Genomic DNA, 288,358 nt, shown 5'->3' with positions numbered 1-288,358 from the left:
ATTGCTGCAGTGGCTAATAGAAAACACCAGTGAGCAGGGCTCATTGCTTCATACAGAAGACATTATGTGCATTCACAGAAAAGAATCATCTTGCTAGCTCTAAAGGCTACCTGTGGTCATAGGAAACATGGCAAGGAATTTTCCTGACAAAACTGTACTTCATGGAAAAATCTTTTGTTTCTACTCCTGCAATGTTTTTGTTTGAAAAACCTCTTGTTCATTCAAGCTTTTACCAAATTAAATAAGCACAACCCTGCCTGAAATCTGGGCAGGATATGCAAAACCACGGCCTCTGTCTGGGTCCGTGATGCCAGGCCAGCCCAGCCGGCCAGGTCTGCTGTAGGCTCTTGGCAGTCAGGACTTCTGCTCATTGTCAGGGTAGGCCCAGCATGAGGACCTCTGGCATCCAGCCCTGGTCCGCAGGGCTGGGGAGGGACGCCAGGCAGCACACCCTGAGTCTGGACACACAGGGACTCCAAAAAGTGAGGAGCTTGCAAGCTCTGGCTCTGAGCAGGTCTTGGCTCCCCGGGTCAGGGCAGGGATGCTGGTATCCCACAGAGCCTCAGGTGGAGCTGCCGGATTCCCAGCTGCAGATCCAAGTCCTGGGAGGACTGGGACAAGGCCCAGCATTTCTCTCAACAGGGCAAGATGGGAGGGTGGGACTGCTGCAGCTCCTGAATGTAAGTAGGAAAGACAGGGAAAATGTGTTAAGGCCAATTTGGCCCAAGCCGGTATTTTACAAATTTTTCTCAGATCAGACACTCTGGTTTTGGATCACCTCTAGTAACACAACAAAATTCACCTTAAAATGACTTGCTGTACTAAAATGGAGAACTGGTCCAAACTAAAGGGGCCACCTAAAGGCGACCATCCCCTTCTTTGGCATAAATGCAGTCTTATTATGAGATGATTATGAGATTTAAATCTTAGTGTGTACATGCCAACATCCTTCACATGTTCAAGTCTTTTTTGTCTCTGGGGCAAGGAAGACATAAATGTAGAGTCTAAGGATGGAAGGTTACTTGAATGTTATGCAGCTGGATCTCATGTGACACAGAAAATCTCAGACTGATCTCTGCATCACGTCTCAAACTTATTGTTGAACACATCCATATACAGACTTGACCAACAGAAACACATCCCTTCAGTGTTAAATTCTCCTCAACAGTAAATATCTGTCTGCATGTGTCTACCTGGTAAGATCTATTTTAAAAGTGGTGTGGCAAAGGAAAAGATATAAAGCGGGGGTATCAAACTCATTTTCACCGGGGAACACATCAGCCTTGCAGTTGCCTTCAAAGGGCCAAAGTTAATTTTAGGACTGTATAAATGTAGGAGCAGTTACATTTATACAGTCCTAAAATTACCTTCAGTCCTTTGAAGGCAAATGCGAGGCTGCTGTGTTCCCCGGTGAAAATGAGTTTGACACCCCTGATTTAAGGTATGTTATCCAGTTTTGCTCAAGATTCAGATATAACAATGTTCACACCAAGCTGGAGCCTGAGGAGGTTTGGCCTGGGTATATTTCTCTAGAGAAGCCAGATGTGTGGTTGCACATCTCCAAGACTGACTGCAGTACATGATTGTGAGCCAGGACACTATAGCCCTGTGCATGTTTCCTCTGTTAAGCATCACTTGAATGTGATGGTCTCAGAAAATCCTTTCCTAATTCGTGTGGTTAAATCTCACTCCACAGGGTTGCCTGTGCTCATGAGAAGAGAATTTTCCTTCATCCCACTCTAACCAAAGCACTTCTTCACAACCCAGAGGAGGTAGCACCACCAGCAGCTATAAAGGTCTGTATGCAGGTAAGCTCTATCCTGTCTGAGAAACATTCTCATAAACTTTTCCAGAGATTTCATGAAAAATAAAAGTGAAACAAACTATGGAACAGTTTCATTCTCCTGACAAAGTGCTCAAGTGGAACAGCTAGAAATGTGGTTTGCAGGAAGAACCTGAATGGGGACTCAGGATCACTTTACCCTCAATTGTAAATACCTGTCATGTGGCACAGGTGATCCCTCTCAAAAAGCAAGACATCTCTGTACAAGAGGAGGCATATTCCAAAATATGTCCTCCTCAGCACAAATGGTTCAACAGTGTGAAGGGAGGGAGCAATTCTAACAGCAGCAGTGAAATGAGCCTTCCTATTTCTGGCCAAATACAACTGAGGTACTCTCTGGAGTGACTCCTCCTAGCAGTACAGCACAGTACTGTTGCTGGGTATGAAGGAAAGAGCATTAACCTTCAGAAAAAAAATCCTTCTGCTTTTCCCTGTCAGGTTTTATAGCACAAACAAAGAACATGCCTGAAAGGTCTTAGCAACACGTTTATAGTCCCTTTCAACAGTTTGTTTTTAAATATGCCCAAACAAGCTGCTGTCCATCTCTCCCAGTTGTCAGGAAAGGAAGCTATAGCATTACAGCACTTAAATTCCTGGGTGAAATCTTGGCTGCACTTAGTCATTGAGGTATTTGCTATTTACTTCAACAGGGTGAGAGCTGTACAGTTCTTACTTGCCTGAAACCACAGCGAGGAATTATCTGCAAAGTTGGCTGCAGGAGGCTTTCACAGAGCCATTTCATGGGATTTTGAGACTGCTGCCCCAGGAGAGGGATTCTTCATGGTTTCTCACTTGATAAATTTGTGCTGCTTTTAAATTCTGTTATCAGACACACAGGAGCAAACTCCAAAGGGTGACGTGTGAGCATGTACCCCAGGGCAGAAATTGCTTCTATTAATAAAAGAATTATACAAGTTGTATGTGAATTCCTGCACTTGAGAGCGCTTTTGAGCATCTTGGTCCAGGTATACTCCCAAGCTGTGCTCCCTTTCTGTAGCTGGGCAAGAACTGGCTACAAATGATTACTGTGTCCTACTACAACTCAGAAATGCACCCAGAAATGGGGTGTAGACAGAACCCAGTGTGTCCAGTCAGGTACCTGGTGTGAATAGTTAGTGACCACATCTGAGTTGCACCACACAGCCTAGCCTCTACTGCATATAGAGATGACTAGTGATGTTTAACTGCTATTTTTTATTTTGCTTTTCTTTACTTAATGCTAGTCTCAGTCTATGGGGCACCTGTATTCTAGGGGCATCTCTTGTGAATGTAAATGTATCTGTAAAACCTTCAGAAGTGAGAACTCCACTTTTCTGCACAGTGCTACATTTGCTGAATTCATTTTCTGTACTGAATTGCCAGCTACTGATAATGATAATAGCACCTAGCTTGCATATGCCATGCTCTAACATGCTTCAAAACGTTCCACAAATCAACACAAATTCCTTTTATTTCCCTGTTCCTAATTTCTCTCATTACTTCACACAGTCCAACACAATTCAGGAGAAAAAGGCAAAGAGGGAGGCCACCTGCTTTGTTATCCATGAGAACATCACTGCTATGACACACAGATGGAGAACCTGCAAAAAAAGGCAGGTCCAAGCAGGTCAGTGAAGAGGGAGTCAGCAGCTGTGTGGATCTAGACCCTTGCACAGCTGCACTGAAATCGTCCTCCTCTTTGAGTAGGTGTAGAAAAACCTGCAGTCTAAATTTCACCTATCTCCTTATGGCAGTGGGGGAGCCTCTGAGTGATTCATAGGACCTAAATAAGGCAGTAAGAAGGCAGCTGCCTGGAGCTAGTCAATAGGAACATCAGGCACAGAAACACAAATGGAATTTAGCCCCAGTGGTCTAATATAAAAGATCTGCCAGTGACCAACTCGCTGCTTGGGTGGTTCTTCTGATGGTAGTTTGTGGTTTCGGTTATTACTTTCAACAAAGGAATGAGGATAATAAAGATTTCAGAGCCTAAATTAATCTTGCGAGGCTCGTAAAAGTTATATTCTGTACCAGTTTTGCGTTAGGCACAATCCAGTGGCTTTTATTTGCCTGGATGTCCTCAACTTCTGAAATATGCACAGTACATGAAGATACCAGATTTTACAAGAAACACAAGGATGAAATTCACGTTTATTCTGCATTACAACACCCAGTGTTGAATGTCAAAGGCCTGTCAGGAGAAAGTTTTTTTGCAAACAAAGCACCTCAGATAGAGCAGGATCAAAATTTTACTTTGAATTTGGAGTCAGATGCTGTATTTTGAAGAAAATAGCTATACTCACATGACTAGCAAATAGGCCAGAACAAAATGAGAGTTTTTAGATAAATTATGCTCTTCTGCCAGCTATTGTGAAACTCTGAAAACCTACGCATGCTTGTAAATAGATCACACTTACATGGAAGGAGATCTCAAAATGCTGTGACTCATACAGCTTAAATATACAAGGACGGATTGTACACTACACAGTGCTGGAGTTTCTTTCAGTATTATACATTAACAGAACTGTGGTATGCATTATTACAAGGAGGTGCTGGTAAGAGCACTGGCGAAGGAGAGGGACTGTTTACCTGGTGGATTTTAAGGAATAAAGATCCAATTTTTATTTTACTTCCCTTCTCAGTAACTACTAATCAGTCTAATCATTATCAACAGGATATTTTTAAAGCTTTGGAAGGTCTCATTTCACTCAATAAAGAAGGAAACTATATGGCCATCCTCAGAACATTATACTGCAGGCTTATGAATCTGCTCATCAATGTAATATAGGACAGCTTTTCTTCTTTTGATTATTTATGGTTATGAATACTCAAAAATGAATTGCTTATAGGCTTAAAGTTAAGTGCATGCTGAGTGCTTTCCTGGACTGCTGCTTTGCTCAAGCACTTTGCTACGTTCTCAGTAGACTGTGGGCTCAAATCTTCATCTGTCTTCCCCGGCATTTTGGCATTTAATCTCATAGTCTATGTCCACATAGCTCTGAAGGATGATGGACTCAGCAGTCCATGCATCTACGAGTCACTTGGCTGCCGTGGTGACCACCGGCCAGTTGTTTCTGCAAAACTGCCTGTTGGCAGGTCATCATGCGGCTGTACTTGAACACGTATTCCCACATCCCCTGGAGCACGTGTGTGGGCCGTACCTCCAATCATGCCAAAGAGAGTAGAAGCAAGGGTGGCTGGCATGGCCCCTCTTGATGGGGGACCTGAGACTGCTGTTACACATCCAGCAGGGATGTGATCCAAGACATGCAGATCTTGATTCGAAGCTTGTTTGAGCCCAGAGTCAGGAATCCGTCCATGGCCTTCTGAGGATTTAGAGCCTCAAATGAGCTCCACTTGTCAAAAATAAAGACTTAAAGATAGCACTGACATATTTTAGACATTCTTCCCATTATTCCGCAGCAATGAGGATTATAAACATCCTTTTTTTTCAGAACTGAAAGAGAAGATTTTTGGAACATGAATCTTTGGCAAATTTGGTAAGGAAGTTGCCTGGTGCACTGAATTTGGCTGATGAGTGTACTTGCAGGCTTGCAAGACAGGGTGGGTCAGTGTCAGCAAATGCTACAGAAAAAAATAAAAATAAAAATAAAAAAAATATGAAGAACTCAGTTTAGTGCACATCTGCCCTGGGAGCCTGCTTTCAGCCCCGTCCATCGATCAGCACATGCTTGAATGCTTCCTTTAAATGGGGCTCTGAAACAACACAAACCATTCGCTCTGAGGAAGGAAAGGAACTCCTGAGACTTCTACAGCCTGAATTTTGAGCATCAAACACTAACATCATTAATTGCTTCCAACCGAGCTAGCAAAGCCAGAGCAATGCACAGACATCTGTGCATGAGCAACTCACATTGAAGGCATTTAGGAAGACTGGAGCAAGTCTACTTGGCCAGTAACATTCACTAGGCAAGTCAGTCACTGCCAATTATTCACTGTGTTGTAATTCAGAACATGGTCCTTATGTTACAGATTTCGTGATCGCAGCCCCTGCTCAGAAATGCTTAGAAGCACAAGGCACTCTGCTTACAGGCTCTGGCTCTGCACAGGGTTTCGGCATGTGAAGGACACCTATTTTCATTGGAAGAGATTTGCCAGCAACAACTATCAAATTTTGGCCCCATTAATTTTGTTTGTGAAAGGAAAATTTTAAATCTATTCTTTGACTTGGAAAGTATCTGAGTATGAGTTTGTGATTCATCTCACCATTTGAGGAGAGAATTTAATGAACCCAAGTAATATATTAGCCCAATTGCCTCTTTTCTTCCATTGAGGTTAAAAATGTTGTTTGCCCATTGAGCTGGTGCCTGCATTTCTTGAGTTACGAGGTGTGTACATTATGAGCCTGGAGGGATGCAGAGTTTTGAATGCATTTCGATGCCTTCAACTCGCTTTGCCATTGAGATGTTTGCTGACAACCTAAGAGGGTGGAGGCACCTCTGCAGTTCTCTCTGAGGGCGTTTAAGGTTTATTTTGTGTTTGTGCTGTATTCCAGGCTCACAGCTGCAATTTTTCTGCTGTCCTTTTGATATTATTACTGGCCATGAGTTCATTTCCCTACCCAAACTGGCTGAGGCCTGTTTGTAGCCATCCCTTTCCCTCACCGCATTTCTTTCCTGAAGAAGGATCCCATAGCCGGTGTCTCTGTGCCTCCTGAGTGGAAAATGGGGAACATGCTTTTCCAGCAGCCTCGCTTTCCCCTTGTCACGGGAGCAGTTCCACAGAGCCAGGCAAGCCTGCAAGGAGTCTCTGGCTTTTTACACTCAAGGAAAAATCCAAGAGATTCTGTAACCCAAGCCTGTTCTCTCAGCTCTTTCCCAATCTCACAGTTTTCAAGCCCCAATGTCTTTTGTGAGCCCCCAGCACACCACAAGTGCACCAGAGCCAGCTCAAGATGAGCTGGGTCTGGCTGGGTTTGGCTCCAGCCAGGGTCACAGCTGAAGCAGGCGTACCCTGGTCTGCATCCAGCTGATGAGGAGCTCCCTGAGTGTCCAGAAACACAGATGCTAGCTGAAAAACTGTGTACAAACACAGCCAGAATGCTCTTTTACCTGAGCTGGTGGGAATGCACATGACAAGGTAGCTCACTGACTCAGCTTCCCCAATTGCTTTCTATTTGTCTTCTTGCTGCAGACTCTGAATTGCCCAAAGGTGTTAAGCAGCCTGGAGATAAGCCAACAAAATAGAAATCATGAAATTAGTTTAAATAGGATATTTTTTATAGAATAATCAATCTCTTCACTACTGATTTTTCTCTGAGGCATTAGGATGCATGTGCATCACATTCCGAGTTTTCCCTCTACTGTCCTTCCTTTTTTAAACTTAAGCCTAAGATTCTCACTCAATTACTTTTCTCTGCAGCTCTAAAAAACAAAATAAATCAAAAAACAGGAATATGATGAGACTCATGTTAAAATCAGTGTTGGCAGCACTATTTCATATGTTGAGGTTTTCCATGGCAGAGAGTAAGTTTGCCACTAACCCAGAATATGCAGCAACGCATAGTTTACTCACAGAATTACAGTCTGGTCACAAACTGCGCCTTATTCTAGGGACTTTTATTAGTAGGCAACTTCCCTTGGTTGTCTTATGGTTGAGGAAAACAAACCTTCACCTCATGGGTACACAGCTTATTTCAGCAGAGGAGCCATTAAGACGTGTTGACATCAGGTAAGATGCCGTTGTGACCCCTCTAAACCTCTCCCACAGCCTTCACATTCACATTCCCAGTTGAAGAAAAGCTCTCAGCACCGAAATCCTTCTGCACAGAGCTGAGCACTCAGAAGAGATACCACATTGCTTTATATATATATGTATATATATATATATACATATATATATAAAAATATCTTGTATGGTCATCATGAGGGTATTGCATCCTCTACAGAAGACAGAATTCAAAGCTGAATATTCACGGTCAACACTAGTACTTTTGAACTTTCTATGAGGGGTGAATATTTTGAATTCCTTGGACTTTGCCAAGAGAAAGATAGATGACTATAGTATAAAATCTCCATATTTTAATGGCAGCTATTTTATGTTCAGGCTCAGGACTTAGAATAATGGAGTCAGTTTCATTTCTGTTTATAGCTCATTTCTGCTCAATTTCCTCTCCTGCCTTTCTCACAGTAACTCAGCATGGCAGGGGTTGGGCTGCAAATTCTACAGGAAAATGGTTAAATCTGAGTTAAAATTTGTTTCACTAAAAATACACTCACAGTTCATACAAACCTATTTATTGATCCTATTTTCAAAAAGCTTCACCTGCAACCTAACTGAACTAGACTACAACACTCTAAGCTTTTCATGATATGGATTTTCCCAGATATTGCTTACTGTCTGTTTCTAATTCATATGCATGTTCCTGGTCTATGATAACTGGCTGGTTTATTTTTAATATCATTGCTGCACATGAGCAATAAAGGGTGACACTTCTTCAGAAACCCACAAACCAGCAATAAGCTTCTTCAGTTACAAAGGAAAAGTGCAGAGCCCTGCCATCAAGGAGAAATCATCAAATGTGGGGGAGAGGTTGCAAAGAGAAGAAAAGGGTCTTCACATGGTTTGCAACCCACATACTGGTTTTTTTTGGCCACTCAAGGGTTTGTTGTAATTGCCAGCCAAGTGCTGCACAGCACCTTCCAGCTCCACTGGTGCTATCAGAGCTGCTCTCACACTCTGAATTTAACCTAAAGTTGGCCTAGGTAGCCAGATGCATTTTTTCTAATTGCAGATCATTGTGGAAGGATGGAGAAGGTCACCAAATGGACACTTGTGAGGCTATCATAGCCCATCTAAGGCTCCCTGGCTCCTGGGGAGAAGAGGGCATTTCACAGGAGAGACTCACAGTGGACACTCATGAAAGTCAACCACAGATGAGAAAATACCATCCTGGGGCTACACAGGCACTCAGAGGACAGCCCTAGGCTGGCCTAAAACCCCATTTTGCTTCCTCTTCTCTAACTGAAATGAATGTAAATAAGAGCCTTCTCCGTGTGGCACCATGTCTCCAGCCTGCTGAAATGGAGTGGGACGAGCAGCAGGAGCATGATGGTGGGTGCAGCTGCTCTCAGATGAGCTGTGGAGGGAGAGGCAGAGCCCTCAGCAGGCTCTGGGAGCTGCTGGTGGCCAGGAGCTCACAGCTGGGACCACACCGCCGAGACACACGCTGAACAGTCAGAATGGAGGGATGTTACATTTTGAATTTCTAGATCTGATCAAGGTTTATTCAATGTGTTCACAACAATACATAGATAAAGAGCAGTTCTTCTCCAATAACCCCGCTATATTTTTCATCACATCTTTGGCTGGTAAAGGCAATCTTTATAAATAATACACTTCCACATTGGCAAGGTACTCGATCCAGTGTTACACAATATTCTGATGATAGCGTTAGAAAAGATCAATAAAGTAAACACTAAGTTGATGAGGAACCAACATATCATAGTGACAGCCATTATCAAATCACGCTGCCTTTATTAAGGCTCTGTCAGGCCAGGTGCTGGCAGTGTTTGATATCTTCACCGGTGATCTAGAAGCAAAAAAATCATTGCTAATAAGATATTTGGTAACAGAAAGGTAAATAATTGTGCAGGCCAGACAGTTATGAAAGCTTGAGACTCAGCATTCCTTCTATCTAAATACTTCTTAATACATGTAAATTCTACATTATATGTTGCTGAACAGGGAATGGTGACCAAATCTTTGCAGAGAGGAGGCCTGGGATGAGTGATTAAGATTAGGTCCCAGTAAACAAATACCCAGAGAAATTCACAGTGCAATATTGCAGAGGAACTGACGGCGAGCAAAACTGACTGAAGCCTCCCACTGAGTATGGGCACTGAAACTACAATATTGTGTATCATCAGCATTCTCTTTCTCAAGTTTTTTAAAAGGCTTTGGGAAGCTGAAGAGACACCAAAATATTGGAGAGCTGGAGTAAACGACTTATCTAGGGACACTTAAAGAATTAACCTGTTAATCTGGTTTAAAAAAAAAAAAAAAAAGGACAAAGAACTATTTTGCAAGCACCTTAATGGGAAAAAATAGCCAATTTTAAGGGGCACTTTGTTTTCATGGAGAAAAGTGTAACAAGAAACATGGATGGGAGATGAAGCCAAATGAATTCACATTGGACATAAAGCACAGATCCTTAGCAGTGAAAACAATTAACCACAGGGAAAAAAATTGGAAGGGATGGATTTTCCACAATTCTCTCATAATCTCCCCCTTTTCAGGTCTGAATGTCTTTCTGCAAGCTAAATTTTAGTAAAAAAATAATGGTTGGACTCAGAAGGGATGGGAAGTAATTGAAAAGCTGGAGATACACAGAAGGTTGGGCTCAGCTGGCAGCCCCCTCTGGGCTTAAAAATCCCCTGCATCTATGAACTGCACTGCTAAAAATTTGCCTCATCTCCTAACAAGTGTAACAGGCAGAGAAACATTCTTGAAATGGATAACCGTGAGTTTTGATTGGTCAGTGATACATATCACTTAATGAAATCTAAAATGAGGTGACAGATACCATCAAAAACATCACTGATATAAATTGTTCAGATGTTTGTTCTGAGCCTCTGTTGTTATATTTCGTTTGTACATTTGCCGAAGAATTTCTTGGTCTGCAGAAGTGATTATGTGCGTTATTGTACGGATGGGAAGAAAGCACTCTTTTCATGATGATGATGCAGACCATATTGATTGTAGTAGTCAATTTATTAGAGAAGCAAGTTCCAAAATGCATACCATTAAGTTGCTTGGGGATTATAGTCAGTTGCAATTTTTCTGCTAATTTAAGTTACTGTAGAAATAAAAATATTTCCATGTTGATTTTATTTCAAAAGCAATGAGATTGCATGTCTAGTGCACAGCTTTATTTGACAGAGAAACTTGCATCTGTATTATATCACTGACAGCTAGAGCATTTGCCTGCAGAATACTATGGAAAGGTCATGATTACCAAGAGAAACATAAATGTGTATGCACTTACTAGTTTATTTGACTTGGAAGCTTACAGCTAGATAGAGCTGAACAGAGTATTTCAATAGATATGAATATTTCTCAGAGAGGGGTGTAATCAATTTGTAATTTTTAAAGAAAACCATGAATGCGTAGGCAATCTACTGATCTTGCTTTCAATCAGCTTGTTGGTCTCTGTTACTTTATTTTAAGCAGCAGTTGTCTGTTACAAGATTTGCGAAGGTCCTGCTGATTCTGAAAAAGCAGGTTTCATGTCAACAGATTGAATAATAATACTGTGTTCAAGACTTTACCTCCCATTCTGATCAGTATAAATTCTTCAGGCAAAGAACGCGTTCTTGTTTGCAGGTATGTCATGCATGTCTCTTCCCTTGGTGGATAATAGCAAATATTTCTGCAAAGCTGTCTTAGAAAATGTAGCAGCGACTGCACTGAAAGACTCAAGCTCCAGAGAGGGGAAAAGGTCACCTCCCTTAGTAAAGCTCAGCATGACTCTGAAATCATCCAGGCTCTCAGCTCTAACTGCATTTCTTTCCCCCACATCATAAAAATAGCCTTTGAGTTCAAAATGATCACATACTCATCTTACATAAAATGCGCAGGTTCCCAGAGAAGCTTGTGTCCTATTTGGCGAGGTGTTTACAGAATGATTTCAATGCCCGCACATGATGGAAAAAATTCAGGGCTCGTGCTACTGTTTTAGAACAAATACATGGGCTAATGACAATGAAAAATTTTATATTAGAAATAATAATGGGACTAGTACTTCTACTGATGGGCTATCAATAAGAAGACTGACAAAATGAATCCTTGTTTGAAAAGGAAGCTGGAATTCTAGGTATTATTTCTATATTGCCTGCCAAGACTGGACATAACGCTGTGTTTGAGGTTCAAATCACCTGCCATGTAGGTAGATTGGACAGATGCCCATTCTCAGGTGTGCGTTTTATGTGATCAATAGATAGCACTTGGATCTCTTCTGCCTTTGAATGTGTGGATGGCACAGGCACATGAATGCTTGAACCATGTCCACCATTTATGTCCCTGCAGTGGCCTCCCACAGCTGATGTCAGGCTGTCAGGTTTGCTGCAGAGGGCTTTCTCTGCAGGTTTGACATAACATGCATTAGACACTTGCTGGGAAATCCCTGCCTCAGCCACCAGGGACTAAAAGTCTGTTAGGAATTTTTCCTCTCAGCCCTGCAGGGAGAGTTAGAGGAAAATCCAAATCCGTCCTTTTCAGCCCACCTTGCCAGCTCCTGATAGCTCCCCAGCAAGATGAAAATGACCCTCGAAGGTCGAAATCACACATTTTCCTCATGTTGGTACAGGAGGTGAAGAGGACAAGCTGTGGTCAGAGACAAGACCTGAATCTTTGCACATTCACTTCATACTTTTTGTGTCTCTGCTTCCACATGTGTACCACAACAACAGAGCCTCTCACTTGCTGCAGCAGGTGCTGGGCAGTCCAAGGTCTAGCTGTCAATCCCAGTCCCTGGCTTACACAACTAGCATCCCCAGTGTCACCTCCCTAGACTGCTACCACGAACAGGTGGAGTTTCTGTTGCAGTTCACTTTGCTCCTTTGCTAGCCTGCCTGAGCTTCTGGTGTGGGATGTCCTGCAGGTCCACCTATTCCCACTCTGTCTTCTGAAGCTGCCCGAGTACATCCCCATTACTAACATCAAGCTGCATTCTGCTCAGATGAGGGCAGGTGGCCACATGAGCACAGGATTTGTCATTGAATTAGACCTCCCAACCTTATGCCTTCCTTTAGGCAGGACCTGGTCTCTCTGGCAAAGGTGCTCCTGCAAAGCACCTTGTACCCAGTGCACTGCTGGTCATTAGGCTTCATAGAGGTGGAGGAATCTCTTCCCTGGAGCAGTTCTCTTCTGGGTGAGCTGCTAAACTTAAGTCTCTGTACAGCACTCTGAAGAACACTCCCCTAACAGAGGATCCCCCTGTCTCCTTTCAGACCTTACTTTTATTCACACATATCTGTTTAAGACCCACTCAACATCAGGAGTCAGCCCAGCTTTTTGCTTCAAACAAACTGGTTTGCCCCAGGAGGTGACAGTCGACCTGTGCAGGGAGCATCTCAGCTGAGAGCCTGGCATTGCTGGCTCTGGCTTCCCTGCAGAACCAGCAAGGAGCCTGCAGGAGACACAACACTGAGGGGCAGCACTGTTTGGTGGCACATTGTGTGGCAGTGGGTCACTGCCCAAGGCAGCAAACAGGCAATCCAATGGTCTACCTCTCACCCACCTTCACAGCTCAAAGCTGGCAGCCTCTGACCCGCTTTCCAGGCAGGCACACGGTTAATGCTCTGCAAAGGCACCACACAACAGGGTTGGGGATCCCCTCTGGTTTTAAGAGCCTAATGCTAAATTCCAGCAGGCATTTGCCTTTCTTGCACCTTTCCCCAGGGACCTCAGATGGCTCCAAAATGAGGCAGTTACTTAGCTGGGGTGTTTAGGAACCACATTTTCTGCTCTGGCTCCTGCAGATCCACACAAACAGAAACAGTGTATCCAAGTCCTTTGCAGAATCCAGCCCCAGAATGAAGTCTCCTTGCTGGCTTTCTGGAGACAGGTGATTTTCCAGCCCCAACCCAAGTCTAATACCTCTGAGGGGTAGTTGATTAGTCACAGATGGGGACTAAACACAACTCCCATCTGTTAAAAAGATCATATTTTTTTCCGTTTTTCCAAGAGAAGGAAGTTCCCAAGAACCTAATAGCCAATGTGATTTGCATTAAATGCAACATATTGAAGTCCCCCTTAATTTAACTATGAGAGGCAGTATCCTGATATCAATGCCCTACTGCAGTTCAGGGATTTATCCCAGTAAATCCTAGCAAGGGGCTATTTAATCAGCAGAGCCCAGGCTCCGAGTTTGCAAACAGATCTTAAAATAAAAAATGTAGAAGTGGGTTAGACCGAGCATGTAGCTTGCCATTCCTTAACACAGAGGCCATTTGTTTTCATAACTTCTGTAACTACTGCCTCTCCTCCCTCAGCACATAAGCACCTATCAACCTGAAGAGAATCATTAGCTTAAAACAATTACTGGCAGATTTCTTTCAGGTCTCAGGAGTGCTGGGGACTGCAAAGCTTGTCATTTGGCATTCACTGCATCCTTAACCTTGCCAAAGGCATCTAGAGAGAGCAGAAACCAACAGAGAGCCTTTCAAAAATCTTTTAATAGCTGCTTTCTTCATTTGTGTTTACAGTGACCATAGCTGTTGCAAAAAGCTTTTGAAAGCCTCCCTGGAGCAAAGACTGGCTGGTGCTGGGCATTGTAATAGCAGCATGCTGTTTCACAGGTGCAAAGTCACTCTAAATTCTTCCCTTCTCTCTCCAGAGACCAGAGCTGGCCATAACTTTCCGCACCAAGTCGTCCAAGTCTGGTGTCATTACTGCAGATGTGGTTTCAGCACAGTGCACAGGGCTGGGAATTGCACTGGCAGCTCACTAATACTGTGTCTCTGCACTGGGGACCCTCTCATTAGAATCACCGTGTTGGCTGAAGACTAACTTTTTAATGACATTTGCAGATGTCATTCAAACCATGGGTGGCTTTACCCATTTAAACAGAACTCTTAGGCTATGTGCCTTGATTCATTTGATGCTTTGTGCCTTTATGAGTATGGTCCTTGTGAGCATTTTTCAGTTGTGAACAGAAAAGTCCAGATCCTCCATAGCAGCTGAGACTACGCAGTAAAACTGAGGAGTAGGGACAGCAGGGACTAGTTAGTGGCTTCTAATCTTCTGTTGTACTCTGGCTTCAAACTGAGTTAGAGAAGCTTAATACCATTTAACACTTTTAGCTTCTAAAGCATTCACTGGAATACAGAGTGCTCCACCCATCCCTTTACCATAATATGCTGATGCCTACTACACATTTAGGTGGAGAATAAAGCTGAAAATCTGCTCCCTAAAAGTAATGTGATTTTTTTTTTTTTCCTGCATGTGATTTTCCTGGGTGAGGGGACTCTATTCTGCATTCATGGGTGTATATGGATGTCTAAGTGCCAGCAACTTGACTTGGACCACAAATTATAATTACCTGTATGCCTGGGGTGCCAGCAACCCAAGCGAGTGAGGGTTCATACAACAGTGTGTCATTGCTAGCAAATATCAAGCTGGACTAGCCAGTGAGTAGATGTGGCCTGGGAGACAAGAATCAAAGTGGCCATAAGCCTGGGCTCAGTATATGCATGTCTGTGAGGCAACTGGAAGAACTGGCCATTGGAGAAACTGGCTACTGGAGCCACCAGGAGATTCAGGCCAACTCTTGGAGAGACCATGGGGTCTTAAAGTCAACTGGGAGACCCATTTTTGTGTGTGTGCAAGTGCACACATGTGTCTGTGAGTGTCTTCCCACGAGGCAACTGGAGACAAGTGGATGTTCGGGCTAGTTGCTGGGTAGGCTTGGTGTCTGACTTTACTGGGGATCCATAGTGTGCCATGGGGACTGGGGGGCACGTGTGTGTCTGGGAGTAATGGAGTCTGGAGCAACAGAAGACTGGCCTTTGCTCCGAACCCTGGCCTACACTCTGTCTTGTTCCTTGCTCTGTAAAAAGTGTCATCTCTGTAATTAAATTGAAAAGCACCAGAGGCTGTTCCTAGGCACTGAACTCAAACACAGTAACTGTAGAGGTTGTAAGAACAACCCTTGTCATGCCTTGAATCTGCGCCAACAAACACTCCTAAACAGTTTGAAGGCATGATTTGGGATGTAGCTCAAGTTAGGATTCGCATGCAAGCCATCCTTTTTTGGAAGCTAAGTGAACTTAAGGTCCCTCCTGTGCAAGTTAGCTTCAGCACCAGAGATTCAGCCTGCACACATTTAATTTACTGACTGAGTTGTAGGCACCAAACCTTTCCTGTGTCCTGCACCCTCCACTTGGTCACTGAACATGGTCTCCCTGCACCAACCAATTCCGGATATCAGCCTGCCTGCACTATGGTCACTGGCCATGCTTCCTACCCAGCTCAATGCTGGATCAAACATTATGTCATATCATCCACCCTCCATGGGCACTGGCCCATATCTCCGCTCACATTGCACTTTCTGAATCTCTCCATTGATTCACTTGGTCTGGAAGTTCATACTTTTGTCTGTACTACCTATCAGTTTTTCTTACTCGAGATCCATAAATATCCATGTACCCTACTCACCTTGAAAACCTTCTTTGCAAATCCTCTCTCCTTCTCTGGAGACATTCAAAACCCGCCTGGACATGTTCCTGTGCGACCTCACCTAGGAGTTCCTGCTCCAGCAGGGGGATTGGGATAAATGATCTTCTGAGGTCGCTTCCAATCCCAAACATACTGTGATACTGTGATACTGTGAAAGCCTGCCCAAACATTTCCAGCAGGCAGCCCACTAATGGGCTGAGACTACCACTGATCGTTGACCAGGAATGTTCTATCATTTCTTTGTGCTGAGAGGCTTCAAATCTGCACCTAAGATAAGGAGCAAGAAGAAGCTGGCAAGACAGTGAGATATATTTATTGTGTAAAGAAATGGGCTTTTTATTTGCATTTCTCTGCACTGATAGCCTTCAGAGAAATGAACAAAAACACCTAACAATGAAATGGAAACCACACACAATGTTTCTCCTCAGAACCTTATCAAGTCTCAGTGATGCTAATCCCCATGTACCTGTCTGTCCTGCAAGATCTTAGTGATTCCCCTCAGTGTCTTCTCTGCACCAAGCTGTACAGCTCAAATATGGCACAGCATGTTGTGGAGTGCCAGTGGTAAGTGATGAGAGGCAAGAGCTCATGTTACCTGATCCTGCTCTCAGAGAGCGTGTTGCTGCAGTCATAGCACAGGTCCCACTGCAGTGTGGGAGGGATGTTGGATCTGCTGCCTCTGTGCCCCAAAATCAGCAACAATTTGTTTCTCAGAATTTGTCGATGGCAATCTCTTTCCTCTTGCTACAAATCTGAGACCTTCCTAAGCAGATGGATAAAGTATTTTCTGGTAGGAGGTAGATGAAAGCCAGCATGAAAAAACAACCAGCTGGCCATCATGACCCATATTTTACGTTGTTAAGGGACTGGATTAATAAATACAATGCGATAAATAAATACAATAAGTGGTGAAGAGCAAAGGGGAATTTCATTGCTGGTGCAAAAGGGAACAAATCTCCCATCACCAATGATGACATTTTTACTTATTGCCACAACGGAAGTCATCCCGGAGAGTCAATAAAGACTAAATCTTGCCAAAAAAGCGTGATCACTCCTTTCTTATTGATTTACAGAACCAGCAGATGAAAGGAATGAAGAAGCAGCGGCAGCCAGTCCTGAGAAAAGCCTCAGCTACAAAATATGACTTGAAAAATGAATGCATGTTGGCTGGAAAATGAGCACTGTCACAGAGATTGAACACAGTCTGTGAGTCCATAAACAAAGAAGAACAAAAGATAAACATGAACATAAAGAGCCGATGGAAGAATATCTGGGGCATGGATTGGGTGTGGGGAGGGGAGGAAAGGAGGACTAGAAATCTGCTGTAAATCTGGTTTTATTTATTGTATATTAATGATCTGGAAGGATGCAGTAAACACCACATTCATTCAATTTATATTTGATGTAATGACTCCTATGAATTAGAGAGGTGTTGGGTAAAACAATGGGGACAGACACAAAACATAAAGAAACCTAGACAGGCTGGAAATAACAAAACGACAGCCAAGTGGATGGACACAAGGCAATAGACTGCAGGAGGAAGCTCAGCCTCAAGTGCAGACATGAAGTGGGGAAATGTGCTTAAAGAGGGAGACAGAAGGTCCTAAAAACGGCAGAGACCAGCAAACTGGCTGTGAACTTGTGGAACAGACTCATCCCAAAGGAAGCAAGAGGGTAAGTATCTGGACCTATTGATTTATGAGGAATTAAGTCAATGAGATGAGTTTGGCTGCACGACAGCTGAGCAAAGAGAGCAGAGTGTGCTCAGGCGTTAATGTTGAGACAATCTGCTGGAGGTGAGGAACCACTCCAGGGACTTCTATCTGTTTGGACAGTGTAAACACCACAAAGGAAAAGGAGGACTGATTTATGGAGTGGGGAGGAATAAGGGTCAGAAACAAGCTAGAAGAAATACAGGCTGACTCACTGACAGGGTGAGCCATATTGCCCCGTGAAACGGCTACCTGTGGAGGGATCTGACATTTCTTTCTCTGAATTCCTTAAGACTAGATTGCATAAAAACACGTGACAGAATGGGCTCTAGGAAAAAGGTTATTGTCTTTAAGAGGACAGACTGAATGGATATAAATGGCAATGGCAGCCAGGATCACTGCAGTCCAGATAAAAGGGTTTGTCTGCTAATGCATCTCATCTGTTGTAAAATCCTAAGAAGAGGTGAGCCTCTTTCTCCCCTAAACTGCTCTCGCAGCCCAATTGTTTGAGAAGGAAGAAAAGTCACAAAACCAGGAGATAGCTAATGAAACCACAAGAATAAGAGAGAGGTCAAGGAACTAAAGTAAGTGATCTGCCAGCAGGTACCACCTAGGAAAGTCAGGTTCAGATCAGGGACCTTGGCACTTCACAACTCAGGGAATGTACTATTCCTCGAGTGTTGTTTAACATCTTTGTCAGTGACATGGACAGTGAGACTGAGTGCACCCTCAGTAAGTTTGCCAATGACACCAAGCTATGTGGTGTGGTCGACATGCTGGAGGGAAGGGATGCCATCCAGAGGGACCTTGGCAGGCTCAAGAGGTTGGCCTGTGAAAAGCTCATGAGATTAAATCAGGCCAAGTGCAAGGTCCTGCACATGGGTCAGGGCAATCTCAAGGACAAATACAGGCTGGGTGGAGAACGGATTGAGAGCAGCCCTGAGGAGAAGGACTTGGGGCTGTTGGTTGATGACAAGCTCAACACGAGCCAGCAATGTGTGTTTGCAGTCCAGAAAGCCAAGTGCATCCTGGGCTACATAAACGGAGTGTGGCCAGCAGTTCAAGGGAGGTGATTCTCCCCCTCTACTCTGCTCTCATGAGACCTCACCTGGACTACAGTGTCCAGCTCTGGGGCCCCCAGCATAAGAAGGACATGGACTTGTTGGAGTGAATCCAGAGGAAAGCCACGAAGATGATCAAGGGGCTGGAACACCACTCCTATGAAGACAGGCTGAGAGAATTGGGGTTGTTCAGTGTGGAGAACAGAAGGCTCTGGGGACACCTTATAGGAGCCTTCTAGTACCTAAAGGGGGTCTACAAGAAAGCTGGAGGGGGACTTTTTACAAAGGCATGTAGAGATAGGACAAGGGGAAATAGCTTTAAGCTGAAAGAGGGTAGATTTAGATTAGATATAAGGAAGAAATTCTTCACTATGAGGGTGGTGAGACACTGGAACAGGTTGCACAGAGAAGTTGTGGATGCCTCATCACTGGAAGTGTTTAAAGTCAGGTTGAATGGGGCTTTGAGCAACCTGATCTCGTGGAAGGTATCCCTGCCCATGGCAGGATGGTTGGAACTAGATGATCTTTAATGTCCCAACCCAAACTATTCTATGATTCTATGATTCTATGAAAAGAGAGACCTGAGATCTCTGCCCCTTTCACCAGGCTGAAGTTGAGCCTACATCTGCCATCTCCCAGAAGAGTTCCCTGACCAGAGAGACTAGCAGAAGGAGCAGTAGTTACCAGCCCTCCCATTCATGCTTTTACTCCTCTCAAGGGTTTACTGCACTACAGGATGAGGAATGAGGGAGGCCACAGGTCTGGTGTACAGCGCCAAGAGAAAACACTTCAGTGGTCAGGAGTGACTGTTCTAGCAGCAAGAGGAAGGCGTCTACTTAGTCTCTTTGTTGGGAAAACGGAAGAAACACAGAGAATATGAGAAACATTTCACAGAAGAAAAGAGCAGGGTGGCAAAGTAGATTGTGAACTTCAAAGCTCACTGCTCAGCACAATGTGGATTTGGATGGCTCTGGAAACAAGACCAGAAGCTGATGATTAAGAGGAACTTGGCTGACAGACATACGCATGACTAAGGAATTTAGGCAATCTGAAGGTGAAGAGGAAAGGGCAAGGGAATTTTGATGTCTAGTTGTGACTATGGGGTAGGTTAATCTAGCACTAATATCTTACAAGACCATTGTTTTAAGGTTTTAGACCTCTTTTGTGCACCATGAGAATGTCCAGAACGCACAGGAAAATTACTCTAAATTTAGATAAATTTAGATAACTCTGTTCTGCAGACAAGCAGCTATAACACATTATGAGATCTCATGCTCTGGGCTGAAGGGAGGGAGAAAAGAAATGTATTGAAAATCATGTTTTCAAGTATAAAGCATTGGGAACTGGCTTCCCAGCTGCCTAGGGAAGATAAGGACAAAAGTGAAAGTGAGGAGCATTTTAACATATCACTCATGAGAGAATCATTAGACCTGGCAAAAAGCTGTATATCTTTACTTAGGCAGTAATCAGTGTTTTTGAAAAACTACACAAGAATGAAAAAAAAAAAAAAAGTCTAACTGCAGAGAGCTGGGAAGGCACCCAAACTCCAGATCCTCCTAAGCAAGGGTAAATTCTCACCATAAAGAAACAAAAGGTACCCAAACATTAAATATTTCTACTTTGAATCCCCCTATTATACAGACAGTCCATGAGTAAAACAGCCATGTCCAATTTTAGTGCAAAGAATAGTTGCACTAAGTCTTCAATATGCAGGAGGTAAATGCCAGGCTCATGCTTTCTGCATACAGCTCCTAGAGCCACCAAATCACACAATATCTGAGGCTGGCACCCCTGGACATTGTCTAGTCAATCCCCTGCCCAAAACACGGTGATGTTGCCCATGGTTGTGTTCGGCAGAGTTTTAATATCTCAAGGGACCGGGACTCCACGATATTTCTGGGCAGCCTGTGTGAGTGCTCGACCATCCTTGCACTGAAGAAGTTTTTTTCTCCTGTTTTAGTGGAATTTCCTGTGTTTCAGCTTGTGCCCAGTGCCCCTAGTCCTGTCAGTGAGCACCACAGAGAAGAGTCTTTCCCCATCTTCTTTACACACTCCTCCCTTCGGTATTTGTACATATATTGATGGGACTCCTTCTCCAGGTTGAACAGCACCAGCCCTGACAGTCTTGTATGTCAGATGCTTGAGTCCCTTAGACATCTTGATGGAATTTCACTGAACCAGCCCCATCATATCCATATCTCTCTTGTACTGGGGAGTCCAACTCTGGACCCAGCATCCCAGACATGTCTCACCAGTGCTGAGCAGAGGAGAAGGATCACCTCCCCAAGCCTGCTGGCAATGTTTTACCTAATGCATCCCTGGAGAATGTTGGCCTTCTCTGCTGCAATGGCACATTGCTGGCTCCTGGTTCACCAGGAACACCAGGTCCTCTTCTTCCAAGCTGCTCTCCAGGCAGTAAACCCTCAGCCTGTGCTGTTGCAGACTATTGGTCTGGGGCAATTTCTAAATCTCTTTGGAAATAAAGGGATCATCTTGGTTCTGCACCCTTGACATGTGTACTATGGGACAGTCCCACTGATGAACCTTTCTGCCTCTCCCCTGAGGACTGGGCAAGTAGTGCAGCAAAGAAGAGATGTCAAATAGCTACTGGGAAAGACTTGTTAATGTCAACAAAAGTAAAGCAATGGAAAATCATGCAAGGCGATTGTGAAAATTCTGTCACTGGAGCTTAGACAAATATCTAACAGGAATATATTAGGCCTAGCTGATCCTGCTTTCAGGCAGGGGAGTGGATTAAATGAACTTTCATAACCTTTGCTATGGTTCTTTGCTAATTCACTACACAAAAATAGTGGCATCAATATTTGAAAAATCTTATCCTCTTATTCTATATGCAATACCTGTTATCTGACACAGTCCTGAAACACAGCCACTTATTCCCACAAAAAGGCATTTCATAGTCCTCTCCTCTGCAGAATCCTAGTGTTCTACAAACACTGACAGTTTATCTTCCCAGGGCTCCTGAAGATGAGAATGAAGTATTACTTTCTACATTTACTAATGGTCATTCAGTCAAAATTGCCAAAGGAAAACATAGATTTTGGTTTTTCATTTGAGATGTTTAAGAACAGTTTTTTTCAGTATCTAAAATGTATCTCCAAAGCAGTTCCCATAATAGTGAGTATTCAGCATATCCCATATCAGATTCCAGTTGTCAGGGCTTCCAGAAAATCAGTTACCATCTGTGAAAAGTTTTGAGTTAAGTGACTAGCCCAGCATTACACAGAAATGATGTTCAGGAGAATAACAACGAAATCCATAATAGCAACAAAATCCAATACCAGGACAACACTCAGTTTCCCAAACCACAGTACAATCCTTTCCTATCTTGAAATCCTCCACCATCACCCTCCAAATTCCACAGTTTCTGCAATGAGGTAACCATGATTCATCCCTCAGCAGGTCCATCCTCTGCAGTGGCGGGTGGGGCGGGGGGAGCAAAAAAACCCCTACCAGGCTGCGGTCATGCAATTAGAAATTGGAAGATAATGCACACAATGGATTTGAATTATGGCAACTTTAGTTCTGGCATTCCTTAGCCTGGCTTGGCAATTATTATGCTTTTTTTTTTTTTTTTCTACTGTTTGAAGTAATTTCTTAGGTTTTTACAAAAGCGAACTGGAAACACAAATTCCTCATATGGAACCAGCTGATGCACAGCTGGGTAAACAGGAGAAATGGAACTTCTACATCCTCAGCACGGTTCAGTGAGTGAGTGGAGAGACACTGGCAGAGCTGCTAATACTGATACGCTGTTACCGTCAGATGGTTTTTGCATTTGCATATCTTCAGACATGATTCGTGCATTCCATAGAAAAACAGTAGTATGTCTTCTTTTCTTGAAAAAGATACTCTTCAAACAGGTTTACATCTTCTTCCATCACTCCAGCTTTTCTTTCAGGTTTGGTTAATTTTATAGGCATACCAGCAATACTGGCTGTCCTCCAGATAAAAAAAAAATAAAGCCATATTGTTAAAAGAGGGTCAGTTTGCCACCATAGATTTTAGGGACAAATAACCCACTGTGGATCTCTAACTGACTAGGAAAGCTGAGTACCTTCTTCCTGAAACTGTGCTTAGTCTCTGTGCTGATTTCTGAATCTAAAGTAAGACTGGAAGTATAGATCTCCATTCTGATCTTCCACAGGTTTTATGTACTTCCAATTACACTGAATCCTGTAGAATTATTTTCAGATAAGTAACACCAGCAAGTAAAAGCAGTGTTACATAAATACTTTTTAGCATTTAAATATGGCTGGTTTCCCAATTTACATATTCACAAATGATCTAATACATATGTCTATGCATAAAGGCCAAATTCATTTCTTCTTCTTGGCAATGTAGAATCTCCTACCTCAATCAAAGTCAACATAGAGGCATTAATAAAGCAATTAGATATAAAGTAATTCTGGTTGTTTAATAACTGTAGACCTATATACAAATTGGTCTTGGTCTTCCAGCTCTAAATATCTAGAATAACTGAAGAAGTCTAATGCATTTCCCTGTAGAAGAAAAGATGCCAAGGACAGAATTATTGCATTCAGGATATAGAAGAAAGAATCGCAGAATCAGTCATCCAAAATAAATGATATTATTATTAACATCACTCACAAGCTGTGTGAAAGAAGACAAGTTGAAAGGATGTGTTTAAACATGCCAAATGTGTTTGGGATATTTCAGATGCATTTCACTGTCCTCAGATATGAACTGATTGTTTTTCTCTGTAGGGCTAACTAACTTTAAAAGTTTCTAATGACTAGGCAAAATCCCTAAATGAGATAACTCTTAAGGGACGCTTTGAGTCAAGTTCAATGTAGACCATGAAACAGCAATAATAAGCAAAGGGACCCAAACCTGACACCATCGATCAAGCTCAGTGGTATGGCAGGAACGTGAGTCCTTGAAGGATAGCAAATAAAGCACATTTAATTAGTATTTGAATCACATCCCTACTTCTTACACCGTCAACTGATATTCATGCTACATACTTGTGCACACATTTACTATGACACATATTCTAGTACTGTTGCTCCATTAATGGTGCTTGATCTCTAGTTTATATCCACTATTTGGCTGCTCACAAAAAGATCCTATGAGTCAAGAGAGTTAACCTTTTTTTGACACACAGAAATGCTCTGCTCACCATTATCAATTGTCAGGAAGATGTGCACTAACAAAGACTTGAGATTCTTTAATTTAATCTGACAGAATGGCAGGATGGCTGAGGCTGGCAGGCACTTCTGGGCAGCCTCTAGTCAATGCTCTGCCCAAAGCAAGGTCAGTTACAGGTGGTTGCCCATGATAGAATCCAGTCAGGCTTTGAATATCTCCAAGGATGGAGACTCCACAATCTCTAGGGGCTGTGCCAGGGATTAATCACCCTTGCATTGAATAAGTTTTTTCCTTATGTTTTATTGAAATTTAATGTGTTTCAGCTTGTGTCCAGTGCCTCTAGTGCTATTGCTGGGCACCACTCTTCTACTCCATCTTCTTTGTACGCCTTTACCCAATAAGGTGTTTTATACACATTACTGAGATCCCCTGGAGCCTTCTCTTCTCCAGGCTAAACAGCCACAGCTCTCACCACCTCTCCTCAAGTGTCAGATGCTCCAGTCCCTTAAACATCTCAATGGCCCTTCACTGGACCCACTTCAGCTATGTCCGTATCTCTTGTACTGGGGAGACCAGATCAAGCAGACTGCACCCTTTGAAAGAGAGAAGATTTTTACTCCGCACCCATGTTATGGAAAATCAGCACCTTCCACTCCAGGAAACAGTTTGCCTCTTCAACATGTTCATTCTTTAATTACTTCACAGGTAGAGAGTTGGAAGTCTTTCTGAAAATCACCTGAGGAGATATATTCCCTTGGAAAAGAGAAGGCCAAAGCAACGCACGCGCATTGAAGGTAGGCGCACCAGCCGCTCATAGCTGTTCTGAAGTTAGCTTTAACAAATAGCCACAGCAGCGTGGTCATGGTGACACAGATTTCAGCAGAGAACAGCAATTCTAATACAGTTCTAGGAATGTATATAAAGTTCCAACTTCTGCTGAAGTCCAGCCTGGCCTGTCTCATACTGTCATTATCTGTAAGAGCCAGAGGACAGCTAGTGTGAGAATGTCTCTCTGCACATCACTTGCATATTAATTTGGCTATGTAAGCAAACCCCTCGTGTCTTATTTCTTCTTGGGGTGACCTACACTCTTGGGCCAGCCTCCAGGAAAGCCCTATGTCCTGCACAAAGAAACCTCACTGCTGCTGTCCCTCTGTCTTTGCCAGGTTGTGTCTCTGATGCAAATCAACTGAGGTTAACACAGGAATTAGTTAGGGGAACTGAATCTGTAGATAAGAGAAATTTTCCTGGCTTAGTTGTTTGGCTCCATTGCAACAAGAATACCTATTTAGAGAGTGTTTCCTGTTACTAAAGGCATCATTGAGGAATGTTTAATTCTTAGCAGAACTGCAGTTCTTGTTCTACACAATCCAGATGACACAAATAAATAAACCATGAAATGTTCAGAGAAGACAAATCACCAGTCCATCAAAATGCCTGATAAATTAGTCCAACAGACTGGACTAGAGACATGTTCAATGAATCATCATCACCAAGAGTAAATAAATTCAGATTAAGCAAAACTTGATTGAATCATGCTGAAGTTTGGCACTTAACAAAATAGATCAGTCTGAAGTCTCACATTAGGAACACATAATCTCTTAAGATTTATGAGTGTTATTGCTCACCACATATGTTTCTAGGTTACTGTTTGCTGTGTTGAGAACTGGATGCTCTGAGTGTACAAAGGTTTGCCTGCTATTACACATTTTAATTTTCAAGAAACTGTTCTCCTTGCTCCCCACTTTGGAGTACAGAACAAACTTTTACAGTAGTAAACTTCCTGATTGTTTCCTCTCTCCCAGTAAAATTCCCAGTTTCTCTCAGTTTGTTTTTTATTCCATTTGATCATCCAGTGCTGTTTGCTAAGACATCTGTAGCATGTTGTGATATATCCAAAGTCCAAATGGACCAAAAGCTGAACTCAGTCACTTTGGTTCAGCCATTGGAAAGAATCCTCAGCTTTTTAAATTCAGTGACACCATCTTCACACACTGGTCATTGTACTAATATTGATCTGGTGGTACCTGCATATTAGGAACAACACGTGTCCATAGAAATCTCTTATACCACAATCAAGACAAGAAATTACCTTCCCACTTTTTATCAAGAATTCTATTTGTTTGATGTTTGTATTATGGCAACATCTAGAGGTCACAATCAGAGTGGAGATCCAGATGTGCTGACTGCTATGGAAATGGGAAGGTCAAGTCTCTTACAAAGCAAATTTGAAAATTATAACAACTTGAAAATCTCACATCAAGTTCTCTTCTGGTGTATTAGCCTAAAAACCTCAAATATCCTTGCATTTAAGGATTTCTTTGTGCTGTAAATATTGGCTGGGGATACAGTTGGTATTATTAACCTTATTATACTAAGAGGTATAATATGCAGTACAAGTTCCAAACTAGCACTGGCACTCTCCTTTCAGCCTTGGAAGGCAGTCATATTTCACAGAATGCTTAAAACAACAAACCAGGATTTACCAGCCAGCATCAGGACTTGCAGGTCAACATTGTCAAAAGTTGATATTTATAATCTGAGTGTTATCACACAGGCAACAAAGCCTCATGTCTTTATCCAAGCAACTGGGTGTATTTTCATCTGGAAATACTGATCTTCGCTTATGTCCCCCACCCCACGTTTTGCTGAAGGAAGTGATATGATCTTTGGAGGGCCTGAACAGCTATGTCCCGAACGGTTGTAATTAGAGTTGTGGCTGAATTTTAAGTACATTCAGTGCAAGTCAAAGTGTGCTTAACATAAATAGCCTCTACAGCTACACAAACAAACAAATGAGAAAACTCATAAAAGATTAATTTCGTACCAAAGTCATGTCCTAAAGGCTGAGAAGTGTTGGTGGTTACTATATAAGCAGTGCCTATACACATATACGTAGATGCACACACACAAGTAATATTTATCATGTTACAACTCAGCTCCAAAATAAGCCTGTTCATGGCTTCTTGTGAAATTCAGAAGGAATATTCACTGAAGCAAACATGCCCTTGGTGAACCTGATGCTCCAGCCCATCTGTAGGGCAGACGGGACTGCTTTACAAGACAGCTTCTTCTGCTGGCTGCAGGACATTGCTCAGTCAGACATTCTCTGTCTATTGAGGTAGTCTGTGATTCTAAGTTAACTCTTTAAATTAACCCCAGCAATAGTGAGAACGAAGAGCAGAGTTGCACTGCTGTTTTTCCCACTGCTACATCTGGGAGAAAGCTGGCTGAGGTACATCTGAGCACACGTTTTGTCCTAGGAACTGCAGAGACACAATCTGCAAAGCATGCATCTGTGTCAAGCTCTCACTGGAAAATGTGGCACAAGGTAGAACATCCAAAAGAAAGCACAGCTAGTGTGTGCACTTGGCAGGAGGCACCAGGAAACAAGAGCAGGAGAACAAGGAATGGTGGAGCAGATGAGAAGGGAAGAAGAAGCCATGCACCAGTAGCACAAGCACAGCTGCATCTCAAACAGCTCTCATTTCCAGACACAGCAGCAATACATCTGCTCTACTTGTGGCAGATTGTATGAGTCACAAATAGGATTTCACAGCAAACATCAAATTTGTGGCCATAAAACCCATTCCCTTCAATTACAAAGTGACCACCTCACAGGCACGTTGCAAGGCTTGATCAGCTGATATTTATGGAACACTTTGAGACCATGAGATGAAAGTCAGCATAAAAGACTACAGATTTTTCATAATGTTCATAGACCACCTGCTCAGACCAGAAGCATTCACTTTTAACACCGCTTGAGCCAGCTACCAATCTGATATCTCCACGGGAATTTCCTAAAACAGATGTGGCTGTCACATTTAATCCCTGTTTTACTAGGAACTCTGAGAAAAAGCAACTCCTGGAAAAAGAAATAAAACAAATTGCATTAAAACCAATGGTGAGAAGAAGCCCTGTAATTCTGTTCCCACAGCTCATGGATTCTCCATCTGCACCTTTCAGAAAGCTGCCATAGTGACTAACTCTGTGAGCTTCACAAATTAGACCTGACCTAGATTCAGTGAAGTCTTTGTTCAGCAGCTGGTTAGTGTAATATTCCGACTGCGGCAAAGTTCAGAATTGTTCCACAAAGCAGCGGTTTGAAAAGAAAAACAAATAAAATGGAATTCAGGTTTTCCTGTGCTCACAACATGCTGGCCCTCACTCGACTTTATACCAAATGAATCAGTCAGTGAGACGAATGGTGAAGTTTAAACTACTGCTGTATTCTTATAATTCCACAGTATACACTCTAGAAGAAAATTACTTCATTATTTCCTCTTACTCTTTATTATCAGAATAACAAACTCCAGGAGAGCAAAGAAAAACACAATTCTGAAAAAGAGAGGTGGTTATAATTAAGCGCATTGTTAAGTGCTTTTTTGAATTGAGGTTAAAAAATGTGAAGTTTAAAATCATGTTAGCTAAGGATAAAACAGTTCAGAGGCTTTTTTTTATAATCTGAACCATACGGAACTCTTCAGAGGATGGATCTGGACTGGCATCCCCACAGAATAAGGTTTCCCATGATGTTTTGGACTTTCTGCATTGTGTACAGAAACTGAGCACAGATGTCCCAACATGTTTCAGAAGCTTTAAAACCTTTTGTTCCACGATAGCAGTGGGAAAAAATAATTAGAATCTTATTTAGAGATCCCTTTTTGTTTTTTTAATTGGCTTGTTCTTGTTTTAAATATAATCCAAAAATACTAAAGTGAATCAAACCCAAAGAAAATAGTTTCTTGATCCTTCATCCAATATTGAGAGATCTGTTAACAACCAGAATATAAGGCATATAGGAATGCGCACAGTCTCATTCGGACCCTCAGATAAATATGTATGACCTTTAGGATAAATTACAGTCCAAACTGCCTTTGAGAGACATTTCAGGAAAGGTATTATGGCTGCAAAGTTACAGGGAATGACTCAAAGATGGATTGTTGCTACAAACAGTTCATTTGTATTTTTGAAGGAATTGCTCTCGCATTCAAAAAATGAGACATAAGCATTATACAAGCTCTGAAAAAGTTTTTTAAATCCTTTTGCTCTGTGGGAAATAATTAAAGAATAAATGGTTGATTGTCTGTTTTCCACTAAGCAGAATTTTTTTTGAAAACCTATAGCAGTCACAGTGAGGCTCTGCATGGCACAAGATCTTTCTCTTTGTGCTTTAGTTTGTTACCAAGAAAAAAAAAGGAATTTCTGCAGGCAATACCACTACAGAAACTTATTTTGTTGCCTGTGTGTAATGGTCATGTATATCCCAGATAGTGCCCTTGAAGGCTATTTGCTACAAACATCTGAAAGAGAGAGAGATTTCTCTAAAATTCCCAGCTGGCAAACTCTGAACATGGTGTTTTATGAGGCGAGGGTGAATGGTCCACAAAAACTGGGAAAAAGTCCTCACAGCGGTCCTTCTGGGAAGCCTCAGGACACCGTCCAGGTGTAATGGGCCTTTCAGAGGCAAACTTTGCTCTTGTCTTGGTGGAGCAACTGGTGAAACAAAGCAGAGACTGAGCTGTTAGCACTGAAGGCCCCAATGCAACAGCTAAGTCCTTCATGTATGATGATAAAACAAAGGATCTGATGTTGGATGGCCTCATCAAAAAAAAACAGACAATGCTGGCATTTCATATTTAAGAAGCTGAGACCTATGTTTAGGAGGCAGGAATCAGTAGCTTCTGAATATGTGCTGAGCTGCACCAATATTGGGCTGGAGTTCCTCATGGTCCTCTGTGATTAGAGCGGGGTCTTCATACTTACGTTAGCCCCATGAAATATTTCCACTCAAATCTCTATGACCTCAGTCAAAGTTCCAGTGGAGTTTTCTCTCAAGCTAGAATGATTCTATGAATATGGCTGCAGACACCAGACATTGCAGCATCAAACTGTTCGGGCAGCCAGTGAGGGCTGACAGCGGCAACTCAGGCATGGAAGGCAGTGCATCTTCTGTTCTCTGCCACCAGAAACACCTTTGGAAGGTGCAGGCAACATTGCTGGTATGCCTGCCTTCCATTGCCTTTGTCCATTAGTTTTAGCTCATTCATTGATCTAGCTGGGCTTTAAGGTTTTCAGTTGTAAAATAAAAATATTTGGACAGATAGAATCACAGAATAGAACCATAGAATCATTTCAGTTGGAAGAGACCCAAGAGAGTCCAACCGTAACCTAACCTAACTCTAGTACTAAACCATGTGCCTAAGAACCTTGTCTAAATGCGTTTTAAATACCTCCAGGGACGGTGACTCAACTGCTGCCCTGGGCAGCCTGTTCCAATGCCTGACAACCCTTTCCTTGAAGAATTTTTTTCCTAATATCCAATCTAAACCTCCCCTGGTGCAACTTGAGGTCATTTCCTCTTGTCCTATCACTTGCTCTGCGGGAGAAGAGACCAACACCCTCCACCCTCCAACCTTCTTTCAGGTAGTTGTAGACAGCAATAGTGTCCCCTCAGCCTCCTTTTCTCAAAGCTAAACAGCCCCAGCTTCCTCAACCACTCCTCATAAGATGAAGTGCAACCTTTTCTTACGCTCCCCTGATTTTTTTAAGATTAAGTAAAGATGCTCATGAACCCAAGCTCTACCTAGCCCACTGCAGACCAGCCTCACGCTGTGTGGATGCTGGCCATGAAATTGTCAGTCTGTCCTTGCCAAGATCTCTGGTGACAAGGCTGGGCAACAAAAGGCAAGGGCAGGCTGCCTGGCTGGACCCTTCTGCAGAGCACTCTCATGTGGCACCTGAAGCAGGTCAGGCAGAGCAGGACGGGTGCTGGTGAGCTCTGTGCTGACAGGGTGTGAGGGCAGTGGGGCAGGTCTCATGGCTGCTAGTATATGTTGTATGGTGGGACTACATGGATGAGAAGAATTGGACACCCATCAGCAACTTATCCAAAGAGCTGGGAGGGGGAATCACTGGATTAAGAAACTGTGTTTGGCAGCAGAAGCATTCTCTTCAGGCTGTTACCAGCACAATTGTGATGTTGTTACTGTTTATTTCAAACACAGGATTAGCTGAGGGTCTCCTAACTCCAAACTCCCCCCAACAAATTGGGAAGTGCCAAGAAAGGAGATAACACTGATCCACATGTCAGGCAATGGTGGAAATGCTGGAGCTGGCACATCATTGCAACCCTGACCAACCCTGACCTGTGTAAAGTACTATACATCCCTTTGGTGCTCCAGCAAGTTAGGACAGGCTGTGAGCTCAGGTCGTGTAGCTCAAGAGGTTTCTCTTGCCCTCCTGCATGCTGGTTTCATAATAAAAATCAGTTTTCTTCACAGACTGAAATAGATGTAAGTTAGGAGGGAGACTCTCATATTAATGTTTTTTGGAGTAAAATGTTTCCAAGTAGGGCCTGCTCTTCCTGCTTGTGTTCAATTTGCGGTTTGTATTATTATTGTTATTTAAGGTGGAGATTCCTGTGCCACAGAGATAGATACGTATATTTATAGAAACAAGAAAATATCTTAATTATTCTTCTCAGAATAAGGGGCCCAGATTGTCTTTGGGTAAGCTTTTTCTCACCTCCATAGAGCAAGCAGCATTTTTTCCCATCTTTAAAAGTATACAGAAGAAAAATGGAGGAAGAAGCATGTTCTCAGTGAGAGCAAATCAGCTGAGAATATATCAAATCTGGGGATCTGCCCAGAGGAGCTATGCTGTAGCTGGATTTCCCATGGCTTTGTTTTCTCAATACACAGAAGCGTGAGAAGTATAAGAAACACTTGGGTATGTTCCAAATGTAAGTGAAATAGCCTTCAAATGTTCCAAGTCGGCTGACTGACAGCACAGAACTAGGCTTTTTAGTCACAATTTAAAACTAATAAGCTGGATCCAAGCAAGATCCTCTTTCTCCCCATCTCCATTCAGGCAAACATCAAAGAGATCATGCTCACTGCTGACTGCAGCTATGCCGCTGAGAAAGTGACCACTGAACTGTATTAGGTCGTATTGTTACATCCAAAACTGCAGTTCTGACACCTCTTATTTCCCATTGCTTGTTGCTACTGGCAGTGCTTGCTTCTGCAGCTCAGCTTTTGGGTTGTTTTCATCCAAAGGGATATAGTGCTCCAACTCAATGTAAACAAAATCAAAGTAGTGGAGCTGATCAAGAGGGTCACTTCAAAAGCACAATCCCAATCCGAAATAAAATGCTCATGCAAACATACTGCAGGCTCCTCTAATATATTGTCAGTAGGTGTGGTTCATTTAACCCATTTCAGACATCAGTTTCCATTAGGGGACAGAAGGTTGAAATTCTACAATCTATACAAAAAGAAAGTCACAACTTTCTAATGATCCTTTTTTGCCTTGCACTCCATGATTCTGGGACATGGTGATTTAATTAAGGAAGACAAGGTTCCCCACAAGACTTGCAAAAGCAAATATTATCATGCATCCTTCAGTCAAAAAATGATGTGGAGCAGGCACAACAGTGACTAAACAGGTTAACTCATAACAAAGGGCATAGTACCGCAGAGTCATCACAATAAAACTTCATTGCTCATGCAATCAGTGCACCGCAAAAGATCAGTATTTGTTGAGGAGCTGTCACCCAAAATGACTGTTCAGTTTCTTCAGCTGCCAGATGGTCTTCCTGTGGTCCAATGGCATTCCACTCTGTCACAGTGGAGGTTTCTTTTCAGACATTGCTATCACTGCCTGGTAAACTTACAGCTTAGTAAAATGTTTTTCTCTTATCCCTCCCCAGTTTTATACTGCAAATGCCACAATACCTTGTGCAAAGCCTTTGCCTCCTAAGAAAAGCAGGTGTGTCTCACCCAGGACACTTAGGGAACAAGCAGATTATTGAAAAAATGGCACTTCTTTTCTGCCTGTGGTTATGGGAGGCTGAGAATAGCTGAAAGATCATGCAGCAGGGCTAACCTCAGCTTTTTTCAAACTTCTAGTTAGAAAAAGCTGGCCATAGACTGACAGCAACCAAACATCATTGGAATAGTTACCTGCTGATGTGGTGGGATAAGAACAAATCATGTTTAGAAGGGTCCTTCCTCCACAGTATTCTCTCTTAGTCAGGGGTTCTGTCAAGTTCAAGCTATACTCAGATCATTTGATAAATATCCAGAGAGGTATGTGGCCTTTATGAATTTGTTTAAATCCATTTTTGACTTTTCACTCTTTTAGTCCTGGTAATATTCTCTAACAGTCCTTTTCCAGTACTTAAATGAGCATTATGTGCAAAACTATTTTTATTTCTTTTAACCATATTCACCAATAGACCGCATTCAATGGTTGTGGCAGTAGGAATGCATCATGAAAGGATCTCAGCTTCACTCCCAGCCACCTGTGAGGCTCTGTAAAGAAAAACAGATTGTATCTATTGATCTTAAAATAACACATTAAAACTCTGGGATTTTCCAGTCCATCTGGTACAAAAAGAAATGGTCAACAAGAATCATTTGAATCTGTCTCCAGGGCCAGGGCAGGCACCTTCCAATATCTATTAAGTTCAGGTTTTCCACCTTCAGCCTAATAGATGATTGTGTCCTCAAGTCCAAAGTGAATCCATCTACCACTCAGGGGAAGTGTTGATAGAACCACTGACTCAGGTCCCATATCTTCCTTTGTAACCTGTTCAATATTTCATTAACACCGAAGAAATAGTAATGGTCATACCTGTTTCACTTCTTCCAAAGCTCACAATGCATCAAAGATATCAGTGTATCATGCCTGCAGAAGTGAATGCCACATGTCCTCATCAGCACTAAACTCACTGTGGGGTAGTGCAGCTGCTGTAGTTGTGGGACAGCCAACAGGGACCAGACAGGAGATGTTGTCCAAAGACATGACTTCTTAGGTGGCAGCTTCCTACAGAGAGCTGGTTGCTAGCACAGCAATAATTCCACATTCTATCACTGTTCAGGTCACCACAAGCCCAGGGCAGGGTGTATAGTGATGGCAAACACACTGCACTTAGGATGTGTCCAGACCCAGACCAGCCCTGGTGGGCACCCATACATATCCCAATGTTTTTGCACAGTGTTGGCACCTTCACATATTCCCCAAATAACATGGTACCACATGTACCAATAAAACAAATCCTGTCTCTCTTACACTCTCAGAGCCAACAGCTATAACCAGAAGACTCAAAATGAGTTGAGCTTTTGTAATATTGCCCTAGGGGATAGGAGTCACCCATTTATCCACCCACTCCAACTGGCAATTCTTTCACACTTCCTTACATTCCAATCCCAGCTTCATCTCAGCACTCCTTTTTCCTCCTCACCAGTCCAAGAAGCGTCCACAGGACAGTGGAGACAATGCGTTCTTTTATATTTACTTGATTTATTATTAGGGCATCCCAAAATTTGCTCTTATCTGACAAATCACAAGCTCTTTTGTTGGGGAGAAAAAAAAAAAAAAAGACATCTGATTTCTTTTGGCATATCAAAGCAGAGCTCTTGCCTTGGATTCCACCAGTGATAGTGCATCCACAGCAATTCGTGCCGTACTTCCCACTGGGAAAGGCAAAAGCACTAGGTCAGCAGCAGACCTGCTTGCATGTCTGTGGAGCAGAGTGCACACCTTGCAGAAACATTTAGATGAAATTTGGATCACTATCTTGGGTGCTGGAAGCATTTTAGCCTTATTATCAAAATGCTCTGGCTGAGCCAATTAGCTCTAATTACGAGAGCAGTTATCTTGAACTAGGGGGAGTTGTATCCCTACACAGTCATACTACTTTGCTATTTATCTCCAGTATCTCTGCATGAACTTCACTGTGCCATTTAATGAGAGAATACAGGTTAGAAAAGTGACCAGTTATTTTTCCAGGGTAAAGATAAGAACACAGACAGATAAATATGTTTTCCAAAATTAGTATGAGGTTGCCTATGATCTTTTTTCTTAGCCAGGTGGCTTAGAAGGAGGGAACAATGTATGAATGTCTGAAAATCCTCTAAACATATCTCCACTTAGTTTCTTCCAAAGCAGCATTAGGAAAAGAAAACAACCTAATTTAATAATAAGAAAGAAAAGTAATGAAAAATATTTTATTTACAAATTTGCTGAAGATGTTTCAATACGTTTAAAGCCCCCACTAGATACCTAGACTACCTCAGAGCTGGTGAAAACACGCAGACATCATTTGAATATACTACCAGCAGCAGCTCACTATTCCTTGCAACGTCACTGAGGAATATGAGTTATTTTTGTTCTCCTAATGGTGAGTGGGAAATCACAGCAGAGAAGTTTTGTGATTTATCCAAGCCCTGGGGAACATGGGGGTGCATCCAACTCAGAAATCCTACGTGGTGGTTCCTAGTCCTGTGTCCTGCCACCCCTTGCCCCAGGCATTAAAAGCCAGTATAATTAGAGCTCCCCAGTGAGTGGTTCACCAGCAGAGCCCTGAGAGGAGAGGGATGACACAAACTAACCTAACGACTGTGCTGCCGCTGGGAAGCAGGAGAGCTGCCTCTCTGGAGATGAAAAGCTGTTGTTACAGAGAAATGCACAGGTTGCTACTGCATTTGTGAAGCCTCCTCCCTGAGGTGAGGAAAAGCTGGGGGGACTGAACTGAGTGGCAGCGGTGCTTTCCATGGCCAGGAAGGCAGCCTGGTATGTGTAATTCAGTGTGGATTTAACGTGCCATGAGGTGCCACTGGATGTGCAGTGAGGCACTTTGTGACCCAGAGCTCTGACCCAGGGCATCTGTGGCAAAGGGAGGGACATGCCAGAGGACCACAGGGGGAAAAGGAGGCAGGAGGCATGCACCAGCAGGAGAGCAAAGCAAGAGCAAGTACCACACAAGAAAAGGCAAGCAGGGGCAGCATCTGTAGCAAACTTGAAGCATTCCTGGAGGGCTGAGAGTGCTATGGGTCCATGCACACCACTGTGGGAGTGTCCTCAGGGGTGTGGGGGCTCCAGCCACACAATGCACCAGCATCAGTGGGATGGGGTGAGATGATCACAGTACCCCAGGTAGGAAAGCTGAGCAGGCTCTTGGAGACATGGCCACTGCAGGCACAAGGACTTGCCCCACTCCATGTCTGCACTCAGTTATCTGGGTTCTTATAGGGTTGTTCTTTAATGGGAGGGTTCCTTGTAAATAGGGCTCATGTGCTGCCGGAGCTGGGGTGTATAACCCCTCTCCCACCACACCAACCACAGGGTTTGAGTAACAAGCCAAGGATGATGCACAGGGCAAGATTGCTCTGGGCTCTGCCAAAGCTGAGGGATGCAAGTGAGGAGGCATCGTCCCCCTGCAACCCCCAATCCTACAAAGCATTTACAGCAATCCTTTTCCAGTGGCCAGACTCTGGATGCATGGGACCATGAGCGAGAGGTGGTCATGAGGCAGCTGGTGGGAGACAGTGCAGGTCAGCCCTGTACGAGGCCCCTGTCTCGGAGCACCTGTGCCCTGCACAGCCGGCTGCCTGCTCCGGGGGAGCAGGGGCACGGTCGGCTCCCGCCGCGGGAACTGCCTCCTCCGCCCGGCTCAGCAAGAGGACGGAGATTTCTTCACAGCCGCCTGCAGAGTGGGCAGAGATGCTGCCACCGGTGACCATGTAATTAGATATTATTCCACACACCAGCAATAGAACTCTGCTCCGCCGAGAGCAGCCGTGCAGGGAGGTCGGGCCCCTCTGCCAGAGGCACGATCCCTCAGGATTATTCCTCCCGAAGTGGCTGGGCAAGGTTGTGTGGGGAGGTCGGGGGTTCCCAGCCGGCGTCTGAGAGGGCGGCGGGCAGCTTCAACACGCAGCCCTGCTCTGTTCACACCAAATTGCTCTGACGAGTGCCCCCATCCTCCGTGTTTCCAGTCCCCGGAGGGACACTGCCCGGGCGACACGGCGTGGATGCAGCGTGGGGGCCGCGGCGGGACCCGCTTGTGCCGCGGTGGGGGGAAGAGGGAGGCACCTCCTCCCCCAGCCCCTTCCCGCGGCGCCCGCCGGCGGGTGAGGGGGCAAAGGGGCGGTGGGCGAGTGGTTGTGGGTGGGTGTCCCCTCCTCGGGAGAGGGTCCGCGGGTGCCCAGCGCCACCGTGGGCGTGGGCGGGCGTCCCCGCTCGAGAAGTTGTGCCGGTCCGAGGCGGTGTGAGGCAGGATCGCGGGGGGAGGAAACCCGAGTTTGCGGCGCCTCTGCCGTCCCCTCGCAGCGCCGGTGCGCGGGGGCAGGAGCGAGAGCGAGCGAGCGGCGGCACCGCCGTACACCGGCTCCGCCGGGCCGCCCCTCCTCAGCCGGGCAGCGCGGCCGCCAGCCCCCCGCCGGCCGCCCACCCGCCGCGCCGCCGTCCCGCGGCGGCAGCGCCGATCGTCGGCGGGGTCGGCGGGAAGGGGGAGCGGCGGGAAGGGGCGAGCGGTAGCCGCGGGGGTCGTCGCCATGACGAGCGCGCGTGCCGCCGCCTCCCGCCGCTGAGGGGGGCGGCGCGCGGCCGCTGTCCCTTCAGCACCGCGCGCCCAGCGGGGCCGCCTTCCCAACACAGGGACCCCACCGCACCCCACCGGCACCCCCACCGCACCGGCACCGCACCAGCAGCGGCACAGCACCAGCAGCGGCAGCGGGGCGAGCCCTGGCGGCCCCCGCGGGCGGCGGGGATGGCGGGCCGGGGGCAGCAGGGCGCGCCGGCGGGGGGCCGCGGCCGCTGAGACAGCAGGTAGGGCGGGCGCGGCGGGGCGCGGAGCGGAGCGGAGAGGGGCGGCTCCCCCGCGGCGGGGGGCGGCGGCACTCCCGGGCAGAGCGGGGCCCCGGGCGGGGGCGCAGGGCTCCGGCCCCTCGGAGGGGGCGCGGCTGGGCGAGCGGCCCGGCGGGAGCGGGGCCCCGGGCGGCGGCAGCCGGGGGGTCCTTGTCTGGCGGGGCCAGGGCGCGGCGGGAGGGGGGAAGGTCCGCGCGGACCCGGTGGCACAACGACTGTGAGCAATGGGGGTTTCGCAGGAGCGACAGCCGCAGCCCAGGTGAAGGGTGCGGGTAGGGACAGGAGCCTGCAGAGGGAACAAAGGAGTCGCCCTTAGTGTCTTCAGTGGGAGACGGGAGAAAGAAAGAGGAAATGGGGAAAAGGGGGAAAGAGGGAAAAGAGAGAAAGGGAGAGAGACAGAAAGAAATAAAAGAAAGAAAGAGAGAGAGAAAGAAAGAGAGAGGGAAAGAAAGAGAGAAAGAGAGGGAGAGAAAGAAAGAGGAAGGAAGGAAGGAAGGAAGGAAGGAAGGAAGGAAGGAAGGAAGGAAGGAAGGAAGGAAGGAAGGAAGGAAGGAAGGAAGGAAGGAAGGAAGGAAGGAAGGAAGGAAGGAAGGAAGGAAGGAAGGAAGGAAGGAAGGAAGGAAGAGGGAAAGAGGGAAAGAAAAAAGAAAGAAAGAAAGAAAGAAAGAAAGAAAGAAAGAAAGAAAGAAAGAAAGAAAGAAAGAAAGAAAGAAAGAAAGAAAGAAAGAAAGAAAGAAAGAAAGAAAGAAAGAAAGAAAGAAAGAAAGAAAGAAAGAAAGAAAGAAAGAAAAAGAAAATAAAAGAAAGAGAAAGAAAGAAAAGAAAGAAAAGAAAGAAAAGAAAGAAAGAAAAGGGGAACATGCTATAGATTTGCTCATTCTGCTCATTTTGTGTGCAATTGCATCCTAGGTTTTCGTTCCCTGTACACCTTTGGGAGGAGCTCACTATGACAGGGCAGAGCCTGAAGGCTTTATCTGAAGCGAATTTTGAAGACAATGAGATCAGCATCAACGTTGGAGGCTTTAAGAAAAAGATGAGATCCAACACATTATTAAGGTTCCCGGAGACCAGGCTGGGAAAACTGCTGAGCTGCCACTCAAAGGAATCGATACTGGAGCTCTGTGACGACTATGATGACACCAAGAATGAATTTTATTTTGACAGGAACCCCGAGCTCTTTCCTTACGTGCTACATTTTTATAACACCGGCAAGCTCCATGTGATGGGTGAACTCTGTGTGTTTTCTTTCAGCCAGGAGATTGAATACTGGGGAATCAATGAATTCTTTATAGACTCCTGCTGCAGTTACAGCTACCATGGGAGGAAAATGGAGCCAGACCAAGAGAAATGGGAGGAACAAAGTGACCAGGAAAGTACCACATCATCTTTTGATGAGATTTTGGCATTCTACAACGATGCCTCTAAATTTGACAAACAACCCTTTGGAAACATCAGGAGGCAGCTCTGGCTTGCTTTGGATAATCCTGGGTACTCAGTCTTAAGCCGAATCTTTAGTGTCCTTTCAATAGTGGTGGTGTTGGGCTCCATTGTGACCATGTGCCTGAACAGCCTCCCAGACTTTCAGATTATTGACAGCAATGGGAACCCCGAGGAAGACCCTCGCTTTGAAATCGTGGAACATTTTGGTATTGCATGGTTCACTTTTGAACTGGTGGCGAGATTTGCAGTAGCCCCTGACTTTTTAAAATTTTTCAAGCATGCTTTGAATTTGATTGACCTCATGTCTATCCTTCCATTTTATATTACCTTAATTGTCAACTTGGTAGTGGAAAGTAGTCCGACTTTAGCAAATTTAGGCAGGGTTGCACAAGTCCTGAGGCTCATGAGGATTTTCCGCATATTAAAGCTTGCTAGACACTCCACAGGTCTCAGGTCTCTTGGAGCCACCCTGAAGTACAGCTACAGAGAGGTGGGGCTTCTTTTACTTTACCTCTCTGTTGGCATCTCCATTTTCTCAGTGGTAGCTTACACCATTGAGAAGGAAGAGAATGAGGGGTTAGCCACCATCCCTGCTTGTTGGTGGTGGGCTACCGTTAGCATGACCACAGTTGGCTATGGGGATGTTGTGCCAGGGAGCACTGCTGGCAAGTTGACGGCATCTGCATGCATCCTAGCTGGTATCCTAGTGGTAGTGCTTCCCATTACACTCATCTTCAATAAATTCTCCCACTTCTATAGGCGTCAGAAGCAGTTAGAGAGTGCCATGAGAAGCTGTGATTTTGGTGATGGCATGAAAGAAGTTCCGTCAGTCAACTTAAGGGACTACTATGCGTATAAAGTTAAATCACTTATGGCCAGTCTTACCAATATGAGCAGGAGCACCCCCAGTGAGCTGAGCCTGAATGATTCGCTGCATTAGTGCACAAGTTTGACAGCAGTTTGCATGAGAGCTATCAAGAGCTATGTTTATAAGTGTTTTCCTATTTGTTTTCTTTTTTTCCTAGAGGATAGTGTTGCTGACACTGCACTAACTTTGCACTTGAGAAACTAAAGACATTTCTATTACAAGTTGACAGTTTGCACATTTTCATCCTGTTGCATAGGTACTAAATGCTGACTTTTCCATGCAAATGTTACAACTTCCATGACATTAGTGCTAACAGTATAGTGATGATCTGTTACTTTGTGCATTTCCTTATCGGAGCAGAGAAATGAACGTACCCAAGTGGAATAAAAATTCTCAGCTGTGACATGAGTAATGAAAAAAATCACCTATCACCTATACTGGTACCTGTACTAGTGTAGGACTTCACATGAATTTTACAACAGTTTAAAACAATCACCTGTGAATCACTGACATGGGAACACTCTTCCTCATTTTTCTGACCAGTTATTCTGGTCATCACATGTCTGAAAACACCTCCGAGCTTCACATTTCAACGGAACTGTGCTTACTCTCGAGCACATGTGTTAAAAACTGGGTGTTCTTGTTCTGAAATGTTATGTATGATAATATCTTTCAGAAGCTCCTAAGCATAAAGATACCTCTGTTTCCGAGATTAGGTCAATACTGAGCCTTCTGAAGAAGCCCACTCTTCATTTTCAGATGGCTATGTATTCAAAGACTACATTTCCACAAGTGATTCCAGATATGGAGGCCCATGAAGATATCTCAGGTTTCCATTTCCAGAAATGATCTGCACACAGCTTGGTTCCAGTGAAGCTGAAGATACGCTGTATTTCACTTCATCAAAATGGTTCTGAGATTAGACACACAAAAGCGTGGATTTTCAACAATTAGAAGCTCCAGTGAAAAACTTGAATTTGTTTAATGGAGCAAAATATTCCCGCATGAACTGTACAGGCAGCATTTTAGGAACTGACATTCATATACTGCAAAAAGACTAATTATAAAGATGCCATATGTGATGCTGAGATATAAAATCTAATTTTATCAGGAAAGCTTGAAGGCAGGTGTTGATGGCAGATAATTTCATTAAGCTTTCTGCCAAGGAAACTCTAAGGAAAAAAAAAGCCTGTAAGCCACATTTTCTCACAGAAAGAAACTCACAACTTGCAGCTAAGGAAGAGTGTAAAGGCCTAAGAAAGGAACAGGTAAAGAAAAAGAGCTTGATACCGCACACGCTATGGGCAGATCCTCCTACCTGCTTCTGTGATGTATTCGATTGAAATACTTTCAAGGGCTGGCCTGTTCTTTTCTTTTTCTTTATTTTTTTTTTTTTTTAAAAAAAAAAAAACTAAAAAAAGAAGTGAGATAGCAGATCATCTGGGTTTGCAAGAGTAATCATGAATCTGCATAAACTTATTTTTTGCAGGCTTGGCCTCTTCCTTTACGTAATCGTACAGAGATCAAACACTTGTGGCCAACAGGCAGAAGCCACTGCTGCTTCCCTCTATTTATACTTCTAGGGATCCGTGCTATAAAGCAAGCGTTTCTCTTCAGATCCTGCTGGTTTTCCATCCCATTTATTACATAAAATGTTCCAATTACTTTTTTTTTTTTTTTCCACTTGTGATGACTAGAGAGGTTCAGAAAATAAATTCAAAGTAGTTAGAAGTTAAAATACTAAAGCTGAAATTGTCATGTTTGGAAGTTTGTGTTTGTGCACCACAAGGAAGAGTGTTGAACTAAAGTGTCCCAACTGGCAGAATAAAGCAAATATAGTATAAACAGGTAATTTTTTTTTAAGCTATTAGAGGTGGCTGATTGGTCTGGATCTTTTGGTGATGTTGCTGTATCAGTTCCACCAAAACCCAGAAAGCTGAGCACCCAGGATCAGATTACTTTATGCCTGATCACTTTTCACAGAATACTCAGTGTGAAATAACGCCCCCATACACCATTTTCTTTGAAGACCCTCCCTTCACATCAGTTAGTAGTTGATTTATGCCACAAAGTGTGAGGGAAACACATCCTTTCTAACCTTACCAAATAAAACTCTTGGAGATTTCAACACAGCCTGCACAAGTTATGAAGTCAATAGGCAAGATGTTGCTTGCTGCCCCTGAAAATTGAAGAGCCATTTACATGGCCCTAAGGTAGACTTAGATAACCCAAATTTAGCATCCAAACTTCAAACATTTTGCTAAGGTTTTCACTTTTGGAGGGTTGCTTCAAGTTCTCTGCTGGGTCATGGGCATAAATTCAGTAGTCTTGTCCGTGCTTCATATTGCATGTGTGTAAACTATCATACACCTACAAACAACCAGCCAGAACACAGCACAGCACTAGGTTGCCTATTGGATCGAACTACCAGGAAAGAAACAAGGGAAGGAGGAGATGGGCTTACGCAGCACTTACGCTCCACTTGCATTACTGCAAGGGTGGCAAACTCTCCCACTGGTGTCAAGGGCACTGCAAGTTCTCACTGGCTCTATTGGCTGGGGGTCTTCAGAGAATCCAGCTCCAAGCAGTGGTTTTATCTCGGTTTCACAAGCAGTAGATTCACAGAGTTGAAAAGCAATGACTTTGGGGGCAGTTACTTGAAGAGACCTGTAAACTTGCCAAAGAGTCACAAATTCTCTCAGCTGTTGTTAGTTTAGCATTGCAAAGGTTGGATCCAAACTTTGCAACACTTCCTTTCAATAACCTATAGCTTATCTTATGTTTGAGATTTATTATTCTTCGTAGAGCCGATGCTCTGTCATTTCTGCAAATATTGAATGGAATGTGTCCAAATGGCGGTTTACTAAAGAAAATGAAATACCCCAAGGAATTATGACTTTTATTGTACTGGTTGAAAGGAATTTTCATTATTGCTTTTTTATATAAGTGCTTTGGATCAAAGACACTAAATAAATAAAGTACTGAAATTTAATATGTTCTTAGTAGCATGACAATGACTTTACACAGTACACAGGAATTCCCTTCATAAACTTAACTAACTCCATGTTAAAAGTAGTCAGATTTTTGCTCCCTCCTCCTTCAGAAGAGCATTCCACAGCTGTGCTGCTCTCCAAGACTTGTGCAACTTTGAGTATAATTTTATTAATGGCTGCTTTATAGTAGTTTTTTTTCTCATCCCACCACTGTTCTTTAGCTTAAACATTTCATTTTCATCTTATTTTTTGCATGCATGGTGTATTTATAGACAGCAACCACATGCCTTTACATGCTTATTTTCACAGGATTATACCTGCCAAGCTTCCTTTTAGTTTTCTTTGTTCATGTTCCCCTAACTGTCCATGGGGATGTAGCCTTTTCTTCTGCATTCCTTCTCTTAGATTTAATCTGTTTGAGCTCGAATTGTACAGTATTGTATCACTTTGTACAGCAGTTTTAATATTTGCTTATGACTAACAGAATTTTTCACTGAGGAGGATGACAATAGTTCTGATTTAAGCAATGTTGTTGCCTTAGCTCCCACAAAATATCTAGGTAAGGAAGAATGAGGCACACCCTTCCTGCCATTTTATCGAGTAATGTCTATTCTAGGGCTCAGTCCAGTAAGTGCGGAGAATCCTCATTTCTCATTAAACAAAAGTTACAGAAAAATGTTTACACTTTGAAGGAAAAATTGAATCTCTCCAAAGCCTCCACAAGGAGAAGAGGTGGTGCACTTTTTGAGTAGTCAGTACTTTCGCTAGACTTCTTAAATCACAGAGTCATAGAATGGTTTGGGTTGGAAGGGACCTTCAAAACTCATCTAGTCCAACCCCCTTCAATGAGCAGTGACATCTGCAACTAGATCAGGTTGCTTGGAGCCCTGTCCAGCCTGGCCTTGAATGTCTTCAGGGATGGGGCATCTACTACCTCACTGGGCAACCTGTCCCAGTGTTTCACCAACCTCATGGTAAAAAATGTCTTCCTCATGTCTAACCTGAATCTCCCCTCTTTTAGTTTAAAACCATTACCCCTTGTCTTATCACAACAGGCCCTGCTAAAAAGTCTGTCCCCATCTTTCTTATAATCCCCCTTTAAGTACTGAAAGGCTGCAATAAGGTCTCCCTGGAGCCTTCTCTTCTCCAGGCTGAACAGCCCCAACTCAGCCTGTCCTCACAGCAGAGCTGTTCTATCCCTCTGGTCATTTTGGTGGCCTTCTCTGGCCGCTCTCCAGCAGGTCCATGTCTTTCCTGTGCTGAGGGCTCCAGAGCTGGACACAGGACTCCAGGTGGGGTCTCACCAGAGCAGAGGAGAGGGGCAGAATCACCTCCCTTGACCTGCTGGCCAAGCTCCTTTTGATGCAGCCCAGGATACAATTGGCCTCCTGGGCTGCAAGTGCACGTTGCCGGCTCATGTCCAATCTCTCATCCACCAGTACCCCCAAGTCCTTCTCGGCCAGGCTGCTCTCCATCCCGTCATCCCCCAGCCTGTATTAATAGTGGGGGTTGCCCTGACCCTTGCACTTGGCCTTGCTGAACCTCATGAGGGACCACTTCTTGAGCTTGTCCAGGTTCCTCTGGATAGCATCCCTCAGGTGTGTCAACTGCACCACTCAGTGTGTTGTCTTCCACAAACTTGCTGAGAGTGCTCTTGATCCCACTGCGTATGTCATTGATGAAGACATTAAACAGTACTGATCCCAGTATGGGCCCCTGAGGACCCCTTGTTTGGTAAGAGCAGGGCATCTTCACTCCTATAAAAAAGCAGGTCAGAAATGAAGGAAGAGAGGACTAATCGGCTGCTTTCTTCAGTTCTGAAACTTGAAAATTGTTGTGGTCAGAAATCTGCTGACTATGGATGTGCCATTTAATGAAGAACACCGGGGTTGGTGTGTGGTCCTCCTGCCTTGTGGCCGTCACCTTCCTGGCACCAGGGAAAACACTGCTGTGACTCTTTCAGCTGAGAGCTTTGAATTGCTTAAATGAGGATTATGGTAATATTTCAAATGAGGCAACTTACTTTATTGCCAGGAATAAACTGTTAGAGAATCTTGATTTCTAGTACAACTCTGGGCTATCTTGAGAGTCTGAGATGTCCTTGAGAAGCAATATGTTACATTATTTTCCTGAGATGCAAAATCTATATATAGACTGTGATTAAGCTTTTTATGTATTTTCAGATTTTGTATTATTGCCTGGTTTATTATTCACTTGCTTTCATCAGTTGCAAATTCTCTCTTTCCCTGCAGGCTATTTTATCCAGTTTGAAAACAGACTGTTTTTTTTTCCTCACATATTATATATAGCATGAGCTACTTCACATTGCGAACTTAAAAACAAAGAACTTTGTCTTGAATTTTCCAACTTCAATACCTCCAGTATTTGTACCTTTCTGTACAGGACTTTATGAGACTGCAGGGAACTACTGTATCTGGTGCTGTTTGTACTGTGTTTCTTGTCCCAGTAGTATGTAACACACTGAAGAACTCAGCTTTGTGCCACAAAATGGAAATTAAATGCATTAAAAAGTATGTTTCACCAGAGATTAAGAATTTATTTAAGTTTCAGGATATTCTGGGTGTATATTTTAATCAAAGAGAAGCCTGGATCTCATTGGGAAGGCAGGTTTCTTTTAAAAACATATGTCAGGCTAGATTTCTGTTTTTAGAAATGATCTAAATTGGTGGTGGTGGTGGGGAACCCACATTCTTCAGTTGAGGAAATAGCACAAACTTCTTGTTCTCTACCTCACAGATTAGGGACTAAGCAACATACCAATAGCACTTGTAAGTGCTAAATCAACTTGACATGACCTTTCAATTTCCCCAAATCAACCCCCACCCTTAGAGGCCCCAGCTATGCACATATAAGCAGCAAAAAGCCCCTGGAGTGGCCGCTCTTGCTGTGTGAGTTACCTGTTTCCTGTCACAATGTTCCTGACTTTATTTTTGATGGTACATTCAAACAACATTCAACGCACAGTCACCACTCATATCCTTCGGGGAGGTGTTGTGCCAGAACTATTCTTCTATTCTTTTCTTGTAACTTTTTTTTGTGTTTGGTTTGGTTTGGTTTGGGGTTTTTGTGTGTGTGTGTGTTTTTGTATGTTTGTTGTTGTGTTTTTGGTTTTGATTGGTTTTTTGTTGTGTGATTTGTTTGTTCGTTTGTTTGTTCATTTTCCGATTTATGCACTTGTTCCCCTTTAAGATACACCAGAAATTAGTTTGATCTCCTGTAACTTATTTTCAAGTTCCTCACTATTTACACAGGGCTAGAAGAATACTCCCATCCAGTTTCTCAAGCACCTTTTACTGATTCTGCCTATTTTCTTTTTTATTTTTTTTTTCTTTTAGATTACGCTTCTTACCTGAGAATAATTTATTGGGTTAACAATGCAACAACAGACAATACATTATTAAAAGCAACAGTTCTCTACTTAGTTGCTTCAGAGACAGCTGTCATGTCTGTGCCTTCAGAGCAATAGTTGAGTTTATTAAGAAACATCACCCTCATTAAGGATTGTGGATCTCTTCACCTCTCATATATAAAATTATGGGTTGTCATCTGGAAGAGGCAACCTCCAAACAGTCTAGAAAGTATTTGCCAAGGTAGTGTAACATTGCTCTAGCTCTAGAATTTATTTCTCCTGCTAGTAAAAAGGGTGGAGAATAGTCCCACAGGTGCTGAGACTCAAACTGACCTCCCACTGGACACTGCAGAAATTTGTTTGCCTGACATGGCCTCACCCGTTACACACGACCCTAAATCACGTCAGTGCTCATTTGGATAAATGCTGCATCTGGCAATAGAGGCCGTGGTGGCACAAATCCAACACTTCAGCTTCACAGAGGTGGAGAAGAAACATCAGTACCTCCCATCCTTTTTTTAATTTCAGGGCAACAATGGGGTTTGGCTTCTCACTGAGCCCTGTTCAGAAATAAACAGGACTAAGTTTTTGGGGGATTGGACAAAGTCTGCTATAAATCTGCCAATCTCCTCTACGTATCTGAAGCACTCCAAGAGAGCTGCCCACTTTCAGATGCACAGTCCAACATCTGCTGGTGGTCACCATGTGTGCAGGTGCTCTGCATGGTGCATGTCTGTGTATTTCTCAGCAGACTGTTCCACTGATTACACTGTTGACCTTCAAAGAAAACTTTTAATCACATTTGGAAGACCGGTGGTACTCAAACATCACTGTTTTCTTACCAGCAGCCACTGCTCTGCCCATCTTAATTCCTGTACCTCTTGGTTCCCTGTTTGCTGTACCCTGACGTGGCTGTTCCTGCAGTCCCCAGGACATATGATGAACGGGTGATGTGGTGGGGCCATAAAACAGCAAATGAGTGGTCGGAGTTCCTACCTTGGGAACGTCAATCCCACAAACTTTCAGTGAAAATTATCCTTTTAAATTACTACGCTATTTCTGAAATTCATGTTCTCTCCCTTTCTAGGAAATGTTCTGAACATTGACACCCTAGCATAGGCCCTTTAATGACCAGCCATTTAATTACCAAGGAAATTTTAATTATTTCTATTGTACCAGTGCCCAGGCACTCCAGATCAAGGGATAGCACCTCCATAGGTTATGTTTTCCCAAGCATGGCAAAAGACAACACATCAAAAATGTGCTTTCCTTTTGCAAAATGTCCATTCTCTAAACAGGTTGGCAGCCTCATGGTATTTTGGGAAAGCAGGGCCCTGCAGCTTGTGCCACTTTGCTGTGATGAGGGGACACAGCAACCAGTTGGGTTTGCAGCACCGAGCCCATTCACCCCTGAGCAGCCTCATTTTCACGGATCAGGACAGAAGCTGGAAGACAGTACAGAAACACAGCAGTAATCTCTTCTTAAATATGCCTGAATTGTTGTGCCTTGCCCTAGAGCGCAGAGCTGAACTAAACACTTCAGCATCTGTCTGCAAAATAAAATATTAGTCACTTTGCCAACAGAACCTCCTCCTGCTTCAGCTGCAAGATAGGACCCAACTGCCGTGCTTTTTGTGGAGGCAGGAACTGGAGATAAGCACTATGAGATGTATAAAAATTGTGTTGGTTGATGGGCTCAATAAATCAATGTTAACTCCATTTAAAAGGCTTCAAACTTACACTCACACTTGTAATAAATTTCCATTAATTGTCGGGATGCGGGGCTACTGTGTTGGTGGTTCTGTGATCCTAGAAATTCTCAGTTCCTTATTTATCCCAATAATTACGTATCTGGGGGCTGTTTAAACATCTAGATGTCAACAAGAGTTACAATTACACTACCTAAGAGAAATAGGTTTATCAAACCTAACACAACACTATTGCCATCGACTTCAGCCACATTACATCGTGGAATATAAACAGGCCAAAAAGCTAATGTATTTCTGGAAAAGCTGGGGAATCGGTGGTGGATGCGCTTCCTCAGCAGGACAGGTTGCTGAAAAAATACAATAGATGTATAGTCCATCAACATTTCCTAGCACATACCCCATAGTGGCTTACCAAACTACTTTTGGTTGTTTTAGAGCCTCTAATGGGATCAGAGAGACCCTGGGAATGAGTGAGAGGAATATTTCAGCTGTATTTACTGAAATACTGAACCAATACTTACTGCATTAGAGACTTCTGTTCACTTTTCAGAGGTAAATCAGGTTTGGATTAAGCAATTATACATGCATATAAATCAGTGCAGTGTTGAATACTAACACGGTTAACTCATTATTTTCTGGATGGTCTCAAGAACTTTATTCTGTAAAGATCAACCAACAGGAATAACAAAACAAATTTTTTCCCAGATTTTAGGAGATTCAGAAAAAGTTACTTTATTAATTTTAAAGTACAGAGTTTGATTTGTTTCTGCATTTTTCAGTACAAAACAGTTTGAAAAATTCTAGTCTTCCACAGTTTCAGCAAGGAAAATTGGTATATAACAAATAAATATGACTTATCTACAGACTGAAATAAGGCCTGCATTTTAAAAAGAATCTCATGCTTTTGGATATGGTTGCTAAGAAAAATGATAACTCTACTTAATCCTTCTTCAAATAATCTCTGACCTCCATAATCTCTGGACTATGACACCTGTTTTCATGTGCAATGAGAGATCAAAAGGACACCTCTTGCTGCTAAGCCTGTGTACCCCATTGTACTGTAATAAAAATGAAATATCAATTGATGCATCACACTAAAGGCTTAGTGTTAGATAAATCAAATCAAAAGCTTTTGGTCTCCCTCTTTGATGTATTGGCTGTGAGTTTTTCCTTAACAGTAACCATGCAGGCTCTGGAAGCCCAGGAGAGCAAAGCAGCAGCGAGATCTGAAGAGGGGAAATGTGGTGTTAGAAACATCTGAGGGCCACAGCATCTTCCCTGCATTGGTCCTTTCAGCAACACCAAGGGAACAAACGGACAAATAAGAGGTAGAGGGGTGTGTTTGCGTGTGTGCCCGCGCACACCTGTGTACAGCCAAAGAACGATGATCCTGCACAGCTCCAATACTGTCCCTGACGGGAGAAACAGGACCAGGAAGGCTACGTTTCTCTCTGGAAGTTGGCTAGGGAGAGGTACTGCAATACAGAATGTCTGGCTTCAGAAGAAATATCCCCAGGGAGACCAGGTTTTCAGTCAAGAACATAATGGTTTACTTAATTTCATAGAGAAAAAATATATCCAGATACGTTAGCATGTGGCCATGTATATTTACAAATTTCACTTCTGAAGTTGTGACACCTAAAGAAAAAAAATGTGAAGGTCACTGGGGTTTGCAGTACACAAGTAAAAGCCATTAATGTTTTCCCCTGTTGTGACAGACACAAAACCAGTGTTTGAGCCCAGAATCAGATTAGTTTATTCCTTCCAATGCTTTCCTGCTGGCTGGCTCCAGGCAGCTCCCTGCTTGCTGCCCAGCTTATCCCTCTGAATTTTCCCTGCGCTGAACAAGTACCAGCACCAGGCAAGAACTCTGGTCGGTTGCCTACAGCACATCCAAAGGTCCTGCTCCCACCATCACTTACAGCAAAGCTACACTCAGTGCCTACGGTAAAAACTTGGGAGGCCAAGGCAGAGCGCTACTGGCCTAACCTGGCATATGGCACAGAGCCATCTTTAGCTGATGCCATTACACAGACCCTTCCACTGCACTGAGATAATTTCCTAAAGGCCACTAAACATTTTTTGTACATCAACATAAAAACGGACACAAAGAACTTTTTCCTTTCCAAGAGTTAAACGTTATTTTCAGGTCCTTTGTTCCGGGCATGCCTGCACTGCGCTGGGGGCCATAGCCATGCTGCAGTCCTGCCAATGAATCAAAGCTGCATCAAAAGCCGTTTGTCACTGCATCCTGTCCCTGAGAGAAGGAGCTGGCTCTGGTGAGGCTTCCTAGACCACAGGCATGGGTTTGAGCCTGGTGCTACCCGGACACCCATCAACAGCTTCCAGATCCACGCTCAGTCTCTCTGTGACAAAGAGGTGCCCACTGCTTTGTGCTGCTTCCTCACACTGCGCAGCGGCCTCGGTGCCTCCGCTACAGCCGGGAGGGAGAGGAAGAGGGTGGGACAGGGACAGTGGTTCTCAGCAGGGCACAGCACTCACACAACATCCTGAGCAGGGACGCAGCTCTTTCAGCCCGCTTGATAAAACCACCTGATACCTGATTTACAGTATCACATCCATCCATGTCGGCCAAGGGTTAGGGCATAGAAATGCTCTCCATGCAGAGACAAATGTCATCTGCAGCCAGATCTCTCCATGACCCCAGAAAGGAGCTGGGGAGAAAAGGAGGAGTAAAAACACCACCCATTCTGTGACTTTGCCTTTATTTTTCCCCATGTTTATTTACTTGGCACTATTATGGTAAGTTTCCATTTATAAAAAAAAAACAAACAAATATTTCTATCTTTAAAAGTGGCAACTGAATAAAGCAAAAATATAAAAGACAATAAACATGGATGGAAGAAAATCAGACGTGAAACAGCAACATAAAACAGCAAGATAGACAGGTGACTACCTGTTTTGCTTTTGTCAGCCAACACTTTTTTTTCCTCACATCCACAGTTGGCTTTACCAGAAACTGGCCAGGTGCAAGTACCATGTGCTTTTTATTTTCTCCCTACAGATTTTTTTTAATGATTTCTTCTTGTTTCTGTGACAAATACAGCCCTTATCTACCCTAGAAGATTCTCTAAGGCCTAGTGAATCTAAGCATGAGGCTATCCTGAGGAACTTGTGAAGCAAGCAATGCAAAAAAAAGTACTTAGTATCTCATCTGGGAACTAACAAATATTCTGAAATAGGAAGACTTGGTTAGCAGCTGAACATCGCATATTTTCAAATTAAGGGAAAATAGGACAGCTGAGACTTTACTTTGGTGATGGCTGAATAGAGGAGAATAAAAGCTGTTGCTGACATTTGCCTTTGTGCACAATGTCCCAAGAACACTTGGCTCAGGGGATGCTCTTAAAAGCAGGGCCCACATTCATCTTCCTGAGGAGGGGGAGAGAAGCAGCAAAATATGGGTAATCCTCAAGTATTCTTAAAAAACCCTCACAAATTAAAACACAACAGAGAAAAAGGATGAGAGCACACCATGTAAATACTAGTCCCTTCCCATAATGAATACACCAAATAGAAAAATATATTTTGTGAAAAGGTGTTTTAAAATAAACTTAACAGGGCAAGTCCCGAAGTGCAACTTAATGACCTCACACTGAACCATTAATGTAATTTTGCCTTTCCCCCAGAAGATGAAGCTGTAACTTCACCCAGCACAACACGAGAGTGAGATGCACCGTGCACTACCCAGGACTGGTCTTCTCCAAGGCTTTACTGGCAATAGTGGGTACAACACTGCTGCACCACAGCCTGCTACAGAAACATCCCAGAGCCAATACCCCAGCCAGCTGTATGGCATTACAGAACATCCATCATCACCTTCAGAAGTACAGAAAGAAATCCCACAGCAAGCTGGAGCCCCTAATATTGAGGAATACAAAGAAATAAAGGTTTCCTCACATCGTAAGGTCGTTTCGATTAGTTTTATAACCACTTATACATTCAAAAAGAATGAAGCAGCATGCACACAAAGTGCTTTACATAACATGTACATCCTACATTCTGCAGTGAAAGACCAGTGCCTGTTCATGGTGACTAAGGCTCTTGTGTACTTGCACACAGACTCACTCACCGTGAGCCATATTTATATTTGGAAGTTCAACCCAATGGGTGGGTTCAAGCCAGTGTGCACTCTCACCTGAATTTACCTGAGCAAATACAGGTAAGCTGTTCTCTACTATAAATAAAAGTAAATAACTATAATATCCAATAATTGTCAGAGTAATTGGGATTAGCAGTAGAATTTTGTCACTTTAAACATAACATAACTCACTGCGGAGTTTTGTTCGTCCCATTTATTAAAGGGTCTTTGTGGACCAATTCTTAGAGAAACATTTTTTAAAAATCAGAAATCTGCTATGGACTCAAATTTGAGACATTCAATGTATTTGCTTTTCCTAGTTCAGCCTATCTATTACCTATTGTTGTTCTCATTACACTAGAAAATCAAAGGAGCAGTTAAAGCCGCCAATGTCCGCTAGTACTTCCAAGTAAAGGATCTCTCTAAAGAACTCCAGCATATTGGGGTGGTGCTCAGCTCTCAGGATTTGGCCTTTAGCATCCTCAGATTACAGAGAGAGGGACTTCCATCAAGTATTGCAGATTTCTGTCCTTGGACTGCCCTGATACTCTTCAGAATTCTAGAGCTTGTAGCAATGTCTTGAGCTGGAGAAATCCCTTGCAGAGCTGACTTTGAGAGATGTGGTTTTCTGCACTCACAGCTGGGCTCACAGTATTATAGAAAGGAAATAAAAGCATGAGAGATGACTATGGAAATGACATTAATGGTTACTATTAACATAATTTAGCTTCAGTTAGAATGAACAACAAGACAACAATTATACATGAAAAATTAGCTTTTATTACAAATGTTTAGTAATAAGTAATGATTTATCTTTTTTTTTCTTTTTTTTTTTTTTTTTTTTTTTTTTTACTTACTAAACCTAAACATACAAAGTCAGAAGAAAACAAGAAATTGCTTGGGTAAATCTTACTGAAGGTTAACTTGTCAGTAGTTCTATCAGATTTCCTGCAAGGCTGGCTTTTAAAATGTCTTATTTATTGTACTACCAGCTTTCCTTCACAGAGATGCTCACCCTCCAGTAGAGATGTGTACTCATCGACATGAACGATTTGATTCATTTATATAAACAGAAGAAAAAATAAGCTGTATCCATCTCTCAATATAAAATCTATTTCTATATGTTATGCTTTTACATAGTTCAGAGCCTGATGCACTGGCTTCTGAAGTCAAAGACAGCTCTTAGACTGACATGCACCATATCAGAAGGGCAACATTACTAATTTCATATTAAGTGGTGAAAGTATTCTTTGGTCACAAACATCCTATATATACCCAGAGGCTACTTTTTACTCATTTTAAGTAGCTTGTTTACATCTTTATTTTACTTCATGGCTTTCAGATTTTTCTCTTGCATGTATAATTTATACCTGCGTGCACGCATGCGCACAGGATTTGAGTTGTTTCTATGCAGACAGATCAGGAGTGAAGCAAGGACACGCGTTACCTTCTGGTACCTTTCAAATGTCAGACTGCAACAGCTCTGGTCTAAAATGGCCTTTTACTGGAGTCCCTCTCAATGAGCAATTCATACTTAGTGCACTGCATTACTAAAGTTTTCAGAACACACAAAATATGGAAATTGTGATCATTTTATTACACTGTCTATTACACTGAAAAGCCACATTATTCAAAATCAAAGTCTTACTTTTGGTGGGAGAAGTTTAAGAGAGTAAGGGAAAAGAAAGCTGCTAATGATGTAAGCAAGAATGTCCAGACAATGACACTTTGCTTAAAAGGCACACCAAGAAAAGGCAGGTTAGGTTCCTCTCCTGATGATTTAGATATGTTTAATATTTTATATTTTTTATTTTATATGTATATAGATACACACATACCTGTGTATATACCTACACAAATGTATGTATGCACACACACCTTTGAGGTTTTGAGAACAGAAAAGTTCAAGATTTAGAAATTCATGTTAAATAAATAAGAACAATACTAATAGGGGGAGGTTGGAGCTGTTATTTTTTTGCTGCTTTATGATTATAATCTAATGATACAGTGATATGATTATACCTTTTTTTACTTTACATCATTTCATTGTATAAAAGTGAGGTTTAAGACTATCAGGTGCATTTTATCTTGCCCAAAGTAATATTTATGGATCATCTGTGTTCTTGCTTTTTCAAAAGGGATTATCATTACTTGAAGAAATATGGAGAGAGTTGAGGGTAAGGATGTTCCAATGATCGCAGTTAGAATTTACATGTTAGAGCGCGGTGTGAATGCAAACACACACACACAGAATGACAGTGGCAACAACGTCTGTACACAGCTCAAACCCCGGTGCTGGTCCCAGCTCAAACCCCGGTGCTGGTCCCAGCTCAAACCCCGGTGCTGGTCCCAGCTCAGCTGCACTCCGCTGATCTTGTAAAAACTTTTGTTTTCCTTTTGCTTAAGCTTTATAATGCACCAATTCAGAAAACTGCACTGTTCTGTCCAAGTGGTCCGTGTCTGATGACGGCAAATGCTAAGAGGTATGAGATGATTACTAGCTTCCAGAAAACACTGAACAGAAGATGCCCACACAGTAGTCACCATTAAAAGTTTAACAGCTGAAGGTTGAATGTAAAGATCTTTTCAGCTGTATTGTTTAAAGAAGTATGACTGTCACAGTAAAGTTATTTACACAAAAGGCAACGATAGTGAAGATATCAATAGAGAACACAGTAGATTGTTCAGAGAGTGGATCATGTTTTCTGCTAAGTCTGAAATATCTCTTGCAATGTTGTAAATTCTACCTATTAGATATCCCAAAATATAGACCAGACAGAAGAACTTGTAAAATATATGAAGAGCTTGGTCTTGCATTTCTGATTCCCAAAATCTACCACAGGAGACAACAGGAATTTTGAATGTTTAGTGATTGCAGGACAAAACCCTCACAGGACTGCAAAACATAGTTTCTTTTCAGCACTTATTATACATTAAGTATTCAATTTATTTTCTTTGGTTTTTGAATTACTATCCTTCCGTATCTATAATGTGAAACCAACCAAACCCAAATCACTAATAATTCCCCTCTCCCCTCAAAACAGTGATAAAAAAATTTAAATGAACCAAAAAACATATCCAAGAAGTGTAGCTGTTACTTCATTATAAAACTATGGTGCAAAATTGAGGTTTATACTGGTCAGAATTGCAATAGCAATTGGAAATTTGCACTGAAGTGGCTGCAAGTATTGCTTCTCCCAAATAACAGAAAAATCAAAACTGATTAGGCACTTGTTTTCTTGTTTAATGAAACATCATTAAGTGTGCGTAAAAATGACGGAAATACTCTCTAAAAGAATGCTCTGTGGTGTAACAACTGTATTGCTCAACTACAGCCACGGTCCCTGATTCAGGAGAGCATAAAAACATGTGCCTATTCCTTATTTTATGCTTAAATCTTACTGATAAGAATGGGCTGGATACATGTTTAAGTGCTGTCCTGAATCAGGATGCTTGCTGAAATTGGAGTTTTAAAAGATAATACAATGGTGAGTTTCTTTTCATTAACACTACAATACAAATTTCATCTAATCTGGCTCTGCTTTCCACAATATTATCCTAATCCTTCCTAACAAAAAAAGAAAACAGGCATAAAATAAATAGGATAATCAAAGATTACATAATAAATATGCTATTAAGTGGGAGGAAAATATATTGCAACATAAGGCTCTGTAGTGTTGCACAATCAAGAAATCGTTCCAGGTGCTCCAAAACACAACTCCTAATGTACAACACCACGTTACCACTATACACCTGAAAAAGATTGGGAAGTTAACAGATGAAACTTCTTTTACATTAAACATTTGAAAATATAGACAAATGGCAATGCGTTGCGCTGTCTTTGCGGAACACCGTATGCATGTTCTTTCACTGCTCCAATTGTCATTGGTTCTGAAGGAAAATTCAAAAGATTGGGGGTTTGAAAACTCATAACCAAATCCCTTCAGACTTAGAAAGTTACCAGTGTCCACACTGACTCGTAGTATAATCTCTGAAAGGAAAACAAACTCAGAAGTTTTGTTGCCTCCGTTTCTTCGCATCCATCGCATCTAGGATAGGTTGCCTCTTCGCGGTGTACCTCTGACGAAGCTCCTCAATTTCTCGTTCCATCATAGGATCCAAAGCCTTTAATCGCATCTGTAATTCTTCTAAACTCAGATTCTTTAACTGTAAAACAACCAAACAAAAAAACCCAACCTGTTTATAACAAAAATGAAGTCACCACCTTTCATAATCCTTTGATTTACAGTTGCAGTGTTCTTACACACTTCGAGTGTATGAATACACACATATAACTGTTTATATAACCAAAAGCCTTAGTATGCTCCACAGTAAATAATTTAACAGCATATGAAAATGGAAACACACAGAGTACATTTAAGTTCAAAAATAATCCCTTTGCAAACCCTGCAAATAGATTGCAAATAAATATAGGGCTGGAGTTTAATTCATTAGGCTGGAAAAAAGCCTGTTACAGTATACACAATTATATTCATGTATATAAATTGCATTGCTTAATCAAATACTTCTTACTGAACTTCAGTCTCTTCTAGAAGTCTGAAAGGCACCCATCTTCCTCAACAGATTGCTGCCAGAACTAGTCAAAGCAAATTGCTAACAGAGTACCTAAATAATACATGAAATAATTTCCTGAATTCATGGGAGGGACTTACCCTTTGACCAAGCTCTTTTCTTTCTAAAAATATTTTCTCACAATGTTAAATAGTTCATTATATTTCATTCATTACAATCAAGGGGTCACATCACAAGTAAATTGCTTCACTGGCTTGCTGGCTGCTGCAAATAAAGGTTGGAGTCTTGGCAGGTACTGGGCTCTGTCAGGCACAACTGCCCCACCTGCTATTGCAGGGAAGGATCCACATCTGAAACATGTTCCTGGATATTCTTCTCCTGATGAAGTCTAGTGCCTCTCTGCATTTCTCTCTTGTCAGAATTGCCCATGTGCCAATTCTTCTCCAAGTGTGAAAAATATCAACATATTACAAATAGCACAAATAATTTCATCCTAGGAAAGAGACAATCTATATTTTGTTTGCAAATATTCTGACATTGCAAACAAGCATTCCACCTAACTCGTGAAAAAAAAAGAAAAAACATTTTCTGAATCAACCTACTAATGAGTCAATACCTCCTTCATGAATCTAGGGCAGTCTTCCATCAACACAGCCTGATCTGTTTTCCCTGAAGAATGAAATACCACTTTTGATCTTTATTTTTATCAGTATCTGAGGCATATAAATTGCCAACACATCTTGCTACGTACAGTCCAAACCCCAGCATTATGACTTCTACTAATAGACTACATTGTACATAGTAATAATTTGAAGTCATAATAAAGAGGGAGTGCAGAGCAGAAATACAGAGAAGAACATGTGGAAAAAGATGCACATTTTCATGCAATGTCACTTAAATAATAAGATTCCTAATGAAGATAAGAATTAAACCCCAGATGTCAAACTGTCTTCCAGGACCAAAGATCCTTAGACCTGTATGAGCTTCAGAGACCTCAGATGCGCTCAGTAGCTCATCAGCAACGTCTGTCTCTCCCAAGCACAAATGACACCTTTTGTTTCTTAGGAAGAAAGAATTGCCTCCCAAGGAATTAAACATAATCTAGTTTATTATATTTCTCCCATTTAATATATGGAAGAAAGGATGGGGGAAAGGAATCATAATTCCTTAGTCACCAAGAATTTTGCAGAAAAACACCTTTCAAGTTTCAGAGAAAGAAAAGATTAAAAAAAAAAAAAACCACCATTCTCTTTCATTTTTAGCCCACTGGTAAATGCAACTGGCACAAGAGACACTTTTCTGTGGAGATACTATTTTAGAAGAGTGAAGTGTCAGAGAGATTTGCAGCATAATGAGAAGAGACAATGGCGCCGATTCCCCTGTTCAACTGATCCCAAAGCAGCACAGACAACAGCAGCAATACAGCCGCATTTCATACCATGTGTGAGAGGAGAAACGTATTTGTGGCTCGATGGACCAGCAGAGGGACTAAGGAAGGCACTGTGAATAACCTCACACGAGCATTTCATGAGAATGGCCAAGGATGAAGTGTCCTACCCACTCTGGGCCAGCCTGGGCAGCCATCTATTCCCTCTCAGCCACCACTGTAGACATCAGGCTGAACAGCACAGAATAGACTCCAACTGATGCAATCACGTAATTATTCTGCACTGAAAAACATTTTTTTATAAATTGTCAGAGAAGAATGTGATGAGTGAGTTTTCATTGAAATTTCAATCAAGAAACAGAGCCAGCAAACAGAATTAAATATTCTTTAAGGATCACAGACAGATGGGTGGAAATTAAAACATAAAGAGTATGAATCCTTAAATCCAGAGAATAAGAATCGTTCAGAATTATCTCAGCCATGTCACCCAGGGAGCCACAGTACTCATCTGGATGAATGGCCGATGCTCAGGACATTCAAAGGAAGTAAATGACAGAAAACAGGGCACTAAGAAACTGAAAACAGGGCTGTGAAGGTCCCACCTCTCTGACATCAGATGCTGCATTAGGTAGGAACACTCAGAGAGCTCTGTGTACTGCAGAAAACCACTTAAGCATGTCTAAAAGCCACAGCTGACTCCAGGATGTGTATGTGTGTGTGTGTGTGTGTGTGTGTGTGTGTGTGTGTGTATGTACATGGACATACATGTGTCCTTGGTAAATTTCCAAATAGTTTTTCTTGACTTCTGTCTGTGCTATCGATATTACCTAGTGAAGCCTGAAGCCAGCAAAATCCTAAATGCTGAATGCAACACCAAATATATAAAATAAGATGTGCCGAAATAACTTGAACAATGTACTTAATTATACCTATATAATTTATTCCCCTGCAGGATAAATATTTTTATTCAAATTCTTAAAGTGATAGAGCTCAGCAATCTCACTTTCTCTTGCAAACAGTTCGCAATTTAAACTGCCATAAATATTTTCTCACTTTGCTGGTGTAACTACTAGGGCTACCAGCATTAATTGGAAGAGAGCATTTAGCTGTGCGAGCTACAGGAATTCAAAAAGATTTCAAATTATATTTTGATAGCTTTTTAAAAGCTGTAAACTGCAGTAGTTCAGTAATCAGGATAGTATTTGTCTGATAACAATAGACAGTTCGATTTCTGCCACTCCAAACAGCAGAATCAATTATGTCCTTTTGGAAATCAAACACACCCAATCACACAACAGACAGTAATTAGTGTCCAGATGAGCCATCTCCAGACAGAAGTCTCCAGTGACTGGAGTTTCTGGTGAAAGCATCTGCCTTCACTGGGACTCTTCATATCACCAGCTAATCACACAGGCTGGGGAAAGCAGTAACAGTCCAAATTCCAATTTACAACACCATGAATCTACCATTTACATTCAATAATATTCAGAAAATGTGTGCATCTGTTTTACACACACAAATAGTCTTTTAGAATGGATACGCATACTCAGTTGTCCAGTAAAAAAAAAAACAACAGGTCTGTACAGAAGGGTTGTTAATGTAATCACTAAAGAGAGGTACAGTGTATAAGGGAAGCAAGAAAAACAAACCAAAACCATCTCCAGAGTCAAATAACATTGAATAACTTCTTCTACAAGCTGACGGATGCTCATGACAGTCACACCCAAAGAAGTCCCACTGAAATTCTCCACATTGCTTTGCTAGAGCACAGGCAGTTAACTTTGCCTATGAAGAGCCCAGCCAATGGTCCCCGTTGCGGGGTGAGCTCCCAGTGAGGGCAGCAGCTCCTGCCTCTGCTGTCTCCTCTCCCTGGTGCAGGAGGACATCCCAGCAGAAGAAAGGGGCCTGTGCAGAACGGAGCTCCATCAGCCCAAACTTCCAGTGACAGAAGGTCCTTTCAGCAGCACCAACTTGGGCTGGGGCAACCAGCAAAGAAAGAAAACATAGCTAACCTTTTAATGGAAATCTGATCTTCAGTTTATAATCTTTTGAAAAGGGAACCCAGCCACACACTTCGGAGATCAGTAAGCGTGGAAACCTGGTGTACCTTATCTCGAACTTTTAGCAAATGGAATATCAAACATTTACCTCCTCCTGGATCATTTGCCAACTTATTCTTAATATGGTTAGAGACTTGTCCAAGAAAGGCTATATGCAGAAGTTAAAAAGCAGCAGAACAGGTAAAGAATTGTTAGCAAGCTCTTCTTGATGTAACCATCCTCATTAAGCGTGGATACAGTAAAAATCTCAAAGTTGGGGCAGCTCCAGGTCTGAAATGATCAAGTTGTGATAAGAGCACAGGTCAGAGCTACAAATGCTCCCAAGACAGGTGCACTCTCCTCGTGTGAAGGCGCAGGAGCCATTGCTAATCACTGTTATCTGAGTTTTTCAGAAGTAGTGATTAAGTTTTGTAGCTGAAGAAAAAAGATCCAGTGTTATAATATGAGGCTGGTAGATTATAGTGCAGCTTAGCATTTCATCAGCAGAATACTTCTTATGGAGAAAACATTGTTATTCTCATCAATACTGGTTTTAGGTCGACTGCTCTTTCTACACACCTTCAAACGGTGACACACAGGGAATTCTTTCCTCACTTACCGACACAGTCGTCTCCCAGAACCAAACTTCAGCAAGGGAAATGTAACCATTTTTACTTTTTCGGCCTTTCAGTCTAGCTTCTTGCATCCCAGATGGACTAGATTCATTTGGATTAGTATTTCCATCAAACCAAAGAATAATTAATTGCAGTCAATATAACTTCTGCCTTCAGGAGGTCCCACACCATACTCGGTTTGTATTTTGTTTGTAACCCTGATCAAATAATATTGATGAAAATTCAGACCAAAATAGGTACTTGGAAAATATATATATGCGTTACTATCTACAGACCTGAGTTCTATTAGCAATAAGCTGAGAAGGAAAAACATGAAGTTCAACCAAAAATGGACTCTCAGAAGCCATCAAGTCAAAGGGTACAACACAAATCCTGACTACTGGCTTCCACCTGTGGCCAGCACAGGAGTCAGGAGGAAGGACATTCATCCGAGATACCTGATGGTGTTTGCAGTCCATGGTTTTAGGGAAAGGGGTCTGGAAAACAGGCTGAAACTCATTAGCTGCACTTGGCCAGCACATATCCGTAGCCATCCAAATTTTTCAGGGGGCAAATGCCAAAGTTTTGGTGGATATAGCACACTAGAATCTTAATCCACCCTTGACAGCTAACAGAGGTAAATAAAAGCTCTAGGCCTGTGATGTTTTCAATATGATAAAATTGGATTTTATTAGTAATTCTATAATGCATGAGTTACCATCTCAAACCCCAGTCTATCAAACTAAATTATGGAATACTGCCATTAAGCTGGTGCAACGAAAACAAGCAAATGTATTTTCAGGGTTTAAGTTGTTAAGAAAATATATCCAATCAAAAAATAATCTGTATCAAGTTTGCTGTGTTTACTTGAAAAAACAAATTCTTCCTAGCAACTACTTAAATGAATCTTACGGACGCTACATGCCTTATTAGAAGCTTTTGATTAAAAAAATATGGATTGTTAATACTGTATTCTGAGTCATCTATTTTCCCATCTGCTAGCAATTCCTACAATATGAACTATCAACAGAATGGCTAACAACAATAATTTTCTACGGCAATTGCAAAAGTGGGTCGCCTATAGCACTTTCTAAGATTTAACAGTGCATGCCTTGGATTGTTTCATGTTGTTAGTGGCCTCAGGTAAGAGAAACTCTTTCTCTCCAGCTGTTCCCTTCCCTCTGCTGAGCAGAGTTTTCTTTTCTCTTATGGAACAGCTGCCACTAGCGGGGGAAAATCACATGAAAACAAACGTGGACAAGGGATGGAGCGAGAGCATTTCTTTCAGGATCTCTGAAGAGCAAGTCTCCTTATTGCAAAACACAAAACATGGAGTTATACAAATATAAAAAGGACCTAATCTACTATCACCGTTTTTGACAACAGAGAAGGACAGACAACCTAACTTTCAAAAGCCAAACTTCATTCCACAGGACCGCAGTTATCTTAAACATTTTGGTGGGTAAAATAAGCACACGGTACTAACAGAAAATGAAAGATGGAGAACTTCATGTAATTTTAAAAAGTCTTTTTAGGGATAAAACTGTATATAAATGTCCCATGATTAATCCCTATTCTCTCTGCTCAGACATTAAAACTGTACAACATTTTAACAAAGCTAAATCCTAGGCGCTACCACCAACAATTTTCAGCCCTAGAAGACTTCTCCCAGCTTCATACAAAGTTACTTTTCATTAGTAAATTGCCAAAGGGAAAAAGAAAGAGTTTTCTATAGCTGTAGTGCATACTATCATTTTAATATCTTTGAATACTGCCCAGGGCTGTTCTTTGAGCACGTTAAGTACTGACAATCCTAAAATTCAAAAACCATGGCCTGGGTCCTTCATCTTCATTAAATTACCCTTAAAAATTACATTCCTAAAATAAGAGTTTTTTAGGAGGAGGGAGGTGTCTTTTTATTTCCCTTTTCATTTCTGTGTCGTGAGGAGGCAGCTCAATCTAACCTTTTTAATTGCAGAAATGTTTAAAAAGTTCAGGAAAAAAATCTAGTAGCCAAAAACTTTAATGGGCAATCCTGACTACAGGAACTGAAATGTAAAGAAAAGCACAGATCACTGTGAAATGCAGTGTAAAATTAGCAATAATGCTATCTCTTGCCTGTTGCAATTTTACCCAGTTCCTGACAGAACCAGTCACGTACTGTGTATTAATGCTTTATCACATTCTAAGCAGTTCAAAGACCATTTACTTTGTTCTTACCTACTATAAAAGCTGATGTTGTGAGGTGTATAATTTTCACAAAAACAACACAGAAGAATATGAACACAGGGAAATGAACTGTAAGCAATGTATCTCAAAAACTTGGCAGCTAGGAAACATCCATTAATAAGCACCTTAGAGATCAAATCTTTAATAGCTGATAACAAGTTTAATAAAGAAATTTAACTTTAAAAGTGTACAGAAGGAAGAAAATCCTACCAGTTCCTCCTTCCTATGTCATTTACAGAGTGTTTTGTTACATTACACGCTTACAACTGAGTACTGAAGCACAACACTTTAATGTACCATCACCTTCTCTTTAGAATTGCATCATCCATCACAGACATTTTTTAAAATTACTTTCAGAGTATCACAGGCAAAAATTCACAGTTTGAAATACCTTAGAGAAGATCTTGGTGTTTTTTTTAATACACTGTCATTCTCTATACCAGGCATCTCAAGCTCAATGGTACAGTTAGCCCTGAAGAATACTGTGTTTATTGGAGCTCCCAACAGAGTAAATAATCTAAAGCTTAGGAAAAACACTCCACCTGGATACTCTCCAAGCTATTTAAACCTGATTGTAAATATACCCACATGGTGCTGGTAGTAAAACAGCTATCACACCTGTCCTAAAAATACACAGGATTCCCCCCCCAGCCCTTTCTGCTTTTGGAGAAAAAAAAAAAAAAAAAAAAAAAGCATAGAAAGAAAAAAACAAACAAACAAAGAATTCCCAAGCACCTTTTCAAATATTATCAAGCAAAGATATAATGTTTTAAAATGAAAATCAATTCTTTAGCTAGAGCTCTTACTTAGCATACTAAGTAAGTAGTATCAAAAAGTCAGCATTTTATCTCTATTAATCTGTAGCCCTCCAGGGCAAGTGCTTTTATCTGTCCTTCGTAAAGGGCTCAGCTATCAGCTGGGCCACTACAGTGCCCTAGAGTTCACTGTATCACATTGCAGCAAACTGCATTCAGCTATATGAACCCAATTGTTACCTTCGAATTCAAAACGCTTCTCAAGTTAAGGCACTGACTCCTTGACATCTGACTCTTCCATGAGAGGATCATTTTTTAAGTGTTCAGAAAATAACAGTATTACGTTTTTGTAAAATTCTACTAATCTAAGTGTAAATGAAAGCTGTATTAAGAACAAATATATAAACTATTTGGGCTGAGAGCCATTTTAAAAAATAAAACCATTCAGTTAAGAACCCCAAACATCCTAAAGATAAAATAAAAAATGAAAGATGTTCCCCTTTTTGCTGAAGTATTTTGTAAATGCAAATCTATATTGAAAAGTAACGCTGAAGACATAAGCAACATGAAATAGAAAAAGAAAGCTGTATTAAAATCTGCAAGTTCATGAAATAAATAATCATGTCATTTAAAGCTATTTTTCTTCAATAGTTTAAGATTATTTTAAAAGTAGAAAGAAAAATGGAAACTCATTGAATAATGAGTTATGATACAACAAGATACTTGCATACACAGAAATAACCTTGAAGTTAAAACCAGAGCCAGAAAAGTGCTTAACCTGAAGAATGATGAAAGAAGCTAGAAGGATTTTAAGCCTTAAACCAGAGTGTCCTAGTGAGGAGCAATACAAGTGAAACTCAAGTTTCTTAAAAGTACAAAATGTTGATACTCAAAACTAAAACAAAAACAGATACAAAAACCCTAGATTTTCCTAACAGGAAAAGTCTGTTGGAGGAGGGACACACCCCCCCGACCCAAAACGCACACACAAATGTAGATCTTACTTGCTGAGCAACCTTGACCGAGTTACATTCTTTAAATGAAGAAAATTCATTTCAGTGTAAAATAGCCAATTCATAAAGGATCTAGGAAAATAACACATCATCTTTAACAAATGGAAAAATGACAGATGTACTGCTTGCTGGGTTTTATTTAATGCAAACAGCATTCTGGTAGTCACGTACGAAAGAAGAAGGGGTTCAGCCCCTTTTAGTACAGGATGGACAGGAAAAATCCTATAGTCCAGAAACTTTGAGCAATTTATAGGCAACAAATGCCAGGTTTCTTAACCCCTGGGAGAAGGAAGAAAATACAGCAAAACAGCAAAAGGACAGTAAAACCAAGACATAAGCTTAGAGAGGTCTGCAAAACATCAAAAGGAGCAGAATGTGGATGCAGCAACAGAACAAAGCCAGGGCTAAGCAGTGAGATGGAACCGAGCTGTCAGAGAGGAGAATAGATCCCGGGCTCAGGAAAGCCGTGGAGAGGGAGCAGGGCAGCCAAGCTGGCCTGAGTCTGGGCACCAACACACAGCAGCGGGTGCTGCCCAGAGCCCTGCAGCGCCCTGCAGCGAGCGGGGGCAGCAGCGCTCCGCATGCCAGCCTATGTCTTTGCTAGACAGCACCCAGGCTCATCTTCTGTACAACCTGAAGATTTAACAGAAGCACTGCCTGCTTTTAAGGAATTTGTCTCAGTCCGTAGTTCCTCAGATTGTCTTTATTCCTTCTGCAATCATTTTTTTGGAAAGCTTTTTTTCCCCTCATGGAACTGCTTGACTACCTATTTAGTTTGATGTGGTTCTGAGGTCTAAGCATGCATAGAGCTAAAAGCTTTGGGCTCCCAGTAGCCCTTAAACAATAGTTTATTAACTCTTCCTAATGCTGCTTTCTAATGAAGTCTTATCTAACAAATCCTACCAATCAGACAGATACCACAGAGTTCTGCAGGTTCATTAAAGTGGATTTAGTTTTTCTTTTGACAAAATGCACCAGCTCCACACTTGTGAAACAGAACTTAAATAAATACTGACTATCAAATAATCTTTAATTAACCTGATGAAATCCACCTTCTGACGGTCTAAATCTAGCAGACAGCTACTGTCTTGCTTCTAATCCAAACTAAATTAGATCTAAAATAAGTGAACAAATACAGAAATGGATAATCTATCAAATAGCACCACTTAGCTGGCAGCTTTTAAATAATACATGGTATCTTTTCCTTTACAGACATGTAGTAGGCTACTCTCACTACAAGTAATATACTAAGAAATATCCCGAAAGTAGGAAAATACAGAACAAGATAATAATTGATACTAATTTTTTTTCAAAACACATGAATCGAGAAGCCCACATACTAACATACAACTAAAAGCAACGCTAAACTAAAAAACCAGAACAGTCTTGTCTCAAGGAACAAATAATCCAGGTTATCTCAACACTGAACTGCACACTTAACCGTAATCAAATTCTATTCTCTAAAACTAAATCCATCCCAGGAAAAGTGTTAGTTTAGCAATTCCATTTATTCATTGAATACGATTAGATGATGCAGTGGCATATTCATTTACTGAGTCTAGAACTGCCAAAATCATTTGCCAAATAAATATTTTATTATCAAATATTTTGCCTATGACTCAAACATTAATGTGATCAAGCCAAAAATTAGCATAGTTCTTTCCTACCGTCACAGTATTATTTTCTAGGAAGGTCTACAGCATTTGATCTGTTTGTTTGGCCACAGAGTAGAGAACAAACTAGTTTCTTTAACTATGTGTTTCATATAGTAATTTGCAGATACGGTTGTGCTCAGTGCGAACAGGTAGTGGGCAAGCTTTTGTGTCAACACTGTTCATTAATCCCCGTCCCAATTTATAGTGCTCACTAGCCCACTTCTGCATCTCTGCAGTAAATTATGTCAACCAGGGAATGGTATGAGCTCTGCAAACCCTTATGATGCAACCCAAGTCCCAATAGAATCTTTCTGGCCTTGGTGCTCATTTTCAAATTCATCTCTTGCATGACCATCTAGGTTTCCATTATGTGTCAGCTTTCTAGACTTAAAATCCATAAAGGAAAATAATTATAAAATCTTATTCATTGCATAGTATGTCAACAATGAAAATGCTACACATACTGCACTTGAACATCTGTAACATTCAAGAGTCTCAAACTTCAAATCTAAATCCTCCTCCAGAAAAAACACTGTTGGGAATTTAATGTAGGTTTTAAAATTGATCTAGTATTCATTATTTGGAAACTGAAGTAGAACCAAGGGCCCCATCTATATCGTTTCCAACCCTAACTAACAGGGCAGGAAATAATGACAGCTTCCATCAAGCTCCAACTCATGCCAAACAATCCATCCAGCACATTCCTAGACCATACAGAAAGAATAAGGAAAACATGTGACAGACAAGTGCATTCCTCAAATGCAACATGTTGGTACTCAAACAAAATCTGTGCTCAATGCAGTCAATGCTATATAGATCACAGGCTCATCTTTAAACAGAATTATGTGTTTTGAAACTGCACTTTAAGAAGTAATTAAAAGCCAAAGAATTTTTTTTTTTTTTCAATCTACAGTGCCTTGTAAAAGCTGTACAGTTGTTAAGACCATCTTCAGAGTAGTGTTTTTCCCAAGTAAAGACAAGAATAGAAACGTAGAGGTTATTAAATGCTCTTGCAATTTATTTAAAATGCATCACTGGGTTTTCTGCTTACAGAACCATCTTTTCCCCAGTTCGAATGCTTTCTGCATTTGAAGACTTAACACTCAAGAGAAAGTACAAATTAATGGGACTGGTCATATATTAAGTGTCATTGTTCAGAGTTTGGCAGAATAGGGAGAGTGTGTGAACAACTCCCTCTTCATCAACAGATCTGATACACATGCATGAGCACAAACAAATGCAGGGAAACAGGCTCAGTGTCAAAAAGATTGCATATCTGTCCTGGAGCTTCTATATATGAAATAGAAATTCAGCAATGCACATTGATGACTTGATCTAGTTATTGCATGTATCTGGATGGGGACATTAGGACTTAACTATTGAGGAAAAAACTACATTCATATAAAAATATTACAGCTTACATTCTTGAATTAATGCTAATGAAATTCACCTCATGTGGCGGAAGGATGCAGGAAAAAATTTTCGTTAATATCTTTATAATGCTTATATCCTGTCACAAGCAGAAAACAGGACCATATCAAGTAGTTTAAAAACTGCTATTAACATACAGCAACAAATCCTAAGAACCATAGAAATATAATAATTGAAAGTGTCCTCAAAGCTGGTTTCCTCTCTCTTTTCCACCTGAAACAGAGACGTATTTTCACTGGGAAACTCAAATGATTTTCTGGGTAGATTCTACTGGTGACAGAGAAGTGGATTTTGGCTTTAAGCCACCATCTTCAGAAAAGCTGCTTTCAATACGAACTGCCTTGTTGAAGTAGCACACATATTGAACAGTGGACTCAACAGTCAATTCTTTTCTCCCAGAAGAAATAAACTGTCAGCTCAGTCCAGCGCAGAGCCACAAAGACGATTAAGGAAGCAGAGCATTTCCCTTATGAGGAAAGGCTGAGGGAGCTGGGTTTCTTTAGTTTGGAGGAGACTGAGGGGCAACCTCATTAATGTTTATAAATATATAAAGGATAAGTGTCAGGAAGATGGAGCCAGGCTCTTCTCAGTGACAGCCAACGATTGGACAAGGGGCAATGGGTACAAACTGGAACACAGGAGGTTCCACTTAAATTTGAGAAGAAACTTCTTCTCAGTGAGGGTGACAGAGCACTGGAACAGGCTGCCCAGGGAGGTTGTGGAGTCTCCTTCTCTGGAGACATTCAAAACCCACCTGGACACATTCCTGTGTAACCTCATCCAGGTGTTCCTGCTCCAGTGGGGGACTGGACTGGATGATCTTTCGAGGTCCCTTCCAATCCCTAACATTCTGTGATTCTGTGTCTGGACGGGGGAAAAAATATCCCTCTTTTTCTGCTTACTCTCTCTGAGACTTGCACCACTGCTGACACAGCTGGAGGGAGGAGACCTTGCAGCCTTATGATCTGAAATCAGAGTGTAATCCAAGACTAGATGTCCCAGCATGCTATCATAAGAGCTACACTAACAATTTAAGAATGCTATAGACATGAAGAAGGCAATGTTTTGTTGGTTTTTCTGACAGCACTGAAAAGGTCATGTTTTCATTATAATATTCCTACTTAGTCTCTCACACACACATATACGTGCACACTGTTGAAATTACAAGTACTGTGTATGTCACAAGAGTTTGCAATGCTGTAAAATCAAATGCAGTAGAGGAAACAAAAATGAATTTATTTTATCAACTTATTCTGTTACAGTGAATGTCAAGTTCACCAAAGGCTCTATTAAAGGGCACAATGAATGCAAATAATGACTTCAAAATATATGAAGAGGTATTTTGAAGTGGTAACACAATCATGTTCTATACAAAAAACCTCCTGTGGACCTGGTCCATCATTTCAGGGTAAATAATTTTGGTTGCTTCCATTTTTATCAGTGATTCTGACTTTAAACATCCACAATTATTGGATTCTTGCAATCCTCACCCATTTCAATCTCAAACCGCATTTCTCCTTCGTCCATCAATATCTCCTCTTGCTTTAAACACAACCTGGGAGAAATATTTCATTCCGTTGTTTTTAACATCAATATTTCCAAGCATATTTCATTCCGGGTTTCATTCCGAATTTGTACTTGTGCCATGTGACGGTCTGTATTGCACAGGGAATCCTGGTAATTATGAGCTAAATGCCCACTAACCTGTTTGATGTTTCTGCTGCTGCTACAATGCCAGTCGTGTTTACCAGATCCTGGCCATTAGAATAACAGCAAAGGCATAGTTCCAGGCATTTAACAATTTCTCCTACTTCCACAAATGTATTCTATTTATACTCTCCCAAGTAGCATCACAGTGTGTAACACCTTGCCTAGAAGCAGCAGCATTGCAAAACTACAAGGTAATTTAAATAATCTTATTCATTAGCGTAACTATGCTGAAAACATTTCACCTCTTGCTCAACCATTTAATATCACGCAAAATTTTGAAAGCAATATTGCTTGAAAATTGACAAATTTGCTATTTATTGTTGCCATAACAACCACAGAAAATCACGTAAGAAAATATAGAGCAATAAAGGATGAAACACCATAGAAACAGATAAGAATAGAACAAGTTGTGTCAGCATTAGCCTTAAGAAAAATTTTAGGCACAAACAAGTTCATGGACAGAATTATAAAAAGGTGGAGAAATAGAAAAGGGCAAGTAAGGCAGGGAATTTAAAAAGGTAGTTACATGGCATCCTGCCAACGCTCTCCAACAGAAGTTACATGCAGATTTAGTTGAAATCTCTAAGAAAACTAAAACACGTTACATAAAAATTCAGCGGAGATTATGACAGAAACTTGTTTCAATTTTTTTTTTTAGATCTCTTGCTTATAACAATACTGCTGCACTGTTGCATGACATAAACAGTTAAAAGTCCTCAAAACCAGATTACAGTAATAGCTAAATTGCTGCCAGTTCTACATGGTTTTCTAAAATTCCCTCCAGCAGAAGGAACTAACAATTGACTTAGGAAGTTGCAAAGGAATTTGAATGTAGAGATCTATTTTCCTGTAGGTCAACCCACTACTGCACTGTATAATAAATGTAAATATGAAATTATATCATTTCATCTCTGCTCCTCACCTTTCCAATGACCTTTCAGAGAAAACATCCTGGAGCCTGAATTTTGTTTGACATGGAAATCATACAGGCTGGATAATATGACATTCTTACCTACAAGCAAAACACCTTTAATGCATTTATTTCTCCCCAAACAAAAACAAATGTTATACAGATATCTATACACCACAGCTAGAATCAACACACAGACCAGTCAAAATCAAAGTTTTGTGTACAGTAGAAGAAACAATACATTTACAGCACTCTGTTTAAAGAACTAACAAAGCCAAAAATCGAACCTCTCTTTAGTAAAACTGCTTTTTGGATGTTAACCACTGACTTGTATTGAGAGCATAATCAAGAAAAAACACTTTCTTTTCACATCTCCCTTGTTTCAAAGAAGGACAAAGAAGTAGATGGGATTAAAATGGAGCTAAAACCAAAGACGGTAAATTTAGATTTGATTCAGCAGACATATGGAAACCATTATATAAGGAAGGAAGTTCTTACATAAAAAAGTTAGTTCAGGTGAGATGCAACTAAACTAAAGACAAGAATCTTAACAGAAAAAACAGCTGTGATTTGTTGCTAATAACCAGCAGTAGAATTTAGAAGCAGTCTAAAAAAGGACAAGAGATTAAGGAAGCAGCTCCACTCCAGACTTAATCTGATCTACTGACAGGATGTGGCCAAAAGGGCCAGTCCTGCCATGTGAAACCCTCACACTCCTGACCGCTCCCCTGCGTGAGATCTACCAATTCTGCAATGCACGGGGAGCTGGGATGGAGGAGCAGGGAGGACAGGGGGGTGTCAGACATTTTTTGAGCAAGTTGAATTGATTCAGCTCTCTGGCTACCTGGCTGCTACAACTGACACAAGGAGGGGAAGAGAAATGGACAGGTGGCCTCTTCAGCCACATCTCTCTTTCCATTACCCCCATCTCCTGAACAAATCTGGGGTAACAGGCCACCCATCTATCCCTGGTCCAAGCTAAAGGTCCAAGCACCAAGGTCAACTCACCAGTAGGTCAAAGGCAACAGCCCATAGTTCACCATAGGTATTGATCTGGATCTCTCTTCTCAGAGGCAAATTGGTAGTAGCAGTAGTGAAACTTGTAGCAAATTAACTTCCTTTGAAACCTCCACTTTTGGCAAATTTGGACAATGCAACTCAAAAGTTATCAGGATGAACAGCACAATCTCATTAGTCTCACTTCCTCAGGAAACAGACCAAAAATAATATACAGCAAGACTACACAAAAATCTTCTTTGTTAAAAATTGGAAACACCAATACGATTAAATGTTAGCAGAAACAGACACAGTAAAACTGGGTATCCCATTTTGGATAAGTATAGGTTAGAGGGGGAATCATAAAAATCTATGAAAGATGGCTGTGCATTTATGACAAAGTGAATAAAATTGATTTTATACACTACAACTACTAAAGAATTAATCATATAAAATATTTCCCCCAGAGCTCTGGCAACAGGATTAGAAGTTTCCTCAAATACAGTCTGCAAGCAGAACTGTAAACAAGCAATTTAAATACAACAGTGGGGGATTCTGCAGGGCTGGGGGTAAACCAATGCAGAGGCTTTTCCTGGCATTCACAGCACTTCAGAAGAAACATTGAGATGGTGTATCCCCAGCAAATTTCAGGATTCATGTTATATTTGACAGTAGGAAAACAAGACTGCCCTACTTATATCAAAAATAGCAGGGGATCTCAAAACCCAACAAGCTGTAAGTGAAAATTTAATATCAGCAAGCAAAGCTTTTGTACCAACTATTTCTTGTGGGTTTCGGAATAGGCAGGCTTAGAAAATTCAATTGTAAACTTTTGTCTTACTTCACAAAGGCTTTTTTTAAATGCAAAATACACACAGTAAGTACTGTGGTATGGCCATCAGACATTATCAGTGCTTTTGAAAACTTTTTTGTAATACTATTTTACAAAATAACCTATTGCAATAATTTCTGAAGGTTTTATGTATCTCCCTAATATAAACTAAAAATACCATTAGTAAAAGGGAATTAAAACAATATAACAAGAATCTAGCACCATAGATTCTTTTATTGTCAACACAAATTTGACTTTCTAACATTACAAAAAGAGCATGAATTATGGCCCCATAGTGGATGCAGGTGGGGATCTAATGAAATGCTGCAGTTAACACAACAATGAATTTTAAACACAATCAAATTCATCAAATGTATTTCTAACAAGCCCTCACACTCTTGAAGAGGAAGAAATACTGTCTTTGGAAAAGAAGCTGAAGGCATTACTGAAGCCCACCTTTCATGTTGCTTCAGTGTTACTGCTGCTGTCCTTGCCCTGTGTTCGATTAACTGCCCTGGTTGAATTTGGAAGCATTCAAAAGCTTCTTAGAAAAGCCTTCAGCAACTTGGCATCACATCTTGTCACCATTGTGCAAAAGCATCACTTTATCAAAAACATGACAGATTTAAAGGCAGTATATGAATAGCAGAGTCCACAACTGTTGTGATAGCTCTGATGAGAATGCAAAGACAATCTTAACACTTCAACAAAAATGTCTTAATTAAAATATCTTAATTAAAATATTTCAATTAGGAAACTTATTTCACTTTTTACCATAGATATTGATTATCATTAAAACCAGCACAACTAATTACAATGAAACACAACAATTACCGTCTCATTAGGAACCATTTTACCAGAAAGCAAATGTTTATTAGGAAATTCTCTCGTGTATGAATTAAATAGCATCTGTAGACCTATAGAATATAAAAAATGGGGCAAAAAATTTCTGCAAGTATTGCAAAATGAGCTACCACATAGGCTACTAAAACTCTCCAATACTGAGATTCTACAACACTGCAAGAAAAAGGTATTATAACTTACTCCTGCAGTAATGATACCTTTAATTATGAGGACTACACCACCTCATTCAGTTTTTACTTCATGCTATGCAACATGCAATACTGGGGTTAAAAGGTGTTACTAAAATGACAGGCTAAGATTATTCCCAACTTAAACTGCCAAGGCCAAGGCAGTGGGGAAAGGGAGGTCACTCACAGCCATCCAGGGCAGTACATGGTCCCAGACCATGTGGTGAGCTACGGCAGTTCTGATCCCCGAAGGCAGATGGCTTTTCATGAAGCAAAGTTTGAAGTGCAGTCAAATTGTATTTAGATTCCCTGCATCGTGACATATGTGCAAATTTAAAGAATTCAACATATTCCAGGTGACTGATTTGAAGATTTAAAAATCAAAACAAGTCTGAGATGGCTACTGTCAGTGACAAAGCTCTGACTGAACATGGTTCAGTCTAACCTTTAAATACATATACAGTAAAAGTAAAATATCACTTCTTAAGTAAGCCTTCCACAGACAAAAACTAGGAGCCCTTCCATGCTCAAAACATGCAGCCGCCTAGTATGTCTGCTCAAGAAAGAGAAATAGAAAGGCAATTTTGGCAAGCAACAGAGACAGAAAACTCTCTGCAAATGATTCCTATGATTGTCCATCTAGAGATGAACTTCCTAAAGCACCAGTGTCAGCATGAGCCTGCATTTACCAAAACCAATCTTAAGACATCAACCAGCCTTCTGAGACGTACTCTGCAGACCTCCCTGAAGTGATACAAAGTCCTGCTTTATTTACAGCAAAATTCGATCTCTCGCCTACTTCACAAGTAGACATAACTGCTATTAGAAAAGTAATAAAAACGAGCATTTTTACCCTCTACTTTTTTCCCCCATAAGTCAATGTATGGGCTTTTTTCAATGTACAAATGATTCAAAGATTCAACAGCAACCACCACAGCAAGCAGAAAAACTCTCTTTAAAAGTGTATTAAGTATGCAAGACTTACTCGTATATAAAAATATATATTCCACGTTCATGAATGCATCAAACACAGCAACTCTAGTGAAATTTCATGAAAGCTTAGTTGTGATCATGGACTGTCTGGCACTAAGTACCAGGTATTTAGATGAGTACAAGGCAAAACAAAGCCTGAGGTGTGCTGGCACAATCAGCTAAAAAATGAAACTACTAATAAAAAACCCCATATGGATAAGCCAGACAGTTTTCACTTAAATATCTGACACTTACTCAGTTGATAACCACCTGCATACAGAGTCCTTGACAGTTTTAAAATACCTTTTTTTTAAAAAAAAAAAAACAATAAAATATTATTCAAGCTATTTCCTATCATATCAAGCACAAACATGCTTTCATTTAACGTCAGGAATGGAATGTGTCTTATTTTAATCTTTCACCTTTGTTCAGTTGAAGAAACCTGTATTGCTGATAGTAAGAGGCAAACCAGATCTTAAAATACAATTTACACTATATGTTTATATATATTCTCAGGGACATGGCATTCCAAAATGATAAGTACTTGGTTTTGTGGGTTTTTTGATTGGTGAGCTTTTTGGTTGGTTTGGTTTGGTTTTTTTTTAATCTTTTTTTATGTAGTCAGTCATCCAAAAGGAGTGGGAGGATTACCAGGCTCCTGAGCCCCAGACAGGGACCGGTGCAGGAGCTGCACAGTTACAACCCTACACGTACAGCTGTATGTGTATGCATGTAGGTGAATGCATGTAGATCCTATTTCTTACGCTGCCTTGTTAGATCCAACACAGCAGAGTACGTACGTAGCAGCTTCAAGATGGACACATAGAGGGTGGGTCCCATGCTATGGAGCCCCTGAGCTGCAGAGGAGCCTTGGCAGCCACAAGAGGTTTCCGTCAATCACAACAGCTGCAGACTGAGCCAGAGCCACACAGCCCAGGTACAACCATCACCTTTCCTTGCTTTTTGAGATGGGCTTTGCAATGTACATCTTAGAGCAGTTGCTTTATCTTGCAAATTAAGAATGGGATTATCATGTAATAGGAAACCAGTATAAATGTTTGGCAGCAGGTTCCAATAAATGAATATTTTTGTGGATGCAAGGTTGTCAGGACAAACTGCACAAATAATGAACTCATTTTACAGCAGAAAATAAGATTACGGAAAAAACCACAGACAATAGCAAACAAGATTAGTTATGTAGCAGTAAACATGGGGAAGGCAAAACCATGAAAATAAATGGTGTTATCTTTGGAAAAATAAGCAGTAATCTGATGTGAAAGTAGCTTCAAACATTATAACATTCCCATAGCTACAGCTAAACCAGCTCAGCAACACCATGGTACTCCTCCTTCATCCGGGAATCTAACAAGTCTAAGTTCTAAAATAGATAATGACGTCCAAACGGATGATCAAGAATGATCTCTTCATGCTGATTCACTTGTCACAGTTTCTGAGCTTGTTGGAATTCTGATCCTACCTCTACAGAAATACAAATGGCAAAAGGAATTGTCCAGCTACTCTGTGTAGGCATTCAGAAATGTCTCCCTTCGGAAACGTGGCATAAGTACAAAGCTCAGCAACTTGCTTCTGGTGGCTGCAGTTCTACATGACTAGCTACTCTTCATGGTCCTTCTTGAGGCACCTTTCTTCAGTGCCTCATCACTTTTAAACAGAGTGGAGATATTGATACAAACTATGAAGAATAGGGGCCTCCCACTGAAAAGCACTTCCAAGGTCATTGTCGTTCTAAAGAAGATGTGTAACTCTAAACAACCTTGTTCTTATAATTTCAACTGCATAGAAATATTCAAAATACCAAAGTCCATGAAAACAAAGCATAGACATTTCTTGTTTCACTTGAATTCAGTGAGGCCAATTGAATTCAGTGAGGCCAATTTACAGTATTCCAAAAAGACTGATTTTAGAGCGTGGACTTCATTTTCTTTTAAAAAATAAGAAGAACAAACCAAAATAACCACCATCCCACCACCCCCACCCCCAAAAAAATAAAAAGCCAAAAGAACCCCCCACCGAACTCCACAAAAAAAACCCCACAAGCCAATCACATACCAGTTTTGTAAGTATTGGCTTAAACTTTATGTACCTATATCTTTGGACTGTTTTAACTTTTGAAGCAGCAGCACACTTTACTGTATTTGTCGTCAACTTTTCCTAAAATACACATGGTACGAAAACAGGGATGCCAACCTTGGGAGACAGAAGAACTAGAAAGTCTCCCCGGTTAAACCAGCTCCCGCCTGGTCTAGTGCAGTAGTGGGACTTTGCCAGCACTGTACTACACAGAGTATTTACAGAACAAGAAATTCACAGCCCACAAGTACAGAAGTAGTGTGTTCCCTTTCAGGTATTATTTCTGATGCTTTGAACCAGGTGCTCAGGACCATGGCTGTCAGTGGAAGTTCTCCCTAATAACATTTTGCAGTGTGCCTCATAGGCTCTCTTGCTATCTTTTTTTTTCCTCTTATTTTTTTAAATCTATGCAATAAATTGTACATCATATATGTTTTATTTCCATTCAAATTCAACACTAAGCATGGGAACATATTTCTATGCTACAGGTACTTTTGTAAAAATCTGTGAGCAGTTTAATTCAAAAGCCGTGGACAGCAACCTAAAGCAATTTTGGACCATGCAAAATGTTTTATAAATAGTTCCATGTGCACTGTTCATCTGGAGTCTCACTAGAGACGAATAATGACCTTGTATTTCTTTCTCATTTACTCTGAACTAGCCAAACCGTGTGTTTTTAATTACATACTTAATACACCTGGCACGGTCTAATTACAGAAAACAAAACATCATTTAAACAAAAGGTGACCTTGAACTTAGTCTATCAAAATACCAGTTAACTTTAAGTTTTCAGTTTTTAACAAACTGCCAAGACATGCACTAACAATTTTCCGAATGTGATCATGTGCCCCTAGAACAACAGACTTACTGCATTAGGAAACATCTGTACACACTTTTTATGGCTTTTCTCATTATTAATGCAAATCCCTCTTAGATTTCAACAGTGCTATAAACAGTTCTATAGGTAAACAGCAAGTTCACACTACCAATATTTTTAATGTGTTAGACTATACTAACTCTAGATTTAACAAGCGGCAGCCTGTTGAAGCTAAACAGCTTTTTTTCAGAAACTAATGATTTTATATGAGTATTCCAACTATGAACAAAGGGAACATGAAGCTACAGCAGTGATGATATGCTGCAAAAGAGACAACAAAAGGCTTTGACACAAGAAACTCATATTATTTATCATACTGCTGGAACGTGGTTACTTACCTGCTTGAAATTGAGTATGTGCTTAAATTTCTTCTTCAGTTGTGTTGAAGAGTTTCAGTGACAAATAAACAATTAGTTTTTACAGGAATGTTTCAATATATTAAATGGCCTTCACATATTTGATACAGGTTTTTTACTCCTAGTTGTGACCAAATAATGCTAAGAAATTAGGCAAATCGCATTTAATAAAGCACTTGAGATTTAAAGTCAACAGAATGCAATGCCTACACAAAATTCAATAAAGCCTAAAATTTCTGTAGTATAATCAGATCACATATCATTTTATTCTATGTATTTTTTGACATTGCAAGTTCATTTTAGTCTAGGAATAATTTAATCACACATTCTCCTTAAAAGATTTCTAGTCATTTCCTTGTACTTGTGACTTTTGTCATCATTACAGCGACAGAGCTTCCCACCCTGACATGCCAGAACAGCGAATGTACAGTGTTGTAGAAGTAAATGATGGCAATAACAGCATTAAGGCAGGAATTAAAATTTGAGCATGTTCAAAGATAGACCAAACTAATGTATAAAGAGCTGGCATATTTCACTGTGTTCTGTACAGCTGACCACTAGGTACTTCTAAAACGGAACATTCCAACGCAGAAGGGGCACAGAAGCAGGCTGTTAGAAATGTTGTCAGTATTTCAGCATGAGAACAGATTACTATCACCACTGACACAGCCACCTTTTCAAACATAGATGACAAGAAAGTTTATTCCAGCTCTGCTATGGACTCACTGCAGAATCACTTTCTGTTTCTCTGTGACCATTCTCCTGACGAAAACAGCATTTATTCATTTTTCCATTACAAGGCTACAATTAAGAAAATCCTTGAATAAATAACTCAGATCTGAATCCTCCTCACTGTCATCTCTCAACCAGAAGATCTCTGCCAGTGCAGTTATATTGCTTTAGTTATACCAGAAAATACTGTTCTTACAACATAGAGTATGCCAAACACAGAAATACGGCACCCACTAATTTACCATGAAAGTAACTTGTCACTTTTTCAAACAGTGTTTCATCCCATTCAGATCTGGCATAGCTGTGCTAGTTTGAAAGGGAAATAATCCTGTCTGTCAAACAATGCCAGCGACATGAACATAACATGGAACAAAGCAAGTGTCTTACATTAGCTCAGAGGAATAAAGTCAGCACCAGAAGTTAAAGAGGTCACCTGGAGAAAAAGCCTTGAGACTATGCAGGACTAAGTGTTCTAACATAGCTGTGTTCTCATGAGCTCTGAAATGAACGGGCACAAAGAGTTAAGATGTAGTTTATGTGCAAATGAAAAACAGTAATAGTTTTTCCTGAAGAGTATTTCCCTAAATAGGAAAAAAAAAAAAAAAATAGGAGCACCATTTCACAAGCACACCACGGGCTAATTAAAATGATCTTTTAGGTCAATTAAATCTGATCCAAATACACTGACATTATTTAGTCTCTGCACTGTTCAAAGCACACAATCACTTCTATAGCTAGAATTACAGCACAACAATGTAGTCAAAAATTTTGCAAGAAAGCAAATCTGTGGTGAAAAGAAAACCACAATCCTAAAGTATCAGTGCACAATCTTATTTTTTTTTTCCTTTTGTTTTGGAATCAAGAGACTGTCCTAAAGGTTTCAAATACTGTTTCCTTAAGTTGGCATTCACATTTCTAGCAATTAACTTAATTAACCTATGAAAATATATATAAGATACTTTCTTCTTTCAGGCCTTCAATATGAGTCATAAGACATCAAAATATATTCCAAGCAGAAAATCACTCACCCTAAAAAAGCACTCCTCCAAACCGCTGGATTACATGAATGAAATACTGAGACTGAAGATAATGGCTCCATCTGTGCTTTCTACACCACACAACTATTTTAATAACCCTGGCAGCATCCTTGAGGAGAAATTCCTCACTGTCTGCCAGTGGCTAGCCTCTTCCTTTTGTGAAATCACTAATTTATTTACAAGGTATCTTAAAACAGTTCACACATGAAACAACAGAGGGGTTTAGTTTGTTTGATTTTTAACTTGACAGTGTTTTGTCTTTGTGTCCAAAAGTAAAGACTCTGAGCTCAAAAAATCTTTTCTCCGAGTCTGTCTACAGTCCAACATACAGGGAGAGAAAGCAGCTCCTTACAGAGGTCGGTACATGGACCAACAGATCTCCCCTGGCTGTTGTCAAGGGGTTACAAGCCCATTACTGTATTTTTGTTCCTGTGTTGCAGTTCCAGAACCAAAGATGGCTTGTCACAACTCAAAATTAGTGCCCTGATGACAAACATCATATTCCTGGAGAACCACCTATTTCCTCCTGCGGATGCTCATGATGCAATTGCAGAATCGAGATCTGGGGGAAGAGATCACATTCTTTGCAGCTACTGATGACATGGTTATGCTCCAGGGACCTTCTATGTAGAAACAAGCTCCAAATCTTTATAAAAAGTTCTGGGGTGGGTATTTGTACACTCATGCATATGTTGTTTTATTTGTGCAATATTTTCCCTAAGATAGATATGTAAGGGAAGATTTAATAACCTATATAGCTTGAGTAAGTCATTTCTCCAGGGAGGAGTAAGAATTGTTGAAGATTGTTCAAAGAGGTATAATGAGGCATAACATCATAAAATTTTAAACTGAAGATAAAAAAAATCTTGTTCAGTTTTCAGATCTATAAAGCTGTGACATAGGCCCCCAAGGAAAGTGATGGAAGACCCTTCAGTTCAGACATGTTAAGCTAGTCTGGAAAAAGCACTCAGTAGCACATTGTTGGAACAATCTAGTTTAGTAGGGATACAGAAAAGATCACTTAGAAAATAATTTTAATCTCTCATTTTTCAGATTAATAGTATTTTGGACAAGAACTACATTACTACATAAAAATAATATAGTAGTACACAAGAAAACATTGGAATCGCCATCACCTCTACATGTACTTACACACGAATTACCTTGTCAACACATCTCAAGTATAAGAAGCTCAGAATCCACCAAAAGAATAAATCATTGCTCTGATCATTTTGAGTTGTAATGGATATTACCAGTGGACTTGTGTGGCTTTGTGACTTAATGTTTTCTTTAAGTTAGGCACTCATTTAAACATAAAGCAAAAGTAAAACTCAAGTTTATCTGAAATAAAAATTTTGAAAGGCCACAAATAAAATCATGACAGTCTACATAAGTCACCTTCTATACCCTTTGCAAGAAAACCATCTGTTTACAATATTTTTGGACGTGTCTGTTTCGGATTTTGTGGAGAAAAATAACTCGTACAATTATTTCCTAATAACTTAAAGAGTCAATATTTCCAGATTGTTTAGGAAAACCCCTAAGAGCTAAGGTCATAAATTGATGCTCCTCAAGTAGTAGTATATTCAGGTACAACAAGTCTTTGGAGAAATTCTGCCTGCCCACAAACTAGTAGCAGAAGCAAGTTTTCCTCAAATACTAGGTGTCTTCAGGGTAACCCTGTCTATCCACAATTTAGTGTCAGATGCAAACTACAATAGAGACCCTGCAGATTTTTTTCACATAATTGAAGACTGACTCCTGACTAAAGAAGCGCTATTATAAACACAACTTAATTAACACAGGTAAGCCCAGTTAATGCCATGCTGAATTAGTGATAGAAACCTGATATTTGCAAAGAAGAGGGATGAGAGGGTCAAAGAAGGTCAGTACAAATTCCAAAAGGGGCAAAGCTAGAAATTGCGAGATACCTTACAGAGATAAGAAAGCTTAAGTAGTCGATAAGTACGAATTACCAGCTAGGAAATCTAACTAAATCAGATCTAAGTTTACGTATCTTCGGAGTTCGTATCAGAAAAGGTGATAAATCACAATTGACAGAGAATCTATTGGCAATGGATAGCTGGCATAAAGGCTGTTTCCTGTGCAACTTGTGATATGGCACATCTGAGACTAATTTAATACAAATTACTTGATCTAGCCATTCATTCATTAACTGTTATCAGAGTGCTGTGTTCAACATCTACAGTAAAGGGAAATGTGGAAGGAAGAGACACAATAAGGTGAATTTGTTTGCAATTAAAAACAAAGAAAAAAACATTTAAAACAAGTGTTGCAGATGCTATCATTAGTCTTACACAGGAAAATGTAAACCAGTTTTTGACTCGGTTTTTCACTTGTGTAGTTGTCAGATGACTGGGATTTTACACCTACAACAACAGAAACAAAGCAGCAGCTAAAAAAAACCCTTCTACCCAATTTTAAGAGCCATCTTCTTTCTAGTCTTTTTTTCTCATACTCTATGTATAACCAAAGAATTTCAGTTTTAACCAAAATACCAATAACTTCTGAAATAAGAGAAAGTTAATGTCCTCTATCATCATATTAGCATATAAAAGTATAACTCAATATAATGTACCAGCTATTTACCTCCATAACTTTGCTTCTCTAATACAGTTACACTTCGATTGTATTGCCATGGATAATAACCCCAGTCAAAGCTTTCTTTTAAGTTTTTCCCTTCATTTTTGTCCCAGAATGCCTTACTACTGAAAAAAAAATAATTTCCTAGTTCTTCTACATGCCCATATAGGAAATTGAAACCATAAAGCTGGCAGTGAAAGAGAACAACCATTACAGTTTCCAGCACTACCAGAAGACTTTGCAGCCTCATGGTGGTTTTATTATTTTAGTTTTCTTGCAATAGTGTGTGAAGTTAACAACCCCAAACTTACGAGTGTTGTTATGTAAAGAACCACACATTTAGATGTAGGAGTCTTCAAGTAGAAAATTAAATAAGCACAGTCCAAACTTCCAAACTGCCATTTACCCCCTTCCCCTCATAAACAGACATAACTACAACTTTGTCTATTTGTTAAACCATCCTCCATTTGTGTCCCCATCAGTAATCGCTAGAAGATACTCTTTTCACTAAAAGAATTAGAAATATGAAGAAGTGAACATGCAGCCATAAGCTCATAGAGATGATCCACAAGGGGATGTAAGGACGACATTAAAGCATCGATAAAAAAACGTGTTCATTAGATCAGCCAGAAAACTCCCATTAAGCTCTTGGGAGATTTCACTATAGAGCATCATTAAAACACTTCCAGGAGAGAGGTGCACTCCTAAAGAGTGCTGAAAGAACTGCTATTTTTGTTTTCAAAAAATGATCCAGATCAAGGGGGAGGAGACCTCACTCTCAAAATATAGAGTACAAAGCTGGCCAGTATTCACAGAAACTGGTCAGTTTAGCTGTGTATGTACACACATTGAACTTCCTAACAGTTTTTGATAAAGATGTTCTCAGGGGATCACTGTAGGATTGGGAGACTTTCAACAGTCTGGCCTAAGACTTAAGGGCTCAGGCAATGCAGACTCTGTGACAGTAAACCTGAAATCCCAAAACTAGTTGTTATCATGGAAAGGTGGAAGAGATTCTAGAATAAAAACTGCCTTCATGAAGCTAGGGAAAACTTATGTCTTTTTACTAATTATCCTCAGGAAGTTAGGATAGTTAAGAAAAATTGCAAGAAAAATATTAGCAAAATGACTGTGATGAGTGGATTAAAGAGGTATCCAAATGGGACCACGTGGATAAACCAGGCCAAGGGCAAAAATGTTTATTCACTTTATCAAAAATATTTCTTCATTATCAGGCAAAACAGGCCAACTGAAGTATCTCAGGTTCCAGAAAACCAGCTTGAGTATCTTCCTGAAGCCTACTCACTCACAATTCTCCAGTCTCCATTGCCCAATATCATCTGGGATCTCAAGAAATATATAGCCAATGAGGCTGATACTAAATATGTCAATTCCAATATCATAACCTTTGCTGCAGAGAATCAAGATCTCATACCCTCTTGTTTGTTCACACAAGTTATCATCTAGGTATGTTCCTGATGTTCTTGACATACAGAGGCTTAAATTGTTCCTAATACTCTATTACTACAGTGGAGCACAGGGTGGCACATAAATTTCTTGGGCTACACTGCCCTTCGGGGTGTATCTGTACACAGCATGTGCCTGCCTGCCGAACTTCACCGGCTGTAAGACTTAAACATTCACCAGTACATCTACTTGCCAGTCATCTAGCTGGTGCAAAATATCAAGACAGCTCTGTGCCATCTCTGACTGGACCACAATTCTGAGGACAGCTAGTCATTCCAGCAAAAAGCCAAGAAACACATTCAGGCAACTCTAATGCCCTTGCACTGCAGACAAGGCCTTCTGAGGAGTCCTAGAGAAAGCTGCTGACTTCAATGAGTGGGAATTTGGAAGCAGTAGTTCTGTACATGTGATATGGAGCAATTTGAGGACAGTTCTGTAAAAATAAATGAAAAAAGCAGCTAGACTGATTCTCTGTCTCTGGCAAGTGAGAGCAGTTATGTAGAAACTCACTGAAGTGATCTTAACTGTATGACAGATGGTATTTGTGCTTTAGATCACTGAAGGAGAACCAAACCTGGTGTTCTTCCCAATAAACCGAGCATCTGTAATGGTGCTTCTTAGTTACCAAGCTACAGTCACACAACAGAAGTGCTGTATCAGAAAGAGAAAAAGAAGAGCTGATATAGACCACAAAAACTTACCCTTATGTCAAAGATGGAGATGAACCTCTAGCTCTAGAAGACTGCTGAAATGTGTTTTACTATGTGTGGTGGGTAAACCTTGGCTAGCAGCCAAATGCCCACCCAGCAGGACAGGGGCAGAAAATAGGATGAGAAAGTTCCTGTCTCCAGATAAAGGTGAGGGATTGCTTATCAATTACCATCATGAGAAAAACATCCTTGATATGGAGAAAATTTAACTTATTGCAAATAGATTTAGGTAGTGAGAAACAAAAAAAGAAAAACATCAAAGCAACACCTTGCTTCCTCTATTTCCCAGGCTCAACTTCACTCCTTCATTACAGACTCTTCTACACTCCACCCCACCACCCAAGGAACACAAAGGGATGGATGGTAAAGAGTTATGGTCAGTCCACAGCAGTTCCTTGCTGCCACTCCTCCTTCCTCATATTTTTCATATATTCATAGAATAGTTTGGGTTGGAAGAGACCTTTAAAGTCCATCTAGTCCAAGCCCTTTGCCATAGGCAGAGACATCTTTCACTAGATCAGATTGTTCAAAGCCTTGTTGAACCTGACCTTGAACACTGCTAGGAATGGGGCATCCACGACTCTGGGCAACCTGTTCCAACGTCTCACCAATTTCCTCCTTACATCCAATCTAAATCTATACTCTTTTAGTTTAATATGGTTTCCCCTTGTCCTGTCACTACAGGCCCCGGTAAAACATCTCAGTCTCTGTCTTTCTTAGAAGCCTCCTGTATATATCGCAAGGCCACAGTAAGGCCTCCCTGAAGCCTTCTCTTCTCCGGGCGGAACAGCCCCAAGTCTCTCAGCCTGTTCTCACAGCAGAGCTGTTCCAGCCCTCTGATGATATTTGTGGCCTCCTCTGGCCCCTCTCCAACAGGTCCATGTCTTTCCTGTACTGAGGGCTCCAGAGCTCGATGCAGGACCCCAGGTGGGGTCTCACCAGAGCTGCTGACCACACTATTTTTTATGCAGCTCAGGATATAACTGGCTTTCTGGGCTGCAAGTGCGCATTCACGGAATCATAGGATGGCTTGAGTTGAAAGGGATCTTTAAAGATCATCTAGTCCAACTCTGTTTTTAAAACCATTGTAAAGCTAGTTCAATTTCTCATGAAAGCAGAAAAAATTGATACTTTAACTCTCAAGTCTTACCTAATTATTTCACATTGTGCATCGTAACACATCTACTGGGCAATTCTATTACACTTGCACTATTATATGAAGGCTGGGTTGTATTGACTCTGCCACAACAACTGTTGCTCAAAGCCACTTGTGTCCTGTTCATAGAAATACCTCTGTGGGACCAGCTCATATTAATCCTGTCCCATGAACAAGAGAAAGAGTAGATCAATCTTAATTTTTTTCTTCCCTTCCCCATTCCCCCATCCAGGCTCCCTATAGTCTACTCCTCCTCTTCATTTCCTCTGTCAACATACTTATTCTAACAACAGAAGACACTGCTGTCTGGGCACCAGTGGTTAAAAATTCAAGATTCAAACCTCACCAGTATTGTGCAGTGAATTGCTGTTCTGCATGTACGGAATAAACTTTGCTTTTCTTCCCCTTTTTCCTTTTTAAATGGGTATCAAATTACATGCATAAAACCCTTTAAAAGAATGTTAAATCAAATACTTGAAAGACGTCAGGGAATAACATGCTTACAACTCCTTAAGCAACCTTAATTTTGTCCTATTCCCATTATACTTAAACACTATAACACATTAATTATTGGACTATGGATTAAAACTCCATTAAAGACTGGGCTCACAATGGGTCAACCAATCATAAATGCATCATTCTCTAACTTTTGAGCATTTGATTTCAACACCTAAATAGTTTTTAATACTGTTTTTTACACTTAATGAGATTTAATGAGGTTAGTTGAGAATCATTTACAGTTGTCACATCACTATTTTTCCCAGATATCCAATAAATAAACATCGCAGATGAACATTCTCCTTCATATTTGGATTTATAATCTGCTTGTTAGAGATGGAGAGAAGGCTTCCAATCCATGGCTCAACACGGGCAAGTAAATTGAAAATTGGATTATACCTCTACTAACTAGATATTTCCGTTAGAGTACTATACTGTTGTCCACTTACCAAGTGACAGTTTTCACAATAAGCACAGTACACTCCAGATGCCAGGTGAAGTTCACCACACTGATTTTCGATTTAAAGTTGTAAAATAGTTTCTTGAATTGGTTATTTGCAAAATCTTCTCTCACCCATATGTTACAATGGCAACCGCCAGCAGCAGAGGCATTTCAGATTAGTAATTCACTGATTAAAACTGTCAGGCTATTTTTCAATGAAGGCATCTCAGCTCTGGAATTAATTTCTCTCTAACCCATGGTCAAACAGCTTATGCTTGTTGCCTTCCATAACATGGGATATGGAATTACAGAACAAAATGATCATGATGTTTGGTGATAGTACAGTTTGAGGACAATAAAATATGGTAACTACAATTCTTTGGAGGTCTCCTATCTTGGGAAGCTGCAGTAAGGGAGAGAAGATGAACAAAAGAAGAACTGAGTTGAAATCAAGCTAGATTAGTAAACTGCTCCATTAGGACTTAGGTAATATGCTTTCTGAAGTACCCGTTCTAATTCTAGAGTAGAAAAAGAGGTGGGTGCGGGGAACACAGCTTGGTGTTGGAAGAGATACACCCCCTCCATGCGCACATGACTGCCGAACCTCCGAAACTTCTCAGTGCTCAGTCCTTGATGAGCTGCTGTTGCCGTAGCAACAGCTCTTTAAAACATGGAAAACGGGTCAGGTAGTTTCGAACTAAGCACTTTTTCCAACGTTGCTGTTTTCCTCTGTAGTTTTGAATTATCCCACCTCTGAGACATCAGTGGGCTGTTGCCATAGAGTCATCAGCCAGCAGAGAGGAGAAAACAAGGCTCTTGAGTTTCACAGGCCATGGGGATGCTTAAGTAACATGGAGCTTGGCCTCCCCCCACCTGCAGCTCCTTCCCCCCAGCCCTTCAGAAATCCTCTTCAGAGGCACAAGCTCTTTTCCATTTCTTTTTCTCTGCAAATATCCTTTACTCTGAAAAATGTTTGGAGCTTATGTTTTTTGGTTTTGTTTTCTGGGGGTTCTGTTTTTTAAATAAACGCGTGCTGCACAATTTGGGAGTTAAATCCTGTGCCTGCTGAGTGTAAGTGAAAGGTGCATTATTTGGCTATAATGTCGATCCTTCAAAAGGCTCTGTGTTCCAATACCATTCAAAACATGCTAGCAGTCGTCAGAGAACTCGATGTAGCAACAAACAGTCCCTGTAAACCAGGTCTCTTTGAAAGCCGTGACAAGGAAGTTAACCAGCTTGAGAGACAACAAATGAAACAGCCAAGCACGTACGCAGCAAGCTGCACCGCACTCCTACTGATCCCTCCTTTGTTTCTCGGCAGCAGCACGGGTGGTGGGCTGCACGCAGCTGCTCACATCTCAGTGAATCATTAGTCACAGGCAAAATCCCCAAGGACAAGTGTCAGGTTCATTTTTTTAATTTAATGTCTTTGTTACTTTAATTGAATCTGTCTGAAAGTAGACTGACTGAATCAGTCTCTATCTTGACTCGCAGTGGTATTAGTTAATGGAAGCTCTTTAGAAATAGAGAAATAGCAATGAAATTTCTAACTTTGCAAAAGCAAAATAAAAAGTCCATTCCAACCTATATACACACATCACAAGCACCACAAAAATACCACATTTCTATCTCTGTGAACACTACCAGGACAATAGTTCTCATCTTGAGGTGATTACCCATCTCTGTAGAGTGCATGTTGTTCTTGCATGTGGATGGTATTTAGTACATGTGACTATAACGGCAATCTTAACATAATGATTAATTTCAATGAAAAATAAATGATTATTCTGCAGAAGTGATAATCCAACTGACACTGCAGGGAAAAACAAACAAACAAAGACATAACACAACCCCAAATGTTTGCACTAGGAGTGCCATGAAGAACTGCCTTCAAAAAATATAAGCACCTCCTCCAGGCTCTGGTGGGACAAATGCCCAAGTTACTCCCAGTAAGAGAGCTTCCTCTTCCATTTATATACTTCCTAAAGTAATTCCTTCTGCCCCAAAGACCAATCTTCAAGGATGACACAACAAATCAAAAGAGCTAGTCATTTTGGGACAGCTCATTTTTACCAAGAGAACTTTTCAGATCTAGAGAACTTCTAGAGATGATGGGGAAGCCTGGAATGTAAGCATCTTCAAAGAACATTCTTTCCTCCATTCTTACTTGAAAGAAGAATGTTCAAATGTTAAAAAACACACCAACTAAATATATTGGGCTGTAGTGACACCATGCGGGGGGGGAAATCAAACACGTTTTTAGAACGCTCTACCTAATTCCCATCTACAAGCACTACAGCTTTGAAACAGCTCTCGGAGTGCTACTCTGCCTTTAGAGCCTTCCTACAGAGCAATTTCGTCCTGGTATGTCTTATTTAGGCTAAGAAACTAAATTTTCTTACTAGTATTCTTATATCTGTACAACTCCAACTGTCAACACAAACATACATGTAAGCAATACCAAGATCTTTAAGTAGATTCTAAATAAGCAGTAATTCTTCAGGTATTTTTTTCCTTAGGCACCAGGCATACTTGCCCTAAACTAGGGAATAATGACAGAAACACTCTGAACTGTGGCATTTCTAACCTTAAACCTAAATGTAGTTTCATATTTAGGCACACCAATGGAAGTGGTTTCTTGAATAATCTGAGCAGCTAAACTTAACATTAATGTGAGTAAGAGCTTTGCCACGGACTTTAGCAAGTATGAGATTAACCCTTCTATAGAGAGTTTGTCAATAGTTACAGCTTTTATATACTGGGCTCGCATAGCTTTATTTTTAAATTGTAACCCATATAACACTACAAAATAGGTATAAAAACTTGCCAAATTAATTTTTTGGCTTTGTTGGGTTCCCCCCTGGCTTGGGTGATTTTACATAGTTTTTTTACCTCTTTAGGAACTGGTGCTGTCCATGAGGCACATTTAAATAACAACAACAAATGAAAAAGAAAAAAAAAAACAGGTCTCCAAATATTTCGCTTACAGTATTACAAAGCACACAACTCTATAAAAAGCCTCACTTTTTTCACCAGAAAGAAAATGCCTAGTGCATAGTAATGCTACAACTCCCAATAAACAAAAGTAAATGTGGGCTATAGGCACCTATAGGTAGAGATCTAATAACATCTCTAGATGTAATAACATTTAGATCATTTTAATGTATACATTTAACACATTACTAAAATACAGATAAATTAGAATAAGTATATTCTTACAGATATACAGATTTTGCTTTCAACTTTCATAGGAGTTCCTTTTTCTCTCTAAATTATGCAAGATATAAGAAAAGGAAATACAATCTATATGTAAACCAAAATATTCTGGGCAACCCCTTGTTTAGTGAATGTATGCTAAGCCAGATCTGACCAGATATCTGAAGATACTAATTCCAAATAACCAAGAACTCCAAGTATTACAAGCCCTCTGCTTTAAGTCAATGCCTTAATGCAGAAGTCCTTCTTCAAATTCTACAAGTTATTTGCAAACAAAAACCACATAGAATTTTTTCCATTCTTCATAAAGCTCAAGAGTATTAAATGTCAGTCATTTAATTTCCAGTATTTTGTTTACGAAATATTGTTAACATCTATGCTTAGTATATATGCTACACATGATACTTATTGGCTGCCGATCAAAACATGAGGCACAGAAAACTCATACAAGCTTTTTGAATATTGAGAGTTAGCCACATGGACACTGAACTAACCAAAACATTTTTTTCTGTTACATTGCTAGAATCCTATCTCACAAGTTCTCATGCTCCCATTTAAGTGCAGTAAAAAAATTTAAAATGGTAAAAAAAGGCTACATTGAAAAAAAGCACCCTACGTTCGTTACCAAATCACATAATGAGGAAATCCTCTTCAAAACTAAGGAGTCACAAAAATTACCTTAAAACACTTGCAAAATTCAAGTCACCCACTCTCCTGAGGCAAGTTTTATTTTTACTTCTTTTCATTATCATTAATCATCATAGGAAGAGTAGGAGAACTGATTTTGTGTCTCAGTTGTTAATTTGCATGATAATGTCATAAAGATGATTTCCAAGAATTCTGCCAAAACCCTGAAGCAGAACACGCACCCCTTGGTGTCAGCACTTGGTTTGGAGATCAGACATTACACACAAAGGTGTGGTACGCTGCCCTGACGTTAACAGTGATTCATGCAACATGGAAATTATTTGGATTAAATATCTCTCCCACACTTTTTTTTTTTTTTTAAATGAAAGAAAATAGAATAGAGAGATCTGAAGCCGGATGAGTTTGATGGACTAAAAAGGATAGTCTAAAAATTGTCCAGCCAAAACTGTTTTTTCCAAGTATTTCAAAGCTCTTTCTAGGCTATACACATTACTTAGCTATTACACAATTATCTCTAAGAGGTATATTAGTACAGACAACTGGTTACTAAGGTAACAAGATGTTACATTAAACCAGCAGCACTGCCCCAGCTCATCAGCTTCACTCATTTCTTTCCTTTACTCCCCTTAAGCTATGCACAAATTACAGACCTGCTGTATAACTGAATATAGACACTAGAGCTACGATTCAGTCTCTCCACTCAAGCTAATGAGGAAAAAGAAGGGGTTTAGATGATGCAAGCATTTAAACTCTTTGGAGTGAAGTAGCTTCATCTTAATTCTATGCTAAGAATGTGAAAGTTAGCTGAAAAATAAGTTTTAAAATGTCTTCTCACTAAAAACTATCTTGTAACTAAAAACCACATTGCGCATTGAAACTATTTGACACGATATGATAAGACAGCAGGGATGCTTTAAACTTTTGGGAGAGAAAACATGGATAAGTTTTATTGACCAAATCTTGGCTGAATTTTTCCAGAGGCAGACACATATTTGGAAATACGAGTTGACTGCTAATTGCAAAAATTGTCAAGGTCACCCAAGGTCTAGCACCTCCAAAATATTGATGCTCCTAATTAACAAATTAAGTATGTCACTATTTTTGAGATCTTTAGCTTCTAAGACCTATGTGTTCTCAACATGTTTTATGATTACAAACATCAGCCATCAGCAGATTAAAAAAAACACAGGGAATAAGGCCATTGTAAACGTTTACCAGAGGAGGTCACCTACAACAACCCTCTGCTCCAAGCGGGATCAGCTCCATCAGAACTATCCCTGACATGTTCATCTAACCAGGTCTTCACCACTCACAATACTGGCAACTTCTGCAACCCTCGGCAGCAACCTGCTGTCCTACACGGCTTTCCTGTTCGACATTCTTCTTAATATCTAACTTCAAATAAATTGCTGCAATTAAAGGCAGAGTTCTTGTCCTATCTTCAGACTACACATCAATAAAAAGTAAAAATCTTTACTCCTGTTTTTCACATTCAAGAATGCGAAAAGTTTTTTTTGACTAGAAGGCTGTTTTCTGTGCTCTTTTAGGATACAAAATTCATAGAGTCTTTCTTAGATGGCACAATTCACCTTCTAAAACTGCAAAAGTAGAGCACTGGCACTTTGGCATGAATGATTCAGCGATCAGAGTAACAGCTTTAAAATAATCCTACAATTTAAGCTAAACAGAAAGGATTGATTCTGTTTACAGCCTAAACAATTTAATTACATATAAGACCAAATTACTAGGCTTGGTTTTCAATTATTTACTTCTGTAATAACAGGGGAAGGGACATACTGAAAGAGAAAAGATCCTGTATTCAATACCAGTTGGAGATACACTCTGCACAGACAGTGTATTCCCCTACTCTCTAGAAGAAAAATAATTCTCCTTTTGTGGTCAGAATATACAAACAGGATTTAATTAAATCAATCGGATTTTGACTTGCAGAGTTTAAAAGAAAAAAAAGTATAATAAGTTTGTCTGCTCTCTTTGCCTAATGCAGAGAGGGGGAAAAAAAAGGCAGTAATGCATTTTTAGTTTACATGTCAGGCTGGCACAACCTCCCCTGTTGCCTACCTGAACAGCTGCATGATAAGCCTTAAAAACCATGACCGTGACCTGCAAACCATCCACTCTTAACATGAGTATCCCTCCCATTGAACTACCCCAACACCTGCCATTTTTTAAAATAACCACTCAACACACAAGAAGCTTCTGTCCCAGACACCTATTAAAAGAGGTACAGAAAAACTTCCCTGCTGAGGTTCACACTGTCCTCACCAAATGAGCTAGATAAAGCATATTATCTCCATTATATTCAATTTTACAGTCTCTCCTGTTAGCTGTGTCTGAACTAAAATGAATGAAATTCTGCGTGCAGACTGTCAACACCACTAATACTCCTGTTTATCCCATATGCAAACTCAGAAACCTAAGTTTCATATTTTAAGATATTAAGATTTAAGAAAATTTTCTTCCTGTCAGCATCCTTCACGATATTCAAGCAACTAATTAAAAATGAAGCAAAATGAATATATGTTAATACTTTATTTAAATTTTTTAAATAACTTAGAGGAGAATTTGAAATGTTTTAAAATAGATTGGATACATTCATTCCCAATAATTAGAAAGAAGGCTGTACAAACAAACTCATCTGCTGCCTGAATAAAATCAGAGTAAACCCAGCCAAGGTTTTGGACCAAAATCTATTTCCAATAAGGCTAACACAGCCTAGTTTTATTAGTGAAGTTTTAATTAAATTCTATATGGTCTTCAGTCATTTTATGGTATTTACTTTCTTACCGAATCAATTGTTACATCATACATTTATAAATGTTAAATGAAGTGCTTAGTATCTGCAATACTATTATTTCGCAATGATTATATTCTAATGTGTTCTGGTTGAAACCCAAAGAAATCTTCTGTGTAGGGTAACAGATGGCTTTTTAAATTTTTGTTGTTATTCCAGAATCTTTAAGTCACCCAAAATGCATCTACTTAAACATGATACTGCAGTTACTGCAAAACACGATCTACATGTTCACTGTTCAATATTTAACAAGCTGGATACCATTCTTGTTTGGAAATAATTCTACTAAAGACAGAAATCATTACCCTAGCATTGCTATAATAAATAGATTTGCCTTTTTACATTTTGTCATCTCATAGCAAAAAGTAAATGACTCATTTAAAATGAAATAATACATTCAATCAGTGAAAATGAAATTTAGTAACACATTCTGAATTGTGTTAATTCACAGGTATCAATTAGGTATCACTTCACTATAGTTCATGTAAATCCTTGGTTAACATTATGTCCCACTTTAATACACATTAGTAAGGGGCAGAAGGATTTTCAGAGCAATTTCACATCTTAATGAGACGTAAAATGTCACGATACAGTAAAAACATAAGCAGCAGCTTATTTAATAACATGTACTCATAGCACATTGATCTAGCAAGTGAAGATTTACCTGTTCTTCCCCATATAAAAAATTTCAGCACTTCCTGCTTATAAAAAATTCATGGTTTTGGTGAAACCTATGTTCTATAATGCCCATTAAAATGTGACAAATGCTACACAAATATCACAAAATCTTCAATGGTGAAAGATTAAAAAAACTGCAACACACAGCTCTCTCCAGCACGTCTGTATCTCATGGAAAACATTCCCCATGGAAAGAACCCAGCTATCATAATAGCAACATGGTCATACGAATACACAATACCTATAAAAAACAGCTGTTCTTAAAAGGACTGGGCACTTATATGGTCATAACAAACACATCATTTTCTCCAATTCAGCACCATTTTCTCCAATTCAGCACTCTGATCTAAACTGCTGACTTGTGAGCTAAGACTAAATTTGGCCCATTAAGCCATAAAGCCTTATTATGAAAAGCTGCTTATATCCTGCACCATTAACATTTCTATTCATATCATACCCATACACTATACAGCTTTACCACATCTTTACTTATTCAAAGACCTTCTACTGCTTTTTCTCACAATAAGCAGTATCTTCTTGATTAGATTAACTGGCATCAAGGTTTGCTGTGAATGAAACATTGATAACTCCAAGTAAAACTGACAGAATTAGGGTTAAAAATATTGCATTAATTTTTCCACCTCCTGCATGCCCCTTAAAAATAACGAAAATAGATAAAAGCATTGCCTATATTCTGATAGTATTAACTGAAAATGAAAATCCACAATAATCCTTGAGTCTGATATATAAACGTTTAATATAAAAGCTAAAGTTTGAATAAACACTAGTTGGCGTTTTTTTGGTAATATTTAAATCCAATCAGAGCTTCAACTCCACCACTTCAGAAGTTGAAGTGAAAAACCACATTTAGAAGTAATTCCCCAGAAATACGTTTCCCTAAGATTCGCTGATACAAAAAACCCATACTTCTGGTTTTCAGAATTTATCATGAGACAGCAAAAACAGACAATAAAGTAACTGAAAACAAAGTTTAAAAAAAAGCAACTTTATACAAATTCCTACTCCCAGAAAACACAAAAATGTGTAGGGTTGTTTGGGTATTTTTAAAAGAAAAAAATAAGAAACTTTGTATAAAACCCCCAAACACCTCCTATACAAAACAGGGTAAATTTTGAATAAAGTAATATTCCAGGTGACTATACAGTACTAGAATTAAATCTAGTTAAAATTAGTTGCCATATACTTAATCCAATACAATGCAAAACTTGAAGGTCTGCAGCAGCAATTTTTTCTCATCAGTTCATGGAATGTGACATCAATAACCAGCACAGATTGATCACGGAGCTGAAGACCCACAGGACCAACAGAGATGGATCTCGAATTCCCATACGGCATTGGCGAAAAAGAAATAAGATCAACTTTTGAATTTGAAAACAGATGTCTTTCAACAGTGAAAAATAAAATATAAATATATGCTTAGCAAAAGAAAAAGCACTGCTAAATTCACTTTTTTTAAAGCTCAGATTGATGACCAAAGCATCTTATTTTCTTGGAAAAGTCTTCTACTTCTATTTTCATTGGCAAGGAGTTTTTAAAATATTGATGTCAGGGCAGAAAACTATGCCCATACAAAAACTTTCAAACCAGACCTAGTGCTAAATTCAATTTGCATTAGTTTATACATTCATTTATCCACCTTATGAGAAAATTTTCCTGTATCATTTATTTACATTATCTAAAAACATCAGCAAGTATGTAAAACTAACTGCTATAGCTCAATCACATTTATTTGTACATGTAAATAAACAAAATAACTGTGTTGTTTTATAAAACAGTAAAATATACTAGGAATATGATAAAATATTACTACGACCTAAAGCAAATATACTATTTGGCCACAAAAATTAGCTCCTAATTCTGCATGTCTCACATTATATGTAGAAATAAGCAAACTGATTAGTTGCAGGGATTTATAAGGATTGTTTTTTCTTCCTTTTCCCTTCTCCCTCCCTCGCCAATGGTATTTCTGCTTCTCTAGTTTATGCTATAACAGACACATACACTAATAAACATCTAAGTCTTTCCATTCAATACACTGGAGTATCAATTCTTAGCATGGCCCTGTCACACTGCCCTGGCTCACGAGTAAATCCCTTATGTGCTGCCAGCACTGCCTGCTGTGTGCGGCTCACAAGGGTATATGGGTAAGAAAAAAGTGTCTTTCAGCAAATGAGTTTGGTGATCTCCAACTTACAGATCATCTGTTCTCTTCTACATAGAAAGCTAGAGTACTGTTAGAATATACTAGGATTAAGTTAGATTTTGATCCTTTATATTTTAGTTCTGGTGTATCAATCTCTTCTTTCAATACGAGTGTCAGCATTTACTGTTAGGATTCCTTTCTAGATCACATTAAGGTTAATTCCAAACAAAATAGAATGGAGTTATTTAGTATAAAAAGTTTCCATTATTTATCCTTCTCATTAATCATTTAAAGACTTCATGTCAGCAACAGAAAACTTTCATGTTGATCTCACAAAGAGCAGGCGATATATTATGCATGCTGCCCACTGATTTATCCTTTCAGAAAGTCTCTTGCAGGCCACTTACCAATACTGCCACTTGCTGTCTAAAATATAAATACAAGTGCTTCTAGAATATGTAAATAAATAATAATTGCCTATGGTTCAAGCCAGCAGGCTGTTAAAACCAATATCCTCTGTGACATCAGCTGGTACCAGATGCTTCAGAGAAATGTACTCTTGAGTGGACTACTCCGAAGCAGTACATCCATTATTGAAGAGTCTTCCTGAACTCTTTCTTAGGCTGGCTTACCTACAAAGTATTTGGCTTTTGTTGTGCTCAACACAAAATCCCCATTCCCCCAACTAACTACATAACGGCCCATGCAAATGGCTATTTACTCTTTTTTTGAATCCTATTTGGTCTTCAGTCAGAACCGTTTTGTAGCAACAAGCCTAACCACACTGCCTTGTGAGGAGGTCAGGGACAAACTGCACATCTCCTAACTTCCATGAGACACTGGAACAAGCTGCCCAGACAAGCCATGGGTGCCCCAGCACTGGCAGCTTTCAAGGTCAGGCTGGACTGGGCTTTGAACAAGTACCAAAAGATGTCGCTGCCCATGGCAGGGGGTTGGACTAGATAATCTTTAAAGGTCCCTTCCAACCCAAACCGTTCTATCAGCCTAAGACTCTGAAGTCTTTGAGCTGCCAGTCTATGACAAGGCAAGGTTTGCCTACACCACAGGGAACATTTAGCTTCTAAAGATCAGACCTCTTCAGATTTGGTTCTAAGACAAATTTCTATTTCAAGAAGGCAACTTCATATGTATAACCAATGTCATTAAGTTCCACAGGATTATACATGTGCAAATTATTCATGAATAAGCACTTACAGAATCAGGGTCTTAGCATTTACAGGAAGAATCATTGTTGCTTGCATTTCTTATTAAGTAATGGAAAAGGTAGGATGAATTTTAAATTGAAGTGTTATAAGGTAAATTTTCTTGCTACTATAACCACCCCACTTACATAACTGCCAGTTATTTTCCAGTGAACAGCGTAAATAAATATTTTGTTTGACAATTATCAGGATGACGACTACATTTTACGTAGGGGAAAAAAAAAAAAAAATAAAGCCTAAAAAACCCCACCTAACCCAAACTCCAGCTTAATCAAAACTCTCCACCAGCAACAACTTGTACTGTGCTATTTATCTGGCTTTACTCCAAAAGCTTAAATTTAAGAGTCAGCTTTATGTAGAAATGCAGTAAGTGAAAACTGGGGAAAAAAGAAAAAATCCCACACCTACAGCTGTCACCTAAAATTAAACACAACATTTTTTCTCCATATCCCAAGAGCACTTTCAAAAAGGTGCCATGTGATCATATTTAGCTACTGTGCTGCAGCTAAGAACATGTTTAATCTATAAACCAAAGTCTGTCATTTAAACATGTTAAAAAAAATTACCAAAGGTGAAAACCAGATATAAACAGTAAATATTTATTTCATTTTTAAGAGCAACCTACAACTTTGGAACATTTTCTTTTTGTGCCTGTTATAATTTGCACCATAAGCAACAAGAAATAAACTACACATATTTTGGAGGGGAAAAAAACCCACCCTAAAATAGACTGGTGTTAGATTCAATAATTCTATGTAGAGAGATGTGCGCTATCGGGATAGTGCCTTGTGCAAAACAGTAGGTGATCTGAACCATCTCCAAGGAGATTGATTAAATGGTTCTAATCCAGTTTAAAATGCTTATCATTTTACCAAGATACTCAGCAAACGTGACAACAGTACTCCATGTCTGTAGCAATTTTTTTTTTTTTAATAGAATTGGCTCAAATTCAAAAGTTGTTACAACACATAAATTATAAAGAACCAAAATGACTTAAAAAATAGTTAGGAAGAAGTATATTCATAATGGCACATACCACTCCTCATTAAAAGGTGCTGCATTAAACAAATATACTTAATTCAATAACCAGGAGGCATTAAGATTCAATAACTGGACAGTATTCTTGAAAGTGCACTTATTTTACTCTTAGCAACATGGTTATAGAAAGGGATTAAGTGCTTTTGGCACATATAAAATAAACAGCATGCAAGAAAGTAAACAATAAAAATGTACTTACGAAATCAAAGTCGCCATCTTGAGGGACTTTCCAGTTATCAGGGAAAACATTTTTGGATATGTGGTAAGGTTCATGCATATTCTGATTACAGTTTTCAGGGCTTTTATTCTTGGAATCTTGTTTATCGAAGTAGTCCATGAAAGAAGGTCTTTGTACTTGTGGTGAAGTAGCATTTCCTTAGTTGAAAGAAAAAAAAGGGGGGGGGGGGGGGAATTAAATATTTACTGCACTACAAAATAAACTCCATTTATTAATTTTCTTGGACTTTACAGAAACTAATGGAGACATTTGTATCTGGTGCAAGCCTCCATTTGTCCCCTGAGGATCTTCAGCATAAAATCTCATAGACGAAGAATGGTATTTTTTGAAGCAAGATATAATGTGCAGAAATGTTCAAGACATTTCAGAGTTGCACACACAAATAATATTAGAAGTTACTTCATGCGATATCTATCTGTTGTTATAGAGACTGAATAACATGAAGTACTAAGCGTTCCTTTGGGCATTGAATGCCCCTGACTTCCAGGCCTGGTCCACAGGCACTTGTAGGAAAGCAGCAGAGTTCCATCCATTTCAAAGGTGTGATTTAAAAAATACTTAGAATGAGAACTTGCAAAAAACAACTGCACAACGAGTGTTTAGACACTGCTTAATTTAATTCCTTGCCAATGAGGATTCTCAGCAAATGATGGGATCACACCCTGCAGACAGGTGCAGAGCACCTTCCCTCCGTGGTGTGGAAACCCTGGGCGTTTCTGTCATCATCTACGTGCCTGCAAAAGCTTTACAAAGCAGACTGAGGTCAGCATGAATTCCTGTTCTATTATATTTTTCATGAAACTAAATGCACAAAAATTTATCTACAACCCTAAATGACTGAAATTTGTTTTCATTTGTGGGATTTCAAAGCAAGTTCTTTACTAAATAGAACAATAAATAAAACATAAGAAATGCTTTAGTAGTTCTATGTAACTGTCACCTCAGAGACTATGTTCTGCATAGCACTGACTCCTGAAACACAAACTTGCTTGCAGTGTAACACATTCTACATAGAGAAATACGAGACACATTTCCACAAGTAAAATGTGAAACGGTATGAGAAATATAAACAAGCAAACTAAAACACACAAAGAACAAACAGAACAGAAACCACACACACACACAAAAAAAACCCCACAGGTAGAACAAAATTATTTTATTATACTTATAATTGAAAAGTAAAGAATTTTTATTCAAACTAGTTGTTCGAACAAGTGAAAAGGAAAAGCACTGTTAATACATTTTGATCTTGTGTTTAACATGATCCCTAGGACTTGCTGATCTTCATATCTGGCTTTACATTTGTTTTTATTAATTCACTACGTGGGGGTTTTTTGTTGTTTTCCACTCTTATTTCACATTTTATTTCATCATCTCTTCCTGTGGTAACCCATTCCCTCTGTCTCAAGATCTTTTTAATTCATTCTAATTTTGCTGCATGGTTAATTAACAGTGGCCAATTTTTTCATTAATGTTTATTTTTGTACTGCCGTCTTCTATAGCACATTGACTTGTTCTTTTCTTTCTGCTTTTTCTACATCATTCTGTTCTAGTAAGATTTCCTCTGCCTTTTTGAATGTGGTATTCTATTGTCTTGCTTACACCACACTTGACTTCAGTTGCTTCTCTTCAGCTCCACAATGATTCCTCCGTATTCAGTCTGACACATTTCCACATACCCCATCTCCTCTCCACATTTTTTTGCCTGTTTTTCTCTCAGTTGTTTCCATATTCTTTTCTAATCCTAGATCATCGTTATCTCTACTCACCATCTTTTAATTAATGACAAATACAACTACACAAAAACATTCAGTCAACTAAACTCCAGGTTGAATTTAACAGAGCACATAGCAGATACCTCTTCGCCAGAAACTCCCAAGTTTACCCACAATGAACTCAAGATCATTTGAACGAGGTTTCTGGATTTCTTGAGTCTGGGACTCAGGAAGGGATGAGAAGTAAATAGCAGGGATGCCAAATAACTACAGAAATAAGCACTAACGGGCAGAAATGGAAGAATCTAAACGTTAGCAAAGCATAAATTTAGAAAAGAGATCCAAGAGAAGGTAGCAGTATAAAGGCGGTGGAATTAAAAACAGAAATACAATGTATTTTCTTAATACTAACTTCTTATTATTTGCTGATTGCTACCCAAAAACCTTGGAACTATTTGTACCAAAAAGATAGCACACCGCATTGCTGGCCTTTCACAACCAATATTTCTCTTCTGCTGAGATGGTTGTACTTATGTTTCATCCTTGAGACATACTTATAAACAAGAAGATTACAAGTGTCTCTGTTAGAAACTCTGAAGTACCAAAATGCTGGCCCACTAAAGGTAAAATAGTCTCCCTCCTCTCATGTAACAGAAAATATTTAAGATTTTCCAAGCGCTGCTTTTACATTTTAGAGCTATTTATAAATGTCTTCCTGAGATATGTAACACAAGACTGTCTACACATGTAAAACAAACCAACCTCTCCAAATTCCTTCTTATCAAATGCATATTAAGGCAAGTGGGTCAACAGGCCTGAAATTACTCTGAAATGAGCAAAGCACATTTACTTTACACTTTGAGGACTTGTTCTACTTGTTTTGATAAATAATACTGTAGAATTCACTTCTGATTCAAATTTAGTGCAGTTAACCCATTTAAAAGAACAACAGCTGCTTTCCTTCACTGCGAATACAAAAACTCACACACAAATGCAAAAATATTATGCCCACAAAACAATGGCATCGGAGGTGTTTCCAAGTTTGCTTTTTCCCCAGTGTTAAAACAAATGAAGGTTTTATCTAAAGATTTATTTGTAAGGTTTTATTTTCTTTTTACAAGTAATTAAATGAAAATGAAGATACTTTTTTATATCTCCAGCTAACCTAACACAAGCAAGTTTAGTTAATATTTCATGGAAAATAGGGTAGGTTGACACCTACTTGTTTAAATGCCCTTTGAAGGCTCCTGCCTGTTTTGTACTGATTTCAGAAAACACTCAGGTTCTTTATGCCAGAGTAAACTGATTTGGTTGCACTTTTTTTCTTCCTCAAAAGGTAAGGTTATTAGAAGACCATTTTGGCCTGAAAGCAGTTTTTCTAACTTTCATTAACAACAGAGTAATGGTGTCTTGTCGACTGTCTTTCAGGAACCAAGAAATTTAAAAGTACCATACATAAAGATTCCTTTAAGGACACTTAATTCATTTAACTATCCAGTAAGTTACTTTCTACACACAGCATATATGTGTCACAAAAGTCTGCAGCACAATCAGTATCACTCCACACTTGCACTGGAGACGTATTGTGCAATAGCCTGTTCCATTCTAATAGGACTTGGATTTTCCAGTTCTTCTCATTTTAATTCGTTCTTCGAACAAGATATGATCATGTTTAAAAATGTTTGCCACAGTTTCAACATTTAAAAATATCAGTCTCTTCTGTCGTCCCTGTTCCTGCCTGTTCCAGGACTTCAAGATGGCTTTGGGAAGTCACAAAAACAGTAGCCTGAGAAACTGTTGGCAAATCATGGAACAGAGAGACCACCACAGACACTGAAAACATACATTCTACCTCAGCAATACCCCTGACAGGAATACAGCCAACACAGATGTCCCCAAATAGTCATATGCAAGGTAATTTCTTCCAAGAAGCATGCTGGATAATAAAAAGAATAAGGCAATGACATAATACAACACCAACTCTATTACACTGTTTCAAAAACATATAATATCTAAAAGAAATAATTCTAAACACACATTTCAAAATAAGAAGGAATGCATATTCCATTCTAATGCATGTTCTGATCAAATTCAATTGATGTCATCTATAAAGAAAAATGCTTTTGTAGTGAGGTATTTCCAAAATAAGAGTATTTTGTTAATGTTAAATTGATTTTAAATTCATTAAAAGTTCTGCTGTTAGCTGCTAAGTTTCTATACCCTATGTTGGGCTGAACGACATATACATTCCCCCATGGTGGTCAGGCTAACTCAGGGTCAGCTTGTTGGCAAAAACCACACTTGCCTTACTTTGGCAGGTGGAACCACCTCTCCACAGCAGTCCCTCAAAGAGGCCCCATGGTCACAGAAGTCAAACATCTGTCAACAACACTAGAGGCACAACCGAGTGTTGACCCATGGGATGGATACACACCCACTCCTCCAAGGTTTTCCCTTCACCCTCATGATTGAGAACATACTCACAACCCTGGAGCCACTCTTGAGGTCACTCTCAAGGTCTCTGGCAGCATCATTGGCACATGCCCACGTGGACAGGCAGCAGAAGACAACAGTCTAAGCACTGGAAAAACCCTGGCAGTCTTTCAACATTGAGAGGCTGGGCCCTGGGAAAGAAACAAGTTTTCCTAGATAGCAAGTAAGGTCTGCAAATAAGGCCACCCACGTCCTACAGAGGGAAATGTCTCACAACACCTTCCTGGGAGGGGGCAGGTGGTGGTGGTGGTATTTTGTCTGTTTACAATTTCCTATAGGAAGTCTCTAAGTCCTTCTCTCACTCTGTTACTTCCAAGGCACTGGACCTCTTCCACAACTGCAAACCTACAAATGAAAGATTTGCTCCTTTTGCCATAAGCCACAAGTTTCCACAGCCTTCCCCATCCTGGGGATTTCCATCTGCCACTAGATTGAGGAACATTTCCAGCTGCTGCTGCCTGTTCAGTGAAGTTAGGGGATCAAGCTCTCCTGCCTGCAGTGCTTCTGAGAAGATCCCTACTCCCTGAAAACATATTGCTTTGTCACTACTAGAGTGAGAAGCTCTATTGCAATCAACTTTTAGCCTTCCTTGGACTATCACCTCTATGACAAACGCTACAACAGCTTATACAGCCATGTTTTCAGCAGAAATTGTGACTGTATTTTATGAGCGGGTGAATTCTACGTCTAATACATGCCTACTAGCAACCACCCCAGAGAACGAGAGGTCAGTCTACCTAGTTGCTGAATCACAAAGAAACATCAGAAGAAACTATTATAGATCACCATTTCCTCGGGCTGGAGCAGCTGGGAGTCCACCGAGGGATCTACCTAGGAAATGTTTGACTTCAGAGAGCTGTGTAACAAAGTGGTTACTGAGTTCACCATTTTCACATCACAGTAACTTATTGGACCCACGTCTTCATTCAAATTCAGGCCTCATTCAGTGTTTTGTTTTATAATACACCTACTTATCAGAAATAATTGCAAGTGGCATTTAAATGGAAAATGCACATATTTTTCAATCAGCTGAAGTCTTCACAGACTTTTTGAAGGACTACAAACTCAAAGGCTTTTCAATGAGGAAAAGAGTTTCCTGTACAAAACATTGCTTTGCTTCCTGAGAATGAGACTTGTAAAACTGGTTTAATAACTTTTGTTCCATTTTTCCACCTTCTGGACAAGAAAAAAAATACTCAACGACAGTACTACAATAAATCCATTACTTCGTTCCAGCTGAGTTATGCTTTATTTCTGCTTTCAGCAAAACAAAGAAAATCCATGTTAAGCTAGCATTTTGCAAGAGCTCTTGGAGCAGAACTGCCAATATGATGTTTTTCTTTGAAAAAAATTCCCATTTGTAAAAGATACTACTATTAGTGGCACAAATGAACAACTATTACCAGCCACAGGAGAGGGCTCAAGGACTGGAATAGGCTTGGAAACACTTACGATCTCTCTCTCTATATATGTACAGGAGTAAAGTACTAGTACACCTGCATATGGCATCAAGCAACTCATCTTTACATGGGCACAGAAAATGCTTGAACAAAACTACATCCGTGAAATACCAGTCTGTGTTACAGAACCAGTTAAACATGCCCATAATTAAGTTTCCTTGATGAATTTCTATAGCACCTGGGCTATAGGTTGTTATAAAACACATATAAATAGCTTTTGCTTTTCAGTTGAAAAAACAGAAAGACCTAAGTCCTGTGGCTAAGAGCTGCCCAAGCAGCCACCTCCTATTACAGAGGAGACTTACGGTATGGCACAACCTCTTCACTGGATGGACTGAAATCACTAAAAATTAATAAAAAAAAATAAAATCAACTCATGAATTCTCCTCTCAAAATGTAGGTTCTAGAGCACCATGCGTGTCCTGCTGTAATCAAGGATCCCATAACACAATAACACAAGAAAGTTCAGCCACCAAGTGCTGCAACAAAACCTGTCATTTGCCAACTGAATGATGAAAACATCGCTTGCCGTCAGGCCACCTCCAGTTTGCTGCCTTTCCTTCACTGGAGTCACAGGTCTCAAGACCTCTACAGGGAGGGAGGGAGGGAGGAAGGAAGCCTGCTGTCCCAAAGATTTTGTTCTTCTGTTTGATAAAAAGGAAGAATGTTTAAGAATTATACTGACTAAACCTTACACATTTCTTGTCGTATAGGGCAAAAAGTAATAAACCAAATCCTAACCACTTTTCCGCATTCTGTTTGCAAAATGCCACTTCATTAATTCACTGTCCTTTTCTTTTTATATATTAATTACAAATCGCGAGCTATCTAGAAGCTTCACTGAAGTCTGAAGCAATACTTAGAAACCCAGAGTAAGTCCAGATAGGAAGAAGAGGCAACTTGTTTGCCAGCCCAAAGCAAATATATATTCAACATAGGGAAAAGAAAAAAAAAGGGGGGGCGGGGGGTGGGAGAGGAGTGGCAGGGAAGTGTGGACACAACACATTCATGAAAAGGAGAAAGAAGAATCAGGAGTAGTCCTGGTAAACCAGAGCGTCCTCCCGCTAAGCCTTGCTGAAACACCCTGAAGGCAACGTGGCGAAGCTGGTCTGAACACTGGTCTCTGAACTGAGATATGAAAAAGCTTCTACATGAAAATAAGTACAATCCAAGCAGCTGAACAAAAGTTGTACTACCTTCCATCAATCCCACTCTTTCTTCCATTCCATATTAAACCTTCTTAAGTTAAGCTCTGTCCTCCCACCCCTTCACATTCTACATTTTCTTCCCTCCTAGGTACATACCACACAGTCTCTGCTCACACAATGCACAGGCATACGAAGCAAGAAGGCATAAATGTTGTTTATTGCTAGGCTGTATATTGTATGTTGGGGTAGGATGACAGGCCTCTTTTTGTTCCAAATCCCAATTTTATCTGGGCACAATTCCCTATTTGTGAAAAAAAAATATGGTTTTAGTTATTTTCTGTCATAGCTCCCAGAGGCCTCTAAGGACGGGCACTTATAAATAAAAACTTATTATTGTTTCTTATTTTGTCCTTGAGCAGTGAAACAAAAGGCAGAAGGAAACAAAATGTGAAACTAAACACAAGAGCAACTGAAAAAAATTGACATAAATATCTTGTGTGTCTAGGAAGTAAACTAAATCCCTCTTTCCTAGTAACTAAGTTTATTTCTCCAAGCTTCTTGCTTGTAATGTTCTATTATTCAGAAGTATCAAAGAGGACTTTTAAGCTACCTATTTTGATTTATTTTAATCAAATCACACAAACATTTAGAAAATCCCCACCTCGCCTATGAAGGTACACTGGAAAAAGCAACGAATCTCCAAAATCTTGTGTCTTTGTCAAGCACAAAGAAACAAAAATCTGTGTCTGCCTCTCAGGGACAGCAAGGATTTGTATTTTTCCTACCTTCCTGGTGACATTTATTTAGGACACCTGCTATTGCTCTTCTTTCAGTCAATAGCACATGAATCACAGAACCAGAGGACCAGCTACAGCAGACAGATTTATATTTATTTTCAGCTGAGAGATGTGGAGGTCCCATTCTTTAATCATTTCTAGTTTCTAATCAATAGGTGCCTAATGCAAGATACAAGAAAGTTCAGCAAGCAAGTGCTGGAACCAAACCTGTTGCTTGCCAGCTGCAGATGAAATCATCACCTGCCAACAGGCCACCTCCAGTTTGCTGCCTTTCCTTCACTGGAGTTACAGGTGTCAAGACAGCCACCTATGCAGGGAGAGAGTGGAAGGAAACCTGCTGTCCCAAAGATTATATATTCTTGTTTGACAAGAAGGAAGAATGGATTTAAGAATTATACTGACTAAAGGGCAAGGTGTAGAAAGCTAATTCCAACTACAGATTGTTACTGGAATCAACTGAAAATGGAAAATAGTGGTACTTTTATAAACAATGTCTCCAGCAACACAGCAGACAAATAGGACACACATAAGAGACTTCAGTGCAAACCTAATGACTTTTTTGATCTGTTTGGCGTATCAGCAGGTATTTCCTCTCAGCACTTATTAAGGCCACACAAAACCTCACTTCATAGTACTTCCACCCTAATAATTACTTTATTATCTTTTACTCCAAATTTGCTTGTAACATCTTTTTTCTTTCTGCATCACTCACCTTTTCCTTAACTTGTTGAAATAGATGAGTTTGATATCACTTGTACTAACCCTGCATTAGCCTCCCAGTTTAACAGGCAAATATTCTGTTTCAGCATGAAAACAAATTAAAGCATGTACTGAGTGTTTTCATGAGGTGAATCATCCTACTTAAACTAATCACTAATCAACAGGTGTTTGCTGTCTTATTGCTGAGAACACTACGGGGAAAAAAAAAAAAAAAACACAAACAACAACAAAACCACACACACAAAAACATAAAAAAACCCACAACAACAAAATCTCTCCCTCCTTCCAAGTTGCTGTGCATTAAACCACAAAGAAAACACATTCCTGCTTTGCGCCTCCAGCTAATCTTGCACAAATTACATCAGGTGTATATGTGCAAACACAAATGCAACTTTATGTTTGCTATAACGCATTTAACAAAGTTATTTATTTGGCACTGTTTTCCACTCTTGAGACATTAGATTTATTTATTACCTCCCCCTGCCCCCAACAATTGCCTGGAGTTAAACATTACATTGTGCCTCATGAAATCAGGCACTTACAGCTTGAGTTTGATTCATCTATTGATGCTGCCCATTCAAGCAAATAATTCTATTAAATTCAGTGGGCCTTGTTCTGCAGTAGACTTCAGCTAAATAATGAACACATCAATATGCAGGTACATAAGTTAACTATCTAAAAAATAGGTATTTATGCATATTTCAGTGTAACTTACAATTTTATACTTTAAAGCATTTGCAAGGTTTTTTTTCTCTTTGTTACATACTCCCTCACATGCTGCTGAAGTCAATTTGGACATTTTACTTAGGTTTTAACAATCTTTTGATCATTGCCCTAAATCAGTTACATTCCAACACATGTTAAAACAATAACACTTGGCTATAAAATAAAAATCCACCAATTGATCACGAATTACAAAACAAATTTGCAGCAAGATGTGTACTGATTGCTGAACCCATGGAGACTCATGACGAGCTCCCAGAACCACTGGCATTGAAGGAGCAGCTTCCCACATAATCACATCACCTCAGTTTAGCTCCAAGGAACCGGTCCAAATGTATGTGAGACAGGAGGCAAAAGGAAAAGACAGGCAGTAGTAGGGAGAATTCACAAAGGGCTAATTTTAGAGTCCTCCAGCAAAGCACCAAACCCAAGCTTCTGCTTTGAATCTCCCACAATAGTCAGCTTTTTCTCCACAAACTATAGAAAGCACTTAAGAGACACAAATACCCCCTCCTCCTGTTTAAACCACAGAACTTGACACTTAAAAGCCACTGATGACACCACATTCTCATGCAGTATGAGAAAACATGCTACATTATTAAAAGAAATTAACAACATACTTTTCATGGTCCCATCTTCCTCTTCGTCATCGTCGCTATTTATTACCATGGTCCCCAAGTCTGATTCCAACATAGTACTGTTGTGTTCAATCATTGTCTGAGCACCTTCACTCATCGTGCTTGTGGCCCTCATGGTACCAGCACTCTCCGAACTGGTCTTCACCATGGTGTGAGAGTCCAGCTCATCTTCATCCTATGAAGAAACATTCGTCAGAATGCAGATGATCATTAAAAAAAAAAAAAAAAAGCTAAGAAGCAGTCATTTAGATGCTTATTCATTAGTTTTGTATATTCACATGACCTGTTTGTACTGCTAGAATTCCAGGTTTAAAACTTTAAAAGAAATTACAAAATAAAAAAAATGTTCCATATAAAGGAAAACCAAAACCTTTCTTCTTTCTCGGAGATTCACCAATGTACACTTTACATCAGCAGCCAGTTTTGAGTATCTTGGTGACTTTCACAACACCTTATACCTCCTTGGGTTCCAAAATCAGTACCACAATTTATAGAAGGTGATTTGGTTGGTTTGCAATGGACTATCACTGAGGATTTGTGCTGATCACCCTTAACTATATTCCCAGCACAGCATCTTACATCATACACAGCACCGAGACAACAGACATTCATTCAATTTAGGAATTAAACAATCCTCCAAAATAGTTTTGGAAGTCCACCTTGGAAAAAGAAAATTAACTTGGTTTATTTCAAGTATTTAGTTCACTTTAAAAAACTCTGTAACAAGAGTGAACAAAATAACTTGCTGATACTATGTAGAAAAATATCTGTAGAGTACATACATAACTACTATGTGGGTAGGGCAGCTAATATCAGGAGATGCAATAGTATCTTGAATCAGTGACAACAATGGGCCGGGAATATGAAACAGGGAACTAATGACAATTCAGTTAAGGAATTATAAAATTCGTATGGAATACCAATATTTGAAAATACTAATGAGACATCCCACTCCTTTCCAAAGGCTGATTTACACTATAAGTACAACATCACAGCATTTCAGGAATAATGTGATAGACTATACATATTTTCTACGAGTAGATTCTATTCTGTACTGAGCTCATTCCTTTCGTGTTGCTCCCTGACACAGCAGACAATTTGCCTCTATCACAGCCATCGGCACACGACCCAGCTACACTGCCTGAGTGCCTGTTTCTCTAAGGGTGGGTCTCAGCAGATACTGAGAACTGCAGTGAGTAGCGATGCCAGTACACCAGCTCCTGACAATTGTTCCATTATGTCTCAACCAAGAGACACAAAAATTGATCTAATTTTGATTCAGAGAGTCTGGCTAAAAGTGTGACATACTGAAACCAGGATACAGATCTAATTCTGTGATTAGAATTTCAAATGTCAAAAAAAAAAAAAAAAATCATTCTTTTCTGGATTGTAAAAATATTCAAGTCCTTCATTTGTGTTCCTTCTGGGTTTTTTAGTTGCATTCTAAAACACTGCATCAGAACACTGCCCTTTAAAAAACTATCATATCCCCAAAGATACAGACAGTTTACAGCTACAGCACTGGAGGACTGTGAGAATATTTTAGTACTGCTCCTCCTGGTGGCAACTTGAGTTTTCTTGACTTCCTCCCCCCACAACTTTCTTGCTAACCTCAGTGGTTTTTACATTTTTCCCTTCATAACAAGGGTATCAGAAAGTAAAGTCCAAAAGCGTATTTTTGCATGGCATTTTAGAAGTGCTAGAACAATTAAGGTATTATTTCCAAATGCTTCTTCCAATATTGCAATAGAGTGCAAAACTGACTCACAAAGTACTGCTATTTCTTCTGTTAAACACTATAAATGCAGCATCTCTAACATACAGGCAGGCAAATCTCTGAGCTTAAGGCACAGTTACATTTGATCTACAGAATTGCTTGATTAGTATTAATATCCACTTGCAGTGCATATGGTCCTAAACTTTCTAAAACTGAAATCAGAAATTAAACAAACATTTTCCTGAGCCTCAAAAGTTTTACTTTAGAAGTTAGTGGGGAAAAAAAGTCATGGCTCACAGTAGGAACAAGTAAGAAATACAGTCCTAAATGATAATTTTTCAGATCTTCTGCTTCATTAAAAACATTGATAATTTATTTCTTCAGTCAAATCAAGTATCTGGATTTACACCAAAGAATAGCATTTCATTTTCCAGTCTAAGAGTCTCAAAAGCCTTCATCTTACTCTTGTGTCTCAGGAAAGAGAACAGTTATTTTTTAGTACCTAGAAGACGAAGGATCACAAAAGCCCACCTTGGTACTAACAGAATAGTTGTCCCAAAAGGGAAGTACATGACAATTTGATAAATAGTGTTTTCCCTAGATCAGGAATGATGGACTGAGAGAGAGCAATATAAAATTTTTTCAGGGCCTGGGCATGCCCCAAAATAATTAATTGTGTGGGTTAAGCCAGATTGCTTGCAGAACTATCATTCCAGTATTTATCACATATGAGATTTAGCTAATACAGTAGTAACTACACTAACTCAGAAAAACTAACTTCATAATAATATCCAGTGGATCAAGTTATGTAAGTGCACATTTACACAAGAGATAAAAGTGATTCCTTTATACAAATTCTGTTCATGCTTTACAGTTCGTAATGATGCAGAATTTCTGATCTGTCGTTAAAAAAAAAAAAAAAGTAAACTCACTGATTAAATAAAAACAAACACAATCTCAATTTTAACCAGGAAAAAAATATAAGATGTTAAAGCTGAAGTGTCATGTTCTCCTCCTGTTTATGAAAACAGACCCAAGAATCAAGCAATAAAACCAGCTAACTGTGGAACTAAACTCTCTGCTGTTCTCTTGTGTGCAAGTGATAAGCACCAAACTTTCTTTGACAGAAATTTCTGATTGACCAGTAGAGAGCAAGAGAAAGAGCACGCGAGCAAGAGCACCAATATCTCTTGAAACGCTACAGAAAATATAATGAACTGCAGAAACTCTGAACAACTTTACAGTCTAAAGTGAGCACAACATTTGCAATACCCTGCAATCCTACCGGACCCTTTGGATCTCCTTGTTTACCAAAATAGCAAGTCAGAAGATTAACAAAACAAACTCTTAAAGCATGAAAATGCAGTCATAGAGACTCGATTATCAGGGACAGACAATTCAAAAAGGTTTCAGCAGAAACAACATGCATGACTTCACGATAAGCTTGTAACATAAAAGATCTCAAACTAGAACTTTTCTCAGAAAAAAACGATCTTGCACATCACGCCCAAGTCAATATCATGATAGAAACAAATGAGCTGAGGTGATAAAGACTACTGGATTTTTCTGTTGTATTTGCAACATTCATAGGGAAAAAAAGGGATGAAGGCTGATAAAGAAAAAACTAAATAAGACAAGCAAATACGGCAGCTTGCCTTCAAGAATCTCCAGCTCTGGTTTGTGCATATGAGAAGAACACTAGAGGGCACCAGAGACAGCCGACTAGGCTGCAAGACATGAAAGGGAGATTTACACACTGGCAAAATTTAGTATCCTGTAAAATTATTTCATTTACTATTAACACCTCATCATCACCTTTGAAAAACGTGGCTGGAGTCACAGCTATCTTTTTTGTAAAAGCACTGTAGTAGTTACATAAACACATACTACAGTTTGGTCAAGAACAAGGATTTTGTAAAAATTCCTCACATATACAAAGCCCAACTCCAAACCCAGAATATGCTTAATACTGAGCACACCTTTAAGAAGTTTGGACCCATTAGCAAAACAGGTCAAGACTAAGCTTTCAGCACACTCAAATCCCATCAAATTCAACAGACATATGTCACAAAACAGCGTTTAAGCTTGTTTTCTACCTCCTTGTAATTGATATACCTAGTAACAATGACTTGCCACTTACAATTACCTCCCTATGTTTACCTATCCTGAGTTTCTGGCTCTAAATTGCTGTGATTTTTAACAATATGCTCTTAAAATGCTGTTTATGCCCCTTGGGCTGCTATATTTCACTCGACAAAGTAATCTTTACATATTTCTAGGACACTTAGTGGGCTACAATCAAATTTAATTAGCACATATGTCAAGTGTTCTTCGGCTTAAAGGAAAAACACTATGACAACAAAAAGTTTTAACACTTTGTCTTGCAAAGTTCCATATATTTATATACACAGATACATAGATGTATCATTTACATACAAACACATGAAAGACATACGAAATTACATATTAAATCCTTGAGAAAAATACAGCCCAATGTATCAGATTTAAATACAGAATAACTCAAATGACTCAGTAGTTCCTTTAAAGTAATTATATAAATATTGTAAAAATAAAAATTAATAATTATAGCAATTATTTCTTAAGGTCTCAAAAGATGCCAGCTTCTCATAATTAACATATGATTACCCAAAGAAACTTTTATATGAATGAATAAATAAGCCTACATATAGAAATAACTGATTATTGATGGTTGGCTAAGTTGTTGGTAGTTGTCAACCACCAAGTGTCTAAGAAAAACAAAGGTGGAGTACTGAAGCAGAAATTCCTTATCTGAATATTCTAAAATAATTAAGCATTCCTGACATAATATAGACATTAAAATGTAAAAGAAAACATACAGGAAAAGCTGCTTGTTAGCTCATTCCTTTAAAGATCCACAGAAATAAATATTTAGACATGTTTCCTGCAAGCTGCCAGGCAACGAGTTACTTTACATTCCCATAATACAGCTGCCCAGCCTCAGCATCCAATTCACACACAAGAGGAGAGATCGGTCATGTTTAGTAATGCCTAAACTAACTTTTAAACTTTGATATTGGGATTAACCTTCTGTAGAATACACCACTTGCAATTTTTGCTTAATTAAAAAAATCTGCACAATTACCTCAGCATCTATCAAAACATGTCAGTTTGTCAGAAGGCATTCTCATCACACGAGCAGCTCTCATAATAGGCATAAAATCAATTCAGAGCGCACTATCTGTAATATTATAATATCGCTCTGAAAGGATACAGACAGGAAGACTGTATTCAGCCTGGCCATTTATTTACAGCTGCATAATAGAAAGGTTTGCCCTCCAAAAAAATATTTACATTAAAATTGACAACTTCCCATACTATAGAATGTTTACAGAAAGTGGTAAAAGTGAAAAATAATCAATTTTAGGGATGCGACCCTTGCTTGAAGGGAAACAATCTGAATCGACCCTGAAAATACAGCACATAATTGTGAAGTCTTTGCATCTGATTAATTCTCCAAACCAGGCACTCACCTCCATTGCACTTTCAGTTACGTATCCTGAGTGCCCATTATAAGACATATATGTCTTTAAGAGGGAATTCAAGCTATAAAAACTAATTCAAATGTAACTGTTAGGGTTAAATCTGGTTTCCTAACAAAAGGAACATCATGGTTAGAACATTTTACACCTGTCTTCTTGATGGGTCCCAAAACACGTACTAGTCAGCAATGAACACAACTGCTCACACTTCACATGGGAAATTCTTGGGGGTTTAGAAGAATAAATTCAAGCCCCTGACAGGTTAACTCAAACCATTCTTTTTCAATTCAATTCACTATCCATGAGAGACCTTTAACATTGATAGACTCCACTTAACACATCAACATTTGCTTTTGTTTCCCACTGTTATTAAATATGCATTTCTCCAGGTCTGAGTCTGCCTTTGCACTTCTACATTGACAACTTCACAGCAATATCACTGGGGAAAATGCACTTCTAGGGTACTGTTTTCCAAAATGTATGTGCAAGGTGGCTATTACTTTCCAACTGAAGAGCGTCTCCAATTCTACATACAATATGAAAATATTTATAGATATTAAAATATGAAGAAATACAGGCACGACTTACTGGCACTACTGCTACACAAGGTAACACAGGGACTGTCATTACCTCATTCTAGAGCTGCTGCCCTCATTGCATCCTGGATTAGCAAAACCTGTGTTATCACTTGAACTGCATGTTTGTGTAGTCACGCAAACCACACACAAGCAGCCTTGTATTTCTTCAGAGTTCTGTGGAAACTGGTACATAAGGAGGGATGTGCAATGATTATTTATCTTTATACTTGAATGCTGGACTGCTGACTTCATCCACAACCGTATACCGAAGCGGCACTCATTATCTCTTTTCCCTTTCCAGAAGGGAAAGAAAAAATACTCAGAAGTGTAAAAAGAACTGGTTTATTGTTTTTCTGGCAGCTCCCCAAACAAATTCAAAATTAAATGAAAGACGTTATCTTTGAGTTTATTTTGTAATGAAGCATTATTTCAAATCAAAATGTGGGCTTTTGGGGGCTTTGTTGTTGGGATTTCTCAAAATGACAAACGCATGTTCTAATGCTTTAATTTTATTCTTCCATTTTTTATCCTCCTTTCCTTTAATAACCTGTGTGTCCATTGATCAATATTTGCCTAGTATGCTTTAAAAACTAAAATCTGTGCTGTCCAGGTTTTCACTTAATTCAGGCCTCAATTACAACTACGTGTTGCTCAGGACTATTCCAGCACGCAATACATGAATAACATGAATTCAGGAAAAATGGTACACAAAACTTCTCTGATTAAATAAAAAAATTCTAACAGTTTGTCCTGCTGTTTCCTAGTTTGGTTGGTTTTCTGCTTTTAACTGATCAGAATTTTTAGTGACAGCAACTGGATAAGATGTTGGTATAATTTCTCAAATGAATCTGGAATTTCTTACGATGATGTACTGCACTTGAATTCAGTTGCAAAACATGGAAGTCTGTATTACAACCAAACGATCATTAAAATCAGTTTGTAACAAAATCAGTTTGGCAACACGAGAGCTCTCCAAATGTTTCTACCAAACACGGAGTTTTGACAAACTGTATTTGTCAAGAAGAAGATCCCTCCTCTTCACCTCACCATCAGTACTCTTCCTTTCTCTCACTCAAGGCTTACCAAGCAATACAAAAATTATTAAAGCCATATATTTACTGATAGCAAAAATCATACTTACTACCAAATATGACATTTAAACAAAAGTAAAAATTTCATCCTAATTACAAACTTTGTAACAGATTATTTTTTAGAATCATAAACTCATATGAAAACTTATGGAATTAAAACATCTCAACAGCACAAAAGAACATAAACAAAATATTTTTTAAAATAGGAACAAAATTCCCTTTTTACTTTATCTTTTCATAACAGTAGACTTTTGAAAATGTTTAACTATTGGATAAAAATGTTACAGTAAAAAACACGCGGACATCCTCTTGTCCATTACAAGTAGTAAATACATGGTGGCTTATAGTCTTCCTTCAATAAAGCTGATGGAGCTAAAGGGAAAAAAAGCACAAAAGCCTCTCCAGAATGATCTCCAGGAGTAATGAAATTTATCCATCCATGATCAAGATATAAAATATAAAATTATAAATATATAATTATAAAATTCTAAATATAAAATACTAAAATATTTATAATTATATAAATAATATATACATTATACATAAAATTATCACACTGAAAATCACCACTTCCCACTTTGCCAGCAGCACCAGCTTGTACTTCCCTTTTGCTTGCTCTATTTACAAGTAGCATATCTTCTCATCTTTGCACATGGTCTTTTCTCTACATTTGGAACTTCCCTCAAGCTCAAAGAGATTTATTCTTTCTCCTGCTGAAGTTTCAAGAATGACACAAACTATTTTTTAAAAAAAAATATCCATTTTCTCTGCCATGAGCTGGCCGTTGCTGGAGAACTACAGTTAACCTCTCCATCACCCTACCATGGTATTGTAAACATATCCTCCATTGCTTCAAATGCACACATAGGTCTGCAGCAAATACAAGACAGTGTGACTTACCTTAGGCCACAATGAATTTGGCTACAGACTATTTGCATAACCAAGTCTAGTACTGGAGCTCTCTCACAGCAAACAAAACAGACAAAAAATTGTAAGGGTTACCCTTTATGTGTTTTCCCAAAAAAAAACCAGATACAATAACTTGTTAAGTAGAGTTAGAACGTGTAGTTCAAGTAGTTACCACCCCTTAAAATATGCAGTATCCACCCACTCGAACTCTTGTCACATGCTCTAAAATATTAAGGAAGAGTTTGCATTAACCTCTCTTGTGCTTTGTATTCAGCCTACCTTCAGTGTCACATTAAGCCCATTATTCACAAAGTTTACTTTGCATTAAAATAGACCCAGAGGCAGCCAGCTTATCTTGCTGAGGAAGCAAACTACTTAGCTCAAAAATACAACTGCAAGGGCTTACTTAATTATGTCCAAATGCAACATATTATGCACTCAATAATCCAGGATTCATCTCTCAATGTCCCCTGCAAACATCACTTGGTATTATTTATTCATTTTAGTTCATCAATTATAGCCTGTAAGTGAGCATCACCATAGAAAACTGAAAAGGAGTATAAGACATCAAATTTCTAAGGATGAGAAAACTTCTTCTAAAAGAACTTCAATAATTAACTCCAAGGACACTATACAGCATAATGTGCATGTTCAATGTATTTTTTTTTAATAATTCTGAAGTCTTTTAGAACTACAGCAGTACGAAGGGCTTACCCTAACAAACACATTCTTATTTTCAAAATGTCCATATTGCTAAAGGTTTTTTACCAGACTTTCATCTCTCTTACCTATTTGTCATCTCCAAGTCTTATCTAGTGATACCTCCACTTGAGGTGATACAACTACAAAGGTTCGTTTTCCAACTTCTCCCCATCTGTCTTTCATTATGCTGAAAACACACTATTTTTCTACTACCTTTCTTTTCTGAGCCAACTAGTCTCATTCACAAGCCCCCTTTCATGGTCTCCTATATCACTTCATTCTGTACCAGGAAGTCAGCTCTGTATCAAATCTGCCTCTTCTATTAATCACCTATTAAGTTTTCAAACCCCTTTATTCTTTTATCAGCTCCTACTACTGGCAGGGCTGCCTCCAGCCCTCTGCAAGACTATCGTTACTGCCCTTTAAAATTCCTCTACATCAGGATCCTGAGGAAAAAAAACTGAGCAAGGTATGCTAATGCTGAGCTTCCCACGCTGACTGATCTTCTATCTCCTCTGCCTATGCCTCTCTGTCACATACTCGGACCTTCTGCCTTATATTTAAGAGCAATTCTTTCAAGCAGACTTTTGCTTCTTGGTTTGTTGATGCTCACACCTCTGCGCTGCCAGTTCCATGAGGCGTAGAGGGGACCCTTTGAACATTCAGCCCAGCACCACAGCCAGGGAGAATGGCAGGAAGCACCAGAGGAGGTGCAAGGTAAACTCCTGGGGCTTTGGAGTCAGGGATAGAGAGGATTTGAGGCCCACTACACTCCAAAAGAAAATGAGACATTGACAGCTTATGAAGGGGTTCAAGCTGCTTTGGAAATGGTCGGTACTGAAGCACAGCTCCTCCTGGAACCCCAACTGCCGGTGCAGGGCTCAATGTTCAAAGAGAGCGTCCCCTCTACACATCACACGACTGATGCTACGCGGAGTAAGTGGGGTGCACTGATCACAGAGCACGCTCCAATAGGAAACCCCAGTTGCCCTGGGATTCTGAAAGTGATCACGGACTAGCCAGAAGGCAAAGATTCTGGAATATCACCAGAGGAGGAGGTGACACGTGCTGAAGAGGCCCCACTTTATAACTGCCAGAAAATTAGAAGCAATATGCCCTATTCACTGATGGGTCCTGTCACATTGTGGAAAAGCATCAGAGGAAGAAAGCTGCTGTATGGAGTTCTGTGTGACAAGTCACAGAAACTGCTGAATAAGAAGGTGAATTAAGACAGTTTGCAGAGGTGAAAGCCATCCAGCTGGCTTTAGACATTGCTGAACAAGAGAAGTGGCCAGTGCTCTACTTCTATAGTAACTCACGGACGGTGGCCAATGCCCTGGTGGGGGTGGTGGCTACATCAAGAGAAGAAGAGTACCTGGCAGTGCAGAGGCAAACCCATCTGGGCTGCCCCATCGTGGCAAGATATTCCTGCCCAGCTAGAGAAGATGGTTGTAAAAGTACATCATGTAGATACTCACATATCCAAGAGCTGGGCCACTGAAGAGCATCAAAACAAGCAGGTGGATCAGGTTGCTAAGATTGAAGTGGCTCAGGTGAATCTGGACTGGCAATTTAAGGGTGAATTATTTATAGCTCAGTGGGCCCATGACACTTCAGGCCATCAAGGAAGAGATGCAACATACAGATGGGCTCACGACTGAGGGCTGGACTTGACCATGGACACTACTGCACAGGTTATCCGTGAATGTAAAACGTGCTGCAATCAAGCAAGTCAAGTAGTGAAAGCCTCTGTCCTATGGAGGGTGAGGGCTGAACTATAAATATAGGGAAGCCCGGCAGATCAATTTTATCACACTCCCACAGACCTGCCAAGGCAAGCACCATGAGCTTACAATGGTGGAATCAACCAGCAGATGGCTGGAAACAGGAGCCATGCCCCATGCCACTGCCCAAAACACTATCTTAAGACTTGAGAAGCAAGTCCTATGGTGACACGGCACCCCAAAAAGAACTGAGTCAGACAACAGGACTCATTTCCGAAACAACTTCATAGACACTTGGGCCAAATAGCATGGCATTGAGTGGGCATATCACATGCTTGTCACACATGAGCCTGCAGGAAAATCAAATGATACACTCGTCTGATAAAACTACACTAGTAGCAATAGGTGGTGGGACCTTCAAACATTGCTATACACGTTAAGGAAAAGCCACATAGCTAGTTAACTCTAGGGGATCTACCAATGGAGCTGGCCATGCCCTATCAAAACTTTGATGAAGGGGATACAATCCCTATAGTGCACATGAAGAATGTATTAGCCCAGACAGTCTGGGTTAGTCTTGCCTCAGGCAAAGGTAAAACCCACCCATGGGATTGCTTTTGTCCAAGGACCTGGGTGAACTTGGTGGGTGATGCAGAAGGATGGGGAAATACAATGTGTACCTCAAGGGCATTTGACTTCAGGTGAGAATAGCCAATGAATTAAACTGTATTACGTTAATTGCTATATAACCCTGCCACTGGATGTCATCACTACTGTAGTTGCTATATGTCATAGCAATGATATTACAGTAAGAATCACCCAGATCAATGGAGAATGAACTTGGGTAAAACAAAGCAAGCACAGTGGTGGCGGAACCAAAAGTGGCTTGAGCAGCTGGTGCCCAACAACTTCCTCAAGATCAAGATCTTCAACCTGCAGACCGTGGGCTTGGGCCATACCAGATACACCAGCTGCAGGCTCTGGATGCAGCATGCAATGGTTCAACACCACACACCATCTCTCCTCCCCCAAAAGACTGTCATGACAGATGAAGCCCAAAGTCACACACTAAATGTATTCAACGGACACGTTAGTCTATGGGCCATCCCTCTAAGGGAATGATATCTGTGTATATATATCCAAAGACAGGAAAAGTGGTGGTGAAATGTATTGGAAAGTGTAGGATTCTGGGCATGATGTAGACGGTATAGAATAAGTAGTGGATACAGTCCTGGTTTCAGCAGGGATCATTTTCTTCCAAGTAGCTGGTATAGTGCTGTGGTTTGGATTTAGTATGAGAATAATGTTGATAATGCACTGATGTGTCAGTTGTTGCTAAGTAGTGCTTATACTAAGTCAAGGACTTCTCAGCTCCCCATGCTCTGCTAGCAGGGAGGTACACAAGAAGCTGGGAGGGTGCACAGCCAGGACAGCTGACCCAAGCTGGCCAAGGTGATACTGCATACCATATGACATCACACTCAGTATATAAACCGGGGGAAGTTGGCCAGGGGACTGGAATTGCTGCTCGGAGACAGGCTGGGCATCAGTCAACGCATGGTGAGCAATTGTGCTGTGCATCACTCGTTTTGTATATTCTATTATAATTATTATTATTATTCTCTTCCTTTGCTGTCCTATTAAATTGTCTTTTCTCTCAGCCCATGAGTTAGCATTTCCATAGACTAACGGTATCCTGGGCTGCATTAGGAGTGTCACCAGCAGGACAAGGGAAGTGATACTCTCTGCTGAGCACTGGTGAGGTCACACCTGGAGTACTGGGGTCCACTTCTGAGTTCCTCAGTACAAGGGAGACATGTGCATACTGGAGATTAGTCCAATTAAGGGCCATAAACATGATTAGGGGACTGGAGCATCTCTCCTGTGAGGAGGGGCTGAGAGAGCTGGGACTGTTCAGCCTGGAGAAGAGAAGGCTCTGGGGAGACCTCATCAATGTGTACAAATATCTGAAGGGAATATGCAAAGACAACAGAGCCAGGCTCTTCTCAGCAGTACCTGGTGACAAGAACAGAGGCAATGGGCATACACTGAAATACAGGATGTTCCTTCTGAACATCAGAAAACACTTTTTTTACTGTGAGGGTGACCAAGCATTGGCACAAACTGCCCAGGGAGGTTGTGGAGCTTCCCTCCTTAGAGACATTCAAAAGCTGCCTAGACACAGTCCTGAGCAATCAGCTCTGGGTGGCTGGACCATATGACCTCCAGAGGTCCCTTCCAACCTCAGCCATTCTGTGGTTCTGCTCTTTCAGCCCTGCTAACCAAAGATACTTCTATTATTTTCAGAGTTGAGGCACCAATTTTTTACATTTATTGACAAGCAGAGTCATTCTGTCTTTTTAAATCATATCCTGTTCCCTGGCTGTGCCACAAAAGTACATGGCAAAACTCCCATCTACTGCAGATTGCTGCCCCAATCCTGGATTTGAGGTTCCCTTATACTAAACACTGAATAACCTGTGGCAGGAGTGTGGAAAAAGGCAGTGTTACGTTCTGATTTTTGTACCCATGCAAGAAGCATGGGGAGTTGCTAATGCTTCTTCAGTTGAGGTGGACCCAATTTGAGTTGCACCCTTCCACCCCATAGTGGGCGATGGAAGATAAACACCACATAATGAGCTGGCATGGATTGTTTCGTTCCTGCCTCGTTATCTCACTCCCCATCTGAACCTCAGACTGAGTAATCAGATGTCATACCTAATTTTGGGTTAATGCAAAAGCCATCAACAATGCCCAAGTGTTTGAGGTCTGCAGTTCAGAAGGCAATAGCAGCGCACAAAGCATGCTAGTAAAGGCTGTAGGGTTTTATGTCAGTAATAAATCAGCCTCTTTAGAGATCAAGTATTCAATATATCAAATCACAAACACCAACTCTGCAAGTCACATCTCCACGTAGGCAACATTTCCTAATATAAAAAACAATAATCCCAACCTTCTCTGCCTGTTTAATTACTGACTAAGCAAATATAATCCAGAGTAAACCATCTTTATAAACACAAGCTAGCAATACTCTTAGAACAGAAAAACATCCAGCAAACAAATGACTATACTGTCCGTTAGGATACAAAACACTCCACAGAATCGCTTGAAAAGTATTCCTATATATAGATCATCACCTAACACTCTGTAACACATAACAAGGTTCCTACAATTTGGGATGGGGCAGACTGCATTACTGCACTGCTCTTTTCTGTTTGCTCGAAGCTGTAAGATTTCTGCTAACATTCCAGCCTCCTCCTGTGTGCTATTCCTGAATGACCTTGGCTCTCATTGTTTCTGTGGCAATACACTTCTTTGAAGCACAAGACTGCTCTAAAATAAATCATGAAGGGATAGTAATAATGCCAGAAACACTGACTTATTCCTAACATTGCCAAACAATTCTAAATGCAACCTGTTTATCACATTACCTGCTTCTGTCCTCAAACATATTCTGACATCATCATCTGAAGAATAAAATGCTGTCACATTTTCACTTTATAGGTGCAACCATATTGTAATCACTACTTAATGTGCTGCATAACTAACACTTAAAAAAAAAAAAAAAAGGCAGGGGGGATGCAAAAAAAGCTAAGTGGCTTGAACTGAAAATTGAACCATTTGTCTAGAAGCCCATATGTGAAAATGGAATCTTATCAGTTTGTAGTTTTGGTGGGTTTTCTTTTATTTTTATGTTAGTCTGAACAGCTGAAGTTGACATGCTTTCTTTTCCCACCTCCTAGAAAAGCTCTTTGCTGGGACATCTCATGGAATAGTGCTGAAAGCTGGCTCATATGGCATTACTCACAACAGCACCACTCATAATAGATAAGAGCGGAATACTCGGTCCTCATAGGCTAAAAACCAGGTAGAAGCCTGGTAAAGAAAAGTATTTGAACATAAGTACAGAAAGTAGAGGAAAAACAGTAAATTATCTATAAAGTACAGATAGTTATAGGAAAAAAAAAGGACAAACCGAATTTTCTTCCTCCTCTTCTAGTTCCCTCTGCTGTTCCTCATGTCTCTTTGCCTTTATCTCCATAGCTTCAGTGATCAGGTCCCTTAAAATTGAAACTGGCTTGGCATTCTTAATAAATGTGTGCTAGAAAAAAAAATTATATAGCATCACTACAATAGCTACGCTTCAGATGTAATTACAAGCATTATTGAACACCACAGATCTCAGTGATAAATATTATGTTATATTACACAATAATTAAAATCTACACTAACAACATGTGATATCTTTTAGGAGTTTCATAACTAAGATTTTACTTCAACTATTTTTAATAACAGCGAGCCTTGGGAAAGGTAATCATAAAACAACTTGTTTATAGTTAAGAATATAATTGTCCAAAGGAAACATGCAGTAAGTAGTAAATAAATAGAGTGGTGATTGACATAGAAAAACCAAACTTTTTCAGATTTTCAGTTACAGAATTTAATTAATCTTAACAAACTGACAGCATAAATTAGTGTCTGTAAGAAAAGCAACTATGGCTGCCTACTTCAACAAACCTGTGCTTTACAAGTCATAAAACATTTCTTGATGATGCTGAAACATTACTTTTAGCAGGAAGACTAATTTTTTAATTCAAGGCCATTTAAAACATCACTTCTTCCTTTAAGACAAAATACGCACGATACCATTTACATTTATTTTGCTGTCTAGTAAACAACTGCTGTTACAAAAATTCTGATTTCTGCATCATTATGTGCAAATACATTTTAGGCGAAAGGTAACTCCAAGCACCTCAGATATATATTATTAAACATTAAAAAAATGTTTACATGAAGAACAGAATTTAAGAAGCCTAGTGTCCTATACCTGTTCTCTATCTTGTCTCTTAATATATTCAATTACTCTCCTATTCCTCCATGATCTTTCCCCACAAGCAGCACTTTCATTCCCCCCCACAGCACCTCCAGCTCCATCACACATGCTCTGAACTCCAGCTCTGGGAAAAGGCAACACTTAGTTGTGCTGGACACAGTGTTTGGTTGTCTGGCCAGTAAGCACACCGAAAGGGGAACACTGAAGTTCCACACCCCCACCCTCCCCTTTTACACATTCATGCAAATCTCTTCTATCCAGCTGCCAGTCTTCAGCTAACCATACAAACTTTGAATCTTTAAGGTCTCAAGTGATGATTCATACATCATATGAAAAATCTAAAACTTTCAATTTTTACTCTCCTTTGCAGTCTACATTTTCATGTTCCCACCTTGTGGAAAATAAAATGTACGTAACATGACTTACAAATTTGATGACATATTACTGCAAATTACTTTGCAAAATGTTTATGTTCTCCTAGCAGTGCAGTTCACTTGAATTTAGATTTTAAAAGAGGCTATTTCTACCTAGAGGCAAAATAAATCTAGCATGAGTCTTACAGATGAAATTTCCAAAAATCAGATTCACTTGCAGACAGATGAACAAATAAAATTAACAGCAATATTTATCAATAGCAGCAACAAGTATAAAAGAACACTAAATTATAAAAAAAAATAATTCAGAATCAGGAAAGTAAATGGAGCAAAGGACTCAGCAAAAATTTTCACTTCTGTCTCATTATCAAAGCAAGCTTATTTACCAGAAATTTTAGATTCCACTTCAACCATCATGGAACCTATTATAATTTTTTCTAGAAATCTTCCCTTCTCTTCCCTACCTTTGTTCTTTGTCTCCTTTGCCCCCATATTTGTGTTATGCTCTGCCTTCAGGGCTGTCTTAATAAGACTACAAGTAACTAAGGAACAACAATTTTCTTCACATTTTCTCTCTTCCACACACACTAAAATGTGTGGCCAATTCACAAAGACTAAATCTTTTTTGATAGATCTGTCCCTCTTTGTGTAGTTGTTGTAGTTCTTAGAAATCAAGCAGAGATACTTCAATCTCAGTACCAAAGAGATGCAGCTGTTGAATTTCTGCAGCGCTAGCAGGCTCAAGTCAGCAAGCTGGGAAAGCCCAGCCCGGCCTCTCTGGGCTCCGTGGGGCCACATCACCAATCATGGCTTGAATTTACAGGCACCCAGTAGGTACAACCTAGCCCAAGAACAAATTCCTTATACTGCCCACCTGCATCAGACCCTTCTAGGACACAGAGCAACCTGTCTGCTTAATTTCCCATGACCAGAAGGGCAGATTGAATGTACTCCATGGGTGGTCCAAACTGAGGGGTAACCTAGGCTCAAGTCCTTTACTTATCACTTGCCTAAACCCTGAGATCTATCAAGGGCCTCTAACCACAAAGCAAGGATCCAATTTTAATAGCAAGAACAAGCGCTAAGCTATCTAAAGGACAATTAATTTTTAGAAGTAGTAAAGGAGACATAAAATGGGGGCATTTGTATTTGACAAAATGGAAAAGAAATGCAGCATGATAATAGTTAAAATGAGATTTGCCCTTGGAAATTTTTAAGACAGTTCTGGTTTGAGACCAGAGGGAAAAAGCCACAAAACTTGCATTTCCTCAGTAACTTAAATACTGACCTGTAGCAGCTGTGTTGCTGTAGCTCTTTGTTCAGGATTTTTCACTAAGCATTTCTTCACAAAATCTGTGAATTCATCTGACCAGAGCTCTGGCTTCCGGAAGGTTGGAGGGGGATTTGTAGGAATCATAAAAATAGCCTAGATAAAAATCAAACAACAATAGCAAGTTTAAACAAAACCCATCATCACAGCACTGAAGCCAAGTAAATAAATTGCTTTATCCACCTTTCTTATCAGGCCAAGAATCTGGAAGACAAATTTTAAGCAAGCTAGGATTTCCACTCAGATTGAGATCCAGGAAGTAAATCCAGCTGCTACTAATGTAGCTACTTCCCATTAGATTTTCTCTATTTAAACCGCACCTCGTTGAGCCCATCACTTGTTATTTTATCCATTGCTGTTTATCAGTCTCAAGAGATGATTTTGCCCTTTTGAAAATTCTTAGTAGAAATGACAGCACTGCTCGTTTAAACAGACATGCATGAAGTTGCTGTGAAAAGACAAGTTCACCTTCCCCTCACTTAGCTACATTTAGTTTTATGGAATAATTGCTTAGGAAACTAGAATTACTATTTCCTTTTGCATTCATAGTTCTACAGATTTAAAACTCGCTTTTCCTAATAAGATTAAGAAATGTATGCTAAAATACCTAAGACAACACTACAAGATGACAAAAATAATCAAGTAACTTGTCCACTAGCAGTGAGAATTTACTCAGAAAGGCAGCATTTTACCTAGAGAACAGAAATTTCACACTGTCAAGAACTGTATGTAGACAGATTTTTCAACAAGGAAAAAAAGGTTCATCCTATATAAAGAAATGTTTGTCCTACTAAAGATTATACCTACTGTGTCATTTTCTTTACATTTTTTTCCCCAAGTTTTCCTCTAATTATACATTTACACTTGGCGGGGGGGGGGGAGCAGTACAACTTTGATAGACTACTGTAAAATAATTGGAAATTTTGAACTTCTGTATGTATTATCTCAAATGCATTCAGTATCATTGCTTAAGATTTACAAGACAGCAACACACTATTCAGAACCGGCTCTACTGGCAGCAATAATAAGGTATTTTTTTTTTATGAAACTATTTTCCAAAGTAAAAGGGAGTAAAAGTTTATCATTTGTTTTTCTACAACCATATGCAGAAATATGTATTCAGAAAAGGCAAAAAACTTGAAATGAGAGGTTACACAGACTGCTAGCATGGTAGAGGCTCCAGAAGCTTCAACCTGTGTTTGAAACACGGGCAGCAGGGAAAGGGAACTTCCTGAGATTGTATCCGTAGCTTCTAAGAAGGCTGACTGGCCGTGAAACTTGGTTTAGCTTGTTCAAACCCGCATTCTACAATACTTCTCATATGCTGAAGAAAAGTGGAACCATGCAAAACAATGCAAAACCTGTTTACTGTCATTTTAATGAAAAAAGTATTTCAATACTGAATAGTTTGCTTTAATTCAAATACCTAAAACATTTACAAAACTCAATTAATTATCTGCCTAACACAAGAACTACAAAAAGAGACCTGAGCATCTTGTTTCATAAAGATGTAGGCTTTATATTTTCAGTGGGCAGCCATGCCAAACTGGTATATGAACTCAGATATGAGACGTGGCACTCTATTACTCTGCAATTGGCCTCACCTACTTTGCTTGTGATACAAGACTGTCAGCACAAGCAAAGTGCTTCTGGTATAAAGCAGTGGCTAACATTGAGCTGTTCCTGTCCTTGACAGTAATGATCTCTTCTGAACTTTGAACTGATGACATTTAATCTTATCTTTAGCTGCTCTTAACAGCCAGCTCTGCAGTAGCTATTGAAAACACACAGCTGTAACAGAAGGCCAGTAACTGCTGTTTATGTGGTGCCAAAACATATATCTCCTGTTTGATAATAAACATTGACCTGTCTCTCTGCAGGTACACAAAGCTTAGTTTTGGAGTCCTACTCAGCTCCAAAGTTCTGGGAAAAAATATTTGCCTTTGCCAATTATTTTCATCAACTACACAGCAGTTAAGAACCACAGCAAAGAAGTGACTTCTTTATAATTCACCAAGGACAAGGAGAAGAAAGAGGGAATTCATGAATCATTCTTTTATGGCAGGCAATAAAAGTCACAAAAGGAGATATTCAAGAGCTAGAGTTAAGGTCCTAAATCCACATTTATGCTTTGTATGTTTGTTGAAAATATCTACTTCAGAAACATCTATATTTATTTAATGTAGCTTTCTAAAAATCTTCATGTGACATGAGCTGTGTTAGCTGAAAATTTTAGATGCACTTTCTAAATACAGTAAAACGTATAGAACTACTTATTCGAAATGTTTAGTCCAACTTGTTAATTATGCCATGCCCTCGCAAGCCTGTACCTCTCCTCCTCAGCTCTCGGCACTCCCGTTTATTAACTACCCACAAATGCCAGTTTTCCATTTCATCTTCCCTCTCGGTTTCCTCATTTTGGCTTACTTATTTCTCTGCATAAAAGTTACACTCCCTCTTTCTTTCCAAACACTCTGATTTAGTTTCCACCTCTTCCTGTTTCCTTCCAAGGAGCCTGCAAGGCAATCATCATAGAATTACAAAGCTAGTCCCAAATCTCCAGGAATAAAACCAAAATGCTCACCTGATAGGAATTTATTCTTCATTTTTGCTTCCATTTCTTGTCAAATACATCTTTGCCATCCTAAAAGAACTCTGTCCTATTTTTAAAACAGAACTAAGCTGTTTCAGTCACTCTGTTCCTCCAGTCCCTGTGTTCTCCCAAACTATTACTTCTAGTAATTTTTTGCTTCCACCCCACTTACCACTTTCTCCCAAGTTTCCCACAGCTATTGGTATGAGTTCAGGTCTCACCGCAGGGCTAATGGCAACGCTCACACAGCCAGCCTTAAACTACTGTTACTTGAAAGAAAAACCAAAACCAACAGCACCAACTAGCACTCAATATGAGCTCCCAACCACCCGGTTCCCCTACAGATTGACAAGTCTTCCTCAAATAACACATCAGATATACAAGCAAATGGGTTAGATCATATGACTGAGTCTTCAGTTTTAACCATTTGTCTGTGAGACATCAGAACTCAGGCCTGAGGGATCACAGCAGCTTAATCTGTGTTTGTCTTCACCTCTCCGTGACAGAGCCCCTTCCAAATTTGTCCTGCAGTGGCCCTTCCACCTCTGAACCTTGAGCCCAGCTCTGCTTTGGATCATCTTTCCTATGTTGCTCTGTGGCAAGTCCTACACCCTGCAGCGAAACCAGAATCCGCAGCAAATTACAGTATATGCACGAAAAGGATAAGGGGAAGCTATACCATCCAGGGCAGTTTCCACGGCCACTTGTGAACAGGGCACTAGACAATCTCACAGTTTCTACCATAAATGTTGCCAGAAACCACCTACCTGCCCAATAAGCAGCAATTAGGGTTCAGCTGAACACTGGACTGAAGAGCACATCTTAAATGAGAGCAGAACTGCACAAGTCAGGACACGATTTTCTTTTTATTATTCTTAAAGGGCCTAGCATTTTAAATGAAGTCCAGGCTGAAAACAGGGTTTTTTTGTGAAGGTTCTTTTATGGACAATTTTATTGACATAAAAAATTAATCAGATTAATTAGGAAACACCTAAAGAAAAATGAGACACTCATATACTACATTTGGAATTTCCTAATCAGAAAATCCTTGCAACTCATTCTTCCTGTCAGTTAGGGTAACATATCTGAATTTCACATAGCCCGTGAACACATTCAATAATCAACATTAATTTGGTAGAGGTACTATGTCTTTGAGGTTTTAGCTCCTTTAATAACTAATCTTTACTATTTAAATAAACAGAAGAAAATCAAAATAATATCTTTCACTGTTATTATTTGCCCAGTATCATGAATGCTACTGAAGAAGACAAAGATTGTTATATTGTGGAGATTTTATTATGTTCATCCTGTGAAGCTCCATTACTGGAATCTACAGAGAGAAACCTTTTTAGAAAGAGTGTAAGGATGTAACACATTCACAGGCAGTTGGTGGCTCCACAGGTTTTTGCACCACAATGATACTATTTAGTTTATCACTCTACTGCTGAAAACAAACTCCAAAATACATTTCAACACAGTAGCACATTTTAGAGTATGAAATCCTATTTAATGCGGGGGGGAGGTAACAAAACTGAATCCTGTAACATTTTATTACCTTTAGAAACAAAGAATCAGCTGAAAGACACATTTTTCTCTTTGTGATAGATGCCGTGGAACTTCCTTCTTGAATACCCTCCCAAAAGGCAATTGAAACACAGCTAATTATTCAGTTATACAGTTCAACAGCTGTCTAGAAATGAAACACCAGCATGGAGAAGAAGAGTGAGATACTAGCAGGTTCTACACTGGGTTTTGTTGTTGTTGTTGCAGTGTTGGGGATTTTTGTTTGTTGGATTTTGGTTTTGTTTTTCAATTCATAACTACAATATTGTTCCAATAAAACTTTTTGCAAAACTTTGTAACAATTAAAAAAATTTACTAAACAATTCCTCCTGTTTAAAGAGAAAGAAGTCAGTTTATGATCTGCTTCAGTGTACATAATAAATTTAATTGTTAGAAGCACCCTAAAAATCACCAGTTTCCTCTTCCCATCTGCAAACACAGTAGCTAATGAGGATCCAGTGCACTTACACTTTTTGTGCAGAATTACAAACAGGTCTGGTTCCATCAGATCCATCAATCACATCTATCAGATACATGATCCAAGAAGATTCTCAATATCCCGCAAGTTTGATAAAACCCCTAACTGGAATCTGAACACGTGATTCAAATGGTTCGAAAAGCTTAGTTGTCTTTCTGTGCAAAACACTACTTCCGTTGAAGCAGCCAATACTAATTTTTACTCTTCCTTTTCAGAAAGAAAAAGTAGCTTCTCAATCACACACCAGTTCTTGCTTATCCAATTACACATGTCTTTTTGCAGGAGATAAGAGCTGCTCTTTACTAATCTCAGTGACAAGAGAAACTAGAACTAGAGAAATCAAGAAGGAACTACTAAAATCATAATTGTGCGTGCCATGGCCCATTCAGTGCTATTTCCTTCATTTTCACTGCCTGTCTCATACCTCACATACTTGTAGCAATGAAGTGGCTTGAAGAAACACGCTAAGAGCATTCATTTCAATGTTGCACAGGAAATGCTGAATAGTTCACCCTGAATTAAAGACTACAGAAAGACAAAAGTTGTCAAGTAAGTTCCATCCTCTTATTACTTTTTTTAAACTGTGTGTCATAAAAAACATTTACTGCAGATATGTTCAGTGAATAAATACTCCAGACTGATCTAGCCACCCAATGGATAACTGCTTCTCCCATATCTTAGCTAAAACACATTTTTGGTTTAAGCTAAAATATTTAAGAGGCTATTACCAATTTACAGGAGAAAAAATGTTCATTAAAGTTACTTATCTTTCAGTCCACGTTAATAATCCAGAGAAAAATGCTTGGAGACATCAACTGGGGACACAACCACAGCAATTACATTATTCTGAAAACTAGATCATCAAATAGAAACAAAACACTTTTCACCTTTCACAAAATTTGAAAAACTAGTAGCACCAAATATTAGAAAGCACCTACTCCTAGAAATAAGATTTCCAACATTAAGCCAGAATTTAAAGATTCCTATCACTGTTCAACCAAAACAGCACTTTCTTCACAGAGAGTCAGCAATGACTGTTCATCCAGCTGAGCAGCAGAACGAGAATGCTGTGCTGCTACATCTACCCGCCTCTCCATCTCCCAGCAGAGCACAGCTGGAATTATCAACGTAGGCCTAAATGCAGTAAGGGATAAGTGGAGATTTAGTCCAGAGAACTTTGGGCAAACAGTAATTGATAAAGAATTTTTAACCATAATGAAGGGAAATATGTGTGACGCCTAACAGGCTATTCTCCTGTGTTTCCTTCAATAGTTCTTTAGTAGTGACCACTGATTAAATCACATACACAATACTACATACAGCAAAAACTATTAAAAGTATTTTAGGATAAAATGACAGATACCTCACATATTAACAGTAAGAGCATTAAAAAACAACAAACAAACAAAAAAACCCCCACCACACACTACAAAAACCACACACAAAACCAAAACCACAAACCACAACTGTTACCAGTGGTTTAACAGCCAAACGCTGTGACAGCTCTCCCTCTGGCACGATGACCTTTGCTGTTCAAACCAAAGTATGATGCACTTAAGATGTAAAGTAATAAAGTAATAAAAACAGAGAAAAAATAAATAATGAAAAGAATAATCACATGATTAACAATAAAGATGGGTAACTGAAAGATAAGCCATTTATATTGGTCTGTATATTTATTATTGCTAGTAAGTTCACAACATTTTGACAGTGTTACAGTAGGTCAAGAATGTAAAGATACCAATCTCAAACATTTTGCTATAGTAAGTGCAATTGTAAAACTACTGAAAAGAATCAACCCTTGCCTTGTTAGCACCATCATGCAACAGAACTGCGCCTCAAGACTCACCTCTGAACTTACTCTTCCTACTAAACGTGGGAGCTGGACTTGATGGCCCTTCTGGGTCCCTTCCAACTTGAGATATACTATTTTATGATACTTCCTTTTTAGAAGTTGTTTCAAATTTCAAAAGAATATTACAGAGAATTTTTTCTGTGACAACAGCTTGAAGAAATCAGCATTCTAAGGCCACAAGTTCATTTAGTTTGGGGTTGGTTTTGGTGTCGGCACCACCGATTTTTAAATTGCATAACATGGCATAACTTCAAAGTTCTACCATATCCTGAGACAAATCTACACTGGTATATTTAAAAGGCAGAATTTATTGCACTGGCCATTATCCAATTAGCAAGACAAAGAGTAAGTTCCCCCGATGACTCATCTAAAAGGTTAACATTATCTGTATATGTCCGTTCATTATATATAAATATTCATTACCACCAATTTTTTCCCAGAAGTATCACCTCAGTGTGCTGTCCTAATGCCAGTTAATTTACCAGTTTCTCCTGGGTTGATTTTTTGGTTTTGCTTTGTGTTTGAAAGTTTCTTGACCTCTCATAAGTCATCGCTTGTACTATCCAAAGAGCAACTCAACAAATGATTGGATGGAGTTGTATGCAAAGGAACAACTTTGTTTATCTGCAGTGACCCTTTGCTTGCTTATTTCTTCTTCCTCTCCCTTCAAATCCAGCAGACCTATCAATATTTCTCCAGGCTTTCTTCTAACATATTTAAAGAATTCCTTATGACTTGGGGGAAGAAGTCTTCATGACTTTTGCCTGTAGCTTTTTCAGCTATTATTTTGTCCCAGCTTCCCATCTCCTACTTTAAATTGGACTAGTTTGAGTTTTTCTCCCCAATTCAGTAGGGCTATTTTGATTTCCTGAACCCAACTTTTCAGCACAAAATATTCTTGAATTCTGCCAGTCAATTCAATGTTGTCCTCCCGTTTCCTTTTTGTTTAGAGATGTAACATTCAAGTTTTCATTTCATCTGCAAGGTTACACTCATTGATGTCAGTGGAGTTACAGCAGAAAAGACAACCAGCAACCTGATCTTCAAAAGTCTCCTCTCCTTCAACTGAGATAGCAAATCATTAAAGAAGGGCAACAAATGCCTTTTGAAAGTCTGTAGAAATTAAAAATAAAGCATGGAAATATCTGCAATCTCATCAATGTTTTTTAACTGTTCTTTTGCTTCACTGTGGTTTTTTGCCTTTTCTTTAGGTTTTTTGGGGGGTGGAAGGGGAAGGCTGTTTTAGATAAGTGAAATTACACAATTTTTAAAGCAAAGGCATTCACTGAAAACAAAAATAATTTCAGGCTACTCAGTATTTTGTGCTTAATCCACTCCAGGAAGCTAATGGGTTTGAATTTTTTTTTTAATTGACATTTAGAGGAATTTTCAGAGAGAAACATCTAACTTGCAAATAATCCCATATAGTTACAAAACAGTATAATTACTTAATATTTTATTGAAAGGCTATATTGAAAGTTCACATCCACAACAAGTTTCCACATTTTTAGTGTTCATGAGAAAAAACAACCAACCAAACAACACACACACAAACCCAACCAAACATGATTAAACATGATGACTGAAAAAATCCAAACACTACTAGGAAACAAGACTATGGAAGTCAGCCAGTCTTAGAAACACAAGCAAGAGTTTCAAACACCTGAAAAGAACTGCATCATTCAGACATCATCTAGGACAATATCGCCAAAAATATCGCACATCAATAGGGAAATCTAAGCGAGTGTTCTGAAGAGTACGCTCACCTTCAGCATCAGCTAATCAAGGTGTATCTAATCAGGATGGGGAAAAAGGGTGCATGCATGTATGCACATCTGTTGGGGTTTTAAGATTATTTTTCTTCCCTCAAAAGGGGGGTGGATGAGTTGGGGGGGGGGGGAGATGCTTAAGGAAGAAAAAAAGGAAATAGATATTCAGCTGTCTTTAGACTGAAAGAAGTAAGTGATGTAGTGGTTTAATCTTCTAATTCCATTTTTACTTGGCACAGACTTGGAAAAGAGGGTATTTTTACATAGTCATATAAGAGAAAATTCCCTTTTGATGACAGGCAACACAATATCTTTGTAAAGAAATCACCACAGAGAGATGGGGCCACTTCAGACCAGTAGCCAATTTGAGGTTCTACCATAACCCTCAGGGGAACTTCACCAAAATTTAAAAGCGTCTCAGATCAAACTATACATTATGGCAGATTTCTGCTCAAGAGCGAGGGAACTCACTGGCCCAAGGCTATTTCCCAGCCACACACGTGTCCAGGAATCAAAAGAGGAACAAGGTGTCTCATGAATGTAGGTACTTCTCTCAGACAGAAGCATCCTGCAGTCACTTAAATCCCCTCTCCACAGAATCCAAGAGATCTAAAAGTCTTGAACCTGAACAACTTTTTAGGGTTTTTTAACACTGAACTTGAAAAAGTAGGGGCTTTTTATCAGTTACAAAACATGGAAGTGGCTGTGAAAGTGCACATTACATGACTGAGTCCAGGGAATACTCTTTTGATTAATTCAGTCATCTTTCACCATAGTTTCTTTTACTCCAGATGCAGTACTATCTTGTAAATCCACAAACATAATGCCTAGAAGGTTCCAATTCTGTTACCCAGACTAAGAAACTTACTTTCCCTCCAAGAAAATTCCAACTAGCTTATTTTAATAATAAAATCTTTTCTTCCCACAGTATTTTCTGCAGTTTCTGAGAAAATGAGGCAGTGATTACATCCAGAAATATATTAACATTTACTGAGACATAAAGTGGAAAAACTGCATTTGGAATTATATTTACTAATAAAAGAGTCAAGGACTGAGTAACTTATATTTGTGAGAAAAAGCTGTAGTAAACTTGCTGGACATTAAATGTGAAACTTCTGCCATAACCACACACAGTAGTAATGACAGAAGGCATTCAAGAAATACGCAGTAGTTCTTTATTCAGGATATGTTAGACCTCCAGCAGCAGTATTGAGTTCAGTTTTAGGTATCACACTTTCAGAGATGTGAACCAACTGAAGATGGTTCAAAAGACAGCAGCTATAACGCTTCGATATTTAAAAACCACAATCTATAAGGAAAGATTGAATGAATTAGGATTGCTTGAAGAGGAGGTGACTATAGTGAGAAACATGGTAAGAGTCTCCAACATGCCAAATGCCAGATCAAAGGGGGAGAAAATATTCTTTTTTTCAAGTCTATAAAGAATAGAAGAAGAGCTAATGAGTTTCATTTTCAACAAAAAAATATTCAGTTACAGAGTAGGAAAGTTTACTATAAACCACCTGAGAAGTTTGGCACTGTATTCTATCAAAAGTTAGACACAGTTTCAGAATTGTATGATCAAAATTTAGGCATGCATTTCGATGATCTCTTCCACCAACACCACCTCCCCATTTGCCCAGTGTTCACGCAAATCTCGCACTCTCAGAAGACGTAGCATTTTCCTCAAGTCTAACCTGAAAATTCAGTGGAAGAGTGTGTTAGACAAAGACAAAATTAAATTAAAATCCATGTGCATCCTTCATAGGTTGCTCTCTCCCTGCAACAGCTCCTCTGATTCTATGTGGATTATGAAAGGACTTACATATAAGAGCCAATACTTCGAGCAGTTACAGGTAGCACGGAAGAAAGCAGGAATTTCATCTAGTTGTGTCACAACTGTAATAGAGTCTTGCTCGAAAAATAATCTGCACACTGTGAGTTTATAAACCTATAGCAGCTGACAGCTCACTGGGATGTCCAAAGGTGACTTTGATGATGATAATAATAATTCTCCTTGTTTATTATTATTATTATCATCATCATCATCATCTTGGTCAGCCTAAGTACGGGATGATCATGTTTAACAGAAGAAACATGAAACACAGAGGAACAACACTCACAACGTTTGCAGCTTCCTACTTCACCATTTACAATGACAACAGATGAGCAGGTGACAACAAAAGCCAACCACTGGCAAAAATGAAAACAACCAACTTGCAGTGCTCAAATTAAGAACTAAAATTAAACAGACAGATTACAATATTTCAGATATTAAATGCCTACATCCCTCTGAAATAATGGAAATGTCTAATTAATTACAGAAGATTTTCTAGTCTATGAAAGAGTAACTGAGTATTAAGTTCTTACGTCTTAAAGCTCTGCCTGTCTTCAAGCAAAGAAGGAAAAATTCCTCTCCTGTCTCCGCTCCACTAATACCAAAGTACCGAGAGAATACAAGACTCAACATTGCTGCTTTCCCAGGTACCAGATACGTACAGAGAACAGTGTTACTGTCCTTGCCTTAGCTGGTATTTCCAATATTCTCCCTAATAGCTTCATTAAAATATCATTTACGTTGTAGTCTCTAAATTTGATTGCTAGATTAATGTAAAAGTTATCTACAACCTTTCTGGTAAGGAAATGTAGTTGCTAGAGCAAATCTAACTTTTTTTTTTTCTCCAAAGTCAGAGTTAAAATTCAAATATACCACAGGAACTGACATTTCAGTTCTCCATGACACTTTGTCCTCTTGGTAGGTATAAGCATTGCTCTCTGAAACAGAAAGCAAGAAATATGAACCACATAACGGCATTCAAAAGCAATCCTACCAAACGACAGAGGTAAAACAACATACCAAAATCTGGACAGGATACATAGATTTAAAAAAAAAAAAAAAAAAAATCTTTCTGAAATGGTATTGTGTCTGGTGAAACTGGCGTTTGTAATGACTGGTCAGCATTTAATAACTGTCACAACACACATCCTAAGGAAGATTCTTCCAGAAGGGAAAATGTTCCAAAGAGAAAACATACAGACAAAATTCAAATGCCAAGTGCCATTTTTTAAAAAACAACAGTAAAAAAGTAAAATGAACTGTGAGCTGAAGTCGGTTCCCCATATCTTTAGTTTTATTTATCAAACTGAAAAATCTCTCCAACTTTCTCTTTTCCTGTATAAGACCAAAACTATGAGATGTTCTGTTTGTATTACAATTACACTAATTCATTGCAGGTCACTTGCTTTTTACTGAGTCCAGATGACATTTAGTAAGTTAAACATGGGCCAATTAACTTAAAAAAAAAAAAGATGGGGGGCTGATTGCTGCTGGGTAGGTCATACAGTGGCTACAGAACACAATTGCTTGAGTTACATTTTGACTAACATCAAACACAGAGGTGAAGCTAAAAACTACTTTTTTTTTCTGTACACCTTCTAGATTTCTCACATTGAAATGTACTAATTTAACAGCCATCTCTTTCCCACCCTGAGGTGACGGCTACGAATGGGTTCACCAGCACTTTATTGTTTCCTCTTTCTTCACTCAATTAAAAGAAAAACAAAACAAAACACATTTTTAATATTCTAAGAAGTACAAACAATGTAGTTTCCACTTTATTTTTAATATCCCCAGTGGCTAACTAACCTTTTCAAGCCCGCTCATTTGAACTTTCCAGAGTACAAAAGAAAAACATTGCACTGGAGATTTAGTGAACACTAAAAATAATAATGGTCTAAGCCTCTTCTATTTCTACAATAACATTTATATTCTTAAATCAACCTGAACTGCCATGTAATTAGCCATACAGTAACCTTTACTGATAATGCAGAGAAACTAGTTCCAGAGGGGTAGGAAAATCCTCAAGCTTATCTCCAAGAAGCAAATAAACAATATGTCTTTGCTAATGCCTTGGTCGCGATCAAGGGCTGAATCTTTTCTGACAAAAACACTAGCTACAAAACGATGATTAAAATCTTTGCTACTAAATAAAACATCAGTTTACACTCAGTGTAACTGACTGCAAATCTGTCAGTGGTATTCTTTATAACCTTGTCTGGATTTGGCATCTTTTTCCAGAAGTTTTCCCCCTCTCAAACAGCAGTATCAACTGCTTCAGTAAAACCTAATATGCTTATATAAAATAGTAGCCCTGTTAGTTGTTTATTCTATAACCCACTGCATTATGCAGGTTAATTATCATTTGTATCATCTCAAGGTTTTGTACCCATCTCTACTTCCTTCCAACACGATCTACTCAGCTTTTAACAAACTACCCAATACAAGAAACAGAAGCACAACACCACATGCTATTTAGATGCCATTATCCTAATTATTATCCAGACTTGGTCATCATCTTCAAAATATTGCACACCCTACAGGAAATATGCAGAACTCACGCAGATAAACTGCTTAGTTGCACGTACGTGATATCACCCTACAGGAACAAGGACGTGGAAAAGAATTTCTTTGTGTAATTAAGAAAAAAAGTTCATAGCATAAGATTAACACTTTTAGGCCAGAAAGATGTACAGAGACTGAGAAAAAAAGATCTGCAATAATGTGAATTGGCCTTGCTTCTAAATTTCTTTTCTTAAACAAAGTTTTAAAGAAACCTGAAGGAAGAATTTAAAAACAAACCAACCAAACAAAAAAAATAGCAAGTATCCATCAAGATTCCCAATCTATTTAACCTGGAATATTTTATCGCAACGCTGATATTTTATAGGTTTTGATTCTGACTTGTGGTCAGTGTTGTACGGCCCTCTCCAAACACTTATTAATCACATTTTCTAAATTTTTGTTAAGAGCCTGGTTTACCCTATTGCATTTTGTTTCTAGTCTAAGATATGTCTCACAGCTTCCCTAGAACGGCTGACAATGCAAAGAAAAAAGAAAAATGAAAGCAAAGCCCCGTTACTGTAGGTACGCACAGAAATAACATCCCTTCTTTAACAGTTTAAGGAACAAAAATTTACAGCCTATATTACTAGAAAAATTACAGCTGAGCAATATGGCTGTTGCAATCACTCAAGTATGCAAACAAAATAGCAATGGCTGAAGCAGTGATCAGAAATGCTGATATCATACAAATGGGCCATATCATACCCGTAATTCCTAGCAGCTTGTCTCCACTTTATACAAAAAGATCGCACACAGAAGGGGGGAAGGAATTTTGAAGCCAAAGGTTCTTCGAGACACAGCAGCCTTATACCATTCTGTGTAGATGGCCTTTCTCCTTCAATAGACAGACAATCCTAAACCAGCTGCCACACGATTCCTCCACCTTCCTTTACATGCAGGAAACTCAAATGAAGGAGCGTGAGTGCACCGGGTACAGACTGCGGGGCTGGGATGCCTTGCTGGATTGACACAAGGAAGGATTTAGAAGGGAACCGTATAAAGAGAAAAAACAGACAAATAATCCAGTTGCTTGAGTTGAAATTCAACCACAGACTAAACTGAAAAGTTGATCTTAGAAACAGCAGCAATTGTTTTAGAAGGGATAAACCCAGTCAGAGGATTCAATGCCTATAATTATATTTTTCATACAACAATATCCAATGACTGGAAGTTAAAACGTTTTCATCTGAGTATAGCTAGAAGTACAGATAAATACATAATGATATACCAGGAGCTCTGATGAATTCTGTTCCAAAGGACATATTCGACATCCAGTTAATACTGGGAATACATAACAAGACCCATGTAAACAATAAACATTTTCTACACACTAGTTTAGCATTCCCAAGGCATCAACTCTTGGCAATAAAACTGACAGAGCCTCCGTTTAGTGTCAGATGGAGATTTAAGTTTATCATAGTTCTTTAGGCATAAACATTTCACAAAGAGCTATATAGAGACAAACAGTTCACCCTCCTGTGATCAACAAGAAGACACCATGCACGTTACTGAAGAGACAGTGTGCCTTCTGAGTGCTGGGAAACAGAGATCAAACAAACCAACCCCACCCGCAACCCACACAAACACACAGCTCTGCACTTCTTTGCCTGCCTGAAAACACCCAGCTGTAACAGGGCAGTATTTGCAAATATATGTAACTAAATAACTCACATGCATGTATATAGAGTTCTTTGAGAGAGATATACCCATACTTATATATTCCTGTATATAAAAAACTGACTCCATATATATACATACATGTGAGTTCTCTGATTATAGATACTGAAATATATATGGATTTTTTATATATGCATATGTATCTCTCAAAGAACTAACAAAATGTATATATGTATATATATATTAAAAAAAAAAAACACAGTGAAAATAACAATTGTTTTCTTCACTATCTCTCAATTAAGGCAGGTTTCCACATGTTTGGAAGTGGCTTGTAACCATGGGAAAGAAATTATAAAGAACACAATGCTCATTTTTGTCTGAAAATCCTAAGGCTCCTGACCATCTCTTTATCTTCTGGAGTACGCTTTTTAAATCCATCACTCTGCCTCTGAACAAGATTTGCATGTATTTCCCCGTCAAGGCTGTGTGCATTGCAGATGAAGCACAACACTGAAGTACCTGAGCACAAGGTACGCAGTTAAGGAAGGGCAAGTTCTTCCATTCTATCAGTTACACCCCACACACTCACACGCACACCCTGATCTGACAGCCACTGTTCCTTCCTTAGGAAGCTGGCATGCAGAGACATCACATCACAGGCAGAACAAACACTACTGAAAAATCTGAAAGCAGAGGTTCTTTCCCTTATGACAAAAGGCTGAGGGAGCTGGGTCTCTTTGGTCTGGAGGAGACTGAGGGGTGATCTTAATAATGTTTATAAATATATAAAGGGTGAGTGCCACGAGGATGGAGCCAGGCTTTTCTCGGTGACAACCAAGACAAGGAGTAATGGGTTCAAACTGGAACACAAGAGGTTCCACTTAAATTTGAGAAGAAACTTCTTCTCAGTAAGGGTGACAAGCCTGGAACAAGCTGCCCAGGGAGGTTGTGGAGTCTCTTTCTCTGGAGACATTCAAAACCTGCCTGGACACATTCCTGTGTAACCTCATCTAGGTGTTTCTGCTCCGGCAGGGGGATTGGACTTGATCTTTCAAGGTCCCTTCCAATCCCTAACATTCTGTGATTCTGTTCTCTCATTGAAGAGATCACCATGGCTGGGTTCTCATCTCCACTGAAGTTTCTAACAATTAGAGTTAGGTGCAGTATGTCCTCTTCCTCTGATATGCAAACCTCACATATTTGAAGACCAAAAACGTAATTCGGACAAATCCCCACACAAAGTTTTCACAGATGTGGAGAAAAAGAAGCTCTTTGCAACAAAACTGCAATCTCTCGAGGAGACTTTGCCAAGCTTTACCCTCTGGTTTCACCGCCCTTGTCTCTCCTGCCTGCTGGGGAGCTCTTCTTTGCCCAGCCAAAGCACCAGGGATGAGAAAGGAGGTGCAAGAGAGGAAAATTCATGTGGAAATCAGGGAAAAAGAAAACAGTTCTGAGCAGATCTTGCCTGACCTTAACAACACAGACTAGGCATCAAAGTTGGGCTTTAACTGACAGTGGAGGACCAGCCAACCATTACTCTGGCTCAAAAAAGGGCCATCTAACATTCTCCACTTCCAGAACACATCCCACACCTGCCAAAGGACATAACTTTTTTTTTTTTTTTTGAGAACCACTGCTCTGTGAATTAAAAATATCAATTAAAAATAAAAAAAACATACCTATTTTAATTGCCTATAAACAGTCATTTTCATTTTAGTAGTGAATATTCAACCAGTTTCCTTAATTAAACTATTAGTACATGTAACGGCAAATTGAAAACGTGAAAACGTAGAACTTATCTGATAAATTTGCCAGAGTTTCAGTGAAGAACGGCATCGGAAAACAACACACCTTACCTTCACATGCCACCCAGCATTTGATTTCTCTGCCATTTGGACTTAACACCTTACACATATAAATAACTCTCTCAAGAAAGGAAAAGCCAGCTTTGGCTGACTATCATTGGAATGGTTATTTGAAACCAGTAATCACACAATTCGTTCAAATTCTTATCATATTACCAATATTTTATTGGAAACAGATGTTAGCAGCACAATTTAGTCAGAATTATTGAACAACTTTTCCTTCAGTTTCATAACAAATTAGGCAATGCTTAGTTGAAGCGTCTGAAAAAAGTTACAGAATCGCAAGCCCTAAGGCACAGGACTTGGGTGTCATAATTTAAACCATCACCCGCTGAAATGCAGAGGCATTAGAAACGTAACGGTTTAGTCTGTAGAACAAATTTCTCCTGCAGATTATAGTCTTTCTTTGTTAATAAATACTCAAGTCTCAACAGTAACCAAGAGCTACCATTTCAATATCAAAAGCCTAGCAGAATTCTTTCAAACTTAATAGTAAAATTTCCTGAATGTTTACAAATAAGTACTGCACAACAATTATTTATGTTTTAGGGGCCATCTTGAGCACAGCATTCATGAAATGACAGAGTTTTTTATTCATAGCACAAAAGCAAAAAGTAAGTTAATGAAGGGAATAATGCAGAAGTCATCTCACCTTGTGAGCCTACTACAGCAGCTGAGCCTAAGTAACAATTCTCCAATTCAAATAGAAAGGAAAATGTTTTCAGTGATTGTCTTTAGCTCCAGATTTGGTGTCTTGGCCCCTAGTAGTCCAGTTTACTGCCTTTAAAGTCATTTTGCAAGGCTACATACAAAAACGTAATTGTCAAAGGAAAACAAAAAAGATGGATTGACTGATTTTTCCAGTCAATTGCTGAAATTCTGGAGTGTGAAATCGCTCATTTTAGTAACAGGCACCGAGAGTGCCTTTTGATCAACATAATATTATAAAAGGCAAAAAAAAAAAGTTACTGTGTAATTGCCAGGGTTGCCAGTCTCCATCTAGTCACCATGTGTCTTCTGGTAACTGTTATGAGGTAACTGTGTTACAAATGTGATTATGACATTCACTGCAGACATTTTTCTTCTCTTAACAGTAAAGTTTCATTTTATGGAAAAAAGGTTCTCTTGAGGTCTGAAATAGAGCTGAGCCAACCATGGTTTTATGTTCAGAATATAGATAAGTAATGAAGGTAACATCCTAACAAGACTACTAAGCAGCAGTGGGGAAAGAATGCACTTTGTGTTTGAAACAATACCTGAAAGACACATATGGCCCTTAATGGCTTATAAAAATTAACATTATACCCAGTGACTTCATCCATAAGAAGACAAAGCACAAAGAACAAGCACAAAGAACAAACTCTACAAAAAGCCAGCCAATAAGCTCAAGTTGCCCCAGAAAGCCAAAACGTGCTAGATCAAAATTTATACCTGTAAGATCGTCAAATATATGAAGTCAGAAATACAGAGTCCTAATGATTTTTTTTTATCTGAAGTTAACATAACAGTTCAAACACTATTACTCGTAAGCATAATTTTACCCTTGCTCTGCCGTTATGTTAAAATATTTCCAAAGTAAGAAGTAATAAAGAAAAGGAAACAAAAATGAAGGGGGAGACCTTTTTCATTAAAACTTTCTCTTCTGCATATCTGTATGTAACCTAATGTTAGTGTTAAAGATCTCCAAGGGCACCAAATACTGATTTCCTTTTCTTCAAATATGAGGAAATTGGTTTGTATGATACCATTTGCTGAAGGCAAAGCACATACAAATACAGGACAAAGTGTCTTTAAATCATCCGTCAACCACCGATGTAAAAAATAATAATCAAAAGGATCACTTAATCTACCAACAAAACACTTTCAAGAGACAGACAAAGAATCGTAAACAGACATAGTTTTGATGCAAAGGGGAATCTTGTAACAGCATCATGTTCTGAGAGCACACGTATACAACATATGACAAATCTAACGTGAAAGGGCAATGGCCTAATTTGACCTCCTCTTGCATAAATCAAAGTCTATGAACAAATGGGCTAAAGCAGCTCCAATGAGAACAACGAAAAATGTGTTAAGTGATTTTCATGTTCTGCATGATTCAGAAATAAGGAGTGAGATTAAATTTAGACTACAAGCATGTAGTTAACCTCCTCCTAGTTTCTTTGATGGGGCAAGGAACACCAGAGGCTTTCGATTAAAAATGATTGATGAGTCTTTACATTTTTCCACTAAACTCTTTGAATACTATAAATGCAAATGTAATTTTTCCATTTGTCTGGAAGTTACTACTATTGAGAGCTCAGGTACATCAAAACCACTCAATATACAGGGTAATTTGGTATCTCTGGGAATCTTCACAAATAACAATCTGTACCTCTAATGCATTTTAAGACAGACAAGCTGATTACTTGAGAGTAGCCTCTTCCATGTTCTCTTCCATGGCAGCAAGCTGAGTTGATTCAATTTTATACTTTCATTAAATTGGGAGAAAAAGGTAGCAAAGGTGTTTAAAGACTGATTATTTTAATAATGATTTTTCTGAAAGTTTGTTTGTTTGTTTTGGGGGGTTTTTTGTTCGTTTGTTTTTTAACTTCAGGCAGTATTTTAAATTTCTCTTTATACAGTTCAAACTCTGAGAATTTTTGTTATTTGTAAAAGTTTTCAGAAGAAGCCTGGATGAAAGAGGTTCTAGCTGAGAGTGTGACTGTGCCATTCTGGCATAGCTGGGATGGATGGAGTCAAGTCATGGCAATATTGATCTTCTGCATTCATCGAGTAAGTTTGTCCAGGATCATCGGCTGGTTTTCTCATGTTGCTGTTCCACCACGTAATCACCACTATTGAGGCATGTGATGGGTAAAACACATGCAGCATAGACATGTTTGTCAGTATTAGAGTCACGCTTGTGCTGGATAGCCATATCATGGACACATTAATGTAGTTGACTTTTATCAAAGCTCCTTTCAGACAACACTTAAAGCAGCTTTAGGAACTGTAATACCAGATTAGAAACACTGCAACAGAACACACTCTCTTATCCAGTAAGCTAATTTAAAAGAGACATTTTATAAGTTAAAATTTGTATCAGATAACTATGTTGAACCAAATCTTAATCTACCCTCAACTGGCATAAAGTCAATGAGCCAGCAGCAGAAATACTGCAGCATACGCTTCAGCCGCTTAGAGAAAGACACTTCTTGGTGAGAGATGTCCATGTTCAGTCCAGGCACTATGAATGAATCCACTATTAAAGGTTTTGGACTACAGGAGCAGATATTTTTTTTACACAAAGAGAGACAAACAAGTAAAGGAGCTCAGGGGCCGGGTACGTTACTGTGGATTCAGACACAGGTTTGCACTGTGTACATGCTGCTGCTGAGCCGGGGCCGAGCCATGTCCGGCCCTCAGAGAGCTGCTATCTAGGCACCATCAGCTTCCCAGCACCCAGACAGGCAGACGTGCCCTGTGGCTTTTAGCCTGGCCTACTGTTCATCCAGCGCTATGGCAGCAAGACCTCCCTCTAACACCGTAAGCTTACTGTAGTATTTCCAGTCTGGCAAGAACCTTGTAGCTGCTTGGTACTCCACATATTTTTACACCAAGAAAGTGGCATCGCTCCCAGTTGTTCCAGAGTCACCATTTACGTATGACAATTCAAATGAGAATGCAAAAAGGATCAACTTTTAAGAAACTTTCTGCTGATTTCTCTATACTATTCAATTACTGTGACTATTTAACAACACTGCATCCATTAGAGCTCCTCTTTTAGTTTGCTTTCAAAGTTCAGGACTTATACATGCTCATTTCCACCCCCAAAAATCAAATGCTTAACACTTGTGAATATCAAAAAATATAGTTTGTACAAATCAGTTATATTACTCAGAGAAACAAACAAAAAGCAAGATGGATAACATCCCACCCTCATCTGACAAAGAAATTAAAGTATTTCAAATGCACACACAGTTGTTCTGGAGAAACTCCCGGAGAAAAAGGAAAGGAGGACAGTATGGGCAAAGCTCCTTCTGTCTGTATGTCCCTGCCCAATGCAGACATGCCCTCTGTCCCAAGGTCAGAGTTCATGATTATTACACTTCTTAAGGAACATCCCAGTTGAAACAGATAACTATTTGAACACATGCACGTCAATTTGCCCATAAATCTTGTGCTTGCTAATGCTACCTGTTTTACATTTACCTATGCAAACATTGATAGCACGAAACAAGGAACAGCAGCAGAGAGAACACCGGGTGCCACCTCTGTTACCCAGCCTACAGTCACGGCACCAGGATGATAGAAGGACCGCAGGGGCCATCATAGGTCCCTCTGAATACCATCAGAGCTCCTCCTTGCTAAAACAGTCTTTTCTGAGTAAAGATCACTTCATTATCTCCAAAACTATTCTAAATTTCTGGGGGAAAATGAGCAACATAACACACCTGAAATTTCCCAGACTCTCCAGTGTTTCTGTAATTCTCACTATAAATCTGAAGTTGTCTTGTTAGTTCTGATTTGCTCTACCAGAACACCAACATTGTTTTGTTTTTTTTTTTTTCTAATCATCAACAATACAGCATGGATTTGGGGAATATACTTTACAGAGCAGGCTTTTAATGGTAAAGCATTTTTTCAGGTATGCAAGTAATGACAAGCAGTATTTCCAAGAATGACATCCATTATTGCATTTCTGAAACACAAACTAAAAACTGATAATGCATTAAGATCTGAGATGTTTGGACCGTCATATGTATAACCTTCATAATCAATGTGGATTCTCAGACATGGTAAAGAGGCACAGAAGAAAGCAGAAATCTGGAGGTAACGCTTGTGTTGGCTTTATTTCTTTCCCATGGGAATGCTAACAATGAGACCTTATATCTGGAAAAAAATTGTATCCATACAGTGTGGTCTGTTCTTAGCTATCTAAAAAACCAAGATTTTTTTCCCCTACTTCAGGTAGACAATACAGTTTCAGGCACAGCTTCTTCTGCTATGGGATATCAAAAGTACTTCCTACATAGTCTCTCAATTCATTTTAAAAATAATGCATAACAAACTGGCACTAATACAGAATACTCTAATACAAAAATCACAACTTGCATACCGAAATCATTCGAGTTAGTTCACAAACTACTGATTGTGTGCAGGAGCTTTGTTTAAGTATTTAGTCAGTAAAATTAAAGGTTGAAATGAAAAAGCCAGGCTGGTTTCACTCTTCTCTAAAACCAGGGTGGTCTACGGGCAATTTTTGATACCACTGGTGTTGCCAGGGAAACAAAATAAAAACAGGTGCCATCAAATACAAATTAAAGATTTAGTTCTACTTTAAACCACCTTAAAACAAAGTTTCCGTAAACTTTTTAACTGATACTACTACAAATTTGACAATACTTTATAACAAGAAAAGGATTATAAGTTGTCTTTAGACCATCAAGTTTTAACTGAAACAAATTTAGACTGATTGGTAACCCTTCCTTTTAAATTTCTTCCATTAAATATGCATCATCCTCTTTAAAAATGACCCAGTGTACATTTTAAGGCAATATAATACCAAGACAGAAACAGGGTACATACAGTCTTAATAAGCTTTCTTTTAATCTAAGCAATTTTTAAGATTTTTTTTTTTTTTTTTTTACAAAGTAAGCAACCAGTATAGACTTAAAACATTAAAAAAAAAAACCTTACAGTAAGTAGCAGTAGGAGCTTAATATTTTCCTCCCAGTCTGATCACAGTTTTCTCCCACATGATTAAAAAAATCAAGTAAATATCCCCTTAACTAAAACCCAAGGAAATACACTTTTGCCTTAATAAAGTGTAATAACATCTTAAGAATTTGGCGATATAGTAGTCAAGTCCCTTTAAAGCACTTTCTCCCAAATCAACTAGCCATACTGATAGAAAACATGTCAAAGTGAACATATAATTCAACTTCAATAAATAAGCATTGATTCAAGCTTCCAAGAACCTCTTAAAATTATTTACTGAGTTCTTTTCTTGGCTTAACAAGACACTAGTCACATACAAAAATCCAAAGAGACCTATTTCAATTAAAAGCAATACACAAATTCCCTCCTTTTCAATAAAGCTAGCTGCCAGACTTCTGAACAAAAATTAAACTTGTGTACTTTGTGTTAATCCTGGAACTTGAAAGATGACAGAAATAAAAAGAAATAGAAGCCTCTGTAGTAAAGATATATAGCATTTCACTTAAGAGTTTTGCAATCTGTGGTATATTTTACAATATCCTGCAGGGTATTGTAGAATTTTTAGTAAAAGGAGTTCTCATAAGTACATGCATAAACATCTTGTTAAATAATTTTCAAAGCCCATAGTGCAAGATAAAAAGAAACTGGATAAATTCAGCATAAAATGATGTGCATAAATGACGGAAAGGCTTTTTCAAATAAGAATGTCTGTAAAGTTTATTAATAAAGAAGGCTTGTAACATTAAAATTGTGATTCTCGTTTAATGCATCTTGATGATTGACTACCAATTGCCTATTTCAAATAGAATTGTATTGAGATCTTCAAGTTGCAAAATAGTTTTGCTTTGCACATTGATACATGTTTACAGTTTTGTTAACATCACAAATGAGCAGATATATAGTGATTTAAAACTTTCAAATGAGCTTTTTGGTTGAGGTTTGTTTGTTTTCAACATTTGTCCAGGAAGAAAGCAGTCAGCTCAGCAGCAGAGAATAATGTTAACCTATGCTGCGCTACATTTGTTCAATACATTCTTGGCTTTACCCACATTAATAGTTCTATTAAATAACCTTTAACAACGCTTACAGATGAAGGGCTTGATGCGACGCTCACTCAAGTCATCAAGAATCCTTCCATCAATTTCATGGCTTCATTCAGCCTCTGTTTGCTGTTCCAACATCTTTGAAAAATAATATTCCCAGGGCAAACATTTCCCTATTAAAGCATCTTGCAAACAAATGGGTACTATCATGGCATGGTCCTTTTTTCAGATTAGCACTTCTAAGAATCTGAATCATACACAAAAGATATACAGCATTACATGAAACCAACCCAGATCAAAATTCCTTTACAGTTATTTTAGTTAAAGTTTCAATTTAACTCACTTGTGTGTAATTATGAAATTACTGTACTGATCCTCCACTTACTTTGAAAGTGATTAATCAGAGAAAACCAACCATCAACTGAAGTACGTTTCAAATTTCCTGTTCAGGAGTCACTCTAAAAAGATGAACTAATTTAATTTTAATTAAATCCTCATTTAGAAGCATGAAATAAATGTCTTCCATTTAATTCAAATTAAACTCCAGTTCCAGTCCAAATTCCAAATATTCTCCACTTCTGCTACTTTATTACACATGACAGATTAACATTTCCTTTTTGCACACATATGCAACCAACAAACCTGATATCATGAAAAAATTTAAAGAATTTATACTTCTAACAGTAATAAACATATTATTTATTCTACCCAAAAAATTCTAGTGATATGAAGGAGTAAAGATGCATTTTCTAAATCATGGTGAAACATCTATGCTAGATTCTATAACCACAAATACTTTTAACTGCATTTTATTTCTATTGCAACCATTTTACTATGTGAAATTTCAAGCCATCTCTCCACTGAAGGCATAAACAAGTTAGAGAGTTGCATGAAAAAAAAAAAAGGAGTACATAAGAAAAATAATACCTACAGGAAGACATTTACATACATAAGATTGTAGACTTCTCAAAAGCTTCAACATGGACATGAATAGGGCATCATCATCCTCCGATTTAACCCTTGTACACAACTCAAGTAATCTAATGTTTTCGTAGTATGTCTGTCAATAGTAATGTCACTTCATTCTGGGCTGATTAGACAAACAAATACAAATGAATGCGAACCTTTATAAAGCACTGATTTCCTCTCATTAGTGAGCTCTTCTTCCAGACTTTACCTTCCTTCCCCTGTCTTTGCTCAGCAGCATCTTCTGGATTTCTAAAGCTGAACTCAAGCCGACCCTGTTTGCTGTTATCTCCATCTTTTACTTTCTTTTGCTCCTTATACCATGCTTTCTGCTATTTTCCTCTCTGTCAAGAGCCAAGTATTGACAAGGTAGTATCTTGATTAAAATAAATTAGATTATCTAGCCAGTCCTGCACCCCTTTGTGAATCTTTAGAGAAAGAGAACTGAACTACTGTATGCATCTAGTCTTAATGTGGATTGTACTCTCAAGGGTCCCATAAACCAGGGAAATCTGTCAGTCATTTCTGTGGAAAGAAGAGAGTACAGGCTCTTGACAAAGCAACGTGGCAAAAACTCTTCATTGGAGTATTAAGGAGAAAACTTTTATCATCTGTAACTTTTGCCAGAGAACAAATGGTATTTTTCCTACCTTGCTTTCATGACAGCATTACAAAAACTCTCCTTTCCACATGAAATGGGCTGATGTTAAGCACACTATCCCTTTGCATAGCAAGCTGTGAAGTCTTGGAAACTGAATGCTGCTGTGCTAGCATATCAGTCTCTAGGAGGCTCGACACATGTAACTGAATCTGGTAAAGTCAAGCAACTAACTAATTATCAATTGCAATTTAACAAAATAACTAAAATATCACAATATGATTTACAACCAGAGACCTCTAAACTTGTCTTCAGTGTCTGAGGCTAACTCACATACTGTTTCTTTTACTCTGTTTATCTTTTTGGGATAAGCTGTATTTGGTGAACTTTCAATAAAATTCTATTCTACGTATGCTAAAAAATGGGAAGAAATTATATTTCTGTATCACAAGAAACTAGACTACAGCCCATGGGCACTTACCTGGGTTGACACCCTCACTTATTAGAATATTCCCTGCTGTCTCCTCTACAGGGAGTCCATAGAAGAGCTAGTCACAAGCAAATGAAATTTTTCTGAAATTCACATTCTCCTCTAATTCCACAGGCATTAAATACTAAAAAAGAAGTCACACTGAAAGGGTACTATGTATCTATGTCTAGCATTTCCACAAAAAACAGGAGCCCAAGAAGGAAAACATCTGAACCCTCCCTAAATCACCCTACATACGTAAGTGAACATCAAGCACATTTTAACTAAAATCAAAAATCATATCTTCTAAGTTTGGACATCCACATGTATCATGAAATAAATAAGTGATCTATAAAGCAAGATCTTCACAATTTGCCCATGAGCCACAAGTGCAACTCAGACAAACCATTATTTGTTTGCATTTAATTTAGTTTCAAACCACTGCTAAAAAAATAACTCAACCAACCTGAAAACTAACGTCAAACTGACGCAATTAGTAAGTACAGAAAAAAATAGCTCTTTTCTCCTAGTAAAAATCACATTGTTACAAAAAGAGTTGCCTTAATTGTATTCCAGAAAACTTTAAATTTATTTCCTCAAGTTACATATAAAAACCCATAGAAAAGTTGGTTTCGATACCTATTGAAGAAGGCTGACAAAATAAGCACCCAAGTCCAACTCTCATTACAATTACAGCAAGTACAATCTGGTATCTTAACTCACAGAAGGAGGAACTCCCCTGGTGATCAGTAGATTTAGTACATAGGTATTAAGGTTCCAGCAAAGTCCATGCAAATATCTTACCTAGATATGCACATCAGGTATTTGCTCATAAAATGGGATACATACAGGAGTTCAAATGTACACAGTTACTTATTTTAACTTGCCCAACAGAAACCTTTTTGAACAAAGTCATGAACAGGGTGTCATGAACTGGCCTCAGCCAGTAACTTGCAACAGCAGCAGCAGTTCAGGCGAAGAGGTCTGTTCACACACTGTAAATACTGACCATTCCTCAAGGTTAAAAAAACCCAGTAAACTTTAAAATCTGTGTTTATCTTGACAAGTGAAATAAATTTTGAATGAAAAAGCATTTGGTACCTTTTTGTTTTCAGATGTACTGCTGAAAGAAATGTCTTACCTGTTGTTGTTTAACTTTTTATTCATATAAAAATTGCCCTAAAACAGTTATTCACATTTTGATCAGAGCAGGTAGATAGGCTGCTTACTGATTTGAAGTAGCAGCATATTTAAATGAAAATGTAAAGCTTTCTTTTTAAAAAAACCATAAATAAAGTAAGTCACACTTCCTTAGAATTCAACCCTGAAAAGAAAGTTGTTGAACAAAAAAAAACACAACACAAAAAAAACCCCAGAACAAGCCACTATCAAATATATAATACCCAGATCAGCAATGGCATTAGTATAGGTGCAACTGGCTTTAACAACATAATACTACTACTACCTCAAAGAAAAAATGCTACATATCCTGTTACTATGTGGAGCTGCATTTCTTGCAGTTATTTGAAGCAACTCCTTTGCCATTAATTTCCCCCCCCCCCCCCAGCCCCGTCTATATAGAGAATATACTTTATTTTCTGTTAGATGAATACTGTCTGGTACTGCACTCATCTTTTTTTCTTAAGTAAAGTTATAACACTTATTTGAAATCCTGTCTATAAATAGTACCACAGAGGCAAATATACTATGAGGCAACACGGCCGTCAGGTGCATGCAAACTGAAGCCACTGGAATTTTACCCCATGAAGTTCAGCTGTATCACTTCAATTGCACTTAAAGGTAGAAGAACAGATGAGGTGAAGAAGGAGGGAGGCCTTGTGGGGGAAACACTTACCCATGAAAGGTTCAGAACCCTGTAATCATTTTATAGATATGCCCAAATAGAAAAAGTCCAAAAGGACAGGTAGGACAGCCTACAAAAAAAGTCAGTTTGTGCCTTACAACAGCCATTTGTAAGGGCCACCTCCAGAGAAGCTCCACAGTCCGCAGACACTTCCTAGTGTATCAGAAAAAGGAAGAGGAATTTCTTTGCTTCCCCTCAGGCTCCCTCTGCATTCAAAAGGTAAACGAAATCCAGAGTAGGAAAAACAGCATGGCAGTCCTGCACCTACAGCCAGAGCTCCCAAGCATGATGGTATCTGGATACACTATGCCCTTTGATCTACTTATGTATACAGGAGTTTTATTAAATAATTATTACATTTTAATCATAATAAATTTACAAATGGACAGCTGAGACACTGGTTTTGCAACTACTTTAAGTCAACCTCAGCACCAACTTGGCTGATCCCCCAAATGGGATGACTCAATTCTTCCACTGCTTCCACCACATGTTTTCATCCCCACCTAGTCCAAGCACTAGTTAACAGTATCAGTGAAAGCTATTTTTTGTTACTTGGTTAGTTTTCAAATGGATCAATTTTCTGGTCCAGCTCATCATGTGGCCACCTAAATGCTTGTTCCAACAGAAATGGGTGATGAAAATGCATGGAAACAGGCAGGAATACCAACCCTCTGCACTCACCACCTGCATTTAGGGCAGTTTAAAGCAAGCTTATTTAAAGCAAATTTATTATTTACTAATTTAGAATGACTATGGCATTGCATAAGACAACACACACTAAAATCCCATCCTGAGAAGTCAGATTTTGTTTTAAGAAAGACAAGGCACAATGGAAGATAAAGAAGAAGGGGGAGTCGTGGTTTTTTATTCTCCTAACTACACGCATTCCTGCCATTCAAAGAACTGGATGTGTTAGGGTCTCACATGCTTTTTTCAAGACTTCAGATCTAACTATTTTTAAATAATCTTAATACGTTAAGTCACTTAAAAGCACATAGGATATTTAATTCTAAGGGAACTATCATAACAGAGAATGGACAACTGAAATATTGAAGAGTTATGATCTCACTGAGGACTCACACTCACTGTCATTCTTCCACAAGATTTTGAAGAGGCAGTAAAGTAATAAACAGTAATGTTCAATCAAAAAATCTATATTTTAAATCTCTTTAAATATTAGCTCACTCTATCTAGAAACAGCAGGCAAGATGAAGTTACAAATTAACAAAAAATATCTCAAAGAAAGTTCTTAAAAGGAAAAGGACTTTTAGAAACTAACTCAAACTCTTTTCTAAAGATAAGCAAAAGCACTAAAATAAGAAAACCATATCATACACTTTTACAAACCTACTCTAAATTAAAAGCAGTAATGCTGAGATAAGATTGATGAACTCTCAAAGAGAATTATAGAAACTGATGATACAATTCCATCTGTTGGAGAGAAGAAATGCAAGAGTGGCTATACAAAAAGACATCTGATATCGCCAGAAGTGTTTTTTGCGTTTTCCCTCTCCTCAACTTCTGGCACAAAAGGCATAAAGGAAACCATTTCCTCAGTGATTGAAAAACTGCTCTCAATCAGACAGTGATGCTCACCATGACACCTTCCTTGCTTATTACAGCTTTACACCACAATAATTCTCACTTCAATCTCCAGTTTTAAAGCAACATGCTGATAATAAAGAACTGGGAAATGGTAGATTGTTATAAGATACATCAGGAATAAAAGGTTATTACAAACAGATTAGTCCAGGGTGGAAATAACACAGGCTAAGCAGGAGGCATGGATAATCTGGGTAAGTGCCATGGAAAAATAAATATCATGATTGGACTTAAGGCAAATGGAAGCAGTTCAAATTGGCTTCCTCCAGTTCACTGCAGAACATGTGATGCCCATGTGTCCATTTCCAACAAACTTCACCATAAAGAAACAAAGGCCAATACTGTGAAGTGTCGAAAAGCACATCTACCACCGGGTTCTTCCATACCACAGCAATGCTAACCATTGCAGCTGCCTGATAAGCATGAAATAAAAGTCTGGGGGGTTTTTTGGCTTTTTTTTTTTTTTTTTTCCCCTGGAAGAGAGCTACTAGCATTTATCTGAGGCACATCAGCCTATCAGGAAGTGTTGACCTTGCAAAGAAGAGCAAGTTTTATAAAACACAGGCTGCAGTTTTACAGTTGGTCTATGGGGCTCAGTGGCTGGCTGTGGCCAAAGGCAGCAGCTCCACTCAACCCACTTCTCCTGTCCACCTGCATGTTCCTACAACATTCTAAACCAGCACATTTCTGACAGGTTAACTTTTCAGAACATCAGTTCCTTTATCCAACTGCATGTGAGGCGACAAAAATGCTAGTGTTTGCTTACCAGAAAGGTGAGAAACTCCTGGCTAAAGATAGGTGGTCTGTATAACCAGCAGCCAGCACTTAAATTGGTTTCAATTGATTATTAAAATAAATAAATAAATGACAGTCTTGCGGCAATAAGTGACCATAAGGAAAATTTTTGGTAAAGGTGGTCCTAGAGAAAAGACCTCAAAACCAGCCATTCTTAAGGTTTAAGATGAGCTTTATGGCAAAGTGTTGTTAATCTGCTTGTTAATAAAGCCAAATATCGGCAATAGGTCGATTATGATCAAGTAAAAATTTTGCAGCTTAAAAGATCTGCTACCAGAAGCAACTCTTTTACGTGAAAGATTTGAGAGCATAGGTTGATTAGCAAACATGGAAGATACTTCAGAAGCACATTACCAGTTTTTACCAAAAAGCAATATCACTACTGCAGTAAAACAGTGCCTATCTTTATGCTTCCATTGTAGATTCAAAAAAAAAAAAAAAAAGAAATTTCAAAGCAAACAGAAATAAAGACAGATATTGCTGAAGAGGAGAGACGGAAAAAGGAGTTAATGGCTTGAATTAAATTCAGACAGTGACAGAAGATGAAGTACTTTATCACTACAGGACAGCACACATGCTGCAGTGAATGGGGGACACGGGAAAACAGCTGTTAAAACATATCAGTGCAGCTTCAGAATAGGAGATGGAGTCTTGCTCTAGAACATAGAACCACACTGAGGCCCCCTTTAATTAGCTCCACTATAAATTCATAACTGCTCATCCCAGCGGAGCAAAGGCAGATGCAAACCCTGTCAGCCACATCAACACCAGTTGCTGCACAGACTTCTGCAATCAACATGCTTATAGCCCTGCTGGATGGGTTAACTTACCCAGGTTTGAGGGATTTCTGACTTAGTAGAAAATTCCGTCCTATTTCTAGTGACTGTATTACCAAGTTTTAGGGCAACCTTGAGGACGTCTGTATTTTTTCCATCTTTAAAACTACTTGAAAACACTCCTCCTTTGATGAAAACTCCAAGAAAATACAGAACTTTCACTTTTCACCATTAGCAAAAGCACAAAAGGACTCTGACATGGAATACGTGAGACACTCCATAATTCTTACATGAATAAAGCATTAGACTTACTGGGCCGGCAAATGGTCTTGACCTTTCAGCCTCAAACCAAATATGACAACTGCAGGTTCTGCTGAACTCAGGTTTGCAGCAGAAACAAGTGAAATAGCACTGATGACACTTATGCAGTCAAAATGTACTAAACCACGAACACTTAAACAGAAAAAAACTGCTGTTTTTTCCCTCCACATGAAATTCCATTTTGCACCCCCCACTTCTCATTCTTTCCCAGCTGAAACTAGTACAGTTCTTTGGAGTAGCTAGAGTGTGGTTAAGCAGAGGAAGCTATGCTTGTTTGCATGGAATCTGCTATTTCCTCTCTGCCAAAACACTTGTTTAAAGAAGTCATGTAATATTTCTATTAAGCTGTAAATGCAGTTGACAAGGAAATGGCCTACTGGCAGCACATTACCTTTGTGGCAGTGCCAACCAGCCTCCAGCAAAATAGTGCACATGGTAATTTCAACATGCATTCCCGAGTAACAAAATTGTGCCTTACATAAATACCACAGAACTCCAGCAACATCTAGGAAAAGCAATGAAAATTTGCCCAAGCTTTCATGCTTGCCTGTATCAATTCTGTGTCATAACTAAAACAAAGTAGGAAAGCATCTACATATGTCCAAAAGTCCTGTGAAGCTGTATCGTATGACACTGGGAAAACTATTGCAACTTAAATCTGTGTATTTCTTGTTAACCACTGTAACAACTCACTAATAACAATTAAGAAAAACTGTAGGTATCAGATATACAAAAGAGTACTAACTGCATACAAGCCTTTAAAAACCATAACGTAATTTATTAACAAGAACACATGTTCTATGTAACCCAGAATTGTTGTGTTAAATTACTTTGGCCTTTGATAGCATTCATTTGATTACAAGAATTAAACAGATTCACAAGCTTTTAAATTCAGTGACCTTTGATTTATAAGCAGCTGTTGTCATGCATATAAAAATCCTCTCTGATAATGTAGTCCTCACCTTTCAACAGCTAGTGCAACTACATATAACGATGTTAAAATGAAGAGATGTAATCAAGACATTTTCATTAAAAGCACAACCAAAAACCCCAGCATGATCAAATGTATTTAATTTGTAACCAATAGTTCTTAAAAATATTTTTACTGTTATTTCATCTTAAATTAAATTCCCATCAAAAACAAACTTCAGAGATACTTATTTTGTTCTCAGCTCTCATCTGGGTATTTTCAGTTTGAAAAGTAATTTTTAAATAGTTCATTACACAGGAAAAAAAAAAGTGCAGGAAAATTACTAGACTTTGCTGTGAAATTTACGTAATGTTTCTAATTGTAAAACATTCACTAGCTTTAATCGAGCTGCATATTGCTGTAAAACTTCAGGAAATGTCTCCACTGCAAAAAGCACACAGACACACACAAGAAAAAACACATCCCACAAACAAACAAGAACCCCACAAACAAAAAATATCAAGAACCCAACAGCACTAAATACACTTGAACTCTTATATGCATCACCTTAGAGTAATCACATACTAGACATACGTTCTCCTTCAAGAGTGGCGGCTTCCTTCTATTAAGTTCCTGATATATGAGGCACCAGCAAAATAAAACTGAACAACGTAGCGTGCATGCCATTTTTGCGGCAAATCACAAAGATGAAAAAAATCTGCTTCTACGAATATAAAGTGCCTTATTAAAACCAAATGGGGTTTAGATAGAACAGTTCAAGAACCAAGTTTTTATTGATGATCAGGGCAATCAACGTAGGTATTCTATAGCTCATTTCAAAAAGTAAAAGCATGACTAGCAGTGGCAATAATTATTCCTAGATAAACATTGTTCTCCATGAACCTTCTCCAAGTAATTCCTTTATAACTGCTACTTCTCATAAAGTGACTAATTCTATTTACATTTTATTTGGCCAAGAGCAAACTAATTCAGTAACAGACTTTTAAGAGTTGGTAATAAATAAAAACTGTCAGGGGTTACCAATATTAACAGTGCTCACACAGGACAATTCTGAATCCTTCGTTAGGTCACTTTTACTTCTCAACTCTCCTTCAAAGGAGGATGGCATCTTGGATATGGAACTCTCCAAGTGCAGGTACAATACAAAATAGGGTCTATATGTTGCCTTCAAGTCAATTAGGAACATATTGCTCTAGTTCTCTTTTAAGTGGAGATAAAAGTATTCTGAAACCTCACAGAGACATGTTAAAACACAGGTAAACTGCAGTAAATAGGAAGCAAGACAGCAAGTAAAAATCCTTTTCTTAAAATTTTTGTCCATAAATGCACAGTTCTATGATTTCAGTATTAGTTTTTTGAGGTTGGGGCAGGGTGGGGAAGAGGGGTTGTGTTTGGTTTGGTTGGCTGGTTTGTTGTTTTGTTTGGTTTTGATACGTTTTTGTTTGATTGTTGGGGGCAGGGTAGGGTTAATATATATAACAAAGGAAAAAACACCACCACACACACTTACCCTCATTGGATGAATATCAGCATACGGAGGCTTTCCTTCAGCCATTTCTATTGAAGTGATACCAAGGGACCAGATGTCTGCCACACAGTTATAGCCAATCTCTTGTATTACTTCAGGAGCCATCCAAAATGGAGTTCCTATAACAGTATTACGTTTTGCCATTGTATCCTGTAATCATATTATTTCGGCAATTAAAACAGACATGCTTATTTTCAAGTTCTTTTGATATTCTATATTTAAAATTTGAATTAGCTACCCAAAGGTCAAATGGTAGTGAATTCCAATTAACACCAAACAGCTCATCAGTCTACATAGGCCAAGGAGGTGATGATGATCATAAACCTCACACAAAAGTTTAAAGTGGGGTCATCAGGCACTTGAAGTACACTGCATTATAAAAATAAAGAACAAAAAACTAAATAGCCTTGCAATATCTTAAATACTCACGAAGACTGTTGGCTCTACCGTTACCACCAGTCACTCCTCCGACACAAAATTTAAGGCAGAAGAAAAGGCAAAAGGTAAAAGAACATGGTTAGGAGCACTACAATATTTTTAAAGGATCTTTCCACAGGTACTTACTGTCAACTGGCCAGCCACACCAAAATCAGCTAATTTTGCATGTCCCTCAGTGTTAAGAAGGATGTTTCCAGCCTTTATATCTCTATGTATTTTTCTCATAAAGTGCAAGTATTCAAGTCCTTTAAGAGTAGATTTCAGAATAGTTGCAATTTCATCTTCTGTTAGCTGCAAGAAAACACAAAACCATTTTCAGGTATACACAGAGTCTATATATTTGAACTATTTAAAACATTATAATTAATACAGACAATATACCTTAGGTATTTTAATACAATAATAACCCCAATAGCATCTAGAATTCAAAGCTCTGATCTACTAACTTGATCCATATAGCTGGATTCTAGAATCCAATTAGAGCAAGTGAGTTACAAAACTAGAGAAGGGGCTGGCAGATGCAGATCAGATGGCAGTATATGCAGTATTCTCTTGCCTGTCAATCAAAAGTTACTACTCTTTAGATGTTGACATTGCTCTTAATGACTGCAGCACAGTTTCTACAATATATAACTAATATATTTATCACAAAGATAATACACATTAATTGTCAAGTTATGCATTACCCTTGTCAAAAAAAAGGTAATGGTTGTCACTGTGTGACAAGGTGGCACATACCAGAATACTTCCCTGGAAAAAGAGGTAGCCCTTTCTCTACCGTTGAAGGCTAGAGTTATTTCTTAAACATCCTTAGGTTCTTTACACAGTTTGCCCAACAAACTAGGACATTCCTACATTTGGAAAGAGATTAAACTAATGTCATGTTTTATTTTTTTCTCCAACTTTTACATATAAAATGCCTGCTAAGGCTACAGTTAGTAGGTATCAAGCTTTTGTCCATCAACTATTCCTAACTGCACTACTATTAATTTCTCATTTCCAGCAATTTACAAATTAGAGAGGATGAATTAAAAGCAAAGAAAAAAAAAAAAGCAAAGAATAAAGATGTACAGAAAATAGACAAACAATTATTTATCACAAAGCTTGCAAAAATTTATTCATCAGGGATAACTTGCTAATTATCATCTGTAGGAATGTAATACAGCACGCAGAAATACAAATACAAAACACTCAAACAGTTCTCACTTAGTTTACAGAATTTTACTGAAATCTGTCAAGTAAGCCATTCCTTTTAAGGCTAGTGCTTTCATTTTACATGGAATGTAAGTAAAATGGTAATTTTTGAAAGTAAATATTACTCAGCTTGTGCTCCACGCTGACACAGAGCTGTAGAACTGCACCCACACACATGTGCCCCAATGACCTTCCCTACTGAGCCCTGAGAAAGGACAACCAAGATGCCACAGTACCCCTATGCTGGAAGGTGCCAATAACTACTATCACTTGTTCCATTAACTGTAGACAATTACAGAAATGATTGAGGATGGATGCCAACCAGATGCCACAGGCTTTTTCTTACATTGTTGTTCTTGTAGCAAACTGATACAGATAATGAAGGCTCATTGAACTTTTGGGTTCTTTTTAAATTACCTGCATCACTCAACAATTGCTAGATGATAGGATATGAATATATGGCTCTTCAATTTCAGCCACAAATACTGTATTTTTTTTAAATATCTACCAACATTAGTTTGCTGTCTATGCAAAGGTTTCCTGTGAGTTCTCGGTATTAAGTGCAAGTAATCCACATGAGCTATGCTATATCGTGTTACTATCGCTGTACAGAGTTGTACAATTGAACTAACAGAAATCTTAACATAGCTGGTCCTGAGTGTATTTTATAAGAAAAGCCACATTTTCATAAGCACAACTACCACTATGTGAAGATAACATGTGCGACATGTCAGCCCACAAACTTTCTAATTTGTTGCAGTCTGTTAATACCTTACAGCCTCTAAAAAGCATATTCTTTTACATAATGTTTACCAGTGCACAACAGCATCTTCTACAGGCACAATGAATATTTAACATATTTCTTTATGTTCCTTAGTAACAGCATAGCCTTCAGTCACTTCTGAAAATTGAAGTACAAGAGTTGAGGCTCTTCAGAATGTCAGAGTTGCTGAGGTCAACAATACATTTTGAACATTTATACCCAGTACACTTTCATATTATGTTTGCTGTTTATTTTTCAGTCAGGATGAACAGAAAGGTACTCTCGAATTCATCAAGTAACTGAATACAAACTGAGAAACAAAATAGAGAATTTCACGAGTTAATCACAACAGGGATATTTATTGAACTCTGTAAAAGCATCACAGGAAACTCTTTCACTTGACTTTCTTTTTAAGCAGATCAGACAAACTTGAGTTTTACAGCTAAAAAAAAGTATTATCAATAAGTAAATACCTACTATAAAGAAAGAAGTGGTGTAGACTGGATAGCCCAAAATGCTTCTCTTATTTAATACTTTAATATGTTGCAGAATTCATGTACAATCACAAATTATACAATAAGCTGCAAGTATCAACTGGCAACAAGCTGACAGACATTTCCTACCAAAGAAAATACAATATAGTAAAAAAAACAAAATATATTTTTTCATTTATCTGCTTGATAAACTACATGGAGTACTGAGTAAGTCATCAGTTAGCACAGTTGTTTATCTTTGTTGCTTTAGATCAGCATAATAGGAACACATAAGCTCCTGAACAAGTGTTACCATGGAAACACTAAGAGCGAATCTTTTGCAGGTATCAGACACCCTGAGAAGTCTCCTCAGATTTGAATCAACATTTATTCTAGAATAAAAGCAAAACTACAATTCATTCCATGTGATGCAATTTCTCAAGGAAATACAAAAGAAACTATTCATGCAACTGAAATGCTGCTCAATTACAGTACATCAATGCTTTAATATAAAAACTAAGCACGTGAACTTGACTCCTTAGAAATGCAAGAAGCTGCAAAACTGAAGATGAATATTCTAATTTGGCTGCAACACTGGGTTGCATTTTCCCCCTCTTTCTCTACTTTTCCAATCCTACATAGAAATTAAACAGTAGCAATTCCTTCAAGTTCCAGTTTTGAAACTGCACCTCCAAAAAAAACCAAACAAACAAACAACAAAAACAAAAAAAAAACACCACCACACCCCACCACTCTACAAGAACTGAAAAACCCACTCATAATTCATAATCCCTCCAAATCAATAGAATGACTCAATAGTAAGGGGAAAATGATTAGTCAGCAAGATCATCTGCACTTGACTTGTTTGTAACAAGTTCTAGTTATTTAACATACAAAACAAGTTCCCTATTCCAGCTTCTATCCAGCCTCATAAAACCTAGGTGTGGAGCCCAAGGGCACAGTTACACAGACATTTATTTAAACAGAAGTGCCAAGCTACAGTCCCTCCTTTTACTGCAGCTTACAACAGTAATTGCCACTGTGTGTCAGCCCTTCCACTGAACAATTGTAATTGACCCTAGTTAAAAATCAACGCCTCTCCCAAATTACCTTTCCAACAAATCAATTCACGGCATAGTCAACAAGGATGCTGCTCAAATTGTCACTGCTTTCCAAATAACATGTTGCTACACCCAGAGTCCCAGTGACTTTTATAGCCCTTTCCCTATGCAAGCAGAGGATGAAATTGATGGTGGCATTAGCTTCACGCTCCACAGCAAGCAGTTCCCCCCTTTGCTGTGCATTAGCGTTCCTTGATCTCCAAGAGCTCTCAGTGTTCCTGTTCAGTGGCACACTGTTCAAAGCCTTTATTTGTGCTACTTTTTTCTGACTGCTATGCTGCTTCAAAGGATTGTATGCCAGGAGAACTGACAACCCTGCTATGCACGGCTCAAACAAGACAGCTTTCCTGGCACGGTGCCAAGGGAGTAAAATCATCTACCTGGAATCAAGCAAGAAGAGACTTCTAAACAACTGTAAGATAAACTGAAGTGTGGGCAGAAGGATATCTAGAGAAAGAGACAATCCTCATTATGTCAGCTAATAATTTTATGGTCAAGTACAACAAAACTGATTATCTGAACTGACACTGCAAGCAATTTAAGCTCTGGCTATCAACAAATGTTGTATCATAAAGAGTTTATGACATGCTGAGTGTAGCACTTTTCTTACAGTATGGTATTTAAGTATTTTCTATGCTGCAAAGAAAGTAAATGGTATCCTGAGCTGTGTTAGTGTCACCATCACATCAAGGGAGGTGACACTTCCTCTCTCTCAGTGCTGGTGAGGCCACAAGTGGAGTGCTGAGTTGTGGACTCCCCAGTACAGGAGAAACATGGTCATACTGGAGACAGTCCAACAAAGGGCCATAAAGACAATGAAGGGTCTGGAGCATCTCTCCTATGAGGAGAGGCTGAGAGAGCTCAGACTGTTCAGCCTGGAAGAGAGAAGGGTATGGGGGACCTCATCAGAAGGACATTCCTTCTGAAGGGAAGATGCAAAGACAGAGCCAGGCTATTTCCAGTGGTGCCAGTAACAGGACCAGAGGCAACCGGCACACACAGAAACACAGGAGGTTCCCTCTGAATGTCAGGAAACACTTTTCTACTGTGAGGGCAAGCAAGCACTGGAACAGGTTGCCAAAGAAGATAATGGAGTCTCCATCCTTGGAGACATTCAAAAGCCATCTGGACACAGCCCTAGGCAGCCAGCTCTAGATGGCGCTGCTTGAGCAGGTGGAGTTGGATCAGATGACTACCAGAGGTCCTTTCCAACCTCAACCATTCTGTGATTCTGTATCAGTATCATTTACAAATAAATTATTCTGTACAGCAGGATTATGTGCATTTATGCCAATCTCAATAGATCAGAGGTGGTTTGTTTTAGTTGACTGGTCTACATTTAAACCCTGTATATCACCCCAAAATAAAGAAATTCCAAAATACTTAGCTACTAAGGAATATCCAGTAACTTAGCTGACTGTCTGAACAAAAGGCAAGTATGTGTTCCTAAAGAGGTAATTCCCTAGCTTCAATTTTTGAAAAATTAGTAGCTGAGGCTCCTGCTGACTGGAAGCTGGCCAGTGTTATTCCAATTCACAAAAAGGTCATGAGGGAAGACCCAGAAAACTATAGAACTGTTAGTCTAACCTCAGTTCCCAGAAAAATTATGAAGATCATACTGGGTACTGCTAAAAAGCATTTAAAAAACAATGCAATTATCAGGCACAGTCAACATGGGTTCACAAAGGGAAAATCCTGTTTAACTACTTTGATCTCTTTCTAGGATAAGGTCACCCACCTCGTGGAGGAAGTGAAGGACATGAATGCAGTTTGTTAGGATTTTAGTAAGGCATCTGATACCGTCCCCCACAGCATCCTTCTGGACAAGCCGCCCAACTGTAGGATGAGCAGGTTCACAGTGTGCTGGGTGAAGACCTGGCTGAAGGGCAGAGCTCAAAGGGTTGTAGTGAATGGGGCTACATCTGGCTAGTGACCAGTCACTTAGTGGTGTTCCTCAGGCCCCAATTCCAGGGCCAGCCCTGTTTGATATATTTATCAATGATCTGGATGCAGAAGTTGAATGCACCATTGGCAAGTTAGTTGATGATAGCTAACTGGGAGGTGCTGTTGACTCTCTTGAGGGACAAGAGGCCTTGCATAGGGATCTAGATAGATGGGAGCATTCTGCAATCATCAGTGGGATGAAATTTAGCAAGTACAAATGCCATATTCTGCACCTGGTGCACAGTAACATGAGGCAAAAGCATAAATTGGGAGATGAGTGGCTGGAAAGCAGCCCTGCAGAAAGGGACCTGGGGTGCTGGCTGTCAGCAGGATCAATATCAGTCAGCAGTGTGTGCCCTGGCAGCCAAGAGGGCAAGCTACATCCTGGGGTGCATCAAACACAGCATCACCAGTTGGTCAAAAGAGGTGATTACCACACTGTATTCAGCATTGGTGCAGCCTCACCTTGAACATTGTGTGCAGTTCTGGGCCCCACAATTTAAGGAGGATGCGAAGGTCCTTAAATATGTCCAGAGGAGGGCAACCAAGCTGGTGAAAGGGCTGGAAGGAATGTCCTGTGAGGGGCAGCTGACGACTCTGTGTTTGTCTGTTCTGGAGAACAGGAGGCTGAGGAGTGACCTCATTGCTCTCTGCAGCTTCCTGAGGAGGGGATGTGGAGAGGGAGGTTCTGAGCTCTTCTCCCTGGGATCCAGTGACAGGACACGTGGGAATGGTTCAAAGCTGCACCAGAGGAGGTTCAGACTGGGCACAAGGAAGCATTTATTTACTGAGAGGGTGGTCAAACACTGGAACAGGCTTCCGAGAGAGGTGGTCGATGCCCCAAGCCAGTCAGTGTTTAAGAGGCATTTGGACAATGCCCTTAACAACATGCTTTAACTTTTGGTCAGTCCTGAAGCGGTCAGGCAGTTGGACCAGATGATCACTGTAGGTCCCTTCCAACTGAAATTATTCTGTTCTATTCTTTTTTTTTTTTTTTTCCTCTGTAATGAGCATAGCAGCTAACCTCATTTGGATTTTATAATCTATTCCATCATTCTAAACTTGTATTAGAAGGACATATTTCTGAAAAGAGATTAGCTAAATGCACCAACAGCTTATGTCTTTATATATACAAGATATGAAAAAACTGTTTTGTTGGGAAATATATTAAAACTTTTTTTTTTCCAAACACAGCAAAACAGAATGTATAATTCTTCTTCACATCATATAGAGACTACTTTGCACATAAACAAACATCAGCTTGATGCAATTTGGGGGAATAGATAAGGCAGATATGCTTTTTGAGCCTACCAATTGTTGGAAACAACAAAGGACCAAAGTATACAAAAACAGAACCAGAGCTCCTCCAGTTATTCATTTATTCATAAAAATCTTACCAAAACTATAATAAACTCTTAAAATCAACATCAAGGGACTTTTGAATTATGTCTCCTCCCTTTCTCACCCTAAATGACAAGCTTTCCTCATCAGGATGGTTAGAGGTGATTACATAGGTAGTATAGTAGTACCTGTGTCCCCACAAGTGACTTTCAATTTCCAAAGGAAACAGCTAAATACAGAATCAGCCCACAGTACACCTTGTCATAGCACATAACTCATCTACTTACTATCCAGTACTCACTGTTTCTAACAGTAATTTTATGTTGACATACAAGCAGTGCCATTGATAACTACCATACAGCACAATTAAATGAAACAAAACTATTTTACCTTTTAATATAGGCATATGCTACAGTCATTGTTGCTATGGTCTGGATGTATTATCCCATACTATTTCTGATCAAGCCATATAGCTATTATGTTTCTTGCTAAAACAGTTGATATATTTTATTCTGGGATTTTAAACATACAGCACCATTCTTACATCAGCATATCACGCTCTATACCTTGTAGCTTAGTAGAATTTCACAGTCATTATCTTTCTACTTCATTTCCAATTTCCAGTTTTGCCAAGATGCTAATTTAAGATCCTGTAGAACATTTACCTGCTTGGTATCTTTAGCTAGTTCTAATTCTATATGCGGTGTCCCTTTGATGAGTTGGTGCTACCCTCTACATATGAGTCAGCCATGAAGCAGCTTTAATTCCTTCATCATCAAAACCACATACAAGTTATGTATTAAAATGAATGTGAATGATAAAGGCAAACAACTCTAAAGCCTACATAGAAAACATTAACCGTGAAGCCAATCTTTAAAATGGAAATTTGGAGTAAAGCAGATTGCAGCAAATTCAGGTGTTCCACATCTATTAGGAAATCATCTAATCCACATATTTATATTTAAATGGCTGTGGATGCCATGCACAAAAGAGACTTAAGGGTGCATTTATACGGTCTATCACACACTACCTAATCCATGCAGCTGTTGGGACAACTCATCTACAGGTTCTCTACTCACAATCAATCATTCTCCTTCCTGAGGGCCCCTCTGAAGAGGTCTGGGTCAACTGAATTGCTTTAACTGCTTAAGTCCATTCCCAGCTGCTCTTTTTACACTAAGTAATACAGGCACATTAAGCCTGATGCTTCCAGGAAGTATCAGATCACTGCATCTAAACACACTGATTAGGTCAATACACTGGGTAAGTCCACTCCCATGGTAAATAAAGGCACCATGCTGTAATCACTTTTCCACCAGAAGATATGAAGCTCAGACATCACCAATCTTATAATCACATACCTCTCCTAGTCTTCATTTATGTGAAGGCAAGACTGGACTAACAAAGAGGCTGAGATGTACGACAGACAAGCAAATGAGCAGAGATAACAATTACTACAATATCCTTTCCGCTAGTAATATTTGAAGTATAACAGATGAATTAAAGCAGAAAGCTTCAGAGAGAAAAAGAGTTGTTACGGTTCCAGCTCTAGCCTGAAATCAGCGTCAGTCTGGTTCCTACAGTCTGCTACAAACTTCAATGACACTACACCCTCCTGAAGCCACTTTGAGTGCCACTTTCACAGCAATTACTTTCCAGAGTTTTTCTTAAGCAGATCTGCACACAGTGCAAAGACAAAAATCACAGCCTACAGGTAGTGAAAGCAAAACCAGGAGGACATTGAAACAGAGCATCTAGAGATTCAGATACACTATTAATTTGAATCACAGGAGCTTAAACACATGAAAAAAGTAAGAAAACATAAGACAATGTATATGTAACTAATCAATAAATTGGTATGTAAATGAAGGCAGTGTAGATACAAGATGCAGGACCTCTGGACCCAACAGCACACCTGTTGTACACTAATAGCATACCACCGTGCAGCAGTACTTTGCTACACTTGCCACTTACAATACTGTCCCAAATAAGAAGGTTTTGCCTCAAACCCACTGGACCGTCACTGTGTGGTATATTACAGCCAACCGAACTTGGTCCCCAAAAGATACAGGATTAGGATGACTCAGTTAACCATGATCAGTGCATGAGTAAGTGCACCCTAAATTATCAGTAGAGAGGCAGGGTTGCTAGTGTGTCAGTACTCCCCAATATGTTAATAGCAGCCAGTAAGACTAAGTATTGCTTCACATTGTAATTAACTCATTTTATTGCAAGCTGCCACTGAAAGTCAGTCTCATTCCTTCTTTTCCTTCCCTTTCCCTGTTGCTCATTCCTAATGTCTCCCTTGCGTCAGATCAAGCCACTACGCTGCCACAATAACTCCTGAGTCAGTTCACAAAGGGGTGGTGAGGATAGACTAGAGAAGAAAGAGTTCCTCCATCAGGTCATTAAGCTTGCCCAACATCACCCTGCAGCCACACAATCACTGTATCTGAGGCATGGAGAAGGCAGGAATACATCAGCCTGGTTGGAAGATAATGGTGGAACTGCCCTTTTTGGCAGCAACACCCAGTTTGACTGTCAGACATACATGTACCTCCCAAAGCAGCCTCTGAGAAAAGTAGACAAGACTAGATTCACAGCTTTGTTGCCTTGGACTGGTGAACACCACACCTCAGATGAGCTAAAAGGCATCGTAATCTTACTCCAGTGCTGCTGATTCACCTGACACGCTGGAGAACTGTGGGGCAGAATTCTAGAGGTTTGATTCAACTTCAAAGTATTGGCTTGGGTCTCTTGGACAAGAACCTGCTTCTATCAAGCAGAAAACCTCTTGATATTAACAGGCTCCCAACACTCATTAGACACTTCCTTAACTTGGAATTCTGCTTCCTTTGCTTTTAGTTCTCTAGAGCAAAGCCCGGCGTTGTTCACTTCCTAGACAAACAACACTTTTTCAAAAGTAGGGGAAACACAGATATGGGAAATTAAGATTAGTAAATCCTTAGGTTTAGAGATCAGCAAAGGCAAATGCATAGTAACGTTTCCTTTCCAAATACAAGGAGGCATCTACCTTTTCCTATTCTCTATTTTGATAAGATGATCCTAATGACCATTACATTAAAGTAAGGGTTCTTACTTCAATTCTCTCTTCCTCAGTTTCTTTTCCTTACATATGGAGAAGCAGGAAATAAACGTTTTCCTTGGCCCAGATACACTCTTCATTTAACAACTTAAGAAAATTACAGAACACATAACCCTGTGCATCTGGGCCTACTCAACAAACATTCTGACAAAATAAGAATCAATTCCCTCCTCACCTCCAATTTTTTTTCTTGTGAAAAAGTAGAGTGAAACTACTTCTTGTTTCCGTTTTAAAAAGTCACCAACAGAATGCTGAAGTACTTTAAGCAGCCTTATTTCAGTAACACAGTCAAAGTAGTCTGAGTGATCAGGTCACTGTTCCATAGAGAACAAGAGAATTCAAACAAGTCCAAAGCCTCTGCCTCAATCTTGCAAAACTTGCAAGACATAGGCACAGCAAGTGAGAAATTGAGCAGTTTGTTTTTTTGTTACATGCAGCAGAACACCCCCTATCCTAAGCCAGAATAAAAGTTCTGTCTGACCTCGTAGCCTGTCTTCATCAGTGGCCAACAGCAGCTACCTAGGGAAGAATGTAAGTATGTGTCAAGTAAACAGTGATCCCTTGTTTTGTAATAAACAGCACATAACCATATCTTGCTTTCTTTGTGCTACTCATGTTTTTTTTAAACCTTCCACTATGTCTCTCCCTCCAGGTCTCTTCTCAACACTGAAGAATCCTTATCCATTTAGTATCTCCTTCTAGACAAGTAACTTCTGATCATACTTGCCACCTTTATCTAACTTCCAGATTTCTGTTACATCCTTGGAACTGCTGTAATCTTCAGCAACCCCTTTACTTGTTCAATTGTTTCTTAACATTAAACCGAAGTGCTAATGAACATGTATATAAAGAGTTTCCCTTCACCACCAAGACAAATTTCTCTCTTCACACTTACTTATGCTTATTTTCTCACTCAGACACTCAGTATGACAAAGCCTTTTAAGTCTTTCCCTGCTTTTACTACTAGGAATGCAACCTCTCTCATCAGTATTTATACACTGTTTCCTGAAAAGGATAGGACACACCCATGTAAAATTCCCAAAATGACCATTTACTCGCACCATCTTTTTTTTATCTTTCAATCAACTATCCATCTATGACAGAACTCCTCTTTCACTCTACTACAGGTGTATTTCTTGAAGAGCCACTGGTGTGGAAGTCTGTCCATAAATCTTTCAGTACCAAGCACATCCAGACCAACCAGAATTATTTGTATGTGCAACAACTCTTCTACGGGACTGTACTAGCCACATGCTGCATAACTTACCTTTGCAAAAGGTATGTTAACTTTTCCCTCATTACATGTATCCATGTATTTATTGATTATTCTATTTCCTTGAACAGAATTTATGCTATTCAATCATATCAACTCTAACCACAAACAACAGTAGAAGAGTTAGTTTTTCTGATCATTGGCATGTGTCTGCTCTGAGACTCAAACATCTTCTTCCCTCAAATCTCTACTATATCATTACCCTAAAATGAATATAAAAGAAACTAGTTTGTCTGATTTATTCAATATACACACACACACATATATACACAAATACTCTCCTTTTTTAAAATAAAAAGTTCTAGCATTTTATTTGATGCACACACATTTGCTCCTTATTTTTGTAAATCACATTTAAAATGGGACTTTAAAAAAAAAAATCTGGACTAGCTTGCACCATTTCTTATTGGAGCTACTGACTCTTCTCCTAACCCTTGGATAACACACAACTGTAAGGACACCAGTTCTAAAGGTTGCAGAAACTCCAGCAATCTCACACTGTTTTTGGCCTTTCCCCTGTCATCAGTTCAACATGACAGCAGCCCTGATACAAGCCACGTTTCCCAAAGAGACTCCCTCTAGTCTGGACATCAAACCCATTCCTAATAGATTTAATTCTATCTTCCCTTACATCTTATTTTCTAAGCCTGAAGAATGTCTCTCTCTCATTCTCTTTCCAAGACATGATGCAAAGAACATTTCAGGGTGTGTTTACAAAAGGAAAAGGACTAGCAAGCAGATGGTCATCTCTCAATACCTGTTGGCAAAATCAATACCTTCTGTTACAGCCCACTACTGAAGAGCATAGACTCAAAGGAACTAAAAGATCATTTGACATCTACAACAAAGTATTTTTCAGATAAACTGTTTCTTAAGTAGAACTAGCAATGATTGTTTCCTACAGGTTTGCATCCCCCTCTACATAACTGCTCTTATAAGCCCATGTCCTGGTTTTGTTAAAAACAAGTTTCTCTTTCAGTGAATTTTGCCTGTCAGCTAAAGCCTTCATATTAACTGCATTTTCCTGGAGAACCAGACACATGTTTTGGTAAACCTAGCAATGGAATGCAAACTTATTGATAAGCATGGATGGACATCTCGCGAGAGGGGCAACGAGAAACAAGTGACTAAGAAACTAACCAACTGTGTATAACATTCCATTCACGTGAATACTTCATATAAAAGTGGGAGATCACAAGGATCTCGTCCCTTTTGCCTTTCCCTTCTGCTTATGGCCGACCTTAGGAGAGGATCTTGCTGGTCGTCCCTGCGAACTGAGGCCTAGTGAGAGACTGAATCCAGCTCCGCTTGGTTGCAGAGTCTAATCCAGGACTTTGGTGGCCGGCTCTGCAGTTGCTGAGACTTTCAAGATTGGTTTTGTATATTTTGTATTATTTTCTCTATTCTTATTAGTAGCATCAGTAAAACATTGTTAATTTTTCCAACTCTCTTCTCTCTGTTCTTCTTTCCCTCCCGATCGCCTGTCCTTAGTGGGAAGGGGGGAGAGGGAGGGGCAAAAAAGGGGGAGTGGGGGGGGAAGAGGGGGTTAACAATACATCTGCCGGGGTTTTATTGTCACCCCGCAATCTTAACCCTCGACAGCCCATTAAGATCCTCCCATAAAATCCTCTATTTTGGTTCCCTCTTACATTCCTTGATTGGCATCCCTTCCCCTTCTCATTCCTAGAGGAATGCCAATTACTTCTCATGCTCCCTAATTACTGAATGAAGCAAAACAATTCTATGCCTGTTTCAAACCATGTGTGTACACTAAGTGGTCTACTGATAGGCTGTAAGTTGGAAGAGGTAAAAGGAAGAAGCCACACACGGTTTTGCCTTGTACAAAGCAATACTTTGCAAGAAACGTACAGGATCTTCATATTTCAGAATGCATTTGCTTCTGCTCATGATCACTCCGGAATAATGGACGAAGAGATAGTTAAAGCAACTGCACAAGCTTGTTTCCTGAGGATCCAAGGCACAGACACACTCCTTGGCATCAGGCAAGATCTTGTCCCACAACTCTGCCTTTTCTTCTGGCTTCTAGTCTTAATTCACAGTTTGATTTTAACAATTGTTATACATTTTTTGAAATGTATAAACTCACCGTTTTATTGCGAAGTCTAATTATGTCCGAAACAGAGCCAGCTCCACAATATTCCATAACAATCCATAGGTCTGTGTTCTTAAAATAGCTGCCATAGTACTTGACAACATAGGGACTAGACAGAAAAAAAGTTAGATAGGGAGATTAATTCTTAATACGAAGAAAAGTCATAATAACAAGCATTAAAAAAAACAGTTTGACACACAATAACACAGCTAACGAGCAAGTGTAGTCAAATACATTATAAAACCGTAATCAGTTTAACCAATGTCTGCTGCTTAATAAAATTACAAAGGCACTACTATGTAAGTTTCAGCGACCTTCACATACAGACATAGTTTTCTCAAACATTAGTCTTCCAATATAAAGCTTTGTTTTTCCCTCCTCTAAGGCATCTCTTAGTTTTTAACTTTCATCACAAAGTTACTGGATGTTTCCCTTCTTGAAAAGATTGCCTTGTTTCCTTCTCTCCTGAGCAAAAAAAAAAAAAACAAAAAAACATAGGATCATAGAACCACTTTGGTTGGAAAACATGGAAACTCACCCATGTTCTCCTGGTTTTACAAGCATGAGCTAGTTCTAGAAATAGGCATAGAAAAGAAAGAAAGGGTAAAGCGGTAAGATTTAGTCATCTTTTATTTGAGATGCTGCAATAGCTCAGTGCTTTTCTGTAGTATCTACAGAATTATCACATGGGGAAAAAAAAGTACTAAAAAGTGTGTCATCACCCCCATCAGTACTGCACAGCACTATATTTGCTTGAAGGCACTGGACACATATACAAGCACATGGGACAGAGCTGCAGCCTAATCCTTCTTTGCAACCAGCCAATGGCTGCATCTTGGCCAGTGAGGGAAGAGTTTGTGTTTTAAAATTCTGAACTCTGAAAATAAAAGTTATACAATAGTACATGTCCAGTAGATACTAAATGCACCATGTTATTCAAAGAAAAGCGGGAAACAAAGAACAAGGGCAGAGAAAATTGGAGCAGGATAGGGGACACAGCAATCAGATGGTGAGTAGGCTGACCCAGGACAAGAATGAAAATGGCACACGAAGCATAGTACAGAAAGAAAGGTGAAAAATTTAGAAGATTCTCAAGTATCACCACTTCTTTTCTTTGTTAGTATATTTCACAGACATTTAATATCTTTTTCAACCCTGCTCTAGTACTAACAGACATACACGCACCACAACCTACCCCACTGTTTCCAGTCAGCTCACATGGCTCAAGCCTGTGCAGCAACTAAGGGTTGCTATTCTGCCATTGACCCCACAGAAGAGCTCTTTCTGAGAATTCATACGGTACTATTTTCAAACTTATTCAATGTCTTCCTTTGTGTAATGGGAAAGAAATGAAATGTGAGATAAAAAGAATTAACAGCACAGCAACAAGAAAAATCAAAGTAAACATATTTCAACTCCTCTTCCAGTGCACAGGAAGAGCTGAGGACCTACTCTGAGGAGGAAATCTAGTTCCACAGTTAAGCAGACAAACAAGACTGCTGCGGCCTTTTTCATGTGTATCTGTTACAAAACTCCAATTGGCCAGACAAAAAATAGTCTCACAGGGACAAAAAGGATTAAGAGGAGCCTGAAACAAAACTCAAGGGTTCCAAATCCTTTCAGTATCATCTGAAATAATCTTATCATACATCTTTGTGGAATGTTGGAAAAAAACATAAACCCTTCCTTTTCCTCCCATTCCCCTGCCTACGCATTTTACAGACTTCTAGCATTCCAAGCAGTCAATGCCAGAAGGGAACAGACTACATGGTCCAGCATGTTCGTAGGTCACAAATACTTAGATCAGGACTTGCAGCCAGAGGCTTTAAAGAAGTCTAAGGAACAGTGGCATTCCCATGTGCTACAGGTACAATGTACTCTGAGGTCTCCATCCCTATATTTAAGGATACATATTTGGACCTTCTCCTTTGTGACCCTATAGACAAAATGCTGTGAAGCAGTACAATCAAGCTCATGTAACACCTGAGGAAAACATTCAGCAACAAATGTGAATGAATTCAGACAGCATTAAAAGGATTATCTCTAAATCTAGGATGAGTACTGCTCGTTGCCAAACAAGTGCAAATTTTTCATTTAAAGACAGAAGTTCAACATTGATACATCACAAAAGCACAAACACAACTGAGAAATAACTGACCACTTGCTATAATACAATTTGCCAAGTTAATGAGTAAAGCAATCAATATTTTAAAGAAAGCTTATTCTAAGTGTAGTGCAAAGCTCTCCTGATTGTACATCCAAGTCAAACAGACTCCTGTACCACTGATTAGATGTGATTAAAGACTCCACCTAGCAAATCTGACTTAGAAGTTACATCCAAAACCTTAAAAGATTGTCCCTAAAAATACACAAATTAAAAAATTGATAACTCCATAGAAGAGAGAAAATGCAAAGTAATTTCTGCATCCCTGAAGGCACTTGATCATAGAATCATAGGATCATTTTGTTTGGAAAAGATGCTTAAGATCATGGAGTCCAACTGTTAACCTAGCACTGTCAAGTTCACCTCTAAGACAATGTCCTAAGAACCTCATCTACATGGCTTTTAAACACCTCCAGGGATGCTGACTCAACCACTGCCCTGGGCAGCCCGTTCTAATGCTTGACAACTCTTTCCATTACAAAGTTTTTCTTAATATCCAATCTAAACCTCCCCTGGTACAACTTGAAGCCATGATGTTATATACTAGTTTTGAACAAGTGTACTGTAATAGTCCTTCTTCAGAACAATTTGAAGATTGTTCACTTTTTAAAAGGTATGTTCCTGCATGAAAAAGGCAACCAATAGAATACTATTTTGGAAGTTAACTGCTAGCCATTCACCTTGTACAAGAAACATCTTCATCAATCTTCTGAAACAGGCAACTCTGAACCCCTTTGGGGTTATAAGAGCAAGTAAAGTGAAACAAGCATAGAGAATTCTAAACAGATGCAAGTACTTATTCTTTTAACAGTTTCTGTGAGGTACACTATTTGTACGTTCTTCATTCCAAGCTAGTGGTAGGAAAAGATCCGCAAAATGGGTCCTTTAAGTAAACTGTTTAACACAGACTGTTTTAATTTTCCATATAAAAAAAAAATTGCAGCTGCATAGATTTCAGCTATATTCCCAAGTACAAATACATTTTCTCACAGACTCTTAGAAAGGGAGCAGAATTGTCATACTTACCTGTCACATTGTTGCATTATAGAGATTTCTTTAATTATTTCTTGAAGATCTGACTCCACAGGGACCTGTTTAATTGCTACAACTTGGCCAGACTCTTTGTGAATTGCTTTAAACACACTACCATAAGACCTAAAAATAAAAGAGGGATTTTTTTTAAAACAAGATAAACTGATTGTTATTTCCATTATTCAGAAACTTTCAAAAGTCATAGAAGCCATATGTTCATGCTGAAGTTCGAGGGTTTTTTCAGGCTGCAAAAAAAACAGTTCTATTGAGACCTCCGGAAAGACGTGCCCCCGAATAATGGATCTTTGTCAAGATGTAGCGTATCTAACACTGGTATAGGCACAACCACTTTTGCTGCCTTAATAAACAAGTGACATCAAAAATGCATAAATATATTTGGGGAAGCATGGAAGTCTACTGATGCACACATTTGCTTTATTATTAAAACTTGTCTACAGAAGCATTCCTTAGGACATTTACAGTCACTTTTTCTGTAACTTAATATTCCAACACGTGCTTTACATACTGTTTCCCTCTGATCGTATCCCCTCATAAATAGCTGCACTTACCCTTCACCAAGTTTCTCCAGAACATCAAAGACTTCCTCAGGCTGCTTAGTTAAACTATCTTCACTTAGCTTTTTCAGTTTGCTGAAAGAAAGACAAAAGTTGTTTGTTTTTTGCGGGAAAAAACACTCAGAAGTCAAGCAAGCTTTCATACAAGTGAGCACACAGGAAAAAAAAAATCCAATTCAAATAAAATGCCTAATTAAAGAGCAGTAATAAAATTTTAATCAACCATCATATAAGATGAAGTTATGACAATTTTTGTCATTATCACTTTCCCACTGTTTGCTCAATTCAGAGCAGCATGGGACCAATTCACTGCCCAAACCACTTCCTTTACTAAAGCAGAAACAGCCAAATCATCCAGTAAAGCTCACCTTTCATCAAAGAGCAGCCAGCATGCAAACACATGCTCATTACTGCCTAGAGCATACCATGTTGTTATCTAAGAAAGCATAAACCAATCCTTCACCCACACGAAGTATCCACTTTCTAAACTACACCACTCATATGCCAGTGAATTACATCAAGTTAAAAGCAGAACCCAGAGACAAGATGATATGGGAGCATCTGGTAGCACTTCACCGACACAGGTGGTAGCAGAACACTGAACTTTCAAAAGGGGAGTACTCCAAGAGTTGTTGGGGCAGCCCCTTTTGCATCTTTGTGAGTGTACACAGGGATGTGTGCAACAAAATCTCTAATTATCAAATACCAGCATATTTGCCTTCCAGTTCTCTCACAGTCACAAATCACTCATTATCACCCTTCCATTTCTCCCAGCTTCTTCAACCCACTCTCACCACTACCCTTTGTTCTTTACCAGCACTCCTGGCCTTTCCTCAGCCTCCAGCATTCCCATTCAGCCAGCCCCCCAGGCTCCCGGTAGATCTCAGAACACAACTTGGCTGCAAGCTTGTGATGGAACTGACACTTAGCGTAGCACAGGAAAATATAACCTCACACACATTGCAGTGAGGCTGGGTGGCTGGAACCTGTAAATTCTTCACCTTAACAGTTAGAGGGAATTTTGCTGCAAGACTGAAATAACAAGTTAACTCTACGTGATAGCCAAGGGTACTATTAAGGCAGAAGATAAACTGAAGAATAGCTGGTGCTGTAGTGTTAGATATAGACAACGTATTCCATATGCAGGAGGAAGAAAAAGAAAAACAAAAAAAGGCAGCAGTAGGAGGGGGAAAGAAACTTCTAAGCACAGCAGATCATTGAGAAATTATGGAAAATATTTTATCCTGTGACACTTTCCTGGAAGTGAATACGAATTAGGGGAAGGGAGGGCACAGACAGAAAAGATTGTCAAATCTAACACTGGAAGAACAGTTCAAAAGAAATTATTTCGTATTACATGATGCAATTCTGAGACATACAGAACTAACAAAAAATAAAGCGAAATGACTGATGAAGGAATACCCGAGTCAGAAGAGACTTGTTACTGCCAGCCATCTAAGTAAAGACAAAAATTTAAAGTAATTATATAAGCACACAGGTCATATGGATTGGTGTTAAACAAGGAAAGCAAGGTGGGAAGGAGGTTGTACACATTCATATATCAAAGATCTATTTCATAGACATAGCAATTATATGAATACAAAAAGCATCCACAATCAGAAAGGAAAGGTGCATGACATGTTGTTAAAGACCACGCAGTTTGCTACAGCAAATGTGCAGGAAGCTGAAAAGCAGGTGTGTTTAAGGAAGAATAGAAATCTCCACAGAAAAGGACAGGCACAACTTATGAACATGAAGAACAACAGCAGAAAACTCAAATGAGAGCAGCTAAATGAAGTCTGCAAAAGTGGCCTACAAATCAAATAAAGGAACACATAATGACTCTGCTTGCTTTTTCACCCTCTCTCTGCTCATTAGAGACCAAAAAGCAGAAAGATAAAACTTAAATCTTGCAGAGAAGCACATCTTTCATTAATGAACAAGTGCAAGCTGAGACAAATAAAACTGGGAGGAGGGGTGGAAGAAAAGATTCTGCAGGTGGGTATTAAAGAAATAAATCATTAATTTTGCTTCTTTTGTTTCAAATTCTTTTTTCATCTCTGATGAGATTATCTGCATTCTTGAAGGCAGTGTTCACAAAACAAGAGTTACTGCAGTCATCCTCTGCTTGCCACCAACAAAAAACATGCACAGTATGCTTATGATACCAGCAGAGCCTCAAAAAATAAAAAGCATGACCATTAGCCAAGCCTCTAAATTAACTAAAGAACCACATAATATAATCAACAGAACAGTGGCGGGAATTAACTTTGTAGTAACTGGAAGAGAAAAACATACAGTGACCTCAACCAAAGATGTCTGAGAACACTTCCACCTGATCACCAAAAGAGCAATGCCTACTACAATGAGAAGGGAAAAAAGAAAAATCCTGAAGCAAATATGAAATTTTGAAGACCTCTTCAAAATCGGCATTTATATGTATATGTATGTGTGTGTCTTTGTAGCAAATTTGGTTCTTGAAAGAGAACTTTAGAATATGCTTAAGACCAAAAGGGTTTCAGCAGCACCATTAAAGCCAAGACACAGGGAGTGGTGAGAAGAGCTAGGGAAACAATCACCAACAGCCATAAACTCATCAAAACCAATATAATTGTCAAATAAGTGACTATCAGGAGTACATAAGAGGCAACCTGGAGATCAAAGAAATAGCATTCTGCAGTTTTAAAATTATTTTCACATTATCCAACTCTGACAAACATAATAAATAGTTAACAGTAAGGCAGCTCAATACTAAACCCATTTAGAGGAAAAAAGGTCAGCCAAATTTAATTGCCAAATGCATTGCTCAAAAGTACTTCACACTCCTTCACAAATACATTGTCAGGGTACAGATGCAAGGTTTGGTGTTCAAGTGACAGTATTAACACCACAGTTCTTTGAAACATAGAAAAATTCTAATAACTCAGACTGTTCAATGATTTCTATAAGTTTCACACAATTTCTGGCTCTTGAACTACAGAACAGCATGCAATATACCCTGAAACAGTTGCAATAAAGAAAGCATTCATGAAAACTTTGTGAGAAGCAGGGTGGAAGAAGATGACTGTTTTAACTGGCTGTACAGCACTAAGTGGAATACAAGAAGTTATTAGAAATCTTATAATATTGGTTAAAAATGAGAAACTAAAACTTGGGACATAGAAATGCATCTAAAACTTCAGAATCAGCTCCTTAATCAGGAGTTGTTTGCATGTGTGTGTCCTACTAGCCTCACTTTCTAAATATGGAATATAAAACATACACAGCCAGGCATTTCAGAAGGATCACTACTCTTTTTAAGCATTAAGGTCTTCTACATGTGAATGTTACAAGCACCCAGCAAAATACTGATCTGCTAAGGCACGACTAGAAATATGAGGGAGGTGGAAGTGAAAGAAACAACTGAAGAGACAAAGCGCTCGAGAACAATCAGGAGGAAAAAAAAAAAAGGCGTCTCCTTCCTCTCCCTCATGGGTACTCTATTTACATGACAGAAGCATTTAAAACAGAACAAATAAATCAGTAAATTCAGGAACCATTTTATTCTGGCCACAGGATACAAGTACCATATATACATACACACACATATTAAAAAAAAATGGGAGAAAGTCCAAATGAGATGTGTAGAAGAAAGTATGAAACCTGGGTAGAAAGTCATTTTGGGTTTTTTTGCCCTAGAAAATCATCAGGTAGTGACTATGGGCTCTTTCAGCACTCTTGCAGGAGGAAAGCTGTTCCTGGAAGCAGGAGGACTAACTGAACTACAATTCTGGGACAAGAGATATCCAAAGGATTTTCTTGTTCAAAGCAGGTTTGACTTTCTGCATAATACTTAGTCTCTTAAACAAGAAAAATACATCCTAGCAAAGAACTTTACTTTTATAAATCCAGTTAATAGGAGAAAACATTCATACTTAGCAGGATTAGAATCTTACACGTCATTCAGTATGCCAGCAAAACTCCAAATAACTAAATGCAGAAAACCCAAGAAACGTTGAGAGGCACCCAAGACTAACAATCCTAGCACAACTATCAGAAAAAATCTGAACTGGGACTAGAAAGAGCAAGAGATACTTTTTTCCCCCACCCAATATGAAAAAAAAAAAAATCCTGAGTTTAGTGTCCTACAGTCATTACAGATTTTATGAAATAAACTGGCAATATGCTACAGAGGTAGGCATAAAAAAAAAACCCTGAAAGCTAACAAAGAAAAATAAAGTGAGACTAAAGAACAGAACTCCATCAATTACTGTCATGAGTTATGGAAAACTGGACAGCTGTTCCATGAAACATGAATATATGCAGTTTATTTTGCAGAAGAACTAGCACATTGAAACATTTAAAAAGAATGGCTGGGATCAATTACACTCATATATTAAAAGAGAAGCTAGTAAGAGAAATCACTGCAATCATCAGAAATAAAGGTGGCAAAGGTGGCTAGATTAAAAACTATGTATTTCACAGAATTGGGTCTCTAGCTACTTTTCACTTGCATGCAATGTATCTCCTCATACCTGAGTATGCCAATATATACAGAAAAATAGAACAATAATAACAGGGGAAAATTACAAGACTCAGAGGCAAATTTTGTAACTGATTTCAAGAGGAAATGTCCATTTTTGTGAGGGAAAGAAGTATAAAGCACATCTGAAATACAGTTAGAAATTCAGATGCATGGAAACACCCTGCGGCAACTACTGCACAAATTGGTCAGTATAAAATCAGAACACCTACTATAAATTATTTTAAAATATAAACAATATTATTCTGAAAATGACTCCTCTTTGTACGTCTTTTGTTTCTGTTGCAACACATTGGTCAAACAAGAAAAGCCAGTGATTTTGACGGCATCACCATTTAAAAGCCACAGTGGTCCAGCCTGTCACTTGGGCATCATCACCGCTATATTCTGAAGGGCTGTTTTAAAGATCTACACAACACCCAACCAAGTTGTGTGTTCCTTTACAGATAAGGGGGGTGGGATAAAAGTGTCCTGTATCTGCGAGAGAACACTGGAATTCTAGGACACCTATGCAGCTTTTAAGTGTTGATATGGAATTCTTGCTACCTCTAGATGAATGTCTTGCACTACAGATACCAAGGCAATAGATTTCTGTCAGTAACTACTTCTGTGGAGAACAGGCAAAGTCAAGTCCAGTGCCTGCATCTATTTTGCAAAGTAAATATGGCATGTCCATCCCAGGCCACTACTGCATGCAAGGCAGGCATCAAAAAAATTCAGCCCACAAAAATTAATTTCTAGTCCTTCTAGTCTAGAAGATTTACAGAAAAATAAGGTGTCCTAGCAGAATGCTTTGGAATGCCAAACAAGCAGAGAACTGTAAAAACAACACTTAAAGGAGATATAGATGCACATTCATTAAAACCTTAGTCCAAATCTTATGAAAACTTGAGTTAATATCTTGTGAAAAACTGAGTTCAGATCTTCCTCTCACCAAAGAAACAAATCCATTAAGTTCTCATCACATCCAATTTTACAAAAATAAGCTTCAAAAACATGGAATGTATAAAAACACACCAGAGAATTTAGAAGTTCTCTCATAACTTCCTAATTCTTCCTGACTGAAGCTAAAGATTTAAACAGCTCCTCATTCTCCATTAGGCCATACACACAACCTCCGGCCTGGTAAAAAAAGTTAGAGCAAGTCCCAAATCTTTAAAAAAAAAAAAAAAAAAAAAAAATAATAATAATAATAATAATAATAATAATATTTTTTTAAAAAATCTCGTGGGTTAAGCTAATTTCAAGCTTTATTTTCAAACTTTGATATCACCAGATCCCAAGCTTTGTGCTGGTGGTGGTAATATTGATTACTCCTCAAACATTCCCAATTCTTCTAAACCCTTGCTGGTGCCTGTCCTACTTCCTTTATTTGAGACATGAAGCACTGTCAGCCTGAAACTATAGCGTAGGCCTGTTCCTCCTCCCCCTACTGCCTTCTAAAAACATTCTGTATAACAACTACAAATCAATTCTTGGTCAAAGTTTTCAGTAGTAGATACTGTTCCATTGCCCGCTAAAAACACTCTTTATAGCAACTACTAATTAATTCTTGGTCAAAGTTTTCAAGTAGATACTGTTACTTGATGTATTATTGGAGGACAAAACAGTAAGAGTTCAAGACAGCATTCTTCTCAAGCTCTGTCATCCTGCAGGAAGCTGTTTTAAAGAATTATAAAGGTTTTAAATGTAGAATGTAAATGTTTTAAAGCAGAATGTAAAAACTGATTTATAATCTTCTAACACCAATTTCTATTGTGTAGCCAGTCACCAGGTTTTTCATTAAATTAATAGGAAGCAAGAGTAAAATACTTGGAGCTCTAAGACAGTAAGTGTAAGAATATATGCAAATTGTGTGACTACATTCTGTATAACACTCAACTATATTCTATGTAGTATACAACTACATCCAAGAAAGGATTGTTCCTATTAAAATATATTATTAAATTTAAAACAATTAAAGCAAAATTATTGTGTGCACAGAGATGACAGTGTCACATTTAAAGCAAAGCTCATGGTTTCACATCATTACACATGCACACAAAAATAAATGAATAATGCCAAAAAAATATATTAATTCATATGACCAGATAGCCTATGTGTTTCAGAAAACAGACATACTGTGGGAATACTCTTGATTTTTGCCTCTTCCCACTCCCTGATTTGCAATCGCAACTATGCAAGGCCCACCCCCGCAAGCATCCCTCCACCAGCAGGGCACAAGGGCACTTTCTCATACGGAACGATAAGGACAGCTACTTCTGCCCGTTTTTTCCATAGACCTGCACTGTAAAGTCTGACCCCCAGGCCACAAAGGACTCTTGAGGGCCATGAAGTTTTCCTCATTTCACATTAAAATGTTTCGCTTGTAACTCAACCGGCCCCTCAGGGTTTGCCTTCAACTGGAAGTTTATCCAGGACAGGTACTTCGGGGATCCCCACACTACAGAAGACCTCTCCCAACGCAACACAACCCCTCCGGCGGGGGGAACGTCTCAGCCCCCGCCGCGGTCCCGCCGCCCCCCTCACGGCGCCGGAGGCTCCCGAGGCCAGCGCGGGGTCGGGCCCGTCCGCTCCCGCGGGCCCAAGGCCTCGCCCCGGCCGTGCCGCCGCGCGCGCTTCCGGGAGGGGAAGGGGCCGCTCGGGAGGGTCGTTACCTCTTGGGCGCTGCCTGCTCCATGCCGCTGCTGGCCCCCCGGCCCCGCTGTCCGGAGGGGGCTCCCGGCCGAGCCCCAGGGCACCACCGGGCCGGCAACCACTAAACTCCTCACAACTTTCGTGCGAGCTCGCTGGCCCTTTAAACGGGGCTCGCGCCCTCCCTCGGCCGCCGCCGGTCCCGGCCTCTCTCAGGCACCCGCCACTACCGCTACCTACCCGGCTACCGGTGGAGGCCCGCCCCCTCGCGCCTCTCAATGGCTACAACCCGCGCCATCAGAGTGCTGATTGGCCGGCGCGGAAGTCGCTCAGAGCGGCAAGAGGTGCGAGGCCCCACCCCACCACGGGAAGAGCTGGGGGCGTCGCGCCGGCGGGAAGGGAAGAACATGGAGGCGGCCGCGCTCCCGGCATGCTCCGCGCGGCGGCCCGCGGGGCACGCCGGGAGGTGTAGTCCTCCCGGGAACCGGCCGTGCCCGTTCCTGTGGGGCGGCGCCCGGAGGGGCCCGGTCGGGCGGGGAAAACCGGGTGGCGGAGAAGCAGAGGCTCGCCGGGGGGAAGGACAGCCGTCGCGCCCCCACAGGCTCACCTCATCCCCTGGCTCCTGGGGCGGGGCCTTCGGGCAAGGGCAGGCCCGGGCACGGCCTGGGGCGAGGCTGAAGGCGGCTCTTCCCCCGCTGCCGCCTCCGCGCCCCGCCGCCCCGGGGCAAGGCTGCCGGGTTTCTGCGCCTTTCATCCGCCTGTCTGCACTAGCCTGGCCTGCTGCTGAGCTGCATCCAGCCCCTGCCGGGAGAGGTGAATCTCCCCAGGGACAGCTGGCTCCAGAGCACGGCGGGGGGCAGGCTGCAGTTAGTCATGGGGAGCTGCTCTCCAAGGCTGGCTCCGCTGGCACAGCGTGGCTTTGAGGTGGAAAACGCTGGCACTTGACTTTTTAATGCCAAAGCATACAAGTTACCCTGCAAAGCCATAGGAAGCTGTCACATAATTATTCAAACAGCAGATTTTAGGCCACCGCGTACCACGTGATAGTTCCCTGCGATTTCTCGACCTTCCAACTTCTGACTTTGTGCTGTTTATGTAGCAATTTAAGAAACTGAGAAAGCATCCAAGTAGGTCCAGCCAACTCAATACAAGAAGAGCTTAAATGTTTAAGCCAGCTTCTGTATCCTTTCCTGAAAGTAGGCTTATTTGCCTAACTAATGGAAGTTCAAGGTAGTGAAACATTTGGGGAAGATCCATAAAAATACCAAGATGTCCAACTTATACTTTAAGCTGAATTTGGACATACGAGTATAACAGCACTCCCCCTTTAAAAAAAAAAAAAAAAAAAAAAAAAAGCAAGCACTCTATACCTAACTTCATCTCTTTGATGTGCATTAGCAAGGGAATTTTGAATGACTGCAGTTCTACTGTTGTGCAAGTCCTCTGCTTTGCCTGAGTCAATCCAATCTAGTTGACTCACTGTGGTCAGGCTAAAGGCACAACGGCAATATTGAATGAACCCATAAATCAAATCACACACCACCATATGACCTTTTAGGTTTCTTTGTTTTTCTGAGTCATGGAAAAATTGCACTAGAACATCTTCCTTTGCACAACAGATTAAAGGAGAGCTCTTCAAGTATCATCCCACAATCCAGAGTGGCTCACCAGCAGTACTGCCAGATGTGTCCATACCATAGACAACTGTTAGTAGGAGATGCCAAAACAAACCACCCAGGAGAAGGAGCCAGTGGATACCTCAGATGTAGTGTGGTATGAGGGCGTTAGAAAGTGGTGAGGAAGAACCCCACCAGACTTCCCGTCTCCCAGTTCTAGGACAAGGGAGGTCAGGCAAGTAGATGTAAATGTCCAACTTTGGTTTACAGGATTTTCAGCTATACCCACTGACCAATTATTATTTACATTTCACCAATCTCACCCAAACCCTGTTTGGCTGTCACACTCCTGGAATGCAGAGACTGTCTCCACATCCTTTAACACAAATCTTTAAGGCAATATTTTGTTCAGGCTATTTCAGAGGAGGCGGTTTCTTTCCAGTTTCATCTCAAGCCAAAGCTGCAATAAACTATATATTAAAGCAAGGAAAATCAGTCTCAGAAAAAAATCAGGTACTATATTATAGTTGTAACAGCAAGATGAAAGGCAATGCTCCCTCTCCCCATTCACACATATGCATCTTTCTCTGGAAAAAGGCTAAACAGCCTAATCTGCCACTCTTCCCTCCCCCTTTAACAACAGTTGACAAGAAGACATCTAAAGAAAATTTGTCCAAGAATAGCAGATACAGATATTAGCTCTCTTTGTTCAAAACAATTCAATACCACAATCCCTCTCCCAAAAAATATCTTGACCACCCAATAATTGAGGAAGAAAGTGACAGGAGTGTCCTCCATCTCTGCTATGGAAGAAAGAAGAGTGTGAAAAAAAATAAGATGCCTGAAACAGAAATAGTTAGGTTACTTGGCTTTAACCTAGCGGGGCAAACAGTGCCAAAAAAAATGGACTAATTCCATGTCTTTCTCACAGAAGTTTCAGAATGCTTTCTAAGTACTTTTATGCTGAAAATAAAATATCGATAACATGTATACCATAGTATTTTTCAATATTTCTTTATTAATCTCTTTTAATTTCAAAAGTTATCTTCAGACATCAGAATAAATAACTTCATCTCACCTTTCCCCTTCACCATGAATTTGGGAACCACGTTGTGAAATGTAACACTGATTTGGTATTTCATTGCAGTACTGTACCTAGCCACCAGCAAAGAAGGAACTTTGAAAGGGAAAACAGACTCCCTCTGTTCTACTACCTCATTCAGACTTTCCAGTCAAGGGCAGTCTAGATGTTCTGGAGGCATGAATATACTATGAGATTGCTGGTGTCTAGACAACATGGAGATGAGGAAGTTGCAAACAATTTGCATGAGTTTTCCCATTATTTCTTCGAAGAGTAGAACTATATAACACTGCTAAGAAGGCATGTGAGCAAGGCAAGGCTTAATGTAGCCCGATCTTAAAAGTATAGAAGAAAACTAACTAAATTACTCTTTTTTTTTTCTAAAGCATTTCATCTGCTTCACCAGTTTATCAGCATGAATTGGGACTCCTGTGCAGAACTAGCATCAACATCAAATACAATTCCTTAGACCAAAGGATGGATGAAGAGCATACTTTATATTTAGTACTGTAATTATTTTATATTATAATGTAGTTTTGTAAACAAATAAAATAATTTATATTATAATTACTTATATTGCAATGGAATCAGGATTCATGATGGCACAGACAAGTATTAAATGCTGTATAACCGCAAACTAGGACAGTCCCCAAGCCCCTAAATGTATGAACCAAAAAGTTCCAAGATGTCAGTCCTGCCTCAGTTGCATGTAATTCATAATAAACCTGAGAAATATCAAAATTACTTGAGAAGCTCATGTCTGAGTTTCTAACAGGTATTACTAATGGTAAGATTTAAATTCCAAATATATACTTCAAAGTCATTCATGAACATCATGCAAATAAATTATGTATGTTATAGTAGAGACCTTATCTGGTTCCTTTGGTAGCAAATAAAAGCCACATTTACTGCAGAAGGTATTCGATCAGGCTCATTTAGACAACATGCATTGTAACTAATACATGGCGCTACTAGAAAGCAGCAGAATTAATAGTACATGTTTTCCAAGAAGTATGTGTCACGAACTTCTTATGCTGTCCAAACAAAATACCCCTAGTCCTTCATCACATCCCTGGTGCTTTCCACAGCCTGGCTCCTTCTCTGTCTGCTTTCTACCTTTCACCCCAGTAGCCCCCAATTCTTTCGCAGGGTCTTCAGTTCTCCCTCTCTCAGTGTCCCCTGTACCAGTCCCTGTACCAGCCCCTGCCACAACAAACCCACCATGTCCTTGCTGCCTGCATAGACCCCAAGTGTTCCCCCTCCTCTGTGCTGCCTACAATGCCTCCACATCACGGGTACCTCTGCTGGGCCTTGGCCCACCCTGACATCACCCCCCAAATACCCTGTGTCTGCATCACAACCTGTGTGGAGCTCTCAGGAGCAGACTGCGGGTCCAGCACGGTCCCAAACCCAGCAGCTAAGGAAGAAGTTTCCCTTTTCCCTTGCCATGGGGTGGACAGCCCCACAAACAGGGTATTCCCTCCTCTACCCATCACCTCTGAGTTTCATAAAAACAGGAACTTGATGTCGTTACGGACGTCCAGCTTTTCATCAAACATGATGAATATTGGCCAGCTAAGTCCCAAATGCTTGTGAAGGGGAGAAAGGTAAGGAAAAACAGGCAAGCCCAGAGACAGGCTGAATGCAGGGGCCTGATTTCCTTAGAAATCAATTCATAAATTCCGTAGACAAATAGTCAACAACAACATGTTTGCATGTCTCTCCCTCTGACTGCCTGATAGTGATCTGGTATGCCGAAAGTTAAGGGAACGGCCTTGAATGAAATACCAACTTGTTTATACAGAAGATAAGAAAAACTGACTTCTGCCTGTATTTTTTCCTACCTATCATGTCCAATATGAAGTAACCTTGAAGGCTTATCTAAGAATTTGTTATATACTTTCCTAACCCTATCAGTCATAAAATAGTTATAAATAAACTATAAAGAACACCATATTCTCAAGTTTGGACTACAAATTCGATTTTTTTAAAAAACAAGTTTTTAATGAAGGTGAAGAATAAAGAACAATTGGGGTTTTAGTTTCTTTTCCTGAACTATTCACAACTTAATGGTTATTTAATGTCACATTAAAGGAAAATGAGTTTTTGCTGGTCCAGCAAAAGAAAGATGCAGAAAATAGGCAGGAAATATAGGTACAGATCCTGCCATCCATATCCACCCCATCAAAATCAACGTGATTCACAAAATTCCTACTTAACGTTGAAGAGAGTAGTAAAATATTAGCTGCACTGCTGCAATTCCTTCACTACCTAATATACATCATTTTGGTATCCAAAATATTATTACTAGAGCTAAAGACAGTTGTTGATTAGGATAGGATTTTTCTGTTGACTAACCATTTAGCTCATAGTCTTAGTAACAGGCTATATATAGACTTACCATTTGCTATTTTTCCTATTATAGCACACTATGGTAAAAATAAACCATGGATACAGAGTTGCTGTTTACAATTAACCAAAGAACATATTCCAGTCTCTACTACAGCTGTGTTGATTGTGCTCATGGGATCTACAGATTATCATCAACTTGAAAAAAAAAAAAGAAATCTCAGTTCTTGAAACAATTGCTGTTGTTGTGGTAATACTCAGTTACTCTGGATTCCCTTCTACACAAAAACATTCCCCCTCTTTCCGGGGACAGCCATCTGTTCTCCCGTCTGCAAAGAGGTGTGCTCATGCCCTGGAGAATAAATAAATAACATTTAACTAGCAAGGCTTGATGCCTGCGCTAGAAGCAGAAACTAGAATCAATAGCTAAAGAATGATTGAATCATCGTTACTTGATGAAGCAAGTACTGTAAGAAATGAACTTCAGCTGCCTGACTACATGTAGCTTTGTGCCCAAGGCTTGCACCCCCATGAAGGCTGCATCTTCTCCCATCTTTAGCTTCTGAGCTGAGAGTTTGAGGAAGACGTCACAGAAATGTTTAGGGAAGATTATTTTTTCTTTTCATGGATGTTGCTTTCAAGAGGCTACGAAGACCCATTCTTTCAGCTCTAAAGAAGGGAAGCTTCCTTGCCCTTGTCGACCTTTCACAGAAGTGCTTGAAGAGAAATACTAAACAGTGGGAAGCAGAAGTACAAAACAACAAATGACAAATTAGAGGAACCCAATACAACTGGAAAGCATATAGTGAATACCGGGCACTCTAAAAGCAATGCCATGAAATGTTTACGGCTTATTCAGTTAGAGGGCTTTTTTATTATTAATAAAACCCTTCCTATTTATTTCTGAATGACATCCCCAGCTTGCTTCATAGATAATACAAAGCCAGTGTTTTGTATGTGGAAGAATCACTCATTCTAAATGTTTTACAATCCAGAAACCACAGAATTTCAGTTTCCTACTTTTTTCAACCTTTCCTAATCAAAACATGCAAGAAGACTATAATTCAAGTCCAAATAAGCTACTCATATAACATGCGCAGTCATACTTAAAAAAAAAAAAAAAAGACCTAAATACAAATCTTGTCTTAAAACTTCTAAAAAAAAAATTTCAGTGGCATAACAGCCATTTCATGACTGACTGTGAAGTAATAGGTCTGATTACAAGATAAGAGCCCGTGGAAAGTAGAAACATATTCAAAACAAAAAAGAAAAGATTAAGATTGCACTTACATTCCCATTCTGCTCTTAAAAGCAGCAGGAGGCCTTCCCCACAGCAGCCCTTGTACTAAAGAGGCAGCAAAGCAGCACATAATAAAGTTTCATGGAACTGACTTTATATGATGCACTGATTTGAGCCTCCACTAATCAGGTTCAGTTTGGTTCAACAGGGAAGTTTTATGGCATCCTTGCTGTTACCCAGGATGAGTACTGAAACTACTGTCACTACTGAGCAAGAGAATTTTCTGTTGAAAACAAAACTTTGAAATGACTGAGCATACATAGGCCAAACTATAAAACAACAGTAAAACATAAAGCAACATAAAGCAAGTTACTACCTAGACAGCTTATGAACGCCATTAAATTTGAGACCTAAGTTTTTTCCACTATTCCTTCACTAAAAATAAATTTTCTTAGTTGCAAGCAGAGAAACAGTGGAAAATTAATAGATTTTTTTAATGACAAAAATAAGTTTATCAACAGCCATCAACACTGCCCATTTTTACCCAGGCTGGGTTTAGCAAAAATAAAATGTTCTGGTGGTATAATTTTCCCTGCAGAGCAGAGGAAAACAGAGCAATTCCATATGCTAGGAGCTTTCTTAATGGAAACAGTTAATTTACCACATGAGGAATATCATATGCATACCACTTCCACCTAAAATGAATCACTTCTTCCAGTTGAGAAAACTGAGGTCTTTTATCTTCCTCAGGGTGGAGTCCATCTCCTCCCATAGATCCCTGCAGAGTAAAACTGCTAATCGTTTTCAAATTTAAAGACATTACTGCTTTTGTGTTCATATATCACATTTCAATGTCTTCTAAACAAGACAGAGCTTAATGTTTTTGTGTAACCTTGAGCTGGCCCATACACAACTTTTATTGCTTCATCCTTGAGCTCGTCTGTAATTCCATGATCTAATTTGTTACACTGGTGGTATTAAGCTTCTCCTTCTGGATTAACAAATGCAGTTTAAATTCCTTAAAGCTAATTTTTAAAAAGAACATGCTAATTTGAATACGAAGTAAAACAATGAAAAACTGAACCAGAACAAAAAAGCACCAAATTGCATATTTTGATATATACTATGTCTCTCCTTCAGTAAGATTAATAGATAGTAAATCCCTGCTCTATGCAGTTCAAACTAGGCAGGATGTCTCTAGGACCTGATCCAAAATCAGTCAGCATCAACAGAGTCTTTCTTTCAAATATACCACTTTGGGGATCAGTTCTCAAAGGAGAGTCCTACCTAATTTGCTCATGGGAGTGTGAATATAAATGTAGATTTTTGCTTGACTGGTGTTTCTATCCTCAGCCTGATTCATCTCCCAGGAGGATAGAGGAAAGGTCAAAATTAGAGGCAGATCACATTAGACACTACTATTTATTTGACATAAGCTCTTAATAATATGTCATAGGTTCATTTGATTAGAAACTATGCACTCAGAGAAGATAAACAGTGTAGAAGTTGTCCCCTTATTGTGGCATAGATACTAAGCATTTGAAATTTTAGACAGTGGGAAAATTTGCTGTTCAGAGTCACAGGGACACATGCAATATTGTATAACATGCATTACATAGTAATGTATAGTGCATTACAATATTAATGTATACTATGCCTTGCATACTATATAATATGCAGTGGCATAGCAATTTTAAGTGAGAAAATGTGTAGGAAGATTAAAGTCACACAACTGTGTTAGAATACCCACAAATACATACCGCACTAATTATACATAAAGTAACAGGAACAATACATTATAAATACAAATGCTTGATCCTGTGCTGAATTATTGGCATTTATCTTGACCTTTCAAAATGATATTTCAAAAACAGCTACCTCATTTTGACGGGTGCAAGATACTCGACAGCTCTTAAATAAATGCCTCGAAAGCAGATTTTAAAACTGTGTTCTGAAGTATATGGAACTAGGCTCCGCAAGACCAGTTTTTGGCACCTGTTCTTGAAATGAAAAAAAAAAAAAAAAGCACAGTTAATCAAGATTATGCGTTATTTTCCAGGAATTCAGCAGTTTCTTGGAGAGATTAAATTTACTGCAGCTTTGAAATAACAGGGTTACTACACATTGTGAATGGGCGAGTGTCTCTGCAGGACTGGATAACAGCTAGCACAGCGGACTTGGGGGATTTTAGTGTAGTTAACCCATCCTCCTGTTCTGTTCCTATTCCTACAAGCAAAAAGAAAATGTTTGTGCTTAGTGCAATATTTATAGCTATACGTAATAGTCAATTCCTTTCTGGTTTTACTGTACCAGCATGTACAAGAAATACATAAAACTATATGTATTATTGCTACTACTTTGCAAGATGTTGTATATATTGTAAAGCTGGCTCTCTAATAGAAGGCAGCTAAAGACCTCTGCACTTAAATCTGCCAAAGCTGATACAGCAATCACAAACATGTGTTGTTACACTTCTTGTGGCTCATCTCCACATGGTGCAGCTGTTGTGTTGGCTAAAGAAAATGCAGGCCCAAGGGAAACAAATTTAATTCAGCTGGGGTGACTTCCACTAAAGAAAGTGTTTTAAGGAGAACAGGTGTCTTACAGTGAGGGGGATTGTTTGAGAGGTTTTCTCCAAACTTGCTTTGCTTCTAGGAAGTCTTCTAAAGTGATGTGCTTGTGATAATGATCTCTTGCAGCCTGATTTATAAAAAATACCCTGCAGAAATGCAGTGGATTCCAGAAAATCTATTTTTGTTTGTTTGTCTTATTCCTAGGACAGGAAGGCTAGCACAGGGCCTTATTGCACAAGTTAGGAGCTGCAGGGAGTGTTACTGCTGTTATTTGGATTCCTCAGCCTTAAGAAGTTTTTTTTTTTTTTTAAATAAACAAATGACTGTGTCAAGGCAGACCCACAGTCCGTGTAAGTCACCAGTTGACACTCCTAGAGCTGTGCCAGTTTATACTTACGTATCTATTATTTTAAGCTTTTTTCTGATGTCACTTAAATATAACTTCCTCCTAAATTTGCTCGTGTTTGCTTAAAATAAACGAGCTAAGCTACACTATGTAGCCTAATAAAACAGTATTAAGTGTATGCCTTCTTTTTCTTTTCCAGAAAGGCATTTACCTTGCGCGCTATGATACCTTCTCTAGCTCCGTCACGCACTCTGCCTCTCTGCATCCTCTGGTATATCTGAGCAGAAGGTGTTTGGGTGATGCTCAGCGGCTGACTCGGCAACCGTCCTGCTGTGGACAGGAGCAGATCCCACAGCGCTGGGGCAGCCAGATCCCCGCAGGCTGGGAAGCACTGGTTTCCCAGCGGGCTCTCAGGAGATCTCTGTTTCTTGGCGCCGGTTGAACCAGCCCTTCAGACAGACACAGCAGCAGCCAGCAGATCTTTCTCTTCTTGTTGTCAGCCCTGTTTCCAAAATAAGGTTACTCCAGAGGGTAGTTTCTTGTTGTCTAGGTGTCTTCATACTGCAGTTTCCTCCTTTGAGTCTGTTTTTTTCTGTCTCACACAAGGTCAGAATTCCTTCTCTTTGGCGAAATGAAAGTCCAAACAAGGGATGTTTTTTCCATACAGATCCCATTCCTACAGAGCTGGTTTTTTTCTATAGGATTTATAGGAGCTGCTCTTGGCTCTTCCTTCTCAGGTCTTAACTAAATAAATGTCATGATGACAAACTCCTGTTTTTCTTTTTGCAAGGTTAAGCTCATCAGCTCTTATATCAATCTTTATTGCTACATGTTGTGTCCTCAGAGTGTCTTATGCAGGCCTTGGACAGCTTTTTCGGCTTCTTCTCAAGTTTCTAAATTGGAGACACGGTTCTCCTACTGAATTCCTCCTTTTTAATAAAAATACAGAACTCACTGAGGTTAATAGTAAAATTCATAAGATTTTTGTCCTCTGCATATGTCTGCACATAAAGACCTGCAACAAATCTTGCATTTTTGCAGACTTCCCCAAACTGAGGAAAATAGACGTGTTCCATCCTTGCCACTTTTCTCAGCAGGACTTCTGACTAAGTCTCACTGACGGTAGGAATTGCCATGGCCATGCCTAATGTCAAAAGCCCGGAGTAGATGGACCTGGAGTACACCCTGCCAGTGACGGAGGAAAAGGATCCCAATTAACAAAATAAGTGGAAGCAACTGCAGAATGAAACCTGCATTCACAGTGAAGCCATCATGGGGACACTCACTCTTTATTGTGTGCATGTATGACTAGTATATTTTCCAAACACTGAAAAAATAATAATTTGTTATTTGTAGAGTGAGATTAATTCAGCAAAGTGTCTGAGTGCCACCCAAGGAAGCTGGTTAAAGTGACAGCTGAATTAAAGAGTAACCTCTTGCTTTTCATGGCATTGGAGTATGTGCTTATCAAGTTTTATGTTCGAGGTTCAGGGAGAAGGTGATGGCCATCTCCTCTGAATGCTTTCAGATGACTGATTTTCAGAACGCTGCTGGCATTCTTCCAGCCAGAGGCCTGGCTATTAGATAAGCTTAACATTATGGTGGCCATTTGCAGAACAGATGAGAGCAGAAATAGCAAGAGGAAATGAGAAACCTAAGAAACCTGCTGGAACTCCCTGCAAATAAAGATCCAACCTTGGAAAGAAAAGTCTTAGATCCTTCCACTGAAATAAAAACTGGTGAGCATAAGTTTTCAGCTGCTAAAACTATAACCACTATCCCAAGGGAGATAAAAGCACCAGCCGAAGAAAGACCACCACAAGTGCCGGCCTCAAAAAATCGAGGAAACATTGCACTTGCTTCCTTTGTGAGATTCTGCACAAAAGTTTTCAGGTATTACCAGATAGGAGCCATTTGCTTCTGCTTTCAGGTTGTTGTTTTAAATGATGAAGCCCATGGCCATTCTGGCTAAGAATGCTGTTTAATAATCCTTCCTTTGCTGGTATTTAAATAGTGTCACATGGCATTGTAGCATTATGCTACCAAAAGATTTGACAGATATCATTTGGCAGCTCCTGGGGTGGCCATTCACTTCACTCTTCCAGCTGCACCTTCCCCTTATCCGCCAGAAATTACTGTTGCTGGAAGTGACTTGGCAAAAGGGACCATACCTGTAGCCCAGCAATTCTGGTTAGGTGAGATACCGCAACTCAAATTTGCAAGCAAATATAGCTGAGGGCCATTTGTTTTTGTTCTGCTCTTAGTAGCTGAAGTCTCCTTTGCATTGGCATTTGGAAGTGTTGTGAGCAGCGATGCTTGGTTACCACGTTTTCGCTATCCGAGTTTCACATGGCAGTGGAACTGAGGTGGTGGAAAGGGGAATGGGACTCTCTCCACTGATAACTTCCTGGCAGAGGGAAAATATTAAGTCATCTTTTTTTTAATCAAATAGTCTCACCTGAGTAAATATTCTAGCAATTCCTATTTTTAATTTTATTATCATATTGCTCAAGCTGTGTTTTCTGACTGTACAACAGTAATAGTGCTATGAGCACAGGCAGATTTTTCAAACTGGCATTGTATTCAGTTCCTTTTACATTTCCACATGTAATCTGCATAACATTATTAAATCTTTCCTGTACATTATTTAGCCTCTGGGATCAAATGAAATCATACATAATTGGAACTCTTTGAGTTTGACAGATGTCCTCTGGCAGATTTTTTTGCAGCAGTTTAAGTTGTTACTGCTCACAGCTATTTTCTTGGCCTTTTCCTGGAATGGGACATGTCTCAGCTGCTTTGGTGGAAAACACTAACCTCTTAGCTTTTAAAGACAATAAAGTGGGTTTGAGTTACTACACCAGACTTTGAACTGAAATGGCTGAAGCAAGGGTATGGTTGGCCAGAGGAAGAGCAATCTTCCACAGACAGCTGTCGAAGCGGCTGGTACGGTACCACGGAGGGCACTCCCGCAGGCTCCGGGAGAAATATTTAGAGCATCTTGCCTCTGGTCCTTTTTCCACAGGAGAGCACAGGGAAGCTGAGTATTCTCTTAAAACAGTGAAAGTTGTAATAAAAATACTTAACTTTTGCAACTCTTTTTTGGAAGCATAGAGATTCTTCTGAAATGAATCTGCTTTGTAGGCTGCCTCCTACTGTGGGTCATGAAGTCATCCTAAGTAATATGGTACTTAGATGGTGCAGAGTTTGTTTCCTTTCATCTGTACACCTGCAGAAGGCTCTTTATGTGTGGGAGAACTTTTTCTGTCTCGTGTGTTTTGCAAATAACCACTTTGCTAAGGAGAACCCTGGGCTTCTGATCTCTGCCTAAGTTACCGCACTTCCTACAGCTTTGGGCTGAATAAAAACAGTCATCCCAACACCTCTCATTTGTTTTTTAAAACCCCAGTATCAACCACTTAATATGGAAAAAAACCCACAACATCACATTTTCATGAGTTCAGGCGTTTTTGAAAAACTAAGCATTTAAATCTGGGAATAAACTTAAAAATGTGTCACTGCCTTCAAGAAGTGTACTTTAGTTTTAAGAAACTACAGCTGCAACAAAAAGATGGAAATTTCACGCACACTAGGTTGAAGGTGGCAAGGATTAAAGGTATGGAATTTTAAAAAATGCTGTTGGACAGAATAGGAGACATAAATCAACAACTAACTTTGGCTAAGCTTTGCGTTATGGAAGTATGCGGCATTGCAGCTTCGCACTTATCAGTATTTGTCATCTTGAGTATCAGTACACATGCCAGATGCAAAAGAGGGGCCCAGAGAGAACATGGGGGATGAGGAAAAGAAAATTAATAATTTCAGTGACAATGTACAGTATTTTGATGTGAAACAGAACTTCTGTAATATTTCAAGGGACTTACACACATATAGATGTACATATGTATGGACAAAAGCTTTTGGAAATATGCCTTTGACTTAAAAATGTGCCTGATTAAAAAGAATACTGATAAGAATTAAGACGAGAACAGCTGGAACTTTGATTGCAGTTATGTTTTCTTCTGGATGTTTATTTCTAGATCACTTCTGCAGCTGCTTTTATCTACTCCTTAGAAGTTCTTGTAGATTTGAGGAACCATTAGTTGTAAAAGTAAACATCAGCTCTGGTCTGGTTTTATATATCTCTGTGGAAACCAGTGAGGGGGGAAAGATAACATTAGACTAATGCTGAACAAGATCAGACTTAGGTGATGCTTTGAACAGCCTTTTAGGATTTCAGGCTTCACCTGTAACTCTAACTGAAAGTCAAGTATTTAAAATGCTATTCTTTACCAAGCACATAGGAATTGCCAAGCTCTAGGAATGAAAATGTTCTTTCTGAAAAACTCAAATCCGTGCCTCACTGTGGTTCAAAAGACAGAATGCTCTCAAGTGTGCCTCTACTATCGAGGTACAGGGATGGTCCTTAAAACCAGTTCTGCTGCCTTTCATTATCTGTCATCTATAAATATTATGCTTTGAATAAAACAGATCTGCAGTTTTGACTCTGCTTCACTCTATTTTGTTATTGTAGTTGTTTAAGAGTTCTTTAATAACTGTGGTTTTATGTTTGCTCAAGAGCTGTCTGCTTGGAGACTAGAGAAAGGTCAGGGTTAACCCTGCTTAACCTTAGCTAATGACCTTTATCGGTGGTCTCCTTTTCAGACCTCAGCTGTGTCAGCGATGCCACTATGGCCACCGACTGACTCTCATACTAGCTCACACTGAAAGAGACACACTGTATTATATTTACTTGATGCTTCCTCCCGATACGAATTCTTACCATGCCACTCTGGTCAAAGCCCTCTGCCCAAAGCCTTCTCTATGCTCAGGTTTCACAGAGAGTTCAAGCACAAGATACGTTTTGTTCAAGAATCCTTTCAGGTGGCTCCATGAGTGTTCTTGTGGGGCCTTTCTTGGATTCAGAAAATACTTTTTCACTTACTATAACCAGCTTTGATTTCTCTGTCTTGAGGATTTGAGTTAATGACAGAGGCTTCCTCACAGCTTTCCACAAGCACTATCCTAGGCTCCCTGAAATCATAAAATCATAGAATAGTTTGGGTTGGAAGGGACCTTCAAAGGCCATCTAGTCCACCCTCCCTGCAACAAGTGGGGACATCTTCAGCTATATCAGGTTGCTCAGAGCCCCGTCCAGCCCCTAGTCTTGCCAGCACCCTTGATCCTTGCTTCCATCACAGCCAGGAGGGCTGTTGTTCCAAAGCATGCTTTGTCCCTGGGTCCCTGCTGCTCCCCTCCATGCACACCCAGCCTCCTGAAACAGCAGAGTGCTGTACCTACACCGGTGCACTCCGTCAGCAGTTCAGAGACCAGCGGACTTGTCAGAACAGTGACACGCAAAAGCTCCTAGTTGCATTTGAACAACCAGCAATCGTCAGGAGAAATGAAGTGGCAAAGGGGAATACATATTACACTTGAAAGTGTGTGGTGTGGCTGACAGCATCTCCTTCCCCTCTCCACTGCTCTGAAAAGCTGAAAATAAGAGGCCTCGAGGCAGCTCTGTTTCTGCTGCAGTGTAATGTCCTTGGCTTTCAGCACTTCTCTGGTGTTAAAATGAGTTCTGGTGTTGAAATGAATGGGGTCTGTATTTCTCTTGGTAATAGCTCCCGAAGGGGCATTTGAAAGAATAGCATAACCAATTAATAATTTTCTCCAGCCAAACATGGGTAAGCAGGTCAAATAAATGAAATAGTTAATGCAGACAGAGCAGATCTGCAATAATCATTGATATTCCTTATGAGCTCAACCTTGCCATCTAGTACAGATGAAACAGGGGAAACGTCCATTTGCTAGTTTTCATCTTACCAGTTACCAGCACAAGTAGGTCCCTCAAATACTTCTGAGGGGTCTGCGAAAAGGAAATGAGGAGAGAAAGCGGAATGGCCGTGCTCTGAGCGGGGACCTGCCTTACTGCAGGAACAGGAACCAGGGCTCCATGTGCAGAGACAGTGGAAATCCATTGCTGGATTCCACCTCGGAGTTGTCTTGATTTTATATGTTTTCTGTCCATTGGTGGTTTATCCAGAAATCAGATGCTGTGTGACATGATAAAATGGGTTTGCATGGGATGGAGAAGGGAAGACAGAAGAATATAATTTACCAGAAAGTATTCTGTCTGGTCCCTTCCCAGCTCAGATACATTCTTGAACTAACCTGTTCCCATTCTCAGCCACTGCTTTGATACTGCTGGAGAGGGTCCAGCGTAGGGCAACCAAGATGATTAAGGGAGTGGAGCATCTCCCTTATGAGGAAAGACTGAGGGAGCTGGGTCTCTTTAGTTTGGAGGAGACTGAGGGGTGACCTTATTAATGTTTACAAATATACAAAGGGTGAGTGTCATGAGGATGGAGCCAGGCTCTTCTCGGTGACAAACAATGATAGGACAAGGGGTAATGAGTTTAAGCTGGAACATAAGAGGTTCCACTTAAACTTGAGAAGAAACTTCTTCTCAGTGAGGGTAGCAGAGCACTGGAACAGGCTGCCCAGGGAGGTTGTGGAGTCTCCTATTCTGGAGACATTCAAAACCTGCCTGGACACATTCCTGTGTAACCTCATCCAGGTGTTCCTGCTCCAGCAGGGGGATTGGACTGGATGATCTTTCGAGGTCCCTTCCAATCCCTAACATTCTGTGATTCTATGATTTGACTCAGCAGCCTTTCTGTACTCCAGAGTAATCTTGCCCTGATCTTTCTCCATAGTGACTGTGAAGAGTTCATGGAGAAAAGGGGCTCTTTTTCCCATGCTGCAAGCTAGATCCCAAGTGCTCTGCTTAAAAAAGTTTCCAAGGTGTATCAGCATCACATCCACAAGTTTGTTGGAGCAACTGTCCTTCTACCCAACAGGATGGTGCACACAATGGTGCTATGAGGTGGCAGAAGAAGCTGAGGAGAACACCAGCATTTAAGGCAGAAAAAGGTGGTCATAACAGATAAGTGAGTGCCAACAACTTAACTCATGGAAGAGTATGTGAAAGCCAGCATGATGCAAAATCTTGCCAATAATGGTAATTACTCTTACATTTTTTATAAGCTTTTATTTATTTATTTCTATGAGGCAATCTGAAAATAATGGCCCTGATTGAGGAGATCTTTTAAACCAGTGGTAAAACACGTGCTCATCAGATGACTTTGGCTTATAAAGAAATTGAAACACCTACTTAGGCACTGCCCTGGGTAGTGATTAACTTAAGCATGAGCTTAACTGCTTTTTTGGATCATACCCAGTAGAGATACAGGGTACTGTTCAACCTTGCAGTGTCTTTAAGAGTTTTCAAATGCATTACCATGGTAAGTTTTCCCTCAATTTCCTTGTATTTCGAGAATCTTCAATATCTTAACATTAAAATATCCTGATCTTATTAAAAAAGTGCAGAATCTCATCAATAAGGTTTGTCTGGACATCCTAGGGGCAAGTCTGCCTAGAAACAACTGGTACTTTTTCATAATATCCATTATTGTCCTCTTCTTTGAATTAGATGCCACAAAAAACTGAAAAAACACGCAGAGATTAATACAGACATTGTGCACATCTGTGAGTGATGATTTGCATATGCTTGCACCGTGCTTGTAGTGCTCTGAAAATATCTGAAATGCTCTGTAGTATCCTGGTTTATAACATGTCCTTCACCACAGTTTACACATTGAGAATGCATGTTGAAAACAGGAAACACACATGTAGAGCATAGGTAAAAGGGAATTACAGTGTACATATATTCAACAGAACAGTCACAGTTTAAAAGTATCATAAGTATCAGGCTTGCATAAACAAATCAGTGCTTAACCCACAGATGTATCTAATGACCATATGGATTCTGCATGTTTACAACTGGAAAAACCCCTCTGAGCTTTTTTATTGTTTGCTGACTTTCACCCTATAGTATTAATTTTATTTGTGAAAATCAGTTTATTCACTGGGATATAAAAAGTTCTTAAAATGAAATGGAGTTATTTTACATATGCCACAGGACAAGATGTACGGGCCTCATTCTCTGCTGCCTTGGAGTTCTCATGTCCTAGGTGAGTTACGAGGCATACGACCAAATGTACAACTGCATTTCTTAAACCACTTTATTGCTTTTATACTATATTTCTCTTAGATTTCCTCCATAACAATTGGCTCAGAGACTGCAAACTTCATGATCCTTCCAGCTTGAGGCAGCTGCAGAACTTCATCGGTGCCTGAAACCCCGGGGTTCCCAGGAGCAAAACATACAAACCCACATCCCTGCAGCAGGCAGGCGACCCTGAAGCCCCACGGACATTCACATTGCAGGCTGCTACTTGGCACTTCTGTCAAGGGAGGTAAAATGCCACCACCAGAGAGTAAGCAAAGCCTGGGGACCCCTGCAGTCCCTAGGCTCAGATCAGGGAGAGCTGAAATGATGAGAAAGGGGCTCACTTATGTGCGATGGCTGTCCACGCTTGCGGCTGTAGGCGACAGCCCTGCTCAGTGTTTCAGTGCTGATGGCAAGAAAGACTTCAACCAAATGACTGCTTAAACCAAACTATAATAAGGTATGGCACGTTGTATTTCTTTATGTCTTGACAATGGTTCATTTCAGGCACCACAAAAACATGTAATTGCTGGTGGTAGGGGAAGGAATGCTTTAGGCTAGAAATGTCCATTTATCGAAAGATTTTCTCCCGCTCTTCCCTGAGGAGATCAGCAGGCTGGGAGAAGCAGGAGAAGGCCGACAGCTTCGGGCTGTGCCGGGTGGGCTCGCCCCGGCAGGATGGCTGCAAGGACAGAGGTTCTCCCGGCAGGGGACAGAGAGTCCCGTCCTCAGGGCCGGGGCAGAGCATTCCCTCTGGCTCAGGCCGGCTGTGCCAAACACGGAGCCTTTGCTCCACAGAGGGTCCGGGCTCTGCGGGCTTGGGCCCCGTCGCCGGGGCAAGGTGACAGCACCGCAGCGGGTGGCGAACTGGCTCCGGTCCTCGCGGTACCGGCGCCTGCCTCCGCGTCCTTCATCGGCCCATCCGCACCGCACCACTGCACCGCGGCCCAGCGCGCAAGTTTCGCAGGACGATGGATCCCCACCGCCGCGCACACGGCAAAGCTGGACTCGACCGAGAGCGGTTTGACACTTCTCCCAGTGTGCCCGTGAGCCTCGCTGTCTTTCGACCGCGACGTCTGAAGAGCAAAACCCCCTCCGGGGCTCCGTGCTACCTAGTGAAGGGAAGGCGAGTAGGAGGCACCCGTTGGGCTGGCTGCGGTGGTGGTGCCCGTCGGGGAGGCGTCGGAGCGGGCAGCCGGCGCTGCAGCGGACAGGGCGGCTCCCCCGCTCCCTGCGGTCCCGGGGCAGCCCCGCGGCCGGGGACCGCGGTCAGGGGCGGCGGGCGAAAGGTGGCGGGCGTCGAGCGCCGTAGGAAACGCGGGCGAGATCCAGCCCGCTGAGGTCGTTGTGTGCTTAATTGTTTTCTTTTATGGAAATTAATCGCGGCGATGCTTTTTGGAGATCCGAATCTGAGGTGGAGGAAGGGAGATGCTGAGCGGGAGTTGCATCGGCGGTGTCCCCCCGGAGCCCGCCTAGAGCCTCGCCTCCCGCCGCCTGCGCCTGTTCATTAAACCTTGGCATTTCCCGACTGGTACATTAAAAACCGAAACAAAAAACCCCACCCCAATAAATCTGAATGAAGGAAGCGATGATTTAGTCACCAAGAAATACCGACGGAATCAGATGCCAGATCGACGGGCGGTCGCTATTTTCCTTTACAAAATTTTTTAAAAGTCCCAGTGTGTAGCCCGAGTCGTTTGCAGCACCAGCCTGTCTATCGGCGGACAGTAGCCCGGGCCTGGGACCCAGCCCGCGGGTGCTCCCACTGCCGAGGGCACCTCCGCCCTACGCGCACCGGCAGCGATCCCCGAGCCAGCGGCCGTCAGGAGCCGTCGGGGCGCCTCCCTAACCAGGGTGCGGAGTGCCCTGCACCGGGGACTGTACTCCTGGCCCCTTCCTCGTCATAGCACCTGTCATGAGCCGCAAGCGGTTCGAGTAGCCCCCGCGGGTCGGTGCTGCAGGAACTCTGCTCCCAGCCGCTCTTTCTCCCTCCGGCGCCAGCTCTGCGCGCACCCCCGGCTCCCACTGAACATTTCGCCCCGTTCATTTTTAGCGGGGTTGAGTCCCCAGCCCCCCGCAGCCGCCCACTGCTGACAGCGGCGGTGCGCTAAGGTCTGAGCCGCTTCCTGCGGACATCGCGCACCGCAGCCGCGCACAGTGCTCCGCGGGAGCCACCGTCAAGCCCCTCCGCGGGGCCTCGCTGTCGCCGAACCGCCGTTTGTCTCCCTCTGTGCTCAGGACGGGGCAGGTGGTCAAGGTTTGCCCCAGGCTGCTCTGCCCAAGAAGGAACTGCTTTAATCTGTTCCTCACAGCGGGAACAAACACTACCTATCTCCCTGTCCCTGGACACAGTCCAGCGCTCGGGATGTACTGGGGGGAGGCGGCTGAAGGGAGAATGGGCGGGGGAGGCTGAGATGACCGCGGAAGCGTCGGCACCCGCGGGACGCGCCGATGGGAGCCGGCAACGCGGGGTGCGCCCTCGGGCTCCCGCGTAGAGCGTCGTTGCCTCCCCCTGTCCTCGGGGCACCGCGGCCCCCGTCTCCCGGAGGGTGTGGGAAGAGCTCCGCGCTGGGTGCCGCCGGGCTGTCCGCCCCAACGCGCCCCGCGGGGCCGGAGCGGGCCGGAGCCGGCGGCGGGCGGAGCGGGCAGGGCTCCGGGCTGGCCTCCAGGGGGCACTGCAGCACCGCGGGCCGCCGCCTGACGCGCGGCTCCGGGCGCGCCCCCGCCCCGCCGCACCGCAGCGCCCGGCCGTGACCCGCGCCCGGCCAGGGCACGGCGGGGCGGGGGGCACAGCGGGGCGGATCAGGGCAGCTCCCTGGCCAGGGAGCGCCCGTTCTCGGCAGGCCGCGGTGTGGCCGTCGGTGCGGACTCGTGCGCTGGGCGTCGGGGGGAGGCCCGTGGGGGCGGGAGGGTCTGCCGGGGTGCACGGAAAGGTGACGCGCAAGCGCGGGGGCCGCGGCGGGACTCAGCGGTCTGTGCTCCCCGGTGGTGCTATACCCTTGCTCGACGGGTGTCCGCTGTCATGGAGCCACCAGACGTCCGAGCAACCCCGGGCTCCGGGGGAGGCGCCGAGCGGTGCGGCAGTACCGGCGGGTCTCGCCGCCAGCTCTCGCCGCGCACCTGCTGGCCGAATGAGGCGGTGGCGCGGCGGGGGTCACCGGGCGCTCCCTGCCAATACAGACGTGCGAGGCTGCCGCCGCTCTGCCGATAGCGGGAGAGCGTGAATTTCCCCGCTCACGGCGTAGCAGAAACGTACCGCGAGCGGCCGGGAGCAAGCAGACCGGCGGCGACACTGCACCGCTCCGTTTCCCTCCCCAGTTCACTCCGCCTTAAGGCTTGTTCGTTGCCTGGTCGGTTTGGGTTTTGAGCAGCTTTTATTTTGCTATTTGGTCTTGATTGTGGATTGATTTTCCTTTTTTTTTTTTTCTCCCCAGCAAATGCAGCTTAGTTTCCCTTGCTGTAAAGGCAATAATTGATGGCTCTCCCGAAACAGCCCCCTCCAACCTTTGTGTCCGGGGGGGTCCTTCTTGACTTCCACAAGGCAGCAGTGCGGGGTGGAAAATGCGACTGTAAACTCCTCGTTCCACTTCGTTCTTGAAGAAACCTGCCTCACTTGACAAAGCAAAATAACGAGGGCATGCGGCTTCCTCCCCCGCGCCGTACCGGAGCCCCCTGGCCCGGCCGCGGCCAGCGAGCCCTCGCCCCGCACAGGCTCCCGCGGCCGCCTGCACCGACCTCAACCCGGCCCGGGGGGATGGCTCCTTCTCCCGTAACTGTGAATCTCCGTGTCCTCACTGCCCAGGAGACGAAATACTATTTATTTAGGGCTACTGGGATTTAAAACAGGGCATTTTCGAAGGAGGACTTTACGAAAAGAAACGAAAAACAGCCCGAGCACCCCGCGGCCGGCGGCAGCCGTGCGCTGCAACGAGCGTCGGCTTCGGCTGCGCTGCCCTGTGAGGGGACACCTCCAAACCTTTCTCTGCCGACTTCTATTTCCTCTCTTTGATTTTTTTTTTTTCTTCTGAATACTAACGGGAGAAAAAAACAATGCAACCGCCACTTGTGTCCTCTTCTCTTCCTCGAGCTCAAATTAACCGGCACAGGCTCTACCTCTAAAAATTTTCAAAGCAGTTTTAAAATGCCGTGTCTGCCGATATCTTTTCATACTTCTCAAAGCCTACGTTTAACCTTCAGTATAGGTTATATAATAAATTTCTCATACATATCATTAAGTAATGCATATATCAAGATAAAGTTACAGCTAAAAATTAAACCCAAATTCGCTGTATGCAACCAACCGTATTACAACTAACGACAAAAATGAATACAGTGCTTTAATCGAGAAATTTGAAGGGGGTCACAGAGGCCCCCATTTAGCAATAAATTCCCTGGTAATAAATCGAAACTGCTCTCGAAACTATTTGTCTGTTCCAGGTAAGGATTGTGTGCTTAGTCGCCACACACGGAGGGGATACCTCCACTTCACTGCTTTTGAATCTGCCTTTGTGTGCCTAAATATCAGTCAAAGGGCAGAGCAGAACCGCTGAAATGTCGGCCCATAGGGCGACTGGACATGACAGCCACGGAACCATTTGGAAGTGAGCGTTACCTGCACTTACAGGGCCCCTAGGAGACGGAGGAGCCCACAAAACTCCGCGCTCTTGGTTTGGGGCGGGGGGGGATATTTTAGGTATTTTAGCAAGTCGTGGCGCATGTGTCACACTGGCCAGGGCACGGCAGGCGGCCGAGGCGGGCGGTGCGATGCCGTGAGCGCGTAAATCCCCGCGGCCGCGGCCGGCAGTGGGGTGGGGGACGGCGGGTGGTTGTTGGAGGGAAAAGTCACCTTAGGTGACGCGGGGGGGGGACGACGGGGGGCGTCCTGTCCCTTTAAAACCCAGTTGCTACCCAAACACAAGTAAACAGTGGGGCCGGCGTGGCGAGGCGGGCCGGGGCCGGGCCGGGGGCGGTCCCGTCCCGTCGGGGCGGAGCGGCGCGGCCCCGGGCGCGGGGCTGTGCGCGCCGCGGGGTGGGCCGGCAGCGGGCGGGCGGGGACAGCGCTCCACGCCACTCACCGCTGAAATGTGATGGACCGGGCAGGGGGCGGCTCAGACTCGCGAAGAGCCTCGCCGGGGTCGAAGGCGGGAGGCTGCGGGCGGGTGGCCACGGTTTATGCCGGGGCGCCGGGACCGCCAGACCTCCCAGCGGCTGCCCAGCCTTCCGCAACATGCCGGCCACCGCCGGGTCCCGACCCCGCGGAGCATCCCCGCTGTGGATCTAATGTCTCCGTGAAGGTGCCGCGGCCGCCGCCTCGGCTTTGCCCCGGGAGGAGCAGCCGGCTGCGGTAGGTAAGTGGCTCCCCGGCCCGCTCTGCTTGCTGCCGTCGGCGGGAGCGGAGCAGCGGGGCTACTGAGGGCCCCGTGAGGAGCGCGTCCCCTCGGCGGGGAGCGCGGTGCCGCCGGGTTTACTTTCAGTTTGCAGCTCCGCACGGCTGGGGTACATGTCCCTCCCTACTCTGCGGGCGCGCTGGTGCGGGACCAGGTGGCGAGGGCCCCCCGGAGTGCGCGGTCGATGTCCTTCACGCGAAAGTCCTCGGCGCGTGCGGGCACTACGGGGCTGGCCCCCGGGTCGCGCTGGAGGAGTCCTCGTTTCGTGGAAATACACCTGGCTGCGCGGGCAGCGGCCACCGCGGGTTCGGTGAGACTGGAGGGGAGCGGAGGCGCCCCGGGGCCCACCCGCTCCCCGGGAACGACCGGAGGGCCCTCGGGACACGGCCCTGGCCGCAGCCCCGCCGCGGGGGGAAGGGCAGCGCCGGCCAGGCCGGCAGCAGGCAGGCAGGTAGAGAGCGGAGTACTGCCGAGGCACCGGGCTTAATTAAATTAAGCGGTCTGAATAGCAAGGAAAAAGGAAGTGCCAAGGTTTAAGTAACATCCGTTTTTGGTTGACTTTCCCCCCCGCACCTTATTATAAGTCGCCTCGAAATAAAGTAGGAAGGCACTTTCTGGTCTTAATCGATAGATTTTAATAAAGTTACCTCGAAGGACAAATAGTAAGAGACGTTCCGTGGTTCGGGCAACAGTGTTGATGTAAAAGTTTCCGCGTTAAAATCTGGGTTTCGTGTTCGGAATATTTTTCGGAGTTGGTTCTTTGACGCGAAAACGAGTGCCCTGTAAAGAGACCACCAAACACTGTTGTAAAGGAAGAGGCTCTGTCCTACAGAAATTCCGTACCTACCGTGGTCATTGCTCGTAGGCGGTAGCTCCGAAACGCAGCCGCAACGAGTCGGGATGGAGGCATGAGCTGCGGTAGCAGCCGGCGAAAAGCGGTTTGATCGCCTCTGTGTAGGCTTCTGGAGGAAAGCGAATAGGAACTCATACTACGACATCTTTAAAAATAAGTCTCTATATATAACCACCCCCAAGAAAAAAAGAAAAGGTCGCCATATATAATAGGTCGTATGATAACACTGGCCCCGGTCTCGATGTAATCACAAACGAGAAAAACTGGGCAGCATCGGAGGAAATCGGGGAGAGCCACGATATAAGTGAAACGAAAACAGGGGTGGGTAGCGCTGGAGTTCACACCCGACCTCGTTGCCGCATTTTTCCCCGGAGGGCTGATTCAGTGCGGTGTCACTAACGGGGAGGAAAAGTATTTTAGGAAAAATATCCAAAAGTCACTTTGCACCCGGAGGCTGCACGGTGCCAGCCGAGCGGCCCAGAGCGTGTGACCACGGTGAGGGCTGCGAGGCAGCGGCCCGGCGCGGAGGGGCAGGGACGCTGCTCCCGGGGCGCTGGCTCTGCTCTCGGAGTTTCCTTTATTTGTGTTGTGGTTCTGGGGATTTTGGATTTGGATTGTTTTGAGGGGAGAGTGTCTTTTGTATTTTGGAAACTACGTATTACCGGTCTCTCCACCCAAATCCCAGGAGGTACTGGGGCACCCTCGGCTCTACTTCTTTTTTGCAGGCCCGGAGAGCCCCCGGCGCCTGCTTTTGCTCCGTTGGGGAAGAGACGCCACTTCTCTGGGTCGATGTGGCCTCTTGGCTGCTGAAAGTAAACCCTCAGCAAAAACAAAAAAAAAGGAGAGGGTAGGGGCTTGCCCCCCGCGCCGATGCCCCCCTGCCCCGCGGGAGACGATCCCCTCCCCGGGGCGCCGAAGGGTCCCCCCGGGCGGCGGGAGAAGCGGGCCCGGCGGTTTCGGTTGAGTGGGCAGAGTGAAACCCTCTGACAGTCACACACCGCTCATTAGCTCACGGCCCCGTCGCTCCGGCAGAGCTCCCGGCCGGGGGACGGCGGAAGGAGTGCGGGGGGCTCGGCCGGACGGCTCTGTCCCGCCGGGGCTGCGCTCGCCCTTCCCGGCTCTGCGGGATGGAGGGAGCCGGCTGTGGGGCAGACCTCGGCGGGCCGGGGCGGCCTCCGGGCAGACTGTTTTCCTCACGGCCGATGAGATCGCCCGGGCCCGAGCGGGCTCCGGGACGCGGCCCCGGACATCTGGAAGGGATCTCAGCGCAAAGTGGATTTATTTAGGACCTGCTTCGCGGGGCGGGGGGGAGGTTGAGTAGGAGGTGTGTGTGCGGGGCAGGAGCTCCTTTTCTCTCCCTCGGTTATCTTGATAAATGAGTTGTTGTTGAAGGAAGAAAAATAAGCATCCGAACTGGGATAAACGCGGGGTTTCCATCCCTCCCCCCCCCTTTACCCCCGCTTCCCCCCGGCCCTACCTCGGCTCTCCGTGAACACCCTGCTCCTTCCCGGGGAGGCCCCAACCAGGAGGGGTCGGGGCTTCAGCGCCCGCGGGGGCCCGCGGAGGGTGGGAGCGACGCTGGGGGCCAGGTCGGCGCGGGGGGCAGGAGGGAGGCAGCACCGGGGGTCCTCGCGGTGGCCGCGGCCCGGGCTGGGCGCTGCGGAAGGACGGCGGTGGGGTGCGGAGCGGCCCTGGCTCCGTTCTTGGTGTATTTTTCCACGATTCGTTTAGTTTGAATCCGCGGCTCCTTCGGTTGGCCGGCGCTAGGTTTTCTCGTTTTTATTTTAATTTGGGATGGGTGTTCCTGGGAGTGAGTTTGATTTTTTTTTTTTTTTTTTTTTTTTTTTTTTTTTTTTTTTACGCTATAGCTTCTCTTGTCGAATCGATCGCGCCGGTGGGTCGGTGGCGGCCGCCGGCCCCGGCAAAGGACGGGAAGCGGGGCTGCGGCGGGGCGCTGGGGCCCGAGCCGTGCCTGGCCCTCCCTGCCTTCCGTCGCTGCGCTCGTTTCGGCTAAGGGGGACCACGCTGCTCGCAGTGAAATTATCTTTCCCCTCCTTCCTCCCTCTTTCTTCCTAGGATTTTCTTCCCGTCTCGAAAGCCCAGCAGAGGCACCACCGGCACCGCCGGCCTGCGCCCGCCCCGGGAAGATGGGAAGCAAGGCTTTGCCAGCCCCCATCCCGCTGCACCCGTCCCTCCAACTCACCAATTACTCCTTCCTCCAGGCTGTGAACACCTTCCCCGCAGCTGTCGACCAGTTGCAAGGTCTGTATGGACTCAGCGCCGTGCAAACCATGCACATGAACCACTGGACATTGGGCTACCCCAATGTGCATGAAATCACCCGCTCCACCATCACGGAGATGGCGGCCGCCCAAGGCTTGGTGGACTCCCGCTTCCCTTTCCCCGCGCTCCCCTTTGCCACGCACCTCTTCCACCCGAAGCAAGGGGCCATCGCCCACGTCCTCCCAGCCTTGCACAAAGACAGGCCCCGCTTTGACTTTGCCAATCTGGCCGTGGCCGCCACGCAGGAGGACCCACCCAAGGTGGGGGAGCTCGCCAAGCTGAGCCCTGGACTGGCCTCACCCCTGTCGGGCATCAGCAAGCTGTCACCGGACAGGAAGCCCTCCCGCGGCCGCCTGCCCTCCAAGACGAAAAAGGAGTTCATCTGCAAGTTCTGCGGCAGGCACTTCACCAAGTCCTACAACCTCCTCATCCACGAGCGGACCCACACAGACGAGCGGCCTTACACCTGTGACATCTGCCACAAGGCTTTCCGGAGGCAGGACCACCTGCGGGACCACCGGTGAGGGACCACCGCGCCCGGGGCCAGGCCGTGTGGAGCCGGGGTGGGGGGAGCAGCTCGGGGGAGTGCGGTTGAGCCGCTCCGGGAGCTGAGCCGGAAAAGCAGCAGCAGAAACCCGCGCTCCCACTACGCAGCCGCGGAGGGGCCAGAGCAGCTAAAACCTGCGCTTTGCGTGGGACGGACACCCGCGCTGGGGCGGCTGGGGTGAAGCTTCATGGCCCTGGGGGTGCTGGGAGGAGGACGGGGTGCAGGTGGGCGCTCCCCGGCTTTCCCCCCTCTACGTCCGCACCGCGCAGGATCCGCGCTGCCTTCAGGGAGAGCGGGCTCGGGTCCGGCCGGCAGATGCTGTCCCGATCTGCCACCAGAGAGTACAATCATGCCTCGATACGAATTATTTCGAATGTTTTGAACCTATAGAGGAGTTTAACCATGAACGGAATTAAAGGAGGGGAGGAAATAGCAACTGGGGGGTGGGCGCGCTTGGGAGGAGCCGGGTTTGGGGGAGTGGGGTCGGGGGGCGGGTGGGCCCCGCGCTCCCGGCAGCGCCGCTCACCCCTCGGGTTGCCTTCCAGGTACATCCATTCCAAAGAGAAACCCTTCAAGTGCCAGGAGTGCGGGAAGGGATTCTGCCAGTCCAGGACCCTGGCGGTCCACAAAACCCTACACATGCAGGTGAGCCCGGCGCTCCCCGGCCTCCTCCGCGCGTGTGCTGCCGGCGCGGACCAGGCCCGCGGCGGGGCGGGGGCGGCGGCCGTGCCGGGGGGTTAGGGGCTCCGGTGCGGAGGGAATCGAGGGGCTCCGGCCCTTGACGGCTCCGTCCTTCCGTGGGAGAGGGAAGCGTCCGCGGTTACATCCGCGGCCCACCCGCCTAAAAACGGCGGCCGCGGGTGATGTGCTTAAAGCCGTCGGGGACGCAGTTGGCGACGGGGAGCGAGCCCCGGGTTTGGTTTTGCCCACGCCACCGCTTCGAGGCGTTTTTCGTTGAGGGCTCCAGCCCTGCGTCGGCGAGGGCAGGCGCAGGGCGGCGGGCGAGCCCAGCGGCGCGGAGCGGTGCGAGAGATGCGGAGTGGCGCGGAGCTCCCTGCACGCCCATCGACACCGCCGCGGCCGCCGGCGGGCAGCGGGAGCCCCGGGTGGGAGTCCGGCGATGCGGCCGCTTTCCCTGCGCCCCAGGAGAGCGAAACGCTACAAGTCGAAAACTATAAAATAACCCTTTCGGGGCAGGACCGGGCGAGGTAGACCGTCTCCCGTCCACTTGATCGCTTTTGCTTTGTATCGAATCCCGATATTTCAACTTGTGCGTTGCGATAACAAAAAGTGCAGTAATACGTTCAACCAGGTAGTTTGTGAAGGATTAATCCTTTGCTTGCTTCAAATCTGAACAGGAATCTCCACACAAATGTCCCACATGTGGAAGAACCTTTAATCAAAGAAGTAATCTGAAAACTCACCTTCTTACCCATACAGACATCAAGCCCTACAACTGTGAGCAGTGCGGCAAAGTGTTCAGGCGAAACTGTGATCTACGGCGGCACAGTCTAACTCACACCCCGCGGCAGGACTTCTAGAGCAGCCAGGGACCCGCACCCGCTCCGGCAGCTCCAACTTGCCCATTTCGCTCAAGGACTGTGTTGTAGGAACTCACAGACACGCAAACATACACACACGGAGACACGCAGACTCGGGGCCAAGCTTTCCTACCACACGTCTGCGAAACTCGTTTAGGGAGTGCGGACTGCAGGATCGGGCCCCTCTCCAACCCACACCCAGGCGTAGAGCTCGTCTTGTAGATACTCGCGGCTCATTTTAGAGCTCTGTACAGAATGTGGTTTTCTTCGTTTGTTTGTTTCGTATCGTCGTGTCAGATGCACATCGATAACAAATCGGAGAGGCAAAGTATCTCTTAAAAGTGTATTTCAAAATAAATCCTTTTCTTTTTTTCCAAATACCTCCTGCCTTGTTGTATTATTCTCTGAACATTTGGTCTTTTTTTTCCTGCTGTGTCAATGCAATGGTAAAGCATATTGAATACATTTCCTAGCCGGGTAATTGTACTGTCACAACAATTTTGGTGATCGCTTTTGTTTGGCCTGTTTCACTGTCGCTGTTGTGTTATCTATTGTTAAGTAAAATGAAAGTGCCGTATTTGAGAGTTTATAGCTCTATTACTTAGTAGTGTGAATGTCTAAATATTAACTTCTGTACTTTTTTTTTTTCCTATTTTCCCGAACGAAATATTTTTTAAAGAAGAGAAAGAAAGAAATACTTGCAAATAAACAGATCTTAGGAAATAATGCACAGAGCCGTTCTTACGCCAAAGCGGCTTATTAGTAACTTATTTGCAATCAGCCCATATATTGTAAAAGTCATCCCTCTCGCGGAGATTGCCGCAGACAGCCTCCTACCAGTAGACTTTGGACACGGGCAATTCACCCGCGTAGACAGGGACTTTATCCTGCAGAAGACGATTAATTCCCGGCAGCTCTGGAAGCAAACAGCGAGGCGCAAATACCGCCCCCTGCCCCGGGGCTCAGCCGAGGGACCCGCGGGCCCCTCGCGGGGTGGCGGCGCTGCCCAGCCCGGGCCCGCGGCGGCGCTGGCAGCGGAGACCCCCCCGCCCCGGCTCCCCCGGCTCCATCCGCGCCGCGCCCGCGGGAGCCGCCCGCTGCCGGGCACAGGTCACGTCCGGGGGATCGGACGGAGTGGAGACGAGGAAAGGGGCCGTTCCTCCCTCCCGGGAGACCCTCACCCCACCTCGGGCACCCCCTTCTCTCTCTCTCCTTCCCTCACCGCCTCTATAAACCCCCAGTCACCCCACATGGAGGTGACTCTTGGTAGCCCGGTGTCTCCATGCCTTGGGCTGCATGCTCATTGCCTGTGCCCAGTATGCAGGTAGCAGGGTGGTGGCACAGACACCTGTTCTTCCCTCCATTACCACCCTTGGGAGCCCCTCACTAGTGCCTCTGATCCCCACTGGGAAGGCCTGGTGCCAACGCTGAGGCATTTTCCCTGATGTGTTCCAGGGTGGCGTGGATGTGAAAACCCCACTTCTGCCACTCCACAGCTTTTGTCACTCCCCGCACTCTCCCTGCAATGTCTTTGGTAATGTGGGTGCCCAAAAGTTGTTATTTTCAGGCTAGGCACACCTATCCTGCCCTACCTGTCCCAAACTCAGGACCAGGCTAGAACAGCAGGAAGAAATCTTTGTCCCCAAACCAGGGAGCCCTGTCTCGGTGGGGGATCAATCCTCCTGCACCCAGCTCAGTGGGGAGGGCTCCACTCCTGGGCTCCACTTGGGAGGGTGTCAGGGCTCTGGGATGATCTGTCCAGTCTCACCAGGCCTACAGGGAGCAGGTGCTGACAGGGCTTGGGTGGCTGCATTCTCCCAGTCCCTGACCCTCACTGGTCCTGTGGCAGGGAACTACATTGCCTGAACCCTGTCAATGAGTAGCAAGTCAAAACCAGCAGCGTCTGCCTGGGCTGTGGTTGGGCCATCAGTGCAGAAAGGGCTGGACTGCTGCCGGCAGCTGCTTGTTATTGCTATCTGCTGCCTCTGCAGAGAGCTACTGTGCCCACTCCAGGGCCAGGGACCCCTGAGCCAGCCCTGCTCTGCCCCAGGTCCAGGCAGCCAGGTGAGTTTCCACTGATGGGACAGGCATGGCAGGCTCAAACTCAGCCAGAATTGCTTAAGTGGTCAAGGCCTATCTCTCCATCTGCTCCTGTCTAGCAAGATGGGGAGGAAAATAAATATTTCCGCAGCCAGAAATGTTGGTCTGGTGAGTGGAGAACAGCCTCCCTAGTCACAGTTTATTTAAGGGCCGTCTGCTCTTTTCCTTTTCATCCTCTGTGACCCCCTCACTGGAGTGCTGTGCCCCTGGGACTGCCTTCCTCCTCCCTGTGCTGGCAGCTCCTGTCCTCCCTCTCCAAACTTCTCTCCACGCTGCTCCTCTCCAAACCTCACTCCATGGGTATCTCTCACTCCCCCTCCATGGGCATCTTCCCAATATTTGATTTCTTCCTGTTTGACTGATTTTTCTATTCCCAGTGCACTCCCGTTCTCCCAGTAGGTTATTTCCTCTAAGTTTCTCTGTCCTTATTGTTCTCCAAGTTCCTGTCCCCAGGCCTTTTTGCGTCCCCAAGTATGCATGGCAAGGCTGGGATAACTCCATTTGAGTAAACACCCCTGTCAGGATACATATGGGCTTAGTCCGCTCCTCCTAGGCCAAGTTCTATGTGCAGTATGTTTGGAAAGAACTTAATCAGCTGAACGATATCAAAGGACTAAATTATAACGATTGCATATAGCTAAAGTTTTATTTATTTTTTTGAGGTTGCTTGTTTAATAATCTTCTCCCTGAGCAGACACAGACTATAAATTTATCTTCTGAGGAATTCAGAAGTTCAGTGGCCAGAATAAAGCCCAAATTGCTGAAGAGAGGCAGTGACAAGTATCTCTAATAGTTGGTCCCTGGACTGTTTCTTGAATTTAAACCAGTAGCTATCATCTTAAAATGTCAGAAGATGATTTAGTATTTCTCGTTAATATCAATATACTTGCCTATGGCACTGACACACTCCATTCACTTTTAAAAGACCACCGCTCCCTGGGAAATTTCAGAGACAGCTATAAAGAACATGTTAAAATACACATACAGTTTGTTCATATTAGACCTGTTGGGAAGAGAAACAAGTTCTGTAAAGCTGTCTTTTGGTCAGGGCTAGGCTTTTTATAGCCATAAAGTGCCATCCTGACTTTCACAATGCAAACACTAAATACACTAATATTCCTGTGACTGCCGTTTGTGTCTGTGTGAAGTATCCTCCTTGCCTCGGCAGCCCAGTCACAACACACAGCTCTGCGCTTCTGCAGTTTCCTGGAGTTTCCCAGACCACCTGCCTCCTGCTTCCCTGTGTTCCTCTTTCTCCCCTTGCTTTTTTTTTTTGTCGGGGGGCGGGGGGGACACTGCTTTTTTTTATTCTGTGCTGGCACCATTCATTCTGAACCTTTTGCTGTGTAACAGGCAGCAGCTGTGCAATGGGGCAGGCGGGAGAAGGACTATCTGTGCTACATGCAGGGGAGAAAAAACAGCAGATAATAAGAAATGCTCTGGCTATAATCTCCATTTTGGGGGGTGTGGGGTGGAAATCAGATTTAAAAAATCAGAGTCCTTTAGGTTGCATCTCAAAACTGAGCTCTTCGTACATTAGTTGCTGAAATGGATGTTGTCGGCAGCCGATGGCAGAACGGCTCAGCCCAGCTATGTGTGCATGATGCTTTTCTATGAGGTCATCTATTACATAGCAACAGCACGCCATGCTATTACAGACCAGCACACCAGTGTAGCTTTGCTGGCAAAGCCCGACTTTGTACAGGTCCCACCTCAGGAGCTGGCACAGCACAGGTCTAAATGGGAAACAGTCCAGCAGCGACCCAGGAATGTGGCACAGCCATGCCTGGCTGGGGTTAAGGGCTGGTGCCAAGTGTCCCACTATTTGAATAAATCCAAACCACTTGAGTAAAACATGAAAATCCATTATTTATTGAACTTTGCCCTCACCCCTCTTTCCTTTTTCCTCTTCCTTTCTTCTCACTGCTCTACTTCTGGATGTTCACTTCAGGAGCCGTTTCTTTCACCCTGGGCTCATCCTGTACAATACCCTGCCTCCTGCCGAGGCTCCCCTCCATCTCCTTCCCTACTTTAGTCCTCCTGGTTTCTTTTTTGCCTTCCCTTGTCTCACTCTGTGTTTAAACCTCTCTTTTCCTAAGCAAATGCCCTCACTCAGACTTTTTAGCTCCCTCTTTTTGAACCACCCCAACTTCTACTTGTTGCTTTGATCTGCCCTGCAGCCACCAGCCCATATGAGCTCCTCTCTCTTCACTGACCCAGAGCTCATTTTCCCTGCCTGGGACTTCTCACACACTGCCGGTCCTTCCTTGCTGTTTCCATTAATTGATGCCGTGTCCACATGACACTCTGGAGGCATCAATGCTGGTGCCATAAATGCTCTCAGACCATTTTAAGCATGCCAGGTCTGGCACAAAGCCAGCAGCGTGGTCCCAGGAGGATCAGGATTGGTGGTGCAGCTGGCTGGTGGCAGCCACGCTTTCAGGTGAATGAGGAGAAAAATGTACCAGCTCCAAAATTTCAAGACTGAGTTTGCAGTTAGTCAGTGGAACTGCGCTGGTGGTTCAAAGCCTCTAATCATTCTCTGCGTTGTATATTGTATCTGCAGATTGTCCTTTATGTGTGGGAGGGTGGCTTTGTTCAACAAGCTACATTACACATTGATTTAGTTATACGTTGCTTTTATATTAATATTGTACTGTGTCTCTTTCCCTCCTCACAGCATCTCTTTTCCTTCCAAATTATGGAAGCTTTTATTAGTTCTTTTTCCTATTTATAATGGTGTAATTATGGCAAAAATAGCAGAGCCACTAGCCAAGATGTTATTTTTGTTGGAGTTATTAAAGAGACAAATACTTAGATTTTAAAATATTTATTTATGTTCAAAATAAAGGCATAACATCTGTATAAAACATTCATTTTTACCTCTATTTTCAAAAATCCAGATGCAGCTGTTTGTGAAACTTTCTCTAGAAGTTTCTAGTCTAGTAAACAAGAGATGCAAAAATATTAATGCTGAAAACACTAAACATCTTCTTCTAAACCTGCAGAATTAAGGCAATGCAAGGTGTAAGTTGCTCCCCCTCCTCCAAGCTTGCCTTGTAACCCTGAGCAGCCTTTCCCAGATGTGACTTTCAAACACCGCTGGTGAATTTATGCTGGGTGGAGCAGGACCCAAAAGCCTTTACTCCCCAGCGCAGTGGCCTCACACTTTCATGGCCGAGCTGGAGCCACACACGGCCGCCTTCCCTGGGGAGACTTCTTCTTCCATCAGCACTGGGGCAAAACTTTGCAGTGCAGATTGACTTTAAAAACTTATTTAAAAATTTACTGAGATGGAAAACACCGAGCTCAGCCTGAGAGTGAGTGGTCTACCCAGCAGGGCCCTGCCGACACAGCTGTACCGGCGGGCACAGACAGGTCACATCCCCAGCAGACAGGCAGGCAGGGGTACAGGTGGGCACAGGGGTGGCACAGCCTCAGGAGAGCCCGCATGTTGCTGCAAGGTGCAGTGGCCCCAGGGGATGGACAGACGTCTACTCTCAGATCTAGCTATGCTGGTTGTAGGAGGCGCCTCTCCTGGCTTCAGGCTACTGCCAGCCCCAGCAGCCAGGCATGGCAGCTGGCACAGGGCTGGTTGGGATTTTGGGAGCTGGGGGAGCACTCCCACAAGCTGTCCTACTGGCAGCTCCATCAGGGCCACAGTGAAAGGGGGTCAAGGAGGGTGCTGAGGAGTCCTCAGGCTGCTTGGGAGCAGCTGAGCGAATCTCCAGGCCTTGGGGGTCCATCTGCCACCAGCCTCCTCTCAGCAGGAGAAGGGGAGCAGCAGGACTTTCGCTTCCCTGAAATTCTCGTAGGATCCAGAGAGTGGCTCCATCGCCTCACAGGGCTGAGGGCTGCGGATGGAAGATTACAAACCCCAGCTCTTTCGGCTTTCTGTCCTGCAGAAATACCCTGGACTTCTGGCTTTGTAAGGAGCAAACTTCACCTTCCCTGCGCAGATCTGCAGGGAACCTGCCTGGCTGCAGGCAGCGCTGAGAGAGCCTCACTCTTCCGGCAGCACCCTGACCTGCGGCTCCCTCACTGCACGCTCAGGAGGCCTTTCCTACATGCTAGGGCATTTTGGACATCCATTTGTTTGTCTGGGGAAGGGAGGTTGGTTGATTGATTGCTTTTCTTTTATCAAGCGTAAGAGGAAGTAAATTTTTTTTTTTTTTTTTCCCTCAGAGATTATTTACAAGGCATTGTCTCTGATATTGCCAGCTGACATCTTTTGGCGTCACTACCACTCAGTGCACTGAAGATGCCTCAAGGTGTGTCAGTCATGTTTCATGTCAGCATGCCTTGATGTATCTCTCTGGCTGGGAGTGAAAGGTACAGTTTCTAAATCTCCCGGTGACCCATTTTGCATGGATCACTGGTGCACTAGAATGTAGCTGCTCCTTCCCATCATGTTAATGCAAGTTTGCCCATGTTCAAAGCAGCCTGTGCTCCACGTGCCACACTGAGCACACGGGGAGAGCTCGCACTTGAGTCTCTGCGTGAAACAAGTACGGCTGTTCTGGGCTTGATATCTTCTACAGAAGTTACATGCTTTAGGTTCTTTTGTTGCTGTATCACAGTCCTTTTATTTAAACCTTGTAAACTCTGCCTTGATAAACACAGGCAGACAGCTGGATTATGTTAATCTGGGGCTTGCAGTCAGCAAGCGCAGTGAATGCTCCCAGGCCGTGGAGGCAGCCTCTCCTCCCCGCCTCCCATGGGCCCCGCTGGGCTAAGCTGGGCAGTGATGCTCAGTGCGTCAGAAGGAAAAGGACCAAAGCTCCTGTGAGGGAACAGCTTAGCACCACCTATGGTCACAGGCTGCCTGCTGCAGTGCCCTTGAAGCCAGTCCTGGGGATAGCCCTAATTAATACTTGATTAATAGTTCCAGTGGAACCCTGCGGCTCCCCGTGCTGTGCTGGCTGTGCACTACCCTGTCTGCCTGTGTGTCAGAATGACGAGCAGGGTGGCGGGAAGGCAAACCCTCAGGGGCCTTCTGGAAGGCCCTGAGGCTCAGCCGTGATGGCAGATGGGACCCATGGGCAGCTCCAGCCCCAGGCATGCTCAGGCTGCCAGCAAGGGCAATGCAAATGGGATGCTCCTGCCTGCAGGGTGTCCTGGCCTTCAGAGCCCTTTCAAGACCGTCTGGCTGGGTACGATGTAAACCCGGCCCTGATTTAGTCCAGGAGCTGGTTCTGCTGGGGTGAATCATTTAACCACGTAAGTACCCCATGACTCTGCCTCTTGTTTCCACATTGTGACCTCCTTTTCCCACTCCACAGTGGAAATGATGGCTTGATCCTGTCCTGGAGATGCATGGGCGCGACTGCAACAGAGAAACGCTAGGAAAGCAAGGAAGCCTTTGAGGGAATTTCAGCTACATGGATGACAGAATGAATCTAAGTGAACAGGTCAAATCCTTCCCGTCTTCTTCTGTCGTGCACCCATTAGCCTCCAGTTTTATTTCATGGAGAAGCGGGTCTTGCAATCAAGAGGCATATGGCATGAAGAGGCATATGGCAGCTCATACCATCACATGTCATGTTCTTGCCAGCCTACAACCATGATTCATATTTTCAAACTCCCATTAAAAAAATGAAAAATTACCTAACAGTTTTTCAGTAGTTCAACTGTGGGAAACTCACAGGTTTCTGAGTCTTGTTTGCCTAGTTAAAAAACCTCACAAACTCTAGACTCACAAATATTTTAACAAAAAATTAAACTGAGATCCAGTCACACAGTCCTGTTCTTGCTGGGGGCACATGCAGTTCTGTTCCTTAAAATCACCCAGTAAATCCAAATGACCTGGGATTACGGTGCAGGAGTGAGGGCTGTAGGGACCTCTCTGCCTTTGCTGAAGTCTAGCCCTACACTAGTTTGTTCACTTCAACAGGGTTTTCAACTGGGAAGTGAGGATACAGGCAGATGAACAAGTTACTGCAGGGAAAACAGGTGGTGTGAAAGTTCAGCATCTCAGCTACCACCAAGAAACTGCTCTTACGTACTCCTTAACTCTCTCACAAAAGAAAATTCACTCCCTCTCCTACAAGTCACTAGGGATGAGATACCTGTCTTTGGCTACAATGTACTACCGGGTAAGAGAGTGCAGGTGGACACTTGCCACCCAAGTGCAGCCATACTGTAGGCTGACACTTACCTTGTCCTGCAGTTGATTGGTTGTCTCCCTAATCTCTGGGGCATCACAGCTTAATTTCCCTAAAAGCCCCATGGTGAAGTCCGGACTCAGGTGAGGAAATGGCATGGGAGCTTCCCTGCTCAATGGCCTTTGCCCCACAGACACTTGCAGGCAGCAACCTGGTTTGACTGAAATTCTTCAGGTTTCAGCAACAGGAAATTGCAGATGAGAGAATGTGCTGTAAAGTGCACTTACACAGTTTCAGTTGCAAGCTGTGAAAAGTAGCAGCTCTCCAAGCTCTGAACTTTGACACTGCTTTTAATATGTTTTTTTCTAACAGCATCAAGATCAATGGAGGATCAGGGCCTTGTTGTAGTAACAACCTCCCAGTGACTGCCAAGAACCTGCCATCCTACTGTCATACAGGTAGCTGTCTAAGCATCCCAGCAAATCCCCAAGCACATTGCAGTGTCCCAGTCACAATAAAGAGGGTTAGGAAGCTGCCTTTCTTTTAAAACCTAGTTTTCAGGGGTCTCCTCTGCTAGGCAGCAGTAGAGGCACCCTGAAATGCCCCTTGTGGTAATGATAGATGACGTTCAGCAGCCATGAGAGGAGAAATTGAGTTTTCAACTGGTACATTATTCCTTCTCCTTGGGGAGACCCAGGGACTGTCCTCATACACCTGTGGGTAGGAGTAGAGGTGGGGACAAGACCCCCTGCCCCAAAATCATATGGGCTTTGTAAACTGCCTATAAGGACCTAACACCACCCTGGTTTCAACACTGTGTCCTCCGGTAATTTAAACATGCTGTGAAAGTACGAAGGCTGGTCAAGGTGGTTAAGTGAAGCCCCAGGACCCCCTGCAGCACTGGAGCCTGAAAATACGTTTCCCCTCAAAGGAGCCAGATCCCATGGCCAGGAGAGGGGTGGATACGTGGCTGGAGGAGCAAGGCTGGCTGGTTTCTCCCTGCCCTGGTGAGGCAGGGACCCTCCCTGCTCCCTGGGGACAACAGGCCCAATCCTGGGTGCAGACTGGTTTCAATATGGGGCTCTCCATCTTGATCCAGTTTGGATGGGTCAAGACATGTTGAGACATGCCCTTTCAATATGCTGCATTTTATTAAAAACAAAGTAGCTGTGGGCCAGATTGTAAAACTAGGTGGGCCTCATTTGTCTGTCCCTACTGTAAGCCAATGAAACCTTCAACATATCCAAACTCTCACCTTTTTACCCATTTGAATGAAAAAGCATCACTAATAAAAGAAAATGACTCACCTAATGCTAAACCTGAGCTCTGTAGATCAGCTTTGATCAAATTCACTGACATTTGGATAACTGCATTATTATAAGTAAAACATCTTTTAAAGTTTTTTGGTTGTTGTTGCTTTTTATTATTTTTTTTTCCCAGACGCTCATTCTTTAAACTTTGCTTTGATCACTGTGCATATCCTTTTCAGCAGAAATTTGTCCACAGAGGGTGAATTTTTTTCATTTGTTTTTCATATGGATTCTCTTTCCTTTGTTCACATTTTAAATCAGTGAAGCTACCCTTTGAGCTAACCCTTATAATAAAAATGCAGCTACTGTGTGGCTTTTAACAAGTCATTTAACCCATCTGTGTCTCACTATTCTTGTTAGCAACCCAAGGAAACTAACACTTATTTAGGCATCGTGTGGCTTAATTAGATTTTTTTTTTTTTGGTAGGATAAAGTAAACATTTCAGAAGGGCAGAGCAGGGAAATGGTAGTCTCTGTTATGGTGGTCTAACACCACCAATTTGTAATATGTTACAAGAGTGGTGTTACAAAATGCTGTGTAAAAGAATATTTCTTTCAGAAAGCACTTTTGAATTAGTCCAAGTGCTCCAATTTCTAAATAAGAGTCACAATCCTAAACAATTAAAATAAATGGAAGCATGAATGTGTCAGGACAATTACAAATGAAAAGATTGAGATCACTGGAGCTGGAAGGGCAAAAATTCTCTTCTGTATAACTGTGTGTCTGTGTATGAAGCTCAGATTTAAATGCTGAGGAGAGTAAAGTTTGACTTTTCTTTTTCTATGGAAAAGAAGTTCACACATCTATGATGCAATAAAATTTAGTTTAGCATTAGAAAAATGCATCTATAACCAATTTGCCCCTTTCAAACAAGCAGGAAGACTATTTAAGTTTTAATTTGCTAATTATCGTTTATAGTAATTCGACCATCCAGTTGGGGAAGGTAGATGCCAACCATTCATTCCCAAAGTGGGCGGCTATCAGGCTCTAAAGTCAAGATAGTACTTACTAGTGTTTTTTTTTTTTTTTATAGCATGGGCAGAATTCTTGTGATAGCTTCTAACATAGTTACATTAACTGCAAATAATCTTCAAAACTTTGAAGTCCAAAGCTATGGCAACAGAAAAACTTGAATGTGTTCAAATAACCTATGCTCATGAGGTCCTTCCCCGATCTCGTACCAAAGTGCGGTCTTTAAGACTTGTAGGACCGCCTGTGCAGCCATTTTGCGGACACGGATGAGTATCATCTGACAGAACGAGCCCTTAAACTCTGTACGGCTTCTGTCACGAATAAAACTATGAGCACACACATTTGCAAAGACCAGGCCCTGCGAACATTAGCTCCACATCAAGCTTCTTTGGGATGGCTTGTTTTCCCAAAACACTTTAGTTTGAGGATCCCTATTAATATAAATCTGCTTTACACAGGAGATATTAATTTTTTAATGCAGACATTCTCTAATATTTTCATGCTGTGGCTCATACCTTAATAGACAGCAGTTGCAATGCAGATCTAGCCGTGCAGCCCACAGTTGCATAACATATTTGTGGTAATGAGAACCCTTGCTGACATGGAAAATTAATATTAAGAATATTAATATAAGTAAAATCTTTAATGGCCTTTTGTCTGTGTCTAATACAATTTAATAGTTAGCAGAAGGATGGAATTTAGTACCAGGTGAGTAGCCAACTCTTCAGAAATCATGCTTTGTCGACCACATTTTAAGATCTGCTGTTTCGACTTAGTGCATCAGGAGGAATATTTGTTTCATAAACAATAGCACAAAACATCTCACTCAGGATCCCGCCTGGCAATCTCAGCTGTCAGAACCTTGCCCACGTGAAAACATCTCTTGGCACAAATGCGATTCGTGTTGGTGCCCTTTCTGCCCAGGGAAGTGTTTCAAAAGCTCAGAAACTTCAGCAAGGCAGGAGAGCAGATTCCTACTCAAACCACCTACCAGTGTTAGGGTGAAAAAAAAATGTTATCCTTTCATTAGCAGCATCTGTCAAGTCCTCTGGCAAAACAGAAGTAGCAGTTATCCCAATAAGAAAGTTCGCTCCATTTATTTATTGTATTTTGAAGAAGTTAAGTGCCATAGCACCCGGGCAGCGTGCAAACGCACTTCAGCACAATGAGGGAAGAAATCCTGGCCGGGGACTGAACTTCTCCGCCTCTCACCCCAGGCTCTGGCACCCACTGCCCCCCCAGCAGACAACCACCACCCCGTCAGAGAACGTCGATGCTGGTATTGGCTTTTGTTTGAAGTGATCTGTGAAATGCAGAGTGGTTTAGACATTAGGGTATTTTTTGTCTGTTGCCTGGATTTCTCCTGAATCATATATGAAGGAATTCTGGCATATTTTTCCTTTTTTGCTGCTGGGAGGGTAGGTACTACCCTCTTTATTTCCTGGGGAGTGTGGATATTAGAGATGATGGAAGTAGAAGATATTGGACACGACATGACAGAAATCAAGGGGGCAAAGAATTCTTAGAAGAAAAGCAACTTTTTTCAACTTAGCTTGAAATTGTTTTGTTTAGCTCCTACCAAAAATCCTTGAAAACAATACTTAGAGGGAGGGATTTCTTGGTAAACATTGTGTATTGTCTGCTATTTTTCAAGGGTTGGGCAAACTTCTAACAGCCTTCTTAGTCGTCCCTGAGAAACAGCAATTGAGAGAGGAAGATTTATATTTGATTGATAAGAAACTTGCGTATGTGTGTGCAAATAAAAGGAGCAGCAACTCCAATACCCTTATCTCTTTTCCGTTTTGTACACTAGGTCACCTTTAGTATCCTGCCAGTCCTGCAGCTGCTGCTCTCAAGCAGGTCTCATCGACACCAGCGGTGGTTGCTGATCTGCTCTGGGTATGGAATCAGGCCCCATCTTTCTGAATCCCTTCCCTTCACTCTTTCATTCCCACAGCCCAAAGGAAGTAGAAACTGAAATTCAATTGTTTTCTGCACTTGTTCAAAAGAAAACTGAAACAGATACCAGAAATCTCTGAAAATGGAAGATAATAATGGTTTTCTAAACCACTGTGTTTTGTTGTGTTTTTTGTTTGTTTTTGTTTTTTAGAAAATCTCTGCTGGTCATCCTTTCGTTACTGAGAGTGCGTGTAGGCACAGAGGGCAAGTCTTGTTTTGTCACAGAATGGGCTATCTTCCTTGAAATCCCAATGGACACATCAAGACATTTTGTTAAGATGAAGGATCTTTCAGGATTTGAATAGCTAGTTTTTAACCAGATCAGAAATAATTTATTCTCCATAATTAATTCAGAAAATCTTTAAGCCAGATTGATTAGCAATGTGTTAGTATACATCATCATCTCAAATATTGGCAGTAGCTTGATCACATTGTTCAGAAATACTATATTTATAAAACATTCTTATAAAACATATTGGTGTGCATTCTGTGCTGTGCGTGCCCATCTCATTTATTTACATCCACAAACGTTTAAGACAACTTTGTTTAGCAGAAAATGGATGATTACTTCATGATTAGTTCATGTATGAAAATAAACAGAGTAATGCAAAATACTGTGACTTTTTCCCCCCCGGAAGACTGATATAACTAAAACCAGCTTTTGTTAGTTCTCTCTGTTTTTTATATAGAGTAAATAACACGTGTATATTTGAACACATATGCAATAACCCCCCAAAATATGTGATGTTTTGTGACTAAAACAGTTGCATTTGTCATCAGAAATAGCAAAACATGGCGGTGATCCAATCGCTTTGCAGTTTTCTGTTACATAATTGCAGTAAAGAAATATTAAAATAATATAATTGTACTCACCATACTACAGTAGAATGTTTTCTGTCTAGATTTTGAGTTCTATACTCATCCCCACTAGAAATCACTATTTTGCCTTGCTTTACCATGTTCCATTCTTGTCAGAAAATTACTGCTTATATTCTCATAAAACATTCAGTAGATCAATAAAGATTAAAAATGCACAAAGAATAGATGAAAAAAGCGTATATGAAACAATACATATCAAAGGGGCTCCACTTCCCCTTTTCTACCTCTGCCCATATATTTTAACATTAATCAGATCATTACTACATCATTGCTAGTAGCCACAAATGGCTCACACTAATTAATTCCTTCTCATTCAAAATTATTTTTTCATCAAATCTTTAATATGCTAATAAACATTTTTAAAAGTTGATATAGTAGAACAAGAGAACGAGAACTTTTAGTTCTCGTTAGGTGGACCCAAAACCAAAAACACATCAAAAGAGAGGAAAATCTAAAATTTCAATTAATCTTAGCCAGAAGTTCAAGCAATGAGAATATCGAAGAGACTTTGTAATACCTAATATTCCCTGAATATGTTTAAAATCCACATGTGAATATAAAATAACTTCTTGCTTGACTTCGTTGACCCAGACTTGTCAGTGGAATAAAAAGTTCAGTAATTCCTGAAGGTAGCAAAGTGTGATTTGCTCTGATTTCAGCTTAAAATTATCTATTTATCTATATCTGCCTTTTCTCTCTTTCAGAAAGCAGAGAGGATTTGTTCCTTCGTGGTCTTTAAAAACACTGTCTTATTTTCATTAAGCTAAGCCCACTGCTGATGTAATTCTTGCATTACAAAGGTCTTAATTTAAACCATGACATAAATGCTTTTCATCAGTTGATTTTTTTGTTCTTTGTGCCAAATTTCTTGCATTTTTAAAATAAAGAATATGGTGTATAATAACTGCTGCGGGACAGGCTGCTTTATTCTTCAATATGAAAGACAAATGGGGTGTGACATGCATACGTTTCAACATGCAGCACTTACTTCTTCAGGACCTTTACTTTTTCCACTGTTTTCTCAGTAGACTATTTCACTTCCTTTGAATCAGGCCTAACGATAACACTGGATGCGAAGCACGGAGCTCGGCGCTGAGCACAATGACGGGACCAAGAGGTGAAAAGTGCTTCTAATCTCTCTCTTCTCTCTCCCTCCCTCTCCTGCTCCCGCTCCTTCCTCCCTCGCCTTCCTTCCCCCCTCCACTCAAGGATTTGGGGTCTGCAGATGATAATTTACAGAGCATTTGGAAGAAGGGTGGGGATGCATTCCTAACACCCCAAATCCTGGTTCGCATTACACATTAGGGATTTCAAAGCACACCAAGATTTAATCATAATCAGAAAGTAGAGAAATAGTTTCTACAACATTCTGCAGCATTGAGTGCTTTTTTATTTTTTATTTTTTATTTTTCCCTTTGGTATCACTGTAACTAATATAGCAAAATTGTATCATCACCGTGTCATACTATCATTGCACTGATCAATAAGTTCTGCTAATGCATCTGGGAAAACTGCAGAACTTGTTTAGTTTGGGTATTATTTCGAGTTTAGGAGCTTGGTTAATTTTCAAACAGAGTCAAAAGACACCAGCTGTTTCTCTACTTAAATAAGAAAGTAGAGAAGAAAGTTTTCTTCACTAACATTACTATTAACAAATTAAGATTAAAGTGGGAAGGATACAAATGTTTTATTTAAGCAGAAGTTTCAATGTGATCTACAATAACACCAAACAACAGCGTTAGTTCATTTATCTCCACAAGACAATATGGTCAGATACAGAACTGATTTAGAAAATCTCAAATTAATTTGTAGAAAAAATAAAATCTTTTTATGAACTCTGCATCTACTGCATTTTAGAAGATGTTGACCTGATGCTTCCACATCAACCTGGCTTTATACTTCATCCTTAAACAAATGCTGCTAAAAATTGCTGAAGACAGGACACAGTGATAGACTGACCTTTAGTCTGCAAACTTTCTTGTATTACACAAGACATTAAATGAAATGGAAAAGGTATGTGGTTTTTATTTTTTTCAGATTAACTACCTGTAATTAATTCATTTAACTTGATGTAAAGTAATTTAAATAGTTTAATGTTATTTCCTGAATATTTGACATCTCAACAAAATTGAAGCTGGGGAAATTAATATTTTTGCTATTAAATACCTAGGACTACAATAAGTTGCCTACTTTGAAATTGCATACTATATCCATAAGGTTGGATATTATTTGGCTTGTTTTATCTTTTCTCCTTTATCCACATTACTGTCTGTACAAAATTCTTTTGAGTGAACCTGAGCAGAAGAGGAGAGCAGGGCTATTTTTTCAGGGTGTGTTCATCTTTACATTTTTGAAACATATTTTGATAGATTTATATCATCGCTGAAGTTATTCACTCTGGGACAAAACTTGGCATCAAAACTTTAAAAACTTTTAAATACAAACACATTTTTCTTTTGATTTTTTTTTTTTTAAGAAAATTTAAAAATCAGTCGGCATGTTCTTAGAGGCAAAGGTTTAAGTCCTGATCCATTTGAAGTCAATGGGATTTTTGCCATTGACTTCAGTGGAGCCAGGACTTCCTTCAGTGATGGAAAACAATTACATTTAGTATTTTCAGATGGAAAATTTGTGCTTGTATAAATTAAGATTGTCTCTTTTTTTGGGGGGTTACATATTGTATAATCCATAGCGTGAACTCATCTCTGGATATCTTTCTGTTAAGTGACTATCTTTTTTTCATTAAGATAAGTAACAGTTCAACATATGTGGTTACTTAAGAAATTCCTCAGGATCTTTAGTGGAGTCTTTTGGGATAAGATGTAAAAGCAGCCGTTGTCATTCATGACAAAGATCCCACATAATTTTTCCAAAGAGTTCTGCATGCCAACGAGAGTGGATAAGCATGGGTGATTGCATTTTGCCCGTGCACTTTCCATCTGAGGTTTGGATCTGAGGTGGGACTTTTGCCTTTCCTTCCCTCAGCTGCTATCAGGTATCACTTTGAATTTAGTAACTTGCATCTCTAGCCAGGCCAGGAGAGACCATGAACTTAATTAATATGCTTTGCTTCACAGAAAGATGATATTATCATTGGCAAAATCCTGCTCGCCTTAATCAATGGACAAAACCGGATCTCTGGAGAAGTTGTTAAGGACTGCTTGCACGGGGTACCTGCAGAATGAGACCTGAGATTCAGCCTCTCTCTCCCAGGTAAAGTTTGTCAAAAGAGATTTTTCATCTCATAAACCTGTTCTCCTTTTTCACCTGGCCGTACATCTCCAGTTGGGTTCAACTATTAATGATACTAAAGCTACACAAGGTAGATGACACAATTTCTGTGTGAGAGATGAGTAGTGCAAGCAGACATACCCCAAAATCCCTACCTTAGATCCTCTGCCCCCCAATTCTCCTTTCACTGGGGCTTTAACCCTACACATGGGGCCTTTTTGCTGAGCCAGGCTGCTGTAGAAAGGGCAGCTCTTTCCCCATGCCCACAGGGTGGGATGGCGTCCAGCTCTGCCAGTTAGGACCAGTATACCTGCAATTATTTCAGGACATTAGAAACTGGACCAGCTGTATTGTCACAGTCTGTTCTGAGAGGTGTGGCAGCATTTAAGATCTTTTGGGGTGTTTCCCTTGGATGTGAGATTGATGGTAATTCTCTGGTGCAATGCTGTTTATTTACAAAGAATAAACAGAGTCAGCAGCAGCACGCAATGTCTTTGCCCAGAATCCCTGGCCAGCCCTTCCAGAGAGTTTTCTGCTGAAAGGCAGCTCTGTTTTCTGCTTTCCTCCCTGCCTCAGCAGCCATTTGGCTTCCAAGACTGCCGTCTCTCCTAACCTACAGATTTTGTGGACCTTTCTCTCTGTTGCCTGTACATTTCATGTCACCTGCACTGAGGTAGGCAGGGATCCCACACACTGCAGGTGCATGGGCCATGCAACTTGGGGAGACCAGAGCTTCCACGTGTCTCCCTCCTCCACAAAAATGCTGTGAACCTGAACAAACTGGGTCAGCAGCACCGTGTTATGGTCATGCCCTCCCATCCTGGGCACAGGTATGACAGAGCTGCCCTTGGCAGCCTGCCCTTCTAAAACGTTCAGCAGAAAGCTGAGTGACAAGTGTCACCCAGCTGTCCAAATAAATATCTCCTTCTGCTAGATACACATGTACCATGGCCTTTTGAGCTCAAGTGTGTATCCTACTGCACTTTGATGAACAGACACTATTGCAAACGGTGGAAAATGCAGGTGCTGACAGTAAGCACCGAGGCAAGGCTGAACAGTAAGCCGGACTCGGCTAAAGTCAGCGATTGCTCTGCGAGCAAACATAGAAACAGAGCCAAGAGAGTGAAACACTCGGCTTTTATTTCTTCTTCCATGTATAATGTTCTCTCTCACCAAATGCTTTCTGCAAATGGAGTCCCTGTATGCCTTGGCCATTCTCTCTATGTAAATGTACTGTTGCAGTGTGTAGCTGCATCCACATGTACACATTAATCATTATATTCCTTTCATCCTTTTTTTAGGGAATAACTATGTTACAAATTACTATTATCAATAGTTTGCACTGTTAACACTGTTATACCCCTAAAAAAACTAATAATCATTTCATGTTTATAATGTATAGCTCTACACCCCTGATCTGAGCATATGTGTATGACCAAACACCATTTTTTTTCGCTGGGGCATTTTCTAAGACTTGTAAAGTTTGTTGTTCGTTTGTTTGTTTTGTTTTGTGTTGTTTTTTGTTTGTTTTTGTTTTTGTTTTTTACATCAGCATGCTGTACAAAGCCTAACATAAATCCCACAGCAGATAGATGTTGCAGGGACTGCCAGGCAGCCCTGTGGCTATAGGAAGTTGCCTTGTGCTGCTGTTTTTTGACATTAATATTACCTGTTTCTTCATTGGCATAGTCCTTCCACACTTGCTTTGGCAGAGGGCTATCTTCTGACCTTCTGTCTCCACAGTTACGATCTGTTATATTGTGGCTATGACCAAATACATCTGTTTGATGTATATCCAGTTTCAGTTAAAAATATAAGGTGTTTCACTGTGTGATGAGAACTTGTCATTTCAATTTCTTTAGCTTTTAAGGTATGCAGAAACAATATGCTTCTGCATGGATCACCTTTTTTTTTTTTAATATTGTAACCTTTTAAATTTGTTGTTCAGAATAAACACTGGCCTCTGTATATCCATCCTTTTCTCCATCTGGTATTCTGAAACTGCAAGCAGTAGTTAAGGTGGGGTTATAGACTTCAAGATACTTGTATGTCTTGAAAATAAGCACTGGACTAAACTCCCTTTAATGCTTCTGTGGGAAAGTGTCTCCATATGTCATCCCGTGTATTTTCTTTGCTATTTAAAGTATTGCTTAATAGTACACTAAGCTGGTGGAAAACTATTTGCTTTGTCGGGTTAGTTCTACTCTGGCTTAGTTCAGGGCTGGGTAAGCACCAGAGCCGATGCAGGGGAGCAAGTGGGACTGGGAGCAGCTGGGGTGGGAGGAAGAGGGACTGGGGCACCTGGCAGGCGATGGGGCTTCCATTGCTGGGAAGCAGTTGTCAGCCCAGCTGAGGCAAGAAGGCTTTGGCTGGCTGGGAGGTGTTGAGGTGGAGATGTAGCTGGACTCACACTTCATCATTTGTGCAAACTCCCCGTGAGTGAGCGAGGTCTGTATTTAGGAAGTATTTTCAGACCTCTCCCACCCCCATCTCCTTAGCTTGAGTCCTACTGCTTTTGGATTGCTTTTCCCAACTTCAAGCTTTCTCTCTCTTCTCTCCAGTGATTAGACCCTTTTCCTTCAATCCTGTCCTCTCTTTTCTTGTCTTTCCTCTATCTTCTTGTGATTCTCCCATGTGTGTAATCACTTTTTTAGCAAGTCCCCTGGAAACTCCTTCTTATGCTCCCCTACTGATTTTCAAAGGTCTCTTTCAGGTTTTTACTTCAATCTGCTTCCTTGGTTTCTCTATACTTTATCTCTGGACCACCTCTTCCAGGAACAGAAGTGTAGAAGTTGCTATTGCACTAACTATTCGCAGACCTACTGTGCATTTCCTGCTTTGTACTCCTGCCTTTCACTTCTATTGCCTGTTTTCAAACATAAGAAGCCCATTTCAAACATAAAAAGCCAGGAACTCAGAAGTCACAAGGACAGAAGGACAGTCATTCTTTCAGTCCAGTTGTTTCTCTGGACTTTTAATTCAACTTCCTTTAGAACCTTGATTTTTAAAATTTGGGTTTATTGTTCTCCCCTCCTTTATACCAACAGATCAAATGTCTTCTAAGACATGGTCCTTCTTACAGCCATTATTTCTTTTCCACTCCAGCACATGGTAACATCTGTTGTGCCTTTCCCGCTTCTGTAGCTTTGGAGAGGCAGTGTCCAACAAATTCCCTCCCAGCCATTTTTTGACACCATTTGGGCTACTGCGCTTTCTTGGCCACTGGCCTACTCCCGCAGGACACCTCAAGCATGAAATCTCATAGAGAGGTGGGTCCTTCAAAAGGAATGTGACAAGACTGACAAGACTGTCTTAACATGGTCTAGTTATCACTATATTACCAATTCTACCTGTGTTGCAGTGGTTGGGAACCCCACTCTTGCACTAGGACTGCTCTTGTACAAGAGATGGTTACATTAGTGGAAGTCTTTGAGGACAAATTGTTCAGTTCAGTCCTATATCTCTCCTCCTGCCTTCTTGCAAGATGTGATCAGGGTGCACAAGGCTGTTAGCATGAACACACTTGGGATAACCCTGCCTGCATGTTGCACAGTTTATGTCAGTGGCTACACTCAACCTTACATGCAATTTTTTATTTCAGTATCTCAGGAGAAAAAGTTAGAAGCCTTCAAATACAATGTTTTCATGGGAATAAAGGTGATTTTTCAAAGGTGACTTTTAAAAAGAAAGTAGAAAATTTCAAGGCTTCTGCTAGTGTTTAACTGTAATATGGCATTAATTTGGAGGATACGCTATCAAATGACCTCCAATCCTAAAGCATGTGCATATGTGTGTGGCCAGCAGGTACAGCTATTCTGAGGGTTTTTTCTACATCTTCCTCATCATGAACTGTGCATGACTCAAGCTTGCCATATATAAAAACTGTTTCTTTGTCTCCCCTAGTTATTTGTAATATAAAATACATACTATAATATATTTTTAATATAAAAAATATATATATTTCCAAATACCTACATTTATGTAAAAATAGCTTTGACTATACAGAAACTGAGTGTCCACTACTTTTTATCCAAAAGATCTCATAGCATTTGAGTCTGAAAAAATCAGGTCTCGCACTTCTTCATGAGGCAGCCTAGTATGGCAAAATGATAACTGTTTTGCATTTGGAAAGGCTGAAGAAGAAGGGATTTGAGCAGCCTGAGTTACCAGAAAAATGCTGGTCCATAAATTAAAACTTTTCAGAGAAATCAAATTGTATGCCCTTTGTTGGAAGTACAACTTACTTTCTAATCAAAAGAATGAGCACAGTTGGTCCCTCTACATTTAGTTTTCTGGGTTTGAAAATTTAAATAGAAGAGAAAGTATCTCTCTGACTCTTCTGTCAAGGGACCTGTTTTCCTGCACTAATTTGAGCAGGGCTGTACCAGTATGAGTGAGGATAGCACTTGGCTTGACCCTGTGTTTGTGCTTATATTATTGCCCCTATTCACAGAGTGTAAACTTGCTGGATTTTTTCCATTAGAAGGAGAAATTACTGATAGGAGTCAGGAATGCCTTTAGTTTATTTACAAAGCGTGTACTCAAAATCTTGTTTCTCTGAATGCAGTAGAAACAAACAACAGGCACTTTCCTTACTCAAAGTTTCCAAGCTTGCTTCTGTAGCGCGGCTGTTCCCTGCAGAGCCGTGCCACTCTGCTTTGGGCCCCTCGGCTTCTCTGGCTCCCATTTCTTATGGACAGTAAAACATGCACATGCACACCCCCCCATCTAACCAGCTGGCTACCTAACCCACACGTGCCACAGCGGATTCTGGTTGAGCTCAGCCCATTCTGATTGGGCTCTGGCATGATTCGAGTGGCATCCTCCGTTGTCTTCACTCTCCTACTCCTCAAGGAACTAAATTGCTCTTTTCACGTAGCACAAAGGACAGACACCTGCATTAGCTTTTTTGAGGTATGTGACTGTAAATTAAAAAAATCCACTGCCATGAAAATTCCTTATAGATACAACCCGCACACACAGATGCATGCACACATGTGTATCCACACACACAGCCTCTGAGATTTTGGAACAGCTGAGTAACTTGTAGTATAACAGAATTACAAAATTGTTTCATAGTTGTTTAAATAATTTACAATTCTCAGTTCCTTTATTGTAGGCAAGCTTTCGCGCTAGTTTTACAACAGCACAGCTTATCTCAGATCTGTGGCATGAGCTTTTGTCAAAGGAAAATAAATAAATGACAGCAAAAAAATCCTGACAATTAAGTATCATTTCTGAATGCCTGCAACAAGACCATGTTCTCACATTTCAAAAAAGTGCTAATTTTTATGGTATTTGAGCAAGTAATTTTTGGCTCTGCTAATCACATTTTGATAGGAAATTGCAGTGTATAATGTCAGAAAGAGCTTTCCCCCCTGTGGAAAAAATTCCCCAAGCATTTCAAACTAAAAAGGTAAAGACTAAGGGCAGGCATAGTTACACTGCACTGTGTTTCTCAGCTCACAGTCTTAAAGCTCCTTTCCACCTCGAGTAATATTTACTTGTGGCAAAGAATGTTGGAATAGTTTTAATTGCAAGTGAAGCTAAAAGCAGTCTCTCATCAGGTACCACTGTGCAAAAACTGGAGAGCCTATGGCAGTAAAGTGTTCTCATGGAGTTGTAGCTTTGCAATGTTTCTATACTTTCTTCTCAGAACAAACTGCTTATAGCTTTAAGTGCACAAAGCTTTGCTTTTTCTCTGCTCTCTATGATTCCCTGATCTCTGTAATTTAGGTATTTGCATATGGAAGATTGATCAGATTAATTCTATGTCAGGCACGTATACACTATTCTAAAACAATTCAAAAACTATCAGTGCGGTATGATAAGCATTACATTTATCATATTTATGTCAAATAAGAGAATAGCTAATAGTTTATGAAACAGAGTCTTTGAACCTGATGTTCGGCCAATAAGAAAGATATATTTTCAGTGATTCTTTTCATATGTTTATTGGCTGCACACATTGCTGGTATTTGTCAATAGCATTGAAAGCTATGTCTAGATAGGACAAAACAAACATTTTAAAACATGAACAGACGGCATTAGTAGCAGTGGAATGCATCTAGTTAACTAAAGACATTGTCCTCAGGCACTAAAGAGATCATAATTACAGTTGCAACTCCACCTTCTGGCTTATTTTGCTCTGAGGAGTCCAAGAGTTTGGATTGGTTATTTTGAATAAATGTGGATACTTCCTTCAGGGTCTGAAAAAGGAAAAATTGACAGCTACATTCCAAAGAAAGCTTAGCTGGATGGAAAACGACTGCTTGCAATACTAATGTGCTCTTTGTTCAGTGGTGAAAATCAGTATAATCTCTTTAAAACTGTGTAACTAGGACAAATATTGGATATGAGACCAAAGAGTTGTCTTCACTTCATGAGTTAAAGATTTCCATATGAAAATAAGCGTATATGTGTGAAATCTTTTTTTGAACAACCTTCAATAAATTCATGGGAAAAATACAGCGGAAAGCTCTTCTAGCGAGTGGTGTTTGGGCTACTTCAAAGAAGCACTCTGAGAACACTAAGATCAATGAATCAGATGGAGATGGAGAGTGAAGAAACAGTTACTATTTTGTTCTGTGATATCAAAGAGGCTCAAGTTTCCCATAATTCTCTCCTTATTTGTAAAGTTAGGGTACTGCCACAGACACTTTTCTATACTAAAGACAGTATTTTTAATCTTCACCACACCTATATGCAACAATCAATTTTCCATTTACCCTCAATGGCTTCAGAATAACAGTCAAACTCTTACGTTCTTGGTCAGAAGGATTTTAAGCATACAGCCCTCTTTTCAAAAAGGAACCATACACAGATTTGGTTATAAACACCTTCCTGCATCCTTAGAAATCAATAGGGACTGAGTCAGACATGGAATTTAATGGAAAAAGTTATAACCCCATGTAAAGACAAACACCAGCAGTGGAACAGTGATAAATTAAGCTGTTCAGGCTCCCTGGCATGTTGATTCTGTGGAGTACTGAAACAGTTTCCATATCATGTTTGGCCTCACGAATGTTCAGTGGTAGAGGCCAAATCTCATCTTCAGTCCAATTTCTGCAGTTCCCTTCAACCACGTTGCAGCTTTAATCTGTTTTCTTGCATCAGACTCTTTCATTGGAGTTCAGCAGTGCCAAGCATCTTGAAGTTGTATTACCAAGAATGTTTCAAGCACAAACCTCTCAGCCTCATCACTGAAGACAAGCACCTTTGCCCAAGTGCGGAAAAGGTTGCTTTGCCTTAAGTCCAAGGGAAAAACTGGCAGTTTCGCACCACTTTGAACTGAGATCTTGGCCTTTAAAACTATGGCGTAAATATAAGTGTTGACCAGAAGAAGTGTTTGGACTTTGGGAGAGGAACCAGTGTCAGTAAGAATCTGCGAAATGTTTCCAGGTGAAGTGTGTCCCCTGACTGGCCTGTCTGCAGGATGGGAAAAATAGCATCTTAATTTTCTCCATGACAACCCACACTCACAGACTGAAGTTATAGCTGTGCCTTGGTCTGATCATTGTTTTCACCCCTTCCCTCCCCAGGGTGTCAACCCTTCCTCCCTTTCTTCTGAGCAGAAATGAATGGGAGAGCAGGAAAGCTTTTGTTTGCCTCAGCTCAGGGCTGGCTGGGATACTAATGGGTTAACCAAAGAGTCAAGACCTCCCTGGCAGAGAATGGACTAACAAAAAGAAAAGTGCTGTGAGGAGCAAATGCAAAAAAGGGCAGGAATGAGAGTGTTGAGGGCTCTCAAGTAGATCAGGAAGGTATCAGAGGACCACACTGAGCAGAAGACACCCAAAAATGCCCACCAGGCTGCAAGTATCTGCATCACCACTCAGTCCTTCATGTTTCCTTAGCTAGACTGCTACATCTTGACGAAAAGCCTTTCCTGCCATCATCCCCACACTCCTCTACCTCACAGCACCAGTAAGCACATGTGTGCCCAAGGGACATCCCCTCTGCTCCTGTCCCGCTCCCCTGGCAAGGTGCCTGGTTCGGGTCCAGGGAGGGCTCCCTTCCTCTCCATCCCAGCCCCAGGGCAGCTTGTGTCTAAAAACGACCCTGGCTGAAAGCAAGAGAAGATACGTTTTCGCAATGCTACTGTGTTATAAATCCTAGTGTAGACAAGCCAATGCAGGAACACTGCCCTGCTAGCACTGGGATGTTTAGAGGGACATGGATTGGCTTTTGGGGTAGTCAAGCACATTCTGAGCTGAAATCTCTTCTAAGAGAAGCTTCAGGTTAGAGATGGGAGTGGGTGGAAGAGGGAAAGAGAGAAGTCTAGGAGAAAAAGCAGCTGATAGCCAATAGAGAGGAAACGAGGAATGTATTGTCTCTTTCTCTACTGAGAACGGGACTGTTTCATTTGAAGAGGAAGCATCCGAGAAATAATTTTAAAATACTGTCTCAAAACAGCTAGGACTAGCAGACATCAGTCAGGGGAAATCTGTCTGTAAGTTCCAGGCACTGGAACTGTATTTCTATTGTGTTTGAACCAATTCAGTCAACCCCACTTAATTTCCATTGTTGAGGGAGTCTAAAAGAGAGAGGAAAGAAAGAAAAAAACAAAGTCTACTGGAAAGATACGCTGAGAAAGAAAAGAACATTTTGGGAGGGGGAAAAATGTGGAGAATTGACAGAAAGAACAGAAAATTTAGCCAGTGAAGTAATTTTTTTAGTTATTTTTCTGTAGAGATTTTGACATCAGACTATTGTAACCATCCACCTGTATAGTAACCATAAAATACACACTGGACATAACAAGCTAATGTTCTGACTTATGCTTTGCGTCACCCCTATGGAGAAAATGCCACAAGAGAAATTTATCTGACATGTTGCCATATCTCTTTGCATTTTAAACCTGTCCAAAATGGAAAAGTGAAGCAGTTTGTTTGAGTTGCAGAAGGGGTTTTGGCTTACTCCCCATGAAAATATGATTATAAATTCCTCCTGCGTTTACTGTTGGCATATTATAAACAATTGAGTCCACTGATTACTGGGTTATATAAGAATTCTTGTGTTATTTGAGACTTAATACATCAGGCTCTGCGTAAAAGTGACATACCTATTTTTTAACATCTGAAATCCAAACTAAAAGGAACTTTTTCTTTTCTGTGGGATTTTTATTGCTGGCTGGGGGAGGAGGAAAGAAAAGTGTGGGAGTTCTTGCCTCATACTCCCAAGCTGATTGCTTTCCATGCAATTTTTACCCATCTGCAGCTGAGCTGTGAGTATTCCTGCTCCGTGACAGTGATGTCCCCATCCAGATATTAAAAAATGTCAGTGTCCTTATTTAAACTTCTGGGGTTCAGCCTCTGCATTTGATTCAAGATTTTGAAAGTCTTGGCATCTAATCTATCCTGATGCTTCTTGGTGAATTGTAGGGCATGAAAGAAATGGCATTTTGTCTAGCCCATGTTACCTTAGTTGTGGCATGCCATATTATCTGTCACAGATGGGAAAAAAAACATGTGAATGAATGTAATCCATTTATTGGTTTATGGTCACAAAGTCCTCAAGGGAGTGTTCCAAATCCAGAATGCTGGATTTGGTATTTCAGTGAGTTAGCAGAAAGACAGAGCTCTATTAACTACATGCCAAGCAGTGCTTAAATTTTTGTTAAAGTCATCAAAGGTGCAGAGCAGTCACATATAAAAGTAGCCTTATCAGACATTTTTACAAATAATGTATTTTTTTGGAAAAAGCTTTCTGAGATCTTCAAAGTGCAACTATAGAAGACATTTCTGTATGAGCATGACCCAGCTGAAGAACACATTTTAAAAAAGCTATGCTATCCCATAGTATGGACCACATAGCTCTATGCATTCTATTGCATTGTATCAGTGTTCAACGGTATTTTTTGTATTCTGATGTATTCTTACAAACTGTATATTTTTGCCTACTACTGACATATCAGGTCAAACCTGAATCTTAGGTATTTGGGTGAGAGTGAGGGTGTTGTAAATTTGATTTTTCTCCAAGTTGCTCATAGGTTAAAAGCTTTCCTTAAAGAAAAAGTAAAGCATGGGCAGTTACAGCAAAATGGACTCTGAAGTTGTCCCTTGAGTTTGTTTTAGCCTAATCATGAGAGGAACCTTGATATTAGTAAGAGACGATCTAAGTCAACTAGCAGTCTTCATTCTTTCAGTTTGGCTTGTCCATTGTGGAACCAGTTTTAGTGATATGGGGACATTTTCCTAGTCAGAAAGGTGTGAAGACAATGGTGTTCATTCACTAGAGTCATGGAGCATCCAGCAATACTCGAATCTCTCCAGGTCACACTGGATTCCCAACATCCTCCAAGCACACAAGGTGTTTAGAAGGGATCCTAGATCCCATTTCATAAAATGTGCAAGTGAGGCATAATGTGTAACTTCTTAAACTCGTAGCTCAGGAATCAATTACTCATTGGTAAGAGGCTTATACACCAGAGTAAGAACATACTGAAGGAGAAGGCTATTAAATGGATTTCTACTGGCAGGCTGTGTGGTCCACAATGTTAAAAGAAGCAGCAGGAAATCATGTGTTCCACCTTTGATTACACTGTCAGCTATTTAATGGCATTGTTTATGACTATGATCATTGTTTGTGCAACAGTGTCACTTAGAAGCTTTGCCATTTCATCTCCAGGGTTCAGTTTCCCTATCTCATAGTAATATTTTAGGGCCATGTTGTTAGGAAGACTTAGCCATGTTTGCTAAGCACTTTGAAGAAATGAAGCAACGTATTAAGGTACAAGGAGTGTTGTTATTTAAAAAAATCTTCATTATTTTTCAAAGGCAAACAATTTTGGCAAGGTGATAAAAGAAGAGAGAGGACTGAAGACAGTATGTTCATTTTCTTCTCACTAAACAGTAAACTCTTTAAGGAACACTGTATTCTTTCATTCTCATTGTTCTATCACCCAGCCTCTTGCACTCAAGAGGAGTCATTTCATATCTGTATTTACACTTCTCAAGCCATACACTGTGCTCATGCTTTTCAGTGCTTTATACATTTATTTAAGGATCAACTCAGAGCACTTATTCCTCTTATTAGGAAAACACATCACATTCACACATCACAGCCTGCTGTTATAAATCATGAGATATCCCTGACACCCCCCTTTCATCTTCTCAGAGATGCAATGCTCTTTTCAGAGGTTTTGCTTTCATTTAGGTTGCTTTGGTACTTCTTCCTTGGGACTGAAATAAGTAGTCTTTCATTTATTTTCTCAGCCAATAGATTTGTTTTCTTTTGGACAGTGTACAACAGCGTGATTGTTAGTTGTTGGTGTATGCAGGTCAATCCATGCATCTTTGGCAATCAGAAGCTATACCGCAAAGACATCTCTGTTTCCAGAAGGCAGCAGTCATATCAAAACCATTAATCTAATCTTCTTGTGCTCAAATTATTATATTACGTCTATCGGTAATATATTTACAGAACATTTTCTTTGTCTAAGTACCAGTTTGGGGATGAAAAACAAGGAAGTACAGCTCAAGTCATGACATTTGTGTGCTATGAAGAATAGGATAAAATGTTGACCTTGCTTTCAGTGGTTTTAAGCTGAATTCAAGTAGTATAAATTAGGTAAATGTCCAGTGAGAGGTAAAAGTAATTCAGCATGATGGAAAAGGCATAACATGAAAGAGACAACGTCAGGAATGGAATATGGATGTCTAGAGTGGCAGTGGGAAAGTGTAATGGGCAGCCAGAAGAGGGAAAAGATTTGGAGGATGTGACTGTAGAGATGCAGTCAGGACAACTAAAAAAATAACAAAACCAAAGAAGATATTATCATCTTGAGCCCTACTGGTAATTCTGTAGCATACTTGAACTTCATCCACAAGTTGCTGCTTGTTGGCTCATTAACTCAATCCACTTGTTTTTAATCACCTGTATTGCTGATGATAAGCATGTAAAAGTTCTGTGGCAATTTTATATAACATCTACTTACCGTCATTTAAAATGTGATCTAACTTTGAAGAAAAGGTGATTCATGGGACTCCATAGCACTTTCAAAATTTCTTTTGTTATGATTATGAAAAATAGCATTATAATTTTTAAAGAGATACTAATTCCTCATGAACTTTAAACAAATAAGCAACAAAAAGTCTGATCTAGATGGTTCAGGTAAATTTAGCTACTGTGAATCAATGGCTAGCATGTGACACAACTAGCTATGTGGTGTTTTGAGAAATTTCTTCGTATTTTCTCTTTAAAGCCACTGGTAGGTCCATCACTTGCTCTTGGCTATCTAATTTTTGGAAATTGTGCATTAGATAAAAAGTCAGATGTGTTTCGTGAAGCTGGTCACAAGATACTAACTTGATTGTGCATGAAAAACATGCTGGAGGTAAGCTGTTTGTCTGTCTCTCTGCCTAATAATGAAGGGTTCAACTCTGTAAATTTAGTTAAGTCTATCTACCTAGAATAGGAGTCCAGTTTGTCTTAAAAGCCACTTTCTGAGAAGATTAATTTCCTAATCTATAAAGGGGAATTGGGCTCTTTTTGGATTAGAAAACATTATCTTCTTTGGGGTTTGCAGGATTATGTCTCCACTGTGTGAACCCAGCATTCACACAGGATTGAGTAATGGTAAAAGTATTTGGCTGGAACAACCAGCTTTATGATTGACTGATGATATTCTACTGAAGAAGATCTAAGTGAAGATAACATTTTCAAAAGAAAAATATTGCTGGCACTTGACTACCTGTTCCGTACAGCATTTATTTGCACTTGTCAACTAACCAAAATAAAACCTTTAATGCTGCCAATTTGTGACCTTCTTTGCTGTAAAATATTCTGTTACTAAATCAGCACTTCTCTGCTGTCTGTGTTTGTCTTAAACCTTTTTGTGAAACAGTATCTACCTCCTTAGAGCCATTTACTGCTCCTGCTGTGTACGCAATGAGAGTTCTGTGCAAAGATCAAGGGGACATTAGGTGTAGTTACATCCAGGTGATAGTGATGCAGGGTTTACTTTAGGGTTGCTCATTTATTAGGATACATTTTGTGTGTTCTTACTGAAGGACAACTCAGCGGTACTGGAGCCTGAACTCATTGTTCTCAACATTTAAATGCTTTATATGCTGAATAGTTAGGATGAGCTGGGTAAAGGTTTTGAGGGTTTTTGAGGTAATGAGTTAAAGACACATGAAACTACAGTTATGTTTTACCAGCTTAATACAGCCATAAACTGTAATGCCTGATTTATCCTGATGAAATAACGAGAAGATGTTAACATTTCTCAAAATAATCTGTGATGAATGGGAAGTGGTTTTGCCTATGGCTATATTGTGCTAGGGTCTGATTATATCAGAGCTCATAAATTATAAAGTCAGAAGAGACCACTGTGATCATCTGGCTTGGCCTTTTTTACAATACAAGCCATGGGACTTCCCTGAATTAATTCCTGTTTGAACTGGAGCACAAAGTTTAGAGAAGCAGCCAATCTCAATTAAAATATTTCCAGTGATGAAGAGCCCACAGCAACCCTCAGTGAATTGTTTCAAGGAACAACTATTCTTGCCCTCACATTTTTGTGCCTTATTTTTATTTTGAATTTGTCTTGATTCAGCTTCCAGCAATTAAATCTTATTATGCCTTTGTCTGCTAGACTAACTCTCATTTATCAAAATCATATCCTTGCCATAGATACTTACAGTCTGTGATCATCCCATTTCTTAGCCTCTTCTTTCTTAAAATAACAGATTCAACTTTTTGAGTCTCTTGCTGTAAAACATATTTTCAGATTCTTTAATGAGTCCCATGGCTCTTCATCATAGTCTGTGTAACCTATCAGCATCTTCTATGCATTGTAAACATCAGGAATGGACTCTGGTCCATCAAGAGTCCTACCAATGCTAAGTGTAGCAGCCACATCATCTTCCTTACTCTTCATAAGTGCTCCTGGCTACACACCCTAGGGACCCTTTTGGCTGCAGTGCCCATTGAAAGGTTACATTCAGAAGGTTACTGACCCACAACACTCAAAGGTTAAGTCAAATTTTTAAATGTTATTAGTACTTTAGATGTTGAAAAGAATTTATCTCAGAAGACATTTTAACTTATGTAGGACTAAATTATATCCAGACTGAACATAGCTGGATGTGGGCGCAGGAAAGAATTCTCCTCACTGCCTGACTCTCTCATATGTGTCTCTGTAATATGTGACTGTGTGCAACAGCTTCAGTGCTTAGTGGAGCAAAAGAGTTGACCTCCAGGTGCTCCACTCCACAGCAAACCAACCAAAGAAGGGAAGAGAGAAAGTGGTGGTGCCACCCAGTTGCACTCTGACAGCAGACCTTGCTCCCCACCTTTCCACAGTGCAGAGGAGCCGGGCCAGGAGGAGAATGTGTCCTCTGGCATGCCCTCCCTGGGCACTACTGGTCCCAGGAGATTGTAATGAGAAAATGTGGAGGGAAGAGGATGCCTGGAAGGGAATTTCTCCAAATCCACATGACAATGAAAATCTGGGATCACTCAGCTTTCAAGCAAGAATACAGAGAGAGTCAAGACAATTCAACAGCCTGGCAATATTTTTTCGGCTTTGCATGTTGTCTTCTCTGACCAAGCACCTCCTCAAAGTCATTTTACACTTCATTTTTGAGTATGAGTAAGCATCCTCACACCACTTCAGACAATGTCATCAGTAATTTGTGACTTGCACAGACACCTATGTAAAATAGCCACTCACCCCTAGGAAATGAATAAGGCTTGTGCTAAACCTTGTTCCTGTGCATAGTCGGTCTTGTTTCAGGAACTATTTAGATTAAAGCTGATGTAGGTATTGCAGCTGATGCTGGCACTGCATTTACTGATGTAGTGTAGATGGGTCTTCAGTTCATAGACATTATTTATGTCAGCCAACACTACAGGGCATGCACTGACATGTTTTATACAGTAAATCACCCCACAACAATGTCCCCATAGGGAATATATTTATAGCAATGTCCCATTTACTGCATTTATTTGAGATATCAAAATTAAGTGCAAATACCATTGCCAATTTAGGTACTTAGCATTTTGTTACATGTCATTGAAGCCTTAAATTCATTAGCATCATACGTATTTTAACACACTCATCTCTCTCTCTCTTCTTTACTGTGTGTGGGATGTATTTTCCTCAGGGCTTGGAGAGTTGTTGCTCCACACTGTGCTGTAGCACAGGGTCTTGGATATACCCCGTAGGAGTTTAATGAGTGTTTATCTTCTGATAGTGCCAAGTACACTCAGTCCTTTCAGTGGCTGTAGCTTCTCAATGTAGTGTTGATCATGTCTCCATAGAGGTAGATACTACAATCCTTCATAGCAATGCCAGTGTCCTGGTGGTGTAATGACATCTCAGAGAAACATATGCTGGACCATTGCTGTATTATACCGATAAGAATTTACTTATTCAAGATGATAGCTTGTCCTGGGGATCCCTGATTACAACAAGGTCTCCTGTTCAGCAGTCAGTTGGGTTTTTGGTGGTAGCAAGTTCTCATTTTTTTCATATGAACTGTACTTTCTCATCCTTTCACTACCACTAGTGACTGTCATGCTGGGGCTATGGATGCAGAAATAGACAGACAACATTGTGTGCAGCCTCAGGATGCTGTTCAGGCTCTTGGTATGTGTATTGCATTATTCAGGAATGGCTGACTATATTTTCTTTGCTTTTTGCAAGAGATACCGTCTCACACTGTGATCAGGTGACTGCAACCACCCACTCCTGGGTTAAGTTACTGCGTCTGAGTTGGGAAACAGTCTCAATTCACGATATGCAGCACAAAAAGTAATAGAGGTTAAGTTTGTGCCTAGCTGTGACAGTGCTTTAGCTTTGCATTTGCATTTGCAAGACATGTATGAGTACTTCCTGTGTAGGTAACCTCCAGCTCAAAATTTTAACTTCTTATTGTGTGTTTTCTCACAAGTCCCATTCCTAATATGCTCCAAGGCCTGCTAGGGATGCTGCAGTTCTTCATAGTCTCTTTTGCTGTTTGGACCACATTTCCTCACATGTCTCACATCTGCTCACCAGGTTCCTGGATATCCTTGATAGAGTTTGGCCAGTTTGCTGTGCCTCTGGCTCTCCAGATACAGACTTCTCTTCCAAAATGGCTCTGCTTTAGCCTCAAGAGTTTCTATTTTCAGTCATCCAGCTGCCCTTACATACTCTATCTTCTATACCCAATTCATCTTGATAGCTCAAATATTCTTGAGAGGCAAGCAAAGTTTTTCTGCGATGTCTGGCTACCCTATCAGAAAGTTAGACACAGCACTTGTAAATCTTTGTCTTGCAAAGTTTGTTTTCAGATATTTTCCAAATCCCTGTCTTGAAACCTGTGGTATAAGAATAAAAAAAAAAAAAAAAAAAATTAAAAAAAAAGGAAAGAAAACTATCCACTTTGCACATACATTGAGCAGAAGCTCACTTCTTTTATCCCTGCTTAAAAATGTTACATAGGTGGATTTTCTGTCTGTTAAAGTACTTCTTGTTCATTTTCTCTATTTTCATGCTACAGGACAGCTCTGTCTAAAAATTAATTACGTGTGTGCAGAAATAGTCTAATTTTGCAGTATCAGAAGCTTTTGCTAGAAGTTGTTTATGACTTTCTGCACTTAAACACACACATGCAACTGTATCATGGGAGACTTTCCAGTGCATGTTTTTATCCCGTTGATAAGAATGACCTTGACACAAAAGTTATGGGATATTTCTGTCTTCAGTGCAATGCCTCAATTCTGTTTCAATGACATCATATTTTTCGCTTGCCTGTTGGTTACAGGTGCAACGGCAGCATCATGTTGAAGTTGGTTTCTTCCTATAGCGTCTTTCTCTAGTAGCTGCAACGAGGTTTTCCCATGCGTTCAAGAGTGTTGGAAGAAATATCAATGGATAGTTCTCATAATCAATAAGAAAAAGGAGAGAAAATAGTATGGAAAAGCACCAACATAAGTAATAAAAGTATATGCAAATATGATGATGAGAATATAAAATGAGAATGTCATGGAAAAAAGCAGACAGCAGGCAGCCTTCCTTCCCTCTTTTGCATCTCCTTCTCCTGCTCACCATCACTCCTTGGTAGTCAGATACTCGTTAGCATTGGCTCTGTGTTGAGCCCAGCAGTGATCTCTCAGCTTGTAGTGCACCACGTCAGCAAGCTGGCCTGGCACAGAGCGCTGCTGTGCAAATGAGCCAGACAGGGTCTGGCAGCAGGATGGTGTAAGGCAGAACTCGTTTGTTCAGGCACATTTCTACCTCTTATCAACCCACACCAGCTTAGGCAGAAGTTTCTTCATCAGTGATGTAGACATGTCCTAGGCTCCTGGACATTATTTAACACATGAGACTAAGCAACGTTTTTGTGGGGCTTTCTGTGAGTTCAGACTTCAGGCATATTGTGTGGTCCTGCATTTTGACACACATAATACAGGAGGAAGCTGCTGCTATGCAGGTTTTAAACCAAGGCAATATCAACAAAAAATGCACCAAACAAGGGTCTGTCCTGTGGCATAATTGGCATATGTGTGAATCAGCCTGCAAGCTGGTTACCGTAAGAGAAATTAGGTGACTTGGGAAAATGATGTGACATCAGTTTATGCAAATAATAACTAGGTGTTTAGAAGGTGGCTAGTATTTCATTCTGAAATGATAGAAACATTTAATTGATGGTTTAGACCAATTGTTACCCAATACTGCCCATAGTGGGCCGCAAGCCAACCCAGCTACAAGCACTGAGTCTCAGAGTTGGTATATAAGCCTATCCTGCATCCTGCTCCTATTTTGTTTGTCAGAAAGAAAACACTCTGAGACTCCTGGGACGTAAGTAGGGTGCAAGTCTTTCAATATTACTTGCTGACAAGGCCATGACATCTTCCTTGTCTGGCATGATGAGCTAAGGTTACCTCTAAACTGGAGGCCCTGAAAATATCTTGGAGTTCCTGAAATTAAGGAAGAAACACAGCTGCATAGGAGTCCCATGTTAAGTTGAACTCTCACTACATATCACTTTTCTCTTCAGCTCCATTGTATCTGGGTTTGCATCAGAAAAATCTTATGCACCCTGTCTAAAAAGCTTGTGTTTTAACCAGATCCCAGTTTTGATCTGAGGAACCAAAACCCTGGGGCACACAAATACACACCCACTGGGATGTCTAAATGCAGTCTGAAGAGCAGAATAGTTGTTTTTGCCTTGTAAAATATTCCCAATGAAGCTGAAGAGTAAGCTAGATTGGTAGGAGGTTGAATGGAGAGCCTGAGAACAGATTGAGGGCTGAAGGCAGCATCTGGATATTGGATCACACAGTTTTGCTGTGAGTTGGAGGCATTGAACACAGAAAGCACAGGCCAACAGAGAGGTCCTATAAGCTTTAGTCAAGATCCAGCTTTTAAGCTCATCAATGATCAACAAGGGAAAGTCTCATGGGAGTCATGTTTCTGAAAGGGCTGTTGGTAATGCAGCTGCAGTGTTCTGCTGACATTCAGTACCTTTGATAGACTGCAAAAAACTGTTTCGGCACAAAGGCTGGAAGTCACACTTCCATATTTTCCTTGTCTTGGTGGGCAAGAGAGGGGAGATTACCTGAAGAAATGTTATAAAATATTTTTTCCCCAAGTCCTGACACAATCAGATTCTTTATGGAGTGTGTGAGCCTTTCTGTGCCATTTAGTCCTGAAAGAGGTCGGTAGTGTTGCACCATTTATACCTTGGTCATTAGTCACGTAGGAATCAATAGTTATGGTTGTCCTTCCTTGCATTGGTTTCAAGAGCTTTGTTTTGGTCATGAAACTGCTGTTATCTCAGTTTTTACTTTCTTCACTGACATGTCTGAGAGCAAGCACAAAAGCCTAAAACCAAGTGTGGCAAAACCATGCTATAAATACTGTCCTCTGAAAAGTCAAATCAGCTTTCTCCTGAGATTAAGTAAGGATACTGGTCCAGGCCAGTTGCTCAGCAAGCTGCTACCAAAATCCTACTTTTCAAAAGAAAGATGCCCTTTGTTCCTTTCAGGAATAAACACCAAAAAAAACCCTCCTGAGAAAACCAGGAGAGTTTTTCCAAACTGGAGGAACAAACCTGTCCCAAATAACACTCACTCAACTTATAACTTAAAACCTGAACATCTTTCTTTAAAAGTCACCGGAGGATGGAACAATCAGGAAAGGAGAACATACATGAGAAGGAGGTTCTGTGCATATGTGGAAAAGCAATCTAGAAGAAAGTGGGGTACATGTGCTGAAGAGAGGTTGAACATGTGTTTCAGCAGGAGGTTGTATTACAATTTCCACATAAGTTGGGTCTGGCATAGAGCCTGTAAGCAGGCTTTGAATAGATTTGTGGAGCCTACATGTACAAACACATATTGGGGAAATCTTCATGTATCCACGTATTTGTTTCAGTTTTGAAGCGCTGGTGCAATGTGTGCGCATAGGACAGAATGAGAGCGCGTGCAAGTGGAAGAAGAAGAGAGAGACAGTTTCTGTGGCTAAGCCAGCAGAGCATAAACATATAATTTGTAGCGTGCGAAGACGCTAGCATAGAGACCTCTATGGTGATGAAAGTATGATGAAACATCTGGGCTAAAAGATGAATAGAAAGAGTGCACGAAGAGTCAGACTGAGGAACACTGGAAGGAGAAAGAGCTGTCAGAGGGATCCAGAGAGACAGGGAGGGACAGCACACACAAGGCAGAGGAGAAGAGCAGAGGAAACTGCTGCACGTTGCAAGAGGAAACATCTCAAAAAAAAAAACAAAACAAAACGTGAAGACATTGAAGAAATACAAAGAACATAGAGCAAATTTTTAAAATTGTTTTTGATAAATTGGAATTTTCTAGGGTAAGGACTTTCTGTTTGGAGGTTATTGCTCTTCTGGTGTAAAAGGCACTGCAGAGACAGATAAGTGCTTACAGTCAGTCCTGGCTACTTGCTAATTCTCTCATGATTTTGTCTCTTTTTAAAAAAATTTGGACAAAATTTTTTTCATTGCCTTAACAAGCTCCCTCAAAAAGCAGCTTTTTCTGGCTGTACCCACGCATCACTGTTACTGGCTGGTGTTCAAACTGCCCCATTTACTTTCAAAAAAAGATACCCATCTCTTAAAAGTTTCACAGATTTTGCCACATTAAAGGAAATTCTCTGCCGTTCTTCATGCCATCAAATCTCTTCACACCCATTGCAGGGAAACATGCTAAGAGAAGTTTCCCCTCTGGGCTTGTCTGAGATATCTCCATACAGTACAGGGGGGATATAGACACAAAGGGTGCAGTAAAGGGGAGCACCAGATAGAGAAGGGGAGTAGAGAGCCAGGGAAAAGAAGGATGTGGAGGTGAATAAAATACAGCAGGGACAATGAGGAGAGAGGCTGCAAATCGTGGAACAAAAGAAAAGCAGAGTATAGAATCAGAAGAACTTGCTAGATAGAGGAAATGAAGGGACATGCAAACTGAGAATAGAGCAAAACCCAGAATTTTAAAGGAGAATATTAGTTTGAAAATGGAACTACAACAAAATTTGTACAAGAAATCTTGGTGGGAATGTACAAGAATGGTGGGAAGAAACTGTAGGAAATAGTAGGGCAAGTTAGAGGAGAGTAGAATTTATAAAATAAGCAGAAGAAAAGCAGAATAATAAGCCAATGAGTAATTTTTTAAAGAGTAAAAACTGACTGAAGTCAGTGTCCATTTATTTATAGCTATTGTTAAGGAAGAGATGCACTATGTTTTTATGTAAAGCCTGGGAGGCTGGAAACAAATGTTTAGACAGGCACTCCTACTGGAAGACAGATTTCTGTTTTCCTTAGGCCTTTTATTAACGCACAGTTAGATCTCTGTAGCTAATTACACGGCTGCATTACTGATCAGGTTATGTAGAGTATATTGACACTGAGAGAGGGTGGACAGGAGGCACAATAGGTTCAGTGATGTGTATATAAACATTTCTAGCTACGCCCTCAAAGGAAAAAGTTCCAACTCTCTCCATGCAGAAAACAAGACAAGACCTTCAAGAAAGTAAACAATAGAGATAGGTCTAATCTGCAAGATTTTTAATCCTGCAACAAGACAGAAAGGGATGCAATGGAAATGAGAAACTGGGCTTAGTTTCTCGAACCCAATTTCTATGTATGTACATCCCCATTTATTTCACTGCAGCAGTTCAGATCTTTGGGCTTTTTTTGGATTAATTTCTAACCTGAACCATGTTCAGTTATTCTACATACTTTTGACTCCTGTTTTGCAGCAGTATCTGTACCAGTAAGCACTTAATCATGTGCTATACGGCCATTGACTTTGCTTGTGTAAGTGCTCACCATTGTTAATAAGGTCTTCTAAATGTTTTAATTCACAGAATAAATTGTTCTTTGGTGTGAAACCGTACTTTTTATTGGTTAAACACAAGCAGCTGAATGGACTTTTCATACTTTTTAATAAGGACAACGAGACTGCCATTTTGTTTTACATTTTCTTGTGCTCAGATTGTACCCTCTTTCCTTGCATTTCCTATTTACAGTATTTAATACAGATAGTTTAAAATGCTTATAAGAGCGAGGCAGGGAACAGTTTGACCTCTGACAAGGGCAGCATTTTTAAATTCAACTGTAAGCACTTAGTTAAGAAAAATCTGTTTCCACTTCCCTGATGGGTTCCCTTTAAACAAAATGCAGGTTAACTACATACAGCAAAGCCAGGATTTCAGCCTTGCCAGAAAAGGCCAAATCCTGCAGTTCCCTGTGCACGTGAGCAGTCCTTTAAGTTGTGAGTCTTTTTCAAGTAGGAAGGAACACTCACGCGATTTTAGGATTTGCAGAATTTGGCCTCCACCGAACCACTTGGCAAAAGTTGTGCCTCCAAAATATTTGTAGTCCCGAGTAAAACCTCCTAAGTGGTTTTTGATTCCTTTTCAGTATTGAACTCCTTTAGAATAAAAAAAGACTGCGAGGTGATGAACTTTCCTAGGATTCAGAATGTTTGCTAATATGATAACAAAACAAGTCCCTAAAAGCTGACTCATGAAATTTATAAAAACAAAATTTTACAATGGTGTAACCTAGGGACTAGTTACTTCATCTTACTTCCTCTACGGATTTACATGAATGTAAACAAGAAAGAGAATTTGGCTTGGAAAAGCTGACTGAAAACTGAAGGATAATCTAGTCTTTTTTAATGGGCCAAATTCTGTAGCATTATTAGAGACAAATTCCTGATGTTGTCATTTGACATTGAAAGAGTGTTACCTCACTCAGGGCTGTAGCTCTGTAACAGGAGGTGCACATCCACTAGAGTTTGTCTTTTTATTCCCTCCCATAAATATTTTCAGAAATTAAGGTTTTCCTTTTGTCTGTCAAAAGAAGAGAGGTTCCTCTTTTTCATCTTATTTGATAAGAAGTCCTCCATTGCACCCTCTGTCTGTTCTTGCCTGGTGCAATAGGAATTCCTCCTCCTGCTTCAGCTTACTTTGTTCAGCAGATATTTGAGGGCAATACGTGTGCTAATCTCTCCAGGGATCCTCTTGCAGCCAGTAATGTCACTTCATATGGCTTCATTACATTGCAAGCCAGCACAGAACTGAACTGTGTTCAGTAATCCTACCAGGAAGGAGAAGATAAAATCCACGGAGCAGGCATTCCCCAACCAAGGTTCACAGCGGAAAAAACATAAAGCAGAGCTACTGTAAGCTCACAGCAGAAATAAGACTATTCACGACTCCAAGGCATCTCTATCTGATCATCCAAAAGGATTTGGCAAATGTCCAAAAGGAATGATGTGGTTGTCTAGTTTTGTGGGAAGAAACAAGCTAGATAAAGTTAATTTCTTTCGCTGACAGACATCTGTGATTTTTCACTGGGTTTGCCGATGAAACTAGCTCCAGAATGCTGGGGGTAACAATATAGTCCCGAAGAACCTTGCCTCTGAATGTTAAATACTGTTTTATTCTGAATACATTTTCACTGTCTTCTAAAATCAGGCTATTGATTTTGCATGAGTCAAATTACACAATCTGGTAGAGAACAATTTATGATTTAAGAATCCCCTAAAAAGACCCCAAAATAGCTGCTCCATGTTTCATAATGCCATAATTTTGTAGTCTGCTATCTCTAGAGTTCTCCTGCTCCTGCACTGCTCCCCACAGTGAACCTGCCCCAGATGCAACACTAAATACCACTTTATCCAAGACCCCTGGTTGTTCCATCTTTGAAAAGGAGAAGAAGCCTTTATCTGTTGATTTGGAGTTTTGGTTATTTGGTACTTCTCGTATTTCAGGCTCCCTCAAATTAGTCTTAGAGGCTTAGACGGCATGTAGTAGAAAAGGCAGGTGAGACAGTTCTTGATAAATGAAGTTCATCTCACAAATATCAGCACCTCATTTCTGTATGTGTGTGTTTTCCCCATTGCTGAATTAATTACTCTTGGTAATAATCCTGAGCAAGACACCTGAATGTATCATTGCAGACAAACCCATGTTATTTATGCATTTTCACTAAACTAATCCTTGCCGCAGGCAAAATTTTAACCTTGTAAGGGGCTGCAAGCTGCTCATGCATGTGTTGCTCTTCCCAAAGAACAAACTGAACAAACTGAGACTCGTAGTCCCAGTCCATACCTTGTTCTCCCTGTCCTGCGGGGAGGGATAAGAGACAGAGACACAACTGTTTTAAAATCTCTGGAGGTTCTTTGATAAAGACGAAGTTTTATGTGAAGATCATTTAAGAAAAATAATCCTGGGCTGAGGAACACATCTTTCCTAAAGTGACTATAATATCTTTATTAGGCACAAGAAGAAAGAAAAACACCGGCTCTCGTTCACGACAGAGATAACCCCAGCTATCACTCAGCCGCCCAGGAGAGCTGAATCCCGTTTGCTCCAGTGCCTAATTCCGACTGAACAGAGCACATCTTGTCTCTGCTGGCATTTCCATTTGAAGGACCTTACCACCCAAAACCTGGCAGCTCTCTTTCTGCCTTTCCCTCCGCTCTGGTGCTGCGGTGCCCGTGCTGAGGGCCGGCAGCGCAACGCAGGATTACCGGCGGCAGAGCCGCTATGCTAAGACACACACTCCTATTCCACAGAAATGTTCCCTGTGTACCCTGGAATTAGAGCGGCTTTACTTTTCTGACCAAAAAACCTGTTGTTACTATTGTTAGCTCTGGGAGGGTGAGCTGGCTTCTATTCTGTTTTGCACATCATCAACAAAATCATCAGCTAATTTCCCATTGCAGGGTCTTTATTACCAGCAATGAGCTATGAGGCAGAATGAATATATTTTAATTTCAAATCTCAGGGGGAAGATGCAGGTTGGCAGCTGGAATAAAACAGATTTTTGACATGTAAACTAAGCAAATATGATATGGAAGTCACTGAAAATGAAAAATAAAGTTCTTAATTTTATCTATGTTAAAGAAAAACTAAACTACAAATACATTAAAAAACGTACACACCACACCCCCCTCCCTCTCCCCCCCCCCCCCGCTGTCCTGTTGAGCTCTGTTAAGTCCCTTGGTTTCAAACTCACGTTGAAACACAGTTTTGCTAACCCTAAAATAATGAGACTGGCTTAAACATCTTAAGTTCCCGAAAAAATAAGGTAGAATTTTTAAACTTCTAACCCTTTGTCGAATTTGTGTTTGTATTTTCAGGTGTTACAAATGTGAGGAGTAGAAACACACTTAAAGAAAAAGCAGCTTAAAACGGTCACGGGTTCATTCATGTCCAAGAATGACAGTTATAAAGGAAGAAGCAAATACTGAAACTCAAGATAAAATCTTGAGACTTTTCAAAACGGACCAGCACCACCCCTCACCCCCAACCAAAAGCAGCTCTTATTCTGGAGTTCAACTGTAAATCTCCACTAAGAAGGCAGAGTAAAAACACACAAGAAGAGTGTAATTTATTTAAAAAGAAATTAATTTTAAAATATTCTGAAAGCAAAGCCATTTCAAGCTCTGCAGCTGCTATTAGAAAAACTGAAGCACTGAGAGCCTTGCAAGTGCAAATTAAGGTATACTTCTCCTAGCCAGTCCTAAAGTGGAAAAAGGAGATATTTGCACAGTTTGTAACCTCCAGTACAAAAACCTGTCCCAGGCAAGGGTCCAGTGGCAGGAAATGTAATGCAATTAGAATTTGGAAGCAGGCATAAACAGGGATTGAATTAAATTTCTAATAGAAAGCTCATTGTAGCTCTAATTCTATGGAAACTACAGCCACTTGATACAATAAGCAGCCTACAGGTGGAGATCCTAGTGCAACTTCAAAAAGAACAAGAGAAGTGGAAATCATATGAATGACCCCTCTACCCCCACAAAAAAAAGCACTGAGAATAAGTAATTGCTGTAATGTGGAGTAGGTGTTCACACAAAGAAAACATGAAAAATTTATAGATCTATAGGGTATAAGGTTTTCCTTACTATTACACTTCTTCAAGGTGTAAAATATGTTTTAAAGAACTACTTATCCTATTGTTAAAAATGAGCTACTTTTGTTGATACAGACGCTCATGACACACAATTTTGTCAAAGGTTTGGCTGAAATCCAGATAAATTGTTCTGTGTGAACTTCTGTATTTTTATCAGCTTTGCAAAACTCTAAAAAGATAAAATCAAGATAGAAAACTAATCCGAGTGAGCTTTTTTTTGCTATCCCTAAAGGCAGTGAACTAACACCAAGTTAGTAAAACTAACAGGGGTGGAAGCAGTTTGCATGAAATTATTGTCACCAACTTTGGTCAGAACACAAAGTAAAACTTTTATGCAATTTGTAGTGCCTGCTACACTTCTGAGAACGATTTTATTCCTTTACTGTCCCATTTGCTCCTTTTACTTTTGGCTGGGACTCGAATGTGAAGAATGGCTGACTTTCTCAAGTGCTGAGTGTAGTCTTAAGACAAACCAGTCATAACCTTTATCAACAGCTGTTCCCTTGAGTTTTCCAGCCCAGTTCTTCTTACTCACAAGAACTTGAGAAGCTGAAAAACTTTTAGGTTGCCAGGTGTTCTTCCAAGCTGAACTCCTGAAAAACCTTGCAGGGAAAACAAAATTAACATACCGCGTTCATTTTATTTCAGAATACACAGCTTTCCTGAAAAAGGTGAGCAGAAAAAAGTGACGATATAGCCCATGTTGGAAAACCTTCGTATTTGCGATGCCTTTATTTACCTTTAAGTTGTGAGAAATTATCTGTCTCCTGAGCCATTGGCCATTTTGTTTGCAGTTGCTGTTGGGCAAGAGAGGTGCACTCCGTTTCCTCCAAGAACAGAATTACTTTTATTTCATGGTTTTCATCTTGAAATTAAAAGAAAACAACTTAAAGACTGAGAGAAAAGTGGAATGGTTTTGTGTACATACATATATATGTACATACACATACACACACATGAAAACAAATATATATAAAAAGTGAATAAAATCTATAACCTTAGATAGAGTTATTGTTTGGTACTTGCCCCGGTTTTCATATACATTCTGTTAGAGAGCAAATAAGAAGCCCTGTACTAAGAGTCGTCGCAGAGCTGCAGCGCTGTGACCACAACACCCTTTCCAGCAGCAGTCGAATAAACTGAAGTTCCAGCTCCGATCCCTTATAATCACATCAGGTGTTATCACTGGTTTGCAAATCATCAACACGCATAATCTTCGTTTTAGTCAAACATCCAGCTATAGACATCACTAACAAAGTAACTCAAATTTGAGTGAAAAATTCAGACCTCAACCGCCAGTACAAACCTACGTTTTCTGTGACAACTGCTGACTTCCACAAGTGCAATGAGGGAAACTCTAAAAGACGGTAGAAAAGTCCCTTCCTTGGTATCTCTATCGAGCGAGCCCATTTTGTCCTTTGGAATAACGCATTGTATGGTAGTTTCTACCTTGTTTGGTATTTAGAGCTGGAATTTATTGCCAGGCTTCCTGGCAGCAAGCTGTGCAGGTTGCAGGCGGAGGCTGATGGAGGTGAGTGAATTAATGTGGTGGCTGTTTGGAATGTCGTCCAGCTGCCAGGGAGAATTATGTTTGTTTGCCTTTGGCACAAGTGTGAAAGGAACAGCCGTAGATTTCAGAAGTGTGAGTCTACATTTTTATATCTCACACTAATGAATACATTTTTTTATATCCTATGCATTTGGGGAAATAGTAGAATTTATTTGTAAATTTTATTTACCACTTGTGTGGTAGAGAGGGAATGTTTCCTCAGAGACGGTACTCGTACTTTAGAAGAGAAAAAGGAAAAAAGAAAAAGAAAGAAAAGACCTGACTAATCCCAAATGGTGTAAGTAAAAGTTACCCTAATTTCACTATTTTTACAACTGTATCTAAAGTCAGATCAAAGGATGGTGAATTTCAGCAAGGTTTGAAAAGTACTTCATGTAACATTTTGGCGGGCGGGGGGGTGTGAAATGTCACTGAAAGACACAGTTTTTTATTTGTTTTCTGCTGCAATTTTATTTTTCCCACTTAGATCTTTCCCTATAACCTGTCAGTTATCCCTACCGCAACCTCCTGTGCTATCAAGAGAGGGATGATAATGTTATTTGTAATGTGCTCTGATGTGAAAAGTGCTATAGAAGATCGAATTGTTTTTGCTGATAGGACCAGAAATTTCCCCAACTAGATCTGTCAATAGCTGACACTAAAACAACAAGGTACAAAGTGCATTTGAAGACTGTCAGACATCATTGCTTTTTTGTTTTCTCTAGCAAACTATTCCTTAGATAGCTGACTTGACCTAGTGTTGTTTAAAAAGATCAAGGGCTCAGTGGCTCAGAAAGAAAAAAAAAGATGGAAAAGAATAATATTAGTTACTCTATACTATGTAAAGCCTAATGGTCTCTCGTACCATTATATCATGTAAATAAAACTGTCATTTATATCTCTTCTGTTGGTCTTAATAACATAGGAAGGAAAAAAGCTTTCTGGTTTTAGTTCAGTAGCGAACCCAAAAAAATAATGTGCAAAATTTTTTTTTGAGTAATTATTTGAAATAATTCTTTGCAAAAAGTCACATTCTAGGACAGATTTTTAAAAATATAATAAGGAATACCTATACCTAACTTCTTCATTTTTATGTGCAGACATGTAATTTACACATATGATCAGGAAAATTGCAAATGAAAATAAGACTTGCAGTTTAACTTTAAAGATTCTAAATTTATTGTTTATATGCTAATTGATTGCCAAGACTGAAATATATATATTTTCTGGAAGGAAGAAGATGTGAGGTATCACTTTGGAGATGGGATCTGGGGCAAAGAGGCAGGGACAAGAGCAAGAAAGAGGAAAGCAAAAGAAGGAAAATGCTGGGGCAGCTAAAGGAAACAAGAATAAAAAGAACAATCAAATATAGGAAGTGGAGGGTAAAGAATGTGGCAGGGAAGAAGAACAAAAAATAAGGGTCCATGAGGACAGAGAAAGATCATATGAAGCCAAGGGAGGTGAAAGTAGGAGAGAACTACATAAAATAAGGGCAGGGTAAAAAAGCTGAAAATGGAGGAAAAGTAAATCCCCCAAGTGAATGCTAAACTGAACGCAGAAGGGCAAGTCCCTCTTGGAGCAATCAATGCTTCCCAATTCCCCATAGGAGGCACCTACGGTCGTGGCTGTGCAGCCTCGATGCCAAGACAACCACTGGGACATGTGGTCCGGCATCGGAGGGAGCAGGAAAAGATGGCAGAAGGAGTGCCGTGGTGGCAAAACCTCAGCTCTCCCTGAGCCAAGTGCTCCTGCCAACAGCCCCAGCTGCAGCCAGCTGTGGCTGGAGTCCCTCGGGACTTGCCTGTGGGCAGGGTTTGTCACCCAAGAGCTGCAGGGGTGTCACAGGCAGCCAGGCCTCTGCAGCTTCCCACCTTTTCAGTATGCTGGTGCCTGAGGAGGTGAAGGGCAGAACGACAGCTGGAGAATAGAGCAGCAGGAGAAGTAAGGAAAAGCAAAACCTATTGTAAAGCGTCACAGAAAGAGAGCAAAAGAGGGAAGAGAGTACTAAAGGAAAGTAATTCATGGTCATGGCCTCTTTACAGGAAGAAATGACTTGTACTACACACATAAGTGATCCCTGTGTGAGTTGTAAGTAGGAGAGGCACAGCAAGGAGCCTGCTGTCGCTTCCATGAGCCGAGCCATGTACACAAAAACACAAGAGTGACACACTGTCTCAAATCCAGCCACTCTTAAACACGGAAATACTTCTGCTAGGGCAGTTCAACGAAGTATATAGGTATCAGCTTCTTTCTGATCAGCTTTGACCTTTTCCAGAAGGCAAGCCCAGATTTATCTTATTTATTTTGCCAACATGGCTGTATTCGTCAGCAGAATGAGTTGAGTCGGTAGAGCTCTGGGAATAGACTTCCAGTTGACATGTGCTCCCTCTTCTGGTTGGTATTTGCCTCTACACACCACAAGACCAAAATAACGACAAATTTAGTTCGTCTAGCTCTTTAAAAAAGAAGAATTTTAAAACATTGTGCTTATTCTATTTGTATATGGTGGTGAGACCACTATTGCTCATACCACCCTTGGTGACCAAGAGCACACCTTCTGTCTTTCAAACAAAAGGTTTTACAGTCCATGAAGTCATTCACGTATTTGGTTGTTAAAATGGTATTTCTATTGTTTTGGTGATGTGAGAGTGCACTAGTGCACTGTTTTTTTCCACACAAGGCGAGGAGGCTTGTGGTCCCTCTTACAGCTGTTCCCAGCTGAGCTCTGGAACACAGGGCAACCAAAGCCACTGGTCTCTGGATTTTGGTGAGATCTGATACATGATCAGCTGGGCTTTATTGCAGGTAGTCTTGCCTGTTTACTTTATTTGAATGCATAGATAGTGGGGAAATGCGGTGCTAAAAATATATATTTGGTGAAACAGTTCTGTTTGAGAATTTCTGTGGAAAGAATTTGTTCTTCACTTTGGCTGTGGCCTCTTACAGCGTAACCACGCGAGCAAGTACCAACAGTTGATAACACAGTGGGTCAGCTCAGAGAGCCGAAAAATGCTGCAGTCAGAGCTATGGTTGTGAGGGCCAGGTGGCCTCTGGTGTGACCACAGCCCAGCCAGATATCTAATGGCACCCCTCGCAGTTTGAGTTAATGGGCTAAGCTTGATAGCAAACAACTCCTGAACTCTAATCCTGTCTCTAACACCAAGTCCTGGTCTAAATCTAGTTCTGATCTTCCTGATTTGCTTCCACATTTACAAAGTGGGAATAATCCATATTGTAATACTTACTGGACACACCAAAGCAGATCTTCAGCATTTACACTTCATATCATCTGTTAAGCTGCCTCTGCTTGACTAGGTCATGCCTCTTCAGTGCTACCACATAAATGTTAAAACTTACCATCATCTGATCTTTGAAATGGGCAGCTCCAATTCCCTGCCTTCTTTTGGAAAGTTACCCTTTGAAATACTGTTTTAATAAAAAAGAACAGAAGAAAACTCTACTTGGCCAATTCTTATGTCAAGATCTAGGACAGATTGCTGGATGGTATTTTATATCCAGACTGAAATTATTACTTTGGCCCTTAGGCAAAATGTACCAGAAACTTGTCTTGGGTCATGCTAGCAATGAAGGATGAAGAAAGCAAGCATTTTTTATTTTAAATATAGTATGTGAGTTTTTTTCAAACAGAGAGATTAAATTTAGACAATTGTGTTTGGAAACTATCTCAGAGAAAATTTGGATTTTGTTTCTGTTCATCAATTTTCTGATACAATTTAAAATAAGTAGTATCAGTCAATTGCTACCTCCTCTTCTAGAAAGTTTTCTTTACTGGTTTTAACTGTTTGCTATCATTATCACAGTTCAGTGCTTACAGACAGTAAAACAGCTGAAGAAAATCAGCATCCATTCATATTTCGAAGTCTTGTTCAACCCACAGGCAGCGCTATATTCCATTTGTCCATAAGAATTTCAGTCAAGGCTGTTGAGGTTTCTTCTGGATTTTTATTGCATGAAACAAATATTCAAATATATATTAAGTTAAAATAAATTAACAGCTAATGTTTGCTAGAGCTTATATTTAAACTGGAAAAGGTATTTTTTGTTGTATAATCCACATGGAAATATAACTTGTGTGAGAATTGCTTTACTATCATTATCTACAACATCACTGCAGAAAAACTCAGCACAATGCCATGTCATTATTTTTAGGACAAAAGATGCTCAAAGTACACTTAAAAATGCTGATATTGCTATTGCAGTGATACATATATGGCTCAAATGCTATATACATCTCAAAGGCCTTTTATCAACACAAATCAAATAATGTTAACTTTCATTTGAGAGAAAATAAAGCAGAGCTGATGGGATTCATGCTCCTTCAGCATTTCTTTTCTAACCAAACACCACTTATAATACAGAAAATTTGCTCTCTTGGATACCCAATTCCCTGTAAACCAGAGAGAAGCTGACACTTCAGAGACGTGCTTCTTGGACAAATACTTTGCAGATGTAACACACAAACAACTCTAGTGTCAGGAATTGTGTGGCACCCAGTCCCTTTCCTTACATCTTTGGTCCCCAACCTCTGCTCCATGAGTGCCTGCTGAGGAGATGGTGGCTGCCCAGGGAACACAGCTGGGCATGGGCTGAGAGAGTCCTGAAAGGTGTCAGAGTACAGCACCGTGGCCTGTCACCTGCCCAGTGATAAAATACACCATGTGGGTCCCCTGGTCTACATTAAATCTCAAGCCTAGGCAATGCCACATGAGGAAAAAGGTGAGTCAAGAGTGCTGCCTGTCCTGCTGAGAGAGGACAGGAGCTGCTCACCTCAACATCAGAATGGAATTTCAGTCAAAGTAAGGGGGAAGAGCTTCACTTGCTGATGGACACCAAATAATGTGATAATTCACCTCGTCCAGGGCACATCCAGGTGTAAAACACCACTGTCAGATTTGAAGCAGTGTCCGAAATGGGGATTCACCATGACAGGTACCTATGTAGCCCCAGAGGTCTGTCTGTCTGTCTCCTTGGACTGTCTTGCTTTCAAAACACACTGAAAAGTCTTCATTTCACTCTGCATCGGAATGAAACTAAATGCCAAAACCTCAGAATTTTTCACAAAACAGAATCCTTGTTTCCTGGCCAGCCCTATTATTGAACCTTAATATGATACAACATGTGTCCATATTTGCACACATGGTCCACAGCCCTTACACATGTGTAAATCCTACTGAAGTCATGTATAAAGGATCAGGCTCTAAGGCTGTTATAGAAGAAGTTCATGTTTCACTGACTTTTTGGTATTCTTTGAAGATATTACATTAAGAGTAAATATAGAGAAGTACATGTTATATGCAAGATTTTCAGAGAACGTTTAACTTCCACACCAGAAGGTCACATCTAAGGCAATATGGTCTTGGAACAAGTTCAAAGTTGTCACACTTGATAAAAATAGCTTAAAGGGCACATAACTGTGCTGGAATACGGGAAAATAGTGGAACATGAGAGGGAGAATGATTGAAGGCCCCATTACTAATTATGTACATACTTTGCTGCTATTGAAAGCTAGGTTTCCAAGCATGTACATGGTACTTAAGTTAAATAGAAGTGCAAGCAATTAAAAGAATAGAAATGCTTTTCCATCGCTATACCCAAGTAAATAAAATTTTACAAATTTAATTATCTAGAATAATGCAAAATCTTTTACCAATATACAAACAGAGGATAAATTAACTTTGTTTCTAGTTTCGAAATAATGTTTATACACTTGCATTTTTGCATTAGTTATTAATCATTTTCGTAATACTTCCTCGCAAAACAAACCCTATATATTTATTTCATTAATGTAAGAAACTGCATTCACCTTTTCATGTTTCATTTGAAATTATTGTAATTATTATGTAAGGAAAAATAATTAATAGATTCTTCTTACATCCTGAAAGAGGGATACATGTACACAACAGGGAGCTGAAGTTTAGGAAAACTTGAATTACACTGGAAGCCCTGATGGACTATTATAGCACAATATGTGGTATACTATAAACAAAAGTTTACATTAAATTACCTCTTGAAATGCACATTGTATCAGCTTGGCAGTCATTAGCCCTTAGGATTGTGTTCTCTGTGTTCAATACCTGTCAAGCCTCCTGATGATGCTTCAGCCATACATTTAAGTGAGCATAAAATACAATTCTATAGCTCTTCTGCAAACTGACTCACTCACGCAGAAGTCCCACTAAATGGGAGGCTGTTTCATAACTATCAGGACACTCAGTAAGTCACAGGTCATAGGTGTCCTACATGGAAAGCAACACCATCCATCTTCTAGCTTAATTTTTTGATTTATTGTATTGTCATCTTAATTTTGTCTCTATAAAGAACATGTCATGCAGAGGAATATTTTGCTTTGTTTTTAATTGAGACATTTGCTATGTTTTGCACATATCTTTTAATGATTGATGGTGCAGTGCAATCTTTGTGCCAAAATGTAAAATAAAAATTATGTTTGATGAATTTGTAATGCAATACTTTTCACTCAGTTCTGCCCAGAGTTACTACATGCAGAGATCAGTTATGTCCTGACCCTGTTTGTATCCGTGAGGGTCTTAATGATGAGAAAATGAAATTGCTATCTTCCATGCCTGGAAACAAATTGTTCATTCATCCACATTCTTCCCTGCACAGAAACAGTGTCAGATACTGTTTTTTTTTGACCAGGTTTCCTCTCATAGAGACTTATGTAAATTACCATGTAAGGTAATCTATTTTGCAGCATCAGTCTGCAAAAAGTATGTTTTGTGATAGTGACACTGCTTTGCCATAGCAATGAAGTACTTGAGAACTGCAGGTATCCCTTCAGTTGGAGAAAGATGTCCAAATACAGCAGTATCTCATGCCTCCCATGACACAAATAGCTAAAAGGAAGATTTTATCTTTGATGGCTAGGAGGTAAATGATGGCAAAAGCTCCTAAAAGCCACTCTAACTGGTGACAGAGAATAAGCAAACTCCAGGAAGTGCACTGGATGCACAGAACTGTCTATACCATCCTTTAAAAACCTATATCCAAGGGAAAAGGTTACACTATACTACAGCAGAGAAGCAACAATGTAATTTATGCTCCTCAGTTTAAAAGCATCACATTTTTATACAATAACAAAAAAGCAGAGAGTCTGAGTCATTAGAAAAATACTTGCACAGCTGGTAAATTGTATTTTCTATGGACCTTATACATGTGATTCTAAGCGCTAAGTATACACATTATTAGGGTCAATCCAAATCCAGGCTGTTGAAAAATCCAAAGTGTTGGAGGATTTAGGATCTTCCTGTGGATTTTGTTGTAGCCTCCACAATCTATGCTTTCATTAAAATAATATATGTTCTAACTTTCCAGGTTCTGAAAGGAGCCTTTACAATGTTAACCAGTGTACTGTCTCACAAATCGTACAGCCGACAGATTGAAACAATACTACCAGGAAATGTAGAATAATAACAATATTTATTCTGTATTTTTGTCTTCTTAGAATGGATTGACCACTGATTCAGAAGCAAAGAACTACTGTGATTTGGCCCTGGTTTCTCACTCAACTGGAGATGCTAATGTTTTAGTGGTTTTAGTGCTAATCATCTATGAAAGAGCACAAAAGGTAGCACACTCCCAGAGAGCAAGACAATCAGGGTCTGCATGTCTGTTATGACCCTGTTAAAAGGGATTGTACTTCTTTGTTCTTTCCTCTTTGTAAAGTGAGAGTGAAACACTCCATCAGAAGTTTACTTAGCTGGGAAAAATGACACAATTGCTGTCCATTCTTTTTTGTCTCTATGTCTGGAAAGAAGTGCTTCATTTCTTGTTGCATCTGGACAAAGACCTGCTGGAGGTGCTCCCAGCTCCCTGAAGTTTTGAGGATGTTTTGGTTTAAACACCTACTGTACTTATAGGCTTGGGTTCACCTACTTTCCCAGTCATATTTACACACTGCATTTCTTTTGGCTGTGTTTCTCTGCGGTCACCATATCCCTCTCTTTATCTAGTGTACAATTCTGAGAACTGCAGTGAACAGGAAGGCTTTTAGCCCTCTTGCCAGTTCACACAGTCTGCTGCTGGAAAGCCCTGGAACTGGAAAAGACAAGATACCATATAATTCTCCACGAGCCAAATGATTTTAAAGGCCATCCAAGTAATGCAAACTGGATTTGCATTACTCCAGTCCAATGGATTGGATCTCACTGAAAGGATTTTGATACCAAAATTATTTGCATTGTAGCAGAGCTAAAAGCTGCAGTCAGGAATGAATCTAATATTTTACAAGACACTGTGCAAATCCAGAACAAAAAGATGGTCCCTGCCTGAAAAATATACATCATAAAGTTGTCACCTGGCTTTATGCTTTCCCCAGATGTAACAGTTGGCATGTGTTTTGTACATCAGCTTTGCCACAGGAAAAAATGTTGCACCTAATTACATCCTAAGGTAACAGATAACATGGAGTTATGACTGATGGATGGGGAGCCCAAGGACATAATCGTATGACAGTGATCCACCGGACAGGGAGGGTATCAGTTCCCTTGCTCCTAGCTGTTGTCATCTTGGTAGACATCCTGGTGACAGTGAGTTTTACGAAAGGAGATGACAAAGTATAGTGAGGGGTTTGTAGATGTTCAAAACATGTTGTCTCCATGTGTGAAGGACTGCTTAGGTGATAACATACACACGGTGAAAAACTTGGTGTTGGGACCATGACTCGTGTAGCTGCCAGAGCAGAAGTGAGTGCAGATCTGCTGCAGCAGGGAGGAAGGGAGAGTAAGGGTACAGTGCTTGGAAGAAATGCAAAGCATTGAAAATGAAATCCTTTGTATCTGTTGTGATGAACTCAGACAACTCAATGGAGGGATGCAAAGGAGAGGTTGGTACTTTGTATAGAAGAAAAATGGTGTAGATTTGCAATTGTCAAGTACTTTAGAAAAGGATGCTGTTGTACCTCAGACATGAGATTATGAGAACATTATTTTGGCTAACTAATAACAGCTTCACCACTTTCAGAAGTTTTCTATTAGTAAAGTTTGGTTACCTTGATAAATATTTTGTCCAGCTTCCCTTCCCTTCCCCCTTCATCCTTTCTCAGTATCAAATTTGCATGTCTGAAAGAAGCAAATACACTCTCCAATGAAATACGATGATTTCTCTTTTTTCACCTAGATTTGTTTATTGTTGAAGAAAAAATGGTGTGAAACGTAAGAGAAAACAGAGGTACAAAGAGAAAATAGGCTAAAACGGCTAAGTTTTTCCAGGTAATTTGTGACCAGAATTAAAATCAGCAGCTGTGTTCTATTGGAAAAGAATATCTTTTCAGTACACTGAACTGTTCAGCCTAATTTGCGTTTCCAGAAATGTCATGTGTTTGTTTGAAAATACAGTAAAGGTGACAACAAAACTTCTGGATCTGAGGATATGAGATATGTTACTGTAAACCGGGTGATTCATGTGGTGTCAGTCTTTCAAATAAAAACTAAGAATTTATTTTTGAGAGTTCTTTCTATCTCATAGACTCTTCCATATTTGTCCTTAGGCAGGAGATATCTATATAAAGTTTGAAAAAGCTATCAGAAATGTGGTGTCCTGGTGTCAGCAAACTTCATTTTTGCAGTCTGTGTCACAAGTGAAAATTACTAATAGATTGGGTTAGTCATATTTTCTTTATTTCTTACATAGACCTTAAGAATGTCAGAAATGGAGCAAGATTCAGAAAAGAGTGAGCACCATCACTAACAAAATTCTTTGCAGTATCTCACACAACATTATACCTATGTCCTAGTCACATTTTCTAGGTCTCTCTTACATTCCCTGTGTTGTATTCCCCTGCTTGGTCTTCTCCTCAGTTTAAAATTCAATTGAATCATCAGGCTTCTGGCTCTGAGTGTTGGTGCAATCACCTGTCTGGTGTTGGGGATGGTCACTCATTGCCCATATTTTCACTCTCTTGCTTTCTCCAAACCTCCTGCTGTGTGCAGATATTTTTCTCAGTCTCTACATCTTGTTTTTCAGTGGCAGATGGAATGCTGAGCAGTCATCCCTGTGGAAGTGGGATCCTTACAGAGACGGAGTAGTATGTAACAGCTACTTACTTTCATGACAAAATACATCAGAAAATAATTTAGTACTAACCCCTGTAAATTTTTTGAGAGAAAAAGATAAGTCCATCTAGGCCTTTAAGTTATACGCTTGTATGAACAGCTAAAAAATTACCAAAAGTTCTGGCAATGACAAAAAGCCTTCCTCACATAAAAGATCCAGGTATCCCAATTGTATGCTTTACATGTTCTCTCTTTAATCCTTTGTCTCTTTCATAGTCTGACCTCAATTTATACAGCCTGATTTCAGTGTCAGGACCCATGTTTATTTGTCTATAAAGTCCAAGAAACCCAGGAGATCGCTGCTGAAATAATGAAGATTTTATTCGCACGGAGCCAATACAGTTCAAAGGGTGGCTTTTGGGAGCTGACACATGTTTTCTTGGCTTTGCAGTTCTTGTAGCTGTTCAACATGTCTGATACTCATTAATATCAACTCTACAATATGCAAATCCAATCTAAGGACATTTTTATTTACACGAAGAAACTTTAGAACAGACTTCAGCTCCTGCAGAAATGCCCCTGGCTCCAGCTGCAGGACAAACCGAAGAAAGGGCATCACAGAGTGTTACAGCTTCACTGAGAAAATAGTTTTGCCAATAAATAATGAAGGAAATGAGATTTAAACACAATTCAAGCAAAAACGTTCCTGAGCTTTGGCATTTCTATCTCCATCCTCTAAAGAACCAACGAATGAAACAGAAAGAAGCTGTCAGTTTCTTTTTATCTTTTGGTAACATATGATATTTTTTAAATTGGGAAAAATTACAATAGCAGAGTCGTATTTAGAAATATTTATTTGAAATATATTTCTAGCATATGTATGTATTTCATACTTACTGAAAAGTATTTCTATTTACAAATACATATAAAATTATATATTTGTAATTTTTTGTGAATATAAATATATAAATATCAGAGAAAAGTGATCATTTAACTCTTGAAAAGCAGGAATATTTTAAAAGAATGTATGATAGAAGTTTTCATTAGAAATACATATGTTTTGCATGAACACTACAGCAACAGTCAAGCAAAAACCTGTGTGAAACTTTTAGTGCATAAATCTCCTCGTGCCTGGAGGCAGTAATAAATTACATGTTTCTTTACATATAGGTTTTAAAATTGTCAAACATACATTTAATGTACTGGAACCAGAAATAACATCTTAGCTGACTTTTTTTTGATGTATTCCATAATTAGGTGTAGAAGTCAAAGATACCTCTTTATACCCAAAGGATACATAAACACTTTAAGCATATCGGAATAGGTCAAATATCTTTATATACCCTCAAATTTCACTACTGCAAGACAGGTAATTGTTCTCCTTTGTTACTGATTCAATAAAAACTTGGAAAAAGCTTTCCAGTTTTAACTTTCCTGGTTTGGATGGGAATGCACACCTCTTATGATTTACCTGGAAATCATTCTCATTGCTTGAATGTTCCTGTTCTGTTCAATTCAGATTTTCTATCTTGTCTTTCATTCATCCTGGTGTGTGAATAACAGCTCAGTACATCGGGTATTCTGCAGACACAACATAGCCTCTCTCTCAGAGGTCTAATAATTCCCCAAGCAATCAGAACAGATGCAAAAATAATTTAGGTGTGCAGTCTGTATTTTAAAACAGCAGTTACTGCAGTTAAATCCTTACATTTGAGGGCACCGTCACTCTCCGGACCAGACCCTTTCCAAGCCAGCGCTGCTCACTCTGGTCAGGCTGGTTGTTTCCATTGCGCACCTTCCGAAGATCCCATGGGGGTTCGGCAGACGTCTGCCCCGTTCCTTCCGAGCCACGGGGTCTCCGCCAGAAGCAACACTGAGCTGGGGGAGCACCCGAACCTGCAGCGAGGGGTCGTGCTCCCCAGGGCCCTGAGCTTTCTGTCCCCAAACTGCCACAGGGATTTGAAATTACCAGAGATTTAGAAAGTGCTCAGAGAAGCGATTTCCTAGAAAGCCTGATGGGGCAGCAATGAGCTGGGATTACGTATCAAAAGCTTCTTGCTTCCAGAAATCTATGACCTTTGCTCACTAAATTAATACTTTTCAGTTGTACTCAGTGTGAACTTAACTGTTTCAACAGACTCTAGCACATAATCATCATTACAAACTCTATATTTTTTTCTTTTGAACGCTGATTTTCCATTTTAAAGGTGCCACAATTCAGTCTATTTTCCTTTACACTTGAAAAAAATGCTACTTAAAGACTACAGCTGAAGGGGTTTTCAGAATTAAGGGGAATAGAAGAATGAACAAAACTTACAATAGACAATCATTTGCACCTTTGAATCTAGAATATACCTAACTTTCAGATTACAATGGAATCCTATGTGCAATTTAAAAAAAAAATTATTTGGGTTTATTTTTTCCAAATTTCAAATCTGTGTGCATTTTGATGAACTTGAAAATAAGCCCATAGTGATAAAAGTGTCATGGCAATTTTTGTTTCCCACGATTTGATGGCCATATATGATTTAATAATTAGATACATGATATCACTAGTGAGCTATGTAATTCTAATAGTGAAACAGATTATGTAGCTTTTAAATGTCTGAAAAATATTAGAAGACACATAATTTTAGTCAGTTTAGTCATGAGCTCAGGAAATTTCCAGTGAAACAGAGGGACAAATCTTAATATAATTATAATATATTTTTATATATTATAATATATACATATTTGTATACACATATATGACATACAATATAATTTACTACAAAAATAATTTGTAGTAAAAGTAGAAGAAGGAAACACCCAGAAACATTACAAATTAACTAGTCCAAGTTTCAGCATCTAGAACAGGAAAGGAGAAAGAAGCCCACATCATTTTTATTGCCTTCACAAGTTCTCTAAAATATCACAGCTAGTATCACTTATTCAGGACTCTTTCATGCTGTCAGTCTCATATTGGCTATGGGGCACGTCAGCAGGCTGTAAAGAATCACAGAATAGCAAAATCTTCTCCCACGTGGATAGATAGAGGGCTCCTGAGACCAGATGCCCACATCCAGGTCGTTGCACTTGGAGGCATCAGAGCAGGGCAGGCAGAATTGGAGCAGGACAGACATGGACAGTAAGTTAACCCAGTTAAAGTAACCACATCAGCTAACAGACATAGTGAAGGAGCTAAGTGGCTTGGAAACGTTTGTCCAGTGAAAACAGGTGTTCCTCACAGGTTGTCTCCCAACCCTCCTTGTTAGTAACCTCAGATTCTCTCATGTCCTGTGAACAGCCTGGGCCAACCTATCTCCAAACCCCTCTGCTCCCATGACTCCTGACATGCAGGAGGCAGGAAGCTCAAGTTCTGACATTTGAAGCCTCACAACTGTCAAACATCAACATCAGTACAGGGATCTTTCCAAAACGGTGCTTTAAAGAAAAGGTTGGTTTAAGTTAATGAACAAATGAGGTAGAAGTTAACTAATATGGCTATGTAGTTTTTTTAAAAAATCTGTTTAAATGTCTAATTTCCTTGTTTTTCCCCTTGACCACAGCCTCAGATAGTGGAATATTCACTTAACTATCCTCTGCCTTTTCTTGACTTTCCACATTTTTTGTGAACTCTAGTTTCCCTTTCCATTTTGTGTTTCACTGATCCTGCTTCTGTTGCATAAAATAGCAAATCACCCATAGCAGCAACAACACAAAGACAGAAACACACTGACAGTCTCTTCTACCAGGGTGTAGTCCTCTGCAGGTAGATACATTTCCTGAGGACTTCCTTGAAGTCCTGTCTTCTTTTCACTTCTGGGCAGATGTTATACAGACTTGTGTACATTTTTCCAGTCTCCAGATTGAACTAAACCTATTTTTGATAGTTCTTAAGGGATTCAGAATAACTCAAGTTATACGAACGAAGAAGATGTGCATACCACTAGATCTGCACTTTTTGGTTACATCTATCCTGCAAGTTTCACTTTATTGCTGAAATATCGAATAAATCAGACTAGTTCAGGCAGCTGACATTTCCAGCAGCCATGCCCCAGTTGCTTTAGTTATGCTCAAGTTCATTACTACACATCACCTGCCTGTTACCTCTAAATTCCCCATGTGCTCTGCTCTCATTCTGTTGTACGTCAGGGACCTCTTGTAACCCTCTCCAGCTACTTTCATTTCATGCCACCCATTTCCTTTCTGTCAAAGACTGATTCCTGCATGATCCCTTCCTCCTATTTTTTGTATATTTTATTTTCTTCTGTAGGAAATAAATTATTCAGGGCGTCAACATACTTGAACTGGAACTGAGATGGAGGTAGTTATAATGAAATGCTAATAACTGCCAGGAAAATTACAGAGTTGTTAGAGCTGCTGGGTCTGCCAAGCAGCTGCCAGGAGCACTACATGTCTTCCCTACTCTTCTTCTAGTTTAGTGATTTTCACCAAAATAGGGCGTTGTTCTTCAATTCCAAAGTTTCAGAAAACATTCCAGCGTTGATTTGATGTGTCATTCAAAAGTAATCACAGAATGGACAAAGACACACAGGAATGTTTTTCTGTTGAATATGAGGACTTTTGATGCATGCTTAGGGTGTGCTTTGACATTCCACTTATCTGTTGGGACATCCCTCTGCTGTGTCAACGCAACTCTATAGGGAGGCCCCGGTATGAATGAGGTTGATTCCATTAACACAGATTATTTCACTGAGCTGGCTTGCAGTGCAGACTCACAAAAAGTTTTACCAGTAAAATTCACCACTCCCACAGCTCTAGCAGCAGGACAGAAGTGCGCAGCAGTTGTGTAAAGGAAACCTTCAAGAACTTTAGCATTACAGAAATCACAAGTCAGAGGCACATCCTTAATTAAAGACCACTGTTGCTGTCAAAATGTTTCTGTCCCTCATCTGTCTGCTACCATCTCTTAGCCAGAGGTTAAGGTCCCACAGCTGACGAAGAACAGTCAAGCCCTGTGCTCCATGATGAGCCATGGGAGTGGTGGCCTTCACAGTAAGAGGCAACACAGTCCAAGCTGCTTCATCTGTTTGTGAGGTGAATACTGCCTTGCAGGCAGTGATTCATCAATGAAGATGCCACAGCAAGTGAGGCAATGGTGTATGTAAAACAAGGGCAGATTCATGATTAACTCAGCGTGTGTATACCACAGGCAGAGTAGACAACTGGAGCCTTCAGACCTTGACTAGCTCAGCCAGATTCCAACATACGTCCTGCTGCGGGAGGTGGACTCCTGCCCGAGGTCTCACTCTTTGGGCTCCGCTTTATACAAACCTACCCCAGGTGCCATATATTGCTTTCTTTTCTGTTTTCAGTCATGCAACTACACCGTGCAGATTAAACACACAGGATTTCAAATTTCCAGGAGGAATATAAAGCTCAGCAGGCATATGCCAGTCTTTTCTTTAAAACTCAAATCAAGAGGCCTTTACAAAAGGTTCTTCATTACCTACATCAAAGCCATGCCCACAGGCACTGCCTACTGCACTTCACCCTGAAAAAAACAGGCCCATGATCTTTTCCAGATCATCCACAGGCCAATCGTGAGGAGTCCATGAACTCCTGAGGGTCCAGGGTGTTCACTTGCTGCCAGGAGCAACTCAGGGCTGCTGGGAAGGGCTTTTTCTCTGTGATCAGTGTATTGAGAAGAGCTCTGGGCACATAGAAAATCAAAGGTGCTTCCAAGTAACTTTCTCTCACGCGAAAAGGTGAAATTCAGAACCCAAGCAGAACTTCACTCAAAAACAAAAATGGAAAATGTTCATTTTTATTAAACATGCTAGAAACACACAATACACTTGCCAACACCGAAATTTGCCGCAAATGGTCACTCAACATGACGGGAATAAAAATTTGGTAAAAAAAAGTGGAGCATCTCCCTTATGAGGAAAGGCTGAGGGAGCTGGGTCTCTTTAGCTTGGAGGAGACTGCGGGACAACCTCATTAATGTTTATAGATATGTAAATGGTGAGTGTCACAAGAATGGAGCCAGGCTCTTCTCGGTGACAACCAATGGTAGCACAAGGGGTAATGGGTACAAACTGGAACACAAGAGGTTCCATTTAAATTTGAGGAAGAACTTCTTCTCAGTGAGGGTAACAGAGCACTGGAACAGGCTGCCCAGGGGGGTTGTGGAGTCTCCTCTGGAGACATTCAAAACCCACCTGGACATGTTCCTGTGTAACCTCATCTAGGTGTTCCTGCTCCGACGGGGGGATTGGACTAGATGATCTTTTGAGGTCCCTTCCAATCCCTAACATTCTGTGATTCTGTGAAAATTTGGAGCTGGATTGGCTGAACGCAATGGTCGCACATCTGCGGGATTCCTCGTGCCGTGGGTTACAGCCCGGGCCTCCAGGCTCCTCTGCGCCAGCAGCACACCTCGGAGCGGAGGCAGGGCCTTCCCCGCCGTGCCGGGAGCACACCCCGGAGCGGAGGCAGGGCGGAGATGCGGACGTGCCCTCCCGCCGCCTCTCCAGCCCCCACACTCGGGGTCGCGCCGCAGCAACGGTCCCTCCCAGACCCGCCCACTTCCCTAACGGCGGCCACCGCCCCGCCCCACGCATAAAACCCCGCCCCTCGCCCGGCGCCCCGCCCCTCCCGGCAGACCGCGTGACTTCAGCCGGCTTCAACTCCGGCTTCCAGGGCGACTTCCGGCCCCTCTTGGTGTTCCCATCAAACCCTTCCGGCGGAGGGCGTCTCTGTCGGCGGACAGGGGAGCAGAGCACACGCGCGGCAGAACGCGGAAGTGCCCGGGCGGCGGAGCCGGGCGGCAGCAGCTGCCTGCGCGGGGCTCCCGCGGCCCGGCCGGCCCGGGGCGGGCACGGAGCCTCGGGGGGTTCGGAGGGGCAGGTAAAGGGGTCCTGAGGGGGCGTGGGGCTGGGGGAGGTGGCGGGGGGTGTGAGGGGTGTCCTGAGAGCACGCGCGGGGGTGCCCGGGAGAGGCGACAGGGACGGGGAGGGGTCTCCTCAGGGCAGCGGGGCTGGGGTTGTTGTTTTCTGAGGGGTGGGAGGGGAGCGGTGGCAGGCTTTAAACGGACCTTCAGCTCGGGTTTTGAACGGTACGGGTTTGCTCACACAGAGCTGGGGGTTTTGCCGTGCGCAGCTCGGTGAGGTGTGTTTGGAGGTGTTTTAGTAGGGACTGTTATCAGCTTTTATCGGGGTTTCTGTCATTTAGATTTATATGAGAGCACAGTAGGCTGCTTGACTTCTCTGTTTTTTTGTTTGTTTGGGTTGGCTTCTCTTTTGATGGTAAGCGAGGCAGTTATTAGTTCATATATATGTATAAAAGCTGGATATGTAATGTAATGTAAACTTGTAATGTAATATGTAATGTAATATGTAATGTAAACTTGTAAATGCAAGTAGATGTGCTTTCATTTTGCTATATATTTCATCTTTATGTGTAAGTATATGTATCTTTACATATAGATAAATATGTTTATACATCAGAATTTGAAATGTCACTTTTCCTATGTTCAGACAGTGTGACTGTTGCTTTATTGAAAGTTTAGCTGACAGGCTTATGAATAATATCTCATTGTCTTGTCTCTTTTCCTAGTGCTTGATCTGTAATTCAGGAATCTTCCAGAATGTTGGAGTCCTATGTGACCCCTATTTTGATGAGTTATGTGAATCGCTACATAAAGAACTTGAAGCCTTCAGATCTACAGCTGTCACTCTGGGGAGGAGATGTTGTACTTAGTAAACTTGAATTAAAGTTGGATGTACTTGAACAGGTATGTTATGTTTATAGTAGTTACAGTCTGTGCCTTCATTTCAAAAGTAGTTGACTAATTTATGTTGGTCTGCACAGATAAATATTAATTTAGTACAATTTTTCTTATGCAAGACCTTTCCCTCCCCCCGCCGCATCTAGTTATTCTTGCGTTAATTTTACATTGTTTGTTTAGTAATGAATGGTAATCCTTTGCATATTCTGTAAGTTATGGGGTGTGAAGAGAAAGGTGTGGGGTTTTCTTTGGATATGTTTCTTCTTTCAGTAACCATTATTTTACAGTATGAGCATTAGCTAAGTTGTTTTCCAGTCATATTTACTAACTGTGTATAGCAACTAATTCAAAATGTCACAAAGTAGGGTCTCTTTTTAGTTATGCATACTAAACACAGATTTTTCTTCTCTATATTGTTTTAGGACTCAAGTTTTCATGATTCCAGTTGTATTTAAATTTAAGAGTAATTTAGAGACAGATTTGATCAGCTAGTTCATGTGGATTAGATCAGAGGCTCTGTAAAACTTAGCCTTAAAAAGATGGGTTTGACCAAGTAAAACACTGGATATAGAATTTGGACCCTGTTGTTAATATGAACTGATTAAGTCTTAGCAAAGGGACTGTTTCTTTCTATGCATATCTGAGTTGACAGCTTAAGGAGTTGAGTGTGTGAGACAGATAGAGCTGTTTTCTGCTGTGCATGGTGTAGCGAGTCTTAGCTAGAGTCCTGCACCCAGGTGTAGTCCAACTGGAGGAACTGAGAGAATTGCAGCAAAAAAAAATAATGGGAGATATAGATAATCTGACCGTTGAAAGAAGAAGAAAAGACATAAAATGTGCTTTTGAATTTTGAATAAAATAGGGTGAGACCAGATAGGGCAAGAGTTGTATGGGTGAGACAAGAAATAATGGAATAAATTCCACCCCGGGACACTTAGATTGGACATTGTGGAAAACTTTCTCATGTTTTAATGAGGTTATGAGGCATTGGGACAGACTAAGGAGACTGAATGGTCTCTGTCAGGGGACGCTTTTAAAATGTGAAAGAAGAATGGTTAATTAAGTATCTCTGATCCTATTTGGGAGAAGGAGACAATCTTTCAAGACATCCTGTGAATGGTTAATTAAGTATCTCTGATCCTATTTGGGAGAAGGAGACAATCTTTCAAGAGATCCTGTCCTGTTTTCTTTCCTTCTGTAAAGAGCCTGATTTGTCTTCCTTTGAGCATTTGGTGGCTTCTGTATTTTCTCTCAAGGCAACTGCCTTTTAGTTGCTTATTTTCTTGATACAGCTTGTCCATACAGCTGATGTGGATACTAGACTGTAGTTGATAGGATATGTTCCTCCTGTGAATATTCCCAACCTTTAAAATGTATATATTATGAAATCAAAGAAGGTCTGATCAGAAGGGAACTCCGGAGGTCACATAGTCCAACCTCCTGTTTTGAGCAGGGCTGTTGCCAGCATTATGTCACATCAGCTTGTGTTTTTTTTTTTTTTTCCCAGTTGAGTCTTGAAATCTCCTGTCTTGGTTGTGAAAACCTCTTTTTTAGGTAAACTGTTGCAGTGTTGTGCCGTATAGGAAGGTTTATCTTAATAACAGATGATACCTTGGGATGGATATATCAAACTTGCTGTATTACCTCATGCTATTAGGAGTTTGCTCCCATCATCTATGTTGTTTCCTTTCAAATAGTTGCAGTTGCTGGTAGGTGATCCCTGGCCTCATCTTTGCCTGCCTGTGTATCAGCTGGATACCTAAATACCCAGCACAGTCTGTTGCTGCTGTGGCTGTTGTAGAGGCAAATGTTGATGTATATGCCCGTGCTCAAGACTCGTTGTCTTGAAAAGAGTGTGAATATGCCGTGAATGCAAAACTTAGCTCAGATTGATTGATTATTTTTTTTTTTAAGCTATTTGACTGTGTTGTGTTTTTTTTTTTTTTTGTGTGTATGTGTGTGTGAAATGTAGTGATCTTAATTTGGCTCCTATTATTCTTTGGAACTTGCCTGGACCTGCAAACTGCATTTAGGGTATCTTTCTCTTGTTTGCTGAAGGGATGCAGCTTTATGCCTGCTTGGCAAAACTCTTTGAGTGTGTAATATTTGGTAATACAACATTCCCAAGCCTTTGCAGGTGGCAGGGAGCTCCCTTGAAAAGCTAAGGTGTCTAAAAATTACCAGTGTATATGTTATTCTATTTGCCTGGATGGATTAATAATATCCAAATTTAGTCACCTTAACTGCTTTGCTCTTCTAACATCCTTTCTGTCCTGGGCTGTTATCTCCTGACTGGCTCCCTGTTCCTTATCAGGCTTGAATTCAGTCTTAATTTCATGCTTCAGGTTTTGGATGCCAGTGCACGGACTGTGGATATCTTTGTCTGGAGCCCAAAAACTTTCAGATAATTCCAGCTTTTGTGGAATTACATATGATTATTTGGGAACATTAGTGTAAGTGCCAAACTACCTGGACAAAACACTTTATAACAGATTTAGGAAGAAGTCTGCGCTTTCTCCTCTTGCTCCTTGCACTTCAGCTGTTGTTAGTGTTCCTGTGTCATGTTGCACTCTTATGGGCCACCACACGGAATCTCAAAGAACAACTGAGAACAGAGTGTAGACTGCTGTCTGTCTTCTAGGGACTGAGTTGGAACCAGTACCTTTTGAAATCAGATTAAATATCGTTGGTGGCATATTTTAGAAGATTTATCAGACCCCAAGAGAATATTTCAGTACCCGAAAACACTTTGCATATTTTTATGTATATTTTTGTATGTTTTCTGTGCTCTCATTAAAGTAAGCTGAATGTTATTGCAATAACTCTCAGGATCTGTCCTCCCCCTGCCCCCTTCCCACCCCCCTCTTTTTTTTTTTTTTTTTTTTTGACAGTACCAGTTCTGTAGTGAAAGCTGAGTACTAGCTTGTACTCAGGTTCAACCTTCTAGGTACAATATAGCTTTTGTACATAATCACGTCGCTTTCTGCATAGCCAGTTAGTTTAGAACAATTATCTTTAGTTGAAGGTTAAATCTAATGAAACTTTGATAGTAGTTTTTCTTTACCTGTCCTGGATCAATCAACTATTAGAACTAAGCATTCCAATAAATCTTCCATCTGAGTGTAATAACTGGCACATTGTATAAAAACTACTTCAAGAAAGTATCTTGTAATTAAAATTTAAAATAAATATTTAAATATTGTTTCATGGAAAAGCCTTTTAGGCACTTTTGGCAACTTTCACATGGAGTCCCTATGTTACCAGAGGTAACAGAACTACCTATGAACTTGATAACTAGCTTCTGTGTAATATTTTTGTTGACGCAATGGTATGAAAGGGATAAGATACCTGGTGAGCTCTTTTTTGCTGCTTGTGTGCATTTCCATAACATCATAGCTTATGATGTTAGCTGTTTTACAGACTCAGAAGGGGAAGGTTAAGTGGTCTTTGATTGGAAGACAAAGGAGAACTTTAGATAAAGATTGTCTTGTAGTGTAGAATTCTCATATCTGAAATAATTTAGAAAAAAATATGAAAAATGCTAGTGTGATTAAAATAATTTTAAGGAAAGGAGGGCATTAAAATATCCTTACTGTGTCTGTCATGTGCCACTGGGTTACTTGTAGAATACAGCCTTGAATGTGAGGAGAAGGTATTTGAGTTAATACTGATGTGGAGGAAACAGTAGTTGCCTATCGCCCCAAAGTTTGGTACAGCCTTATATTTTAGAGCAAGGGCAGATTTAGGGCAAGGTTAATTAAGATAATCTAGTCTGCAGTCTTGCATTATGTCAGTCAGTTATTTATGTGTCAAGGAGTTTTGTTTTCAGTCGTATCAAATTTTATGAAGGATTTATATGACATAAATATAAAATCTAAAATGTGGAGTCTAATCAGTCATAAGTACAAAAGATAAATTAAGAATTTCATGCGGTAATTAATGAAAAGGGGAAGATTACACAGGAAAGAATAGTCTTTGTTATATGATTTTATGAACAATTTACTAAATTTAGCATACATTTCTATTGTCTACTGAAATGGGATAACAAAGATTTCTCTGCATTGCTTTAAGGAAACTTGCTTGTGAAATTAGGATAATGTTGGGCAACACTGGTATCCAAATTCCTTTGAAAAGGAAGAACTGTGTCTTCTAAATATGCTGTGCATTTGGTTGTATCACCTCATTTTGAAACAATTCATACTTCTGCATTTTCTTTTAATACCTTACAGTTGACCAGACAAAAATAAGAATGAGTTAAATCCATCTAGCAAATAATGGAAAAAAGATCTGTTCTAGAATGTGTTTTGAAGTAAAATTTTAACTTGTGAATACAAGTCAGGCTCTAAATAGGTATTGTGGTATTGATGAGTGACAGATTACGTTTCTGTGATTCTGGAAAGGGAATTTAATTCTATTACTGTTAATAGTGATAGTTTGCTGTCTTGATTCGTGAAAGCATTGTCTGTTAAATTGTAATGTATTTTTAGGTTGCACATTTTTTTTATCATTTAATTCTTTTGTTCCTCCCACCCCTCCCAGCTGTGGAACATAAGGCGCTTCTTCATTTATTGTGTGATCAGTGTAGTGACATCTGTAGCTGTAACTGTCCAGTACTTGCTTTTTAGTGGCTTAACTGAAACTGTCTGGATTAAAATTTTATTTGTGTTGATTGTAAGCCTAAGGCTGAATTTTTAGGAGAGAGGCTTTTGGCTAAAATTCTTTAGTATATTAGTGAATGAGATGAAGAAAAAATGCTTTATAAAAACAAATTAACAATTTTCTTCAAACTGTTTTTATGAGAAACTCTATAACTGTCATCTTTGGAATATTATTTGAAATTAGATGTGACTATGTGTAAGCATGGCTGAGGTAGAAATCAAGCTTCCCTCACATGACACGGATGTGTTTTTTGTTTTGTTTTGTTTTTTTTAAGCTTCATTAGTTTTTGGGGTTTAATGAGCTTTCATTAATGTACAAACTGAAAGCTGTACTTTGCAAAAAGTAGAGCCTATAATTTTGTGTAGATGTCTTCTCTGGAGATTTTGTCAGCAGTGAATATACTTCATCTACTCTGAGCTCTTGGGTGCAAGATAAACTTTTTCATAGTACCAGTAGAAAGGCTGAGGAGGCAGCAGTGGCAGAATGGAGAGAGTGTTCCTTAAAATTTCTTGTTTCAGCAGCCGTTGTGGCTGTGGTGGTGCTCGGTATTTGTGTGTAAGAATAGTTCACTTCTCTTTTGGGTGACTAATGAGAGGTGTTCTCAGGATGCTGACCTGTCACAGTTGCAATAGGGTTTATGTCAACTCTGAACTTTTGACACAGTAACACCTTGGAAAAATAAAAATTTTTAGTGGGCTTACAAAACATATCACTAAGATTTGATTACAGTTTCAAGACGTTAGGCAAATAATATTAACTAGCTTCACAGAAATATTCAACAGCTAGACTTTATAATATATGTGAAGTACTAAATGTAAAATCCACTTTCCTTCAAATTTTATTAATGTAGAACTTCAGCAGGGATAGGCCTGTGGTCAAGCAGTGGAGGAAAACAGGCTTTTTGGATCGACTTCTAGATGTTTGTCTGAAATTGCCTGGCAGCTTGCCTGCTTGACCTCAGAGCTTCATGGACCCTCTCTATTTAACTTGTGTTTGTTCACAGGAGTACTAAGCTCCAGCATGTAAGTACCTAAAATGAGCCAAGGTGCAAAGGTGCTGAAGCTCCATGCTGCCCAGTTTTGCCAGGGAAATTCTGAAGTTTTGAACAAAGGCTTATGTCCCTGAGTTTACTAAGAAACATGAACCTGGGGGTTCATTTCTACTTGTGCCTTGAATAGTGCCACATTTTGGAGTAGCTTCATGCGAGAGAGGTGATTTTAAACTTCCTTTTATTATCAAGGACACGGTATTCCAAATGTCTCCTTTGAACAAACTGTTGTGTACGTGTGCAAGCGATAATAAAACCATTTGCCTAGCGCTGTGGCATGCTGCTGATTTGGGGAGGGAGAATAAATTTTGGCTTATTTTGGCTTTCAAATAGGACTGTACTGTTTTAAGTTACAAATGTGTCTTGAATTCCAATCTGTTTCAGTAATTAATTCACCGCTCTTTGTTGTTGTTAGGAGCTGAAACTACCATTTACTTTTTTAAGCGGACACATTCATGAACTTCGGATTCATGTGCCATGGACAAAATTGGGATCAGAACCAGTTGTCATCACTATAAATACAATGGAATGCATCTTGAAATTAAAGGATGGAGCTCAGGTAAGAAGTGTGATGGATGATTTTCTAATCATAGCTTCTATAGGTCATGTTCTTTAAAGCCATCTGAAGAATCAGGCATGTGAAGCTGGACTCCCTCTTATTTTCTGAGTGTCATGGGGGAGTAATTTAGGGTTCTTCTTGTTGCAGAATGATGTTTAGATTTCTTAGAGAGAAGTGCCACTTAAAAGAGTTTGGTGGCGGGTTCACTCTATTATTTACTGCATGGGGGAAATATGCCAAGCCAAATGCTGCTTATCTTCTCTCCAGGAACCTGATAGCCATTCATGAACTGAACCTTCAGATGTTTTCCCTCCCTGATAACCGTTCACTCAGGAGTCTGTGTCTTGGGGCTCCGGAGGCAAACTTTCAGGCAAGGCCTATATCTGTTGTGGTGCAAACTGTCAGGATTCTTCTCTCCCTGATAACAGTTTGCTTTGGAGTCTGTATTTTAGAACTCCAGTAGCAAACTTTCAGGTGAGGCCCGATAACCATATGCAGAGCAGACTTTCAGGAGACAAAATTATTAGAAAAATAAAAATTTAATGGAGTAGAAGAGCAGGAGGTCTGGCTCAAGCTGGGTACCTGCGCAGAGGTCTGCCCAAGCACAGAAAACTACAAACTTTTATCTGTACAGACCACAAACACTGTAATTCAGTCCAATAGCAATATTTCACCACCAGGTCCTTTTGCTTGCCATTGGACCTTTTTTCTCTGACTCCGCATGGGCCTTTGTTTTGTTCAGTTGTAGACATTGTTTTTGGTCCATATCCTTGCAGGTACTGTTTTGTCTGGATAAATCCTTTCTTCTCAGCGAAGTGCAAAATAGGCCCCAATTTGCAGATGTCTGTGGTGTCTCTGCGTTAGCCTTGGATCGTTGGGTTTTTCTCCAGTCAGTTCCATCCTTCCCAGTAAAATGCAAGCTGGACTTTATCTTGCAAGTGTTTAGTGTAGTCTGCAGTTGCCCTTGGTAAAATTTTAGCAAATCTAGTCTACCAAGTAACATGAACCAGAGTATATTAAAATTCATACAACCTTATATTTCTAAATAATCCATTACATTCAGTATGCATCTACTTAAGCTAAATGACTAATGTTGAAGTTAAATTGGGCTCATTCACTGACCTGTGAGTAGTAAAACCATTGCCATACAGCTCACTTACTTAGCAGGGAGAGCTCAAAGTAGGCTCATCCAGGCTGTCGTGTTTATAGAATGAAGTGGTTGACTCATAGTCAAATTGTATACAGTAGGAAAAGTATGCATGAGACTCCCTGCGCCCAGAAGTTACCCGTGTTCAGTTGCCATTCTGCTTCCCTGTGGGTCTCCTGGAAGGAGTTCTTGGCCTGGCTGCAGCTCAGGCCCTTCCCTCCTCTGGAGCCTGGACCAAACTGCTGCTGCTTTGGCTGGAGGGGGGTGGGTTGAGTGCATCCACCACACTGAGAGGCTAATATTGTTCTTCTCGTCATGGGTAGTATCATGCATATTTTTATTTTTCTATGAGCTGTAGCTGTCTTCTTGCAGATGTAAAAGCATCTTAATAGTGCTCTGCCAGAGTTTTCTTATGACTAGACAAGAAATGGATTTCACCACTGGGCATTGGGCATTTTTCAGAAGTGTGTTGTTACCACAGAAGGAGTGCTTTAGAGATTCTGGAGTGTAATTCTCTTTTTCCCTTTAGAAGTTGTAGTACTTGCCTGAGTGTACTTGTAAGACTCCTTACATGTAAGGGTCCCAAAGAGCTTTTTGTTTAGTTGCTTGCAATAATTAGTCCAGTACACAATTTCACAGGTTCAGGAAAGATTTCCTCTGACACAATGAAACTGAAACATGCAGTGGCTCAATCTTATTACAGATGTAACCTACTTAACAAAAAGTACTTGGGTATGTTAATGTTGAACTGTGTGTGTGGGGGGGGGGGTTGGTGTGTTAGTGTGGTGCATTTTTTTTTTTTAAGCCTTTTTCACATTTTACTTTCATTATAGTCCTCCAGTTACATTAAGGATCATGCAAAATAAAATTCCAAGTTGTGCAAAGCTCTGAAGTGTTTGGTTGGGTGCTTGATGAGTTGTTAACATTTAATGTCAGTAGTTAGATATAAGCCAGCAAGAACATTGGGAAACACTTTGCCATTATGTTTGATGTTTCTTGTAATATTATTTTACAGTTCCAGAGCTAAAACGCTTATTGTTGATGGTGTAGAAATCTCTAGTCCTGGGTATGCTACTCACAAAGCATATGCTTGTATTCTGTGGTTACACATAACCTATGCGCATTCATGCATGTGCCACATACACACATATATGCACACCCACAGCGAAATCCTAAGTACTTTTTCAATGTTAACATAAGATTTTTAGGTCGCGTGTTCCATGAGAAATGAGTTTTAGAACCAGCAAATTACAACTACTTATAGAAGTTACAGAAAAAGACTTGTAGCCCATGACTTTGTGCAACCCAGAACTAGTATTTGATATTGGACCATACAGATGGCTACTGCTGGAATGATCAGATTTCCTGCTTGCATGGTATTTGAAACTTAAATTTTGTGGTGCATACAGCAAAAGGTCAAGTGTCATGAATGTAAAGCACTCTCAAAACAAGTATTTGTTACAGATGTTTAAGATTCAGAGGCAAGAAGGGGTTTTTGAAAATTGCAACTGACATTTGAACAAATTATTCAGTGGTATGTACACTCAGGAGGGTAAAATTTGGGTCTGTGCCATAGAATGATTATTTTTGACTAACATGAATGTAGATAAAAACACTTATGCTGTTTTCTGAGGATATAGTTTATATTGACAGCCTGAATTTTATTTCTTAAATTACTATTTGAAAGTGTTTTATAAAAAGAAATGTTTTGACAAATTCCTGTGTTTTAACTTCCAATGTGACAGTGTATTTGGCTAAACCAAATTGTCCTAAAAATCTTTGTAATCATTGAATAAAAACACCTGAATGAAATAGGATATTTCTATGGAAAATTGTAGTAAAATGAACTTTCAGTGAATTTAGCTCCAACTTGAACTGTTCTGCCAAGGAATTCATATCAGCAAAGACCAGAATTAGCAAGAAAGTTTAGTTCCCAAAAATGCATTGGCTTGATCCTGCATTTACTTTCTCAAGGGAAACCTCTAATGAGCATGCTCATAACTTCCCCTGAGTAAAAAATAAAGTTTCTGACCTCAGCTTAGTGTAATATATATCCTTTGGAAAGTGGCTATTTAAAAGAATTTTTGTTTTGAAGATATATCAGGATTAAAATATATGGCATTGTTTGAAGCTATTGTCCATTGGACCCTATAGATTTTTTTTTTTCTCACAAAAAACTCTCCCCCTTTGTATGTTTTTGAAGAGAGCATCAGCCCCTGGGAAAGCCTTTGTACCTCTGAGCTTTACTGTGATGCTGTCTCATTCTTAGTTCAGTTTCTGTGTTAGTTTGGGTGGATTGGTTGGTGTTTGTGCTATTGCAGCATCTCCTGAGCTGAGAGAAAAGTTTGGAGTAGACAGTAATGGCTCAACTGCTAGTTTTATGCTAATTTTCTTTTCTAATCAGAAATGTTGTATAAGTAGTAAGTTTACCCAGGGATACACAAAATCCAGAGTACAGAATTAGTGGTATTTTTAGTGAATTTTTGAGTACTTTGGAGATCATTGCTTTCTCCGCTTTGCTTTGCTTCATTCTGTACAAGTGATACTAGCACTTCTAAAATCACAACATTAATTAAATATGGCTACTTTATAGGAAAATGGAACTTAAGTACATCAGGAACAGAACTTTGCAGTGTTTAAAGTGGTGTTCTGTTGAACATGCTTTGTATGTGCTCTTTTGCTTAAGAATTTGGTTAATGCCAGTAAGTGCAGCAGAAACTGGGTGTGAGGCATTGTGCATTGCTTTTTGACGTCTGTCAGCTTCATGCATCTATACCTGTTTTTTTTTTTTTGCTCCTGAACATGATCTTCTGCAGCACTGAGATTTAAGTATGATTGTTTATAATGTTACCCAATTCATGAAATGTGTTGTTAAGTATTATTTGAAATGTGTTCTTATACACTTAACTTAGCTGTTAAGTGACATTAATGAGAGCAGTTGTCTCATGTGAGTTGTTAATAGAATCAATACTCTGTGATCACCAGCCATTATATCATCTCAGATAAGGAACACAGTGAATCCTACTAGACCAGTTGAGGTTTTTTTTTCAGTTGTTCCAGCTCTCCAGGTTCAGAAAGTCTACGTATAACCCATATTTAATAACTATTTCTCTGCTTTTCATAGTTACTTTGTCTGTGACAGTAGTCATATCACAAAGCATCCGATTATGGACATAGTGCAAGCACCACTATTTTTATTTTCCCCTCTCCTAATTTATAAAAGCACATCCCTCTAGTGTTTTCTGAAACTGCAGTGAATTTCTGTGTTCCTCTTATCCAGGGGTTCAGGAAAAAGTTTACAAGGTAAGAAGGCAGAATCTAAGCTTCCAGAATGATAGATTTTTATCACTCTGTTCATTTATATAATGGTTTAAGTAGCAAACATTCTGCAAACAGTCTGGAATTGCTCTCAGAGAATGTAATCTCTCTCAAAATAGAAGAAAAAGGAAAACTATCGTAGTCAAGCAGGTCCCATATTACAGATGAATGGGGGTGCTTGGTATCTGTATCTGGCTTGCATAGGAGATGGCAAATTAATGCTCATATCCTGCTTCCAGCAGTGTCTTGAACTCTATAAATGGCAGGACATTCTGGTATGACTTTGTCAAGAAGACTTCTGGGTAAAATGGAAGAATTTTAGGCCTCTGAGGATGCAGTGATTAACAAGGGAGGTAATGGGCATGAGCACAACTAAGCAATGCAGCTGCACTTTCTGATTGTCGTAATGAAATTTCTTTCTCAGGCTTGAACAAGCGCTTATGTCCTTCCTACTGCCAACGAGGTATTAACAAGGTGTAGACACCTCGTGTTGCCACTGTTTATTTTGTGCTCCTATGTACTGTGAGAACCTAATTCAATACTGGTAGAGAGCAAGAAGTTTCTACTTTTCACATTTTAGAAATCTAGCTCTAAAATTCCTGTTGTCTTGTTCTTCTGTCTGTCTTGTTCTTTCTAAACTGAGGGTTTGCTTCAGTATGCAAAAAATGATTGAAAGACAACTATAAAGCTAATTAGACATGAACATATTATTGTATTATAGCTACTACAGAGGTGGAGAACTGTTTAAAAGCAACTTTCTTCCAGAAGTAATAATGCCTGTCAGCTGTTGGAGTTCTGTTGAGGTTCAAGACCTCAGGTTCCCTAGTTGCCTTGTCGTAGTTTGTTGTATTCTGTATCTTTTAGTGTACTCATACTGTTGGTTTCTCTTAGGCATATGTACTAGGCTTCTCGTGACCTATTCTTAATAATATCTCAGCAGCTCTTCTCAGGCCTGTGAGTATTTTGCCTTGATTCCTGTCATCTTTCCTTCAGTTTACTTGGCTGATGGAGCTCACTCAGTGCCTCCCATCTTGCTTCCAGCTTTAGCTTATGTCTTCCTTCCCACATTCTGGCATTTTCTTAATGTGAGGTGAATTGGACAATTTGCTAATCTTGCAGAAAACAGAACCAGCTCCCAAAAGATGAGGTTTCTTGATTTCTTTGTTCTGCATTATTGTGTTGAATTAGTTTGCTGTGTGATCAGATAGGGGCCAAATATGGCATACAGAGAAGGCACTGTGTGTAGGAAAGGCTCAGCTCAGCTGTGTTGTCTAAATGTGTCCTTGACTGATCAGTCTTATCCCACTAGATGACATATGGAGTGTTTATCACCTGACACCTACTGGACTAACCCTTCCAAACAATAGCAAATGCTTTTTTCCCCAAGAGTAGTTTTTCTGAAACTAGAAAATATTCAAAATCTGGTGTCTATCTATTGTGATGCCACGTCAATGCACTTTGCAATTGCAGTTCAACACAGAATGAAGAAGCAGACTGGGTTACTTGAGAAATAACATGGTGAGAATTCAGAATATCAAAATTCAGTGTTAAATCCACAAATGTTCATATAATATTTTTCAATACTATCATTTTTGCTGGAAAAATAATTTTCATTTGCTGAAAATGGAAGTGTTACAAATTTGCATATGGACTACTGTTTCTGAAAACAAGAGCTAAAACCCAATTTTTGAGACTTTCCTTGGAACTGGAGTGTATTAGGAGTACAGATTTGTTGGTGTAGAAGCTGCAGCTGTACTAGGAGTGTGTCCTGGCTGAAGCATTTCACCATTTCTGAGTTATGGGAACTTGTGTGTTGTGAAGAGTATGTGTTATCAAATAGGGCACAAGTAATGGTCATTTTAACCCATTTCTCTTTCATTTTTGCTTCCATAACAGTCTCTAAAATTAATTCCAGTATTTGACTGTAAGTCGCCACTGGCAAGTTACGTTCTTGTTAAAAAAAAAAAAAAAAAATCAAATTAGGTATGCCAACAGCCACTAAAACTGCGTGACCCTAAAATATGCACATATCTCTTTAGTCATGCACATGAACCTATGCCAGATTCCAGTGTTATCAAAATCTGTATTTTTTATTTTAACCAAAAGCAGGTGTTTCTGTTTTCTGCATGGGTAATCATGTTTCTGTGCTTATCTCTGTATGAGCTCTGTCCTGCAATACAATTTCACTTTACTGAGCTGCCTCTTACATGTTTCTTTGACACTTAACATCTGTGCAGATTCTGCTTTTGTTGTTATTCCCACTTTGCCTGTGAAGTAGTTCAAAAGTTGACAGTTCAGTAGTGTTGCCCATGTGGAGCAACACAATACCAGAGGATGAGGTTTTGTTTCGGAGGAAGCTGATGTTGCTCCTTTTACTTATTTGAAACTATAGTTCCCTATTTCCTACTTTGTTGCTTTAGATTCCCTTGCCTGGGGCTCGTGATGTTACTTAACAAGCGAGGAAGCAGCAGACCTGTGTACCTGTTGTGCTGCATTGGCGTAGGAAGCTGGTTCTTTATACGTATGTTTCTCTGTGTACATTTGTATCTGTGCATATTAAAGCTTCCCATTTGACTGTTTTTAATTTCATTATTGCTTGATGATAAGGAGGAACAGTTGGGACAGGAAATATAAATAGCATGTAGTACACAGGTAAACAGTTGCTTTAAAAAGTCATAATTTCACTGTTATTCCACATTTTAGTAAGGCAACAATAGCAGTGAAGAGCTGTTTTCTGACTGCTGGGCAAGCACTGTCATGTGTGCCCAGCTCAATGAGAGTCAATGGATATTTAACTTCTTTTCTTCCTTCCCTCAAACAAACCCAAACAATTTTTTCTTCTGGAGTGCTTTCATGGAGCATCTTCACATGTTCTGTAATCACTAGAAAACTGCAGACCCTAGACTGAGTTTTTACACTATATACTATAGCTATATTCTAGAAAGTTTACATTAAAATTGTTACGGTTGTTTATAGATCAAATCAGGCTCTGGGATATGTATGACTACAAAGGAAGGGGGGGGTGTGTATGCACACAAGTTTTCTAAAATGAACTTTGAGTGCTTATGTTGGAGAAAACGTCATCAAATTTACTGGTACCTCCAAAAGGTAACAGGGCTGCTGGTTGTTCAGGTCCTATGGAATGACAGAATGTTGGGGATTGGAAGGGACCTCAAAAGATCATCTAGTCCTACCCCCGCTGGAGCAGGAACACCTAGATGAAGTTACACAGGAGTGTGTCCAGGTGGGTTTTGAATGTCTCCAGAGGAGACTCCACAAGCCCCCTGGGCAGCCTGTTCCAATGTTCTGTTACCCTCACTGAGAAGAAGTTTCTTCTCAAATTTAAGTGGAACCTCCTGTGTTCCAGTTCATACCCATTGCCCCTTGTCCTACCATTGGTTGTCACCGAGAAGAGCCTGGCTCCATCCTCCTGACACTCACCCTTTATATATTTATAAATATTAATGAGGTCACCCCCCCGGTCTCCTCTTCTCCATGCTAAAGAGACTTCAGCCTTTCCTCATAAGTCCCTTCATCATCTTCGTTGCCCTGCGCTGGATTCTCTCCAGCAGTTCCCTGTCCTTCTGGAACTGAGGGGCAAGTTCACTCCTGACGTAGGTCCCCTTTAAGACAAATCTTTGGCTCTGTATCTGATACTTTTAGTATCTTGCACTCCAAAGACTTTTAACCTCTAAAATAACACAGCTGCTTTGGCAGGTTATGCATGGAAGTACAGTGGAGTTTAACAAAGTATTGCATTTTGAATAAACTTAAGAAAACTAATACTAGTAATTGCACAAATTAGGAGTTGCTTAAGAGTGACTGTTTTCAATACAATGACACGTGTCTGAGTGTATTAATCCTTCAGTGATACTGCCTGTCACATACAGATATATACAAGTATATCACATCAAAATTAGCAGGGAAAGTAGCACAGTATCTTGTGAGAAACTTGTGCATTAATATGTAATGATTTTGGAAATGTATAAGTATCCTGAGTGACAACACTTAAAAACATAATATAAATGCTGTAACTGTAAGTATTGGGAGACTTTCTATGGAGACAGCTAAGAGGATGATGCAGAAGTTCATCAGTTTGAGGAACTGCACTGCGAGATAGTTGTGGGCAGGTGACTCACCAAACTGGTCCATGTTAGCCAGCCAGCAGTTCCTCCCTGCCATAGTCCCCTTCCTTCCCTGTGGTGTGGACTGAGGCATCTGGGGAGCAGAACCTGACTTGTACATCACTGATGAAGCTGAATTTCAGATTTAAGAACAAGTTGTATTTGTTGTTGTCCAGCTCAGGGTTGAAATCACCTGCTGCTTTCAGAACAAGGTTGTCACACCAGAACAGTCTTCTCTGATCATGGTGATGCACCAGCTAGAAAAGGTTGTTTGGTTTCCGTTTTGCTATGGTTAATTCGGTGAATTGGTAATTGGGGGTGATGTTAGAATTTGTATTATTGAATTTTGGAAAGGAACCCATTAGCACAGGAACAGAGACAAACTGTGATTGCTGCAGTGCAGTTGCTACAGAATCTCCTTTCAGAGCAGACCTGTGGTTTTTTTTTTTTCTCCAAGTTTAAAGAGAAAAACAACCCACCAATTTTTTTAAAGACACTTGATGACTGAAAGTAGAAACTGACAAAAATATTAATTTATTTTAATTCTGCAGGTGGGCAAATAGGTATGAGTTAAAACTCAGATACCGCAACCTCACTGATTTATATTCCAGAAAATAGGTTTACTAAGGCAAATACAAATACTAACATGTAAGTGGTGTATTTCCCTTTATAAAAAGTACAGAGAAACTTCTGCTGTGTAGATACAGGTGTATGAAGTAGAAAGATTAAAGTAATCCTTGTAGCTTTACTGATTTTACTTACCTTTTTTTCTGACCTACTTGCAGCAAAGAAATATGTCAATAGTCAGTGTCTTTTTTCCAAGGTATAGGGTGAAAGGATTTATATATCATCTTTGGCATGATTCCTAGAAATCTGGGGTCAGATTCTGATTCAGCTTTCCCTGGCGTAGGTCTGGAGTACCTCAATTGATTTACTTTGGAGTAATTCCAGATTTATCCCAATCCAGCTGACATCAAATCAGGACCCTACAATCCAGCTTTGTTTCATGTAGTCGGGTGAAGAGTTTGGATTGGTCTGGTTTAATGGGGAATGAGGTGAGGTAATGCATTTCAAAATATTTCCTTGGAGAGGAAGTAGTTTTTCCTCATTTGTTGATAGATTAAAGCATAGTTAAATTTGTTGGAATGTATTTTAGCTCCTCATTATAGCAAAACCTGCTATTTCAGAATGGGCATGATTCCTGATTTTGTAGTGGAAAAACCCTGTAATTTATCCACCTTTGGTAAAAGTATCTTAAAATTCCAGAAGACAAAATACTCTTAATTCTTTCAAGTGCAAAGTGTTCTCTGAAATTATAGCTTGTTCCTTTTGGAAAGAGAGGTATTTTCTCTGAAGGAGTGTGATTCAATTATAGTTTATTAGGTACAGTTATTGAACTTAAGCAGAAAAATTGCCTTTATTCACCTATTGCTTGTGACTTACCTTACAATACCTGCACTTAAAGAGTGGTTCCTGATGAATAATTCTGATGCACAACTGATGTAGATAGTTTTATTTTGAATACCTATGGGCAATTACAAACTCTGTCTCAGTGAGCTACACTTTTTCCTGAATAATGAGGAAATGTTCAGGTTTAAATGTGCACTTTCTTTTATAAGGAAAAATCACTGTCTTATCTTTTCACAGGCCATAGAACCCCAGGGCAGTGGTGCTGTGCTGCTGGTGATGTGCTGGACCATCCAGTCATCTCAGTAACTTTCTCAGTTTAACTCTAACTGTTAAAGAAACATGAACTTTAACTGTAAATATTTATTTCTCTGCCTCTGGAGAAAATGGAACAGGCTTGATCCCTCTATTGAGAAATATGAAAAACTCTTTTTAAATTTTCTTCCTCTTTTTGGCATATTTGTGTAGTTCTGCCTCTGACTTGCTAAGAAACCATGTCCTGAGGCTGTCACCGTGGCTTACTGAGGATCCTGATTTGGTTTCCATTACCCAGACAATGTCAGCTTTGGACCAGCTGGTGTCTTGTGGGGCTATCTGTCAAAATGCAAAGATCTCAAGAGCCCAGAATGCTATAAGGTGGTGTCTTTCATTTTCAGTGTAAGTCCTTATGCATTGCACCCAATTGGAGGATGAATAACACAAAGCTGCTTTATCCTTTCTTATTTTATATGCATGAAAAATCCTTCTGGAAGATTTTCTTATAAAGGGCTCTATTGATTTTGAGTTCTTCAATTTGCAAGTATTTTCAGTTAAAGCTGAATGTGTATTTTGGTTTTGTTACGTAGCATTTTTCCTTTTCCTGTTAGCCTGTCAGCATTATTCAACATTT

At 40.6% G+C, this 288,358-nt stretch overlaps 4 protein-coding genes across 14 annotated transcripts in view; 3 read left to right on the top strand and 1 right to left on the bottom strand.

The window, feature by feature from the left end:
- Positions 1-38,529: 38,529 nt before the first annotated feature.
- Positions 38,530-39,963, top strand: KCNS2 (potassium voltage-gated channel modifier subfamily S member 2; the record flags this gene model as incomplete). The annotated part of the gene is made up of 1 exon (XM_082045799.1): positions 38,530-39,963. One exon carries the CDS (start codon positions 38,530-38,532, stop codon positions 39,961-39,963), a length of 1,434 nt encoding a protein of 477 aa, XP_081901925.1.
- Positions 39,964-52,822: 12,859 nt separating this feature from the next.
- STK3 (serine/threonine kinase 3) lies at positions 52,823-182,311 on the bottom strand. The gene is made up of 11 exons (XM_082045705.1): positions 182,088-182,311; positions 174,903-174,983; positions 174,328-174,456; positions 171,132-171,246; positions 157,936-158,100; positions 157,354-157,521; positions 124,592-124,729; positions 122,072-122,197; positions 107,836-108,028; positions 98,121-98,296; positions 52,823-56,232 (listed from the first exon to the last, which is right to left on the bottom strand). The coding sequence occupies exons 1-11, from the start codon at positions 182,108-182,110 to the stop codon at positions 56,074-56,076; spliced, it is 1,473 nt and encodes a 490-aa protein (XP_081901831.1). The 5' UTR covers positions 182,111-182,311; the 3' UTR covers positions 52,823-56,073.
- Positions 182,312-204,485: 22,174 nt separating this feature from the next.
- On the top strand, positions 204,486-210,608 carry OSR2 (odd-skipped related transciption factor 2). Of its 3 annotated transcripts, none has more exons than XM_082045525.1 (4): positions 204,486-204,687; positions 207,660-208,386; positions 208,959-209,058; positions 209,772-210,608. In XM_082045525.1, the coding sequence occupies exons 2-4, from the start codon at positions 207,731-207,733 to the stop codon at positions 209,952-209,954; spliced, it is 939 nt and encodes a 312-aa protein (XP_081901651.1). In that variant the 5' UTR covers positions 204,486-204,687; positions 207,660-207,730; the 3' UTR covers positions 209,955-210,608. The 3 variants fall into 3 exon arrangements, with proteins under 3 accessions (XP_081901651.1, XP_081901652.1, XP_081901650.1); XM_082045526.1 differs by having other exon boundaries at positions 204,486-204,691; positions 209,854-210,608; XM_082045524.1 differs by having other exon boundaries at positions 204,486-204,691.
- A 59,581-nt stretch (positions 210,609-270,189) lies between these two features.
- Positions 270,190-288,358, top strand: part of VPS13B (vacuolar protein sorting 13 homolog B) — a 455,756-nt gene continuing 437,587 nt past the window's right edge. For all 9 annotated transcript variants that reach the window (XM_082046868.1, XM_082046872.1, XM_082046866.1 and 6 more), the window contains exons 1-3: positions 270,190-270,327; positions 271,036-271,213; positions 277,330-277,473. In XM_082046868.1, coding sequence (XP_081902994.1) covers positions 271,067-271,213; positions 277,330-277,473 — 291 coding nt within the window. In that variant the 5' untranslated portion in view covers positions 270,190-270,327; positions 271,036-271,066. The remainder of the gene's footprint in view (positions 270,328-271,035; positions 271,214-277,329; positions 277,474-288,358) is intronic.

The sequence above is a fragment of the Streptopelia decaocto genome (assembly GCF_964273445.1).
Source record: "Streptopelia decaocto genome assembly, chromosome: 2".
NCBI classification, from domain to species: Eukaryota; Metazoa; Chordata; class Aves; order Columbiformes; family Columbidae; genus Streptopelia; species Streptopelia decaocto.
The sequence above is the reverse complement of the archived record's forward strand: the minus strand, read 5'-3'. Positions and strand labels throughout refer to the sequence as shown.

Bases quoted from the DNA above. Each gene is read 5' to 3' on its own strand.
- OSR2 (XM_082045525.1), top strand. From the start codon at position 207,731: ATGGGAAGCAAGGCTTTGCCAGCCCCCATCCCGCTGCACCCGTCCCTC. The intron at 208,387-208,958 runs GTGAGGGACCAC...GTTGCCTTCCAG, and splicing joins GACCACCTGCGGGACCACCG to GTACATCCATTCCAAAGAGA. The intron at 209,059-209,771 runs GTGAGCCCGGCG...AAATCTGAACAG, and splicing joins ACAAAACCCTACACATGCAG to GAATCTCCACACAAATGTCC.
- STK3 (XM_082045705.1), bottom strand. From the start codon at position 182,110: ATGGAGCAGGCAGCGCCCAAGAG. The intron at 171,247-174,327 runs GTAAGTATGACA...TTTTCTGTCTAG, and splicing joins ATAATGCAACAATGTGACAG to TCCCTATGTTGTCAAGTACT. The intron at 108,029-122,071 runs GTTTGTCCTTTT...GTTTCTTCATAG, and splicing joins AAGAGGAGGAAGAAAATTCG to GATGAAGATGAGCTGGACTC.